The 258252-nt window shown below is 46.4% G+C and overlaps 5 protein-coding genes and 1 pseudogene across 30 annotated transcripts; 4 read left to right on the top strand and 2 right to left on the bottom strand.

The window, feature by feature from the left end:
• Nucleotides 1-21863: 21863 nt before the first annotated feature.
• Nucleotides 21864-45619, top strand: GPR173 (G protein-coupled receptor 173). Of its 3 annotated transcripts, none has more exons than XM_081223319.1 (3): nucleotides 21865-22792; nucleotides 22935-23039; nucleotides 40634-43501. In XM_081223319.1, the coding sequence occupies exon 3, from the start codon at nucleotides 40731-40733 to the stop codon at nucleotides 41850-41852; it is 1122 nt and encodes a 373-aa protein (XP_081079445.1). In that variant the 5' UTR covers nucleotides 21865-22792; nucleotides 22935-23039; nucleotides 40634-40730; the 3' UTR covers nucleotides 41853-43501. The 3 variants fall into 3 exon arrangements, 2 of the variants coding, with proteins under 2 accessions (XP_081079445.1, XP_081079446.1); XM_081223320.1 differs by lacking the exon at nucleotides 22935-23039 and having other exon boundaries at nucleotides 21866-22216; nucleotides 22636-22792; XR_014014316.1 differs by lacking the exons at nucleotides 22935-23039; nucleotides 40634-43501 and adding an exon at nucleotides 45541-45619 and having other exon boundaries at nucleotides 21864-22792.
• Nucleotides 45620-45874: 255 nt separating this feature from the next.
• TSPYL2 (TSPY like 2) lies at nucleotides 45875-53073 on the top strand. The gene is made up of 7 exons (XM_081221495.1): nucleotides 45875-46809; nucleotides 48080-48157; nucleotides 48285-48396; nucleotides 48483-48628; nucleotides 48757-48854; nucleotides 49183-50021; nucleotides 52337-53073. Exons 1-7 carry the CDS (start codon nucleotides 46009-46011, stop codon nucleotides 52504-52506), a joined length of 2244 nt encoding a protein of 747 aa, XP_081077621.1. The 5' UTR covers nucleotides 45875-46008; the 3' UTR covers nucleotides 52507-53073.
• Nucleotides 53074-57798: 4725 nt separating this feature from the next.
• Nucleotides 57799-118367, top strand: KANTR (KANTR integral membrane protein). Of its 5 annotated transcripts, XR_014014153.1 has the most exons (5): nucleotides 57799-58015; nucleotides 58133-58207; nucleotides 111580-111725; nucleotides 115922-117379; nucleotides 118275-118367. XR_014014153.1 is itself a non-coding variant. In XM_081221352.1 (3 exons), exon 3 carries the CDS (start codon nucleotides 72336-72338, stop codon nucleotides 72564-72566), a length of 231 nt encoding a protein of 76 aa, XP_081077478.1. In that variant the 5' UTR covers nucleotides 57799-58015; nucleotides 58133-58207; nucleotides 71516-72335; the 3' UTR covers nucleotides 72567-72714. The 5 variants fall into 5 exon arrangements, 1 of the variants encoding a protein (XP_081077478.1); XR_014014152.1 differs by lacking the exon at nucleotides 58133-58207; XR_014014154.1 differs by lacking the exons at nucleotides 115922-117379; nucleotides 118275-118367 and adding an exon at nucleotides 112234-112575.
• On the bottom strand, nucleotides 118354-151015 carry KDM5C (lysine demethylase 5C). Of its 12 annotated transcripts, none has more exons than XM_081221346.1 (26): nucleotides 150390-151015; nucleotides 145956-146033; nucleotides 143581-143703; nucleotides 143117-143287; nucleotides 142603-142734; nucleotides 141730-141853; nucleotides 141439-141620; nucleotides 140238-140396; nucleotides 138345-138464; nucleotides 138060-138218; nucleotides 137255-137436; nucleotides 136995-137157; nucleotides 129843-129962; nucleotides 129537-129731; nucleotides 125113-125294; nucleotides 124899-125023; nucleotides 124624-124771; nucleotides 123896-124001; nucleotides 122816-123174; nucleotides 122065-122203; nucleotides 121406-121585; nucleotides 121111-121248; nucleotides 120328-120927; nucleotides 119970-120048; nucleotides 119641-119840; nucleotides 118354-119532 (listed from the first exon to the last, which is right to left on the bottom strand). In XM_081221346.1, the coding sequence occupies exons 1-26, from the start codon at nucleotides 150537-150539 to the stop codon at nucleotides 119173-119175; spliced, it is 4674 nt and encodes a 1557-aa protein (XP_081077472.1). In that variant the 5' UTR covers nucleotides 150540-151015; the 3' UTR covers nucleotides 118354-119172. The 12 variants fall into 12 exon arrangements, with proteins under 12 accessions (XP_081077472.1, XP_081077471.1, XP_081077470.1 ...); XM_081221345.1 differs by having other exon boundaries at nucleotides 119970-120052; nucleotides 120329-120927; XM_081221344.1 differs by having other exon boundaries at nucleotides 142603-142737; nucleotides 150390-151014.
• A 7304-nt stretch (nucleotides 151016-158319) lies between these two features.
• IQSEC2 (IQ motif and Sec7 domain ArfGEF 2) lies at nucleotides 158320-234681 on the bottom strand. 8 transcript variants are annotated; one of them, XM_081222454.1, is made up of 16 exons: nucleotides 233805-234679; nucleotides 210385-210414; nucleotides 197880-197975; nucleotides 177849-178110; nucleotides 176145-176546; nucleotides 172810-173705; nucleotides 171287-171448; nucleotides 170709-170831; nucleotides 169560-169726; nucleotides 167123-167262; nucleotides 166241-166366; nucleotides 164257-164356; nucleotides 163539-163700; nucleotides 161758-161931; nucleotides 161221-161270; nucleotides 158320-160629 (listed from the first exon to the last, which is right to left on the bottom strand). In XM_081222454.1, the coding sequence occupies exons 1-16, from the start codon at nucleotides 234509-234511 to the stop codon at nucleotides 159664-159666; spliced, it is 4563 nt and encodes a 1520-aa protein (XP_081078580.1). In that variant the 5' UTR covers nucleotides 234512-234679; the 3' UTR covers nucleotides 158320-159663. The 8 variants fall into 8 exon arrangements, with proteins under 8 accessions (XP_081078580.1, XP_081078581.1, XP_081078582.1 ...); XM_081222455.1 differs by lacking the exon at nucleotides 197880-197975; XM_081222456.1 differs by lacking the exons at nucleotides 197880-197975; nucleotides 210385-210414; nucleotides 233805-234679 and adding an exon at nucleotides 199783-199877.
• Nucleotides 234682-236062: 1381 nt separating this feature from the next.
• LOC308609421 (small ribosomal subunit protein uS2-like) lies at nucleotides 236063-236829 on the top strand (annotated as a pseudogene). Its single transcript has one exon. The product of its transcript is annotated as a small ribosomal subunit protein uS2-like (transcript).
• Nucleotides 236830-258252: the final 21423 nt, after the last annotated feature.

The raw sequence follows: 258252 nt of genomic DNA, 5'->3' as shown, positions 1-258252 counted from the left end.
CCCTGAGTAGATAGAAAAAAAGGCTGCAGGCTGAGAACCGGTGTCCAATCGCCCTCGAATTTGCCGGGAAGGTGGATCGGTTTCAATGGGGATTGACCCAGCGGCGCCCTGAGTGCCTCCGCTGGGACCCATGGTTGATGCCCAACGCGGTGTAAGGGGACCCTCAGTGTTGTCACAGAGCTCAATGGATTATTCCAGAACGGACGCCCCCTCCCCAATGGTTCCTTCCCGACTCGAAGGTCTTCCCTCTGCCCCTCAGTGGTACGTTCCACGACAGAACCTTTTCATCTCGCGCGCCACTTGGTGGTGGGATCGGGGAACAGCGGATGTAGATGCCCATGGACCATTGCTGGCCGGTTCCCAAAGGGAGGGAGGGAAAAGTTAGGATGAAGCCCTCGCAATTCTGTGGAGTCTTGGATTTGGGAAAAAGTCTTCCTACGTGGAAAGTTACCTCCCTGCAGTGACATCACTATAACAGGGAGCATTACAAGAAGTTTTCTCTGTGCTGGGCCTTGTGATTGTTTGTGCCTCCCTGGGTAATACAGAATAGGCCTAGTGGGGCAAGCCAACCACTGTCTCCCAACGGGCAGGAGGGATAAAGCTCCAGATTGGGATCAGAAGGCCTGGTGAGGGGCAGGCCTCTGTCCTTGACTGTAATCGGTGGAAAGGACAACCGTGCCTTCGGTTCCGTTAGGAAAGGGGACATCTCCCAGGGGTCCCAAGGACACTGACTACATGAGATAAAGACCATGGGCTGTGTCACCGTTCTGTTACCCCGTACATGTACCCTAGCGGAATCCTCGCCCTTTCTAGCTGTGCCTGTCGGGACAGTCAGTTCTGTAGTAGTGCAACTCAGAAAAATGTACATTCTGAAAACGCCAGCGCGCGAACGAGCACGCTCTCGTTCTGAACTCCAACTCAGCTACCGCCTTGCGCGGGGAGGGGGAGGGAATAGCGGGATTTCCGGCTCCGCTTTGCGCACCGGAAGAGCTTATTCCGGCAATCTCGCGGCGACCAATCACCGCCCAGAACGCTTTCTGGCCCCGCAATCCCGGAGCCAATCTCTCGCCCCGTTGCCATCCCCACCTGAATGTGACCAGGTAGAAACGAAGGGGTGAACCGGACACCCCCAGGAAGTGATACCCCGGGGCGGTGGAGGGGTGCTGTTTCTCACTTCAGTCCTGTGGTTATTCTGGTGGGCTAATGTGAATGTGAAACTTTAGCATGCATCGCAGTCACCTGGAAGGCTTGTTAAAACACTGATTGCTGTCCCCCATCCCCGAGTTTCTGATTCAGTGGGTCCTTGGTGGGGCCCAAGAATTTGCATTTCTAACCAGGCTCAGCGTCCCTCCTACACAACTAAGTGGTGGACTCTAGGATTCCTACCTCCCTCCACCACGTTATCTGTGAACTGTTCCTTCCCTTCTCTCCCTCCCTCCTTAACCCCCAACACATCCAAACGAACAGTCTCATCGCCAGACCCTGAAGATCTTGAAGGGAGCAAAGGTCTAAGCATCCTGTTCACTGCAGCAGAGCGTCTGCCCCAAGAATGATGTGAGGAGCCGGTAAACAAGCTTTACTTCTCCTGCACCACTGATGGACAGCATCGTGGCAGCATGTATCAAAGTGAAAAATCCTTACAATGCTAGGTCGGTGAGGGCAGAGACTTTTTTTTTGCCTAGTTCGGCCAGTCTCCCCAGTGCCCAGCACATAGTAGGCGCTCAGTGGATGATTGGTGAATGACAGTTTTGACCCAGCAGCTCCACTTTAAAAATGTATAATCAACACACACATTCACAGAATTGTGTGTAGAAGGAAGGTAGTAGCAAACAATTGTGTAAAACCTCTTTATGTCCATTAAGAGTCGATGATGGTTGGATTGTAAACAAACGGTGAGGGGTTCATGTTATACCATGGAGCACACACTGGCCATGGAACAGCATGAGGGGACCAGTGTGTACTGATCAGAGGGATCTTCTTTAGGACATGCTGTTAATATTAGGTGGGAGGGGAAGCAAATGGGAGCTGCTCATAGTGGGGCCTGCTGTGTGTGTGTGTGTGTGTGTGGTTTAAATACAGATATTTTTTTTTCTTTTTTTTTTTTGCGCTACGTGGGCCTCTCACTGTTGTGGCCTCTCCAGATGCGGAGCACAGGCTCCGGACGCGCAGGCTCAGCGGCCATGGCTCACGGGCCCAGCCGCTCTGCGGCATGTGGGATCCTCCCAGACCGGGGCACGAACCCGCGTCCCCTGCATCGGCAGGCGGACTCCCAACCAGTGCGCCACCAGGGAAGCCCGGAGAGAAATATTTTTGAAAGGAACAAGGAAGCACCTCTAACTAGCCCCACTGGTAGGCCCAGGAAGCAGAGAATGTGGAGGAATGTGATGACCTGTGTAGTCCATATACTGATGTACTAATTGAATCTTTCACAGCAGCCACTTATTCACGTATTATTTGAATAACTCTGTCTAAAGCAAAGTGGTGAAAACAATACCTGTACCACAGAGCATTTGTGTGTGAGGGCATCTGGAGGGTCTCCAGCAGCAGGGTTCTCAAACTTACATGCCCCAGGGCCAGGCAGTTATTGTGCATTGGGGAATGCAGCTCATGTGAGGGTAGGGAAGGCCAGCACATGGGTATGGTAAATGTTCCCTGCCAATCTGCTTCCGGTGTGGGTACGATAGAGAAGATGGGGCTGGTGCCGACCCCAGACCCTCCCAACAACCTCCTCAGCATCATAAATAGTGGTAATTGTCAGGATAGCAACAGTTGTTACCTCTTTACACTGATGTAAACTCCTTGGGAGCACCCCTCAACCTTTTCATCACAGGACACACACACATGTCAGATGAGTAAGATAACCGATCCTCTGTAAACAGCATTCAAGGACTAATTAAGACTGACTTAGGAATTGGTTCTGCCCATGATGAATGAACAGGTTTGGATTTATCCTCCCACTTTATGTAACTAAAACTTTGGAAGTGACGGTCTTCAGATGCACTACAACAGGCATGCAGGATGCTGATACCTGAGAGAAGGGGAAAAATGAGGTGAGCACTACAATTTCCCCCAGCTTCCTTCCTGGAGAGGCTTTCCAGGCTTCAGTTCAGGGAAGGGGAACCCAGAGAGAGGCCAGCATTCTACCAGAGCTGAGGAAACAGAGTTCAGCATTCATGGAGGCCAGGGCAGCTAGAATTCCTAGAGCACAGGATGAGAGAAAAGGGAGCTGCATGGATGGGGGAGGACTGCAAAGAGAGAGAAAGAGAGATAGAGCTTGGAGATCTGCAGAGGGTTCCCTTGGGAGTCTCCTGCTGAATTCTGGCTGGGGAAAGAACCACCAAAAAGGAGTGGGTGGATGACTTCAGAGCTCTCAGAGGGGTGGAAATAGTTTATCTTCTCACCTGCCAGAGGTGAAAAAACCTGAAAATATTCAGGGTATTGGGTGGATTTCTCAGCTAGGTATTACGCTGGTAGTCAGGAAAATTCACCCTAGACTAAAGCCTGTTCTGGTCCCCTCTTAATAATGCTTGAAAGCAAGCCTGAAAAGGATAAAGCTGTTTCTGAGTAACTCATCTGTGTCCCAGTACGAAGCTCAAAATCACTTAAAGGAATTATTACTACTATTATTATAAAATTCGTAACCTAAGAAGATATAATTCACAATGTCTGGCATCAGTAAAAAGTTATTAGGCATGCACAGAGGCAGAATATGCAATCAGTAATGAAGAGAAAAATTAATCAATAAAAAACAGACTCAGAAATAACACAGGTGATAAAGTTACCTGAGAAGGACATTAAAACAGCTATTATAAAAGTATTCTACATGCTGAAGAAAATAGAGGAAAAATTAACTATGCTAATAGAAGACATGACATTATTTTTTATTTTTTCAACATCTTTATTGGAGTATAATTGCTTTACAATGGTGTGTTAGTTTCTGCTTTATAACAAAGTGAATCAGCTATACATATACATATGTTCCCATATCTCCTCCCTCTTTCGTCTCCTTCCCTCCCACCCTCCCTATCTCACCCCTTTAGGTGGTCACAAACCACTGAGTGGTCTCCCTGTGCTATGTGGCTGCTTCCCACTAGCTATCTATTTTACGTTTGGTAGTGTATATATGTCTATGCCACTCTCTCCCTTTGTCACAGCTTACCCTTCCCCCTCCCCATATCCTCAGGTCCATTCTCTAGTAGGTCTGTGTCTTTATTCCCGTCTTACCCCTAGGTTCTTCATGACCTTTTTCTTTTCCTTAGATTCCATATATATGTGTTAGCATACGGTATTTGTTTTTCTCTTTCTGGCTTACTTCACTCTGTATGACAGACTCTAGGTCCATCCACCTCACTACAAATAACTCAATTTCATTTCTTTTTATGGCTGAGTAATATTCCATTATATATAGGTGCCACATCTTCTTTATCCATTCATCTGTTGATGGACACTTAGGTTGCTTCCATGTCCTGGCTATTGTAAATAGAGCTGCAATGAACATTTTGGTACATGACTCTTGTGACATTATTTTTAAAAGACTCAAATTGAACTTCCAGAGATGAATAACACATGGTCTTAGACCAAAAAAAAAAAATACACTGGATGAAATTAACGGCAGATTAGACATTTCAGAAGAAAAGACTAGTGAACTTGAAACATAATGAGATTTTAAAGACATCCAAAATGGGGACTTCCCTGGCAGTCCAGCGGTTAAGACTCCGAGCTTCCAATGCAGGGGGCAGGGGTTCAGTCCCTGGTCGGGGAACTAAGATCCTGCATGCTGCATGGTGCAGCCAAGAAATTTTAAAAAGAAAAACAAAAACAAAAAAGCCCCCAAAACAACAACAACAAAATTCCAAAATGAAGCACAAAAGAAAGTTTCCTTAAAGAGGAATGGAGGAACAGTGAAATATATGACAACTTTAAATAGCCTATATATTAGAAGTTGCTGAAGGAAGGTGAACACAAAAAATATTTACAAAAATAATAGCTGAAAATTTTCCAAATTTCATGCAAACTGTATACCCGCATCCAAGAAGCTCAATGAATCCCAAGCACAGGAAACATAAAACTACACCAAGGCACACTATAATCAAAATGTTTAAAAGGTATAAAAAAGAGAAAATCTTAAGAGCATCCAGAGGAAAAAAAGACTCATTATGTAAGGTGGAACAAAGATAGAATATAACAGCACATTTCTCTTCAGAAACAATGGGAACCAAAAAACAGTGGAGGGGGCTTTCCTGGTGGCACAGTGGTTGAGAGTCCGCCTGCCGATTCAGGGGACACGGGTTCGTGCCCCGGTCCGGGACGATCCCACATGCCGCGGAGCGGCTGGGCCCGTGAGCCATGGCCGCTGAGCCTGCGCGTCCGGAGCCTGTGCTCCGCAACGGGAGAGGCCACAACAGTGAGAGGCCTGCGTACCACAAAAAAACAAAACAAAACAAAAAACAGTGGAGGAACATCATTAATGTAATGAAAGAAAAGAATTGTCAAACTGAATTTGAAACCCAAGATAAAATAATGTTCTCTAATGAAGACAAAATAATGACTTTTTTAGAGATACAAATGTTCAAAGAATTCATCAGCAAACCTGTACACACAAAAAAGTTTTAAAAAGTCCTTCAGCTAGAATGAAGATAATATCAGATGGAAAATAAGACTCACAAAAAGAATGAAAAAGCACCAGAAATGATAAATATGTGTGTAAATATAAATCACCCATTTTCTCATTTTTAAAACAACTTTAAAAATTGACAGTTTGGACTTACCTGGTGGCGCAGTGGTTAAGAATCTGCCTGCCAATGCTGGGGACACAGGTTCGAGCTCTGTTCCGGGAAGATCCCACATGCCGCGGAGTAACTAAGCCCGTGCACCACAACTACTGAGCCTGCGCTCTAGAACCCGTGAGCCACAACTACAGAAGCCTGTGCACCTAGAGCCTGTGTTCCGCAACAAGAGAAGACACCCCAATGAGAAGCCCGCACACCGCAACGATGACTAGCCCCTGCTCACCGCAACTACAGAAAGCCCGCACACAGCAACAAAGACCCAATGCAGCCAAAAATAAAAAATAAATTAATTTTTTAAAAATTGACGGTTTAAGGCAAAAACACCCCATATATTTTGTCATTTATAACATAAGGAAAAGTAAAATGTATGCCAACAATAGCAAAAATGCTGCAAGAAGTGAAATGGAATTATACAGTTGTAAAATTCTTACACTGTATTCAAAGTGGTATAATACTACTTAAGAGTATATTGTGATACATTGTGGCTGTATACAATAAACTATAAACCCTGAATAAACTACTAAAAAGTAAAAGTACAGCAAATAAGCCAACAAATCATAAAATAGAATCATAAAAATGCTACATTACTCCAAAACAAGGCAGAAAAAGAGGATACTGGGAACAAAGAACAGATGGGACAAATAGAAAACAAATAATGATATGGAATATGTAAGCCCAAACATAACAATCATAAAATTAAATAGAAAGAGTCTAACTGCTTCCATTAAAAGACAACAATTGTAGGCTTGGGTAAACGTGCAAGACAACTATATACTGGCTAAAAGAAACCAAATTTGAATATAAAAACACAAATAAGTTAAATGTAAGAGGATGGACAGCTCAGGGGATTCTACCTCCAGAATGGCAATATAAGGTGCTCTCTGGATCTGTTCACCAGTGAAACAACTAGTGAAAATTATTTTTTAAACACCAAAGTGTTTAAAGTCTTCAGATATTGTACTAAGGGTATACAACAAATAAACATTTATTCAAGAAATTCTATTAAATCTCAGAAAATTGAAAGTTTGTGGCACTTGAACCATGACCCATTCTATCCCCCAACTCCCAGCTCAACTAGATGGAAGCTCCACTGTGGGAAGATGTGCCAAAAAAGATGAGGCTCCTTCTCCAGTGAGCTCCCAATTGAGGGATATGGTATCTCACTGAAAGGGGCAGGACACCAACATTTCTCATCCCCTCCCACTCCAAATTGCAGACGCTATATTCCTAGTGAATGTGTCTGAGAGGCTGAAGGCTCCGTTCCTCCATCCAGCCCCCATTCGTAGAGTGGAAACTTTACCCTAGGCACAGCAGGCCAAAAATACTAGAGCGTCTATAGACCTTGCCCCAGCTTACTCATAAGAAGAAGTTTCAGTTAGGAAAAGCAGAAGTTACCATCCTCACCCAGTGCCTGGAGGAGTGGCTCAGAGATTTTGCCCAGGGAGATAGGCAGTCCTTAAGAAGAGGGAGCTCCAAAGTTAACCCCAAAGGAACTGACTTTATTTCAAGTAGAATGTGGAGAAGTTCAAACTTAAGGACCCTCAAAAACAATGGAGATTTTGCTGTAAGCAATTAAGAGGAGGCTGGTAGCTCAATGAGAGTGACAAGCTAAACTGACTGGAGGCTCTAGCCAGGGCAATTAGGCAAGAAAAAGAAATAAAATCCATCCAGATTGGAAAAGAGGTAAAACTATTTCTATTTGCAGATGATGTGATCTAGTATATAGAAAGTCCTAAGGAATCCACTGAAAACTATTAGAGTTTAGAAATGACTTCAGAAAGTTTGCAGGATAAAAGATCAATACACAAAAATAATTTGTATTTCTATACACTAGCAATGAACAACCTAAAATGAAATTAAAGAAACAATTCAATTTACAATAGCTTCAAAAACAATAAAATACTTATAGGTCAATTTAACAAAAGAAGTGCAAAACTGTGCACTGAAAACTACAAAATATCACTGAAAAATATAAGAAGACCTAAATAAACAGAAAGACTTAATAGATCAAAAGAATTAATGCTTGTTAAGAAGGCAATACTCACCAAATCAATCTATTTCAATGTAATTCCTTTCAAAACTCTAACTGCATTTTTTGCAGAAATTGACAAACTGGTCTGAAAATTCATATGAAGTTGCAAGGGATCCAGAATAGCCAAAACAATTTGTAAAAGAAGAACAAAGTTGAAGGAGTCACACTTCCTGATATCAGAACTTACTGAAAAGCTACAGTAATCAAGACAGCATGGTTCTGGCATAAGGACTGACATATAGATCAATGGAATAGAATTGAAAGTCCAGAAATAAACATTCACATTTCTGGCCAATTGATTTTTGGCAGGAGTGCCAAGAGGATTCAATGGCAAAGAATATTCTTTTCAACAAATGGTGCTGGAACAACTGGATATCCACATGCAAAAGAATGAAGCTGTATACCTATCTTGCACTATATACAAAAATTAACTCCAAATGGATCAAAGATCTAAGTTAAGAGCTAAAACTATAAAAATCTTATAAGAAAATATGGACATAAAACTACATGATTGTAAAATAGGTTCTTTAGATATGACAACAAAAGCACAAGTAACAAAAGAAAAACACAGATAAATTAGACTTCATCAAAATGAAAACCTTTTTTTTGTGTGTGTGTGGTACGCAGGCCTCTCACTGTTGTGGCCTCTCCTGTTGTGGAGCACAGGCTCCGGATGCGCAGGCTCACGGGCCCAGCCGCTCCACGGCATATGGGATCTTCCCAGACCGGGGCACGAACCCGTGTCCCCTGCATCGGCAAGCGGACTCTCAACCACTGCGCCACCAGGGAAGCCCTGTCTTGCTACATATTTAATGACAGGTATGAAATCAGAAGTAAAATGTAACAATTAAGATACATTGTAATTTCTTCTTCTGGGTTTTTCCATCCTCTTTTTGATATTTTAAAAAGGGGTGATCATTTGTCTCTTTAAAGTTACATCTAAAATTATGTTAATTTCATGGCTTATCAGTAATTTTTAGTTTTCTACATATAATTAGCAAAAACATAGCTATACAAAATATTAAGAATGTCTTTAAACAATTGTTTTAACACAAAATACCATTGTGCTATATTTAAAAGACTGTGCAAATAGTTTTTTTTTTACATCTTTATTGGAGTATAATTGCTTGACAATGGTGTGTTAGTTTCTACTTTATAACAAAGTGAATCAGCTATGCATATACATATATCCCCATATCTCCTCCCTCTTGCGTCTCCCCCCATCCTCCCTATCCCACCCCTCTAGGTGGTCACAGGGCACCCAGCTGATGATCTCCCTGCTGTGCAGCTGCTTCCCACTAGCTATCTAGTTTACATTTGGTAGTGTATATTTGTCCGTTCCACTCTCTCACTTGGTCCCAGCTTACCCTTCCCCCTCCCCGTGACCTCAAGTCCATTCTCTACGTCTGCATCTTTATTCCTGTCCTGCCCCTAGGTTCTTCAGAGCCATTTGCAAATATTTTTTTAAAGAGTACTTAGGAAAAAATTAGGGAAAGGGAACTTTTTTTTCTTTCTTATCTCTAAAATGAGGGGAGTTGAAATGGTCTTATTTCTTTTTTTGTTTTTTGTCTTTTTTAAAAAATTGGAATATAGTTGATTTACAATGTTGTGCTAGTTTCAGGTGTACAGAAAAGTGAATCAGTTATACATATACATATATCCACTTTTTTTTTTTAGAGTCTTTCCCCCTATAGGTCATTACAGAGTACTGAGTAGAGTTCCCTGTGCTACACAGTATCCTTATTAGTTGTCTATCTTATATATAGTATAGTAGTTTGTATATAAGGATTTCCTGACTATGGAGGGGAGGCAGGTTGGGGAGGGCACACTGAGTTAGAGTACCCTTAAGCACAGTGAAAGAAATTTAGTGCATATGAAGACGGTTTTTCATCTAAGAAATAGTTGACATGGGTCTCATTTTACCTCTTCCTTTCTAGATTTGCATCAGAATGGAGTGAAAAGAACATTTGATTCTAGATTTTGTTTGCTTTCTTACTAAGAGTGAGTGTGAGTTCCTAGATAGAAGGCAGAGATGGGATCTTATGCATTTTTATATTCACAGCCCTATGCAGGTACTCAATAAAGTCTATTCACTGAATGCCCTTGGGCTGGTTACTTTCCCTAAGCGATTGTTTCCTCTATTTGTAATAACAATAATAATAATAGTAAAAACTGGCTACCATTTATTGAGTACTCTGTACAAAGTACTTTACATGTTACTTTGTTCTAGCCTCACAACAACCCTGTGAAATATTATCTCCATTTTAAAGGTGAAGATTCTGAAGTTCACAGAAGTGACTTCCTTAAGATCATAACAAACCACCTTACAAATTTATTGGAAAGATAAAATTAAAATTATGTAATGTAAAAAAAAAGCATTGATAACATGGACTTTATCAAAACCAGAAATATTTTCTTCAAAAAGAGACTACTGTGAAAATAAAAAGGCAAGCCACAAACTGGAAGGAAAATTTTTGCAAAATATGTATCTAATAAAGGACTTGTATCCAGAATATGCAAAGAACTCTGTAAACTCAATAATAAGAAATCAAACAACCCAATTTTTTAAATGGACAAAAGATCTGAGCAGACACTTCACTAAAGAAAATATACAGATGACAAATAAGCACATAAAAACATGTTCAATAACATTGGTCATTTGAGAAATGCAAATTAAAACCATGATTAGGTACTACTGCACACATATTAAAATGGCTAAAATTTAAAAGACTGACCATATCAACTTTTGGCAAGGATGTGAAGGAACTGGAGCTCTCACACACTGCTGGTGGGAATGAAATGGTACAGCTACTTTGGAAAACAGTTTAGCAGTTTCTTACAAAGTTAAACATACACGTACTATACGATCTAGACTTCCCACTCCTATGTATTTACCCAAGAGAAATGAAAGCATATGTCCATACAAAAATGTGTGCCTAAATGTTCATAGCAGCTTTATTTATAATAGACAAAAAACTGGAATCAAACCAAATATCCATCAATGAGTGAGTGGATCAAGAAATTCTGGTATATAAATACAATGGAATACTACTCAGCACTAAAAGAAATGATCTATTGACACACACAACCACAAGGACGAATCTCAAACTAATTATGCTGAGTGAAAGAAGCTGGACAAAAAAAGAAAACATATTGTATGATTCTATTTATATGAAATCTAGGAAGTGCAAACAAATAGATTAGTAGACTTCAGGATGTGGGGTGTGAAAGAGAGAGAGGAGTGAAGAAAAACTCTAAGAATGAGGCCTGAGCAACCAGAAGGATGGAACATGATAAGAGAAAGACTGCAGGAGGAGCTGGTTTTAGGGGTAAGGTCAGGAGTTCAGTTTTGGTTGTGTTGAGCTTGAGAATGCCTATTAGACATTCAAGTGGGGATATTGAGTAGAAAGCTGGATATGAGAGACTGGAGATCAGAAGAGAGAACTGGGCTGGAGAAAATTTGGAAGCCCGACTCCAGGGCTTTCAGGCATAACCACCAATATGAATGTTGCTATGGCTTCCTCACAGGTCTCCCTGCCTCCTGCTCTTAACCCTCCAATCCATCTTCCCTGCCCACTGCTGGTTGAATCCTTCTAAACTGCAAAATAGGCCATATAATACCCCTGATTAAAAAATAAAGGAGGAAATTTAGGAGGAGGAGAAAAAATTTTTCAGTAGCATCCCAATCCCCTAAGGGATAAAGTCTCATGTTCTTAATCTAGCACCCTAGGATTTTTGTGACATGTTCTTTGCCTTACCAATCTACCCTACAACCTCATTTCTCCCCTCCACCTCTAAATGCAGTGCCCTCTGACCCAGCTTTCCCAAAATGGTACCAGTTCCTAGATCTCCCCTGCCTAGAATCTCTCTCTCCCTCTCTCTCTCTCTCCCTCCCTCCCTCCCTCCCCCCTATCTCTCCCTATATCCTCTTAAGGACATTATATCTTCTCGTCCTTCAAAACTTTCCTCAACATCTCAAAGTCCATCTATCCATAACCCCACATGTATAACTCTCATGGAGAGCTTATGCTGCAACTCTCTGCCTCATCTGTCTGTCTCACCTGCAGGGCTATGATCTTCAGGTTATTTTTTCCCCTCTTTTACAAGCTATGTGTATACAACTCAAGTTTCCAACAGTGCCAGTGAAACAGAGTTTTGAAATTGTGACATATTCATACAATAGGATGCCATTCGGCCATAAAAAATGAACTACCTGTTCAGTCAACAGCGTGGAGAAATTGCACAAGCATAATTAAATAAAAGAAGCATATACTCTGTTAGTTTTCCATTTATATAAAGTGCAAAACCAAACCACACCCTTAGAAATCAAAATAGTGGCTACCCTGAGGTAGAAAGTGATTAGGAGGGGGCACAGGTGGGCCTTCTGGGGTACTGGTCATGATCTGTTTCTTGAATCTGGTATGTTTGGTTTGTGAAAACTCATCAAGTTGTCCATAAGTTTTGTGCACTTTGGCATATGTGTTATACTTGAATAAAAGCAAAACTAAACTAAGGTGATTAACCATAAAGAAAAGCAAGGAAGTAAATAGCATAAAATTCAGGGTGAGAGAGGGGGAGCTATGATTAGCAAAAGTCACCCAGAAGACTTCTAGGGTGTTAGCAATGTTCTGTTTCTTAACCTGTATGGTGTTTATACAGGTGTTTGAATTATAATTATTCTTAAAAAGTGGATATATGTTTTCTGAACTTTTCTGTATGTATATTATATTTTACCATTAAAATGTTTTTATAAGTACATACATTTTCAGGATATATTTCGTAAAGCAAATAGTGCAAAAGAAAACCAAAGTGCAATAGAGTATCAATAGTATGCTATCTTTTATGTAAGAATGAAGTAGAAATGAAAAAAATGTATTGTTCATTTGTGCAAAAAGAAATACACTAAGTGTAAATCAGAAACTAGTGGGATTTATTACCTACAGGGGATGAGCAGGAATAGGGTGAAAAGGATGGGAGGATGGGAATGGGGTACAGGGGATAGGGGAGTGACACTTCTCTGGGTATAATACTTTGTATGGCTTTGACTTTTAAAATCATGTTACCCTTCTGCACTGTTGATGGGACTGTAAACTGGTGCAGCCACTATGGAGAACAGTATGGAAGTTCCTTAAAAAACTAAAAATAGAGCTACCATATGATCCAACAATCCCACACCTGGGCATATATCCGGAAGAGATGAAAACTCTAATTTGAAAATGCACCCCAGTGTTCATAGCAGCACTATTCACAATAGCTAAGACATGGAAGCAACCTAAATGTCCATCGACAGATGAATGGATAAAGAAGATGTGATATATATACAGCAGAATATTACTCAGCCATAAAAAAGAAGGAAATAATGCCATTTACAGCAACATGGATGGACCTAGAGATTAACATACTAAGTGAAGTAAGTCAGAAAGAGAAAAACAAATATCATGTGATATCACTTATATGTGGAATCTATAAAATGCTACAAATGAACTTATTTACAAAACAGAAATAGAGTCACAGACATAGAAAACAAATATATGGTTACCAAATGGGGAATGGGGGAGGGGTTGATTGGGAGTTTGGGATTAACAGATACACACTACTGTATATAAAATAGATAAACAACAAGGACCTACTGTATAGCACAGGGAACTATATTCAGTATCTTGTAATAACCTATAATAAAAAAGAATCTGAAAAATAATAGGTGTATGTATATATGTATAACTGAATCACTTTGCTGTATACCTGAAACTAACACAACAGTGTAAATTGACTATACTTCAATTTTTTAAAATCATATTAATGTTCTACGTAGTCAATCAATCAAAAAGGATGGGGGAGAAACAAAATGAAATACAAATGGAAACAAATGAGTCTATTTCAAATGAATAACAACTACACTGAAGCGGAAAAACAAAATAAAAACTGTAAACAAATATTAAACCCTAGTTAGTAGCTTTATTTTTCACAGTAGTGGTTTAGCAGTTCTGAAACAACTATATGCATATCCTAGGATTGAACAAATAAGTAAATATATTGTGGATAATGAGAACCAGATTTCTCACTCTCAGAGAAGGGAGTTAGAAATATGGAAAGGGGGGAAAGCTAGAATGAATCTTGTGGTTTGAGATTAGAGTTGGAGTACCAGTATGAATTCATGATTTTAAGGTGATACAGAGATTTCATAGATAGATAGATAGATATAGATAGATGGTTAATAGATGATAGATGATAGATAGATAGATAGATAGATAATGTGTATGTGCTTAGGAATATATACATACACACCAGCTCTGTCCACTGAGATGGACTATAATTCAATGACTCCTAATTGCAGCAATGAGCACACTTCGTGCCCCTATTTTGGTATCTCTACCAAAAGGAACTAAGGCTGGATTCTTGGAGAAATGGTTGATTCCAGAGCTGGGGCAGGAAAAGTACAAGATGAGCCTGGAACACCTTGATGTTCCAGAAAGTAAGGGAATGCTCAAAGGACAATGGACATATCAAAAGGACAAAAAAGCAAGCTTGAAAGGACTCCCCTTGTCAAATTCTGGGGCAATTTGGGCAACAAAATAAGTAATGAATGTAGCAGTTTATAACTCATTGGACAAAATAAGAATCCACAAATCCATATGACAAAACTAAATGAAAGAATAAATGAAGGAAGGAACGAAGGAAAAGAGAGAGAACTCTTCCTTATTGTAGAATGTGAACTAATAAATGTAGAAGGAATAATAGGATTAGAAAATCACCATTTGGCAACCACCGTAGGAATAATTGTTTCAGCCAAGTGCAGTGGGATGGGGAGAGAGTGAGGGCAAACCATGGCTTGTTATTCCATACACTTCTGTGTAGTTTGAGCATATCACAGTGTGCATGTTGCATCACTTGTGTAATTAAAAATATGTTTATTCTTTTGACATGCTGAGGGACAAGTGTTTGTCACTGTCAGTGCTTGCTGCAAGATAGTGGGAGATAAATAAGTCACACTGAGGTGGTACCCAGGAGCACTGGCTCCTGAGAGACAGAGATAAGAGCAGCAGCTCTAATTAACTGTAATACTGAAAAAATACACTAGAACATGGTGATAAGTGGGATCACTCTTGCCTAAGTACCTCAGCACAGTGCTGGGAACATAATAAACACTCAATAGAAACTTGCATAAGGTGTAGAACAGTATATCCAGTCTCTACCTTTGCATAAGAAAGGGGGAATGCAAAGTATAAGTATGATATATAAGTATATATAGATATACATATATAAGCATATAGGTAGATACTTATAGTTTCAAAGAGCAACACTGGAAGGATAAACCAAAAACTCACTTTTAAAAAGTGACCTATGAGGGAGAGAGCATAACAGGATGTAAGGACAGGATGGAAGTTATATAGTTTAGCCTATATACTGAAAACATTAAAATGTTTTACATATTCAAAAATTCGATTAAAAAATTTAAAAACAATCCCTAAAAATTGAAAACAAACGGGACTGAAAAAACCTAACTATATCACATTCATGAGATAGCTTCCAAAGATAAAATATTATTTCCAGCAACTTTAGAGCACCGTGTTTTGAATGCATGCCCTTAATGGAATATATTCCAAGGACAAATAGAGCTGCTAAGAAATCTTAGACTTCTTTCAGGAGTCTAATTGCTGGTAGAAATATTGGTTTTGTTACTTTACTGCAAAGAAGCCATTATAATAAATACTGTTAGGAACCAAGATTTTCCATATAAAAGTGCCACTTTTGAAGTATAAAATTTTAAAATTGCATAAACAACTTGGAATATTCATTTTGAATTGGAAATATCAATATGATCCAATGACTTTTTTGTTTCTCTCAAAGGAAAAATTGTCTTGCTCTGTCCATTGAAAATACCAAGAAGCAGTGACACCCACTATCAATGCACACACCTAGCACCCTTATCTTGTCCAAATACATCCCAACTAAAAAGAACCAGGACTCCTTGGAGAAATGACTGATTTTAGATCTGGAGCAGTAAATGTCTACTATGAGCCTGGAACATCTTTTCATACTAGAAACCATGAAAACTATCAAAGTTTTACTAGTCTCATGTCAAAAAGGTACAGGAGCAAACTTGAAGGGGTTCCCACTGGCCAAATGAGGGACAATTTGAACATCAAATAGAATAATAATTGCAATGGATCGAAACACTAAATATACTTTTAAAAAACAAAAACCATGTGTTTGGGAATTCCCTGGTGGTCCAGTGGGTAAGACTATGCGCTCCCAATGCAGGGGGCCCGGGTTCGATCCCTGGTTGGGGAACTAGATCGCACATGTATGCCACAACTAAGAGTTCGCATGCCGCAACTAAGAAGTCCACATGCCACAACTAAAGATCCCGCAACAAAGATCCCACGTGCCGCAACTAAGACCAGGAGCAGCCAAAATAAAATAACAACAGCAACAACAAACCCATGAGTTCATGATGACACTAAAAATAAGAAGAAGCACAAAAGAAGTTTAAACAAAAACCTCATTTGAACCATTAGAACAATAGGGCATCAATTCCTTGCTCTAAAATTGGCATTTATAGTGACAGAATTACATCTATATCTTGTTTTTCCTGTGTTAACTGTATTCTGGGTAACCCAATAGCCTGAGTTGATGAAGGAAAGTTTTTACTTATATAAAAACGCCAGTTAATAAATGTAGAAAAGTGATAGAATTTTAGTAAAATGACCACTCTGCAAGTCCTAATAAAATAACTGATCCAGGCAACTATCATCAATAGACGAAATCATTAAATGAAAGGCTGATGGGGAAATTTTCCATGGGGGTATCAGGCTATTACCACCTTAACCCACTGATGAATCTTAACATCATTAAAAGCAGGACCACCAGATATCATATGACTCCTGGTATGATGAAATAGGAATCTCACAGCACCGCCTTTGAAGTGTTCTTAGTAATAATAATAATAATAACCCGGATGCAATAGAGTTCTCAGAGCTAACTTCTATCTCCAGGAAAAATGGGGAGTAGAGAACATGTTAAATGACACTACAAGGGAGCAAACAGACAAACTCAGAAGATGAGTCCTTCTACAGCACAACTGCAATAAGTCAAGGGCATGACACAAAAAGCATGAAGAGAGCACCTGCTCTAGATTAAGGGACCATCAAGAGACATATCAAATAATGCAGTGTGTTCTGATTAGAACAAACCCACTGTAAAAAGTCATTTGATTATGAAAACAATTGGGTAATTATGGACTTGCTTATTTATTATTAGACATTACCAAGGAATTAAGTGTAATAATGGAATAGTGGTTTTATTAAATTAAGTCCTTTTTTAGAAATGCATACTGAAGTATATATGGGTATGATTCAGTGTCTGAGATTTGCTTTTAAGTACTTCAATGAAAGAAAAAATGGAATAGATTAAACAAATATGGCAGAATCTTATTCATTATCCAATCGTGGTTGTGTGTGTCTGTATTTATGATACTACTCCCTGTTTGTATGTTTGAAATGTTCATAATAAAAAAGTTAAAGCTTGTCGAGAGAATGAAAGGGGGCCCCAACCAAGAAAAATTCCAGAATAAGTTGGAAAGAAGCATTTTTATTCAAGCCTGGGGTAAAAGCCTTGTTTATATTCAGTAACTAGGACAGTTAAACATGGGTGAGAAATGTACCAAACCACTCCCAACTGTTTAGACACCAAGTAGAACATTCCTTATGATAAGTATGTGTTTTTTGTTTTTTAAAACAAAAGACTCATTAATGCTAGGGTCTTCTGGATACTGTTAATATTCTATTTCTTGAGCTGAGCAGTGGTTAGTTACATGGGTGTTCACTTTATAACTATTTGTTAGTCTGTATGTATACATCTCACGCACATTTCTATCTGTATATTACATTTCACACTTTAAAATGCTAAATTTTTCAAATCATAATTGAATGGTAAAACATGGCACTCTTTCTCCCAATCCAATGCAGCCTGGACTTGTTAAGCAGACCACAGGAACCCACTAAGGTGCTTTTGCCCACCTGGTGGTGGAGTACTGTAATTTCAGAGAAAGAAACGGGAGGAAATAAGGAACTTTTAAAATCCTCTAAAATGTGCTTATCTCCTCACCTGCTCAGAGGATGTAAACAGAATGGTACAGGCAGAAGGGAACCAGGGTTCTCCCATTCCTGGAATGTTGGAGTTGATTAAAAATGGGGGACTGTGGCTAGAAGTGTATTACGCAGCTTCCCCCGTCTTCTCCCCCTACAGCTCTGCCTGTTGGATGCTATGTGCTTATCTCATAGAGACATGCCTTTTTTGGAGAACTGTTTCTTTCCCCTGCTAAGGGAGGAAGGTTACTTCAGGGTGGAGGGTAGGGTGGGGGGCTTGAGTCCAGCTGGCGTCTCCCACCCTCTTTTGCAAGCCCTTCTTTCCTCATCGCGGTTCCCTGCCATCTCCAACGACCTCAACAGAACAATTCTTTCTCCCGAAGGCCTTAGAAGGACATGAGTTGGAGGCGAACTAAGGGCAAATCAATATAGCAGGAGCCCAGGTCAATATCTCTGTGTTCAAGAGAAAGTCTGAGAGCCTTAGCCTGGCATTCAGGGCCTGGCCCACATCGGAGGAGTATCCTTCACCCAGGCCACAACACATTGCTTCTGCCATGCTTCAAATGCATCTTGCCTTCTGGGACCTTCAAGCCTTTGTACAGGCTGTTTCACTTACCTAGGCACCCTTTTTTATTTAATCAAGATGCTCATGGTATTAATTTTATGTCTTGACTTTATTATGAACACTTTACAAACATTACCTCATTTATCTTCACAACCCTATGGTGTAAGCACTATTACTACCTCATTTAACAGATAAGGAACTTGTGGTGCAAGGAAGGTAAGAGACACAGATTCAAACCCCAGCAGCCTGGAGCCAAAGTCAGTGCTCTTAGCCACCATACTGTGTTGCCTCTTAAACTTCTTCCAACTCACTTCCACTCCTTCCACACTTATCCTGGGTATCACCACCCCTCCCCACACTGGCCTTGACATCTTCCAGCTCCCACAGCTCCCAAATCCCACTTTTGCCTCCCATTATGATGAAACATTCCGACTGCTTGTTTTACTTTTTCATTTTTAAAAACTTTTAAAAATTGAAGCATAACACATATAAAGAAAGGTACAATAGGCATAAATGTACAGCTCTCAATGAATTGTTACTAAGTAACCACCCATGTAATCAGCACGGAAATCAAGAAACAGAACATTCCCAGCACCTGAGAAAGTCTTCTTGGGCCTCCTACTCAGGGCCCAAAGGCAATCAAGATTCTGACTTCTATCACCATAGATTAGTTTCACCTGTTTTAGACCTTTATATAAATGGAACCAAAAGAGTATGTGCTCTTTTGTGTCTGGTTTATTCTCCTCAGCATAATGTTTGCAGAATCAATCCATATTGTTGTATGCGGTTGTGAGGCATTTCTTCTCATCGATGTGTAGTATTGAATCCTGTGAATATACTACAATTTATTTATGATTCTTCTGTTAATGACATTTAGGTTGTTTCCAGTTTGAACCAGTACAAATAGTTGTAGCTATTTATTACAAAAAGCTATTACAAATAGCTTTTATGAAATGAACGTTACTGTATATGCCTTTTTGTAAACATATATTAGCATTTGTGTTGGGCATATACCTAGGAGTAGGATCACTGGGTTATGGGGTGTGTATATGGTCACCCTTAGTAAATATTGCTAACCAGGTTCCAAAGTGATTATATCAGTTATATCTCATCAGGATCGTATGAGAATTTCAGTCGCTCCACATTCTCACATTCAGTATTATCTTTTTCTTTTTAGTCATTCTAGTGAGTGTGGTTTTATTTCATATTTTCTTGACTACTAAATGACATTGTATGTTTATATCTTCCTTTCTAATCTTTATGTCTTTTATTTATTTTCTTGCTTTAGTGCACTGGCCAGAACCTCCAGTACAATTTGAATAGAAGTGGTTATAGTGGGCATCTTTGCCTCATTCCCTATGTTAGAGGGAAAGAATTCAACATTTCCACATTAGGTATGATATTTGCTATAGATTTTTTGTAGATAATGTACATTAAATTAAGGAACTTCTCTTATATTCTTAGCAAACTTAAGTTTGCTAAGTTTTTTGTCATGATGCTTTTTTTTTCGTCTATTGAAATGATCATATGATTTTTCTTCAATTCCCCAGAGAATTCTGTGTAAAATTAGAAAAGTGGTGGGGTTTCTTTCCTTATTTTGTAAAATTCACCATTGGCAGTTTCTGGATCTGGAGGTTTCTTTGTGGAAAGTTTTTTAAATTATAAATTCAATGATTTAATAGTTATAGGATTATTCAGATAAAATTTTTTTGTGCAAGTTTTAGTAAATTGTATTTTTCTAGGAATGTCCCCATCTTATCCAAATTTTCAAATTTATTGGTATAAAGTTCTTCATAATACTGCCTTATTATATTTTTTAATGTATATCTGACCCATATTGTAGGGCCCCCTTTTGTTCCTGATACTAGTTATGTGCCCTCTATTTTTTTTTTTCTGGATCAGTCTCAGGGATTTATCATTTTTCTAGTTTTTTTTTTCAAAGAACCAACTTTTAGCTTTGTCAATCCTCTGTTGTGGTTCTGTTTTCTATTTCACTGATTTCTCTCTTATCTCTGTTATTTCTCTCCTTCTACTTTCTTTAATTTGCTTTGTCTAACTTCTTGAGATGGATTTTCAGCCTTTTTAAAGAATAATATATGTTTAAGGCTATAATTTCTCTCTAAGCATAGCCTTAGCAGCATCCAACAGAATTTCAGATACAGTATTTTTATTATCACTCAGTTCAAAATATTTTCTAATTTCCATTGTGAATTTATATTTGACTCATGGGTTTTCCTCCCTCTCCAAAGCATGATGCCCAAACATAACAATAACCACCTGAGGGCCTTGTCAAAATACAGGTTTTGGAGCTTCATCTCAAACCTCCTAAATTAGTATTTCTGGGAGGTAGGCCTGGGTTTCACAAACTCTATGGGGGTTCAGATGCAGGTGGATTGCAGGACCACAGCTTGGTAATGGAGCAACGGTTTCCTAAGGGCAGAGAGCAAGTCTGATTCACCTACATTGTCAGTGCCCACCACTGGACCTAGCATACAGCCATGCTTAATAAATGAGTGAACTAATGAATGAGGGAAGAAAGAAAATAGAAGAAAATTGCTTATATCAAGAGAACTGGAATTCTTAAATGCTATAAATTAGGGGAACCACTATGGCATCATTTGGTCCCAATTTAATCTATTCAGGACAGAAGTATTTCTTCCTTGCCTTCGAACCTCTGCCTACAAGGCTTCCTCCTCCCCTGGCCCATTCTGCTGTCCTGGAACGTGGCCATAACTATGGGTGCGTATCTGTCTACTGGCCCAGAGAAAGTAGGGGTGGCACGGGAGATGACGTCCTGAGAAGAGCTGCTCAGGGATGGGCAGAGCTCCCTACCACGCCCCCGCCCCCACCCCCACCCCCTCCCACCTACAGGCCTTGCTGGGAAAATGCCCATAGAACCCATTCTAAATAAGGTTGTCTATCCTACCGCTCAGAGCTTTAAGGATCCCTCCCAAGCGAAAGCTTTTGAGAAACTTCCACAGGACCTTTCTGCTCTGACCCCAACCGCAGATCCCCCCACCCCTGCCTCCTCTGCACTTGTAGCCCATGCACTTCTCCCCACCTCCACGCATGCCTCTCTCCAGCATCTCAGAAAGGCCGGAGTCTGAATTCCCCAGGCAGCTATTGTCCTGGCAGCACAGCCGCCACGCCAGCATCCCCACCCAGCCGGCCAGCCAGCCAGCTGGGTCCTCCCCGGCCTCACCAGCCCCCCTTCCCCGCCCCGCCCCGCCCCGCCCCGCTCCGCCCCAGGGAGGACCAGGCTGGCGGCTGGGAGTCTCCCTGCCTGCTTAGCCTCCCTCCTTCCCTCCCTCTCCCTCCCTGCCTCCCTCCCTCCTCCGCCCGCCCCTGAGGCAGGGACCGTGCAAATCGAGGAGAGGGGGGACGGACAGCCCAGATGGGGTCCGGCTTAGTGCCCTGGGCTCCCCGCCGATGCCTTATCCAGGCTGGGTGTCCCCAGCATCTTGGGACCTAAATTTGTGTAACCTGGGGCGCTTCCCAGGCCTGGAGGGTCCCTCCGGCAGGCCCACGGTGCCTCCGTTTTGCATCAGGACCCCCCCTCGGATGCTCTGAGCCACCCTCCTCAACCCGGATCTAAAACCCGGGACACAGCTATCAGGCCAGCCTCTCTCTCCACCCCACCCCCTCTTTCTGGCGTCCATCCCCTCCCCAACTCCACCTCTGCTGCTGCCTCTGGCTGTGGACCTGCACCTCTTCCCCATCCCCGACAGGCCTGGGGAGCGAGGTGAGCCTGGATGAGAGCTCCCACAACCTGGGGCTCTCCCAGGCCATGGTCCGAGTGCTCCCAGGGAGGAGCCCCAGACCCTGAGCATCTGCTGGAGGCTTGGCAGAGGCCCCGCGGGGACCGTGTCTTCTGAGGACAAAAGGCGGCGGCCAGCGGGCAGACAGGGAGGGGGAAGGGGGGACCGGCAGCCAGGTGGGCAGACGGGTAGCAGGGGCCAGTGCTGGCCCCCCTCCCAGCTTGGCGGTGGCGTGAAGATGGGGGTGGGAGTGTGTAGTTGGGGAAGCACCTGCCTGGACCCCCACCTGCCAGCTAGCTGGGCACCCCAAGGCTGTGTGCTGCCCACCTGGTGTTCCCCAACACCCCCTGCCCTGCCCAGTGCACTCCTCCAGTGCCTGCTTCCCCTGATGTCTGCGATTTAGACCAGCCCGGCTGTATCCACGGCAACAGAAGCAGGAATGTCACTGGCTGCCAGCTCACGGAGGGTCCCACAATGTGGCCTGGGCTGTGATTTATCCTGAGTGAGACAGCTTGAGCCCCCTCCCTCGATTCCAAGACAGCCCTGCTGAGAGAGCCTAGGTAAGTAGTCAGCATCCCTCCACCGAGGATGGGGGGCTGGGACTTCTGTCTCCCCACACATATTCCAGAGTCTCCATCACTGCCATGCTCTCTCTCTCTCTCTGATTCTGTTAGTCTCTCTCTCTTTCTGCTCCATCACCAGGGCTACTTGGGCACTCAAGCCTGGAGAGTCCTCTAGCCATCCCCATCTTCCTCAATCCCAAATGTCCCGTGAGGAAGGGAACCACCACCTGTTTCCCCGTACAAGGTCTGTTTTTATCATTATGGTCGCATTTGAGCACGAGGCTGTGTTAATATTTCCTTGTGTGCTGTCTGTGGAAGGCATGCCTGGAGCCCGGCTGTGCTCCCCTCACGATGCCTGCACCCTGGGCAGGCTCAGCCTCCTGCAGCTGCCTCCTCTCCCTCTCCCTCCTCCTCCACTCTCCGCCAGCTTCCTTGGCCAGCATGCAGGGTGTGTGTGTGTCTGCCTGAGTGTGTGAGCTGGCAGGTGAGTAGACGTGACAGAGAAGCTGCTCCCAGCCCAGACCACCCCCCACTCCTTGTTTCCTTGTTTCCTTCCTTCCTTCCCCTGTCTCTCCCCACAAGGAGCACAGACTTTTGCTCACTCACCAGGGAAGATGCTGCTGTGATTTCCAGCTAGGGAGAGGAAGCCACTGTAGGGTGAAAAGGAAGGTGAGGTGGGGGTGGGGAGCACTTCCAGGCCCTAGTCTGCTTGATGCCTTGGTGGAGGCAAGGACCATGCCACACAACACCCTGCAGGCGCCAGACACAACATCGTTGTCCCCACAGTGTGGGCCCCAGCCTTCATCCAAGGCTCTCAGTCTGTTTCGGACTCCCATGTTGTGTCTGGGATTCCCCAGATATTATGGCCTTGTGGTCCCTCTGTCTGAAGAAGCAGGAAAGCCTGGTATAGGGAGAACCTGGTATAGGTATATGGATTCTCCAGGGACACCTCCCTCAACTACTGTCTCTGCAACTTTAGTGAAAGTGTGCTACTTATTGAACCTTGGTTTTCTCATCTGTCAAAGAGGCTGGTAACCCTTCCTTCATGGCTGTGTGTAGTGACTAAATGAGTTGGTGCGTGTAAGTAAAGGATGTGTATAGAAGTGGCCCTGAAGCAATGTCAGCAAAGCTCATGGTCAATATTGTTGCTGATTGTTCATGATTAATATTGTCGTTAATTGTTTGGGGGAAGGACTGGCCCCTCTTCTCCAGGGTCTTGGCTGAGATCTGGGGAGGGCAGCAGGTAGGTAAATGGGGGAGGGGAGGGGAGGGGGAGGCAGGAGCAACTCTGTGTTGTTACTCCTCATTTGTAAGGAGGAATAAGTGGTGGTTGTGGGCAGAGCCTCCTGCCCCCACCCTCCTCCAGGCTCCTTTCCTGCACTTTCCCCTGTCTGTGCACACACACACACACACAGAGGCTCTAGCCCCCGTGAGCTAGCAGAGGCCTGGCTTGCAGCCTGCAGCATTGCTGACTCTGGTGATGTATGCATCTCCCTGTTGAGGGGAGACTTGGCAAGAGTTTGGCCTGTGGTCAGTGGTTGGCAGGGCGTGGGGACAGGGCTGAAGCTTCTGAGATCACAGGGCTTCGGGTGTGGCCCATGCAGCAGCCAGAGCTGTGGGGGACGGGTCCCAGGGAGTTACTAACATAGAGCCTGGGCTGGAGGGACAGTTGGGTCTGCTGGCTGGTTTCTGGGTGTGGAGATGTGGTGGAACACTGAGTGAGGGGTCAGTGGCTGGAGGAGAGTCCTCAAGGCCAGGGGAGCGTTAGGAAGAGGGGAAACACTGAGGCCCAGACGACCTCCTCTGTGGGGGCAGGGAGGGGTGGGATATATAGAGTAGGCTTATAGAGTAGACTTTTCTGAAGAAGCATTAGGTGCAGAAGGGAGAGAACCCCGCCTGTGGTCTAGAGGCATCTAGGCCTGAGCGTGGGTGTATATGTGCAACTGAAAACATATGGCTGTGTGTGTCTGTCTGTTCATGGGCACTATGAATGTGTATGAGTCTGTGTGTGTTAGCAGGTCACATGATGGTGTGAAAGTGTGTGGGTGTCTGGGTAGGATGGTGTGTGTACAAGGGAGTGGGTATGACTTTGCATGTCTGTCTGGGTGAGCAAATGGGCATGTTGGATCCTGAGCCTGAGTGAGGGTGTGTTTCTCTGAGCCAATAGGCCTGTTGAATGTCTGGCTAAATATATGTATGAGGTATACATTTGTCTTTGAGTGTACATGTCTGATTGTATGTGTATGAGTGTGAGGGTTTCAGAACGCCTGGGTGTACATGTCCTATTAGGTGATTGCCCAGATATATCTGATTGTGTATATTTGTGTATGCCCCTGTGTGCATATGAATACAAGTGCATCTAAATGGTGTGTTTGTAAGTGTAAGGGCATGTGTATGTGTGTGTGTCCATGCATGTATGGGAGAGTAAGTGTGGGTACACATGCTTCTGCGTGGGTGTGCCTGTCATGTATATGTATGAGTAGGCCTGTGTGTGAATGTCTTTGTGGATTCTCCAGCATTCTGAATTATGTCTACGTCTGTGTGTGCATGTTTGAATACATATCGTCTGTAGACAGACCCATGGGTCTACATCTGATTAGGGAAATGTTAGTGTAGATGGTCACACTAGTATAAGGAGAACTAATTGTGTGGGTAGGGGAGAGTGTGTGAATGCACATGTTTTGTGCATGAAAGTATGCCTTGTGGGTTTGCCTATGTGTGCACATTTGATTGTATATATGGGTATGGCTGGGGGGCTGTACACCTTTAAATATATGCACAAAAGGCTGTGTGCATAGGTAAATGGCCGCATTCATGTATATGTCTAGTTGTGTTTCTGGGTACACTGTTGTACCTCTGAGCGTACATCTCTGAGCGTGGTGTGAGTGCATCTCTTAGCGTGAGTGTGCACTCACACTCAGTGTGGTGTGTGCATGAGTAACTACAACTCATAATACTTGGATGCACCTGTCTCATTATGTATTTTGTTTGAATTTCTGAGTGAGTGTGAATGTGTGTGTGGAAATGCCTGTGAGTGACTGAGTGAATGTGTGTGTATATGCTAGTACGTGTGAACATCTAGCTGTGTGTGCACTTGAGTGAACATGTCTGTATATTTGCCTGTGTATTCACACACATCTAAGTGTATGTGTGTGTAAATATGCCTGGGTGTGTGTCTGTCTGAATGTACAGGTGGTGTCTGAACTGCACCAGTTTGTATAGTTCTAATTATTTGCATATGTGTATTTGTGTTTATCTACCATTGTTTGTTCTGGAGCATATGTTGTAGAACAGTGTAAGTGAGTGTACATACACACCACTCTTGGCCTATAGTGCATTTGAGTGTGTGTGTGTGTGTGTGAGGCTGTCTTTACATGTGTGTGTCTGTAATGAGTGTTAGCAATTCTTCTTGTGCAGATGTACAAGTGTGTGAGAATATGTGACTATTCTTCCATGTGTGCATGAGTCTTCTTTTGTTTGCATATTTTCTTATATGGGTGTATGAACATGTGTCAACATAAATGGTGTGCGTAATTGTGTGAGTGTGTTTTGTAAGTACATTTGTGTCTCCATGTCTGATTCTGTGCATGCAGAAATGAATGATGTACAAACCTAAGTTCATGTGAATACGCTTATAGGCGTACATGCCCAGTTGTGTGTATAAGTCTATGTGTGTTAGAATGTCCATGTATGAGTACACCATCTAATTGACAAGTATGTGCACATCTGGGTGTTCGTGTGTGTGAGTACATCCTGGTGTGAGTATGTGTAAATATGCTTATGTGGTCATGTCTGGGGCTGTATGTATACATTTGGGAGCTCACCTCTGTGTGTCATGTTTGTTCATTGTCTCACTGGGTGTGATACAGAGTCTGCCTGTCTGTGGACATATGTAAATATGCCTGTGTGTACACCTGTGTTTGTGAGTGAAAGTATGTGCTTCGTGGGCATTATGTCATGTGAGTGTATGCTATGCATATATGGCTGTGTTTGAGAATAAATGGATGTGCATATGTGGGACCAAGTGCAGTGTGAGTATGCACTGCTGTGGGTGTGCCTATTGTAGGGATGAGTGTAGGTATTTGTGCATGTGCCTGTCTCATGGTGTGTATGTGAGAGAGGGAGAAAGATTTGGCCTTGGGCTTGTGCAGATAGGCCTTATCATTGAGAGGGTGATAAGGGAGGGTACTTATGAGTCTGCGTGATGCTGTGTGTACCCCAGCGTGTATTTATGTGCCTGTCTGAAAGTCAGGTACCCTGCTAGACTATGTCTGGCTCTAATAGTGTAGACATCCGAGAAGATGGAAGCCAAAACACTTGAGCAATCCATGACCCCCTTCTGGGGTTTCTCTGGCCTTGACCATGTGCTGGGCTTCTGTGAGGGTCTCAGTAGAATTCCTGTCATCATTCACACTCAAGAAGTAAGAACCAAAAATGACTGATATCCTACTAGGGAAGGGGGCCTGTGACCTCTTTAGAAAAGGATTTCTTGAAACACAAAAACCTCATTTCCCATCCTCCCCCCACCATCAAAGGCCCAGGACAAAATGGCATTGTATGGTATCAAGGGTTGGCAAATGGTTTTCACATACAGCACCCAAGTTGTGCTATCCAGGGAGAAATCTAGATCTAAATGTGTATGTATAAGTGAAAAGTGAAGGTATATCCAGGTAGAGTGGGGTGTGTGTGTGGAGTGGGTGCTATATTTGATGAGAAAGAGAGAGAGAGAGAGAGAAGGGTTCTGGGTTGTGTGTATGTAAGAGAGAGCCTGGGCATTTCTGGGTAGGGTTTGAGTGTGAGACATTTGGGTGTATTTGAGAGGGATGAGTGTGGATGTGGGTGTGTGTGAATGGTGCATTTGTGAGACACTAGGAGACCATTGGCCTATTTCGGTGGAGGATGGTATAAGTAACACTTTGGGTGTGGCTGTGTAGGAATATGTGTGAGGGTATATATATTTGAGGGGTATGTAGGTATGCGTGTATCTGGATGGCACAAGAGAGAGTGGGGGGTTATCTAGATGATGTATGTTTTACAGTGTGGACCTATCTATGTTACGTGTGTAAGAGGGAGTGTGGGTATTTCTGGGTAGAGTGAGTGTATGAAGGAGTATGGTGTATTGGGGTGGGGGCACTCAAGTGTGGGTATATCTGGATGGTGTGTAGGTGGGTGAGAGCACAAGTGTATCTAGGCAATGTAAGTGTGTGATGGAGTTTATCTAGATGGTGTGTGTGTCTGTGTGTGTGTGTGTAAAAGAGAGAATTTGGGCACATCTGGGTGAGGGTGGGGTGTATGTGAGTGTGTATATAATTGGGAGTATCTGTAGATGCTGTGGGGGGTATATGTGAGTGAGGTGTGTGTGGTGTGTGAGAGACCATGGATATACCTGCATGGTGTGCATGGAGTGTGGGTATTCTGGATGAGAGTGATTAAGAGAGAGGGGGGAGCTGGATTGTGTGTAGGTATAAGAGAGTGCCTAGGTGTTTCTGAGTGTAGTGGGAGTGTGAGAGCATGAATGTATCCAGTGGGAGAAGTGTGTAGGTGTATCTGGATGAGGTAGAAGTGTTTGGGTTTGATTGGGTCAGGGAGTGAATGTGAGTGTTTTGGTGTGTGGCTGGGTGTATCTGGATGATGTGTGATAGAGTGTGGTACATCTGGGCTGTTTGTGAGACAGTGTGTGGGTGTATTTTGGGTGGAGTGTGTTTGAATGTGAGTGCATCTGGATGGTGGGTGGGTGAGAGCACAGGTGTATTTAGGTGGTGGAGTATGTATGAAGGTATATCTGGATGGTGTGTTGTTAGAGCTTTGGTTGGATATCTGGGTATATATGTACTTGGGTATGTGTGTGAGTGTGTGTATAACTGGATGAGGTGTGAGAAAGAGAGTTTGGGGGACATTACTGGGTGGGAAGTGTGAGTTTGGAATGTGGGGGCATCTGGGTGGTGTGGAGAGGATGAGAACATTGGATGTATTTGGGCAGTGGAGTGTCTGGGGAAGTGCACCTGGATGGTATGTATGACAGTTGGATTATCTGGATGGGATGTGTGTGTGTGAATTTGCAAGTGTATCTAGATGGTAGTGGAGTGTATCTAGATGATGCATATGGGTGTGAATGTATCTCAGTGGTCCACATGGGATGAATCTGGATGTTGTGTGTATGTATGAGAGTGTGGATGTATCTGGCTGGGGCTGTTTGAGTGGGCTCTGTTTGTGTGTGTATGTGTGAGAGAGGCAGAGACAGAGAGACAAAGAAAGAACATGAGAAGTGTGGGCATATATGGATAGGATTTGTTTGTGAGTGGGCGTCTCTGGATTATGTGTATGTGGGTATCTGTGCATGTGGATGTATTTGAATTGGGTGAGTGTGAGTATCTGGGTGGGGTGTAAGTGTAGTGTGTTTGAATGGTGTGTGTGTCATTGTAGGCGTATCTTGATACCACTTGTGAAAAAGACTGTAGGTTTGCCTGGGTTGGGTATGAGGGCTCTGGGTTGGGAGTGTGTGTGAGTTTGGGTGTATCTGAATGTTGTATGTGAGAGTGTGGGTGTACTGAGTTGGAAGTTTGCTTAAAGTGTGGCTGTATCTGGGTGGAGTGCCTGTGAGCGTAGGTGTATTTGAGGTATGTGTGTAGTGTAGGTATATTTGAGGTATGTGTGTATGAGGATGGGTGTGTCTAGATGGGGTGTGTGTGAGAGAGTGTGTATCAGTATTGGGTGTGTGTGTGAGAGTGGGTGCATCTGAATAGTGTGTGCAAAAGAGAATGTGTACCCACCTGGGCTATGGCGTGTGGGAGTGGGTATATCTAAGTAGGATGTGTGCGGTTCTCTCTGGATGGTGTATGGGAAGGAGATAGGGTATATCTGGGTGATGTGTGTGCATGTGAATATATGTGGGTAGTGTGTGTGAGAGCGTTTGGGTATATCTGGTTGGGGAGAGTATCCGAGAATGTGGGTGCATCTGTATGTGAGTGTGGATTTATTTAGATGGTGTGTAGGTGGTATATGTGGGTGTTTTGTGTGTTTAGTAGTGTGGGTGTGTTTTGATGGAGTGCATGATTGTGGGCGTGTGTATGAATGTGTATCTCTTTCCTGGGGCAAGATATACCTCTGCTGGAGTGTCTGTAAATGTGAGCATGTCCATATTTGTGTATGTGTATGTGTGTAAGTGTACCTGAGCCTTTCAGTACATGGCTTGTGTGTGCATGTGCTTGTGCTAAAGTAATGTGTATCTGTATATGTGTATGAGGTGAGTGTGTTTCTACATGTGAATAAGTTGGATCTGTAAGGTCTTGAGCCAGGCTCTGGGTTTACATCCTAATTCTGCCTTTATTAGCTGTGTGGCTTTGGACAAGTCACCTAACCTCAACTAAGCCCTAGTTTCTTATTTGTAAAGTAGGGGTAATAATACTACCTATCTCATAGAGTGAGAATTGGATGAGTTAATATTCAAAAAGTGCTTTGGACTGTGCCTGGTACATAATGAGTCCTCTGTGCCACGTAAGGTGTTATCCAGTGCTATAATTGTCACATGCGCCTATGTGTAGGTGACAGTATGTGTCTATCTGCAAGTGTGAATGGGGCAGTTTCTATGTGTGTATTTGCCACATTATCAGTATCCACATGTATGTGTGAGAGAATGAGCAGATCGTGGGTGTATGTGAGGGTGTGTTTATACATAAAAGTGGGTTTGTACTTATATGTGTCCCAGTGTGTATATAAAACCATGGGTGTATGAGGATGGAAGTGTGGGTCTAGGAGGCTGATGGAAGAGGTTTGGCCCTGTGTGTATGCTTCCCAGCATACACACATCTGAGTGTATGAGTGCATATACCTGTATCTGTGGTAGTGCGCAGTGCGTTTTTATCTGAATATGTAAACGGGTTTATAGTGGTCAGGATGTAAATGTGTGCATGTTGTGAGTGTCTGTAAATGTAAGAAGGTTGGTATTCAGGTTTATATGTGATGATGTAGGTGGATGTGTGTGTGTGTGTAGAAGATTTATGCCTATATGGCCATGTACTAGGATGTGTGTATCTGTGTCATGTGAATGTATGTGTAGGTGTGAATGAGTGTGTCTGTCTGTGTTTATAAGCAGCAGTGGCTTTGTGGGTGTGTATGTGTGAGCCTGCATTGCTTCACCTGCCTGCCTGCCTCTGTGTGTAGCAGTGAGCCTGAGCCATGTGTTTGTATGGGCGAGCAAGTCTGTACTGTGTGTATATGTATGTGTGCCAGGGCAGGGTTCGTATAAGATGGTAGGTTTTAATCTCTTAGTGTAAGAACCTGGGGTGGGGAAGGGCCTGGATCTGTAGGATGTGAGCAGCAGTTGCCCTGCGACTGAATGTCAAGTTCTTACATCTGTGCATACATGACTGTGTCTGAAAGCATATAGGTCCATACGATTTGGTCTGTAGGTGTATGTGTGTGCACATGCCCATGTGAATGGCAAATGTATCAGTGCCTAGGCCTGTATTTCTATAGAAGTGTGGTTATATATGTGTGTGTGTGTGTGTTATAGAAATCTTTGCATGATTTGCTGGTAAGTGGGCACCTACACACATGCCTCTTTCTGTGTAGAAGAGGAGGTGTGTGTGTGAGCATCTGACTGCACCTATCAGCGGGGGTAAGTGTGAATGTGTGTGTAAATTTGAATCTCCATGTACACCTATGCCTGTGTGCTGTGTATCTGTTCATGTGTGCAAGTGTCCACGCAATACGACTAGCTGTGAATGTGTCAGGCACACAGAGAAGGTGAAATATTTGTATGGCACGCTGTAGTAAACTTAAGAGGATGTAGGGGTCCTGGGGTTTGGTGAAAAGAAATTCCTTACATTTTCTTTATATTATGAAAATTGTGGTAAGAAAAATTAAAATGCCAAGTTTTAGGAGAGTTATTTAATATTGAATTTGTATGCAACTTTCAAATGAAATCTGTTCCAGATTTTTTCATAGTACACTTGAGCTCACTTCTGTAAACATAACTTTTTTTTTTTTTTTTTTTTTTGTTACGTGGGCCTCTCACTGTTGTGGCCTCTCCCCTTGCGGAGCACAGGCTCCGGACGCACAGGCTCAGCGGCCATGGCTCACGGGCCTAGCCGCTCCGCGGCATGTGGGATCTTCCCAGACCGGGGCACGAACCCGTGTCCCCTGCATCGGCAGGCGGACTCTCAACCACTGCGCCACCAGGGAAGCCCTAAACATAACTTTTTAATTCACTCATGCAAATCTGTAGTGGTCAACATTCGTGCCCACTTCTTCTGCATCTTTGGTCATGACTGTCTTGATTTATTTTATGGTCATTTTCATCATGATTTGGTAAATCACTTGGTGCTGAGCATAGATCCCTTATGCCAAGTTGTTGTGTTTCTTGGTAAAAACCCAAACAAAACAAATGAAGCAAATAGCCATTGGTACTTTTGACACGGATATAAACTTCCATTGTGGCCTGCCTCTTCTTGATCTTGGAAGGCATGTTGTTGAAGGTAAGACCCATTCCATGGAGGTTGTTTAGGCATAGTTTGCCCTAATGTCCTCTTAATTAGCTTGAATGTATGAAATGTAGCAGCATGGTTGTGCAGTTCAGCAAAACTCACCTCGAAAGCATGAGCTTTGGGGTCATCAGGTACCATTTTGGTTTCCCTGAAGCATCAGGTGCAGTTTCTTGTGTTGAATATGGCTGGTGCTTTCACATCATACCAACCTTTCTTAACAAATGGAACAACTGCTTGTTCGTGCCTCCCTTTTTCACCTCCCTTTTATAACTCACTTGTTCTTGCTATGCCCAGGCAGAGACCAGGTTTTATGCTCAGAATAGCTACATAATCTCTTCTGTCTCTTGGTAGTCACCATCAACAGGAAACCGTTTGCCTAAGTGGCAGCAAATGGTCAAAGGGTATTTTTTAATTTAATTAAAACTTTTCTCATCAATAATCTATAATTCTTAGTCTTTGAATTTTGTACTTCAAAGGTGAGATCCTTCCTTAAATCTAACACCTCTTTCTTTTCTTTCAGTCAAATGTCATGTTGAAATTTCTTGTAACAAGTGCTCATGAATTTTGGGTCCAACAGAAAATTTTCATTTTGAGTATTTAAAAATAATGATGAAGTTTTCCCCTAAGTAGACCTTGTTCTATTCATCCTAGTAAGTCTTCTTTAGTATTTAACTTATAATGCTAACTAAACATCACCCAAGGAACCATACTTGACCTGATTTCTTCTAAGTTGAAGTTTGGCTTCAAATCCATAAATCTTGTCGGTACACTTTCATGTATCTTTGAGTGTAGAAAATTTTTGATGTAATTTTATTCATGTGCTCAAAGAGCCATGTGTTGAAGCCAGTAAGCATCAAATCTGCAAAGTGAGAATCATTCACAGAGAAATGCTGAAATTTTTCTTTTAGCTCATAAATCCATTATAAAATCTTTACACACTTAGGCTTAAAACAATAAGAAGGGTGTACTGATTCCAGTGCTTCACAGAAAGCTGACAAGTGGGTGGGTAGTGCCTTGGATCTAATTAAATTCACCTGGCATCATTTGCTGTGGAAGTTAGACCTTCCGGCAAACTTTTATAGGATAAGGCTCCTCCGTGGATGACTCAGCATTTTCAGAACAAATTCCAGCTGTAAACTTCCTGCCATCACAACAGCAGCATTAGTCCACAGATTTATGCAGAGTTTCCACAATATTTCAAAATATTTATGTATCACTTTAAATATTTCAACCTTAGTTTATTTTGGTGCTTCTGGCATTTCTCTTCAGGCTCTCTGACTAGTACTATAAACCAAGCACAGTTAATCAACATCCTGAGAAACATCAATATAAAATGAAAACCCCTTTGATTCAGCAATCTTCTGGGTTAGTGTTATCTCGATGTCCTTTGACCTGTCACCAGTGTATCTCCTAACAGAAATAATTAAAAGTGGCCCCTGTCCTATTTCTTCTACCTTGTTGGTCTCAAATATAGTGTGGACAATTTCCCGGCAGACTGCTAACATATGAGATTCTACTGGGCGGGCATCTTAGCTTTACTTGTTAATTGTATAACCCTGTTACTAGCTGGTTGAACTCCATCTAAGAATGTTCTAACTCATCTCAAAAAAGAGCCCAGTTTCTTAATTTCCTCTTCCAGGTGCTTCAAAAAGTCCAAATCGTTCTCTGTGTGATAGAGTGTTTTGTGGTCAGTTGACCAACATAGCCTACTGCGAAGATTTCTGTTGATAACTTTTTCACACAAATTGGACATTTAGGCTGAGGAAAAGAGGGCTAACTGGGCAGCGGAACTCAAATTTGAGACAATCCTCATTAAATTGCTTAAATTAGGAACATCCTGGATTATTTTGGAGGGGAGATTACTGTGTTTGTCTTATGAGTCTCTTGATTTTCCAGCTTTAATCAAAAAGTCCAATTTGATGGGGAAAGAAATATCTTAAAAATTAAATCTACGTGAATATAAAGTATTGAAGGGGTCAGCAGACTGACCCTTTGTGTGACCCTTTGTGACTTCTGAAAACTGATTTTTTCCAAAAATCAAGTTTTGGGTCTTCTGCATTTTTAAGCAGCACTCTGAGATAAACCCAGAAAGGCCTAGAGTTCCCTTTGATGAATCAATTCAGTTCAGCTATAGTCAGGCTGCACTCATTTACTGACAAATGTTTTACCTAAGAACAAAAGATAATAATTAATTATGAAATTAATTATGAAATCCCACTAAGAATCAGATTTGCCAAATTTTAAATATTAAAAGCCAGTAGCAAGTAAATCAATAAATAAACAAAGAAATAATAAAAATGTTGTAATGTTTTAAAAAGAGTTCTTATCGTTTTTTTTTAATTAAAAATTATTTATTTGATTTATTTATTTTTGGCTGCGTTGGGTCTTTGTTGCTGCACGTGAGCTTTCTCTAGTTGTGGTGAGCGGGGGCTACTCTTCGTTGCGGTGCGCGGGGGCTACTCTTTGTTGTGGTGCGTGGGCTTACTGTCGTGGCTTCTCTTGTTACGGAGCATGGGCTCTAGGCACGCGGGCTTTAGTTGTTGTGGTGCGCGGGCTCCGTAGTTGTGGCTCGCGGGCTCTAGAGTGCAGGCTCAGTAGTTGTGGTGCACGGGCTTAGCTGCTCTGCGGCATGTGGGATCTTCCCGGACCAGAGATCGAATCCGTGTCCCCTGCATTGGCAGGTGGATTCTTAACCACTGCGCCACCAGGGAAGCCCAAGAGTTCTTATCTGTTAGAAATACTTACTGAAATTCTTATGGATGAAATGGCATAATAGATATGCTTCAGAATACTCTGGAAGTGGGGGAAGTGGGTGAGGTTATAGGTGAAACAAGACCCTATGAGTAGTGAGTCTGGGTGATGGATTCCCTGAGGTTCATTACAGGATTCTTTCTACATTTTTGTTTGAAATGTTCTAGAAGAAAACTTTTTTTTAGTAAAGAAGCAACAATCAAGGAGATTGTGGAAAAATAAGAATGAGATCAAATTAAAAGAAAAACAAACATTGTACATGTATGGGCAAAGCCAAAAAACCTCACTGATGATGAACAACCAGTGGCAACCAAAGTAATAATCTGACTATCTGGGATGTTTCGACAGGAAGCAGTTCAGACATTTACAACCTCCCTTCTCACATGGTCCCCTCAAGCCCCCTCTTGCTCCAGCCCCAGACAGCTCTGCTAATGTTTCCACCTGTGCGTTCTGGAGTTGGCTGCTCTGTGCACTTGCACGGGTTTGTCTCTGGGTGTATACCTGTTGCAGTCTGTATGTGTCAAGTAGGTATCTGGTTTGTGAGCAAGTTTGTGTGTGTATAGACATCTGTGTGTGAGAGTGTATCTGTATACACTATATCTGGCTTTTTTCTTTGTGTTTGCTTGTGCTTGCATATTGTTAAGGGGTGTGTGTGTGTGTGTGTGTGTGTGTGTGTGTCTGTGTCTGTGTTGGAGCTGGTCTACTTCTCTGCATGAGTGAGCGTGTACATAAATGGGCATCTGTGTATACCTGTGCTCGGGTGTACACGTCTGTATTGTTGAGTGTGCCTAATCTATGTGAGAGGTTTTGGATCAGTTGGTCTCTGTATGTTAGAATGTGTTAGAGTATGTACATGTGTGTACATACAGTTTTTTACTTGTCTGTTTTTTCTGTGGGTATCTGAGGGGCAGTCTGTATATACATATGTGTGGCAGGGTTCAAGTGCATGTGAGCATGCTGGCGTATGTAAGTGACTGAGTGTTAACGTGTGTAACCATGTTTGTATATGTGATGATATAGGTATGCCACTGTTTTCTTGCGCCTGTGTTGCAAAAGTTTAAATACGTGAGAGGATTTGAATGATCAGGTACACTGAGACAAAGGGTATATATGAGTCTACGGGTGAGTGACAGTGAGTAGGTTTGTGTGTGTGTATCTGTTACAATTTGAAAGTTTGTGTGTATGTTGGAGTTATAATTGTGGGTTTGTGGGCCACTGCACGTGTATGTGTGTCTGAGTGTGTCTGTGCGTATGAGCAATTCTCAGCCCTCTCATACCCAACACCCTCTTTTATGTAACATATTTTGTAACACCCCTTTACTATCTGGACATGAAGTTCTTAGATAATACAATCTCTCTGCATATATAATTTCAAAAGAAAATTCATATAGTATTTTATACAATAGCCACATTATATTAACTCTAATATAAATAAATAAGAAATAAAAGTGACTTATAAGAAAATAATTTGCATTTCAATATGGAAATGCTTGGGCATGACACTCCCCGGGAGATTCAGTGAATTAGAAGCTTGTAACATCTTATAATGAGTAAACGTGGATTTAGGAGAAGGGGAAAAATCAGAAGCTGCCCCTTGTACGAAGTGCAGGCCAATGACAGGCAAAGGCCTAGGGGTGAGAGTCTCCGAAATACTGAACAACTCAAGGAAAGTGCTCCACAAAACAAAGTACAGTCTCTAGACTTACATGGCAGCCACATTCCTGGATAATTCAGGGTATATTAAATCAAAGGAACAACTGTGTTTAACTGTGAAATAGAGTTAGATTCTAGGTTCAGTTCATTCCAAGTCCAAAATCCTATGGGATGGGGGACATATGTTGGCTGTGTGGGACTGCCCCACAGGTCACTGGATGGCCAGCATCCTCGCCCAGGACCCTAAATGTTAGAAGGACACACCCAGCACTGTGGCAACCAAAAATGCTCCTATAAATTTCCAAAATGTCCCCTAGGGGGCAGTAATGTCTTTGTTGAGGACAAAGCACTGGTGTTTAAGCAGGGTACACTGTGCCTGTGTGAATGAGGTGGCATACACGATATACCGTGTGTGTGTGTTTGTGTGTGTGTATGAGTGCCATGTGTGCATACCAGTGCCCCTGTGAATGAGCTGGTTGCTGTCCATGGGTCTCTATAGGAGTAGCCTATGTGTTTGTGAGTGTGTGTGTAGGTGTCTGTGTATCTCTAAGGGCATCTGAGCATGAGCAGGTGTGTACATGTTATGTGTATGCACATGCATCCTTAGTCTTGGATGGTCCCAGGCTGTGGCTGCCAGTCTATGCTTAGAAGAACACTCTCCTCACTTTTTATATAATCACCCCAGCTTTCCAGGCAACACCAGAGTTTTGTTTGTTTGCTTCTATTGTTTTATGGTTTTTTGTTTTGTTTGTTTTGTTTTAGTGTTTGTTTTTGTTTCCACTGGGACTCGGCTACACATTATCCACCTTCTCGGTCTTAGTGTGTCTCTCTGTGTCTCCCTCTCTCTGTCTCCATCTTTATTTCTGCCTCTCTCTGTCTCTGTCTTTGCCTCTGTCTCCGTCCCCTCTTTATCTGTCTCTCACTCCCCATCCCTGTCTATTTCTCTATATCTTTCTCTCTTTATTTCCTGACATTATCCCTCTCCTTCTATCTGTCTCCCTCCCTCCTTCCCTCTCTCCCTCTGTCTCTATTTTTTCTCTCTGTCTCTCTATTTTTCCCCTTTCTGTCTCTATTTCTCTCCCTTGTCTGTCTCTTGTACTTTCTCTGTTTCTGTGTGTGTGTGTGTGTGTGTGTGTCTCTCTCTTTTTTCTCACTTTATCTCTTCTTCCTCTTTCTGTCTCTATTTCTATCTCCTCTTCTCTGTGTAAGGCTCTCTCCTTTCTCTGTGTATTTCTCCCACCCCTTCCCTCCCTCCCTCCTATGTCTCCATCTGTCTCTCTCTCTCTCTCTCTGCTCCTCTCTCCTTCTTTGTCACTCGTGTGTCTCTCTGACTCTGTCTTACATTCAGTCTCTGTCTCTATCACTTCCTCCCTGCCTCTCCTCAAGGCTAAGGAGTATGTGTGTATGTGTGTGTATGTGTGTGTGTGCATATTTACACACACCCAGCTATCGGCTGGTCCACAGTTGTGTGGGAGCTATGAGGCCTTGAGGGGCCAAAGGGGCCCACCAACTCCGCTTCTCTCAAGCCCCTGCCCTAGCACCTTCTCTTGGCCCACTGGCACCAGCTCTGAGACTTTGGGGTGCCATCAAAGTCTGGCCCCAGATGGCTGTGGCAGGCCAGGTTGGATTGAGCTGGGAAACAGTGCAGAGGGGAGCTGTTTTCCTGGGAGGGACGAGGTAGAAAGACATCCACTCAAGCCCCACCTCCCCCAACTTCAAGCCCATCCCAGTCCCAGCAGGAGTTCTGAGCTTCTCCAGCTTCTGCCTTGCTGCCTCTCCTCAGGGAACTGCCCTGCTACCTTGTCACACCCCACACCCAGCCCACACACACACTAGGAGCTCTCCTGCTTCCCCCCCAAGTTTCGCCTGTGCTGTCCCATTCACTCACTGCCCAGACAGCTCTCTCAGCAAATCCCACCTGGACGCCTCCAGGCAGCCCTCCCTGAGCCACCAGCCCCTCTAGTCCCTCAGCCAATTGATTTGACAGCTTTTGACTGAGGGCCTACCATGGGCTGTGCACTGCTCTTCTGGAGGAGAGTGTGTGAGTCGATAATCCCTACCCTTGTGGAGCTTTCCTTCTAATAGGGAGAGGCAGGCAATAAACCAACATTTTAAAGTAAATATTTTATAATAACTATAAATGGAGTATAACCTTTAAAGTTGTGAATCACTGTGTTGTCCATCTGTAACTTATATAATACCGTACACGACCTATATATCAATATTAATTAATTAATTAATTAAAACAACTATTTAAAAAGTAAATTATATAGTACATTAGAAGAGAGAAATTCTAGGAAGAGAAGCAAAGCAGGTCAAGAGGCACAGGGGTGCTGTTATTCCTCACCCGGATTACTGCAAGAGCCTCCTAAGTAGTCTCCCTACTTCCACCTTTGCCTCCCATGATCTGTGCTCCTCACCGCAGCAAGCAGGATCCCATTCAATCCTGAGTCATGTCACATCTCGCCTCTGTTCAAAACCGTCCCACAGCCCCCATCTCACTCAGAGTAAAAGTCACAGTCCTCACCATGGCCTATGTGATCTGGCCTCACCACCTGTCTGACCTCACCTCTTACCACTTTCCCCTCCCTCACTGTGTTCCACCCTCTTCCTTGCTCTTCCTCAAATGCACCACACGCAGTCTCACCTCAGGGCCTTTGCTCTGGCTGTTCCCTCTGCCTGGACTTCTCTTCCCGCAGATGTCCACATGGCTCACTCTCTCACCTCCTTCATGTCTTTGCTCAGATGACACCTCCTCCGCGAAGCCTTCCCTGTCCACCTCATCTAAAACTGCACTTCGCCCACCCTTAGCACTTCCTATCCCCCTTCCCTCCTTTATTTTTATTTTTAGGAACCTATCATCATTTGACCTAGTATACTTCACCTATGTATCTTCTTTATTATCTAGAATATCAGCTTCACAAGGGCAGGGATCTTTGTCGGTTTATTTCACAGCTGTATCACCAGTGCCTGGCATGCAGTAGATGCTCAATAAATAGTTTTTCAACAAATGAATACACACAAGCATACCTACGTCTTTATATTCACATATACTCTCCACCTCACTTAAAGTAAAAACCCAAGTCCTTGTCATGGCCCACAGCCCTGCACGATCTGGCCCCAGACCCCTCTGTGAATTCACCTTCCACTGTCTCTCTTGCCACCCTGTTCCAACCACACTGGTCTTCCCATTGTTCCACGAGCATGCTAAGCACATGCTTGGTTATGAATAAAGAAACCTATTTAATGAGTGGCTACCAGCATTAACCAAAACATCTGTGAAACAGAATAGAAACTAGGTACATTATACATAGGATCTGTACTGTTTTGTGAAACTTTTGGTTCAGCTCTATGTACACATGCTTGTAGGTGTACCAGGCTGTGATGTAAAATGTATTTCTTACTATGGGTGGCAGTTTAAAAAGTTTGAAGAACACAAACTTTGGGCTTTGCAAAGGGAGAGAAGAGCCGCACCAACATCCCCATCCCACAGACCCACCAATGGAGGAAGCGGGTAACCGACGACATCCAGAGAGACGAAGCACCTCCTCACCCAGCAAGGAGGGAGGAGGAGCAGCAGTGGGCCAGGGCCTGACACCAGCCAGGGAATAAGTGGGGAGGCCACCTAGACATACTAACACTGCCCTTTCTGTTTCTTCCTCACCTTTCCTTTCCACCTGTTTCTCACTGTCTCTTTTTCCTGTGTTTCTCTCCCTCCCTGCCTACGCCCTCCTTCTTTCCCCCACTTCCTGTCTCTCTGGTTCTGTCTCTCTCCCTGTCTCTTCTCACTCTTTCTCATCCCCTCCATTTCTGTCTCAATTTATGTCCATTTTCTATCTCTGTTCTGTTTTTTCTCACTCTGTCTCTGTGCCCCTGTGTGTGTGTTTTCTCTCTCTCTCTTTCCTGCCCTCATATCTCTGTCTCTCTGTGTCTGTGTCCTCATTTGCAGGTGCAGCCCAGCAGGAAAACTGATGGAGTCCCCCGGGGCCCATCGAGTACCGGACTGGCTGACCCCATAGGGTTGGGAGCAGCCCCTGCCCCTCAGTATGGCCAACACCACTGGAGAGCCCGAGGAGGTGAGCGGCGCACTGTCTCCACCATCAGCATCGGCTTACGTGAAGCTGGTGCTGCTGGGACTGATCATGTGCGTGAGCCTGGCAGGCAATGCCATCTTGTCCCTGCTGGTGCTCAAGGAGCGTGCCCTGCACAAGGCTCCTTACTACTTTCTGCTGGACTTGTGCCTGGCTGATGGCATACGCTCTGCCGTCTGCTTCCCCTTTGTGCTGGCTTCTGTGCGCCACGGCTCCTCATGGACCTTCAGTGCGCTCAGCTGCAAGATTGTGGCCTTTATGGCTGTGCTCTTTTGCTTCCATGCGGCCTTCATGCTGTTCTGCATCAGCGTCACACGCTACATGGCCATCGCCCACCACCGCTTCTACGCCAAGCGCATGACACTCTGGACATGCGCAGCTGTCATCTGCATGGCCTGGACCCTGTCTGTGGCCATGGCCTTCCCACCTGTCTTCGACGTGGGCACCTACAAGTTCATCCGTGAGGAGGACCAGTGCATCTTTGAGCATCGCTACTTCAAGGCCAATGACACGCTGGGCTTCATGCTTATGTTGGCTGTGCTCATGGCAGCCACACATGCTGTCTATGGCAAGCTGCTCCTCTTCGAGTATCGTCACCGCAAGATGAAACCCGTGCAGATGGTGCCAGCCATAAGCCAGAACTGGACATTCCATGGCCCTGGGGCCACCGGCCAGGCTGCTGCCAACTGGATCGCTGGCTTTGGCCGTGGGCCCATGCCACCAACCCTGCTGGGTATCCGGCAGAATGGGCATGCAGCCAGCCGGCGGCTGCTGGGCATGGACGAGGTCAAGGGTGAAAAGCAGCTGGGCCGTATGTTCTACGTGATCACACTGCTCTTCCTGCTACTCTGGTCACCCTACATTGTGGCCTGCTACTGGCGAGTGTTTGTGAAAGCCTGTGCCGTGCCCCACCGTTACCTGGCCACCGCTGTTTGGATGAGCTTCGCCCAGGCTGCCGTCAACCCGATCGTCTGCTTCCTGCTCAACAAGGACCTCAAGAAGTGCCTGAGGACTCACGCCCCCTGCTGGGGCACAGGAGGTGCCCCGGCTCCTAGAGAACCCTACTGTGTCATGTGAAGCAGGCTGGTAGGCAGACAGGCAGGGAGAAAGTCAGGGCCACCATGATGGGGCCAACAGAAGGGGAGAGGTGGGGCTCCATAATAGGAGCCTTTCTTTCTGAGCTCTGGCCCCAGCCCCTCGAACCACCTGGAATCTAGGCACCTTTGCCAGCACCTCCCCAGGGATGGGGACTGGGTGAGGGACTGGGAAAGAGGCATTTCTAGTTCTGTGGGGCCCGTCTCCGCCACCTCCTTCTCCACTTCTACAATCTCTCTCTCTCTCTCTCTCTCTCACACACACACACACACACACATACACACAGAAGTGACAATTCAGAAAAAAAAAACTGAAAATGCAGGTTTTTCTACTCACAGCTGAGGAGACAGGCTTTCTTGCTTTAATGTCTCTCCTCTGACATTGTCCAGAAGGGGGAAATTTGTCCTGTAAAATAGACTTCCAGAGTCCTTATTGTCCCCTCTGCTCCCATGTACCCTCTCCTTCCAAGACCTTTAGCAAGGCCTGGATGTTTAGGGAGAAATTGATCTGCTGACAAGAGGGACCGAAGGGGGTGCTGGGTTCCCAGGGAGCAAGGAATGTTTAATTGCTATGATGTGTGCAATGTTGTTTTAGGCTAACCCTGGTCCCAAGCCCGGTCTTTTCTCCGTCCCCACCATGTCCAGACCTCCCAAGTGTTTCTTGAGCATCTGTTTGAGAAGCCAGGAGGGGAGGGAGAAGGGCTTCTGGGATGGGCCCAGGTTAGGTGAAGAGCAGGATGTGAGTACACGCCTTGAGCTGAAGAGACCCCAGCTTGGCTGCATTCTCTCAAGCTGCCTCCTGGATCCCCGTGCCCCAACTCTTCTTCTTGAGGATGGAAATCTACCCACCGGGGTTGATTTGGGTGCCATACAGGCAGGAGCAGCCCCCCACCCCATGGAAGTGTAGGGAGAAAGTCAAACTCTCCAGAATGGCTGGATCCCAAAGGCTGGGGTCAGAGTGGAATTCAACCCCAGAATTGTCTCCTGAGTTCATGATACTCTCCTGAAGATGAAAATTCTTTGAGGGCCTTGGTAAGTCATAGTGGTATAAACTCCAAGGCACTGTGGACTTGAGTCCATTCCTCTCTGACCTCTTTTTGTCCCCCTCAAGCCTCAGGAGCCTCAAGCCCCTCTGTGGTAACCCTTGGCCTTCTGGGCCCTCAGCCTCCAACTTCCTTGCGCTGAACAGCCCTTCCCCTCTTCCTCCCTCCACCATTACTTCCACCCCAAGTGGAGCAGACTGCAGCCAGAATCCCCAGGTGGGAGATCCCAAGCCTCCTTCCCAGGGCAGAGTCCACTCTGGGCTCCCATCGAGTCTTATGGACTGGTGAGCCAAACTGGCATTCTTTGCCTGGTCTTGCCCAAGTTCTCTGTCCCCCTCTCATCTCCTGGGAGAGAGGGAGATCTGTATTTATCCACCCCCTTTCCCTTCCCTACAGAAGCCCTTGTACTACACTCCCTCCCTACTCCAAGACAGCTCCAGAACTGGGCAAGCCTTGACCCAAGAGGGATGGAGAAGGCACTCTAGGCAGGAGAGACATTAATGAGCCTGGCTATGGAGTGGCCCTGGAAAGGCAGGCCAGAGTGGCTGAGAGGCTGGGGGTGGGGGGTACCTGTTCTCTCAGTGATAGTGATGGGGGTGCCTTTCAGGGGGTGGGGTGGGGGCACCACAGGGGTGGGGGTAGATAGGGTACATTCAGGAGGATTTGCCTCCATTTCCTTTTTCTAACTGCGTGGATTCACCATTGGATTTTGTAAATGGAAAACTGAAATGAACAATGCTATATTGGATGTTTTCTCTTTCTGTGTGTGTGTGTGTGTGTGTGTGTGTGTGTGTATGTGTGTGTCCTGTCTGTGTGACTACATGTGGGGAGGTATGGTCAAGTGAGACAGTGTGTCTGTGTGACTTTGTTGGGGGCACTCCTGCCTGGGGCACACATGTGAGCAAATGCCTGTATGTGGAGACATATACCGTGTACGTGTGCACACATGTACACATACGCACCTAATTGAGAGGGGACAAAATAGAGTATGTGCCTGCAGCAAGAAGTAGAGTGGTCAGAGAGATGGAACTTGAAAACGGTATGTACGTATGTAGCAAGAGGGTAGACTCCCATCTCATAAGATCTTCCTCCCTTGGCCCAGGCTCTGAACACAGGGGACAGGATACTTGAGTACCCCATCTCTTTGCAAAGCCTGGAGCCCCCAGGTACCACTCCCAACTCCCGTATCAGTCTCCTCTCAAAAAGCCAGATAAGGTGTTCCTGAAAGTGGACCACCATGGAGTATGGAGACTGGGAATTGGGGATCAAACTTGGGGGGAACTATTGGGGTTAGGTAATGTCCGCCCCCCACACACACACAAAATAATGGCTTCTGGAGGGACTGCTCAGTCTGGGATAGGAGCCCTTTGGAAGGGTCCACTGTATACAGCTCGGATTTTGGTAAGCTTTGATTAAATTCAGAGGGAGGGATGTCACAGGGGGGGAAAAAAAAAGCCTGGGAGTCTCCCCAGCCAGCCTGTTCCCTGGGCACTCAATTACTTTACTCTCTCAGATGCACAGAATTGAGTTGACCATACTCCTCAGTTCTTGGCACACTATATCATCATTGGTTCATATGAGGCCCTTATATTTTTTATTGTTTTGTTTTGTCCCCTTCATCACCCATCCCTGATCCCATGTCCCCTTCCACATAGGCACCCACTCTCGTGTATTTAACGTACGTCCTTCCAATCCACCGTTCATGTGTTTATTTACATATATGTGTATCTGTGGAAAATGTATGGTATTGTTACGTGTTTTAATTTACATAAACAGTATTGTACTATAAATCTTGTTCTGTTTCTTTCTTCACTCAACATTCTGTTTTTGAGAGATCCAGCCATGTTGCCGTTATGTAGACCTAATTCATTCTAGTGGTCCATCTTATACATGTATCACATTTTTCTTATTCATTCCCCTGGGTGATGGGTCTCTAGGTTGCCTCCAATCCTCTGCTACCACAACAAGCCTGCAATGGGCAGTTTCCTACATGTCTTTTTAGGGACTCCTTATTTAGAGGAGAGGAAACAAGCTCAGAGGGAGGCACTGATTTGGTTAGGGTTTAAGTGAGGAGCAGATCCTTGACACGAATCCCACACCTAAGCCAGAACCCCACCACCGTGCCTCACGAGAGACCATCCAGCTGGCTCCCCAAAATCTAAAATAGAATTAAAAACAGCATACACTGAGGAAATGGAAAGGAAAGGATGGGAAGGAGAAGTATGGAGTCGATGAACACATAGAAAGTCCTAGAAAGATCTAGCAGATGAACTGAATCACTATCATTTTCATGACGCAGAGGAAGTTACGTTTTTTGGTGCGATTATTATTGCTAGAGCTATTTTGCAGAAATGGGGAACGCCACGTCAAAACCTGGCCCCAAACCAAAGACCCTCGATTTCTAAACCCCAGGCTCCTTGAGTGCCCCCTGAGCCGCGAGGAGCCGCCTCCGAGTTCGCCGCCGCAGGGGCGAAAGCAAGGGCTGGGGCAGGGGCAGATTTAAGAAGTGCGTAGTTGCTGACGGGGAGGGGAGAGGAGGGGGAGAACGACAGCGAGGCTCTCGAGTCTATCTGAGCACATCCTGCTCACTGATTGCGCTTGTTTTTTGTTTTGCGTTTGGGTCTTCAGAACCACTGGTACTTCTCCCATTGGATAAGACATCGGCAGGCGGAGGTAAAGGGTCTTCTTCCCTTCAGCTCTCCCCGAGGCCAATCGTCCGGCACCGTCTATAAGGTCGCTAAGGGAGGTGGCCCGGTGATTGGTGGGCCCGAGGGTAGCCAATGGGAAAGTGATGAGGTGCGGTGTTGGCAAGCGGATTGCGTGCGAGCGGGCAGGGGCGGGGGGGCCGCGAGAGCCGCCGCGGCGGTTGGCAGCCAATGGAGAGGCGGGATGGCCCTGGCGTCAGCTAGGGGGCGGGGTCTGGCGCTTGGCGCGGAGGGAGTAGGGCAGGCGCTGTGGGAGGGAGCGCCAGAGCGAGGCTGAGAGCAGAGCTCGTCTCGTGAGGCGCGGCTCTGCCTCAGGTGTGACAGACATCGGCGGCCTGGCTGAGAGCGAAGGGGCGAGCGCGAGCCCCTGAGCTGTGCGAACGCGGTCACCATGGACGGCCCGGATGAGGGGCCTCCGGCCAAGGCCCGCCGCCTCAGTAGCTCCGAGACCCCTCAGAGCGAGCTGCTGCCGCCGCCGCCGCCGCCGCCACCTCTCTTGCGCCTGCCCCTGCCTCCACCTCAGCAGCGCCCGAGGCTCCGGGAAGAAACCGAGGCGGCACAGGTGCTGGCTGACATGAGGGGGGTGGGACTGGGCCCCGCTCTGCCCCCGCCGCCGCCCTATGTCATTCTGGAGGAGGGGGGGATCCGCGCGTACTTCACCCTGGGGGCTGGGGGTCCCGGCTGGGAGCCCGCGATCGAGTCAGGGTACGGGGAGGCGCCCCCTCCCACAGAGGGCCTGGAAACGCTTTCTCCCTCGGAGGTTTCTGGGGAAAGCCTGGAGATTGACTTCCAGGTGACGGAGCCCAGCAGCTTTGCAGGAGAGAAGGCCCTAGAAACCTGTAGCGCAGGGGGGCGGGGGTACCAGAGGTTAGCCGGTCCAAGGGGGAGGGAAGAGACCGTCATCATCGTGGAAGACGACGACGAGGATGAAAAGGAAAGTGTGAGGAAGAGGAGGAGGAGGAGGAAGAGGAAGCCCAGGAAGGTGAAGAGGGAAAGCCGAGAGAAGAATGCCGAGAAGATAGAGTGCATCCTGCAGGCGCTGGAAAACATTCAGCTGGACCTGGAGGCGGTGAATATCAAGGCGGGCAAGGCCTTCCTCCGTCTCAAGCGCAAGTTCATCCAGATGCGAAGACCCTTCCTGGAGCGCAGAGATCTCATCATCCAGCATATCCCAGGCTTCTGGGTCAAAGCAGTATCCTTGTCATCTATATTCATGGGCCAGGAGCCCATGACCAGAAATGGGGGGCGGTGGGGGGGGGAGGGACAGGCTGGGTGAAAGGGTGTGGGGGCGGGCCCCTATTGGAAGAATGACGAGGTCTGGTGGAGGAGGGATGGAAGGAGTGTGGCAAAACATCAGAGAAGCTGGACTGGAGATGGTGAAGGGGGGAGGGGGGCACACAGCATAAAAATCGGACCACAGATGGGAAAGGGAGAGAGGAGGAGCATAGCATAAAAGAAAATGGATCACAGACGGTGAAAGGGGGAGGATAGTAGAGGGGCACACAGCAGAAAAATTGGACCAGAGGTGGTGAAAGGAGGAGGGGAGGGTCACACAGACGATAAACTGACTCAGAGACAGTGAAGAGGGAGGAGAAGGGCACACAGCAGAGAAATGGCCCAGAAAGGGTGCCCAAGTCACACATGGCTGTGCAAGCCTAGGTCTCTGGTTAGGTACTAGGCAGAGCCCAATCCTGGCTGGAGAGGAGGGGGCTAGAAAGGGGCTGGAGCCCTGAAGGATCAGGAGAAGGAGTACCTAGGAATGGAGAGAAAGGAGTTAAATGAAGGAAAGGGAAAAATAACAAGAATTCACTGTTGGTGATAAGCTTATCTCCAGGGGACCATGCAACATGTTAGGAACACATGGATTTAACATCCTAATAGAATTATATGGACACAGACCCTTGGCACTCTCATACAAAGTATCACATGATCACAGGCCCTCAGTACCCAGGCACAGTATTATGTGGCCACAGGTCCTCAGTACACAGACCATAGCATCACCTGGACACAAACCCTCAGACTCAGATACACAACATGTGGACACAGACCCATAACACCCAAATATATATAACATCATGTGATGACAGGCCCTCAGCAACCAGATATAGCACCATTTGCACATGGGCCTTCAGCCCCCCGACACACAATGTCTTGTGAACACAAGCCCTCAGCACCCAGAGACACAACATCACTTGGACATAGACTCCCAGCACCCAAACACACGGCAAATATGAACCATGGCAAAGCCACTTAATACAGAGGTTTGACATTTTATAAACATAGGCTCTTACCACCCAGACAGTATCATGGGAATAAAAGTATGGGTCATGTCCCATTGACCACAGAAGGAATTCTCCTGCTCCAGCCTCTCTTTTGTTCTGCCCTGCCTAGCCCTGACTGGCCTTCCTTCCCTCCTTCTCATTGAACAGTCACTCCTTGACCTAAACTGCTCCCTCCATCAGTTCCTCAACCACCCCAAAATTTCAATCTTGATCAACCAACGCGATGAAGACATTTTCCGCTACTTGACCAATCTGCAGGTCAGGCCAAAGAGATATCTTTTCTACCAGGACCGGGCAAGGAATCTGGTCCTTGGAGGTGAGGGGAGGTTGGGTGGGAGGGGTCACGGTGTGGTGGGAATTCCACCATTACCCCCATTCTGAGCAGGTACAGGATCTCAGACATATTTCCATGGGCTACAAAATGAAGCTGTACTTCCAGACAAATCCCTACTTCACAAATACGGTGATCGTCAAGGAGTTCCAGCGCAGCCGCTCGGGTAAGAGGCAGTCCCAGAGCAAATTCATGCCCCCCGCCCCATCTGTCCTTGTCCAGCGCTCTCTCTATAGCCTCCTTTCCCCGCAGGCCGGCTGGTGTCTCACTCCACCCCAATTCGTTGGCACCGGGGCCAGGAACCTCAGGCCCACAGGCACAGGAACCAGGATGCCAGCCACAGCTTCTTCAGCTGGTTCTCAAACCATAGCCTCCCAGAGGCTGACAGGATTGCTGAGGTGGGGCCCCTCCTGGCATTGCCAGGGAAGGCCTTGCTAGCTTGCCCCTGAGTGCGTGGGGTATTGGGAGTAGGCTCTGTGACTTGTACTCATAGCTCTGTTCTCCCTTCCCCCATCTCTTTCAACAGATTATCAAGAATGACCTGTGGGTTAACCCCGTGCGTTACTACATGATGGGAGAAGGGGGCTACAGGGCAAGCAGAAAGAAGCAAGAAAAGGAAGAAAGGTGATGGTGGGGGTTGGTGGCTGAGAGGTGGTTTGTTAGGGGTGGGGCAAAGACTAGGCTAGTGTCACACAGTATTTGTAGAGCCAAAAGGGACCTTTGAGATAATCCAGTCCACTATGTTTTACAAGTGGGGAGTGATGCCCGGAAATGGGGTGTGATCGGCCTGAGGTTATGTAGTCAGGGGCAGAAATGGGACTCTCCCCACCTAGCCTCGTCCCTGGGAACCCCTGTAGCCTACTGCCTCCCCAGTTACTTACCGCCTTTCAGTGTCTGCTCTGGGTACACCACCTCCCACCAGCCCTATACTCAACCCCAGGCTTCCCCACAGTAAAAACAGGGATGAATATGAGGTGGTGATCATGGAAGACTCCGATGACTATCACATCATGGAAGACATTACTGGAGAGACCTCAGACAGTGATGGTATCACCGACAGTGAGACCATTCATGACATCAAGATCTCTGACTTCATGGAGACCACTGACTGCTTCGAGACCACTGACAACGAGATAACTGACATCAGCGAGAGCCTCTGTGACAGCGAGTGCCCTGACCACAATGAGAGCATTGGCAGTGAGACCACTGACAACGAGAGCCCCGATGACAACGAAACCACTGATAACAATGAGAGTGCTGATGACAACGAGACCACTGACAACAATGAGAGTACCGATGACAACAATGAGAATCCTGATGACAACAATGAGAACCCCAATGACAACAGTGAGAACCCTGAAGACAACAACACTGATGACAATGAAGAGAACCCTGATGACAACGAAGAGAACACTGATGATAATGATGAGAACGCTGATGGTGACGAGAACCCCAATGGTGATGACGAGAACCCCAAAGGTGGCGACCACAGCAGCAACGGCAGCAACCAGGACAGCAGCGACAGTGACAATGGAGACAATGACGGCAGTGATATTGAAGATAATGATGGCAACGAAGGTGACAATGAAGGTAGTGATGATGATGGCAATGAAGGTGACAATGAGGGCAGCGATGATGACGACAGAGACATTGAAGACTATGAGAATGACCTTGAAGACTCTGACAAGGATCACCATAACAGCGCCAACCAGGATGACTATGAGGACGAGGTAGAGAACATCTCCGTAGAAGAATCATCAGTGGAGGAAGAAGAGGAGGGCAGTGAGGAAGGTGAGCTAGACCCTCACCTCTTGTCTTACCTCCTTTCTCTTCTCTCAGAGAAAATCTGCCCATGGTCAGAGTATCAAGGCATGAGCACAATCTGCTCTTGTAGAGAAAAGATAAAAGCATTCTGAGTGAGTTTTTAAACAGAGCAAAGTCAGGGAACGTTTAGCTCACAAATGTAACAACACCAAAACAAATTTCAATTCTTGGTGATGGGTAGATAGGTTGTAACAGAGCACAGGACAAATGAAGCAGAGAGAAGAGATAGGAGGCAGTGGGTGATATACTAAGTAAGACAGGTTCTCACACAGAGAGAGGGGAAAAAATGGCAAACGTTGCAATACAGCGCACTCTGTACCCAGCCCTGGCCTTCTGGGAACTCCCATGCTTGTTTGGGGGGCTGGGGGTGAAGTGAACAGTGTGCTCAGTGAGTCCAGAGGAGGGAGGAGCTAATTCTATCTCCAGAATCAAGAAGGAGAGAACTAGAGAAAAGAAGTGACATTTGAATTGGAGGCTGCCTTCACATTAAGGAGCATTATGGGGCATTCTTGGTGGAAGGGATCACATGAAAAAGAACCTGGAAGGGTGAAAATGCATGGTATGTTGGGCAGGGTTTCCCAAATTGTCATCTGAGGACCCTTCACTGGTTCCAAAAGCTGCTCACAAAAAGGTTCAGTGGTCAAATATGTTGGGGAAATACTGCATACAATAATATCCTTATGTAGAGTCACATGTACATTGGCACCTTAAAGGCTCTGATAAGTCCTGCTCTAAGAAACCTATTTAAACATTGTGGAATTCAGCATTTCCCAAACATCTTGATCACAAAGGCCATTGTTCACTGCCCACGAAAGAATACATTTTGGGAAATGCTGAAGAAGGGTTGGATATGGGGGGTTGAGAGAGAAGGCGGTATTTAAGGTGACTGCTAGGTTTGGTTCTGGCCTGGATGACTGGCCAAAGGAAGCACCATTTCCTGGGATGGGGAAGGGCGTGGTGGTGGGATTGATGGGATGCAGGGAGGAACATGGAGTTGGAAGGGCTTGTTGGACATAAGGTATTGGGTGGCTTAGAGGCAGGTGGTTGGTGATATGCCTGGGAAGTCAGAAATTGTAAAGAAAGGAGATAAGCCAGAGCAGAATCCTACCTCTGGATTCTGGGGCCAGTTGACATTAATTGGGTCCAATTAACATTAATGAAGTATTTACTATGTGCCAGGCACTATTCTAAATTGTTTTCTTGCTTTGACTAATTTAATCCTCACAGCAACTCTTACGAGGTAGGTACTACTAATCCTCCTTTTATAGATGGGGAAACTGAGGCTCTGAGAGGGTAGAGTTAGGAGGAGCACTAGGTCGTGGAACATTCTAAGAAGGAGGGGATTGTCACCGGTGTCCAGTGCTCCTGAAAGGTCAAGTAAAATGAGGACTTGGATGTGTCCATTGGATTGGGGGCTGAATAGATCATCTGTGACCTTGGCAAGAGTAGTTTCAATGGATTGGTGGGGGTAGAGCCAGACCACAGTAGGAATGAGGAGGGAATGAACAGGGGTTAAGGCAGTAGAGTCAAACCTTGGCTAGGAAGGGGATGGCAGAAGGCAGACAGGGGATGTGTTTGAGCCTGGCTGTAGGCAGGCAGATGGAGGAGAGGCAGCCCCCTGGGGTAGGTGGAAGGTGCAGGAAGACCAACCACTCTTGGGGGTTTTGGCCATGGGATCCCTGGCAAACTTCCATTGAGGGCACTGAGGAAGGAGGAATTGATGGAGCGAGTAGACACAATCTAGACATATTTCTAGGTAGGGAAACGGAGGGAATTGCTGGCCCCATCCCCTCCTACTCGGTGGCATCTCTTCTTTCAGAGAAGGGGAGGCAGAATTATCTGTACAACCCTAGGGTGGGAGCCGGGGTGGGGAATTGGGCTGCAGAAGACAGACTGAGGCCTATTTGGATCAGACTGGGGAGAGAGAGGGAGGGAGCTGCCTCTGGATGAACAGAAGTTTTATTCAGCTGAGGTCAGAGCTCAGGAAGAGACACACATTGCATACAGGGGGTGAAAAAGCTACTTTCAGAGATGTGTCAATTTTGATAGGACAGAGGCATCCCACTCTGCCTACCTGCTTCCCTCCCACTCGCCCTTACTTTCTGGACTTGAGTTCACACAGGCTTGGTTGCTTGTTCCAAGCGGAGGCTTTTGGTGAATGGTCCCGCCCCTCAAAAGCCCTGACTATGGGCTCTGTTCCCTGTTAAGAGTGACGTAATCTACCTGTCCACCTAACCATCCTCCTCCGTTTTCCCCTCCTTACTTCCCTCTCCCCTGTACAGGCAGTGAGCAAGAAGGTGAGGACAGTGATGATGAGGAAGGAAGCGAGGAGGAGGAAGGAATTGAAGAAGACTCAGAAGGAGGGGAAGACTCAGAAGACTCCGACATGGAGGAGGTGCTTCAGGTCCCAAACCCTTGGGCCAACCCGGGGAAGAGGGGCAAAACGGGATAAATGTCTTACCCTTGCGAGGGCTGCCTCTGTATTTCCCTGTTTGCCTATTTCCCTGTTTACTTTATTTCCCTATTTCCCCTGCCCCATTTGCCCTCCCTATCAGCTAGGGCCGAGCGGCCCCATATTGCACTTCTGGGGGATGACTGACTTCGTACACGGGTTTAAAGTTTATTTTTATGGTTTAGTAATTGCAGAGTTCTTATTTTGGGGGGGAGGGAAAGGGGGATTCCCCCTTCCTTTTGGCCCTCTTCTCCCGCAGGCTTCTGTGTGCTGCTACACGTATTTATTGTGATGCCTTGGTCAGGGCCCCTCTATCCCCCTCCTCGTGCTGTGTGGAGTGGACACCCTTGATCCCAAAGCGGGGAGGGCCGCTGTGGCCTTGGGGGTCTCTGCCGCCACCCTGTTCTCCCGTCTCTCTCTTTCCCTCCATCCCTCGCCCCTCCCCGCTGTGCCCGCTAGCCCGCCTCGGTGTCTATGCAAGGCCGCTTCGCCATTGCGGTATTCTGGTCCCCCTCCCCCAGAAGTCCCGCCTCGTTCCCTGTGAACCCTGGTAATCCTAATAAAATTCTGAGCAAATTCAGAGTGCTGCTTCGAGTCTTTTGTCCCACCCGGTGCGCGGTCCCCAGCAGCCAGTCTCCCTTCCCCCAGGCCCGCAAGTAGCCGCCTCGTCTACGCAGTGGCCTGCAAGATGGTAGTTGCTGGGGGTGGGGGTGGCTGGCTGGGGGCGAGCTCCGCGGGACCGCAGAAATGTTGCGTCAGGCCAATGCGGACCATCCTGGCCAATGGCAGGGCGAGGCCGAGGAAGCCCCTCCCTCTCCAGGCGGCCGCCGCAGACCCAGGCAGGTAGCGAACAGCATCCCACGCCTTCCTCTCCGCGCACGCGCACAGGAACGCCCTGGGCCCTAGAACATCCATTTATTCAGTGATTCATCTTTTTATTTATCGTGCGTCAAACCTTTCCTCGGGCCTAGTATGAGCTAAGTGTGGGGGAGCCAGAGGAATCCATTTTTCTTGTTCGCATGTAGTTAAATAAAAATGATATCGGTCGGGACTTCACAATCCAGTAATGCCGGAGTGCTCTCTCGTCTTAGGAAGCGGGTGCAGGATCCCTGGAGCTGGACCTGGGAGAGAAGGCAAGAAAAGGCAGCCCAGGCTGGGGAGCTTGCATAGAGATAAAAGAAAAGCAAAGGAAAATTACTATGTAGCTGTGTGACCGGGGGTGGGGGGGGTGGTCGGGAGTTGAGCATCTGAAAGGCCCAGTGGCTTTAAATTTTGGGTACAGTAACTTTATTTCCACGGACACCAGAAAAACCTCCCAGATTCATTCTGGATCATAACGGTAATTTACACAGACATCCGGGTATGTCTTCTGTAATATACCTCCCGAACTTTCCATCCAACGCCCTTACTTTGCTGGAAGTCTTCAGGCTCGGTCAGATTTGCGTTTTACAGAATGCCCTCTGCTGGCTGCCCGGAGCCTGGATTGGAGGGAGGGAGAGCAGTGAGGAAGCTGACGCTACACCTAAGGTGAGAGTGGCGTGATGGGGGCAATATGGAAGGTTTTTAAAATAATTTTTTTCTTTTAGAAGTTTTAGATTTACAGACTTATCGCAAAGGTAATACAGAGAGTGTCCATATACCCTACAGCCAGTTTCCCCTATTGTTAACATCTTACATTAGTATGATACATGTGTCACAACTGATGAAGAAATATCAATAGATTATTATTAACTAAATTCCATATTCTGTTCAGATTTCCTTAGTTTTTACCAAATTTCCTTTTTCTGTTCCAGGATGCCATCCAGGACACAACATTACATTTAATCATCATGTTGCCATAGACTTCTCTTGGCTGTGACAGTTTCTCACACTTTTCTTGTTTTTTTTTTTTTTTTTTTTTTTTTTTTTTGCGGTACGCGGGCCTCTCACTGTTGTGGCCTCTCCCCTTGCAGAGCACAGGCTCCGGACGTGCAGGCTCAGCAGCCATGGCTCACGGGCCCAGCCGCTCTGCGGCATGTGGGATCTTCCCAGACCGGGGCACGAACCCGTGTCCCCTGCATCGGCAGGCGGACTCTCAACCACTGCGCCACCAGGGAAGCCCTACTTTTCTTGTTTTTGATGACCTGGAGTCATCAACATTTGAGGACTACTAGTCAGATATTTTGCAGAATGTCCCTCAACTGGGATTTGTCTGATGTTTTCCTCATGATTAGACTGGGGTTATGGGTTTGGGAAAGGAAGACCACAGAAATAAAGTACCATTCTCTTCGTATCCTATCAAGGGTACATGCTATCGATATGCCTTATCACTGTTGATATTAACTTGATCACCTGGCTTAGGTAGTATATGTCAGGTTTCTCCACTGTAAAATTACTCCATTCCCCCACCTTCCATACTGTACTCTTTGGAAGGAAGCCACTAAGTGTAGCCCGTGCTTAGGGAGTGGGGAGTTATCTTCCAACTCCTCGAGGGGGAAGTATCTACATAAATTAATTGGAATTCTCCTGTATGAGAAATGTGTGTATTCTGTGATTTTAAGATGATGGAATCAACAGGCTTTAGATATAGGAAGAGAGGGATTGAGAGAAGTCAGGGATGACTGCCAGGTTGCTGTGGGACCTCCTCTGTGAAATGGTTGGAATACCAGATCTTGGACATACTCCAGATTCTGATGAATGTTTTGGGGAGAGCATGGAAGCTTGGATGCCTCTGGTTCTGACCTGGGACCACGCTGTCAGAAGTGGATAGAGGAGACTCTGGCTCAGAAAGGAGAACATCTTGCCCCAGGGCCAGAGCTGAGAGTGCAGGATGCTGAGTCAAGGCATCTTGTGCAGAGGGAAGAGACACCTATGTGCAGTATCTGGAGCCAGTCCCAATGAGCATGTGATGAAGTGGAGGGGCAGGGGAAGCAGGAGGGGCAAAGGACCTGGAGTGGGCCAGGAAGAGGTCAGCTTGGCAAGAGGATCCCAGTCAGTTCAAGAGACAGACGGCCTGGGTATCCTTGCCTCAATATACTCTGGCTCACAACGTGACTTCCTCACCCTCTATAGAGGGTCTCAGTTTTCCCATCTGCAAATAGGCTAATCATGCTGGGGGATCAGCCCAGGAGAAGCAACCAGCCTAAGATCCCAAGATGGAGTCTAGCCTTGAAGCAGACCTCTGAAGCCTGGCCTTCATCATGCTCTTACCTGATTCCTCTTTGTTTCTCTAATCAAATCCCTAGCCCCTCATCCTGGCATTTGAGGCCCCTCTTCACCCACCCTGTTAGAGAGGGCCTCTGACTTCAGGGACACTGTTAGGACCCAAGTATGGGATTCTAATATAGCTGGCCAGGATGCTCATGTCCTGGACTGAGGCATGGGAGGAGATGTTCTTTGCCTAGGGTGACATCTTTTCCCTGTGCCCTCACTCCTCAGTGTGTGGTGTGGCTTCAGGTCCTGCCTAGTCTGGTCCTCCAAAAGGGAAGACTCTCCTAGAAGGTCTTTAAGGTCACATCCAACTCCAAAATACAGTCTTTGCTGAAGACCAGTGAAGACAGGCCCTTTTGCTGGGACCCCAAACAGAAACCAGGAGGAGAATGAGGAGTCATAGGCCCAATGTGCCCCGGGGCCTTTCCCATGCTGAAGCTACTTGTCTTTGTATCCTTCACAACTCACCCAACTCCCCCGGAGCAGAGGGCCCTGCTCCTGAGGGTAAGGTTCCAAGGACTTCCTGGGGCCAGACCTTAAAAGTACCACCCACTTCTGTGAATAAAAGCAGATTGGCAGGGACAAAACTAGATTCAGGAAACTAGATCCCTCTTTCTTTGGTGATCAAAAAGGCCATCAGTGGCTCCCTCAGTTGGGGGTGTGGAGGATCCTGTTTTTCATTAGGAAGCACCCTATTTTTCATTCAGTAAACATTACTGAGCACCTGCTGTGTGCCTGATAGAAACTCGGTGATAGGACTACAACAAGGAAACATGAATAGACCAAGTCTTTGTCCCCCTGGAGCCCAGAGTTGAAGACGAGTGTTCTTAACATTTTTTGTGTGCCATGGACCTGTTTGGTGATCTGGTGAAGCCTATGCATCTTTTCTCAGAAAACAATATCTTTTGAATGCATAAAATAAAATACCTAGAGCCACAAAATATTGACTATATTGAAAAATAGTTACTAAAATATGGAAAAGCAAATATGTTATATGATCCTTGTGAGATCTAATGGAGAGTCTAATGACAATCATGATTTTGAGATAGAGATGAGATTACATGATATTTCAAGAAATGTATACCATCTATAATATGATATAAAAATCTCTGTGATTTCTATTAGTGACAGTCACAGGTACTATCACTATTATACTATGGTGAGTTACATTCTTTACTGAAACGATGCTAAATTTCAATTAGAGGAGAGTGAAAACAAAGATGTAACTTTTTTCCCATCCAAATTCATGGACCCCTCTAAACCCTGTCCCTGGACTGGATTGGAGGGAGATCTGTGAACCCAAATTAAGAAACCCTGGTAATAGGAAGGGCCTTCCTGTATCTTCTTTCTTCTTAAACCCCTTTCGTTTGGAGGACAGAAGCCTGGGTTTTCTGCTGGGTCTTATTGCTGTGTGACCTCAAGCCAAACAGTTTGCCTCTCTGGGCCATAGTTCCCTAAGTCTGACACAACGGCAAAGGCAAGAATTGGGAGGGGAGACCTTAATTATTTATGCTCCAGGCAATTAATTTATGTTCTCTCATTGAATCCTCCATTGAATGAATGGCATTTTCAGGAAAGATTTTTTTTAATTATCTTCCCATTTCAAAGATGGTTAAACTGAGGCTCCAAGCGAGGCTGTCACTCGACCAATGTCTTAATCAGTAAGTAGCAGGGGCTGGTGGGTGACTGGACAGACCCCTATAACCACCTCATCCTCCAGGGATAAAACTAGGAACTACCTTCACTTTGAGCGAGAGAAACCTGGCTCAGAAATCCCTGCAGGTGGGGGTAAGCTATGGAAAACTGGGGGCAGAGTCGTGTCTCTTAGCGGAGCGGTGGCTTACGCAAGGTGGCTTACGGAGAATAAGACGCCAAAATGCCGCGCGCCTCCGATTGTCCTGTGACTCGCGCCAGGCCTCACTTTGGGGTTCGCGCCTGCGTGCTCCCAACTAACCGCCCGAAGACCTGTCGAATGGACTGGCAAAAAGCGATGAAGAACCTCCTCCTGGCCAATCTTATTAAAGGGCGGGCTTGGCTTATAAGCCAATCAAAGACCCCCAAAGGGGCGGGTTTTCCTCGGCCTGGATCCTGGCTTGGGGGGTAAAAATAAAGTGTGTCCATCTCCAGCCAATCCCAGGGAAGACAGGAGAGCACTCCTCTAATGGGAGTCTGGAGCCGTCGGTAGCGGTGGAGGCCTGCGACCCCGCTAGTGCTCCAGCAAGCGGGAGGCACGCGTCCAGTGCATTCGCGAGAGTCAGCTGCCGGTCCCTGGAATCTACTCGCGCGAGGCAGCGGCCGCACCGACGGCCCGAGGTTCCCGGTAAGACGCTGTAGCGACGGGGGGGTGGTGGAGGACGCGGTGGGAAAGACGCCGGGCCGGAGCGCGTGAGGGGTGGGACCTGAGCGAGCTTTTAACCGGGCGGCCTCTCAACCCTAGGTCAGCGGGTTGCGGAGTATCGTGCGGGTAGCAAGGGGAGGGCGAGTGCACCTGCGGCCCCCAGACGGCAACCAGGTGAGTACCCTGCGGAGCCCACCGCCCATGCCCACCCTCCGCGCTCCCCCCATTCCTGTCTCTTGGGAAACGGTGTACTGTGCAGGTCTGCAGCTCACGTGATCGTCTGCTTGCGTGTCTGTAAGTCTTCGTCTGTCTCTCCCTCTCTGCCCACCCCACTCCCCCTTCCTCTGTCTCTATCTCCATCTTTCTGTCTGTTTGTCTCTATTTTTCTGTCTGGCTCCCTCTCTGAGACATAGTAGACCGCCCAGACCTATAAGGCTGAATTCTGACCCAACCAGTTAAAACTAGCTGTAAGACCTTGAGCCTCACCCAGCTGGGCCTCAGTTTCCCCATCTGTTAAATGAGAGTCTAATAATCTCCTCCTGAGACAATACAGTGCATCACTTTGCCCAGCGCCTGGCCCCTTGAAAAGTTTCAATAAATAATGACAGTTATGATTGAAAAGAATATAGTCTCTCTTGGCTTTTGGCTTTATTTTCTCCCTGTCTGTCTCTGACCCTCCCCCCACCCCAATTGGTTCTTCTTTCTGAATGCTTCTGTCTTTCTCTGTTATTGCTTTTCCTCTTTCTGCCTCTTTCCCATCCCTAAACAGGTTAGAGGTGCATTGTTTATAGCAATGAGCTTGGCCTGAGAGTTCCTATGAGCTTAGTCTGGGGTTCTTGTCTGTTCTGGGGGTAAAAAAATGGAGCTGGCCTTAGGCTGCTTCTGGCCTCATTGAGGAGACAACCCTCTTTGTTCCCCACCCTACTGTGTTAAACAGGTGAGAACCCCCCCCAGGGTGGGGAGCAGCTTAGATGAAAAAGTGGATCAGGCCCTTATCCTGTATCATGTTAGTCTCCACAAGAAGATCAGAGACCAGGGGTCTCCTAATTACATTCCCATACAGCCCTGGAATTGACCAGGCCTCTGGAACTCACCTTCAGTCATCAGCAAAATCCCCTTCATTCTCTCCCTGGTTTCTGAATAGTCCTGTTGTTTTCTTGCCATGCCTTAGTGGTTCTCATACCTTTTGAACACAGCACTCCATTTTTATGATGTATGTTTTGAAACATCTCTTTCACTGTTCTGAATTGAAGTGCATAGATAATAGAATCTGTCTACACACATAATTCCCCCCCAAACCAATATAATGTCTGATTCAATATAAGGGAGAAGTAAAGGAAAAATAATTTGTAATAAAACAATATGTATTTCAATATGTAAAGGCTGGGATATAATTCCACTAGAAGACATAATGAAATGGTCTTGCACATACGATGCTTGTACCTGGGAGTGTGACAGCTACTCTGTGACTCAGAAACCGTGGATAGGGTGATGCGATTTTCCTAGATGATGAACAATTCTTCATAAGGTTCTAAACAAAACAAAGTGCAATCTTCCCTCAATTTATATGGTTGTTGAATTACTGTAAAAGTCATTATATATTAAAATCCATGATCTGGCTCCCATAACCTCTCTGACCTTATCTCCTACCACTCTCACCATTTTCTCCCTCTCTTTCACCCATCCTGACCTCCTCTAGGCTACTTGAACATATGAGGCACACATCCACCTCAGGGGCTTGTACTAGGCCATCCCTTGTACCTAGAATGCTTCCCCCCCACCAATATCCACAGAGCTCATGCCCTCACCTCCTTCAGGCCTCTACTCAGATGTCACTGTCTCAATGAGGCCTACCCTGACCATCCTGTTTAAAATTGCAACTCTCCCCAGCACACACCCTGATCTGTTTTTTCGATAGTGCTCCTCACCCTCTTACATAATATATCTTACATCTTTATTATGTTTGTTGTTTATTGTTTGACTCTCCCACTAGACTGTAAACTCCAGAAGGGCAGAGATCGTTGTCTTTTTTGTGCCTTGATGTATCCCTATTACCTAAAACAGTGCTTGGACACAGTAGGCTCTCTCAATAAATGTTTGTTGAATGAATGAATGAACACGTTTTTCACCTACATGATTGTCTGGTGGAACATTCTAAAGTCCTATGGGATGCAGTATGATTCTTTGCTGTGTGGAGCTGTCTTGTGCACTGCAGAATGCTGAGCATCCCTGGTTAATGCCCACTAAATGTCACTATAATCTCCAATTATTGTGACAGTCAAAAATGTCTCTGAAACACCCCTTGACTGTCTATTCAATCCCCCACTGAGAACCACTGCTTGAATAGAAATCTGGCTTTCCCCTGAGCACTCGGCTCCCCCAGCAGCCTCCTCATACCCCTCCTGCCAGGAGGCCAGGACATGGGGGTAGGTGTCCTCACTCTATATGTCCTTCCCAGACATTTTCTCTCCCTCCTCCTTAAACACTCTGGTTTTTCAGAATTAAAATTTTTAATTTTTAATAATTTCAGACTTTTAAAAAATTATAAAAATAGTACAAAGAATTCCCGTATATCCTTCACTTACATTCCCCAAATGTTAAGAAATTATACAACTACAGTTCAATGATCAAAATTAGGAAATTAGCATTGGTACAATACTCTTAATGAAAGTACGGAACCTATTTGAATTTCATCAGTTTTTCCACTAATATAATTTTTCTATTCTAGGATCTAATTCAGAATCCCACACTGTGTTTAGTAGTCATATCTCCTTAGGCACTTTTAATCTGGTACAGTTCTTTAGTCTTTCTTTGTCTTTCATGACTTTGATACTTTTGAAGAGTCCTGGCCAGCTATTTTATAGAACTTGGGTTTGTCTGATGTGCCCTCGTGATTACAGTTAAGTTATGTAATTTTGGCAAGAATACCACAGAAGAGATGTGTCTTCAGCGCTTTATATCAGGAGGCACATGATGTCAGTTTATCCCAATACTGGTTTTGTTCACACTGACTATTTGTTTAAGTTAGTGTCTCCAGGTTTCTCCATTGTAGTTACTCTTTTTCCTTTGTAATTAATAAGTAATTTGTAGAGAGATACATTAAGATTATATAAATATCAACCACTTTGTTTTAAATCTCAACTCATCGGACTATACCATCACGTACCTGTGTGTTATAGTCAGGTACAGACATACACACATACCTGCCCCGGTCACGCCTCATTCCTAGAAGGATTTGCTCCTAGCTCACTGTCACTCTGTAACACTACTCCAGTCCTACTTCTTGGTGATTTTAATATCCTCGTAGATGACCCTTCCAGTGGTCTTGTCTCTCAGTTCTGTCTGCTCTTCTACAGTGCTCTTGCCTTTCAGCCCCACCTCAGCCACGCACCCCGATAGTCTTACCCTTCTTAGCAGTACCTGTGACTGCATCTCCTCCATAATCTCAGTTTCAAGCATCCTTCTCTCCAACCAGTACTTATCCTTCTAGCTCACTCCCTCTAGCACCCCAATTCCAACAATCCTTCAATGCCACTGGAACTGAACGTTTTCACTACCCTTTACTTCCTCCATGTTCCCGTGTCCTTCCTTTAATCAGCTTAGATTCCGTGGCCCATCATAATCATTCCCTTGCATACATCCTCACTTCCCTTGCCCTCTGGCACTTTAGCATACTTACTAGGCAAAACCCCAGCCCTGCTTAAATCCACCTCTGCCAGCTCCACTGTACTTCCTTAGGCCATTCACTGTCCTACCCTTCTAGATAACTATTTCATACCTTCTCTCTTCTCAGATCTCCAGCACCTCCTCTCCCATCCTAGGCTCAGGCTGCATACTTGACTGAAAATTTTAAACCATCAAAAGAAAACCTCTACTGATTCCCACTACCACATCCAACCATGAAGCAGCATCTGTACTCATATACTCTGCCTTCTTTTCTGTTATGATGGAAAAACTGGCCCTGCTGTCATCAAAATCCTGTCCTTCCACTTTGGCACTAGATCCCATCCTCTTACCTACTTGAGTACCTTGCTTCAGCAAATATCCCCCTCTCTCTCCTACCTCAATTTCCCCCTCTCTACAAGTTCATTCCCATTAGCACACAGACATCCTGTTATTGCTTCCATCTTTTTGTTACAGCTTTATTGAGATATATTTCACACACCATAAAATTCACCCTTTAAGAGGGTACTATTCAGTGGTCTTTAGTATATTCACAGTGTTGTGCAGCCATCACCACAATCAATTTTAGAACATTTTTATTCCCCCCTAAAAGAAGCTTCATACTCATTAGCAGTTACTCCCCACGACTCCCCTCCCCCCAACCGTAGGCAGCCACTAACGCACTTTCTGTCTCTATTGATTTGTCTAGTCTAGACATCTCATATAAATTGGATCATACAATATATTGGCCTTTATGAGTGGCTTCTTCCACTTAGCATACTGGTTTTGAGGTCCATCCATGTTGTTGCATGTGACATTTGCTTTTATTGCCAAATAATATTCCATTGTGTGAATATACTACATTTTGTTTATTCATTAGTCAGTTGATAGATATTTCAGTTGTTTTCACGTTTGGCTATTTTAAATAATGTTGCTCAGGACATTTGTGTACAAGTTTTTGTGTGAATGTATGTTTTCTTTTCTCTTGGGTAGATACCTAGGAGTGGGATTGCTTGGTCATATGGCAACTCTATGTTTAACTTTTTGAGGAACTACCAAACTGTTTGCAAAAGTGGCTGCACCATTTTACATTCACACCAGCAATGTTTGAGGGTTTCAATTTCTCCATATCCTCACCAACACTTCTTATTGTCTGTCTTTTTTAATATAGCCATCCTAATGGGTATGAAGTGGTGTCTCATTGTGGATTTTATTTGCATTTCCCTAATAATTAATGATGTTGAACATCTTTTCATGTGTTTATTGGCTATTTGTATATCTTTTTTGGAGAAATGTCTATTAAAATCCTTAGCCCTTTTAAAATTAGATTATTTGTCTTTTTATTGTTAGACTGTAAGAATTCTTTATATATTTTAGATACAAGTCTCTTAGCAGATATATGAATTGCACATCTTTCCTTCCATTCTGTGGGTTATTTTTTCACTTTTTTTTAAGTTGTTTTTTTTTTTGATGTGAACCATTTCTAAAGTCTTTATTGAATTTGTTACAATATTGCTTCTGTTTCATTTATTTATTTATTTGTTTGGTTTATTGGCCACGAGGCATGTGGGATCTTAGCTCCCCGACCAGGGATCTAACCCACATCCTCTGCATTGGAAGACGAAGTTTTAACCACTGGACCACAAGGGAAGTCCCTGTTTTTTCACTTTCCTCGTGGTGTCCTTTGATGCACAAATGTTTTTAATTTTGATGAAGTTCAATTTATCTGCTTTTTTCTTTTATCATTTGAGCTTTTTGTGTCGTATCCAAGAAACCACTCCATAAACCAAGGTCACAAAGATTTATTCTTTTTTCTTCCAGGAATTGCATGGTTTTAGCTCTTAAATTTAGGCCAGTGATCCATTTTGAGTTAATTTTTGTACATGCTGTGAGGTGGGGAGTCCAAATTTCATTCCTCCACTTGTGGATATCTAGTTGTCCCAGCACCTTTTGTTGAGAAGAGTATTCTTTCCCTCATTGAATTGTCTTGACAACCTTGTGAAAAATCAGTTGACCATAAATCATAAATGTAACAGTTAATTTTTGGACTCTCAATTCTATTCCACTAATCGATATGTTTGTCACTATGCCAGACCACACTGTCTTGATTAAATTAACTGTGTAGTAAATTTTGAAATCAGGAAATGGGATTCCTCCAACTTTGTAATTCTTTTTCAAGATTTTTTGGACTGTTCTAAGTCCTTTTCATTTCCATATGAGTTTTAGGATCATCTTGTCAATTTCTGCAGAAAATCAGCTGAAATTTTTATAGGGATTGTGTGGAATCTATATATCAATTTGGGAAGTATTGCCATTTAACAATATTAAGTCATCTGATCCATGATCATGGGAAATCTTTCTATTTAGATCTTCTTTCTTTCAGAAGTGTTTTGTAGTTTTCAGCGTACAAGTCTTGCACTTATTCTGTTAAATTTATTCCTAGGTATTTTATTCTTTTTGCTACTATTATAAATGGAGTTCTTTTCTTACTTTCACTTGCTGATTGTTAAGTGCTAGTGTGTAGAAATACAGTTGATTTCTGTTTATTGATTTCTGTCCTGTCACATTTCTGAACTTGTTTATTAGTTCAAATAGTTTTTAGTGGATTCCTTAGGATTTTCTATGTATAAAATCATGTCATCTACAAATAGAGATAGTTTTACTTTTATTTTCCAATTTGGATGCCTTGTATTTATTTTTCTTGACCAGTTACCCTGGCTAGACCTACGGTATTGACTAGAAGTAACGAGCGCAGACATCGTTGTCTTGTTCCTGATCGTAGGGGGAAAGTATTGAGTCTTTCTCCATTAAGCATGTTGTTAGCTGTGGGTTTTACATAGATACCCTTTATCAAATTGAGGAAGTTCCCTTCTACTCCTAGTTCTCTGAGTGTTTTTGCTATGAATGGGTGTTGGATTTTGTCAAATGCTTTGTCTGCATCTACTGAGGTGATCATGTGGAGTTTATGTTTGTTCTATTAATATGGTATATTACATTGATGAATTTTCAGGTAGTAAACTAACTTTGCATGCCTGAAATATATCCTAATTGGTCATGTTATATAATACTTTTTATATGTTGCTGGACTTGGTTTAATAGTATTTTGTTGAGGATTTTTACATCTATATTCATAAGGGATATTGGTCTGTAGTTTTCTTGTGATGTTTTTGATTTTGGTATCAGGATAATACAGGTTGTATAAAATGAATTGGGAAGTGTTTCCTCCTGTATTTTTTGGAAGAGTTTGTGAAGGATTGATACTTGCTTTGTGTATGTCTTTTCTGTTTCTTTGTTCTTCGATTCCTCTCTTATGTATCAAGTAGATATTTTCTAGTATAATTTTTTAATTTCCTTGTTAACTATACATTTTTGAGTTAAGTTCTTAGTGGTTGTCCTGGGGATTACAACTAACATCTTAACTTGAGAAAATCTACTTTGGGTTAATTCTAACTTAATTTCAATGGTATATAAAAACTTTGCTCTAATATAGCTCTGTTCCCTCTCCCTTCCTTCATAGTATTATTATCATACAAATTACCTCTTTATACATTATAAGCCTGCCAATGCAGTTTTGTTATTATTGCTTTATGTAGTTATCTTTTAAAACACATAGGAGAGTAAAAGTGTTACAAACAAAAGTACTTTCTTTTATAATACCTGTGTAGTTATCTTCAAGTTACCATTTAGCGTCCTTTAATTTCAGCCTGAAATTAGTATTTCTTGTAGGATAGGTCTACTAACAACAAATTCTTTCAGTTTTTGTTTATCTTAACTTTTCTTTTATGTTTGAAGGACAGTTTAGCTGGATAAAGAAGTCTCCATCTCTTTCTTTCAACATTTTGAAGATATCATTACACTGTCTTCTGGCCCCTATGGTTTCTGATGATAAATCAGCTGTTAATCTTATTGAGGATCCCTTATATTCAATAAGTCATCTTTCTCTTGCTACATTCAAGATTGTCTTGTCTTTGACTTTCATCAGTTTATTCTACTTGAGCTTCTTGAATGTATAGATTAATATCTTTCATCAAATTTGTGATGTTTTGTCCCCTTTCTCATCCTCTTGTCCTTCCAGGATTCCCATTATGTGTATGTTGGTACACTTGATGGTGTCCCACAGGTGTGTGAGGCTGTTTCTTTTTTTTTTCATTCTTTCTTCTTTCTGCTTTTAAGAAATGGATAATCTCTATTTGACCTATCATCAAATTTACCTTTTCTCTCTTCTGCCAGCTAAAATATGTTGGTGAGCCCCTCTAAGTGAAATTTTTATTTCAGTTATTATAACTTTCAACTCCAGATTTTCTATTTGATTTTTTAAATGATTTCTATCTCTTTACTGATATTCTCTATTTGGTGAGACATTGTTCTCACACTTTCCTTCAATTCTTTAGATATTGTTTCCTTTAGTTCTTCAAAAATATTTATAATAGCTAGTATAAAGTCTTTGTCTACTAAGTCCCAAACATTGGCCCCTTCAGGGACATGTTCTTTTGGCTGCTGTTTCCCCTGTATATGTAGCATACTTTACTGTTTCTTTGTATGTCTCATAATTTCTTGTTAAAAATTGGACATTTTAGGGCTTCCCTGGTGGCGCAGTGGTTGAGAGTCCGCCTGCCGATGCAGGGGACATGGGTTCGTGCCCCCGTCCGGGAAGATCCCACATGCCACGGAGCAGCTAGGCCCGTGAGCCATGGCCGCTGAGACTGCGCATCCGGAGCCTGTGCTCCACAACAGGAGAGGCCACAACAGTGAGAGGCCCGCATACCGCAAAAAAAATAAAAAAAAAATTGGACATTTTAGATATTCTACTCTAACAACTCTAGTATCAGACTCTTCCACCCTCAAGGTTTGTTGTTCTGGTGTGTGTGTGTGTGTGTGTGTGTGTGTGTGTGTGTGTGTGTGTGTGTGTGTGTGTGTGTGTGTGTATGTTGTGTGGTTGTTGTTATTGTTCTTGTTGTCATTTATTTGTTTGGCAACTTTTCTTGACTAATTCTGTGGATTCTATATTCCCTGCATTATGTGGCCTCTGAGTTCTGTGCTAACTTTTTTTTTTTTTTAAAGATCTTGTTTTTATTTTTAAGCCTGGATTCCTAGGGGTCACACCTGGTAAGTATAATTTGGTGATTATCTGACCAGTGATTAGTCAGATGTCCTTAAATACCTTGTCTGTATGTCTTCTGCCCTCTGCCAAGGGGATCTGTGTGAGAAGGCATGCCTTCAAACGTCAGCCAGATTATAGGCCAGCCTGAGTTCTCACTTTCTCCTTGCACAGGGCCTCACAGTCAGCCAAAAGTAATGACTTGGGCCCTCTCCTTTTCCAGCTCTTCCTTGTGCACAGCCCTTTAGAGTCCCAGGAATATGTCAGAACTTTTCAGAGTTCTCTTTAGTTGTCTCATTCTCCAGGATTTCCTTTTAAATTCCTGACCAAGGCATCTCTCTGTTTTCTGGAATTTATTTAGCTTTTGGCTACTGAACCCCTAAGCTGGAGAGGGAGGGAGGATGGGAATAGCCACAAGTTAAAATGTCACACACAAAAAAAGGCACAGAACCTGCTGTCTTGCCAAGATTCAGTCATTTCTCCTGGATCAATGATTTTCACTTCATTCTATGCCTTTGTTAATTGCCAGAGTTTTGAACTGATTGATTTTAGTTTGTTTGCCCTTATTTTCATTGTCTTAGAGGGATAGCTGGCTCACCAAAGTCCTCACTCTGCCATTCCATTGATCTCCTGCTGCTCCCATCTTTAAAAAATGTAAAACTCTCTTTATCCCACATCCCCTTGCAAATATGACTTTATTTCTCTATTCCTCTGACAACAAAACTCTTCAAAAGAGTTATCATTCTTCACTTCTTCCTACTCTTCTCCCATTCCCTGTTTGTTCATATAAAATATCTTACACATATAATAAAAGAATACATACATTATATACATAAGTTATAGAGATAATAAAAATGAAAACCCAGGAACTCCAACCCCGCCCAAGAAGAGCATTAATGATAGCATCTATCCCTGTGTCATTTTCAGTCCCATTTCCCACCCCTCCTGCCAGAATTACCACTCTCCTAAGTCTTGTGTTTAACATTCCCTTGCTCTTTTTGATTTTTTTTCATATTTGTGGAGATGCTTAACCAGTACATTGTGGTTTTGGCTTGGTTGTGAGCTCTGTAAAAAATAGTATCATACTGTATGTGGTCTTCTGTGACTTACTTTTTTCATTCGTTATCGTGTTTCCAAGATTCACCTGTTTTGCATGTAGCTGTGGCTTGTTCATTCTCAAAGCCATATGATATTTCATTGGGTGACCTTAAATTATTCATCCATCTACCTGTTGAGGGACATTTGGGTCATTTCTAGCTTTTTGCTCTTATAAAAAGTGCTATTATGAACATTCTTGTACATGTCTCCTTGTACACACAGACACCCATTTTTCTAAGGTATATACCTATGTATGGAATTGCTGGTTAATAAGACATGTAAACATTCAGCTTGACGGGATTATGCCAAAATGTATTTTAATCTCTTGGTACCAATTTACACACCTTTCAGCAATTTGTAAGAGGTCCCACTGATTCACATACACCTTATTAATACTTGATATTGTGCCACTTTTAATTTTTTGTCATTATAGTGAGTCTTTGTGGACTTAATTAGCATTTTTCAAATTACTAATATAATTGAGCATCTTTTCATGTTTATTGGCCACACATGTTTCTTCTTCTGTGCAATGACTGTTAATATCTTTTGCCCATTTTAAAAATTGATATTTTTATAATTTTTATTGATTTACAGAAGTTATTTAATTATTTGGATACTCATCACTTGTCAGTTATATGTGAATATCTTCTCTCAGTTTGTGGCCTTTTTTTTTTTCTTTATGGTGTCTTTGCATGAGCAGAAATTCCTAATTTTAAATGAGTTGAACAATTCAGTTTTTCCTCTGTAGCCAGCACTTTTTGTGTGTTGTCTTCCCTAACCTATGGTCATGAAGATATTCTTTATTTTCTTCTAATAAAAGTTTCAAGGTTTAACTTTTAAGTCCTTAATCTAATTGGAATTGATTTTTGTGTAGTGTAAATTATGAGATAGGAGCCCAGTTGTGTTATTTTCCCCACAGATAGCCTAATGATCTGAAGTGCCACTTCTATCATACATCAAAGTTTCACATCTGTGTAGGTCTGTTTCTGGGATCTCTGCTACTGGCCAACTTTTTGCCCCTGAATCAGTACCACACTACCTTTAATTACTTTAGCTTCGTAAAGAATCTTGATATTTGATAGAGCAAAATCTTCCCATCCTATTTTTCTTCAGGAGTATCATATACTCTTGGCCCTTTGTTATTTCAAACACATTTCAGAATAAGCTTGTCGTGTTCTACAAAAATATTGGAATTGGAATAAATCTGTAGATCAGTTTGAAGAGAATTGATATGTTTATGATGTTGAGTCTCCCTAGCTATAACCATGATGTATCCTTTCATTTTAAATAAATTATTGAATGTCTTTTGGTAGAACTTTATAATTTTCTGTATAAGGTCTTGCATATCTTGTGTTAGATTTTTTTCCTTGGTATTTATGGCTTTTACTGCTATTATGAATGAGATCTTGTTATTTAATGTGTTTTATTTCTTTTGCAGGTATATAGAAATGAAGTTGATTTTTTATATTGTTATTATAGCCATTCACCTTGCTAAACTTTCATTACCTTTAAGCAAACTTTTAATTTTAGAATAATTTTAGTCATAGAAAAGTAAATAGAGACAGTGTGGAGAGTTCCTGTATACTCTTCACTGTGATATTTTTGTCAAAACTAAGAAAACAACATTAGTATATTACTATTAACTAAACTTCAGACTTTATATAGATGTATCAATTTTCCCACTAATGTCCTTTTTCTGTTCTAGGAGCCAATTCCAAATACCACATTGCATTTAAGTTGTCATGTCTCTTTAGTGTCTTCTGGTCTATGACATTTTTTTAGTCTCCTTGTTTTTTATAAGCTTAACAGTTTTGAGATGTACTATAGAATGTCCCTCAATTTGGATTTGTCTGAAGTTTTCCTGATAATTAGACTGGGGTTGTTCTTGGAAAGAATGCCACGGAGTTGAAGTGCCCTTTTCATCACATCATATCAGGGATATGTGAAATCCCTATGACATCCCTGGTGATGTTGACCTTCACCACTTAGTTAAGGTAGTGTTTGCCAGGTTTCTCCACTGTAAAGTTGGTATTTTTTTTCCCTTTTCATTTTCTGTTCTTTGAAAGAATCTAGCCCACCCTCAAGAAGGGAAGGAATTAAGCTTCACCTCTGGAAGGGGACGTAATTACATATATTATTTGGAACTCTTCTGTAGAAAAGATTTGTTTCTTCTCCTTTATTTACTTACTTATTTATTCAGTTACTTGTTTATATCAGTATGAACTCATGCCATATTTGTTTAATAATCTGAGATATAAATCCAATACTGTTATTTGTCTTGTGGCTCAAATTGTTCCAGCTTTGGCCACCGGGGGCTCTTTTAGGTTGGCTTCTGTGTCCCGTTGACATGGCCCCATCCTTTTGTTTTTACGTACTTCCTTACTTGTCAGCACTACAAGATACTCCCTACTCATCTTTTATCTTCCTGCCCCAGTCCCAACCCCAGAACTGACCATTTCTCAAGGAACCCTGCTTCCTTTTAAGTTGTCTATATATTCTTTTGTGTTTTCTATGTTGACAACCATATCAGCTATTAATAATGACAGTTTTGTTTTTTCCTTTCCAATCTTTATGCTTTTAATTTATTTTTCTTGTCTTACTGAGATGGCCAGGACCTCCAGTACAGTGATGAATATAAAAGATGCAGTGGGCATCCTTGTCTTGTTGGATATTTTAGAGGAAACACCACTAACTTTTCTCTAGTAAGAACGATACTTGCTGTAGATTTCTACAGGTTTTATCAGATTAAGCAAGTTCCATCCTGTTCCTCCATGCTAAGAAGTTTTTGTTACTGCTTTTAAATCATGAAAGGGTGTTGAATTTTTTATCAGATACATTTTCTGTTTCTTAGGATGATTATGGTTTTTTCCCTCCAATAATCTGATGATGTGGTAAATGACATTTATAGATTTTCATTATGTTAGACTACCTTTGCATTTCTGGTATAAACATAACTTGGTCATGATCTTTTCCTTTTTCTACAATACTAGATTCAGTTTGCTAATATTTTGTTTAGGATTTCTGTATCCGTGTCCATAAATTGGTCTTTAATTTTCCTTTCTCATGCTATCCTTATTTGCTTTTGGCATCAAGTTCTGCTGGTATCATAGAATGAGTCAGTGTTTCCTCATTTACAATATTCTGGAAGATGCTATATGGCTTTGGAATGATCTGTTTGGTAGAAGTCTCCTATAAAACCACCTTGGTCTTTTCTTTTTAATATTAAGTGAATATTAAACTTCTAAATAAAATATTTTCAAAATTTTGAATGAGAAACTTGAAATCTGCTTCCATAACATGTTTATTTTATATCAGGTTTTATGCTTAAAATGGCTACAGACAAATCCTGATCAAGACTTTTTAATGATGTATTCTTCAAATTCTTAACAGTCACCATCAATACAAATCTTTCTTTGTACAATTAGGTGATAAAGTATTTAAAACAAACTTTTAAATTGTTCAAAAATGTTTAAAAAGTGAAATTATATCTAACAGCTTTTCTTTTTGTTTCACTGACAAATATATTGTTAAAAATATTTTGTGATAATATGATTAGATTTCAAATCCAGTTGAACTCTTTCATATTAACTATTTCAAAATAATGATAAAGCTCTTATTTGCAGAACATGCATCATTGTTAGAACCATCACCCTGCAGCTAGCTTGGACACCATTAAAAGGGCTCATCAGCTGCAAATGGATAGAAGTATCTGATATTCGCGAAGACAGAGTTTCAGGGCTTCTACCTGGAGCTACACTCTCCAAAAGCCCCTGCTTGGCCTCCCTGCACCCAACCCCACCCCATCCAGTCACAACTTGGGTCGTGTGGTGTTTCTTGGCAACTGGAACACAGACTCCTCCAGCAGCTCTGCAGGCCCCTTGTCCTCAGTGAGCAGAAGACTACAGAAGCTGGCTACTGAAGAGGCTGTCCAAGTCTTAGAGCTCCTCTTCGGCCCTGCTTAGCACATTTACCACAGAGCAGTAACTGAGTGCTGGATGTTACTCATTCGTGCTCACCACCTGCAGGGACTGCAGAGGGATTTGTCAGACCCCATTTCACTAAGGGCCACCCTCTAAGGATCTCCACAGGAGGCTGCCCATAGAGAGAAGTGGCCTGCCTAGGGTCTCCACTGCCTTAAGGCCTACGTGGACACTTCCAGGCCTAAGGGGATTAATATTTCTTCACCTACCTGTCATCCACATATCAACTGGAAAATTCTCCCTCCTGTTGTTTTTTGTTCTTTTGTTTGTTTTTTGGTAGGAAGAGTTTTAACTACTGCTTCAATTCCTTTAATAGAGGACTAGTCAGCATTTCTTTTTCTTCTTGAGTCAGTTTTGGTAAGTTATAGTTTTCTAGGAATTGGTCCATTTTGTCTGCCTTCTCAAGTTTATTGGCATAAAGTTTCCTTATTTTTTTATTCTCTGCTGTATACAATCTGTAGTTATGTCTCCTTTTTCATTGCTGATATTGGTTATTTGTGCCTTCTCACTTTTTTTCTTGATCAATCTCACCAGAGGTTTGTCTATTTTACTAGTCTTTTCAAAGAACCAACTTTTGGCTTTGTTGCTCCTCTCTATTTTGTCTTTGTTTTCTATTTCTTTAATTTCTGCTCTCATCTTTTTTGATCTCCTTCCTTCCACATTTTTTGGATTTATTTTGTTGTTATTTTTCTAATTTCTTAAGTTGGACACCAACCTTATTAATTTTCAGTCTTTCTTGTTTTTCTGCTTTGCACATTTAAGGACGTAACTTTCCCTCTAACTACTGCTTTTCTACAAGTTCAGACATGTCATATTTCGTTACTGTTCAGTTCCAAGTATTTCAGCATTTCCATCATGGTTACTTCTTTGACCTGCAAGTTATATAGAAGTGTGTTTCTAAATGTTTAGAGGTTTTAAAGTTTATCTTTATGTTATTGAACTCTATCTTTAATTGCATTATGGTCAGTGGATGTGATCTGTGTGATAAAAATTCTGAAATTTATTGAGACTTGTTTTATGGCTTAATAGGTGATCAATATTTTTTAATGTTTCCTATGTGATTTATAAGAATGTATGTTCCCTAACTGTTGAATACAGAGTTCCACATAAGTCTGTTATCAAATTTGTTAATCGTATTGTTCACATTTTCTATATCTAAACTGATTTTTTGGTTGTAATATACCAATAATTATAAGGTATGTTAATATGCAGTTATGATGGTGGATTTGTCTATTTCTCCTTGTAGTTCTTTTTTTTTCTTTTACTTATTTTGAGGGTATTTTATTAGGAATATTCAAAATGAGAATTGTTATATATTCCTGGTAAACATGTAATGACCCTCTCTATTCTTGATAATGCATTTTTTCCTTGAAGTCTATTTTATCTTACATTAATATAGCAACACAAACTTTTCTTCTTCTTAGGATTTGTGTGGTATATAATTTTCCATCCTTTTACTTTTCAACGTCTTCATGCCTTTATGCTTTAATCATATCTCTTGGAAATGTCATATAGCTGGATCTTTAAAAACATGTAGTATAATAATCTCTGTCTTTTAATGGTCAAGTTTAGTCTGTCTACACTTATTGTGATATATTTGGACTTGTTTCTACCATCATACTTTTTTTTTTTTTTTTTTTTTTGCTATACGCGGGCCTCTCACTGTTGTGGCCTCTCCCATTGCGGAGCACAGGCTCCGGATGCGCAGGCTCGGCGGCCATGGCTCACGGGCCCAGCTGCTCCACGGAATGTGGGATCTTCCCAGACTGGGGCACGAACCCGTGTCCCTTGCATCGGCAAGCGGACTCTCAACCACTGTGCCACCAGGGAAGCCCCCATCATACTTTTTTATTTCTATTTCCTACCACCACCTTTTCGATGCTTCATTTTTCTCTTTTTTTTTTTTGGCCTGCTTTTTAGTTTTGAAATTTGTTTGTTTGCTTTCTTAATCATTTTTTTCCTCCCTACTGTTTGGAATTTACCTATTCTTTTTCCTTTCTTTCTGTGATTATCCTTGAAATTTTACCATGCATATTTAACTTACAAGGTTTAAAGTTAAACAGTATTTTAACCTCCCTCTTGAAGAATGCAGGAACCTTAGAAACCTTCAACTCTAGTCATTCCTATCTTGACCACATGTTCTTTTTTTGAGTGTGTTAGTTTGTTCCTTTTTCCCCTGACCTCACTAATATATCATCATTAGTATTACTTTATTGTAGATGGTATGTGTTTGGATTTACATGCATACATTCTTGCATCTCAGAACATCATTCTGGGATCATTTTCCTTTGTTATGATTACGATGTTTAGATACTCTTTTAGTACATATCTGTTGGTGTTAAATTCTCCTAGTCTTTGTTATATGTAAATGTATTTATTCTCATTCTTAAAAGGTAGATTGTTATAGGTAATATTAGAAGTCCACTATCAGTCTAATTGCTGTTTTTTGTAGGTGTTTTTGTTTTCTTATATTCTGACTACTTGTCTCTCTCTCTTTTTTTTGGAGGGGAGGGGTATCTTCAGGGGGTTCTGCAGTTTCATTCTATCAATGTTTAGGTATGTATTTCTTTTTTATTATTCTACTTTGGAAATGTGCTTCATGCCTCCGGATTCATGTTTTTCATAATTTCTGGAAAATTCTCAGCCATTATCTCTTCAAATATTGCCTTTCTTCCATTCTTTCTGTATTTTCTTTCTCAGAATTCAGTTGGTCATATTTTGGACCTCCTCATTCTATCTTCCATATCTTGTAACATTTCATTGATATTTTCTATCTTCTTGTCTTCCTGCACTTCATTCTAGGCAATTTCTTCAGATATATCTTTCAGCTTATTGATTCTCTCTTCAGCTCTGTCTGATCTGCTGTTTAATCTGTCCACCGAGTTTTTTATTTCAAGAATTGTATTTTTCATTTGTACAAACTTCATACATTTCACTTTCTAATCTTCCTAGTCATCCCTAATAGTCTCTTGTTGCTTGCTCATCTTTGTGGTTGCATTTATTATTTCTTTAAACATGTTATACAATTTTTGTTCAGCCAGTAATCACGGTTTGTCTAAGTATGGCATTGTAAATATTGTTCACATCCAAACAACATAGTACAGTCTGATTACATATCCTCTGTTGTATACCTTTTTGTTTTCCTGGTAATTGTCTGGTTTTTTTTCTTTTGCCTGGTGTTCTAATACCATTACTAGTTCTTCTCTGAAATTCTTTTTTTTTTAACTTTTTAATTTATTTGGCTATGCCACATGGCATGTGGGATCTTAGTTCCCCAACCAGGGATCGAACGTGTGCCTCCTGCATTGGAAGTGTGGAGTCTTAACCACAGGGAAGTCTCTGAAATTCTTTTTAAAATCCACATCAGATCATGTCCCTCCTTTGCTCAAAATTCTCCCATGGCTCCCGGCTCTCTCAGAATAAAAGCCAAAGCCCTCACTGTGGCCCAAAAGTCTTTACACAATCTTCTCCCCATCATCTCTCTGACCTTGCCTCCTATCACTTTCCCCATCACTCAGTGTTCTCCAGCCACACTGGCCTCCTTGCTGTTCCTTAAACATGTCATGTATCCCCCCTCTTCAGAGCCTTTGTACTTGCTAGTCTCACTGTCTAGAATGCTCTTCTTCCCAGATAATCTGATGACTTGCCCACCCACTTCCAGTAGGCTCAAATGTCACCTTCCTAGAGAAGCATTCCCTGACAAACATATCTAAGATAGCCCCATTCACCAGCACTTTCTATCCCCTTATCTTACTTTATGTGTTGTGTTTTCCTACAAAGCACTGATCACCACCTGATATACTATATTTATTTATTTTGATTAGTGTTTATCTCTCCACAATAGACTGTAAGCTCCACAAAGCAAGGACTCTTGTTTTGTTCATTGTTGTATCTCTAGTGCCAAGAACAGTGCATAGTAATATTTAGTAGACACTCAATAAATATTTGTGGAATAAACTGAATGAATTAATGAATGAATGAATGTGGAGGATAGAGGGAGAAATGCATTGAGAACTAGGCTAGGCATGAATGCCTTTCATGGCATGCAAGGAGCTTGGGTGTCATTGTTCAGAAGGGTGAGGGCTGTAAAGAAGCAGTGAGGGTAGCTCCTGGGTTCTTTTGAGAAGCAAGTTCAGAGTTGGTAGGGTGGTAACAAAGCCCCATGTATGACTCGCTCTGTATCCTGGGCTCCTAAAGGTAGACCTGCCTCTTTTTCAAACAGCCCTCAAACTGCTGTGTTGTCATGCCTGCCTGTTACTTAGTGAAAACCAAAGCCCCAGCTCTCATTAGGCCTTTTGGTCCCAGCTAGGATCCTCTTTTCTTCTGCCTGTGAGAAACTGTTTCTTGTCCCCCAGGCCAAGCAGATCACCCCCATTAGACTTTTTCTGTGGTATTTGGGTTGGGGGGGAATTGTACAGGAGCTGGTATAAAGCCTGGTACATAGTAAGTGCTGTCATAATGGTGGACACTTCACGGAAGTAAGTTTCAGCTCAGAAGAACTTTTTTCCATTGTAAAGGCTACAACAGATTGTGAGGTTTTAGTCCTGACTTTCTCCCTAACCCCTTGGGGAGCCAGCATGGCTCCAGTGTTTCTGTTTGTCCATGACTGTTTGGATACTAATTCTGTTTAATGTGTGGCCTACTCCCCTGGTTTTTGTGTAACCCACTAATTTCATCACAATGCCATCAATACACACAGGTCCCTGTGGCACACCCCTAGAGACACCCCCGCCCCCGGGCCAACATCAGTTCATTACTCATTATCACGCTGGGTTTAACCAGCCAGCTAGTTATAAGTTCACTTGAGCAAAGTTGACTGAACACCTACTATGTATCAGGCCTCCGGTTCCGCACTGAGGACACAGAGATGAACAAAGTGTGTTCTCAGACACAGAACCATCATTTCAGGGCAGTGTGGTCAATGCAGTAATAGTGATGGGTACGAGAGATTGTGAGAGCCCCTATGGAACACACGACCCAGCTCAGGGGACCGAGGAAGGTTTCTTGGAAGAGATGGTATATGAACTGACTCTAAAAAGATGAGTAGGAATCTTCTAGGTGACTAACAAGGGAGAGGAGGGCAGTCCAGGCAAAGGGTACAGCATGGGCAAAGGCCCAAAGATGGGAAGCAGCATGGTGTACACCAACCTAACTGCATTCACTGTTCACCTTTCTTTCTACGAGATCATTCTAGGAGACTCTGGCACATACCAAAATTCTGACATGAGGAGTTTGTGACCTCCCTTGACATGCTAATCTGTTAACTCTTCAGAAAGGTAATAAAAAGTTGGTTGGACACAGCTGTCCACAAACTTGTTCATACCAGCTTCCAGTGTTCCTGGCTTCCTTATCTAGATGATGGTGTTTATGTTACCTGCTTCCTTTGTACCTCCCCTGGGGTTGGGGTCATTCCCGCTGTCCTGGAGGTTATGGAGTCTCAACTCCTTGTGTGGAGATCTCATTGTGGAGAGGAGTTTTTCTGACTCCTGATACCAGCTGTGACATAAAGACTATTCATCTTTCAGGGAATGGGTAGGGCCTGTCTGTCTTGTCCTCAGACATTAGGGTTCACCTCCTCTGGGATTCATTCATACCTGTAATAATCTAGGACAAGTTGGTTGTGGAGTCTGGTAAGCCCAGTTTCAAGGTATGGAGCCCTCATGTCTTGGTTGTGCGACCTTAGCCATGTCACCTGTCCTCTCTAAGTGTCAGTTTCCTCATCAGTAAAATGAGTTGAATACCCACCTTGGACAGTTGTTGTGGGTGTTAGAGCATATGTGAGTTACCTGGCACCTGGCTCCCATTTATTGAACACCTACTACTATCAATATTAAAGGGACAGTGGCCTGCCTAGTGGTTAAGAACATGAGCTGAAGATCCAGACCAACCTGATTTTGGATTATAGTTCAACTACTTACTAGCATTGGGACCTTGGTCAAGTTTCCTAACCTTTTTTAGCCTTAGAACATTTGTAAAATGAAGTTACTGTACCTACCTCAGTTATCATGTGTGTTCTTGTAGCAGGGTATATATGTGAGGTGGGAGCCTTCACAGGCCCCAGACCCCTCCGCCGCCTGCCCTCTCAAGAGACCCCCCCATCCCCAGGGGACCTACCTTTAGCTTCCCCCTCTCTCTAAGGCTAACAAAGAGGACTGAGCTGGCCCCTCAGTGTCATAGGGCTACCTTGTTATGGGAGCTTTCTAATGTTAATTGGCCCTCGCATTTCTGGAGTAAACCCAACATTTTCATCTTATGTTAAATCTTTTTTTTTTTTTTTTTTTTTTGCGGTATGCGGGCCTTTTACTCTTGTGGCCTCTCCCGTTGCGGAGCACAGGCTCCGGATGCGCAGGCTCAGTGGCCATGGCTCACGGGCCCAGCTGCTCTGCGGCATGTGGGATCTTCCCGGACCGGGGCACGAACCCACGTCCTCTGCATCGGCAGGCGGACTCTCAACCACTGCGCCACCAGGGAAGCCCTGTTAAATCTTTTTTTATTCATTTGGTTTGCTAATAAATTGTTTAGGAGTTTTGCACCTTTGGTCATCTACCATGTTTGTCTGGTCAAGGTTATTAGTGGGCTCATCCAGTAAATAAATTAGTTGGTCCAGTTCATCTAAGTTTTCAAATTAATCGTATCCTCTTATTTTGTAATTTCTGCTATATCTTTTTTATTGTTCATATTATTTATTTGTGCCCTTTCTCTTTTTTTCTTGATTAGTCCCGCCAGAGATTTTTTTAGCGGTTAGTTTAGAAAACTTACCATACATATTCAACTTAAAGTCTAAAGTTAAACATTATCATAATCCCCCACCCAAACAATACAAGGATTTTATAATTTTCTAAGGAAGATATTAACATATACACTAGATGGACATTAACAATATTATTATTTTGTGCAGTGTTTAAATGCTTGTTTACTATTTTGTTTGTTCACCTTCCTTCTTAAACCTCAGACCTCCTTTTTGGGGATAATTTTCTTTCTTGAAATACATACTTTAGAAGATCCTTTAGGGCAGATCTCTTAACAAGAAACTGTCTGAATCTGTATTTATCTGTAAATGCCTTTATTTCACTTTATTCTTCTTCAAAGATAGGTTTGCTAGGTACTCAGTTCTGAATTACCTTTTTTTCCCTCTTAACACTTATAAAATATTATGGCACTGTCTTCTGGTTTCCACTGTTACCGTTGAAAAGTCTGCTGTCAGTCTAATTGGTTTTTTTTCAGGTGTTCTTTTTCTCTGGCTGCTTTGAAGATCATTCTTTGATTGTTGCTTGATTCTAAGGGCTTTTTATTATTGTTGTTCTCTGAATGTCCCTTTGTATAGCTTCCTGATCTTGCTTCATGAATACAATATTTTTTCTTGTCACTCTGATGATATTAAATAATAGTGTCTTTCAAAAAAGTGTTCTTTTCCTTGCATAGTTTTTGTTTCCAAATACGTGTATTTGGGTGTCAGTGGCAGTGAGAAACACTCACTGGCTACCAGATTTGGCCAAAGGCATCACAGATACCAAAGACATAACCTATTCTGAAGCCCTAGAGAGAGTTTGTATGATATTGAGGGGGGCTCCATTAGTGTGCAAGCGTGAGTCAGTGCCACAGTTGTCACTTGATAGCATGGTAGTGCAGTGTACTCTAGAGCCAGACTGCCTGGGTTCAAATCCTAGATCTGCCATTTCATACCTGGGCAAGTCATTTCACCTCTATATTCTTTAGTTTCATCTTCTGTAAAAATGGGGATAATAATAGTACTTACTTCACAGAGTTACTGAGGGTATTAAATGAGTAAATATATCTAACGTGTTTAGAATAGTGTCTGGCAGATAGTAAGCACTATATATGCACTTGCTATTATTACCATTATTACTTTTGTGCTGAGGGAATTGAAGGGAGAAGAAGAGCTTCTATGGTGCAATGAGGAAAGCACAGAGTATATCTTGCCCTGTGTGTTCTCCTAATATCTTAGGAATAAAAGCCATTAACGAAAAACACAAAGTCGGGAATTTAGAGGAGTTATTTGGGTACTTTAGGCTGTGGGATATCAAGTTCATTAGGTAGTCAGAATGAGTTAGGATTCTTCAGTGGGAAAATGGGAAGCAGGGTTTAAGGGTAGGCCCCTCTTGAGAGGTGACCCACATTGGCTACTTCCTCATTGGAGCAGAACAATACCAAATGGGGGAGCAGTGACAGTGAGGGGTAATCTAGGGTAAGGGATTTCCTAAGCATTTAATAATGCTTTTCTCTTTGGAACTAACCTGTCAGGTACTGAGAGGCTTTAAAGGGTGTGATGGCTCTTCAGGCTGGGGACATGACTCTGTTAAGGGGCAAGTCTGCTCCCAGGAGTTGATTCACACTCTCAGAGGTAGGACTGACCACATCAGAAATGCTTTCAGTCTTTGTTCTAAATTCTCCTGGGCCTTCTCTGAGTTTGGGAAAATTCCCAGCCTCAGTAACTATCTCAGACACAATCTGGAGGATATGAACAGGAGGAGTGAGTCATACTGAAATTAAGTGCTTGGTGGGGAGGCATATTTGAGGAAAGTGTCAAAAGTGAAAGTTCAAGAGATGCAAAAATTTTAAACAAGATTTTATCAAATCAAATCCAACAATGTATTTAAAAAGATATCACAACCAAGTGGAGTTTATCTCAGGAATGCAGCATTGGCGTAACATTAGAAAATAAGTCAATGCAGTTCACCATGTTAACAATCCCCCTCCAAACCCCATATGATTATTGCAATAAATGCAGAAAAACATTTGACAAAATCCAATATCCATTCCTGATTTAAAAAGAAAACCTCTTGGTAAACTAGGAATGTAAGGGAACCTCTCGACCTGATATAGGGCATTTACAAAAAACCCACAGCTAACACTATATTTAGTGGTGAAAGACTGAAAGTTTCACCACCCCCCCAACATCAGAGACAACACAGGGATGTCTGCTTTCACCACTTACGTTCAGCATTGTACTGGAGGTTCTTGCCGGTGCAGTCAGACAAGAAAAGAAAAGGCAAGACATCAAGAAAAGAAAAGAAAAGAAAAGGCAAGCCATCCAGATGGGAAAGGAGGAAGTAAAACTATATTTTTTACAGTTATAAAAAACTATATTTTTATAGTTATATAAAACTATATTTTTATAGAAGATGACATGACTGTGTAGAAAATCCAACTGAATCTACCAAACAACAGCAAACTACTAGAACTAATAAGTAATTCCCCAAGTTGCAAGATACAAGATCAATATACACAAAACAATTGTATATGCCAACTGTATATAGCAATGAACAATTGGACATAGAAATTTTTTAAATTCCAGCTATAATAACATCTAAAAATATGAATTAGGAATATATCTGACAGAAAGACCTGTACACCTGTATTGCCGAAAGAAGAACAAAATAAATGGAAAGATACACCTTGTTCATGAGTTAGAAAACTCAGTGTTGTTAAGATGTCAATTCTCCCCAAACCACCCTATACATTCCTCATAATCCCTTTAAAAGTCTCAGCAGGCTTCTTTGCAGAACTTGACAAGGTAATCTTAAAATACATATGGAGGGACTTCCCTGGCAGTCCAGTGGTTAAGACTCTGCACTTCCAGTGGAGGGGGCACAGGTTCAGTCCCTGGTTGGGGAACTAAGATCCCACATGCCACGTGGGGTGGCCAAAAATTTTTTTTAATTAAAAAATTTTTTAAATTCATATGGAAATACAAAGGCACTACAGAATGTGATACAGAGTACAGAAGCCTTGGTTAGGGTCCAGCCTTCCCACAGGATCAGTGCTGTCAGTAGAGCCCACACTGGAAAAACGGTAGAGGGGCCTCCACAAACAGGCCTACAAAGGATATGAACAAGCGATTTCCTGAAGTAGAAAACTGAAGAAACTAACGGGCATAAGAAAAGATGCTCGGGCTTCCCTGGTGGCGCAGTGGTTAAGAATCCACCTGCCAACGCAGGGGACGTGGATTTGAGCCCTGGTCCGGCAAGATGCCACATGCCGCGGAGCAACTAAGCCCATGCACCACAACTATTGAACCTGCATTCTAGAGCCCTCGAGCCACAACTACTGAAGCCCGTGCGCCTAGAGCCGGTGCTCTGCAACAAGAGAAGCCACCGCAGTGAGAAGCCCATGTGCCGCAACGAAGAGAGCCCCCACTTGCTGCAACTAGAGAAAGCCTGCGTGCAGCAACGAAGACCCAACACAGCCAAACATAAATAAATAAAATAAATAAATTTATTTTAAAAAAGGAAAAGATGCTCAAATGCATTAGTTATCAGAAAAGTACAAAATAAAGTTACAATGAGATTTCACTTTAGATCTCATAGATGGGCAAAATTTTAGAAAACTCAATCATGCCAAGTCCTATAATGGGAATGTGAGGCATAAGGAGCCTCACGCACTTCTAGTGGTAGAAGGGACTTGGGCAGCCATCCCAGAGATGAATGTGGCAGTACGTAGTCCAATTCAATATCCCCATGTGCCCTCTAAAGAAATTCTCACACAGATCCATAACAGGTCATACAGGAGAATGTTTGTTCTGGTGGGGTTTGCAACAGAGGGGAGTTGGGGGCATTCTGGGTGTCCATCACCAGGGGATGCACAGGGAAATAGTGAGGGATGCACTCCATAGTTGGCCTTTCAGCAGTTAGATCAGTGAGTTAGATGTACACAGAGCATCACTGGTGATCTTCAACACATAGCACTGGGCGAAAAGTAATAAGCCATAAAACGAAACACTATTCACATAAGTTACAAATACATGCACATATACACCAAATGTACATCTTAAAAGAACTTGAACAAAAGGGTATAAGTTAAACACATTCAAAGAGATGCCTATGGGCTTCCCTGGTGGCGCAGTGGTTGAGAGTCCGCCTGCCGCTGCAGGAGACACGGGTTCGTGTCCCGGTCTGGGAAGATCCCACATGCCGCGGAGCGGCTGGGCCCGTGAGCCGTGGCCGCTGAGCCTGCGCATCCAGAGCCTGTGCTCCGCAACAGGAGAGGCCACAACATTGAGAGGCCCACGTACCGCAAAAAAAAAAAAAAAAAAAGGGGGGATGCCTATGAGGTAGGATTTGGGGTGGAACGGGAGTGTGGATAATAGGGAGTAAACAAAACAAGCAAGGGAGAAAGAAAAAAATAAACAGCATGTATTCCTTTGTCTTAGGTCACCTACTCTCTATGGCATTCATCCTTTAGCATCTGCTCTTCACTAAGGAGGAAATAGCCGCATCTGTCCTCTGTCAACCTGAGGTCAGAATGCCCAGGTGAGCCTGGCTCAGAGTATCTGGACTTTGCTAATTTGACCACATGCTGCCAAAGCTCCTGCACCCCCTCCCTCCAAGTACTGCACAGCCTGGATCGGGCATGGACATACATTCCACCCAACAGAAGTTATCTGCTGTCTTCTACTCTTGCGGGGGGAGCGGGTCATGGGGAGATGAGAAGTAGAGAAGTCAGAAGGGCCCACTCCCCGTCAAACCATATTGTTACCAGACAACGAATTTTTCTGGTCTGCACAACAGCCCTCTGGTGCCCTGACTGTGGTGAGCCATGTGTGTTTCCCTGGACTCACATGTGACCTCACCCCGATGACCTCCCTAGACTCGGCTCTCATAAACTCTTGGGGAAGCTGGAGCCGGACTATGACCGAGAGACTGTTCAGCTTATCCCCTCCTGGGCATTTTCACCTAACAGTAACTTCAGTAACCAGCTAGGTGTGTGTTTGCCACTCTGGTTTTCAAAACAAATAATATATATTATTTAGGTAAACTATAATGAAAAGCAAAGGAATGAGTAACACAGAAGCCAGGATAATGGTTTCCTCTGGGGCAGGGGAAGGAGGTATGTGAAGGGATACACAGGCGGCTTCTAAAATACTGTAAGGTTCTAGTTCTGAACCTGGTTGGTGGGTATATGGATGTTTTATTATTCTTCCTTAAACTGTACAAGTAAGTTTTAGAAACTTTTCTATATGTTGAATGCGGTTCAAATTTTCGAAGAAACAGAGTTTTCAAACCCAATAATATTTACACCTGACAGAACACATAGAATCAAAGAGAATCACAGTGAACACATTAGAATATCTACCTATGGAGGCAGAGGGTTGGAAATGGGAGTGGAGAATGAAGAGAACATGGAATGCATGGATAAATAAATAAAAAGACATCCATTCTAGTGGTCAAAGATAGTGTGGAGTACAGTTTCCTCTACCTTCTGCACCTGAATATTGAATATGAATATTGAATGAATTGAATATTGAATAAAGCAGCTGGGCCTTATAAATCTGTCCAAAACCAATAGGTGCAAAGTCAAATCACATGAAGATTATTATAATAAAGGGTTGCTACAGAAAATTTCCCAAGGTGGAGGATTTTGAGGGCCCCACTGAGTGGTCGTCTCTCCAAAGTTTTATCTGTAGACTCCTACCCAGCGTTCCTGGAGGATTCCAATACAGCCCTTGGCACACCAGCCCATTTCACAATAAAACTCAAAAACCAGCAGAGAAAACAGGAGACTAAAGTCATGTCCCTAGAAGAGCAGAAGAAGCAAAAGAAATTTCCTCTAGTTTTAAAAACAAGAAACAAAAAGCTGGCAGTTGGGAAAATGAGTGCTTGAGTAAACCTCAGCCATCCTCAGCCTGGAAAAGAATCATGGGGGTTACAATGAGTCTACTCACATCACTCCTAGCCACACTGTCTTGTTTTGTCCCCCAATCCTAGCATCCCCGTCTCCATTGACTGGCAAGTGGGCATTTCCCCCTCAATACTAAGGCCACCTGCTCTACCTAGTCTCCCCATGCTCAGTTTGCCTCGTTAGGTCTGTTGTTTGCTGGGATTGAAATTGAGATAAAGCCAATTATCCCTAGTCTTAGGAAATGGCTCCCTATTACTGTGTTATATACAATATACCTTCCTGCCTAACCCCTGTGTGTCTACTAACATATCAGGTAGAAATACTACTTACAAATGAAGCATAGTAATGTGCTGTAGGCCAGTTGGAGTATAATGCCCTCTGTAACAACCTGATCTGACCCACAGTAGCCAACTTTCTGCGTTGGGCTCTTACAGATGTCCCAGTCAACTTGTGGACGGCTGACCTTAACAAAGGGGAGCAGCTGATTAGGACATTCCCATTAAAATCAAAATTACATGGCATATGCTACCACCTTCCTGTCCCAAAGAGCCTGTCATCAACGTCCTTCAAACATGGCGTCTTTTCAAAAAAATTATAGTGGACTTACAGTGTTTTAATTTCTGCTGTACAGCAAAGTAATTCAGTTATGTGTGTGTGTATGTGTATATGTGTGTGTGTGTGTATATATATTCTTTTAATATTCTTTTCCATTATGGTTTATCACAGGATATTGAATATACTTCCCTGTGCTATACAGTAGGACCTTGTTTTTATCCACTCAGACATGGCATCTTAATACCAACTCAGAGTCTATGCAATAGCCCTGTCCTCCTGGTAAGAAAGGCAATTTACTCCTAAGAGCCAACAGGTCTGCCACCACGTTCAGGACCCCACACCACATTAATGAATATGTCACCCCTTTCATTTCAGAGTTCTGAACCCACCATCATCTTCTCCATGAATCCAGCTCAGACTCCTCTGAGATTGATCTGAGCATCTCTTTGTTTCTCTGTTTCAGGACACTCCAATTCCCCAAAACTCTGTCTTCACCCATCATTGACAACAAATAACTTGAACTGTCCCTTCCCAGGCTGTACCATCCGTAGGGAAGCTAGACTGTCCTGTTGGTCCTCGATATGCCTCAGTGTCACCTGAGAGCAGTAAGTCTCAACTCATCAGACCCAATGTACCTTTTACTCTCCTGAAATGGAATTCACTACTAATGGAACCCACCTACACAGTTCTCAAAAATCAAGATAATGCACTAATTTCAACGTAAAAGGAATATATCAAATGATTTTTCTGCATCAATTGAACTAATCTTATGACTTTTTTCCTTTAGACCATTTATATAGTGACTTTTGATATTGATCCATAACATCCTTATATTCCTGGGGTAAACTCTACCTGGTTATAATCTATACTTTTGAATATACTGTTAATGTCTGTTGGCTAACATTTTATTGGGGATTTTCATTTCATAAATGAAACAGCCCTAGAATTTTCTTTTCTTGGGTTCTCCTTATCTGGTTTTGCAATCTAGGTTGCACTAAGCTCAAAAAATTAAATGGATAGGTTTCACTCTTTTGTTATTATGCATAAGATTGGAAACTTGAAAGTTTGCTACAGCTCACCTATAAAATCAACTAGGGTTTCGAAGGAGGAGAGTCCCTTGACTACCATTTCAGTTTCCTTAATACTCACTGGACTATTCAAGACCTTTCTTTTGTGCCTGTTTTAGCATGTTATATTTTTCTAGGAATGTATCCTTTTCACCCAGATTTCCAAATTCATTGGCATATCATTCATAATTCATCTTTTAAAAGAACTTAATTCTGCATTTTGCTTTTGTAATTTTCTCCCCCTTCCCCCTCTTTTTCTTGATCACTCTTGTCAGAGGTCTGTCTCCCTTATGAGTCTTTTCAAAGACCCGTTTTGGTTTGGTCAATTTTCACTATTGTCTGTTGTTCTCTATGTCATTTATTTCTGCCTTATCATTATCATTTCTTTCTTATTTCTTTGAATTTAGTAATAGAAACAGTGTGGCATTGGCACAAAAATAGAAAAGTAGACCAATAGAACAGCATAGATACAGACCTGCGGATATAAAGGAACCTAGTGTATAACAGATCAATGGAGAAAGGACAGTTGCTTAGTTGATGGTGTTGAAAAAACTGACTCTTGACTTAGAGAAAAATAAAACCAGACCCCTACCTCACACCATGTAAAAAAATGGACTCTAGATAGAGGACCTAAATGTGAAAGATAAAACTCTAATGTTAATAAGAGAAATTGTAGGAGGATACCTTTGTAACCTAGGGGCTTGGAATGACTTATTAGATAAAACTGCAAGACTATAATGCATATGGTAAAGAGTTGATTGATTCGATTACATCAAAATTAAGGATTTGTGCTTGATGAAAGACACTATGGACAAAGGTAAGAGATAGCCTACAAATTGGGAGAAGATATTTGCAATGTCTAAATCAACAAGGGATTTAATATCTAGAATATCCAAAGGCTTCCTGTGGATCAACAAAAAAGAGAACACCACCACCAGTTGGGCAAAGCATAGAACAGACAGTTTGCAGAAGAAGAAACTTGAAAAACCAACAGCATATATGATGAGGTATTCAAGATCATCGGAAATCTGAGAAGTTAAAGTAACTGTGAGATATAACTTTACATTTATGAGACTGACAAACTTAGAAAGCAGGAAAATGCCAAGTGCTGATGAGGCTGTAAGGACCTATAAACCCACCTGTGTGGCTGGTGGGAGTGTGGACTTGGGCAGCCATTCTGAAGGCTGTCTGGCATTACCTTGCCAAATGAAATATGCATATACTGTATGACCCAACAGTTCTGCCCCTGAGTATAATAAATCTTAGGGAAATACACACATATATAAGGGGACATATGTGAGGGTGTTCATCACAGCGTTAGGCCCAAAAAGAAAAGGCAAAAAACTAAACGTATGTCTCTTCAAATGAGAAGCTTCCAAGGGCAAAAATACAAGCCTTCACTCTGTAAAGTGGATTTTCCCAGCACATGTGTCCAGGAACCCTACAGTGCTGCAAATCAGTTCCACGGGTGGGAGTCATTGATAGCTGTAACTTTAAAAATAATGACAAATGTTTTAAAAATATCTCTAACATTTACAACTGGTTTTTTAAACCGGTTTTAAAATATTTTGAAACTATATTTGAACAGTACAGTACTTGCATGGTTTTCTCTGTGAACTTCTAGATCCCATGATTATTATGCTGCCAGGAAAGACTCCATGCGTAGCTTCTGCCATCAGAGAGCAGCTCTGTGCAGGCTGCACTATGCAACACTCCTCTGACCTTCTCTGGGAATCATTCCACTTAATATGATTTTTACTTTGCTCCTGCTCATCAAGATAATTTGTTTTGTGTGCATACGTGTAATATTTAAATTTTTATTAGATTCAATCTGGGGTTCTAATTTTTTTACATTTTTTTCTAGTAATACAGTAGTTATGGAAGTTATATCTTATCAGAATCACCAGCATCTATTAGTAGGTGCTGCTATAAGGAACATGATTAATTTTGTTTATTTTCTCTGTTGTTATCTCCCATTCTCTCTTTCCCCTCTCTCCCTACCTTCTTTCCTTCCTTTCTTCCTTCCTCCATCCCTTCTCTTATTCTTTATTTCTCTCTCTCTACTTTCTCTCTGTCACTCTCTCTCCCCAATTTCTCTTTTTCCCCACCTCTTTGTATTACTGGATTTTGATGTTAGCAATGAACCAAATGCTGATTTTTGATGGAATTTCATTCTGGGTTATCATTTACTTTTAGAAAAAAATATGAAAACATAATAATGGGATTATTTATTTAAGTCAGAATGGGCTGTTATAGGCCCTTATCACTTCAAAAACACTGTTATTCAAAATATGTTCATATGTGAGTATAAGTAATATTTATTTTGAATATTTAAAATTTTTAGAATTTTCATTATGAAGTTAACCAAAAATTAATACTTCATTTACCACATGTGGATTTTTTAAATGTCAGTGAAGTTCATTTTAAGTACTCTTCATGCATCCTAATATTAAATATCATTTTTGAGAACCTAACATATAAATAGATTTAATTTATAAAAATATTTGTTTCCAAATCTGTATTAGGGTTCTCCAGAGAAACAAAACCAATAGAATGTGGGGGGGTGGGGGGTGGGGAGAGAGAGGGAGACAGAGAGAGAGAGAGAGAGAGAGAGAGGTATTTATTATAAGGAATTGGGTCACACAATTATGGAGGCTGACAAGCCCCAATATCCGTAGGGTGAGTGGGCAAGCAGGAGCCCTAGGAGAATTGATGGTGTAGTTCCCATCCAAAGGCCCAGGAAGAGCCAATGTTTCATTTCGAATCCAAAGGCAAGAAAAATCTTGATGTCCCAGTTCAAAGGCAGTCAGGCAGAAAGAATTCTCCCTTAATCTGGGGAAAGTCTGGCTTTTTGTTCTATTCAGACCTTCAACAGATTGGATGAGGCCCACACACATTGGGGAGGGCAATCTGCTTTACTCAGTCTACCAATTCAAATGTTAATCTCATCCCAGAGCACCCTCACAGGAACACCCAGGATAATGTTTGGCCAAATAGCTGGCAGTGTGTGGCCCAGTCAAGCTGATACATAGAATTAACCATCACAGGTTCACCCCCTGTCAACTTGACACTCATAGGCATCTCCTTAAATCACACTTAATCTCCAAATGAAGATAATAAAAAAGGTTATCCTTCCACCTAACATGATACAACTATCCTGCATACAACCAAAAATGCACTAACCCCTTCCCCAGAAGAGGAGGTAAAGTCCTTGTGTGATGTTTACTCTTCTCTTTGACATCCCATAACTTAAATACTGTGATGTAAAGTTAACAATACTTAAATATTATGATATAAAGTGAATACATCTTATTTTACATGATAAGGGGATAAGAAAGGGAAGAAAACAAAGAGATATATATATGTATATATATCAAAATAAAGAGACACTAGTCATGAAAGTTATGATCCTCATTTCTGTAAATGACCATATTGTCATGGCTGGTATTTATAACCACCTTCTTCCACTACCCATTCCGTATTTCCTTTGCCTTTAGCAAGCACCTCAGCTGGCCATGGTTCTTTACCCAATGGAGTGACGCAGTCCTTCACTCCTGAAGGATCTGGACCATTACTAATCCTGCCTGGATTGGGTTGTTGTAGTTTTTCATTTAGTTTAATCACAGGATATATAATACTAAGAGATACCTAGGGCATCTCCTGTGTTGCAGACATGCTCTTTCTTACCTGTGTTATGGAGTAGCAGCCCAGTTTTCCCTTGGTAGTCGAGATGAGTCACCCCAACCAGCAGAGTAACTCCCTTCTTTGCCTATTGATTCAGAGGCATGAGGAGCCCAAAGTGGTGGGGCAGCTGATCTTAACTCCCAGTTCAATGGAATCACTGTTGTGTGTCCTTGTGGAAGCATTCCTCCCTTTGGGACTAAGCCCTCTAGGCCAACAGAGCATAAGGTCATGGGAACAGGAAGCAAACATTTTGCTAGTGAGTCACCAGGGATAATTTGAGTGGTGCCACTCCTGTTTCTACCCGTGATTCCTGGACCCATGAATCCTGACTATGGGAGAAACACCACCGCATATTGCTCTAGCCCTGCAAGGCATTGCCACCTAACTGACCCTGTAACTGACTCTTCTAAAGGCCATTCAACTATTCATCGAGCCAGCGGCTTTGGGATGGTAAGGAACATGGTAACACCAGTGAATTCCATAAGCATGGGCCCATTGCTGCACTTTTGGTGAGTTCCTTTATCAGAATCAGTCCTATGTGGAACACCATCATGGTACATAAAGAAAGCATTCTGTAAGTCCATGGGTAGTGGTTTTAGGAGAAGCATTAAGTGTAAGGAAGGCAAACCCTTATCCAGAGTAAGTGCCTATTCCAGTAAGGACAAAATGCTTCCCCTTCCATGATGGGAGTGGTCCAATGCAACCGACCTGCCACCAGGCTGATCACCCCGGGGAATGGTGCTGTAGAGGGGACTCAGTGTTGGTCTCTGCTGCTGGCAGATGGGTTATTCGGTGGTGGCCGTAGCCAGGTCAGCTTTAATGAATGGAAGTTCATGTTGCGGAGCCTGTGCACAACCCCCATTGCTGCCACCTTGGCCACTTTGTTCATGAGCCCATTGGGCGATGAGACAGGGGTAGCTGGGGAAAGAGGCTGACTGGTGTCCACAGAGTGGGTCATCCTATCCACTTGATTATTAAAATCCTCCTCTGTTAAGGTCACGCTTTAGGGAGCATTCACATGGGATACAAATATCTTCATGGTTTTTGCCCATCTAGAGAGGTCTATCCACATACCTCTTACCAAAATTTCCTTGTCACCAATTTTCCAGTCATGTTCCTTCTAAGCGCCTGACCATGCAGCCAAACCATTGGCCACAGCCCATGAATCAATATGTAGTCACATGTGTGGCCATTTCTTCTTCCAAGCAAAGGGAAAAATCAGGAGTACTGCCCAAGGTTCTGCCCACTGGGAGGAATCTCCTTCACCACTGTCCTTCACGGACGTCCCAGAGAGGGGCTGTAGTGCTGTAACTGTCCTCTTTAGGGTGGTGTCTGCATGTTGTGCAGAGCCATCTATAAACCAGGCCCTAGACTTTTCTTCCTCTGTCGACTGATCTTAGGGAACTCCCCATGAGGCCATAGGTGCAGTCTGGGGGAGAGAAGGCAGTGTAGGAGGAGTAGGGGCCGTGGACATTTGGGCCACTTCTTCATGTAACTTATCTGTGCCTTCAGGACCTGCCCGGGCCCGATCACGTATTGTATATACTAATTCCATTTGATGACGGAGTGTTGCTCTGCACGCCCAACTTTATGACTGGTGGGTCACATATGCCTAGTTCATGATGGGAAGCTCAGGTCACATGGTAACTTGGTGGCCCATAGTCAAGTGTTCATTCTCTGCTAAGGCCCAGTAGCAGGCCAAGAGCTGTTTCTCAAAAAGAAAGTAGTTATCTGTGGATGATGGTAGGATCTTGCTCCAAAATCCTAAAGGCCTGGGCTGCGCTTCACTTATAGGAGCCTGCCAAAGGCTCCAAACAGTATCCCTATCTGTCACTGACACTTCAAGCACAATTGGACCTGCTGGATGACATGGCCCAAGTGACAGAGCAGCTTGCACAGAAGCCTAGCTATGTTGCAGAGCCTTCTCTTGTTCTGGGCCCCACTCAACACTAGAAGATTTTGGGGTCACTTGGTAAATGGGCCAGAGTAACACACCGAAGTGAATATGTTGCCTCCCAAATCCAAAGCGGCCCACTAGGCACTGTGCCTCATTTTTAGTTGTAGGACGTCCGGCTACAACAATTTACTCTTCACCTTAGAAGGGTTATCTCAACAACGCCCCACACCACTGGACCCCTAGAAATTTCACTGACGTAGAAGGCTGCTAAATTTTGTCAGATTTATATCCTACCTTCTGATGTGTAAACGCCTTACCAATAAGTCTAGAGTAGTTGCTACTTCTTGCTCACTAGATCCAGTCAGCGTAATGTCATCAGTGTGATGGACCAGTGTGATATCACGTGGAAAGGAAAGGTGATAAAGCTACATGCGAACTAAATTATGACATAGGGCTGGAGAGTTGTTATACAGCTGTAGGACAGTGAAGGTGTATTTCTGGCTTTGCTGGCTGAAAGCAAAGTGCCTCTGGTGGGCCTTATGGACAGGGATGGAGAAGAAGCATTTGCTAGGTGAATAACTGCATACCAGGTACCAAGGGATGTGTTAATTTGCTCAGTGAAACCACATCTGGTACAGCAGCTGCAGTCGGAGTCACCACCTGGTTAAGCTTGCAATAATCCACTGTCATTCTCCAAGATCCACCTGTCTTCCACACAGGCTAAATAGGAGAGTTGAATGGGGATATGATGGGAATCACCACCCCTGCATCTTTCAAGTCCTTGAAGGTGACACTAATCTCTGCAATCCCTCAGGAATGCAGTACTGCATTTAGTTTACTGTTTTCCTAGGTAGAGGCAGTTCTAGTGGCTTCCATTTGCAATTTCCCACCATAGTAGCCCTCACTCCACAGGTCAGGGAAGCGATGTAAGGATTCTGCCAGCTGCTGAGTAGATCTACTCCAAGTATGCATTCTGTGACTGGGGAAAGAGCCATAAGATGGGTTTGGGAACCCACGAGGCCCACTGTGAGACAGAGGTGAGCTAAAACTCCATTGATCCCCTGACCTCCATAAGCTCCTACTCTGACTGGTGGACCAGAGTGGTCTCCTGGAAACTGTCAGTTCAGAGCCAGTGTCCAGTAGTCCCCCCAAAATCTGATTATTTCCTTTTAACTCAATGCACGGTTACCCTGGTAAAAGGCTGTAGGTCCCTTTGGGGAAGGCCAAGAGAAAGATTAACAGTATGAACTTTTGGCAGTGTTCCTCAAGGAGACCTGGGCTCACCATTCCAACTTTCAGGATCCTGTTCGTTCCCCATCCACGCTCTCTCACTTTAACAGGGGACACCCTGTAAGGCCAGGAATTCAACTTGTGTTGAAATTCAGCCAGTTGCAGGATGAGATTCTGGGTTTGATTTTCAGCAATCTCAGCCCTGCAACTACAGGAGATAAGGGTCTACAGGGCACACCTAGAAGCTTTCAGGTCATTTATGTGGCTCTTGTGCTGGGAATTCAAATCCTTGAGCTGGTCTTTACTTTCCCCACTTTGTAGAGCAACATTAGGAGCAACCAGCCAAGCTCATTATAGTCATTAATTTAAGCAACATGTTCAAAAATAAATACACAGTCACCCAGATCCTTGCTTCTTATGAGTGGTTGATTAGGAGTATCCACTGGTAATATTTTGTGTATCTCTATGAGCAGTTCATGCCATGGAATATCCGTGCTCTCTTTACTACTGGGATAGTCATTAGTGTCTCTAAAATCTAATCAGATTAGAAAGCCAATTCCAGAAACCCCAGAACCAATTCAGAAACTCATCCTTAAAATTCTGTTCCTCTAGGGGCTTCCCTGGTGGCGCAGTGGTTGAGAGTCCGCCTGCCGATGCAGGGGACACGGGTTCGTGCCCCGGTCCGGGAGGATCCCACATGCCGCGGAGCGGCTGGGCCCGTGAGCCATGGCCGCTGAGCCTGCGCGTCTGGAGCCTGTGCTCCGCAACGGGAGAGGCCACAACAGTGAGAGGCCCGTGTACCGCAAAAAAAAAAAAAAAAAAAAAAAAAAAAATTCTGTTCCTCTAGAACCACTTTCAGTATCAAAATCAGTATTAGGGCTCTCCAGAGAAGCAGAAGTAATAGAATGTAGATAGATAGATAAAGAGATTTATTATAAGGAATTGGCTCATACAATTATGGAGGCTAACGAGCCCCAAGATCTGCAGGGTGAGTTGGCAAGTGGGAGGAGACCCAAGAGAATCGATGGTGTAGTTACAGCCCAAAGGCCAACCCACCCATGAAGAGCCATTGTTTCATTTGAGTCTGAAGGCAGGAAAAAGCTACTGTCCCAGTTCAAAGGCAGTCAGGCAGGAGGAATTCTTCTTTACCTGTTGGGAGGGTCAGCCTTTTTGTTCTCTTCAGGCCTTCAACGGATTGGATGAGGCCCACTCACATCAGAGAGAGCAATCTGCTTTAGTCAGTGTACTGATTTAAATGTTAATCTCATCCAAAAACACCCTCACAGACACACCCAGAATAATGTTTGACCAAATATCTGGGCACCCTATGGCCCAGGAAGGTTGATGCATAAAATTAACCATCACAAGGGAATTCCCTGGTGGTCCAGTGGTTAGGACTCGGCACTTTCACTGCTGAGGGCCTGGGTTCAATCCCCGGTCGAGGAACTAAGATCCTGCAAGCCGCGCAGTGTGGCCAAAATAAATAAATAAACAAATAATTTAAAAAATTAACCATCACAGTATCATAATGGACAACTTTTGGCGTAAAGCTGCAACGTCATCGTATTTCCAGGACCAACTCCATGTCCATAAATGGTGTTTATGTCATGAGAACCATCTCAAATTTGGATTTGGGTGCCCCACAAGCCTCACTCCTCAGCCTAAATGTCTGATTTGCATGCAAAATGATTGAGAGAAGCAACAATGCCAAACAGATGATTCTAGGTTAAAATATTCCAGCAAATATTTCATGAATTACTTTTTATTTTGGAACAATCACAAAGAGAAGTTGCAAGAACAGTACAGAGAATTTTTTTCCTGAACCATCCGAGAGCAAGTTGCAGACCTAGTGCCCCATCACTTCTGAATATTTTAGTGTGCTTTTCTGCAAACAAGGACATTTTCCTACATAACCACAATTCACCCATCAATGTCATGAAATTAATGTTGATCCATCACTACCAGCTAATCCTCAGATCCCATTCAAATTTCACCAGTTATCCTAATAATATCCTATAATTTATAGCAAAAGGAATCAATCCAGGATCATGCATTTCATTTTTATGAATATTTTGAAGCAAGTCTGTGTAGTGAGGCCACAGTGGTAGGAAGATGTAAGGGCTTTGCATCTAGAGTTTGTCCTGAAAAACCTGAGATTCAAATGCTACATTGTTTTATTTATTGTTTTATACAGAGGAGTCTTCATCTGTAAGAGCTTGCCTTTTGATCTGGTTTCCATGGGAAATTGTACTATCAGTATGATGAATCTAATAAAATACAAGGTACTAACCTCCCACGTGTTTTCAGCTTTGTATAAGACAAGGCCTCAGAACATCCCTCTCTGCTGTTTCGTAAGTGTGTGAGCTGATCCAAAGGAAGAATTTTCAAAAGTTTGTGAGCAAAAATAAAAATTGAAAGTTTTTTTCCATGAACGATTCTTCCCTGACAGATTTGTGGAGAGATTAGCTGATTTTTTGGGTCCCTGAATATAGTTTATAGAAGTTTGGAAGGACCATGTGAAAAGAGATTAATGTGAACTGACAGAGTTTGGGGGGGTTCAAAGCAAAAATTTAACTTTGGAAAAGTGAGGTTAAAAGTCATTCCCTGGTAGTGTTGCTGTTATACTTTGAATCATAAAGACAAACATTTTAATGGAGTAGAGTAACATTTGTGAATAACTTCAGGGAAAGAATCATCATTTATAGACTATTAAAATGTTCAACTGGATTTAAATGATTTCAAGAATGAAATAGAAATTCTGGCTAATGGCAGGAAAACCCCATAAATTCTCCTTTTCCATTTACCACCACCTACTTGAGAAAAAAAAGCATTTCTCATTAATAACCACAATCAAGATTTTGAAGAAATCATGAGTAAAAAGTCCTGCTCAGGAATTGTGTGTAGCCATTTCTGGCATAAAACCTTATGTAAAGTGCATATTCAAAAAATATGCTCGAGTATGTCATTAAAAATGTGAAAAGTTTATTTCGATATTATACAATGAAAGACTATCTCCTCTAATACTGTATATTTTATTTTTGTCATAGCTATATAAAATAAATACAGGGACCTCCCCGGCAGTCCGGTGGTAAAGACTCCTAGCTTCCACTGCAGGAGGCACTGGTTCCATCCCTGGTCTGGGAACTAAGATCCCACATGCCACGCAGTGTGGCCAAAAAAACACAAAAAAACAAAGTAGTACATGTTTTCACCAAACCCTTGGTGAAGGGGTTTCCCCTTTCCCATCCTTTTCTCCACACTCCCATACCTCCTCCAAAATGGAGCCAGAGCCACAGCCAGGGTGATGTTTCTTCTGAGCTGTAGGTAGTCTTGCTCCAGCTCTGGGAGCCCCAGGACCAGGACTGAGAACATCTAATAATAGTGGCAGCTAACATTTATTGAGGACTTAATTTATGCCAGACACTAAATACATAATCTTATTTAATTCTCAGAGTAACCCTCTGTGGTAGGTATTATTATTCTACTATTCTCCTTCATTATAAAGATGTGGAACTAAGACTATAAGAGATTAAGTCATTTGCCAAGACTCACACGGCCAGTAATTGATGGAGTCAGGATTTGCACCCAGGTAGTTCAGCAGCCCTGGGTACGTGGCTTCTCCCCTCTGAGTACCCCTCAATGTACCTGCTCCTTCTGGGCCCCTTTCTGCTCCCCTTGGGCCTCAGCTTTTCATCTGCAGTGGTTGGCTGTGTAGAGGGGTCGATGTCAGGGCTGTCCCAGGTCAAGCTACAGGCTGAACAGGTGACCACACAGCAGGACAGGCCCAGCCGGGGCTGCTGAGGTCTACAGTTAGGGGAAGCGGGGAGTAATGAATGTACCAGCCCCTGGTCTAGCCTGACGCTAAGCCCCAGTCTAGGGAAAAGGCCTGGACTTTCACCTACACTCCTGTCTGGAGCTGATCACAGGGCAATACAGCAGATGCCGTCATCCAGGGGACAGGGATATGCTAGAAGGGAGATCTTTAGAAGAGAATGAGGCCTGAATACCAGGTAAAGGGCAGGAAAGGGCTCAATCCCTGCAGCACATCCTGGCAGTAGTTGAGGGGATGAAATGGCCAGAGAGGAGGCTGACCCTCAGGGCATCTCCAGAGCTTGAGTCCCTCTATAGCCAGCAGCAACTCCCAACCCCTCTGGACTATGTCCTTTTGCTCAGACCAAGGCAGACTCTTGGTACCACCTTCCAAGCCCCATCTAGTTCTGTCTCCCACATTTTGCCACTATCATGGCTTCAGATCACCCATTAGCTCTCCCAAGTGTCTCTACCCATCCTGCAAGGTCCACATCCAATCGCACGCCCTGCAGAAAAACTTCTAGGTCCAAGATAAGTTTCCTTTCCTGATGAATTAATTGATTTATTGATTTCCTTTTCTTTTCCTATTTGCCATTCTCAGGGAATCAAGCTAATTTTTAAATGTTATATAGCCTTTTGTTTATATGTGTCCTGGCAAAATATATTGGTGGGGTTTTTTTTTAGCTTTATTTATTTATTTTTCTTAAAGCATTTATTTATTTATTTATTTATTATTTATTATTTTTTCATTTCTGATCTTATTAAGTCTTCTCTCTTTTTTCCTTAGTCAACCTAGCTAAAGGTTTATCAATTTTATTAACCTTTCAAATAACCAGCTTTTGGTTTCATTGATTTTCTCTATTGTTCTATTCTCTATATCATTTATCTCCACTCTAACTTGTATTTTGTCTTCCCTCTGCTAACTTCGGGTTTATTTTTTTATTTTTATTTTTTTAACATCTTTATTAAAGTATAATTGCTTTACAATGTTGTGTTAGTTTCTGCTGTATAGCAGAGGGAATCAGCTATACATATACATACATGCCCGTACCTCTTCCCTCTTGCGTCTCCCTCCCACTCTCCCTATCCCACCCCTCTAGGTGGTCACAAAGCACCGAGCTGATCTCCCTGAGCTATGCGGCTGCTTCCCACTAGCTATCTATTTTACATTTGGTAGTGTATATATGCCCATGCCACTCTCTCACTTTGTCCCATCTTACCCTTCCCCCTCCCCATATCCTCAAGTCCATTCTCTAGTAGGTCTGCATCTTTATTCCCGTCTTGCCCCTAGGTTCTTCTGATCATTTTTTTTTTAAGATTCCATATATATGTGTTAGCATACAGTATTTGTTTTTCTCTTTCTGACTTACTTCACTCTGTATGACAGTCTCTAAGTCCATCCACCTCACTAAAAACAACTCAGTTTCGTTCCTTTTTATGGCTGAGTAAGATTCCATTGTATATATGTGTCACATCTTCTTTATCCATTCATCTGTTGATGGACACTTAGGTTGCTTCCGTGTCCTGGCTATAGAGCTGCAAGGAACATTTTGGTACATGACTCTTTTTGAATTATGGTTTTCTACGGGTATATGCCCAGTAGTGGGATTGCTGGGTCGTATGGTAGTTCTATTTTCAGTTTTTTAAGGAACCTCCATACTGTTCTCCATAGTGGCTGTATCAATTTACATTCACACCAACAGTGCAAGAGGGTTCCTTTTTCTCCACACCCTCTCCAGCATTTACTGTTTGTAGATTTTTTTGATGATGGCCATTCTGACTGGTGTGAGATGATATCTCATTGTAGTTTTGATTTGCACTTCTCTAATGATTAATGATGTTGAGCATTCTTTCATGTGTTTGTTGGTGATCTGTATATCTTCTTCGGAGAAATGTCTGTTTAGGTCTTCTGCCCATTTTTGGATTGGGTTGTTTGTTTTTTTGATATTGAGCTACATGAGTTGCTTGTACGTTTTGGAGATTAATCCTTTGTCAGTTGCTTCATTTGCAAATATTTTCTCCCATTCTGAGGGTTGTCTTTTCGTCTTGTTTATGGTTTCCTTTGCTGTACAAAAGCTTTTAAGTTTCATAGGTCCTACTTGTTTATTTTTGTTTTTATTTCCATTTCTCTAGGAGGTGGGTCAAAAAGGATCTTACTGTGATTTATGTCATAGAGTGTTCTCGCTATGTTTTCCTCTAAGAGTTTAATAGTGTCTGGCCTTACATTTAGGTTCTTAATCCATTTTGAGTTTATTTTTTGTGTATGGTGTTAGAGAGTGTTCTAATTTCATTCTCTTACAAGTAGCTTTCCAGTTTTCCCAGCACCACTTATTGAAGAGGCTGGCTTTTCTCCAGTGTATATTCTTGCCTCCTTTATCAAAGATAAGGTGACCATATGTGCGTGGGTTTATCTCTGGGCTTTCTATCCTGTTCCATTAATCTATATTTCTGTTTTTGTGCCAGTACCATACTGTCTTGATAACTGTGGCTTTGTAGTATAGTCTGAAGTCAGGGAGCCTGATTCCTCTAGCTCTGTTTTTCTTTCTCAAGATTGCTTTGGCTATTCTGGGTCTTTTGTGTTTCCATACAAATTGTGAAATTTTTTGTTCTAGTTCTGTGAAAAATGCTTGAGGTAGTTTGATAGGGATTGCATTGAATCTGTAGATTGCTTTGGGTAGTAGAGTCATTTTCACAATGTTGATTCTTCCAATCCAAGAACATGGTATATCTCTCCAACTATTTGTATCATCTCTAATTTCTTTCATCAGTGTCTTATAATTTTCTGCATACAGGTCTTTTGTCTCCTTAGGTAGATTTATTCCTAGATATTTTATTCTTTTCATTGCAATGGTAAATGGGAGTGTTTCCTTAATTTCACTTTCAGGTTTTTCATCATTAGTGTATAGGAATGCAAGATATTTCTGTGCATTAATTTTGTATCCTGCTACTTTACCAGATTCATTGATTAGCTCTAGTAGTTTTCTGGTAGCATCTTTAGGATTCTCCGTATATAGTATCATGTCATCTGCAAACAGTGACAGCTTTACTTCTTCTTTTCCAATTTGTATTCCTTCTATTTCTTTTTCTTCTGTGATTGCTGTGGCTAAAACTTCCAAAACTATGTTGAATAATAGTGGTGAGAGTGGGCAACCTTGTCTTTTTCCTGATCTTAGTGGACATGGTTTCAATTTTTCACCATTGAGGACGATGTTGGCTGTGGGTTTGTCATACGTGGGCTTTATTATGTTGAGGAAAGTTCCCTCTATGGTTACTTTCTGGAGGGTTTTTACCATAAATGGGTGTTGAATTTTGTCGAAAGCTTTCTCTGCATCTATTGAGATGATCATGTGGTTTTTCTCCTTCAATCTGCTTATATGGTGTATCAAGTTGATTGATTTGCATATATTGAAGAATCCTTGAATTCCTGGGATAAACCCCACTTGATCACGGCGTATGATCCTTTTAATGTGCTGTTGGATTCTGTTTGCTAGTATTTTGTTGAGGATTTTTGCATCTATGTTCATCAGTGATATTGGCCTGTAATTTTCTTTCTTTGTGACATCTTTGTCTGGTTTTGGTATCAGAGTGATGGTGGCCTCGTAGAATGAGTTTGGGAGTGTTCCTCCCTCTGCTATATGTTGGAAGAGTTTGAGAAGGATAGGTGTTAGCTCCTCTCTAAATGTTTGCTAGAATTCTCCTGTGAAGCCATCTGGTCCTGGGCTTTTGTTTGTTGGAAGATTTTTAATCACAGTTTCAATTTCAGTGCTTGTGATTGGTCTGTTCATATTTTCTTTCTTTTTTTTCTTTTTTTTTTTTGTGGTACACGGGCCTCTCACTGTTGTGGCCTCTGCCGTTGCGGAGCACAGGCTCTAGACGCGCAGGCTCAGCAGCCATGGCTCACGGGCCCAGCCGCTCCGTGGCATGTGGGATCTTCCCGGACTGGGGCACGAACCCGTGTCCCCTGCGGACTCTCAACCACTGCGCCACCAGGGAAGCCCTAGTCTTTAATTTAAAGTCTATTTTGTCTGATATGAGAATTGCTACTCCAGCTTTCTTTTGATTTCCATTTGCATGGAATATCTTTTCCCATCCCCTCTCTTTCTGTCTGTACGTGTCCCTAGGTCTGAAGTGGGTCTCTTGTAGACAGCATATATATGGGTCTTGTTTTTGTATCCATTCAGCCAGTCTATGTCTTTTGGTTGGAGCATTTAATCCATTTACATTTAAGGTAATTATCGATATGTATGTTCCTATTACCATTTTCTTAATTGTTTTATGTTTTTTTATTGTAGGTCTTTTCCTTCTCTTGTGTTTCCTGCCTAGAGAAGTTCCTTTAAAATATATTGTTGTGTCTGCATGTATTTGTAATGTATCTAAGGGTGTTTATTTATTTATTTTATTGTTTTGGCTGCATCGGGTCTTAGTTGTGGCACGCGGGATCTTCACTGAGGCGTGTGGGCTCTTTCGTTGTGGCACATGGGCTCTTTGTTGCGGTTCTCAGGCTCCTCTTGAGTTGTGGCGCGTGGACTCCAGAGCTTGTGGGCTCTGTAGTTTGCCACACGCAGGCTCTCTCATTGAGGCGCATGAGCTCAGTAGTTGTTGCACGCGGGCTTAGTTGCCCCGCAGCATGTGGGATCTTAGTCCCTGACCAGGGATCGAACCTGCGTCCCCCGCATTGGAAGGCGGATTCTTTACCAGTGGACCGCCAGGGAAGTCCCTCTAAGGGTTTTACGTTGTATATTTCATTCTGTTTCCTACTTGTTTGCACAGCAGTATATGCTTTTAATTTTTTAAACGTTTTTGTTTTGTAATAATTTCAGACTTAGAGGAAGTTACAAAAATAATAGAGGGGCTTCCCTGGTGGCGCAGTGGTTGAGAGTCTGCCTGCTGATGCAGGGGACACGGGTTCGTGCCCCGGTCCGGGAGCATCCCACATGCCATGGAGCGGCTGGACCCGTGAACCATGGCTGCTGGGCCTGCGCATCTGGAGCCTGTGCTCTGCAACGGGAGAGGCCACAACAGTGAGAGGCCCGCGTACCGCAAAAAAAAAAAAAAAAAAGAAAGAAAAAAACTGATAGAAAGAATTCTCACATACTCTTCACCCAGCTTCCCCAAATGTTACCATTTTACAGAATCACAGTACAGTTATCAAAACCAGGAGATTAACATTGTATAATACTATTAATTAATCTATTCACATTTCACCTTGAACTTTATTCAGATTTTATCAGTTTTTCTCCTAATGTCTTTTTTCTGTCCTAGGATCCCTTGATATATTTAGTTATCATGTCTCCCTAGTCTCTTTTATTTATTTATTTTTATTTATTTTTTTTCCCTAGTATCTTTTAAACTACAATATTTCCTCTGTCTTTCCTTGTCTTTCATAACCTTGACACTTTTGAAGAGTACTGGTCAGTTATTTTGTAGAATGTCCCTCAGTTGGGTTTTTCTGATGTTCTTTCATGATTAGAGTTAGGCTATGTATTTTTGGTCAGAAGACCACAGAAGTGATGCACCCTTCCCAGTCCATCATAACAGGGGGTATAAGATGTTCATATGTCATATTATTGGTGATATTAACCTTCATCACTTGGTTAAGGTGGTGTCTTCCACTGTAAGGTTGCTATTTTCACCTTTGTAATTAGTAACTAACTTGTGATGAGACACTGAAAGTATCTACACAAGTATCCTGTTTTTCACCAAGCTTTCACCCACTAATTTTAGCATCCACTGATGATTCATGCCTGATACAGTTGTTACTGTGGTGTTTGCCAAATAGTGATTTTCTATTTCAATCATTCCTTCTACATTAAAAAAAATTTTTTATTTACTTGTTTATTTCTGGCTGCATTGGGTCTTCGTTGCTGCACGCGGGCTTTCTCTAGTTGCTGTGAGCAGGGGCTATCTGCATTGCGGTGCATGGGCTTCTCATTGTGGTGTCCGCTCTTGTTGCAGAGCACAGTCTCTAGGCATGCGGGCTTCAGTAGTTGTGGCACGTGGCCTCAGTAGTTGTGGCACGTGGGCTCAGTAGTTGTGGCACGCGGGCTCAGTAGTTTGGCTTGTGGGCTCTAGAGTGCAGGCTCAGTAGTTGTGGCTCACGGGCTTAGTTGCTCCATGGCATGTGGGATCTTCCTGGATCAGGGATCGAACCCATGTTCCCGGCATTGGCAGGTGGATTCTTAACCACTGGACCACCAGGGAAGTTCCATGTTCTTTTCATTTTTTTTTTTTTTTTTTTTTTTTCTTTTTGTGGTATGCGGGCCTCTCACTGTTGTGGCCTCTCCCGTTGCGGAGCACAGGCTCCGGACGCGCAGGCCCAGCGGCCACGGCTCACGGGCCCAGCCGCTCCGCGGCATATGGGATCCTCCCAGACCGGGGCACGAACCCGTATCCCCTGCATCGGCAGGCGGACTCTCAACCACTGCGCCACCAGGGAGGCCCTCTTTTCATTTTTGATCCCTTCTTAATTCTCTGGCCCCAGCCCTGGCATCATCCATGTCTCCAATATGTTTAGATAGATTATAAACAGATAAATAGATAGATGCTTTATATATCAGCAATATGTATATATATATATATATATATATATATATATATATATTCACCTGTTCAAAGTGTACAATTCAGTGTCTTTTAGCATATTCACAGAGTGGTTAGACCATCATCACAATCACAAGTTTAAAATATTTTCATCACCCCAACAAGGAAAACCTATACCTGTTAGCAATCACTTCCCATTTCCCTTCAACCTCCGTCTACCACCTCCCTACGCAACCGCTAATCTACTTTCTGTTTCTATAGACTTCCTAGTCTGGACATTTTATATAAATGGAATCATACAATATGTATCTTTTCTTTCTGGCTTCTCTCATTTAGCATAATGTTTTCAAGGTTCATGCATGTTTTAGCATGGGTCCGTACATCACCTATTTTTATTGCCAAACAATATTCCATTGTATGGATATACCACATTTTATTTATCCATTCATCTGTTATAGGCATTTGGGTTTGTTCCACTTTTGGTCTGTAATAAGTAGTGGCAGCAATATACTGTGAGATATATTCAGCAACCTCAACTGCCTTACAGCACTATGGTGTGAAAACTCCTTATTTTTCCTGTCTACTCACCAAGGATGGACACCCAGATTGCTTCTGATTCTTTGCCATCACAAATTTTGATGTGATCAGCACCCTCCAATATGTTTCCTTTGCACCTTTGCAAGAATTTCTTTGAGATATATGTCAAGGTGTGGAATTGTTGGGTCATAGGGTACATTCTTTTTTTTTTTTTTTAGATCAAGGAAAGAATACATTTCTAAAATTCAACTCCTATTTTATATTTTAGGATTTTTGATCTAATTGTCACATAACATTATGTTAGTTTTAGGTGTACCACATAACGGTTTTATATATGTATATCTACTGATGACTTTTTTTTAAACGTTTTTATTGGAGTATAATAGCTTTACAATGGTATGTTAGTTTCTGCTTTATAACAAAGTGAATCAGTTATACATATGCATATATCCCCATATCGCCTCCCTCTTGTGTCTCCCTCCCACCCTCCCTGTCCCACCCCTGTAGCTGGTCACAAAGCACTGAGCTGATCTCCCTGTGCTATGCATAGCCTTACACACACACACACACACACACAAACACTTGGCCGTATTCAGCTTTAACATTTTTTTCACCAGTCTAATAGGTATAACAATATATCTAATTTGTTGTTGTTTTTTGGTTGTGCGGCATGCAGCATCTTATTAGTTCCCTGATCAGGGATCGAACCTGTGCCCCCTGCAGTGGAGCACGGAGTCTTAACCACTGGACCACCAGGGAAGTCTCTCTAGTTTTCTTTTAATTTCTATTTGTCTGATGACTACTTAGTTTGAGCATTTGTTCATGTGCCTGTTAGCTTTATGGCTTGCTTTCCTTTTCATATCCTTTGTAGACCTTTTTGCATCTGAAGGCCTCTCCAAAGTTTTACCTTCCGTGGGGGCTACACTGCTGGTCCCAAACCTGCGGGAAGCCTGGATGTCAGCCAGGGATTCTACACACTATACTGTGGGGGACTCACAGATGCCTCTCTGTCTCTGATTTCTTGACCTGTTTGAACAAACTTCCCTAACTCTGGTCCTCAGCACCCCCTTCTTTTCCAAGCCTCCCTTTGGATCAAGGCCATGGTAGAGTCGTATTCATGCCTCCCTACTGACCCTTAGAATGCAACTCCTGTGCCCTCCACACCCCTCCACTCAGCCCTGTATGTGTCCACAAGCTGTCTTTCCCTCCCCAAAGCTAACCTTTTATCAGAAAACTCCAGAGACAGCCCACTGTCCAAAATCCCCTGAAAGGTTGCTGTGTGGGGTCCTCTCAGGGGAAGGAGGCACTGTAGAAGCTACCAGCAGAACAAGGCATCCAGGAGGTTTCACTCTTGTCAAGGCCTTGGGCTACCTATCTGGAGCACAGCATGAGGATTAAACATGGGGCACCCTCTCCTCAAAGAGGCAAGGGTGTATGGGAAAGATGGAAGAACTTCAGAAGAGCTTGGGGCCTGAGTGCCAGGAAACCACAGGAAGGAGGCAGTGGAGCAGCCAGGACAGGGAGAGAGATACCTACGACCTGCAGTGGTTTTTGAGAAATGATGGCCATGGCCCTGGGGCACCTCCACGGCCAGGCCCCTCCCTCACCAGCCTTAGCACCTAAACCCTTCCAGATTACGCCCTTCTGTTCAAAAGTAGACTCTTGGCACCTCCCCGCCATCTTTTTCTCACACACAGGCTCCTGCCTTTATCGTGGCTGCCTTCCTCTACTCCTGTCCTTATTTGAACCACTTCCCTCCCTCTGCTGCCCACCCCAGCATCCCACAAAATCCAGATCTAATCACAGGTTTTCTAGGGTGCCTTTTCTGGGTCCAAGTCTCCTTCTTTGTCTCCACTTACCTTCCTCCTCAGGAAAAAAGGAGGGACCTTCTGGCAGGTGCCCAAGGGAAGGGGGCTGGAACTGGAGCATGAAGTGGAAGGGAGTCTCTTCACCCTAAAGGGCTGGGTGTCCTCCAACACTGCCTTGAAGCTGCCATCTTTCTGGAGGTCACCATGGTCTGCAGAGCTCACAAGTCAAGGCTCTCAGTGACCATGGCCCTATAAAGTATAAAGCCCTGCAGTTTCCCACTTCATCTCCCTCCCACCCTACTTCCAGTGCTTCGGCCATTCCCTGCAGGACAAGCTGGGCCCTGCTGTCTGGTCTCCAGTCCTTAGCTACTGCCGAACCCTCAGGTTGATTCTCCTCTCTCTCCTTATAATTGGGCACCCTCTGGCTCATCACTCCAGAGAGCTCATCACCACCTTCTCTGTGGGATCTTCCTTTACCCCTTCCCTCAGGCACAGAAAAGTGGAAATATTAAGCTATGAAGAATATATAGAGTTGAAATAGAGAACACAATAGAGGAGGAAAATAGTAGGTTGAATACAGATGAAGAATGAATAAGAATTGGAAGATCAGATTGAAGAATTCTCCCAGAAAGCAGAAGAATAAAAATATAGAAAATATTAAGTTAAGAAAACAAAGAGAAATGGAAAATAGAAGGCCAGCAACTTGATAGTAGTCTCAGAAAAAGAGTAAGAATAAACAAACGAGAGGAGAAAATATTTGAAGGATGGAGGTAAATATGCCAGGATTAAACTTTACTGGATATAAAATCAAATTACAAACATCAATTGTATTTCTGCATATAAACAGATGGAGTTAGAACATAAAATGTTTTAATTAACATTTAAATGGCATTTAAAGATCAATTATTTAGAAATCTTAGAAATATATCTAACAGAGGACGTGTAAGTCCATTATGGAGAAGACTATATAACTTTTTAAAGAGATTAAAGAAGATGTAAATAAATGGAGTGATATACCATATTCACAGGCTGGTGGACTCAATATTACAAAGATGTCAGTTCTCCTCAAATTGATCTACAGATTCAATATAAATCCAATTAAAGCCTAACTTCCTTGATGGTCCGGTGGTAAAGAATCCGCCTTCCAGTGCAGGGGACGCAGGTTCGATCCCTGGTCAGGGAACTAAGATCCCACATGCCGCGGGGCCACTAAGCCCGTGCGCCACAACTATTGAGCTCGTGTGCCTCAATGAGAGAGCCCACATGCAGCAAACTGCAGAGCCCATGCGTTCTGGAGCCCTCGTGCCACAACTAGAGAGAGAAAACCTACACGCCACAACTAGAGAGAAGCCGCATGCCAAAACGAAAATCCCGTGTGCCGCAACTAAGACCCAACGCAGCCAAAAAAATAAGGAAAATAAACAAATTAAAAAAAAAAAAAGCCTAACGGGTACTCATTGTTTTGTGCAACTTGACTCCAAAATTTATATAGAAATGAAAAAGGCCAAAAATAGCCATGACTCCTGAAGAAGAACAATATGAGAGGTTTTGCTCTATCAGATGATCAGATTTTTAAAATAAAGTCATAAAAATTAGGACCGTAGTATTGGCACAAGGATAGAAAACTAGTCCAGTGGAACAAACAGCTCAGAAGAAGACCCATGCATAGTTGCATAGTTGATTTAACAAAAATGTGGCACTGGAGAGCGGTGGTACCAGGGCAGTTTTTTCAATAAATGATGTTGGGACAATTGGGTGTCCAAATAGGAAGACAAGCAAACAAACACACCTAAATCGGATGTTTACCTCACCTCATATATCTAAAAAATCAAATAATTCACAGACAGATTATAAACCTAAATGTGAAAAGCAAAGAAGATAACACAGGAGAATATATTTTTGACTTTGGGATAGTAAAAGATTTTTTAAACAAGACACCAAAATTACTAATGATAAAAGGAAGGGATTGATAAAATGGACTACATTAAAAATAATAACGTATTTTCACCTAGAAACACTATAAACGGTGCAAAGGTAAACTACAGAATGGGAAAAGATATATTTGCATCCCGTAAAACAGTCAAAAATTTCATATCCAGATTATAAAATGAAATCCTACAATTCAACAAAAGATCGGTAATCAATAGAAAAATATTTGACGGGGAATTCCCTGGTGGTCCAGAGGTTAGGACTCCGTGCTTTCACTGCAGAGGGCCTGGATTCAATCCCTGGTCAGGGAACTAAGATCCCACAAGCTGCCAGAAAAAAATTTTAATTAAAAAAAAGAAAAAGAGGGCTTCCCTGGTGGTGCAGTGGTTGAGAGTCTGCCTACCATTGCGAGGGACACGGGTTCGAGCCCTGGTCTGGGAGGATCCCGCATGCCGCGGAGGAACTAGCCCCGTGAGCCACAATTACTGAGCCTGCGCGTCTGGAGCCTGTGCTCCGCAACAAGAGAGGCCGCGATAGTGAGAGGCCCGCGCACCGCGATGAGGAGTGGACCCCACTTGCCGCAACTAGAGAAAGCCCTCGCACAGAAACGAAGACCCAACACAGCCATAAATAAATAAATAAAAATTTAAAAAAAAAAAGAAAAAGAAAGAAAAATATTCGAAAGAGTTGAAGGAGCACATCACAAGAGAATATCCAAATGGCCAGTAGGTATATGAAAAGGTGCTCAATTTCGTTAGTTATCAGGGAAATGCCAATTTAAACTACATGAGGTACTATGCTCCTCAGATTGCCAAAAGTTAAAAATCGACAGTACCAAGGACTGGTAAGGATGTGGAACAACAGGGCCTCTTATACTCTGCAGAACCTAAAGTTGCTCTAAACAATAAAGTCTATATTACAAAAACAAGAAATATCTGTATTTCTTCTAGTCACCGGACTGATGTAGCCTGAAATCAGACATAAAGCCAAATCCTGTAGGTTGCTGAATTACAGTGCCAGTTGAATTCACAAGATCTCCAGGTCTCTTATGTGAAATAAAAGTCTGCTGGTTGCTGGAAGATTGGGACCTTGGGAATTGGAATTGGAACATCAAGGTTGATTTGGATCGACCTGAGTTCCCTAAACACCAGCCCCCACTGAGTCTCCCTTGGTGGCAGAGGCAGCCCTTCCTCCCCAGTCTAATGGGGCTGGACCTGCCTGCATGACTTGGGGACCCTCTAAGGATTTTGCTAATCTTTCTCAGGATCCATTCATATCACCCCTTGGTGCCTCCATACCCATTACTGGATTCAGATTCCTGCATGTCCCAGGGAAAATAGAGTCAGACCTGTGAGGAGAAAGCCTAATTTATGTTGACAGAAACCTCAGTGATATATGTGGGAACTGATTCTATGCATGATAGATCAGAGAGAAATAAATGTAATTATAGATTGGGCCAAACGTTTTTTATTGTGGTAATATATATATAACAAAATTTGCCATTTTAACCCTTTTCAAGTGTACAATTAGGTGGCATTAATTATATTCACAATGTTGTGCGACCATCACCATTATCCGATTCCAAAACTTTTTTTTATCACCCCAAGCAGGCACCCATTAAGCAGTAACTCCTGCCCCTAGCTCCTGGTAACATTTAACCTACTTTCTGTCTGTATAAATTTGCCTATTCTAGATATTTCATACAAGTGGAACCTTAAAATATTTGTCCTTTTTTGTTTGGATTATTTCCCCTAGAATAATATTTTCAGGGTTCATCCATGTGATAGCAAGTCTGAACTTCATTCCTTTTTATGGCTGAACAGTATTTCAGTATTTGTATGTACTACATTTTGTTTATCTGTTCATCTGTTGATGAACACTTGGGTCATTTCCACCTTTTGGCTATTGTGAATTACAGTGAATGAATATTGGTGTACAGATATCTTTTTGAGTCCCTGTTTTCGATTCTCTTGAGTATATACCTAGGAGTGGAATTGCTGGGTCATATGGTAATTGTCTTTAGCTTTTTGAGGAACTGCCAGGCTGCTTTTACACAATGGCTGCATCATTTTACATTCCCACCAGCAATGTACAAAGGTTCCAATTTCTCCACGTCCTCTCCGATGTTATTTTCTGATGATGATGATGATTATGGCCATCCTAGTGGCTGTGAAATATTATCTCATTGTGTTTTGATTTCCCTATCCATAATAACTAATGATGTTGGGCAACTTTTCATGTGCTTGTCGGTTATTTATATATCTCCTTTGGAGAAATGTCTATTCAAGTCCTTTGCCCATTTTTAAATTGGGTTGTTAGTCTTTTTGTTGTTGAGTTGTAGGAATTCTTTATATATTATGGATATTAAACCCTTATCAGATAAGATTTGCAAATATTTTCTTCCATTCTATAGATTGCCTTTTCATTTTCTTGATATTATCCTCTTGATATTGTCCTTTGATGCACAAAAGTTTTTATTTTTATGAAGTCCAATTTATCTATTTGTCCTCTTGCTGCTTGTGCTTTTGGTATCACATTTAAGAACCTGTTGCCAAGTCCAAGGTCATGAAAATTTACCCCTATGTTTTCTTCTAAGAGTTTTATGGTTTTAGCTCCTGTATTTAGGTTGTCGATCCATTTTGAATTAATAGTATATGGTATGAAGTAGGCGTCCAACTTCATTCTTTTGCATGTAAAAATCCCGTTGCACCAGCGCCATCTGTTGAAGAGACTGTCCTTATCCCATTGAATGGACTTGGCACCTTAATCAAAAACCACTTGGCCATTTGACTTTTTTTTTTTCAAGATTGTTTTGACTATTGAGGGCCCCTTGAAATTCCATATGAATTTGAGGATTGGCATTTCCACATTTCTGCAAAAATGCTGTTGGAATTTTGATAGAGATTTTGCTGAATCTGTAGGTTGCTTTGGGTTGTATTGACATCTTAATAAAAAATCTTCCAATCCATGAACACAGGACGTCTTTCCATTTATTTAGGTCTCCTTTAATTTCTTTCAGCCATAGTTTATAGTTTTCAATACACAAGTCTTTTGCCTCCTTGGTTCAATTTATTCCTAGATATTTCTTTTAGATGCTATTGTAAATGGAATTGCTCTCAATTTCATTTTAAAACCCAGCTGATTTTTATGAGTTGGTCTTGTCCCTTGCAGCTTTGCTGAATTTATTAGCTCTAAGCCTTTTCTGCATCTGAAATGCCTTTTCTGCATCAATTGAGATGATCACATAGGTTTTTTTCCCTTTGTTCTATTAATGTGATGTGTAACCTTGATTGATTTTCTGATGTTGAACCACTCTTGCATTCCTGGAATAAATCCCACTGGATCATGGTGTATAATCTGTTTAATATGCTGTTGGATTCTGTTTGCTAGTATTTTGTTGAGGATTTTTGCATCTGTATTCATACGGGATATTGGTCTATAATTTTCTTGTGATGTCTTAATCTGGTTTTGGTAGGGCCAAACTTTTCAGTATGGGTTCACTTATCAGCATTCCTGAATGTACTGTGTTAGCTGAAGCAGCTAGGAGTATTTCTAAGATTTGTCCTATTGATTGATTGAAACCTGGGCTCAACAGTAGCCTATGTTAATTGAAGATGCCAGATGTACAACGTAGAGGGAGGAATCCAAATGCTAGTGGCACTGGTGGTATAGTGGTGAGCATAGCTGCCTTCCAAACGTTTAGAGTGGTAAGAGTGTTGGAATCAGTTCATCGTGTGTAACCCATTTAACTCACCCTCTAACTATGTGGACACTCCTTTCACAAAGGCTTTGAGAAATGCATTATGAGGTGTGGCAGAGACTAGCTAGGTGGTCACTAAGCCTGTTTCCTCTTCCTGTTTGGGGCAAATTCAGATTACATTTTCCAGCACCCCTTGTGGTTGAATATGACCACTGTCTGAGTTCTAGCTAATGGAATGTGAGCAGAAGTGATGTACACTACAACTAAGCCTAGCTCATTAAAACCTCCCACGTGGTCTTTTCTTCTTCTAGTTGGCTGGGATGGAGATGACAATAGTACAATGGCGACCACGTTTTGAAGATGGCAGACCATCTACACAGAAGGTGCCTAGGACCCTGAATCACCACTTAGAAGAGGGCAGCCCAGCTATTAACAACTGTTTTGGAAGATTGCAGGAGTAAGAAGTAAATTTTATTGTCTTAAATTTCACAGATTTTTTTTCTGTCCCAGAAAGCTAACTTTACCTTAACTAATACATAAATGTTGCCTCCTTAAAAAACATTGCAGTGGGTTTTTTTTTTTTTCCTGTAATTTGGGGTCATGGTGAGAGATGGGGATGATAGGATCACCTTCAGAGACAAGTTGCGTCTGATTCCCATAATGCATAGCAGAGCCATAGCAGTAATCAGAATGGTGATTTGACCTGTGGGGATCTATAGTGGTGGCTAATTAAACGTGGTTACTCTAGGGCCAAATAGATGGACAGCCTAATAAGGTCCTACTTGATTTATGTAACCAAAAAAATCTAGTCTAGCAAATTGAGGCTCGATCTAGTCCCCGAAATGTAGAGTCCCAGCCTCTCCCCCAGTTCACGGACTGGAGCCCCTTGAATGAAGGGGAGGGTCTACTTACTACACCTTTCACAAGGGTGTATGGTGAACTCTCCCTCCTTGCTTTTCCCACAGGAACCTGCAGCCAATGTAACTGTGCCTTGGGGACAGGGAAATACCCAGACCTTTTGAAATAGACTGGATACTGGTTCTGAGTTAATCCCCTGTGACCTAGACATCACCATGGTCCACCAGTCAGAGAGGGATAAAGCATGCGTGAAGAGTCAGCCTGAGTCCTTCTCATATTGGGCTCACGGGATCGCAAATCCCATCCTGTGGTTTGCTGGTTCCTGGACACATTATGGGAATACACATGGTATAGATGGCATAAAGGGTAGGAGAGCTACGTATGAAGAACAAAGTAGTGAGTGGAAAGATCAGACTGAGGATCTCTTCTAGAAATCAACAGATAAGAATAAAGAGATATAAAATATTTTTTAAAAAACTAAAGAAATGGGGGGGGGGTAATATTAGAAGCGGCCACATTGTGATAATAGGAATCCCAGACGCAGAGAAAGATAAAAATGGAAAAACGGATCTATTTTGTGAATGAATGCCTGGACACAGGACACCATGTGACCTGTGCAAGCTGAGCTGCCATGGCAACATGTGTTAATGGTCCCATCAAGCCATGTGGTTGTCTATGTGCAGCAGCACTCTGCCACCAAATAGAGTAAGCTGCCTGAGCAGGTGGCTCATACTCCCACTGGCTGCACTGCCGTCCCTTTCTCACACCTGAGTCTCATGGGGCGTTCCCTGTGACCAGGTGACTCAGAGGCACAATATCCAAGCTTGGTTCACAGATGGCTTTGCATAATATGCTGGCACCAGCTGGACATGTCTAGCTGCAGTGTGATAGCCCCACTTAGGGTTGATCCTGGGGACAATGGGAAGGGAAATTCTCACTGCCTGATTGCATAGATGGTTAGAGGTGTAGATACCACTGATTCGTGAGTAGTTAGTAATGATTTGGCTAGGTGGTCAAGGACTTGGAAAGAATAGGATTGAAATATTGTTCAAGGAGGAGGTCTTGGGAAGAGGCATATGGATGTCCCTTTTGGAATGGGCACAGAGTGTGAAGATAGTCACGTCGCACATAAATGAGCACCAGAGAGCATCCACTATGGAGAAAGATCTCAATGAGTTGGACAAGATGTCCTGTCCTATGGATGTCAGCCAACCTCAGTTCCTTACCCAATGGACTCCTGAACAAAATGGCCATGGCAGCATGCGTGGAGTTTAGGCACGGGCTCTATAATATAGACTTTCACCAAGGCCAGTCTGGCTATAACAACTGCTGAGTGCCCAACCTGCCGACAGCAGAGGCACACCAAGCCCCACTATTGGAACCATTTGTCAGTGGCAACTGATTACAGAGGCAGTACAAAATGAAAGCATTGGACCCCCAACATTTTACTGGCAGGAAGCAGACTGGGGAAACTACTCAGCCGCAAATATGTGATACCTTTCATGAAAAAGGAAGAAAGGCACAGAGGGTGGGACCAGGAGCCCAGAAAGCAGAGCCAAGAGCCATGGAGAATTATTCCCAGGCCTTGAAACCTAATCCAGGAACTTCCACGTGCCCAGCGGGATTTCACAATTGCTATAGACCAGTGACTCCTTTATGTCGCCCGTTTCGCGTTTTTTAAATGGAAGGGGACGTCCCTGGTGGTGCAGTGGTTAAGAATCTGCCTGCCAGTGCAGGGGACATAGGTTCGATCCCTGGTCTGGGAAGATCCCACGTGCCACAGAGCAACTAAGCCCGTGCACCACAACTACTGAGCGTATGCACTGCAACTACTGAGCCCATGTGCCGCAGCTACTGAAGCCTGCACGCTCTAGGGACCGCGCGCCGCAACTACTGAGACTGTGCTGCAACTACTGAAGCCTGAGCGCCTAGAGCCCGTGCTCTGCAACAAGAGAAGCCACTGCAATGCGAAGCCCGCACACCGCAACGAAGAGTAGCCCCCGCTCTCCACAACTAGAGAAAGCCTGTGCACAGCAAAAACCCAACACAGCCAAAAATAAATAAAATTAAGGAAAAAAAAAAGAAATGGAATGTCCGTAGCAGTATCCAGTGTCTGTTGCACCATCGTATGTTGGGTGTGTCGGGGACAGATAACTTGTCTCTTGAGTTTCACAGATCTACTGGTGGAAAACAAATAGAACTTAAGGACCCATACTTAAGGAATACACTGAAGGAATCTCATTCACACCTGGACCTGATTTAGATGAGATTCTGGACTTTGAGGCAATGCTGTAATGGAGTGAGACTTTTTCAGACCTTGGAAAGGGGTGAATGTATTTTGCATGTGGAAGGGACGTGAATCATTGGGGGCCAGAGGACAAACTATAGTAGTCTCCAATATGGCCCCCAATGATCCCCACCTCCTGGTATTCACATCCTTGTGTAATCCCCTCCCGAGTGTGGTCTGGATCTGGTGACTTACTTACTTCTGGTGAGTGGAATATTGCAAAAGTGGTGGGATGTCACTTCTGAGACTAGGTTATAAAGACTGTGACTTCCATCTTGCATGTGCACAATTTTCTCCCCACGTCCCCCCCCCCACACACACACCCCCGTTTCGTCTCACTTGATCAACTCTGTTGAAACAAGTAGCCATGTTGTGAGTTGGCCTGTGGAAAAGTCCACATGGCAAGGAAACTGAGGATGGCCTCCAGCCAACAGTTGGCAAGAAACTGAGGCCCTCAGTCCAACAACCCACAAGGAACTAAGCTGAGCTTGGAAGCAGATCCTTCCCCAGTCGAGCCTTGGGACAAATGCAGCCCCAGCTGACACCTTGATTGCAGCCTGTGAGAGAGCCTGAAACAGAAGCCCAGCTAAGATGTACCCAGATTCCTGACCTACAGGAACTGTGAGATAAATGTCATTGTTTTAAGCCATTGTTTTGAAGTAATTTGTTATGCAGTAATACATGACTAATACAGGCAGGCATGGAGGTTATATACAAGTTCAGCATATGGACTTCTACCTACCAAGGCCAATCTGGCTATAGCACTGCTGAGGTCCCATCTGCCAATAGCAGAGAGCAGCATTGAACCCCTGCTATGAATTATGTCCTGGGGGCAGACTGATCACTTTGGACCCCTTCTGTCATGCAGCACAGGCTGTAGGTTCACAGAGATTTAACGGGAGTCCCAGCTCTGCCAGGCTGATATTGCCTGAGCTAGACGTGTTCTTCGTAGAGTCTGTTTCCTGTGTTACCTGACAAGGACTTTGTGAAATATCTCACGTGGAGCTTGGCACCCAGAAAGGAGTTCACAAGAGGCTTTTCCCCTCCTTTTCCTGGAATGTGTGTGCCCCAGGGGCAGGGAATCCATCTGTCTGTCCCCAAATCCCTTTTCTTCCATCATTACAATTTCAGGGCTTCTGGGAAGCATGGTCAGTGTCTACCCCTTCAGGGCCCTAGTGACCATGGACCTCAGACCCCAGGCCCCACTCCCCTGGGGTAGCTTACCAATGAGCTTTATGCACTGCAAAGGGAACAGAGTGAGACTCCAACTGCTGTTTCTGTCTCCCTCCTTCTGAGCCCAGACTGCAGGCCCCTGACTGGAAGTGGAGGCAGAGGACTCAGGCCTGGGCCTTGCCTTCCCTCTAGGAACTCCCAGTACGGGAACCTGGGGGTGGGAGAGTGTTTCAGGCACCCACCTAAGGCACGGTGGGGGCACTAGGGAGGGGGAAGGGTTTGGGGCAAATCCTTAGAGGAAATGATGTGTCTTCTCATCCCTGTGTCACCTGCAGACTCAGGAGCCATTCTGAGGGATATGGCAGCCTCTGGGAGAATGCAGCAGCAAGGCAGTGTCTCTACAGTAGGAAATGAGGTGAAGATACTGTGCTCCCCCAATCCTCTCTCTCCCCATCTCCCACTCATCTGGGCCCTCCCAAGGCAGTCACTCCTCCCTTTCTAGGTGAGTATCTGGGGAAGGGGGACAGATCTGCACCCAGAGCAGGCTCTCTGGAAGATGTCACATTTCATCTGGGTCTTACAGGATGGTGGCCAGCACCACTCCTGCAGAGCTCCTGGGATGCACATCACTGTGAGAGATGGGGCAGGACGGTGCAAAGATGGGAAATGCTGTCTGGAAACCAGTGAGCCCCTTACTCTGGAGGACCTTAGCCTGGGCCTAGTTCTTGAGCCTGGGAGCTGCTGTAGGTCGTAGGCACCCTCTTCCTCTCCTGTGAGGCCACGTCTTCTGGGGACTGCCTCGGGGTGGGAGTGGTAATGCAGCGCCAAGACTGAACCCCTTCCTGTCCCTGTCCCAGCTCTCATATCCCAGTCTCCTCTGAGGTGGTCTCCAACCTTCTTTTCATGCTCAATTCCATACAGGTGGACAAACAAAAGACAAGCCTTTCCCCGTGGACAGGGGTATCCACTGGCCCCTGCCTCCCCTTACTTGCACAGCCCAGTGGCTCCTGGCCGGACGACTGAAGGAGGCAGGGCTGAGCCAGAAATTAAATCAGAGCCCATCAAATGCCCCAGCAATCAAAGCTGCTAGAAGTGGGTGAGCTTTCTCACTCACCACTAGGCTCCCATTAACTGGAAACCTTGAGAAGGGGAAGAAGAGCAGCAAAATGAACCCACTGAGCATTCAGATGAGAAAGGGGAGTGGCAGTGTACTGGGGCATCAGGGCCTGGCTATCAGCCTTTAAGGCCTCTGTGCAGCACCTTGAGAGAAAGGAAAGCCCTTGCAGAGCCCGGCATGACGGGAAGCTGGTGGGCTGGCTTAGCAGGGCATCAGTGCTTTTGCTTCCTCCTCTGTATCCTATCATGAGCAGACTCTGAACACACAACATTAAGGACTACAGAGTGGTTCTTAGCCTTTGGAGGGACAAGGATCCCTTTATGAATCTGATGCAATGTCTTCTTGCCAGTAAAACAGATGCATGCAAACCCCCATAGAAACACATAAATTCTGGTTATGGTCTCTGATTTTAGAAACCCTAGCCACCCTCATTTTAAAGACGTTGGGTCCCAGGAGGGGGAAGAAAATTCTGTATTTAAAAGTGAACTCGCCTTGAAACCATTATGCTAAGTGAAAGAGCACAGTCACAAAGGATCACATATTGTATGACTCCATTTATATAAAATGTCCAAAACAGGCAAATCTATATAGATTAGGTGGTAGCCTAGGAGTGGGGGACCAGGGGAGAAGGGTGATGCTTAAGGAGTGTGGAGTTTCCTTTTGGAATGACGAAAATGTTCTAAAACGTTTTGCAGTGATGATTACACAACTAGAATATACTCAAAGCCACTGAATTGTATACTTTTAGGGAGTGAACTGTGTAGTATGTAAATTGTATTACAATAAAGCTGCTTTTAGAAAGTGAACTCGGGGGCTGTAAGTTGCCATACACCTAGCTTTAGTCCTCATTCACAGAGGCAGGAAGAACCCCTTTACGGTAGAGAAAAACCAGGGAAGGGTCCCTGGAAGACCCAGCATACGGGTCGACAGGAAAGCATTCCAGAATGAGATTACGTGGGGGGTGGGGGAGTGGTGGTAGTGGTGTTAGGGGCACCGACCCCCTGTGCAGTCGAAGATCTGCATATAACTTTAAAGCCGGTCCTCCATATCATCCTCGGATTTGACCCACCAGGGTAGTACAGTAGTATATATTTACTGGAAGGAATCTGCGTTTAAGTGGACCTGCACAGTTCAAACCCGTTGTTTAAGGGTCAGCTGTGTGTGTGAGCGCGCGCGCGCGCGCGTGTGTGTATCTTAAGGGCAGTGAAGCATCATGGATAGTTTTAAGCAGGATGGAAACATCCCTCTGAATCACTGAATTGTACATTTAAAACAGGTAAATTTTACGGTGTATAAATTATACCTCAATCAAGCCGAGAAGCAAAACAAAACACCCCCTCTGGAGGCTTGAAGAGAATAGACTGGAAGGCATAAAGTTGGAGGCGGCTGCGGCAGGAGTTTAGTGAGAGGTGCCAGGGCCTATCTGTTGGGAGATGGGGAAAACTGGCTCAGGGGTAGAGTGGGAGGAGACATGGGATGTCTTGCCCATGGTTAAGGAAAACCTGGTAGAAGGCAGTTTCAGAACCCAGAGCTCCTTGGCTTCAGCCCTCATGCTCCCACCAGCACTGCAGCTCCTCCACTGACAGGTAATGGAGACACTGTTCTCCCCCACCAAAGAGAAATGCACTTCAGAAACATGTTTCCAAAAAATGTTGCTAAGGGTTTTATTTCTAACAAGAGGAAAATAATAAAATAAAATTAAAATAGGCTTCAGTTGGAACCAAGTTTCTTGTTTTGCTTTTTTTTTCCTTTTGAACAAACTAATTACACACCAACAATCTTCTTTTATTACAACATGAACCCAGGAGGAGGAAAGGAGACAGGGCAGGACATGGAGGGAAGATCAAGGTGGTAGTGAGGACAAGCACCAAAAGCTTTCTTCAGATCACAGGGAGCCCTGCTCAGCTCCCCAACCGAATTCACTTAAAATAAAAAACTGTGAGCACAGCTATGTGAAGTTTCCTCCTCCTGGGTGGAACAGTCAGGGGAAGGGAGGAGAAGGAGGCAAAGGGAGGAGGGAGGCAGGAGAAGGGGGGAAGGAGGAGAAAGAGTGAGGGGGGAGGTGAGGTTAGTGTAGCATGGCCTGGCGAGGGCCACAACTGGGGAGACAAGGGAGAGGAGATTCCCCCAGTTTGCATATGCACTGGCCGTGTCTCTGGAATGGTGCCGGCCCAGCCCCAGCCACCTCCCTGCCCACCTGCCCATCTGTCTATCTGCCTCAGGTGTCTGGGAATGCTGGTTAGAGGCTACCAGGGAGGGGGACTCCAGGGGCCGGCCCCCAGGAGCTGAGGTCTGAACAATACCTTGGAGTCAGAATATAAAAGTCAAGGGACTCGGGGATGGGCTGGGGTGGGGGGGGTGGCCATCCCCCCTACTCGCCCACCTCCCAAGAAGCAGGCCTGATGGTCAGAAAGAGGATCCTTGAGGCCAAGGGGTCTCTGTTGGGGTCTGTGCTAGGCTCAGCCACTGTCACAATTGTTGCTGAGGCGACTGCTGCGGGCAGGGCACGTGCAGCCGGGGAGTCAAAGTGGAGAAAGGGGCCGAGGAGCCTGAACTGGCCCCTAGTGCCGGCTCCAAGCCATTCTGGTTCTCCTGGGTGCCGGGGCTGTCAGTGGTGGGCAGGGGTGGGCCCTCACCCCCTGTCTCCTCCTCCAGCTCCTCCTCCTCCTGGGCCTCCTCGGCCTCTGGCCCTGAGCTCCGTACCCTCTTTGGCTCTAGCTCCTCTCGGGCTGGGTCATCGCCCTCCCCACCCCGATCCACCTTCCGCCGCCGCCGCCTCTCCAGCGCCCGGCCCCGTGCTCGGCTCCCATGGCGCTCTGCCTTCTCCAGCTGTGAACACCAATGGGCAAAGAGAGGTGTGGGACAGTGGTCAGGCCTGGGCTCCCTGCCTGCTTGGCCTGACCTCCCATCCCTGCCCATGATCCCTCCTCTCCTCACCTCCAGAAGTGTGCGGATCCGCTCCAGGTTTGGAGGCTGCCCAGCCTGCAGCAGCTGCCAGATGCTGTGGTTCTCATCCAGGGTCACCTCAAGCAGATCCCCCTCCAACATGAGCTCCTCCAGGGGGGCCCGGGTTGCCTCAGGCAGCTCCAACACAGGGCCAGTCAACTGTGGCAACAGCGAGGACAGCAGCTCCAGGTCTGAGGGGTTGCAGGGACAAGCTGGGTTAGAGGCTGCTCCCGGTCGTACCCCCCACCACGACAGAGCCGAGGACCACGTGGGTCACTCTGGTGAGATCCAATAAACAGCCTACCCACACCTAAACCTACCTCTCTTACCTGAGCCCTCCCCCGGGGCTACCTTCTCAGGACTGGTCATGCTGTCTCCATTCTCCAGCAACCCCTGCACCTGCCGAAGAGAGCAAGGACAGGTAGCGGTAACTGAAGAACCAGACCCGATTGCTTCCCCACAACCTCAGACTTGGGACCCTCCACCTCCGGGAGGAGGGCAGACACAGGCTGCCGGCATGGAGCATTGCAGGGATCTGGAGAGGAGGCAGAATGGGGCAGGGAGGCCAGGCCAAAGGAGACCAAAAATCAGAGAGCAGGGACAGGGCTGGAGCCTAAGTAAGGGTGAGGGCTAGGAGACAGGAATTTGAGGGCGAAAGAGCTGGGCTGTGCAGCTCACCTTAGGCATATCCTTGCCACTGCCTTCTCTGAGAGGGTCAGAGGCAGGGGCTGAAGGGTAGGTAGGGGGCTCCTCGGGCCTGGGTTCAGCCTGCAGCCGCTGGCGAAGCTCGGCCAGCCGTCCCAACACAGCAGTCACATCCTCAGAGGCCAGAGCCTGCCTGGCACGGCCTTGCCAGCTGATGGCCCTCTCTGTGAGGCACTGCAGGGCCTCACCCTCAGGCAGCCGCACAGGCAGTCTCTGCAGCGCTACCAGCAGTGCCAGGATGGTCTCCAGGCGTGGGCGCCGTGAGCGCATGCACAGCGGACACAAGAATTTGGTGTCCCACTCCCACCAGGCCAGCAGTGGGGATGAGGTGGGACTGGGCCTTGGGGAACTGAGGAGGCGGGGTACCGACACACATCGCCCATGGAACCAGTCCTGACACAGGTCACACTGCAGAGCTCCCACCCCGGCTGGCACCTGCCCACACACACAGATGGAGGTTGCAGAGGAAGCTGTGGTCGATGATGCCAGTGGACTGGGCTTGGCGGAGTTGGTGCGACGCAGCTGCAGAATTCCCTCCTTCTCCTTCTGTTCCCCCTCCTTGAAGGCCACGATCTGCCGTGCCCAGGACAGGGGAGGAGAGGTCAGCACCCCAACCCTCCTTCTCTGGCACCATGAATACCCCACTCCCAAACCAAGAGAACTGGGGCCCAGGGAGCAAGTGGTCTGCTCATGGCCACCTGGCTCAGACACTATTGTCACCAGGCTCTTCTCCCCATCTGGGCCCAAGCTCCTTACCACAGAGCCTGGGTCCCTGAGGTCCTGCGCAGACAGCCCCAGCAACTCTGTGTCAGATTTGTACAACCCCAGCTCCTTCTCCATCCACCGGCTGCGCTTGGTGCTGTCTGAGCCGGCATCTGCACACGGGCAGAGCACCTGAGGCAAGGAGACAAAGGAGCAATGTCCAGGCTTCCCCTCACTCCCACCCGCTCCCTCCCCTGCCCAGCACCCCCAAAGCCCCACTCATATGAGCTGTCTCACAACAGCTGGGCCAGAGGCAGGAGAGGCTGTGGGTCAGGGTCCTAGGCCTCACCTCCAGCAGAGTGTAGCAAGAATTCTTCTTGAGAAAGGTCTTGGAGGCCTTCTCCCTCCAGGAGTGCGCCGTCAGTACCTGCAGCTCTAGCTGTCTCAGCTCCTCCAACCCCACAGGTAGGTCCCGGCCAACAGCCACCAGGCCCTCCAAGTCATCCAGGCAGGGGTAGTGATCACCATTCTGGGACAGGGGCAAGAGAAAGCTCATTTCAACTTGCCAACATCTATGATGCTACTCTGTGCCTGGCCCTGAGCTGGGAAGACAGACTGGAATCACAGTCTTGAGGCAGAAAAAACAGGGATCATCCTAAGGAAGGCACACCCACCTGGCTCTCTCTTACAACTCCTATATCCATTGGCTCAGCCTCTGGATATCCAGTCAGTCCCCAGGACCACCAGACTAGTTATTTTGTTGTGGTTTGCCTCTTCTATCCTCCCTGCCCCCCACCATTCTCATCCTAACCAGCATCCTATCTTCCCTCAGGCCAGCCTTGCAACCTTTCTTCACAATGCTCACCAAGCACGTTTTGCCTCCTCACGATGTGCTGTGACCCCTTCCTCTCTCTAGCCAACCCAACTCAACCCAGCACAACGCAATGTATGCCATCTCTCCCAGCTGGACTGAAGGCGGTGGGGGGCGGGGGGCAACAGGGTCCTCACTTGGATCTCGTCCACATCAGCAATCCAGGCCCGGGCCTTAGCAAGAGCCTCCTTGAGAGCCTGGATGTTGGGCAGGTGAACAGGGATGTTTTCTGCCTCATGAATTATGGCCTCAAGCGTGGCTGGTGGATGCTTCTGCCTAAAGGTAGGGAAAAGAGAGGCCTCAGTGTGGGGTGGTCTGCCTGACCAGAAGCCCAGCCTGACTTCCAGATACAGCGGTATGAGCCCCTGGGGCTGCTTGCTGCTTGGGCCTATTTGCTTGTATTTTGCCTACGCACGGCTGTCAGTCCCTGCTTGCTCCAGACTGCACGCACCCAACTTCTGCCATACCTTCATGCCTCTGCGCGTCCACCAGTCTGTCAGCCTGCTGGCAGTGCCTACACACACAACCTGCAGTATTAACCTGGTGCTGCAGTTTGTCAGATTGTCCCCTGCATGGTGTCTTTCTACTGACACCTGTCCATCTGCCTTTTGGTACTTGTGCCTGTGAGTGTGTGCACACGTCAGCCTGTGGAGCTAGTCCTCTATATAGCTCTGTATCTGTCCATCTCTGCTTCTCCGTAAGACTATCTCTGCCTCTACGTGTACTATGGAGTTTAAAAAAAAAAGATAGGAAACAAAAAAGGCGAGGATAGTCAATACACCAACACAGGAGTCTGGTGCCCAAGGCCACCCATGGGAATCATCTTCAGCTTCTCTGCTGAACTTTGAAGGTTGCGGTAGAACAGGGAGGGGAAGAAGCTAGACCCACCTGGCCTCCAGGCAGAGATGGGCCTTCTCCTCCCAGCGTTCAGCAATGGTCAGTAGCTCCTGCAGTTCAGCTCGGGCCTTGTCCACAGCAGGGCTAGGGGCTACACTGGCACCCGCGACCAACAGTCCCCGCATGACAGCCAGGGTGCCCCTTCGGGCTGAGGGGGCCAGTGTGCGTTTCATCTCATCCAGCCATCGCGCCTGTTCCACCTGCCGCTGGAGCTGCTGGGCCTCAGGTACCTCCACCCCCAGCTGCCGCCCTCTCTCCAGCAGGGACTGCAGGAGCCCCGGACTGGAGGGCAATGAGGCCAGGGCCTCACGGGCTTCAACCTGGTAGGCTTCCACCTGTTCCAGAATACCCTACCAGAACACAGATAAAGAACAAACTCCTCAGCAGGGCTCACACAGAAATCCCACCACCACATACCCCTGCCCTACCTACCTTCTTACCCTCCAGTAATTGCGAGGAGAGCCTAGCACGGGCTGGGCTCTCTTCCTTTGCCAGGCCCTAAGCAGTGGTTCCCAACACTCACTGCCCGATAGAATACCCTGTGGCATCTGTTAAAATGCAGATATCTGGGTCCACTCCTTGAGATTCTTAATAGGGGTTGGTCAGGAGCCTGTGCTTTATTTAAGTCCCCAGAGGACTTTGATGTATAGTATCAAGAGACCCTCTGTCCTAAAAATGCTCTGCTATGCTTGGCCTTCTCACAATCTCTACACTCATACTGGTGTCCACTGCCCTCTCCATCCCACTCCTCTACCTTCCTGAACTTGACTCAGCTTTCCAGGCCCACAAACATCCTTGTGACTTCCTTTCTCCTCTTCCACCTCCACCAGGAAACCTTCCCTTGACTATGCATCCTGTACCTGTACCCTTGTCACCTGCCCCTCAAATCCCATTTCTAAGAGGCAATTTGCTAAGAACCCGTTGCCTCCTACCTCCCGTTATTCTCACACGTGCATCCTGTCTTGCCCAAATACTTGCAACTTTTGAAAGAAGCCAAGAATGGCCTGCTGCTCAGGTCCCCCAATCCCCTCCCCGATCCCTCAGCAGCACTTCAAGCCCACCCTTCCTCACCTTGACATCCCCAATCTGGTGCATGGCACAAGGCAGGTTGTTCATCTGGTCCAGAAAGGCCCGGAGCTCAGCCAGGGTCATCTGTAGACCGGCCACCCTGTAGGGGCTATGGAGTTTCACATGTAGGGTTTCAAGTCCAAACCCAGTCCCCTCCCTCCATCTCTGTGCTAAGGGCCAACACCTTTCCTCATCCCTGCCCACTTGACCTCTCATACTTCACAGTTCCCCACAAATGCCCAGGTTAGGGGGAGGGTTTTAAGATACATGCAAGTTCATATGATGGGGGGAAAGAATTAGAAGAGAGGAATATAGTATATATTTGGTGGGGGAAGCTGAGAAATTGATGGTAACAGAAGCTGGATAATTTTAATCCATCTTCTACTGTGAACTCTATGATCAGTTTATGCTTCTGTGTCCTTTTCTTGTCCCTAAACCTCCCACAACACCTCCCTGCCCACAAAATCCCTCGGCCTGTCTGAAATCAGTACCTTCAGGTACTGATAAAAAGAAACATTCCTAGCTTTCTTAGCACTGAGGCGCTCCCCTCCATTCTAGTTGCCTGGCCTCCCTGCCCTCCCCAACGCCTCCAACTGCAGTGCTTGTCAGCTTCCTGCTGATGTCATCTGCCTAATGGTACTCAGAGTCCACCCCTCCCCCCGCCACAGTCCTTCTCCTAGGTGCTGGCTCCTCAGCAGGCTACCTGTGCCCAACACCTCATGCTGCCATACCCAGCTTCCTGGCCGCTGACCAGCCCCAGAGCCCGGGACACGCAAGCCTCTGCCTCGCTCAGGCAGTTCTTTAGTCGCTGCAGCAGCTCACTGTTAGGAAATCTCCGCTCACGGGCCTCAGACTCTAGTGCCCTCAGCTCTTCAAGGCCTGGAGAGAGAATGAGAGCAGCAAGGAGTAGGCAGTATTGAGTAAGGGCAGAGGAAGGGGGTGGGGGAGTACAGAGAAAAGGGAATAGAACTTGCCTGTGGAGTCCCTCCGTCCCCCCATCACTCACTGCGCTTCCGCCCATCCTCCACCTCCAGGGCCACTCGCACTTTGTTGGCCCAGGTGTCAAAGGACTCAGCCCGGACCTTCAGCTTATGGAGCATGGCAGGGAGCTCATCCAAGGTGTACCGATATCTGGAGGAAGAGGGCAGGGAAGAGCACATCTGGCCCAGTTCTGCATCCCCCTCCTCAGCCCACTTCCTCCAGGTAGGCCCCCTGCTCACCGCAGGTACTGCCGGCTACTGGAGCACTTGCAGAGGTCATTGATGTGGGAAAGGCAGACAAGGCCGTCTGGGCAGTCATAGCAGGCTAGGGCTGATAGAAAGCATGTCGTCTTGCACTTGATGCACTGGCGCTCATCATCCGGGAGCAGCTCAAAAGCCTCTCGCTCAGCTTCCGTGATGCCCTGGGGGTGATCATTATATAGAACAAGAAGAGGGCTGCAGAAACCCCTAACTCAGCCACCACTGAGCCCCACAGTAGAATCACTGAGCCCCACATTAGACTCAAATCTGTGCTAAGAGCTGTGGGGGAGACAAAACTCCACAGAGCACACTGCCTTTGTGAAGTCCAAACTCTCAAAGCTGGGGGAATCACATGAAGCAGGGTAAGATCAGTGTGGGCTGAGAGGGAGAAAAATCAGGTAAGATTCAGATCAGCAGAAAGGACCTTTGGGGTGAGAGAAGGTGAGGAAAGTGGTGGACCAAGGCACCAGAGAGATGACAATATGTGGAAGTGGCCAAGAGAAGTGCCATGTACTGGGGAATAATGCTAGCTCCCCGGCACTCAGCGCCCACTGTGTTTCAGGCACTGTGCTTGGCTGCTTTATCAGCACACTGCACACACATCTATAACTTAGAGAAATAAACTCTACGTGCTTGTGTTCAGTGTTTAAAGATACAATTTTTCCCCCCCAAAAAACATGGCCTCCAAACCTAAGCCAATGACTTTATCTGTTGATTAGATGAAGAAAAAGCAATCCCTTCCAAAAATGGAGGAAAAGCCAGCTATCTTGGAGTAATTGAAAGACAATATAATGCTATACATTATGGGCAATTTTAGGGATTTTAGAGGGAAATTTTGATTCTAACGTTTTTGTCTTCTATACCAACCTAACTTCTGCATAAGTCCATTGTACATTACAAATCCCGCTCTGCCACAAATGCGCTCTGCACATTACAAATCCTGCTCATAAGATGAGTCCACTGCACATTACAAACCTAGCTGCGTTGATATTGAGTAAATTATTTAAACATCTCTGGGTTTCAGTTTCCCTACTTTGTAAAATGGAGACAATAGTACTATCCTCATTGGGTTGTTATGAGGATTAACAAAGGTAAAGTGACTAAGGACTTAGAAAAGTATCTTAGCACTTAGAATAGTGGAACTACAAAAGGCCCTGAATAGCCAAAGTAATCTTGAGAAAGAAAAACAAAGATGGAGGTATGAAGTTTCCTGATTTCAAACTATATTACAAAGCTGCAGTAATCAAAACAGTATGGTAATGGCATAAAAACAGACCAATGGAACAGAATTAAGCCCCAAAATAAACTCTCGTATATATAGTTAACTAATATTTGACAAGGAAGCCAAGAATACTCAATGGGGAAAGGATAGTCTCTTTGATAACTGGTCCTGGGAAAACTGGATAATCATATGCAGAAGAATGAAATTGGACCTTTATCTTATATCACTCACAAAAATTAACTTGAAATGGATTAAAGACTTAAAAATAAGACCTGAAACCATAAAACTCCTAGAAGAAAATATAGGGAAAATGCTCCTGGACATTGGTCTTAGCAATGATTTCTTGTACATGATACCTAAAAAGCACAAGCAACAAAAGCAAAAATAAATAAGTGGGACTACATCAAACTAAAAAGCATTTGCACAGCAAAAGAAACTATCAACAAAATGAAAAGGCAACCCATGGAATGGGAGAGAATATCCTCAAACCGTCTATCTGCTAAAGGGTTAATATCCAAAATATATAAAGGAATCATACAACTCAACAGCAAAAAACCAAACAACCCGAATAAAAATTGGGCAAAGGACCTGAATAGACGTTTTTCCAAAGAAGACATACAAATGGCCAACAGGTACATGAAAAGATGCGCAACATCACTAATCATCAGGGAATGCAAATCAAAACCATAATTATCACCTCACACCTGTCAGAATGGCTTATTATCAAAAAGACAAGAGATACCAAGTGTTGGAGAGAATGTGGAGACAAAGGAACCTTTGTGCACTGAGATGGGAATGCGAACTGGTGCAGTCACTTTGGAAAACAGTATGAAGGGTTCCTGAAAAAATTAAAAATAGAACTACCATATGATCCGGAAATCCCTCTTCTGGGTATATATCCAAAGGAAATGAAACCAGGATCTCAAGGAGATATCTGCACTCCCATGTTGACTGCAGCATTATTCACAATAGCCAAAATATGGAAATAACTTAGGAGTCCATTAGTGGATGAATGGATAAATATGTGGGGGGGGGTGTGTATACATACATACACATATAAAATGGAATACTATTCAGCCATAAGACATAAATCCTGCCATTTGTGACAACATGGATAGACCTTGAGGACATTATACTAAGTCAAACAAATCAGACAAAAAAGACAAGTATTACAGGATATCACTTATATATGGAATCTAAAAAAGCCAAACTCATAGAAACAGAGTAGTGGGAGTTCCCTGGTGGCCTAGTGGTTAGGATTCCGGGCTTTCACTGCCGAGGCCTGGGTTCAATCCCTGGTCAGGGAACTGAGATCCTGCAAACCGGCTTGCAATGCAGCCAGAGAGAGAAAAAAAAGAAAGAAACAGTAGCATGGTGGTGGCCAAGGGCTAGGGAGGTAGGGAAAATATGGAGACGCTGCTCAAAGGATACAAACTTCCAGTTAGAAGATAAGTAAGTTTGGGGGATCCAATGTACAACATGATGACTATAGGAGGGGAAAAAAAGAATAGGCGCTCAAAAAATATTTACTGATATTGGCTCTAATCTTCAGATAAGGATACCTATTTCACAGGCCTGTCTCATTTTGCTAAGGAGGAAACTAAGTCTCAGAGAGAGTAACTTGCCCAAAGTGAGAATCTAACTGCAGCCTACTTTGATTCTGAAGCCAGAGAATGCTGCTGAAAGGATGAAGCCCCTAGATATTCTTGGATCATGGACTCCTTTGAGAACTGGATGCAAGCTATGAGCCCTCTCCCCAGAAAAAGACTCAAACACACACACAGAATCTTTGACAGAAGTTACGGGGTCCAAAACCCTTCTCCTTAGGTAAGGGCCAAGTGTAGAGAATTCTGAGTGTTAGGATGGAAACATCTTTTCCCACCTTGCTTTGACTCCTTCTGTAGTGTAGCACAGCCCCAGAGGGATCATTCAATAACAGCACTGAACAGAGAGAGCAAATGATGCCCAGAAAAGCCCAGGGGCTCACCAACTAACACCACAGACTGACAGGCCCCAGACTTCCAACACTTACCACAGCTGCAATTCTCCTTACAACCCATGCTCATAGGAAAGTTATAAATGAGCTTGAAAATAAGAAAGTATTACCCTAAATTTTCTTATTTTAAGAAAAGGGATCCAGCAAGGGATTCCTCAGGACCAGCATTCCTTTGGAATCCTATGGAGGACTCTCACTAAGTCAACTCCCTAACTGGGCAGGTTTGGAGCTTAAGAAGGCAGCTGGGGCTTCCCTGGTGGCACAGTGGTTGAGAGTCCACCTGCCGATGCAGGGGACGGGTTCGTGCCCCGGTCCGGGAGGATCCCACATGCCGCAGAGCAGCTAGACCCGTGAGCCATGGCCACTGAGCCTGCGCGTCTGGAGCCTGTGCTCCGCAACGGGAGAGGCCACAACAGTGAGAGGCCCGCGTACGCATAAAAAAAAAAGAAGGCAGCTGAACTACATGAAGAGCAGTCCCACTCATCTACAAACAAAACTGACATGTTATGAGAAATCTATTAAAGACCGCCTTCTACTCAGTAATGTTAACCTAGTTTGAGCTACTAAACTATATGAGTGTAATAAAATGGCATTTCTTAAGAAATGTTCCATATTTCTATCATTTTCTTCATGTACTAATATTACCAATAATAGCATCTGCTACACTGCAAGTGCAGCAACAGATGCTTTGACATAAATCACCTTACTCAAGCTTTACAACCACCCTGCAAGTTAGGTATTTATCCCCATTTTAGAGTGGGAAAGTGAGACTTTGAGAGGTTAACTAACTTGAAAAGGTTATCCAGCTTACCAGCAAGTGGGGGTTTCATATGTCAGTTGGTCTTGGGTTATTTAAATAATGATGCAATAACATCATTAGCAATAACAGCACCTGCTATGGGTCACTTACTTAAACATCTTAAATCCACTCAACTATCCCAAAAGATAAGCACTATTATCATCCCCATTTTTTTTCAGATGGGGATACTGATGCTCAGTGAAGTAAATTAACTTACTAACAGTTATCAGTAAATGGCAGAGAATGGAATTGTAGTTTCCAATCCAGATGTGTCCAGTTCTTTTCACTACTCCCTAAGAGGAGAGGCTACATCTTCTACTTCTTCCTCCCCCCCCACCTCTGCCAGACTAGGGTACCCAATCCAGGGCACTCTCCCCACCACCCACCTTCTCTAGCAGGGCCTTTCGTAGACGCCGCTCCTCCTGCACCATGATGAACATCTCCTTATGCACAGCTGCTGCCAGGTTCAGGTCCAGCTTCTCTGGACAGGCAGCCATCTTGCAGATGAGTTCCTCATGGGAGAAGACACAGTATCTTCGGAGCCGGCGGTAGTGCTCAATGCACTGGCGCCCAGCTGGCAGCTGTGGACAGGTTCAAGGTTGAGTATGGCCAAGTCTGGAGGCGATGGTGCCTCAGCCTCCCCACAACCGTCCTGCTTTTCTCCCTGCCATCCCATCACACTCCAGACTCACCCAGTCAGCAGTGCAAAAGTTGACAGCCTCAGCAAAGTTGTAGCCTTGGTTAAAGCCACTGTGGTAAGCACGAGGGAAGGTAATGACAAATTCTCCTGCACACTGGTTTGTGCGGACAACCTGAGGAAGAAAAGCCAAAGTCATTGAGACAGAGATCTAAGTGCAGGGTCCTTAAGGAGAGGAAGGAAAGTCTCAGGGAACACAGTCTGGCAACAGATTCCCAGACCCTCGACTCCGAAAGAAAGGACCACTGGTCTCTGCTCTCAAGGTTTTGATTTGTGATGACAGGAAAATATGAGTCAAAAGCGGGAAATGTACATATACCAAAATATTTCAACTTCCCTAATAATTTTTTTTTTTTTTTGCGGTATGTGGGCCTCTCACTGCTGTGGCCTCTCCCGTTGCGGAGCACAGGCTCCGGACGCGCAGGCCCAGCGGCCATGGCTCACAGGCCCAGCCGCTCCGCGGCATATGGGATCCTCCCAGACCGGGGCACGAACCCGTATCCCCTGCATCGGCAGGCGGACTCCCAACCATTGCGCCACCAGGGAGGCCCCCTAATAATTTTTTAAAAATTCAAAATATCACTTTTCATTAAGCTGGACATGTTTTTTCATTAATTTTTGTTACCAGTCATGTAAGCAGTTTCAAGAGCCAAGTGGTTCTATAAGATTTGTTATAAAATCAGCAGACCCGGGGCTTCCCTGGTGGCGCAGTGGTTGAGAGTTCGCCTGCTGATGCAGGGGACACGGGTTCGTGCCCCGGTCCGGGAAGATCCCACATGCCGCGGAGCGGCTAGGCCCGTGAGCCATGGCCGCTGAGGCTGCGCGTCCGGAGCCTGTGCTCCGCAATGGGAGAGGCCACAACAGTGAGAGGCCCACGTATAGGAAAAAAAAAAAAAAAAAAAAAAAATCAGCAAACCCTGCCATTCTCTATTCCCCAGAGCCATTCATTTTCACCTCTTCTGATTGTTTTGGCATTCACCTTAACCGTCCTAAATAACATGCCTCTGGACTATATTAAAAATAGCCTCCTATGTCTCAATTTGCTTAGTTTTCTGTGCATGTATTAGTAATTTAATCCCAACCTTTTGCACAAGTGTCCAACTCTCCTCTCTCCTATCACTTTTCACCTCTCTGTAGCAGTCTCTCATGGAGCCTTATGATCTGTTTCAATTGGGACCAGCTGCCCTCCCTGGATTGTCACTCTCCCATGATAGATCTCCTGTTTCCTAGATCCCATGTCTTCCTCTTTCTTGGTTTGTTCCTTTGCTGTGCTTAAGCACATCATCCAACAGCTTCCTGAGAAACCGTGGGAAGAACTTTTTTAAAAAATGCCTCTATTCTACTCTCAACCTTGATAATCTGCACATAAAATTCTAAGTTGAAAATCGTTTTGGAAAAAAAAAAGAAAGAAAATAATTTTGAAGGCACAGCTCTAATCTTCTAGATTCCAGTGTTGCTTTTGAAAAATCTAAAGCTGTTCTGACTCCTAATGTTTTGAATGAAACCTGTTTTCTCTCTCAGAAAGCTTGTAGGAGTTTTCTGGTCCCATTGTTTGATATGAAAATTCACCAGATATACCTTGGTGTGGATCTATTTGCATTCATGTACTGGGTAGGCCCTCTGATTCTGGAAACTGTCATTCAGTTCAGGGAAATTTTCTTGAACAATTTCTTAACAATTTGATCCTTTCAGTTTTCATTTATTCTCTTTTCAGAGAGAATTATTTGAATATTGAACCCCCAGAACAAATTCTCTTTCTCTGCCTTTTTCCATCTTTATCTTTCTATTATTTCCTTAACTGTTTATCTTCTAAGCTTTTATTTTTTTGTCTTCCATTTTTGCTATCTTAATTTTAATTTTCGTTCTCAGCATGTTCTTTTAAAATAGCATCCTGTTCTTATTTTATGTTTGCAATATATGCTCATTTCTGAAGGTATTAATAAGGTTTCTTTCCCTTTTCTTTTTGAAGTTTACTTCTCCCTGCCTAGCCTCCGTTTGTCCAAGCTGCTTTTGTACCATTTGGTTCTACTTTGTTTATTCTAGAATTTTCTCAGTTGTCTGTTAATCTGTGGCTATCTAGTTATATTCAAGAGTAAGAAATGAAAAGGCTGAATGAAAGTTCTGAGTACAGAGGTGAAGTTTGTCAACTGTGAGCCACTGTAGAGTGAAGCCACTTAGTTTGGGAAACTCTAGGTCTTTCCTTTGGGGCCAGTCAGATTCCCCAGAGAAAACTCTCCTATTTTTTTGCCTGAAGGAAAAAGGTCTGGCTGCTATTGTTCTAAGAGCCAAGTGGAGGAAGATGGCTGGGAACCTCAGCATTCAGTAGGTATACAATGAATACTACTAGTTTCACTACACTTCTACTCTCAACTGTACCTAGAAGACCTCAATCCAGAGATCTATTTCAACCTCTTTGAAAGTAAATCTCACAGTCTTTTGCTAGAGTGAGGGAGGGTCACATTTCCAGCTGCCCAGTGTGGGTGGGGATCCCATAACTGCTGCTGCTTTTTTTTTTTTTAATTAATTAATTTATTTATTTACTTTGGGTCTTCGTTGCTGCACGTGGGCTTTCTCTAGTCGCGGCAAGCGGGGGCTACTCTTTGTTGCGGTGCTTGGACTTCTTATTGCAGTGGCTTCTCGTTGCAGAGCACAGGCTCTAGGCGCGTGGGCTTCAGTAGTTGTGGCATGCGGGCTCAGTAGTAGTGGCACACGGGCTTAGTTGCTCCGCAGCATGTGGGATCTTCCCGGACCAGGGCTCGAACCCATGTCCCCTGCACTGGCAGGTGGATTCTTAACCACTGTGCCACCAGGGAAGTCCCTCCCATAGCTTCTTATATAAATATGAACCAATCTTTATTTTTACCCCATTTGTCTTTACTCCCGGAATGTCTGCTGCAACCAATTACTGAACCTTTGGGGGGTACTGAGGTATAAATCAGATTGGTTCTCAGATGTTCCAGAACTGGCTTAAGATTCAGTTTTCTTATTTGTTTCCTAGTTTCAAGAATTTTGTTTATCATTGTCTCTTTTCTTGTTTTCCCCACCTCTGTGATTTTTTTTTTTTTACCTTAAAAAAAAAAAATCACTTTGTGTCATTTTGTGAAATTTCAGTAAGGAATGGAAGTAGCCATGTGTATGTTTAATTAGCTGTCTTTACCAAGAAGTCTTGCAAAGTTTTTTAAAATGAACATTCCATGCTGATGAAGACACAGTGAAATAAGTACAGTGCTGGTAATGGGGACCAATAACTTCTCTCTGGAAAGCAAAATCGCTGACACATAACCAAGAACCTAAAATGTTTATAGCCTTCAACCCAACAATTCATCTGCTAGGGTTCTAGACTAATGAGGAGAGAATTAGCATCCTAACAATACTGAATCTCCACATTTATTCAGGCCATGTATCAGTTCCCACCTCCAGTACATTTTCTTCTCAAATCTATCCCTACTTAGAGGCAACATCAGTATTTACCGCTTGTACTACTGCACTGGCCCCCATTACCAAACACTAGAACTGTCTTCCCCAACCAAAATGCAAACCTGATTATGTAATGTCCATGTTGAGAACCCCTCACTTGAATCCCCATATCTACATGATAAAGCCACGGCCCCAACAGGCAAACTTACTCTTCCTTCAAGTGTCACCACTTCTACAAATGCTTTCCTGACCTCCCCCCCGCACCCACTTCCTAATGACCCAGTCTGTTGTTCTTTTGTAGCACCTCTAGTATTTTATTCCAGTTGTTTACTCACCTTTGTCCTCTACTCAACTGCACATGACTAAAGGCAGGGATTAGTTTATTTGCTTTCAGGGTGCTGACCAGAGGCCTTGCACACAGAGGGAGTTCTAGCAGTATTTGCTGAATGATCTAGTCCCAGCCTTAATTTTACAGATGTGAAAACTGTGTCCCACAGAAGCCTCAAGTAGCAGAGCCAGAAATAGAACCTAATGCCCCCTCATTTTGGCAATGTCACTTTACTATTTCCTATGCAGTTTTTTTTAGAAAGCTCTCCTCACATTCTGCAGCTATTAAAAAATGACCCAAAAGTCCATCAACTGGTGAATGGACAAACAAAATACAGTATATCCATACAATATAATATTGTTCCACCACAAAAAGGAATGAAGTTCTGAAGCAAGCTATAACATAGATGAACCTCAAAAATATTATGCTAAGTGAAAAGCCAGACACAAAAGACCACATATTATTCCATTTATATGAACTGTCTAGAAAAAGCAAATTTTTAGAGTTAGCAGATCAGTGGTTGCCTGGGACTAGGGATTGGAATGGAGAGTGACTACAAAAGGGCACAAGGGATCCTTTTGGGGTGATGGAAATGTTCTAAAACTGGATTGTGGTGATGGTAGCACAACTCTGTAGATTCACTGAATGGTGCCTTTAAAATGCGTGATTTTTATGGTATGTAAATTATACTGCAATAAAGCCGTTTTTCAAAAAAGATGGTTATAAATAGTTCATGGTGAGGAAGTAAAAAATCATTCTAGACCAGCACTGTCCAATAGTAATATAATGCCAGCCACATATGTACTTTTTAAATTCTCTAGTAGCCACATTAAAAAAGTAAAACGGAACAGGTGAAATTAACTTCAATGTATTTTATTTAATATATCCACAATATTATCATTTTAATGTGTAATTGGTATACAAAAGTATTAGTGAGATATTTCACATTCTCTGTTTCATACAATGTCTTGAAATCCAACATATGTTTTATACTTTCAGTACATTTCAGTTGGGACTAGCCATGTTTCAAGTGCTCAATAGCCACATGTGGCTAGTGGCTAACAAATTGGACAATGCCATTCTAGATGATCAAACTTAACAAGAGATTATAAAATCCATACACTGATTACTGTCATGTCAAAACTTACATAAAAAACAGATGGAAACGTAACAAAATGTGGAGGAAGTAGAGATGACCTCTCTACTGCCGTTTTTTGGAAAGGGGAGATGTTTCTTTTATAATGAAAATACTTATATTATATATCTCTATCTATAAAAAGAAATGGCCCTCTCTCACCAAAGGGGAAGATGGGTGAGGTGGGGGGGGGCGCGGCCAAAGATAGCTCTGAGGGACCTCCAGCTGGCTAAACTGCAGCCTGTCAACATGCGAATATGAAAATCAGATGTCCTGGATTGAGGCGATACTGCCAAGTCCAAAGAGCCTGGAGACGCTGGGAACTACCTATAGGAAGGGCCTGGCAGACAGAGGGTGGGGTGGTGAAGCAGCAGCTGGCCAGAGAAGCTGGGGAGCTATGAGCAGGAGAAATGCTGTGGAGGTGGAAGCAAAAAAGTCTGTGATAAAAGTTTTTTTTAAAAAGAGATTAGGGCCTCCCTGGTGGTGCAGTGGTTGAGAGTCCGCCTGCCGATGCAGGGGATGCGGGTTCGTGCCCCGGTCCGGGAGGATCCCATATGCCGCGGAGCGGCTGGGCCCGTGAGCCATGGCTGCTGAGCCTGCGCGTCCGGAGCCTGTGCTCCGCAACGGGAGAGGCCACAGCGGTGAGAGGCCCGCGTACCACACAAAAAAAAAAAAAAAAAAAAAAAGAGATTAGAATTGAGTGTGTGTGTGTGTGTGTGTGTGTGTGTGAGAGAGACAGAGAGAGAGAGAGAGAGAGAGAGAATCTTAGCTGTCTGAATCCTTAAGGAGAATCTTCTTCTACTCTTATAATTCTCCTTGACACTGTGGGAAAGAACTGATGCTGTGGGTCAGGAAGAAAGGAGTCTGAGGAAAGGTCAGACCCAATGTCTACTTGTGAAGAGCATAACTTGAAGGGTCCTTGGTCATTTCTACATCTTGAGCCCAGTAATTCTTTTTTTTTTTTTTTTCCAGTAATTCTTAAATGGGGTGATGCAGAGAGGGAAAAGGAATGCATTTCCTCTAATTCCCTAGATATCTCAAACCTTGGTTAAGTATCACTAAAATGCATAATAAAAAGTATTACTCATAGGTTATATAGTATAGCAAAACAAGCTGAAGGCAAGAAGAAATTCAGGTGAGAACCATTGACCTACTGTACAGATGACCAGGGATTTCAAGGAGATATTAATTCAACATATACTGACTGCCTACCATGTCCCACGCACTAGACTAAGCGGCAAGGTTGCCAAGGATGGTTTTGGGGGGACGGGGTTGAAGGGAGTGGGGAGGAGCAGCAGCACAGAATGAATAAGACTGAAAGCAGAGGTGGAAGATGTGCTCATTCCTGTTTCTACAGGACTGTTGATCAGGTTATTTTAAGATCCACACCAGAAAACTGGCCGATACTAATCAACGTTAGAAATTCCCAGGAATATAAACGCCCTTATAGGTAAGCCAGGATGTATACCCAGGGTGGGAGAGAAGTCCACAGAGAAGGAGAATAGGACAAGTCAGGACTCTGGGTTCAGCTTTTTTTTTTTTTTTTTAATGCTGAAAGATATTGGCACTTTTTTTTTTTTTAGGTTACTTCCCCCCACCCCGTCCCAGCTTTATTGAGATATAGTTGACATATAACATGTTGGTGTACAACATGTGGATTTGGTACTTATATATTGCAAACTAATTACCACCATAGAACTCTGACCTGTTAAATAAGTAAACAGACCTACCCACTGCTCCAAGGGTCACAATGTGGAAAGGATAGCAGGGACTGCTAGTTGTCCCCCTATATTCATTCTCACCCTCTTTCTTAATAACATGACCTCCAATTTGTAGCTGGTACATGACCATCCTTAATAAAAATCAGATTTTCCAGTTTTCCTCACAGCTAGATGTGGCCATGTGACTAAGCTGTGACTAACCGGAGGTGAATGGAAATGATGTGTGCCCTTAAGAGTAAGGAGACTTGTCTTGCCCAGTCCTTCCTCTATTTCCCCTTCCCACTGGTGGAAGCCATCCCTAAGGTGTTGCCCTCAAACATCAGGCCCAGAGGGCTCACCATCACATTGTATCTCTAACCACTATTATTTCTGTCAAACCTATAGCCTGATTAAGATAGAATAGGAATGAGAAAGGGGCAGGGGTAGATTCCAGACAACGACCACCACCACCACCACCACCACCACCACCACCACCACCACCACCACCACCACAAAGGACACCACTAACTCATTCCTACACCTTGCTCCTATTTCCTGGACACTCACCGGCACACCATGGGACATGAGGGTGTTGGGATTCATGAGGGTGACAAGTTGGTGCAGAAGGTCAGGCTGGCTATCAAAGAGCTCAGGTGTCAGCTTCTTCATCACCTCTTCCAAATGTTCTGCTGCAAGTGAGGGTACCCCATACCAGGTCTTCGGCTCACCCCTGGCCAAGCAGAAAGGAGACATGTAGAGTGGACACACCTATGGTACTGAAGGAGCCCACCCTGACTGCTTCCCTGGCTCTCCAGGAACCCACTCACCAGTGGAGGTAGTTAATGGAGTAACTCCAGTGATCCTCAATATGCCAGCAAAAGGCTGAGAAGACCATGCCCACGTAGAGCCAGGGCACCTTCATGCCGGAGATATCTGCATTGATGTGGCACAGTACGGACTGCTCCAACACCGGCATCACATTCAGGTTCCAACCACTAGTAGCATACTCCTGTCAGGTCAGGTATTTGTGGAAAAGGGATGAGAGTTTTGCTAAGGAGTGGAGATCTTTGGCCCAGGGAACCTTAATTTTGAGGTCACAGACCTTTTTGAAACATCTAAGAAATAATATAGGTGTTCTTCCCCCTGCCTCCGTCAAATGCATACACACAAAATTTCAATTCACTTCACTTTACTTCAATTTTAGGGAGGTTTATAGATGTGCCCACCCACCAAAATATCTGCAAGTTAAAAGCCCCTGCTCTGGACCAAAATGCCCCCTTCCCTTGATACAGGCCTAGGGCCTCATTATTTCCTGCACTTACAATCCCAGTCCCTGAACACTTCTTATGAATGAGCCAGGCACCCTGTCAGGTACTTCATATACCTTCTCATTTAATTCTTATAAAATTTGTAAAATTCTACAGACAAAAAACCAGCCAATCTCACGACTGGAGATGCCATGCCAGATATTAGGCTGTGTTCTTTACACATATCATCCCATCTACATCTCACAACAACCATATAAGGTGGGCATAATAGTCCCCATCCTATAGAGATACTGAGTCTTTCAGATACTAAACGACTTGCTTAAGTCACACAGCTGACATAACCATGAATCAATCACCTACTCACCTCCTCCTCAGGGGTTAGGTGCCGCTTACTGTCACTGACGGGGAAACCGCTACCAAATTCTTTGGAATGGATGTCAGCCCCATACTCAACAGTCACATCTTCCTCAATGCTATTCACCAGCCGCCAGAATTCCTTCTCCACGAGTTCTGTGGGCACCATCTAAGGAACAGGGGTAGCAGATGACCGTGGCCCATCGTATCCTGGCCCCACTGACCCAGGAGAGCTATTGACCGTCAGGCACCTATGACCCTAGCCCTGACACTACCCCAGCCCTCCATCACCTACGTGTACGGGCATGTTGAAGTAATCGGCTTTAAAGGAGTCAGCCATCTCGCCAAAGCTCTGCAGAGTGTATTCCCGGGTAGCCTGCTCAAAGCCAAAGGCTTCGGGGGGGCGCTTACACTCCTGAAACCCAAAGGAGAACACGTCACCAAGGCAGAGGCAAAGAGGTGGAGAATCCTCAAAAGCGGAGCTGGAATATGGGGTAGGAGTCAGGAGGAGAACAGCCCTAGGTCTGTACTGAAGGCCCCTGAGGCAGGTCTCACGTCATAGCTCTACCTTTTCCTCCTAGCACTTGAGCACAGTTAGTCTCTTCATTCCCCACATGCACTTCTACCATGCTCTTGCTCTTCTCTTCGTTTAGGACTTTACTATCTAAACCATGGGCTCTGACTTAAATATGCTACCCCATGCTCTTCTGCCACTATTTTTTCTCTCAAGATAAAATGTGACTTTATACAGGATGCTTAGAGAAGTTTTATGCCCAGACTGGAACTACAGACCTGGGAAAATGACACTGAATATTCTAGTAGCTTGGAGGATGGGAAACGAAGGCACCAACTCCTAGTGTCAAACCCCACACTATTCCTGTTCTTTACACTGTCTCAGAAGACAGGACGTTGTGTCTAACTCATTTTGTATCTATGTTCGTGGTTTTAGATGAGATGTATGTACCCCAGTCAGACACACCTTCTGCTCATGTCTGAAAACTAAATGTCAATCTGGTCCACTGGCCCACAACCACTCAGAGAAGAGAGCCAAGTACACCTGACAGTCTGTTGTCTATGATACTTTTGGTATCCAAACTCCTCCCTAAAGGAATCCCCACCACTACCAAGAACATTATGCACTGCCCTGGTCTCCTTCCTCATTTGTGTGTGTCTAGTGTGTGTGCACGTGCACACCTGGTCTCTATGACCACAGGTGACAGGGCAAGAAACTGTCAGCATCTACTCTCCAGAAACCCAGGGAGAGATGTAGACTAGCACCCAGAATTTGGATCACGGTAGGAGGCTCATGAAATGGAACTGGAAGACCTCCCAGACCTCTTAGTCCTCACTGCTGCTTCAGCTGCTCTCCTCACTGCCTCTCTTGCACTAGGTACACTATCCCCATGTATCCTTACTCCTGCACTCCTCCATCCCCCTGTCTAGAAAGCCTGCCCACCTCTTGTAGTTAAAATCTACAACACTGCAAACCAATCTAATTATCACAACAGAAGGAAAATACCTAAATAAATATTATACCCACATGATGGACCCCCTACAAGGAAAAAAAAAATCATACCCATGAATAAATTTAATAATATAGAAAAGTGATTATAAAGTAACAAATGAAAATATACAGTAAGATCCCAAACTTGTTAAAGATAGTTATATATATGCAACAACGAAAAGATGAGAAGAAAATATACCAGACTATTAACAATGGTTGTCTCTAGGTGGTGAGATGATAGGTAATTTGTCTATTTTCCAAGCTTTCTAAAAGAAACAAAGAATAAAAAACTTGGAAATCAAAAGAACATTTTTTTTTCATATTCCTGTCCTCCAAATCTCACTGCTGACACCTTCCCTGATTACTACCCTTAGTCACTTTCCTGTCCTCTGAACTTCTACATCTGAATTTCTAATACACAATTTAACATTTGATTATATGTCATCACATATGATCTGTCTCATCATGACTCTCACCTCCCGGGGTGGTCTGAGAGCTCCCAGAGAACACAGGCTGAGTGTCCTCCTTTTCTTTCTCCCAAAGTTCTGCCCAACCTAGCCCCACCCCAGGGACCCAAAACATAAGACTGTGGCTGAGCTAGGAGGCTGCTTTCAGTAAGACCAGATGAAGGAAGGCAAGGATAGCCTATGAGGCAGACACAGACTGGGGCTGGGAAGTCCTTACCGCCATGACACACTTTGGGCACCGCCAGACACCCTTGGGAATCTCAGGCAAAGGAGGCAGCAAGCAGAAGATGTGGTAGTTGTCATCACAGCCATCACACAGCAGGAGCTTGTCGTCCTCATCCCCTCGGGAACACATTCGGCATACATACGACTCAATCTGCCAGGGGAGGGAGGCAACAGTTCATCAACCTAAGCCCTGTCCAGCCTGCCTTTCAAACATCAGACTCCTCCAGACAGCACCCTAGTCCACAAAGATCTCCATTAGAAACCCACCTTGCTTGCTGGCTGGATCATTCACGGCCCTGTACAGGTTAGTCATGCTAGGCCTGAAATTTAACTGCGTGCACGTACCACCTCCTCAAACAAACTGTAGAGCTGTGACAGCAGAGTCTTTATCATTCAGTCCTGAATCCCCCATTTTTAGTCATTCAATAAATACTTACTGAACACTTATGTGTTCAACACTATGCTGGACTCTTCAGTACAGCAATAAATAAGACATGGCATCTGCTTTCTAAAGGCATACAGTACTCCAGAGGCACAAGGTCATAAAAATTCAAAGGCAGTGTGGAAACTGCCAATAGCAGCCCATAAAAGGGTACTATGGAAACCTAAAGAAGGAAGCACTCGAATCAGCTGGAGATAAGGAGGAACCGCCTTGAGAAGAACTTCACTGAAACGGTGACACTTGAAACTGACTGAGACCTGAAAGCAAACTGGAATTTGGCAATGGGGCAGAGCACAGGGGAGAACTCTTCCAGGCAGAAGAAACCGCATGTACAAAGGATGGGGAAAGAAAGCATGGCACATCTCGGGGAAAAAAACAAACATACCTACAAGTAGTTCAGTGTGGCTATAGCAGAAGGAGTAAGGTAGGCAGTGATGGGGAATGAGGCTAGAGGTCTGCAGGGACTGGATCATGCATGGTAATGAGCTTAGCCTTTATCCTGAAGCAATGGATAGGGAGTCTCCTCCTCTGCACCCTTCCAGCACTTCATGTTGACAGCATTTGATCACCCTTTCTTGTTCTTTGTTCCATGTGAGTTGGCCTTGTTTCCCCAATTAAGTGAGCTACGTGAGGGCAGGGCCCACCAGGCCCACTTTTCTGCTTAATGCCACCTGGTCCAGTGCCATGCTGGGGAAATGCTCGTTGAAGGGATGAGAAGCAGAGCATTAGGAAGCCAGGGCTAGGTCCTTACAAACTGGGCATTGCTGTGGTTCCTCCGCAGCCTCATGGTCATCTTGGTGCAGGGCTCTGGGCTGTGACTCAGCTCCTCCTTGCTCTCCAGGAAGGTCTTGGGTGAGGGTGACTCCACCTTCACGTCCCCGCCTGACTCCTCCTTCACCACTATGGTGGGGGGGCACTCGGGCCCTTCCTTATCTGAGAGAGAGAAGAATGGCTCTGAAGCACAAGTCTGAACAGTCGCGGCCCAGGCTCCTCTCCCCCGGTGAGGCCATTCTTCACACTGCCCCAGCCTGCCAGGCCTCACCTTTTTTCCGCAGAGTCTTATCCTTGGCCATGAGGCCCAGGCCCATCATCTTGGGGCCTGCCCCATAGATCTGAAGCTTCTTCAGCTCAGGATTCTTTTCAATGTCTTCCTCTGTGGGTTCCGGCTGGGAGGAAAGAAGGAAATGAATCAAGACTATCTTGGGCAGACTGCCCCATCCTAAAAGAACAACAGCTTGGACTCTTATCACGTGAGTTCATGCCAGGGTGGAGGCATAGGTGGGCCCAGGCAAGAATTCAGATTGCTTTTTGGAGACTGAGGGTAAGTGAACTCCCTCCTCATTCCTCTCTTGGAATGGAATTAAGAAGGGATCTCAGTTTTTCCAACTGTAAAATGAGAATATTAACTCCTATCTCACAGTTACAAGGGGTTTGAGGAAAACATATATAAAGAAATCTAAGTATTTGAATCTACCAATAAATGGCAGTGACTAATATGATCTGGTAAATTACATGCTTCGGTGAGCCCAGGGACAGTGTGTATCTTGTTCTCTGTTGTATCCCCAATGCCCAGAAGAATGCCGGCACATAAGCTTCTTCCTGAAGCTAAGATACAGTTATAAGGAGAAAAAGAAGAGTTCTTCCCCTATGAGCAGAGTGAGTCAGGAAAGGAACAAGGCAGGCAAGAACACCAGACAAAGGAAAGACAGTATACAAACAGATCAAAACCCAGCTCAGAAGCTCAGCTGAGAGTAGAGGAAGAGCAAGAGTGAAGCCAGAAAGAGGCACACTACTGCTCAGAACTCAGAGAACCAAGAGAAGGGACAGTGGAACAGGAAGAGAACCTTGGTCAGAGGGCAGGGAGAGGACTCTCTTCACCACCAAAGCTCCAAGTTAGAAGAAGGGAAGTACTCACATCAGGCTGTAGTCTCTTGGCTCGCCGGCCATAGCTGTTGAACTTGGAGGGCTGCACAGACTGTCGAAGGGGGATACTGTGGGGTTTGTATTCCTTGTCCTTCTCCTCATTATCAAATGGACGTGTGTTGCACTGCTGGGGACAGGTGAGGGGTAAGGGTCAGGGCATGGGGCCCCAGCTCCCAACAGCAAGGACTTCCCTTTACCCTCACCCAATGGCAACCAAAGCCGTAGTTTCATGCACCACGCCCCCCGCCACCCACCCAATAGGCCCTGCTCAACTGGCCACTGACACCAGCACACACTTTGGGAATTCTTCTCACGCCTCTGCTTATGCCATCCCTCCTTCCAACCACCTCCCCGCAACCATCTCCCCAACTAAACCAAACTCCATCTCTTCCCAGACCTCTCCAGGTCTCCAGTCCACTCCACTGAACCAGTTCCATTAAGAGCAAGTGTGGAAATCTGCATCTGGCAGGGGAAAGCCTATTCCCACCCTGGCTCGGCATCCTTACCACCAGGTTGGCTCCAGACTGGTACATCTCATAGGGGTAAACGATGCGTTCATAGTGGGAGCGTAGCAGGGAGCCAATGTTTTTGCCTGGTGGGTAGTTGAGGCGCTGGGCCACCCGAGCCCATCGACGGTCCTTGCAGATGGCTTCATAGCCACCTTCCTCCACCACGATCTGTAAGGACAAGCAGGAAGGGACGTGGATGTGCTGTGTGTATGTACAGAAAGGACAACGAGGACAACTCCAGCCCCTCACTTCACTGGAGGCTACCCCCTCCTACCTCCACCACTCAGACTCAAATTGCAGCCAAGAGATGCCAAGAAGTTCTGATGACAGCTTGTGTGCTACCAGGCTGTGCCCCTTCCACTGTAGCCTAGAGATCCAATATCCAAACCAAGGTGGCCCCCAGAGTACCAAGGATATTAAGGTGTGGGGTGGGGAGGGGTTTGAGAAAAACCTGTTCTTACTTTGCTGAGGCTGTAGAGGTCCAAGATCCGCCGTTCTACATTGGGAATCTTTAAGGAGGAGCCCTGGATTTCCCAGAATTTGGCAATCTGATCCAAGTAGTTCAGTTTCACTCTCGTCTGGGCCTGGAGAAAAAATGGCTCAGAGAGGCTGGCCTCCCCCTCTACCTGACCCCTATCTTCTGGCCTAATCTTAGGGGAGGAGAAGGGATGCAGAGCAGCCCACTACCCAGGGCCTCTCCCAGTGAACTGGATCCCCAACTCTAGGTAGCACCTCGCCCACCTCTCTTATCTTTGCCACCTTCCAGGCAACAGGAGAAGCCCAAGGTCCCAAAACAGAGCAGGTAGAGTCATAACAGCCAAAGCTTTACATATACTCTTTCTCAATCTCCCTGACAGGGCTGTAGAAGTATTGTCATCTCTTTTACAGAGAGTCCCTGCTTCCTCAAGTCACACAGCAGGTACCAAGAGATTTGAGTGTCAAATAACGTAAGTTTTTGCTTTTCCTCTGCTAATAATCTGCTGTATAGTCTTGAGTAAATCAGTTCTATTCTCTGGACCCATTTTCTGATTATGAGGGAAATAAAAAACTGCCCAGTCCACTCACCCCAGAAGGGTAGACTTATGAGAGGAACAGTGAATGCCCTCTGGAACTCTGGAATTAAATCTAAGCTCTAGGCATGTTTCAGAGGATGAAGGCTCCAAAAGAAAACATTCACCTCTTCACATGCACCATGAAATTTGTTCCATGGTGGCTGAAGGGTGAGAGTGCATGCTAAAGATAGAATGGCCTAAAGGACTGAGATGGTGTACCAAAGCAGCGCTGGCACCTGGCCTACCCAGGAACCAATGTGGGCCAAAGATTCTAGGAACAGGGCATGTACCATGCTTTCCCGAAATCTCAGTGACCCAAGAAGGGCTCCCCAAGGCCCCAAGTCTATAAGCACCTCACCCTAATCAGAGGGCCTAGTTCTAGGGAGAACTGGGTAAGTCATCACCATTCATTACTTTGCTCTGATCCCATTAGGGGGAAACAGGGACAGTTCTTTCACAGATGAGGAAAAGTAAGTTCTATTTGTGGAAAGGAACATGCTATGGCTCCTTTGCTATGAGAATCCCTAAGGGGCCAGGAACCCTACTCCCTCCACCTCAACCCCTTAGCTTTCCAACCTTGGCCCATCCCTGCCCCTCCCCCTCATTAGCCAGCACTATCTCTCTAGAAAACCTGCCCCTGTCCCATGGTAGGCTACACCTTGTCCTAGCTATACCCCAGCAGACCTGGTCAGATCCATTTCTCTAAGGACCTTGTACCCCATACAAGAGATGATTTTTGCCCTGACCAGAACAGCACCTAGACCGACTCTACAACAGTGATTCTCAATGAGGGGCAATTTTGCCCTCCAAGGGACATTTAAGTAATGCCTAGAGACATTTTTGGTTGCCATAACCGGGAGAGGGTACTATGTGGGTAGAGGCCAGGGATGCTGACAGACATCCTACAATGCACAGGACAGCCCTACACGACAAAAAGTTACCTGGCCCAAAATGTCAATAGTGCCAAGGTTGAGGAACTGTGGTCTAGAAGACAAGTACGCTTTTAGGTAACGGGTATTCGGTTGGGCCTAATAGTCACTCCCACACCCCCAGACATCTAGCAAGGCTTGAGGATACATAATAATGAGGGAGAGGAGTGTTAGCATACCTCTACCCTACACCTTCCATGGTAAACTCCAGAACTTTACCTGGAACTGGCTCGAGGGCATCTACTCTCATTGCCCTGGGGCATTCTCAAGTCCTTAGTGGAGAACCTCATCTTACCCATGCAAAGGGCCTAGATTTCCTGTATGGAACATAAAGGAGAGGGAAAAGCCTACCTGCCTGACCCTCTGTCCAAGTTTGTAACCATTCCAGCTTCCTCACAGACCAGTTCTTGTGTTGTTCCTGCCTATCCACCTCACCTCCCACCTTACCAAGCACCATGGAAGAAAGGTAGGAAGCACAGGGCTGTAGATGAATTGGATAGATGAGGACACATTCAGCTGGCCAAGCAAGAAAGGGTCTCAACCAGACCCATATTTCTCTTTTGTTGATCCAAGCAGGGTAGGTTAGTTGACAGGGGAGCTTCAGAAGTAGCAAACCTTTGTGGAAAAGGGCCACCCCCAGCCTTGGGGCTATGAGATTTGGGATGCTACATGCTCCTTCTCTTGGTTATATTCAGAGCTCTAAAGCTTCCTCCATGCCCTCCAGGCAGTTTCACAGAAGAGAGAATAAAGGCCTAGCTAGGTAAAGTACCTTAGACAGAGAAGGTAGGAGGGAAGTGGGATCAGAGCTCAGGTATCCATTCTCCCAACCCCACCACCAGTTGCTAGTCATCCTACCTCTAGTTCATTCAGCCTCTGGATTCGGGGAGTAAACCTGAAGTTGTCCACTTCTACAGCAAAGGGTGGCTGCCAGTCCTGAGTGGGTACAGAGGAGAAAAGGGAGTTGGGTTATTCCAGCATAGTGCAAGACCAGAGGTGCACCAAAAGGAGCTCAGCACCCCATTCATGCCTTCCCAGACCTCTAGCCACGTCAGACCTCTTAACCTGGCAAACACCCAACCCATACACACACAACTCACTACAGGGCTTCAGAAGCCCCTCAAGTCCACACCCAACACTCCATGCACATACCCTGGGAAATGTCTTCAGAGTCCCTGCAACAGTACAGTGCTAGGATTTTAAGAAATAGAGAGATGGGGCCCAAAACAGCTGACTTCAAACTCTCCCTATGCCCATATTAACTCCTCAACCCCTAGGCATAGGACACACAGTCTGGAAGTACTGGAAAGCACACAGGATCTGGAGTCAGAAAACCTGGGTTCATGTTTTAGCTCCACTACTTACTAGCTAAGGGATTTTACCTTTCTGAACCTGTTTTCTCAACTGTAAGGTGGGAATATGAACTCCTGCCCTGGCTTCCTCATAAGACTGATATGAAAATTAAACTGGTTTTCAAATAAAAATGTTATTCAAAGGAGTCATCATTAAGACTTGACATCTAAGGCTGACCTCACTACCCAATACATATGCAGGGTAGCTCATCTCCAATTTGGGCAGGATTTAAAGGTTTGGGCCTTTAGTGTCTGTTCTCTGAGTTTAAAAGGCCTGAGATAGACACTGCAGGGAAGAGCAAGGAACAAGGAGCAAGAATCTGCAATACTCACCTGGTCAGAAAGGCTTCCTGTGGGTCCTCTCTCAAACACCTGCCCAGTACAGGAAGAGGCAGGGGAGGAAGGGGGAAGGGCTGTCCTAAGTGCTGGGATGCACCACTGACTGTGGCAGCAAAGATTGGGAGGATTTGGGGAGAAGGAGGGAAGTCAGGGAAAGATAATGAAAGTGGGGGAGACTCTGTCCTGCCAAGTCAGAGCTTGTTGTGTCCTGCCCAAAGGGCAGCTGTGAAGAGCCTCCTCCTCAATGCCCGCCTGCCCCCCCCCGCCCCCCATGCAGTCCTTTCCTCCTCAGAACCCTGGCTCCTGCTTGGGTGGTAAAAAGAACCTCGAGTAACCTAGACCAGTGCCCTCATTTAATGAATGGAGAAAGTGAGGCCCAGAGAAGAAATATGATTTCTCCAGAATCACATGCTGAGTTAGTGGTAGAGCCAAGACTAGAACCCCTGTCTTCTGACCTCCAGTCCAAGGCTCTTTGCACTACACCAGGCTACGACTGTTCACACACATGTGCATACATATGGAAGCGGGGGAGGAGGACAGTAAAAGAGAAGAAAAAGCTGTTGGCCTCTTCTGTACACACACTTTGAGAAAAGGGGCCAGGGACTTTCCTGATGGCGCAGTGGTTAAGAATCCACCTGTCAATGCAGGGGAATGGGTTCGAGCCCTGGTCCGGGAAAATCCCACATGCCGCGGCACAACTAAGCCCGTGCACCACAACTACTGAGCCTGTGCTCTACAGCCCACGAGCCACAACTACTGAGCCCGTGTGCCACAACTACTGAAGCCCGCGTGCCCTAGAGCCCGTGCTCCGCGTGCCCTAGAGCCCGTGCTCCGCAACAAGAGAAGCCACCGCAATGAGAAGTCCACGCACTGCAATGAAGAGTAGCCCCTGCTGCCACAACTAGAGAAAGCCCGCGAGTAGCAACGAAGACCCAATGCAGCCAAAAATAAAACAATTAATTTTTTTTAAAAAAGAAAAAAACAGAAAGGGGCCAGAGGACTCATACTTGCATGCACACATATTCCGCCCCCCCCCACCCCGCAAAGCAGGTAGGAAACACATGGGACTCAGTGAAGCAGGGGCAAAAACAAACAAACAAACAAACCCAACGACAAAAGAACCTCAAACTAAAACGATATGGCTCAAGCCCAGACAAGCTCCCCATGCCCTCTTGCCTCCCATCAGTAGGGCACTCCCCTCAGCACAGGTAACTCAGGCAGAAAGGTGCTCAAACCCCAAACTCCAGGCACCTTTCTTTCCTGCTGAATCAAGTCCTAGATAAGAATAAGTGCAACATCAAGCAACCTGACAGGAAATGGCAGAACTGAAATCCTAGAACAGGAGCTGTGCATGCAACAGATAGCTGGGAAAGGTTCAGCAAATCTCCCTGCCTGGCTTTCCCTGGGACCTACAAGCTCCCTCATCCTGCCTTCAGTCCCATACTCCCATGTGCCAAATACTCACTACGTCATGATGGTGATAAAAAGGTTGGCTACCTGATGCAGGAAGCAAGGCCCTTCCAAGCTCCCCTGCGTCTCCTCCAGTATACCAACACTCTCCTCTCACCCATCTTCCCCAAGAGTAGCAGTCACCTGCCTAGCAATTCAGAATCCAAATGGCCCTTCAGGCAAACCTTCAATTTCCAAGCACCCACCCATAAAAAGGTTCTCACTCTGGGCCCAAGCACCACTTGGGTGAGTGCTTTAAATTCCAGCCAGAAGTCCCGGCTGCCTAAAGGAGGCCTAGGAGCAGCCCTACCGGAGGGGAAAACAGAACAAAAACCAGAGAGAGCCAGGTCTCCTGGATTAGAGGGAAGTACAGTGTTGGGGTAGAGAAGAGAAGCATAACAAAGGACGGCCCCCTGCAGGACACGGACACGGACACACACACACACACACACACACACACACACACACACCAGGGACATGTCACCTATCCCACCCCTGGTCCCCCAAAGAAGGGTAACAATACCTGCACAAGGCCAGGCTGCCCCAAGAAGTCCAAGATAGAAAAATGGGATAGAAAATTCAAGCCTCAACTACCCCTTATGTCAGATATGCCTCTTTCCCACAGGCCTGCCGGGCCACCTCAGGGAGTGCCTCCTAGATGCTGTCCAGGACACCAGCCTCTCCTTTCTGCTGGCCTTCCCGGCCTCTCACTACCCACTGCCACTTCCTCACCATGGACAAGGAAACCTCAGAGATCTGTGGCCAAGCTCCAACAAGGAAGCAATTAGCTTACCCAACACCTCCCAGAGGATCCATCTGAAACCAGCCTAGATGTATGGCTGAACACCAGAAAGCACCAAGTTGAATAAGGAGGCCTATGGTGCCCTCCTCAGGTGGCAGCAGGGTTTCCCATTTGGTTTCAGCCAGGAGACACCTACTCAAAAATACCCTGTTCCAGACAAACTCAATTCCTGCCCTTGGAATCCCAAGTGGTGACTGAACAACGCATATCATCATTTCCCCTCCATGCTAGCAAGGTGGCAGCCTATCCTAGCCCTTGGGGGACTTCTCCTGGCCCGAAGCCAGGCCTAGGAGCAAAGATATGCCCTTTGTCACTGACATCTGGGAATCGAGGGTTCCAAAGGAGGCAGACTTCCATCCGTCCATTCTGTTTCTGGGAGTCCAAGAATATCCTATCCTCTGGGACCTCCTACATCCTGGGACAGGTCAGAGTAGAAATCTTCTGGGAAGGACTCATATATATACCCCACCCCAAACTGACTGGTCCAAGACTCTCCACAGAAGTCAAGCCTGGGCGGTGATGTGCAGGAAAGGCCCAGATATTGCCTTCCACTAGGAAAAGAAGGGAACAATTCCCTGAACCCATCTCAGGGGAGCCAGATAGAGCCTGTGAGACTGATTTCCTGACTGGTTTACCAGCCCAGAATATTATCATAAATGGACTGGCCTGGCAGGGTGTGAATAAATATGAGTCAACCCACATAGGAGCAAACCAATGACCACATCAAACACTTTTCCAGTCACAATAATTACCACTTATCTAGTGCCTACTACACACAGACGCTACCTAGTTTAATCCAATTCTCGAAATAACCATTCATGGGACCCATTTCACAGGCTCAGAGAGATTACGTTACTTGTCCAAGGTCACACAGCTGGTAAGCTGCAGAGTGGAGTTTTGAACTAAGGTCTATCTCCCTTCAGAGCTGTGATCTTTCCATTACACCACACTGCCTGCCTGAAGAGACGTGATGCCAGTAAATTGGAGAAAAGCCTTATTTGGAGCAGCCTTGACCTAGGTGGCTTGGGGTAAACAAGAAATGTGCGGGGTGCCTCTCTGGGAACTCTCCCCGGGGCCACTAGGCATCCCTGTCTTGAACCTTATTAGCAGTAGTTCTGAAGGGCGGGGTGGGAGTTGGGGGGTGGGGGTGGGTCTCCGACTTAGGGCCCTCACACCACGAAAGGACCCCTGGCCCCAGCACCCTTTCTCCGACCCGCTCGCATCCACAACGGTCCCAGCCACCCCATCTCCCCACACCTCGAGCTGCCCTCCGCTCCAGACTTCTCCGCCCGCTACCCTAGTTCATCATCCCCGGCCTGGTGGCCGGCGACCACCAGCCCAGGGCCTTACCGCAGGTGGGCGGATCTTGCAAATGCCCGACTTCTCGGCGATGGGCCTGATTTTCGCAATGTAGCCGAGAGGGTCTCGGAACTCTGCCCAGCTAGGCTCGAACACCGGGCACTCCGGCGGCGGTAGGAAGTCGTCAGACCCCGGCTCCATGGTGGGCCCTAGGACTGGAGGGCTCGGACGGCCCTTAAGGACTCATGGCGGACGCCGCTGTACGAAGCCGAGACACTGCTCGGGGACTAGGCCCTAAGCGGGGCGGCCGCCGCCCGCCGAGGGCCCAGGGGGCGTGTAGCTGCCGCGCTCTGAGAGGCTCAGGCTGACGTTACTGCTACCACCTCTTCGTCCTGCTCCGTTCCTTCCGAACTCTGCCGCTGCCTCGCAACTACCGCAGCCTTCAACACCACAGTTACCTCCCAACCACCGCGGCCTTCATCGCCGCCGCCGCCATCTTGGTTTGTCAGCGTCTCCCCCCTCCCTTCACCACAACAAACCAGATCCCTCCGCAGGGTGTCCCTCCGAGCCTCGTATAACGTGCGTGAGGCCAAGCCCTAGGGACCCTTCATCCCGTGGAGACTGAGCTGAATCGGCAGGCGTGGGTTCCCCATCAGGAAGCAGGAACTCAAAAGTGCTTCCCAGACCGAGAGCAAATAGTCCACCTCAGCGGCGGAGGAACAAAGTTGTAATTAACAACCGGATCCTCTTTCCGGTGGACCGGCCGTGCACGTTTAAAGGCCAGTGCTGCGCATGCGCGTTATGGAGACAGACCGGAAGAGGAGTTGGCGTTGGTGGGTGGTGGGTCCGAACTGGCACCCCCTCGATGACCTCAGCCCTGGTGCGAGCCCCGCCCCAAGACGCTCTCTTTCTCCCGGGTCTTTCCGGCGTGAGCCACAGAAGGCGGCTTCGGGTGCCTGATTGCAAGGGACCCTTCTGCAGGCCCGCAGATTAGGAGAGGCGTACACAGCTCCCAGCTCTAGGCGCTGATACCTCTGGGGCTTTGAACGAAGGAAGTCGGGATGCTGCTCCCTCCCCGGGGATTGCGGATTTTTTGAATCCTGGGTCCCGAGGAGAGGAAGAAAATATTTATTTTGTCCACGTTTGCGTGTAGAGGCCTCTCAGAGGTGGGGCTTCCATTCTTAACCCCAAAGAGTCATTGTCAGTCAGCATTTTAGTGAACACTTGCAACTGTTATGTGTGCACTTTTATCGTGTCCACATTTGTGGCATGTACACCTACAAACTAAGCCTGAGTGTATCCTACCAGTGCCCACTGTTTGAAGCACCTACTGTTTGCCCATTTGTGAGCCTACAGTGTACTTATCAAATATTTGTGTACATGGATTGTATTTATTGTGTGTAGCCTCTGTCTTGCATTTGAGTACCTACTATGTGTACATCTGCTCCTATTGTGTGCATGTTTGTGAGCAGTTTCTGAATAGGTTTATTGCATCTACTTTGAGTATCAAACCAGTACTTTGCCCGTATGTCAGACATCTACTGCATTTGAGGAGCTCTAAGTTATTCATCAGTTGTGGGCCTACCACATGTAGTTCGAACACCTACTGTGCACATATTAGTTACACACATGCTGATAAAGTGCTTATTTTATGTTCCCCCATCAGACTGAATTCCTTAAGGGCATGGACCTTGTGACCTTATACATCCTTAGCACTTGGCATGGTAAACAGTAAATTAATGTTGAGTAAACAAAAGAAAAATGAATATTTTTGAGCAGCCTTAGTATATATCGACTAAAAATAATATATACTCTTTGCAAACATTTCCTGGATATATTAAGCATTTGCTGTAAGCATGAATATGTTTGAAGGTGATGGAGAGTGTCATTCCTTCATTCAGTTAACTGTTTCTAATCACATACTATGTCCCAGTTAGGTATATCATTCTGCCTACTTCCGGACTGAGCTAAGGGCATCCGCTCTGAGGGAGTGGGGAACACTGGTAGGAGCTCACACCCTGGAGTCAGAGAGGCCTGATTTCTAGTCCTACCAGCTCTTCCGTTTTCTAATTATGTGCCCTTGGGTAAGTCCCAGCTTATGAAACTGAATGATGTTGTACGGAGATGATAATCCCTACCTTGCAGGATTGTTGTACAGTACCCGGCATATAGAAGGCCCTCAGTATCTGTTAACTGTTATTTTTACTTCTGAGAGTCAACAAACAATGTGTCAAAACTCATTAAGAATCTCCTTTGTGTCAGGCATTGTGCCTAGTGATTTCAGATTTCTTTTTTTATCACCTGAACCCTTAGATTGCCTTGAATGTTTGGAACCTTTATCCCTACTTGTCTTGTGAGGAAACTTGTCCCAAGTAATACATATAGTAAGTGACAACTCCTTTCTAGTTTTCTAGGTGTCAGGGGAAACCTCAACCCTTCTCCACCTGAAACACAGGTGAATGACCCAACTGAACAACTGTCTGGACAGGAAAAAGAAAGCTAGGTGAGGTGATGCTAATAACAGTTAAAAAAAAAAAAAATCACTAGTCTCTCACATGTGTAAGCATTTAACAGCCCACATAGCTCTTTCATACCAATTATTTCCCTTAATCTTTGCAACAGTCTTGGGAAAGATGTAGGTCAATTTACCCATTCTGTAGATGAGGAACCAAGTTCCAGACAGATTAAACAACTTGCCCACTGTTACACGGGAAGTTGCTGCCTCGGGGTCAAATGCTCTTCCTGTCATTTGCTCCTACCAGTGATAGAACTAGGCAGGAGAAGGGTGAGGAGAACAAAGAAAAGAATATGCCAAATCCTAGGTTGAAGGAAGTTTGGCCTTTCCATCTTGAGGCAGCTCAGTGAAGGGCAAAGAGCATGAATTAGGAGTCAGGAGGCCAGGTTTGGGGTCTCAGCTCAGCCTAGCACTCCCAAAGCCTTCTCTGAGGTCCTTAGCTGGGACACCACCCGCACCATCCTGGAAGGGCAAATGGAAATTGCATAGAGTCTTTGAAGCCAGTCAGCTCCAATTCATTCATTCATAAACATTTATCAAATTCCTACTATGCACCAAGCACTCTTCTGGGCCCTGGGAATATAATGGTGACCAAGACAGACATGGTCCCTGCTTTCTTGCAGCTGACATTCACCTACTGAGGTCTACCAAGTACCTCACCTCCATGAACCTTGATTTTCTCATTTATCCAATGAGACTATGTAAACCCTTCCTCACAGGGTAGTTATGAAGATTAGAGATCATGATAACTACCATTCATCAAAGGCCAGGTGCTATGAAATAGGTATTGTTATCCCTGTTTTACAGATGAGGAGACTGAATTTCAGAGAAGTATAAACTTAACCAAGTCACATGGCTAGTAAGTGGCAGAGTACCCAAGTCTGTCTGACTGCTGTACAATTCTGCCTGTAAAAATCTCAGATGGTGCCCCCTCCCCCCTCCAAACCACAGGTGCTCAGGAAATGGAATCCTTTCTCAATCCTTGGATCTTGCTGGAGACCTGCCTGAGTCTGGGCACTGCAGGGTTAAAAACTGGGAAGCAGCAGGGAGCTCACCCTGGACTGGGGGTTCGGTTGGCCTCACCCACCCACCTGGAAGAGAGGGTCTGGCATGGAACTGGAACGGAGCAGTGATTGGAACGCTCAGCTGTGCTTTCGACCACACTCACTCCATCCACGTTTTCTGGATGAACTGTATAGTGACTTTGTGCCTCATTTTCTTGATTTGTAAAATAGGGTCCCTTCCAATTCTGAAGTAGGTATGAGCTGTGAGTTCTAACTCCTAAATAGCTGTGAAATTTACCCCCTCCTCCCCATGCCTTTTTCTAATCTTCTCCTCCCCATGAGAGCCATTTACTATCTCTAGCCTAGATTATTAAAAGAGCCTCCTCAAGATATCAAGGTCTCTATGTGAATTTATGGAGATATATATATATATATATATATATATATATATATATATACATATATATATATATAGAGAGAGAGAGAGAGAGGGAGAAGGAGAACTATAGATGCATATTATGTGCTTAATACATATGCATAACAATAAAATGATATATTCAAAATAATGATAATTCCAAATGAATTATGATAGTAGTGGATTATAACTCATTGAGTAAAATAAAAATCCGTGACTCCACACTGATAGAAATAAATAAAATGAGGGAAAAGGGAAAGCTCTTCCTTCAAAGAATGATGGAGTTAGAAAATCATCAATAGATGCTCAAACCTTTTCCAAATAAAAAGGCAAAGCCTGAAAACGTAGCTGTAACACTTAATGCCCAAATCTTGGTTCCTAGATGCCATCGTCAACCAGGCATTTCCAGGTCTCCTTGGAAAAAATGGTTGACTCCAGGGCTGGGGCAGGGAAAGTACAAGATGAGCCTGGAGCATCTTGTGGTGCCAGAAAACAAGGAAGCGCTCAAGGAAAGATGGAGACCTGCCAAAAGGACACAGGAGCCAGCTTGGAAGCCTCTTGCTGGCCAAATCTGGGACATTTTGAACATCAAAATAAAGAATGACATTAATGTGTTATAACTCACTGAAAATGATAGACAAGCATGGTCCATGAGAATATAAATACATAAACATAGGAGAAGGGAAAGCTCTCCTTTACACTGGAGAGCCAACTAATCCATGTCAAAAAAACGATGGCATTGGACAGTCACCATTTGGCAACCTCAAGAGCCATCAGCAAATGCTAAAACTGGTGAGTGAAAGTTTGAGGAGTAACAAGACAGTTACATAATGCCAATGCATCTCCCCTCAAGATACTCATTAATTACAGAGGGAAAAATAATAGCTTTACAACAGAGCCACTATGTAGCCCAATGTGTCACCTGGTCTTTCTTTAGCTTCTACGGAGACCCCGGAGGCCTGAGGCCTGGGTGAGAAAACCTGTTGGCAACAGAGGAATGAGGATATGGGGACTGCTCACCTCTGCTTTGGGATGTGCCATGCCCACCACCTGGGCTGCCCTCTCGCATTCCTTTCTCATTATTCCGCTAACATTACATACTCGCACACCTCCAGGCTTTTGCACATGCTGCTCCCTCTGACAAATGCCCTCCTTTACTGGGCTAATTCCTACTCACCCTTCAAGACTCAGCTAAAGGAGCGGTTCCAGAAACGCTTACCTGACCCCTGCCCCAAGTTGGGTTTTCCCCTTTCTTTGTGCTCCCACACATGCTGTGCTTCCTTCTGGGCCTGCACTTATTACTACTGTACTGACATCATCCCCCCAGGCTGTCTACTTCTGAAAGTCTTGTCCTGCATTGCCCAGTATGGTAGCCAGTACCCACATGTGGCTACTTAAATTTAAATTTTAAAATTCAGTTCCTCAGTTCAGTTGCAACCAGCCACATTTCAAGTGCTCAATAGCCACATGTGGCTAGGGGTTACCATATTGGACAGCACAGGTACAGGACATTTCCATCATCACAGAAAGACTTATAACAGGACAGCACTGGTCTAGATAAAGATAAGAACTCCGTGAGATTCTAGGACCTTTGTCCTGTGTTGTGTGTCATCCCTCCTCATCCACATTGCCAAAGAGACTGGCAGGGCTTCCCTGGTGGCGCAGTGGTTGAGAGTCTGCCTGCTAATGCAGGGGACACAGGTTCGAGCCCTGCTCTGGGAGGATCCCACATGCCGCGGAGCGACTAGGCCCGTGAGCCACAACTACTGAGCCTGCGCGTCTGGAGCCTGTGCTCCGCAGTAGGAGAGGCCGCGATAGTGAGAGGCCCGCGCACCACGATGAAGAGTGGCCCCCGCTTGCCCCAACTAGAGAAAGCCCTCGCACAGAAACGAAGACCCAACACAGCAAAAATAAATAAATAAATAAATAAATAAATAAATAAATAAATAAATAAATAATAAACTCCTACCCCCAACATCTTCTTAAAAAAAAAAAAAAAAGAGATTGGCAGTAGAACGTTTGAGGACAGCCAGTGAACTCCTTGTCTTCAGGTCCTCAGGGAAATGGGGAGGTGAGGAGCCCAACACCCCGCCACAGTCTGGATGGTGAGCCTCCAGGGAGAGGGGGAGGGTCGAGCAGGGATGGCCCAGTGCTGGGACTGCAGAGAGGAAGGGAGGAGGAGGAGAAGGTAGGAGAGAGCTGAGAGGAGCATGAGGGGGTTCCAGAGGGGCCTGAAAGCTTGCATCAATCAGTAAATCAACCAATGCCAAGCTACTTTAAGATTTAGCTTAGAAAGAACTGTTCATTCATTCAAGTCAGCAAACATTTTAGTGTCATCTGTGCTGTGCCAAGCACTGTGCTGGGCAATACTCTGGACAGAGGTGATTCAGACCAGTGTCATGCCTGTGCCAGCTATGGCCTAGTGGGGAAGATAGATAATGATGTGAGGGACCCCAGAGAACGTGATCAAGGGCACTTTGAGAGAAAACCTTCATCAAGGATGTTAGGGGAGTACATCTGGCAGCGGGGAAGGCACAGGTAAAATACTGAGTTTGGAAATTACACACAGATCTTTTCAGGGAGTGGTGAGTGGATGGCCAATGTGTAGGCAAGAAATGAGAGGATTACGGAGATCGGCCGGGGCCACGTGGTGGAGGACTTCCAACGTCAAGGCAAAGGAGTTTGTACTTGTTTCTGTAGGTGGCCGAGAACAGCTGACTGTGTGTCTGGCAGGAGGTAGGCATTTCTCATGCATCTGTTAACAACTGCCCTGCAAGACTATTATCCCTATGCTACAGGTGAAAGACCAGGCTCTGAGGGACAAGGTGACTTGCCAAAGGCAACAGTCAAGTCTGACTGAGTACTAAAAGCTGAGCTTTGGGAAGACAAAACGAGCATCAGGCTGAAGGTGGGAGAAGTGGGAACAGCCAAAGGCAGTCCAGCTTGGTCCACCAGGGAAGAAACAAAAAAACTGCTGACTGGACTTGGTTCTGGACCAAATGCTTAGATGGCCCCAACTGCTGCTTTTGCTTAAATGTGCGTATGAGGAAGAAAACAAAGACACTGATCCCAGCTGCTTAAGGGTGGGGCCATCCAAACTGCTCCCTCTTAGAGGCCATTCCACACTCTAACAAGGCCCTCCAAATATTTACTGACTGCTGCTTCTGGGGACCCTGCTGACCCTAACCAAGAGCCAGTGTCCCCCATTCCTCCTAGGCTCTGCCGAGACCCAGGACATGATTAGTGGTGCTGGAAACATGTCCATTTTATAGGGAGGCAGTTTTGGGCACTGGAAAAGGGCCTGGACTAGAAGTCAGGAACACCCCATCCTGACTTGCTGTGTGACCTTGGGAAAGACCCTTCCATTCTCTGGGCCCGACCCCTCCTCTGTAAACTAAATGGAGCTCAACTATTTGTTATCTAACATCCCAAGTACATACACAGAGCTCTTAAAACGGATGTATCTAGACCCCACTTCCTGGCCCAGGTCACCATCCCCCCCCCCCCACACACACCCTTAAGGACACAAATGTGGCCCAGCTGTGGGGAAGGAGAGAGGGCTCCAGGGCAAAGCCTGGCCAGTCACAGGAAGGGTGAGAATAGATGCCACAAGAGCAGAGGAAGTATCCAACCTGTGAAAGGAAGAGAAGGGAACTAACTTGCTGAGCACCTACTCCATGTTGGCTGCTGGACATTCGTTACCTCATCCCTTCATCACAATCCCACGTGGCAATGGCTTATCACCCCAAGTTTTCAACTGAGGAAACAGAGACTCGGTTTCCCGAGGGCACTAGGAAGGGAAAACCCCAGGATCTGAACTGGATCAACTCCAAAGCCCAGACCCTTGCCGCTCTGATCTGTCATGCAGATCGTTAATGAAACGAGACAGGAAAACCTCCCTCACCCCCACCTCCCACCCAACCAAAGCATCTCACCCACCCAGTTGCCTGAGCTTCTACCATCAGCGCCTCACCTCCCTGGGCTAAGGCCTCTCTCCCGGGGCTCCACTGTGGGGGAGGGGGCACAAGTAGGAGGCAGAGGCGGGAGGTGAGCACAAGGTCTTTTATGAGGCATCAAATATACATTCTTATATACAAGGAGGAAAAAAGACAATGCCTAAACCCCAGCTCCTCTCCATACAGCCCCTCCCACTGCTGCTCTTCCCCACCCCCAAGCCCTGGGGTCCCTGGCCCTCCATACAGCCAGGGTCTAGCTGTCTGTCTGTACTGCAGCCCATGGTGGAGAGGGGAGAGGGAGGCAGGAGCTGAGAAAGGAGCTGGATATGCGGGGCAAGGAGAGGAGCTGGGGCTTGTAAAAAATATATTTATAATAAATAAACAGGGCTGTAAAAGGGCTGGAGAGGCAGCGGAGAGTTTGGCGGACAGAAGGACTCAGGCATCCTGGCTCCCAGCCCCCACTTTGATGGCTCCAATCTCTGCCTCAGGAAGGACATCTCAGGCTCACGGTGGCCCTCTGGGAGCCCCTCTCCCCAGGGCTGATGCTGGGCGCCCTGCCCCAGCAAGGTGTGTGTGGGCAATATCTATAAAGTGCATTGTCTTCAGCTGTAGGTGGGGTAGGTGTGAGGGAATGGGGGGCATGCAATATGGGTGAGGGAGGGCAGCGCCCTTCTCATCCCAGACCTGAGCCCCCGCGCCCCAAACCTGTCTGGACTTTGATCAGGATATGAACGTTGCAAGGAGAGGCAAGGTCCTGAAGCTGAAGAGGTCTGGGCTGGGGCCCACTGGAGAGAGGGCAGAGATTGGCTCCAAAGAGGAAGCACTGCCCCACCTGGGGACCAGCATAAGTGGGGGCCCACCCACCGCGTGCACTGACACTCCATGTCCTCCAGCAGGTGGAGAGACACATGGAGGTGCGTGGCCAGGCCCTGAGGTCAGAGAGAGGGCCGAGCCAGCTGAGGTTTGGCCACAACTCTACAGAGCTCCCTCCTGGCCCTACGTGGCCAGAGGTGCCCTGGGGAAGCCTTCACCCTCATTGTTCCCAACACCTGCCCTTCCCTACCAGCCAGAGCTGACAGGGAGCTCACACTGGCCCGGAGGTCTGAGGCCACCCAACTAGACCTCCAGGGAAAGGGAGGGGGGAGGGTGAAGAGAGGAAAGAGGACGAGGTTCTCTGAAAGGTCCTCACCACTCCCCAGAGCTTGAGAGCCTTGCGTATAGGCTTCAAGTGGCAAGGAGTCTCGAATCTGGAAGGAAATCCCATAGAGACTGTTGGGGGTTAGAGGAGGGGTCCCAAGGCAGGGAGGCAGTGGGGGGGAGGACATGTCTATGTGTATATATGTTTTGGAAAAACTGAGGAAGCAGAGAGGGTGTGAGGCCCCCCTCCTGCAGATTCCCCAGACCTCCCTAGTCCCCAGCTCACACTCTCCGTTCATCAGACCACGGTGCTGATCCGGCTTGGCTTGGCCTTGGGGTTTGCAGTGGGTGGGTTGGCCGTGCCAGGGGGCCCAGAGGCGTGCAGTGGGCCGTGGGGGGAGGTGGGCGGCAGGGGCGAGTGTGGGGTGTGGGGTGAGGGTGGGGGCAGGGGCGGGTAGGAGGGGTGGGGTGGGATGGGTGAGTGCGGTGACAATGGTGACTGGGGGTGGTGGGGGTGGGAGTAGGAACCCCCTGGTGGCCGGGATCCAGGGCCCCCAGCAGCCCCCGCTGCTGGCATCATCTGTGGGTGGTGGCTGAAGATGAAGTGCTTGGGGCCCTGTTTGTGGGCTGGAGGGTGCTGGGGGGCAGGACTGTACAGGGGCAAGGGGGAGGTGGGCTGGTGCAGGGGGTGGCGGCCATGTGGAGCAAACTGAGGGTGTCCTCCGGCCCCCCGTCTGGGAGCTCTGCCTGGCCGGCCCAAGGTATAGTGCTGGGGGCCTGGGACTGGGCCATGGGCATGGAAGTGGCGATGCGGCCCCACGGGAGGAGCTGAGGCAGGAGGCGGTGGGATGGAGCCCAGCTGCGGCAGGGGCGGGGGCTGCTGAGGAGGTGGGGGGAGAGGGGGCTGCTGGGGTGGGAGGTAGGGGGGCGGGGCCGGTCCCGGTCCTTGGCAATACTGGGCATGCAGGGCCTGGAGCTTGGACTGCCCATCAGGCAGCACCCCCAGGCCGCCGTGGCTGTGACCGTGGTGGTGGTGGTGGTGGTGGTGGTGGGTGGAAGAAGCAGATGAAGAGGAGGCAGAGGCCTGGCCTGTTGGCGGTGGTGGCATCTGGAAGGGCCCCTTGCCCCGCTTGCTTCCAAATAGGGAGCCCAGGAAGGATGAGGAGTTGGAGACGGGCCTCTGGCTCTTGTACTCCTCTGGCGGCGGGGGTGGGGGCGGAGGTGGCATCCTCTGGTGAGGGCGTGGACTGCTAATAACAGACCCCTGGAAGGGGGGAGGGGTGGAAGTCAGGCCGGTCTAGATGTCCTAAACCCCCAACCCTGAACTCCACCCGGTCCCTGAGGGCTGGAGCTGGGGAGACAGGACCACCCCACGGCATAATGAAAACCAAGTCACAGGCCTGGACTTGTACATGGAGCGGCCCCAGCTTGCAGAGCTTTGCTGTCACATTCACTATCTCATCTGAGCCTCAGCTGGGAGAGGAAGAGTTAGCAGTACCTCCTCCTCATCCCCATTTTGCAGACAGGGAGCATGTTAGGCCCAGAGAGACGGAGTGACTTGCTCAGGGTCAAAGAGCAGGACTTGGAGGTAAGAGCTTCTCTGGGCCCAACTCCAAGGGCACCACTACTTGGAGTCGGCCCTGGGGTTGAGAGGGGGCTTGGGAGAGTGGAAGACAGACGGAGAGACAGGCAGAGTGAGGACAGACAGAGTTGAGGACAGATTGAGAGAGTGGTTGGCTGGGAGAGGTAGCCGCAGGGTTCCCGGCAGGGAAGAGGTCCCCTCCTCTTCTGGGGCTCCACGGGCGGCGGGGCAGGGCTCATGCAGAGGACAAGTGGGGCAGGAGCTGGCACTTACTTCGATGGTGCTGTCCAGCGATCCCACGCTGTTACGCCGCCCCCGCTTCCCTGCACCCACAAGCAAGGAGCCCAGCGTCAGAGCAGCAACCCCCCCTCCCCACCCTGCTGGGCTCCAGAGCTGGGCACCAGGTCTGGGCCCCTCCCGGGGACAGACACCCCTATTCCCTTTCCCCCGCTGAAGAGGGGGAGGTGGGGAGGAGGAGAGGTGGAGGAGGAGGAGCGAGAGGAGGAAAAGATGGAGGAGGAGGAGAGGTGGTGCTGGACAGACAGAAGAGGAAAGAGAGGAGAGGTGGAGCGGTGAGAGAGCGGGGCTAAGACTGTGGCCCCGTTCACGCTCCCTGGCCCAAACCCTGGGCTCCGCCTGTTCTGACCCGGCTCCCAGGCCCCCTGCGGCGTGGCACCCAGGGCTCTGGATGAAGGCAGGGTGCGTGCACGTGTGGCGGGTGCAAGGAAGGCTGGCGGTCAGTGATAGGAGGCGAAGAGGACACCCGGTCCCACGGCTCCCCAGCCTGGGCAGGGGCCCCGGGAGACTTGCCTGCATCAGAGAGGTCTCGCAGGGAACTGCTGAGCGCTCCCCGTTTGAGCCCATCGCCTGCCCCATACGTGTCCTCCAGGCTGCTTCGGGCCAGCGTGCCGTTCACCGAGTCCTTGGCCCCTCCGGGCTGTGAGGCGTTAGGCCGCATCATACCTTTCTGCTTCTCCAGCTCCGCTGGGTGGCAGGTGGGGGGACAGGGAGCGAAGGTCAGGGACAGGAGTGAGAGGCCACCTGACTGACCCCAGCCCTCCGTGGGCCTTCCCCCTCCTCACCTGCTCTGTCCTCAGGCCTCCTGCTTCACCCCCTGGACAGCCAAACCTCAGCTACATCTCCTAAGCACTGTGGCGCCCAGCCCGTCTTGTGCCATCTCCTCCGGCTCAGTCTCTCCTCGTCCCGCTCGGTGTCTGCTGCTCCGGCTCCTCTCCCCTTCCCTGCCTGCTCTCCCAGACCACCCCTACCTTTCAAAACTGAGCTTTACATTGGCTGCTTTGTCCCCAGGAGGGGCAGGAAGGCCCTTCGAGCCTATGGCGAAGGGCACTCACTCCAGAGCCCTCTCCATTCTCAGATACCTTGCTCCCGAGCAGAGGGCTCCTGGAAGGACAGGAGCAGGAAACCAAAGGGAATCAAATCATCTATCATGTGCCAGCAGTATGCTGGGTGCTATGCGTACTCGATCTCTCTCAATCCTTACACCAGTTCAGAGGTAAGTATTAGTAGCCAGTTTTCAGAGGAAGAAACTGAGAATCCGAGAAGTCACAGAGCTTGCCCAGGGTCATACAGCTGGAAGTGGGGGAGCCGACATTCTGGAAGCAGGTCTGCCTGAGTACAGAGCCCATACTCTCAGCCTTACACTCCTGCCTCCTTGCGGAGGTCACGGAGACTTCTGTCTATCACCCTCCCCTCAGCCTGGCATGCTCACCCTCTCTCTGAATGTCCCCAGGGTCTCAAGGATCTGGTGAGCTGAATGAGTGACCCCGCCTTGCTGAGGAGCACAGCAGACCCTGGAACTGTGAGGGCCTCACCGAGGAGCTGTCCGCTGCCTCTGTCTCTGTCTCTGTCTTTCTCTGCCTGCCTCTTTCTCCTTAACACCATGTTACTTAACTGTGACTGCTTAGCCTGGAGAAGAGAAAACTTAGAGGGCATTGGGAGGAATGAGATGTAATCACTATTTTCCATCATATATGATCAAAATGACTTGATATGGCCCCTGGAGGCGGGGAGGATGGGTCACCAGGACTCAGCTCGAGAACTAGAATGTGGGGAGAGGAAAGGAGAGGCTGGGAAGGGGGCTAACATTTGTCGGACACCTAGAATGTTCAACACTCATGTCCTACGAACATGTAGGACACACATTCCACCTTACGTCATTGAATCTCCACAACCCTGCGAAGGAGATTTCACCACCCCAATTCCATGTATGAAGAAATTGGGGCTCAGAGAGTCAGGCACCTTGCCCCAGTTTACCCAGATAATAAGTAGCATACCTGGCATCTGAACCTAGAGTCCTACCTCCAATACCCTGATTCTTTTCCCTGCTGCCTTTCAATAGAAGGAAGAGTTGGCTCATAATTAGGGCTTGGAGTAATAATCTGAGGCTGAGAGGTTAATGAGCCCCTTGTCACTGAAGCTATTCAAGCAGAGGATGAAGCGTTCCTGGAATGAGGGTAGGAAGGTTGGACAAGCTAACCCTCAACTCTGAGCTTCTCAGAGGACAGGATTCTTAGTGTTTGCCAAGGCACTGTATCAGGAGACGGGAAAGGAGACGTGGCTGGGCTACTCACACTCCACGCGGTATTTCTCCATCTCCTGCACCTCAGCGATGGATTCTCGCAGGTCGGATGTGAAGCGCAGCCGGTCCTGGAGGCTGGGGGCGTTGAAGATGATGAGGACTTTGCGCTCCCCGCCGGGTACTGCAGACAGCAACTTGATCCCAAACTGGTAATCTGTGGGGAGGGGGGAGGTCAGGCACCTCTGTCAGGACTGAAGCAAGGTGGCCCATATGTGAAACAATTTTTTCTAACGTCCAACTCTGACCCAGCCTCTTCTCTGCGTGAGCAGCAGCAGCAGCAGATCCCCTTTGCTCCAAAGCCCCCAAACTCCTGGTAGTCATGGCCCTGGGTTGTAAAGGCAGACTGAACTCTGGCTGCTCTCTAGAACCCCTTTTCTCATGCCTCTACCTCTACTCACATTGCTTCTGCTGCCCAGAAGGCCACCCATCAAAGCTCCTCTGGCTTAGTCCTTCAATGCATACCATGATCGCCATCTCTCTGGCCCAGCAAAAAACATACATGCTGCAGTTCTCTGCCAGACCATGAGCTCCCCAGGGCACAAGTCATACTACACCCTGGCCTGTCTTACATCCTGGGACCACGTAGGTGCTTTGGAGACCTTAGCCCAGTTGTAAAGGAGTCCAGAAACTGGAGGTTGGTGTGGAGAAAGGATGAGCATGAGGGCCATGGCAGAGACTCTTGGGATGCTGGGATCCAAGAAGGGACTCACATGAATTCTGGAAGAGCTGCATGTGCATTTCCACGAGGGGAAAGGACTGACGGAAGCTGTATGTCACCAAGATCTTCTTCTTCTGGAAAATTTTGGTGACCTTCGGCAGGGGTGGGGAAAAAAAGACAAGAGGCAGGGTTTGGGGTGGGGAATTTCCACATGGCACCTATTGCTTGCAGCTGCCCTCCCCTCTACCCCACCGCCACTAACAGACATATAGACACAAACACACAGACCCACAAGCTGGGGAGAACTGAAGCTTGTGGAGCAGAACAGGAAAGACGGGAGAAAAATGCAAGTTCCTGATGTAATGATGATGCACAACAGGCACTTTCGATTTTTACAGGAACTAACTGAATGCTGCTCCCTCCAGGAAGCCTGTTCTAACACCTCACATAGATTTCCCGCCATTTTCTGAGCTTCCAGAGTGCTGGTTCGGTGCCTTTCACCGCTAGGCTTTAGGAGAGTGCTCTGAATGTGTGATTGCTGGACTGGGAGCGCCAAGAGGAGTCTGGTTTTCATGTATCTTGCCCTCCTGGACCAGACCCGGGGCACATTAGCAATCTTCAATAAAGCAACGTATAGAGTTAACGAGTCTTCTTCTCAGCAACCCAAGGTCTTTATCAAGTACTTGGGCACCTGGACTGAGCTAACATAGGTTGTAAACACCTCAGACCACCTGCAAAGGGCGTTTAAAAGCACATGATTTGATTTCAGGATGGTTACAGTGCACAGTTATGCGAAGCATCTTTTTGGCCCTTCAGACTGTGAGCTCCCCGAGAATGAGGACCGAGTCTCCCTCATCTCTAGGAACCCAGTGCCTAGCATGGGGCTGGGCATCCACAGTGCCTAGCATGGGGCTGGGCACCCACAGTTGTCAGCACATGATGGATGGTGAAACATTTACTCAGTACCTGCGTGGGCCAGGCCCTCCTCTGGGTTAGGCTAGTCCGCATCTAAACTCTTATTTCATCCCCATGACAACCCTGAGATAGGGATTAGCTCTACTTCACAGAGGAGGAAATAAAGGCTCAGAGAGGGCACTGGAGGAGCTTCATCTAAAGCAGCAGTTCTCAACTCGAGGTGACCTTGCCTTCCAGAGGACATTTATCAATGTCTGGAGACACTGTTAGTTGAGGAGTACTACTGCTATCTAGTAGGTAGAGACCAGGGATGCCGTTAAACATGCTACAGTGCACAGGACAGCTCTCACAGCAGAGTATCCCACACCTGCCCCAAATGTCAATAGTGCCGAGGTTGGGAGACCTGCTCTAAAGGAGAGAAGACCAAGGGAGGGCAGGTCACTGTCCTCAAGCCCCTGAGGAGCTGTCTCAGAGCAGAGGGAGAACACTTGTTCTCTGTGATCCCAAGGGTTGAGTGAAGATTATTGTCTCCCACTGGGAGACAGATTCTAGCAGTCACAGCTGTCTGAACGGGAAACCAGCTGCCTTGGAGGAAGGCAGCCTTCTGTGCCTGCACTCATGCAAACAGAAGGCCATGCAGGAAGCTGGCTCCTGCGTGGGGTAAGAGGTTGGACAGGAGACCCTGAACTTCCCTTCCCACCCGCCGAGTCCTCAGAGTCCTAGTTCTAAAAGACACACGTCTACACTGGTGATGAGCCTGGTTTTAAGAAGCACTTCAAGCAGCCCGACCGCCGGAAGGTTTCAGACTGACCCCAGGGTCACAGGTTCACTTCCTCCAGCCAACCCACTGGGCTATTGAGGTGGGCAGGGACTTTTTCTACCACTTCCCAGATTGTAAGCCTGTCATCTGCCCTGGTCCTCACATTTTCTGCTCCCGTGTGGCTGTCACTACCTCCAAATGGACCCTCCAAATGGTGAAGTAAAGGCGGGGCAGAGGCACTCAGGTCACATGGCAGAGCTCCTTACCTGCCACGCCTCCACCCACCAATGTTAATACGGTTCACACCAGACCCGGGGTCCAAGCTCACCACCTTCCCTCCTTCTCCCCTCAGTGCTCATACCACAAGGAGATCGTTGAAGAGGAAGACCTCTCGCTGATGCAACCCTAGCCTCTGTGGGCGGTTTGGATCTGGCACCTCATAGAGCTGGCAGCAGCAAACCAGTCGACGGTGAGGAAGAGACAGGACCTAGACAGGCATGAAGAAACGGGTGTCCGCAAGGCCAGCCCACCAGCTTCAGGCATCTTAACATTAACTGCAAGAGGAAGTTCACCTCTGGTACATATCACCGTCACTCTGACACACGAGTCTAAGCAACTAAGCCTCGGCTTATCTTTGTCCCTGCAGCTCCCTGTGTCTGGAATGCCTTTCTTGCCCAGCTCCCTATGGCCACGTTCCACCCCTCCTCCAAACCCCAGTTCCAGGGTTCTCTTTTCCAAGAAGCCATTCCTGATCTCCCTGGGCTGAAAATGATCTCTCCCTCCCGTGTACTCCCCAAAATTAACCTAACTCTAAGGTGAAGGTATCGTGTCTTTGTCTGACACCTCCCCACCCGGTCTGGGAGTGCTTCCAAGGACAGAGATCACATCTTATTCATATCTGTGTCCCCGGTGCCAATCGAAATGCTGGGCTCAGTGGAAAGGCATCTGTAAATGTTTGTTCTTGGCTTTGGTCATCAGCTAATTATTATCTTGGCTGCTCACTCGGGATGGACAGGCAAAACCAGAGGTGTGAAGGATGCTAATGTTTATACAGCACCCATGATGTGCCTTGCCATATGCCAGATGCATTCCCACAGAGCATCTCACTCAACCTGCCCCACCACCCCTGAGGAATGCATCACCACCCACTCCATTCAGCAGTTGAGGGGAGCCTGGGGCTCAGAAAGGGGCATGGACTCACCTCCCAAACCCTGTCCCTTCTGTAGTCTCCCAAGGCGCTTACCGGTTTCTTGCCCACAATCATGCGCTCCACGGCCTGCACCTGGGACACGTGGTCGTCGTTGGTCCGCAGCTCACGCCCCTGGATGCGCTGGTAAATACCCACCAGGAGGTCTCGGGGGATGTCTTCACCGTTGTCAACCCCTGGGTGGAGGGAATACACAGGAATATATAGTATACACGTGGGGAGTGGGTGGCAGGGATTCTCCACAACACCCCACACCCAAGCGTGGGCCATAACAATGGCCAGGACTGGAGGGAGTGGGCACCCTCGGTCCCTTGGTCAGGGTCGGGCCAAGAAAGGCGACCTTCAAGACTGTCAGTTGCTTTCTTCCCCAGGGTGGGGATTTGATCTAAACAACTCAGAGTACACTGTGACTAAAACAATCAGACACTATTTTTGGCTTTTCTAACTAGCAAAAATAATGTTAAAGGATAATATCCAGTGTTAGTAAGAGTTCAGGGAGGCAGGCAGATATACTAACGTTAACTATTTTGGAAGGTAACTTGGCACGCCTAAGTATTCAGTGATTCCTCTTCTAGGAACCTACTCTAAGGAATTACTCAGAAATATGTGCAAAGATATATGTATAAGTACAACTTACGGGAAAAATTTGAAACAACCTAAGTTCTAACAGCAGAAGAATACTTAAGTAAAGTTGAGTATACCTGTTTCATAAAATAACCTACAGCTATTAAAAATTTGATGTTTATCAAAAAAGCATGAGAAAATTCCTGTAGCAAGTTAAGTGAAAAGAGCAAGATAATAAATTGCATGTACAGCCTGATCTTAACTGTATAAAAAGTTACATACGCACAGGAAAAAAAGACTAGAATACACCAAAATATCAACCATGGTTGCCTCTAGGGGGCAGAATTTTGGATGGTTAAAATTTTTAATAACTTTCTATATTTCTAAAATTTCCAGAATGAGCAGGTATTTATTTCATTTGTTTGCTTATTTAATTAATAATTGGAGGGGGAAATATATACACATATACATACATATATAAAATATGTACATGTATATATGTATACACACATACATATACACACACATACATACACACACACACACACACACACACACAAAGAGAAAGAGAGAAAGAGAGATAGAGAGAGAGACAGAGGGGGGGAAGGGAGAATGGATGAAATGAATGAAGGAGCGAACGAACGACTAATGGCAGGATTCTGGGAGACAGCTCCGGATGGCCTCTGATCTGTCTAATTCCCTCCTCTCAAGTCTACCATCCTTCTGATTGTCTGCTGAGCGAAACCCACTCACTCTCCTCTCTAAACCTTCTGCTAAAGAACATGTTTTCTCCTTTAGAAATGTCACACCTCCTCCTTGGACACCAGGTGCTAAAGGAACAGCCTTCATCACATCGCCTTTTTACCTCAGCTGCCAGAGAGCTTAGAGCCCAATCGTGCAAACCGCGACAGTCAGCAAATTTGTCTTGTCTGTTTGTCTTTCCTCAATTATACTTCCCTCTTTCATTTCTGTTTAAATAATCCTAACATCTGTGCAATTTTTAGTAGGCTGCTCTTTGGTGAGAGGCAGGGCTTGACATCGATACAATAAACTGAGAAAAAAGGCCAAGGTGACACCTTTCATCTGGCACTCAAGGCTGCTGGATACTCGTTCCAACTGACCTTACCAACTGGATTGTCCACCCGCTCTTGATTGTTCTCCAAACAACTTTACGTTTTCCTACCTCTGTGCCTTTGTTATTCTTACTGCTAGGTAAGCCTCCTCTATCACTGTTCCATCACATTATCTGTGCCTTCAAGAACCACCTGAAAATGAAAATACTGCTTCCTCCAGGAAGTATATTGGAGGTAGGCTCTCTCTCCCCTGAGCTCTGACTGTACTTTTGGCCTGTCTGACATCACAGTTCACTTCCTGTCTTGTGCTGGGTATCTCTCCCACAAACGGGGAGCCCTCTTAGGGCAGGGACTGTGGCAGATGCCCCTCCCCGGTCCTTAGTGCCCACCACAGGGACTGGGACACATGAGGCACCCAGTGTCAACTGCCTGGCTGGTTGGTGGAGTGAATACATGAATGCATAAGTGGAGGAAAGGGTACCTAAAATAAACGAGTCTTTATGGGCATAAATAAACAAGGGAGGGAAAGAGGGAGTGATGAGTAAACAGACGTGTGAGTGAATCAGTGTAAGTTCCGTAAGAGCCAGGGGCTCGCACCTCCTGTTCAGGACCTCCTAATCAGTCAGTATTCAGTGTGGGAATGAGTGGATGGACAAATGACTATTTGAATGAATTAACAAGTAAATGCGGTGGGCACATCCAGCCTTGGCAGAAATTCAAGTTAATTTCCAGGGAGCAGATGTGATCTCCCTCTTCCTTCCCCACCCCTGCCACCCAGCCCACTTTCCCTTCCCAGGTGAAAGACAGGGAAAGCTGATGGGGAGGTCTGGGGTCACCTCTCAGGTTCTTGATGAAGTCATCTAGTTTCATCTTGCGTTCAGCCTTGACGCTGGGACTGTACATGTCGGTATTGAGGAGGATGATGGCAAAAGCAAGGATGAAAATGGTGTCTGGATTCCGGAACTGGCGCACGAGAGCTGGGTTACACACACAGTACCGCTGGCTGCAGGACAGGAGGGGTCAGGGCCAGGGTCAGGCACCAGTAATCTCCACCTACCCACTATCCTCCCATCTGGCACCACCAACTCCTTCCTCCAAGACATACTCCCAAACGCTTTGGGTCTCTCGTCTTTCTTCAGAGTTTCCTCAAGACTAGCACGTAAAAATGACAACCGCTACCTTTCATGGAGCTTTGCCAGGGGATTTATGTACATTATCTCATGTAATCCTATCACAGTCCTGCAAGGTAGCAGCCCCATTTTACAGATGAAGTGACTGAGGTCCAAAGTGGTAAGGTAACTTGTCCAAGGCAACAGAGCTGATAAATGGTGAAACCAGGATGAAAATGCAGATCTTTCTGACTACAAAGCAAATCCTTCTCCCATGTTGGGAAACAAGCTCTCAGTAACTCTTCTGTTTCTCCTCTAAATACCTCAAAGTGGTGGAGCCAGGATTTATACCCAGGCCTGATGCCTGATCCCCGAAGCATTCACAGAGGAAGATAATAGTTAAGGGCATGGGTCATGGAGTCAGACACACGAGTTCAAATCCTGGTTCCACTGCTTATTCACCACATGACTCTGGGCTAGTTACTTACCTTCTCTAAACTTCCTATTTCTCATCTGCAAAATGGGAATAATAAGAGAAGCACCTACCTCACCAGGTTGTTGTGAGTATTCACTGAAATAATCATGTAAAGTGTCCAGCTCAGTACCCAATATCTGGCGAGCACAGTATCAGCTCAATGAATATGAGCTGGTGTTGCTGACGCTGTTGTCACTTGTTGGATGCCCATGTCCCAGATGCTGAGCTGGATACTTTAGGCACATTACCTCTGATCCTCACAACTGCCTTGCAAGGTAGGATTTATAACTTCCATTTTCTGGTTAAGAAAGTATAAGGCTCAGAGAGGTGACTTGTAGACACATCCTACACTGCCCCCCAAAGTAGGGGAGGGCAGCTTCAGGAGTGGGAAGTGGGCACACCTGAAGGCTTCGATGAGTCGTTCCACTTTCTGGGCCTCACCCTGAACCCGGATATGGGATTGGAACTTCCGGAGTGCGTCATCCAAATCCATGGAGGAGAAATCCATCTCATCCACCACACAGCTGAGGAGCAGAGAAGGGTGTGTGGCACTCTCAATTTCCCTGCAGAAAACCTCTGACCCACCCTCACCTGCTCCAATGAACCAACACCCCCACTGATAGACTTCCAAAATCTGGGCCTGTGGCCTAAGCAAGTACTTATGAGGACAGGACGTCTGAAATGGAATCCATCCCCAAAAGTCCAGGCCAGACACATGGTTACTAACGGTCTGTTCCGTCAACCCACTCATATCAGGGATGGGAAAACTGAGGCTCAAAGCAGGCCAAAGGACAAGCATGCCTCGCCTGGGGCCACCCAGAAGACTTTAGGACTAGTTCCAAGAGAGATCAGATCTCTTTGCGGCAGAGAGGTATGGGAGCAGGAAGGTCTATTCATCCTGTTTTGCAAAGTTTATCTCCCTCCTGCCCTCCTTTTCCAGGAACCCCTGGCCCAGTCTGCCCCAGCCTGGGGTCCTCACTCCAACACGTCTCTGTTGAACTGCTTCTGCCGGTTCCCTAGGAATTCCCCTATCATCTGCCGGCTCAGGCCTTTCCGTTCCAGGATGAAGTGAGCCACTCCCACCGGCGTGTCTGACAGGAAGCCCCGCTCGATCAGATACTGGATACCCTTCTCTGGCTTCCTGCAGAAAGAGGGGAGGTAGATGAGATGACTGTCCTCCTGGAACTCTGCCCTCGTCCCATTTCTTGAACTAATTTTGGGCCCAACCGTGTCCTCAGAGAACTAAGGAAGTCGAATATATAACTTGGTCCACTCCCTTCATGGTACAGGTGAGAAAACTGAGGACCAAGGAGAAGAAGACAGTTTCCCATTTCACAGTGCTTCAAAATTCCAAGGTATCCTCAACCCAACTTCCTCCTGCGCTGGAGCCACACTACAAGTGAAAGAAAATTAAGATCTAATGAGAGCCTGCTGTGTGCCAGGACCTTCGATATTCCTCACAGGCACCGAGGAGTCCTGGGAGAAAGCCTGAGTTCCAGGCTAAGTCCTTCTCCCTGAGTCACAGGCCCTCGGAGTAGGAGAGAAGTGAAAAGATTACTTTGTCCGCATCTCACATCCCACTCAGACAGGTATCACCCAGGCTCTCGTGAGTGTTTCTATAGACAAGCTGCTCCCTATTTTCCACTAGGCCATATCTGGGTCTGAGCTATCCCATATTCAGAACCCCAGAGCCTTAGGGTCCTACGAGGCTAGAATTTGGAAGACTTTGGTGCCAGAGGAGTCTCAGATCCATCACTTACTACGCATGACTTGGGACAATTCCCTTTACTTCTCCAAGCCTCGGTTCCTTCTCTATAAAATAGGGACACGACTACCAACCTTCCTGAGTTATCCTGAGAACTAAATATAGATGGCCGTGTCTCATAGGCTATGAAGATGTAAGGCATTTGTTTTCTAATTATTTTCTAATCAAACGTCACACTCCCATTCCACTGCTAAGCACCTGGCACAAGACCAGGTACCTAGAAAGAGCTCGGTCCTGGTCACTGACTAGTCCAACACAGCACCCTGCCCCCAACACCTCAAATATCCACACCCTGCTAGTTAATAGATAGAAACACTGAAGCCCAAGGAAGGGACACGCCTTGCCCAGGGCTACCCAGTGAGTCTGGCCCAAGTCTCCAGTTTCTGAGAACAGGGTTCTTTATACACCACGTCGCCTCCCTACCAGAAAGGGAAGGTGGGCAACCCAAAGTTCAGAATCCATCCTATAGACAGAGAACTAGGGCCCAGAGAGGGAAGCATCTCACCCAAGATGACACAGCCAGTCAGAAGCAGAACTAAGACCAGAACTGCCTCTCATGGGGGTGGGGGCAGCTCTCTACCGTTGTCACCCTATTGCCAATTCTTTGCCCTGAACAGCTGAAGAGAAACACCATCCACAAAATGAGAGGATGGTGGCAGCAGGATCACTGCCTCCAGGCGTCAAAGTGTCCGCAGCAGGGTAGGAAGGGGCGAGGGAGCGGGAACGGGAGCACGTACTTATTGAAGAGGTTGAGGCCGATTCGGTAGTGCCGCCTCTGCACCACGTCATTGTTGAAGGCTGGCGAGTCCCAGCTGTGCCTGGTCTCCCGCTGGTAAGTCTGCTTGCACAGGCCGGTGGCTGGAGGCTCCCTCAGGCTGTCCCGCGAAGAGGAGCCAGAGCTGCAGTTGATGGTCTCGTTGGAATTGCTGGAGCTCTCAAGGCTCTCGTTATCTCCACCATCAGAGTTCTCGCCTGCTGCCTCGCACTTCCCCAACCTCCGACCCCCCGCCACACCACTGGGCCCAGTGCCACTGTTGGGGGCTGGTGGCAGGGGCCCTGGCGGGGCTGGGGCTGGGCCCTCTGGGGCTGGGTAGTGGCGGTGTGGGATCGGGGCCCTGCCTGGTGGCCCCTTGTGCTTCAGGGTCCCATGGGGGCTGCAGCCATCAGCCTCATACACGAGCTGACGGTGGACAGAGCCGCGATCTGAGCGGTCACTCAGGTCCACGGAGCTGTCACTAGGAGGCTCAATAGTAAGCAGGGGAAGGTGGGCAGCTCGCAGCCGGAAATCCCGGCATTCCAAGCACCCAGGACCCCTGCGAGTGCCTTCCTCACGGCTACCATCTTCCCGGGTCCCTGGTGGCACTGGTGGAGGAACTGGTGGGAGAGGGGCGGGTGCCCAGAACTCAGGCCGGCCCTGGGGTGGGGGCTCTGTGCTGGGCAGTCGCTCAGGGGATGGTGGGGGAACTGGGTCATCCAAGTAGAGGGGAAGGTCACTGAAGGATGTGGCCGAGCTGTCCTCTTGCTGTTCCTTCGACTCTCGCTTCTCCAGCTGGGCTGACCCTGGCTCCTCAGACATGGGCCCCGATGGGTGGCAGTTCAAGGCCTCGTCAATGGATTCAGCCAGAGACTTTACCTGTATGGGAGAAACGGGGAGGAGGGAAAGGGAGGAAAGATGAAGGATGGTGGGATGGTGGGAGGGTGGGAATGAGGGAGGGAGGGAAAGAAAAAGGGGGGAATCTTCCTGGTGGGGCAGCCAAAAAAAGGGCTTCCCCTCCCTGACCTCCACAGATTCTCTGCAGCATATAAAATAACCCCCAGGGAGCCACTGTGAGCTCACAGGAGCTAATGCCCACAAGTTCCCTTCTCAGATATCCCAATACCTCCTTCATGTCCATGTAGACCCAAGCCAAATGCCACCTCCTCCCTGATGCAAGCCACATTCCTGCCTCTGCCTTCCCTTAGGGTAAACCAAAATCCCAGCTGCCTCTGGGCTCCCAGAGCCCTCTGTCTGGTTCTTTCTTAGGAAATCCATATATTTAGCCTCGAGAATCTGGACCATGGCTGGTAACTCTGCCTCGCTATGGTTTTCAGCCTCCAAACTGGCCCCCAATGATCCCTGCCTCCTGGTATTCACACCCTCGTGTACCATAGTGTCCCAGGGTTGGTCTATGGGACTGACAGCATCCGGCAGAAGTGATGGGATGTCACTTCTGAGATTAGGTTATGAAAGACTGCAGCTTCCATCCTGAGCACTCTCGCTCACTTGTGCTCCCTCTCTTAGACCCCTCACTCTGCGGCAAGCCACACCGTGAGCAGTCCTATAGAGAGGCCCACGTGGTAAGGCCCTGAATCCTCCTGCCAACAGCCAAGAAAGTGAGCTTGGAAGCAGACCCATCAGCCCCAGTCAAGTCTTCAGAGACTACAGTCCTGCCCTACAGCTTGATCACAGCTTCATGAGAGACCCTGAACCAGAACCACCAGTCAAGCCACTCTGAGATTCCTGGCCCTCAAAAACTATTTGTTGTTTAAGCTGTCTTTACATTCAGTTTTAAGCTACTAAATTTTGGGCTCATTTGTTATGCAGCAATAGATAATGAATACACTTCCCCATCAGACTTGAATAGCACTGAGAGTTGGGCCCAGGCCAGACTGTGAGCCCAATGCTCCATTACCCCCTTGGGGGATGGGTCCAGGCCAGGTTTCTCTCTTTTTAGCTCAGCTCGACACACATTGCTTGACACAGAAGAGATGTTCAATTAAATGTGTTGTATGAATGAATTAATGACTGATTTAGATCTTCCCTCTAATACTTCTTTCCTTCCCTCTACCCGCCCCTGCCCCCCTCCCCCGGCCCCCAACACACCTCCAGGGAAGCATGCCCAGGTTTATGGCAGGGCCAGATCACAGAGGTTAGAGCAGAACGATTTCTTCTCTGATAAGCTTTCTTTCATTCATTCATTCATTCAACAATTTCTGCCAAATACCTCTTTGGCTTTAGGAAGGAAACTAACATGTACTTAGCAGCTACCATGTACTACGTGCTTTCAGATATACTACCTAGCTGAACTGAACCTTCCAAACAGCTCTAAAAAGAAGGTCTTATCTCCATTTTATTGATCATGTTTCAGTGGGGTTAAACAGTTTGCCCAAGGTCACATAGCTCGGAAATAGCAAAACTGGGATTTGCAGCTGATCAGTTATGCTGACACACCACAAGCCTAGAGTGAACTCCTACCACTATCACTGCCGGTTACATACCCACCCTTTCCTGCTTTTGCTGATGCAATGCCTATGCAAGCAACACCCTCCCGACTATCTCTAACTTGCTAACTCTTAACTGTCTGCTAAGGCCCAGGTCCAGTGCTGTTTCCTCAAAGAAGCCTGCCTGGTTCTCCCAGAAGAAAGTTTCCTCTCCCTCCTCTGGGTTCCCATGGTACTATATGTGATCCCTTCTCATGGCTCTGAGCACATTCTTTCAGGAGACAGTCCTGTGCACATGTGTCTGCTATTTCCTACTGGCTTGGGGAGATCCTTGAGGAAAAGAACCCTGGCCGGTTCATCTGTCTCCCACATGGCGCCCAGCACAGAGCCTGGTCCATGGGACCATGGTATAAGGGAAACCTTTGGAACCAGTCAGAGCTGAGTTCCAATCCAGTTTGGAAGTCACTTCACCTCTCAGGGCCACAGAGCCTCAGTGTCCTCCCGTGTAAAACCAGGATAACAACACCGGTCTGGAAGGTCATTATGAGGCATATACAGCACCTGGTAAAGAGTAGGAGCTCATCACCTGTTAGGCCTTTATCTGATAGTGGCTCACGTTCCAAAGAGGGAGAACTTTAATTTTCTTACGTGTTCTAGACACCCAGATTTTTAACTTGCTTGTTTAAACGATATAATTTTTCTCTTGCCAATCCTTTCTCATTATTCTCACAGTCCCTACGTAGATGGTAGCTATTCGTTGTTATCAAAAGCTTGTTGGGCAACTTCTTTCGGTTTGAAGTATAGGTAAAAAGTCGTAGGAGTAGCCAGAGCACAGGGATGGGGAGGAAAGGCCCTTTTCAGGGATGCTGACCTGTTTGGAGAAGGAGTCCTCAAGCTCTGTGATGTCATTAGAAAACTCTCCAGATGTGGTGACGGAGCTTCCCCCACCATCGATGCCCCCTCCACAGGAGCCTCCATATGGGAGCCCCCGTTCAAGCCGGTGGCTCCGGGCACCAGCCATGGCACCCTCGTCCAGCGAGGCAGGCTTGCCCTCGAAGTACGCGGGGTTCTGTGCCTTCTCATATTCCTCAAAGGAGAACTGCATCCGCATGTTGGAAAGGATGATGCGGCGGGACATGCGGCTCTCTGAAGCTGAGCTGCGGAGCCGCTCAAAGTTCTTGTTCATGCGGTACTGGCGGAAGGCCGTCTGGATGGTCCTGGCAGCCCTGCGGCTCAGGAAGGAGCCCCCATACTTCCTCTCCAGCATTTCCACCTGGCAGGGGAGGGTGGAGGGGAACAAGGTCAGAAACTCACTACAGCCTCCTCATCTCCCTGGGCCTCAACCACACCACCGCCCGAGTCACAGCTAACTGCTTACAGCTGCCTGGATGCGCCAGGCTGGGCTCTCAGTGTCGTGTTCTCACTTTAATCTCAGATAGCACATGTCACACGGGACTGAACTGTGGTTTTTTTTTTTTTTTTTTTTTTTTTTGCGGTACGCGGGCCTCTCACTGCTGCGGCCTCTCCTGCTGCGGAGCACAGGCTCCGGACGCGCAGGCCCAGGGGCCATGGCTCACGGGCCCAGCTGCTCCGCGGCATGTGGGATCCCCCCGGACCGGGGCACGAACCCGTGTCCCCTGCATCGGCAGGCAGACTCTCAACCACTGCGCCACCAGGGAAGCCCCTCTTTTTTTATTTACAAGAAGTAGATGTTCAGTATTTTAAAATAAGAAAAGAAAAAAAAACACAGAGAAGCCAAAAAAGGAAAGAAAGGAAGACATAAATTGAAAGCAAGAAGGAGAAAGAGAGAGGAAGAGAGGGAGGGAAGAAAGGAAGGAAAAAAGGAAAGGAGGAAGGAAGGAAGGAAAATTGAAAGAGAGAGGAAGAAAGGGGGCGGACAGGGGGAGAGGGAGGGAGCGAGGAAGGAAGGAAGGGAGGAAGGAAGGGAGGGAGGAAGGGAGGAAGGGAGGGAGGGAGGGAGAGAAGAAGGAAGGGAGGAAGGAAGGGAGGAAGGAAGGGAGGGAGGGAGGGAGGAAGGAAGGGAGGAAGGAAGGGAGGAAGGAAGGGAGGGAGGAAGTTTGGTTCACCTAAATCCCAACACCTGGGCATAACCACAATTACATTTTGGGATATGTCCTTCCAGTTTTTTTCTTTTGTACACAGTATTTTGTGTCCCCCTTTTAGCTAAACAATACCTTGTGTGATACATGTGATATTTTGTAACACACTGTTCTGAACTTGTCAACTTATGTGTGTGCTTCTCCCCTTACACTGAGATTTCTGAGGACTACGTCCAGGTGTTTCATCTTTACATCTCCAGTGCCCAGCATGGAGCTCACTCAATGTTTTCTGAATACAAGAAATACAAGACTCAGTGGATGGATGGTGAATGGGTCAGTGAGGCCCTAGTAGGGTGAAGGGTTCTGGAGCCAGTCTTCCCCTGTTCTAGTCTCACTATCCCTCTCTGGACACCACCTTCGAGTGCCACATTCCAATCCCTCCCTTGGTCCTCTCACACCCCCACCCCCACCCCCACTCCCACTCCCACTCCCGGCCAGAGCCATCTCGTCGGCACCTTCTTGTCCTGCAGGTCCGTGGAGAGTTCATAGCTGTCGGACAGGGCCTTGGAGCGCTTTATCTCCTCTTCTTCCTGCTTCCTCAGGGCAACACTGGCTGGCTGGAGGCGAGCCCGCTGAGCCCAGGGAAGGCCCACCCCAGCAGGGGGGCCCCCCATGTGGCTGCTGGTGGGGGGCAGCTGGCTCAGCCGGTAGGGGGGTTGGCTCCCGGGACTATCAACCGCTGTGCTCAGGTCACTGCCTGGGGCATCACCCTCCACACTGTGGGGATGAGATAAGATGAGCCAGGATGTGGGAACAGGAGACAGGCCTGCTGGGCCAGACTGAGAGTGGGTGGACCAGATCCCTTCCCACAACCCCATCCTCCCCAGCGTCCTCACAGATACAAGGACCCCGATACTTAAAGGCCAGAGGGGAGTCCTACCCCCCAAGTTGTCTCCTCACCGCCCTCACAGTCCTGTCCTCGCCCCTTCAGCCCTGTCCCCTCACAGCTCCATCCTCCTAGACTCCTTTCCCTCCAGCCAGGTCTTCTCACAGTCTTGGCCCCAGTCCTACTCTACTCTCACAGCCTGGTCCCCTCGTGGCCATGTCCCCTCACAGACTTATCCTCAGACCAGTTTCCTCCCACTCCTGTCCCCTCAAGTTCCTTTTTCTAATCATCTCAGCCCCTAACAGCTCCATCCCCAAACCCTTCTTCCCCCGAGGGACCAATTCCCTTGTATCTCCACACCCACAGACCTCTTCCCCTCACAGCTTTGTCCCCAAGAGGAGATGAGACAAGACGAGACATGCATCCCTCCCAGCCCTATCCCCAGCACCATCCCAGACCAGCCCTGTCCCCAAGCCTGAGGCCCACTCCCACATCCTGCACATCGAGGCTCTCCCCTGCTCGCCCAGCCCTGCCCCCTACAGCCCTGCCTCTGCCCTCAGAGGCCTGGACTCCGGGCTTGGCCAGTTCCCAGGGTTCCCTGGCCGCCAGGACACGGGCTCAGTGACAGTGGGAGGCACCTCCCATCCAGCATCCTCACAGGTAAAGAGCTGCCCTGCGGGGCAACTTCCTTGTTCTCCTCATGGCCTCCTCTGTTCAGCTGGGGGAGGGGGACAAGGGTCTCAAGGCTGAAGAATGGTAGGAGCTGGGCACTGGGTCTTGCCCGCCCTGGTTACCCGGAGCTGTTGTTCTGCCACACCTGCTCCCACGGTGCCATGGCAACCAGGCTGCCAGGGAACTCAGGTGGCGACAGAGCCCAGGCGCCCTGAGCCCGGCAGGCACGGTGAGCAGCCGCAGAGACAGGAACACTGGAGGGGGGTGGGAGGGGGCGACAGGCGGGGGGGAGGCGTGGAGGGGGTTGTGGGGAGAATGGATGTGGCTGAGGCCGGCAGGCACGGGGGTGAGGGGGCTCTTGGCTGGCGAAAGGGTTAAGGGGCCATTCCCCAGCCCCCTACTTGCGGAGTCCCAGGGCGCAGAACCAGAACGGGGCCAAGCTGTGGTGGGTGGAGGGGGGTTCCCTACCGTTTCAGGAGCTTGAGCTACAACGGGCCTGCCAACCTGGCAGAGAAGAGCATTTTGGTCTGGGGGCTGGGTGCGGTGGGTTACAGCGTTGGCGCTGGCTCTGTCCTGGTGGGGGCTCCCGCCCACCGCTCACCCTCTACCCTCCCAAGTGTTAATCTGCTACACTGTCAGGAGCAGGGCGGAAACAGACTGAGGGGCTGCCCTGCCCAGATGCTCTCTCCTTCTGGTCCTCTGGGGCCTGTGAAGTCCCCCTTCAGGGGTCAGACCCAGCCCAGCGCCCCCCAGGCATCTAAGATGCTCCTCTTCGCCCCTTCAGGACTGCAGGATCCTGCCCACCAACCTCTCAAACCTCTCCCCTCCCAGCACATGGCTCCCAGCTTTGATCAACTGTCTCCTTTGTTCACGAACCATCCATGGTTCCCACTGCCCACAAGAGACAGCCCAAGTTCATTATTGTGGCATTTGAGGCTTCTCCAAGATACAGTAGCTAATGTTTAGTAAGGCACTGTTCTTACCACTTCACATTTAATAACTTGTTTACTCTTCGAAACAACCCTACGAGGTAGGTATTGTTATTCGTCTTCATTTTACACATAAAGAAACTGAGGCCCAGAGAGGCTAGTAACGTATCTGTGGTCACACAGCTATTAATGATAGAGCCAGGATTCAAATCCAGGCAGTCTGACGCCAGAGCTCACAGTCTTAAACATTAAGCCATACAGCAGGGTTGGCTGCCAGCCCCCCACCCCGTGAACCCTTCCCTCCAGCCAGCCCAAATCCTGTTTCTCCCCAATACTCCTCTCCTTTCCACTTCCCAAACTGCTCATACAGTACCTTCTACCTGGAATGCCATACCTATCACCTTCTGCCATCTTCAATCTGAGAACCCCCCCCACACACCCTACTGCCATCAAGATTCAGGTCATATGACACCACTAAGAAGCCCTCCTGAAGCCCACCTCTAGCCAGAAATGATTGCTGATCCTGTTCAGGGCTCCCACACACAGCACATGTCTGTCCTTCTTTTTATGGAGCAGGTTAGCTTTGGCAAAGCGTGACAGCTATTTGTGTTCCTGACTCCCAGAATCCCAGCACAGGAAGAGAATTTGGTAATCTCTCCGCTAGCACAGAGCACAAGGCCTGGAACAGAGTAGGTGCTCAGTGAAAGCTTCTGGAGGGAGGAAGTCAGTGAATGAGCTCTGGCGGCTGCGCCTGAACTTTGACCTCAGCCTCCAGTCTCCTCTTCCCAATCCGTTCTCCATCCTGTGGCCAGAGAGAGCTTTCCAAAGTAGATAGCTGACCGTTTTGCTCCCCCACTAAAACCCTTCCATGGCTTCTCATAACTCATTCAACAAACAACAAACATGTAGAGAGCCCTCTCTACATGCCAGGCACAGTGCTAGGTGCTGGAAATACAATCGTGAACAAGACGTGTAAGATTTGTTCCCTCATGGAAGTGACACTCTAGTGGGAGAAGACGACTATAAATATATACTATCATTTTAGGTAGAGAGAAGTGCTAGGAAGGAAAATACAGCAGGGTGATTAAAGGTGCTGTTTTAGATGCGGTGGTCAGGGAAGGGCTTTTTGAATAAATGGCATATAATCAGAGCCCTGATGGAAGTGAGGGAGTGAGCTGTGTGGTTATCTGACACAAGAGCAGTCCAGACAGAGGGTAGAGCCAGTGCAAAAGGCCCTGAGATAGAACTGTGCTTGGCATGTTTGAGGAACAGCCAGGAGGCCAGTGAAGCTGGAGCAGAGTAAACGAGGGGAGAGTGATAGAAGATAAGATCAGAAAGGTAATTGGGGCCAAATTGTGAAGGGCACTGAGCCCACGAGAAAGACTTTGGCTTTTGCTCTCATTGAGATGAGCAGAGGAGGGGCGTGATCTACTTAGGTTTTACAGGAATCATCATCCATAGGATAACCTCCAGCTTCCTTACCATAGTTGTGGATGGTTCTCCTGACTGGACCTCTGCCGCATATACCCTCTGCCCCTTTACCCCAACCTGGCTACCTCCTGCTCACCCTTCAACGTTTAGCTCGGGTGTTCCCTTCCATGCCTGCCTGAGCCCTTCACACAGGATTGCTTACAGGCCCCTCCTCTGTGCTGCCATAGGGCCCTAGAGTCACCTCTATCCCTAGGGCAAGGGCATTAGTTGGCTCATTGAAGCCTTACAGTTTACTGAGGCAGGCACCATTAGCCCCATTTTATAGATGAGGACACTGAGGCAAGAGGTGATGTAAACTTGCTCAAGGTCACACAACTATTAAGTGAGAGTGTCAGGATGCAAACCCAGGGCCTAGGCTGTCTTCTCATGCCATCTTGTTGCCTATCTCCACTTCTAGCCCCATGCTGCCCCTGGCTCTCTACCCTTTGGCAGTTCTCTTCTCCCTTCTGTTTTGGTTGCAAAGGTAATAGTGGCAGGGAGGTCAGGCTGTCAACACAGCCCCCCCAGAAAGGACAGAGCTTGAGGGCATCATACATACTGCTAAAGAAATGGGACCTGGGGACGTGGGATCCCTTAACTCAGAGCTCCCAAACACTCAGCGCACTTACAGCGCACCTTCCCTGCAACAGGCGCTTTCTGCACATTATTTTAACTGCGTGGCAAATGCTGATCACATGGAAAAATCTCTCTTCTCTTTCTTACATCTCACATAGACTCATATTCATTCTCTCTCTCTCTCTGTCTCTGTCTCTGTCTCTCTCTCTCACACACACACACACACACACACACACAGAACATGTTGTGCAATAAGAAGCTGGGCAGACCTAGGTTCAGGTCCTGACAGCCATTTATCCGCTGTGTGAGCCTGGGTGTGTCCCTTTACCTCTATGCACCTCAGCTTCTCATCCTCGTGGAGCTCAAAATGCAATTCCCTCTTTGGATTCCTGCATTTCAGAAAGGTCCTGGGAGATCTACCTCTCCGGGGCTCCTCCCAGCTGGGAGCAGGAGCAAAGAAAACACACACGTGCGCACACGTGCACCCATGTGTGCTGTCTGCTGGGCTATTCTGTGAGGGAAACTGGGGAGCATCCTCTGCAGCGGGGGGAATAAATCACGTTACACAACTAACCACAGTATAAAGCTGAAAGTTCTCAGGGCTGAGGAACGGAGGAAGTGCTAGGAGAGCTCAGGAGAGATTCCTCCTGCTGAGGTGGGGGCAGGGGTGCTGAGCGGAATAAAAATAAACTCGCACTTACAGCGCACCTTCCCTGTGTCAGGCATTTTCTGCACATTATTTTAACTGCATGGCAAGTGTGAAGAAGAATTAGGATTCCGATTTTGCAGGTGAGGAGAAGGCTCTGAGGGGGAAAGTGACGCCAAAGGCCTCAGGACTAGCAAGTGGCAGAACAGGGATTCAAAGCCCAGAGCCTGTGCTAGTTCCCCTGCTGCCTCGAAGGCTTCATGGGGCAGTGGGGGTGGGGTGGGGGAGCTATTGAATAGGGCCTTGCCTAGGAGGAGTTGGTAGAGAGAAGGAGTGAGGGACCTTGTGAGCCAAGGCATTACGATAGGAAGAAGCGGGGCAGAACGGGCAGTAGGGATTTGGGGTGGCCTGCCCATGGCCGGGGCACTGACCCACTCCGGCTGCTGCTATTAATGGGAGGTCTCTCTCTCTCTCCTTCCCTTTATTGGCACCGACCGGAGCCAGGCAGCCAGCAGGGGATGGGATCAGGATGCAGTTGCCATGGAAATGAATGGGGGCTGTTGCTATGGATACCATAAGATGAGGGCAAGAGGAAGCTAGGGATGCTGAGGACTATCCCCATGACAACTTGGGCTGAAAGCGGGGCGGGGTGGGGGGGACCGGAAGTGAGAGATAAGAAAACAAGACAAGGAGGTCAGCACACCTAGATGAGGCCAGGGGCATTGGGCTCTGGAGGAAGACTGGGCAAGGAGACCAGACCCAGCGGGGGGTGGGGGCAGAGGGGCAGAGGGGCTCCAGTCACCTCCCTCTCCCCCGACAGCTTTTCAACAAGCTGTTTCTGCTGCCCAATCCCAGCGCCACAGAGACTCCAAACCTGAGGCCAGCCCGGCTTGGCACAGGGACTGGCAGGGGAAGAGGAAGCCATCGGAGGGGCTGATTGGGTACCCAGCGGGCAAACATAGGCTTGGGAGCACACAGATCAGGGTTTGAATCCTGGCTCTGCTTCCTTTGCAGCCCTAAATATAATAGTTGTCATTTACTGAGGACCTACTTTTAGCTAGGCTCAGCAACTCCGCAAGGTCTGGGTTGCTTCCCTTGAAGGGGATAACACAGATGAAGAAACTGAGGTACAGAGAGATGAAGTAATTTGCCCAAAGTCTCAATGCTCAGCAGTGGTGGTGCCAGGAGTCGAATCATCGCTCATGCCTGTACCCACCAGCCCAGCACTGAGCAGCCCCTCTGAGGCCGAGTCCTTGCATTCTCCAGCTCCCTGTGCCTTCCCACAGTGGCACACAGAGGGCCAGAAGCTGAGTAAATATTTGTGGCGTGTGTGAGTGAGGAAGCGATCCAGCAGGAAGCAGGAAAGACTGAGGTTAGATGGAAGAAGTGCCTGACTTTGACAGCAATGACTCACTGGTTTGGCTGGCCAAAAGTAGACGATCCACAGAACTGGGATGGACTTTTCGAACCATCTAATTCCACAGATTCAAATTAAGGCTCAAAAAGTCTCAGTGACTTGCTTGCTCAGGGTCACACAGGACGAGAACCCCAATCCTCTATCTTCCAGGCCAGCGTAACTTTTTAGCTGAATCCGTCCAGTCCCCCCCCCGCCCCCCCCCGGCACCTTTAAGCTCCTAGATGTTGGTAGCAGCAGGCTCCTTGCACTTTGTAGGCAAGGCAAGCTGATCCACAGCACCATGCCTGTGCCCAGGCTCTTACTTTCTTCTCCCCAGGATGTCCTCCCTCTCTCCTCTACCTGCAGCCTTTGTCGGTCTGGCTGAGCTTTTCTGAATCTTGTGGCACCCTGAGCCAGCCAGCCCTCCTGGGAAGTTGGTTCTGGCTCACTCCCACCCCCCACAGAACCTGACAGGGTCAGTTATCCCCCCTCTATGTTTTGTGCACACTCATGTCACAGGCCGTCCTTATCACCGGCTAACTTGAGATTCTCTCTTCAAGTGTCCATTCCCTACACTACTCCCGTTTCCCATGGACAGTGGCCTGGTATAATTCACCTCTGTGGACCCTCCCTATGCCCAGGCCAGGGCCCAGCAGCCACCTTGGCCCCCTAAGACCACAGGTGGCAGTCATGTGTGTCTGTGTGACCATCCTGTCTGACAACTGTCACCCTAAAAGCCACAGCACCACATGCTCAAAAGCCACTGACACACATTCTTGTGATTATCTCCACCGGGGCACATGCAGAGAGACTGCCAGGCACAGAAAGTTGCCACCTCACACACTCAGAATCCCTCACGCCCAGCCTCACACAATCACATTCCCTCAGATACACAACAGTGCCTCTCACTCTTCTCTCACCTGCCAGCCTCACGCACACCTGTGCACAGGCACACACGTTCCCCTCACAACAGATAGAAACCTTCCCCTTTCCCATAGCACAGGCCCTCAGCCAATTCAGTTGCCTACACAGGAGTCTACACCCCCATGGCTCCCGCAATGGCTATCTGACCTTTAGTTGAGCCCCTGTGCCCCCTAACTTCCTTCTATCTCCAATCAAATGAAGGGTAGAATGGTCTCCCCCTCCACAGCCACAGGTCACCTAGACTCACACGCCCAGCTTGAACAGAGCAATGTATGTATCATTCCCCAACACAACCCCTGGGGCTCTCCACCAGGTTTTGGTCCATGCTATCTCTGACTCCTTAATGCCTCACCTCTCAAACCATCTATTCAAACGCTTCCCAGCCGTCTACTCTTGCCCCTCTTCCTCCAGCAATCCTTGGACACCACCACTCCCAGCCCATCTTGACATCTCCCTACTCTTTGGGCCAGGAACATATTTTGCTCATTACTGAAGCCATATCTGCTCAATCACTTCTGCCTTTCACACCCTGCCTACTTGCCCAAAGGAATTCTCATCTCCCCTGAGAGACGGAGAACTTATGGAGAACATAGCCACTGTCTTACTTTCGGTCCCTCCCCGTATTTAGCTTGAAACCTTGTACACAGTAGGTGTTTGAGCAATGCCTTCTGGAAGAGTAAATAAAGGAGAGAGGAAGAGAGAGGGAGGGAAGAAGGGAGGGGAGAAATAAATGAGAATTTGAATGAGTGAGTGAGTAGCTGAGTTGAGTGCCTAAGTGAGTCAAGCAACGAGTGAAGAGTGAGGCGAGCCTCTGGAAAACTACCAGGGCATGTGATGGGGATGCTGAAGGGAGGGGGGAAACAAAGGAGAGGAGGGACTCTCACCTGGGCCTTAATCAAAACAAGAGCCGCCAATCAGTGCACACTTGGCAACTGTGCACTAGACCCTATGCTGAGCTCTCTGTGCTTTTTCTTGCTAATCTTCATGACAACGCAGAGAGGTAGATCTATTCTCACTGTACTCGGGAAGAAAATGAAGCTCAAGGAGAAGAAAATACTTGTTCAAGGTTATACAGAGAGTAAGTGGCAGAACCATAAGGTAAACTCAGATTTGTCTAATGCCAAAAAAAAAAAAAAAAGGCTCAGAAAGGGAAAGCAGGGGTATGAGCCCACCTGGGAGTCTCCTGGCTTTGCTCCTAACACAGACTCACCATGGAAGGTGTGGGTTCTACAGCGCATAGAGGACACCTTCTGCTTTCCTGCCAACAGCCTCTGGGGATTCTTAGAACTAGCTTTTGGCAGGTGCAGGAAATATAGGGTTATTGCATCTGGGGGGCAGTGGCTTTCCCTCAGACTCAGAGATCCCTAAAGCTGTAGAATCAGAACCTTGAAAGTACAGAATCAAGGACTATTAACATCACAGAATGTTAAAATCACACCATCAGAATTTTTTCTAAATGGCAGAATCATGAAATCTTAAAACCACAGTATTGTCGAATCCCCAAATCACAGCATCATAGAAAGAGAAACCACAGAATTGGATGGAATGTGTCACTGAATTATCCTCTCTTAAAGTCATGTAATCATAGTTTCTTAAAATTGTACCATCTCAGATTCACAGAATGTCAGAGCTGGAGGAGCCCTTGGAGATCCTCTGGTCCAACCTCCCTCCTCCTTTTACACACGGGGAAACTGGGTAGCAGGGAGGCCAAGCAACGTGTCCAAGTTGGCCAGCTCGCACCACCTCAGGCGGAAGAAGGCGCTAGGCTTGCCCATGGTGAGAGCGCCACACCGTTCATTCATTTATTGAGTGCCTTCCGGGTGTTGACAATAAAATCAAACCCTACTCTCTCTCCCAGCCCGTTCCCAGCCCTGGATAGGAAAGAAGGTAAGACCCTGGTGGGGATGGGGAGAGGGAAGTGGGGTGGGGTGGAACATACATCAGACAGAGAGAAGAGATCAGCTTTTATTGATGGAAATTCTTTTGTACACAGCGACACGCACTCTGAAAGGCCTTTTCCTCCTGATCGTATTTACAGAGCGCTATGGGAGTGGCAGGGGGCACGGGACAAGGCCTCCAAGCAGTAGAAGAGATGGCAGCAATGGCCACAGCGAGGGAATGAGCAGGCTGGGTCCCGACCCCGTCTGGTCCTCTAAGCCCTAGGCACCCTGCATCTCTGTTTGTGCTCACAGAGAACAGAGGTAGGTCCTTGGGATGTCATTTGGAGACCTCTCCAGGAGTGGCAGGCTCCAGGGTGCCTGGGAAGTGGGGTGCGGGTACGGGAGGGTCCAGGTTTCAAGCTCCAAGCTCCAAGCTCTGCTGCTCCCACATTTTAGTCAGACCTAGGGCTCCAGCCTTTATAATTTGGGGGCTGGAGTCCAGGGGAGACAGCAGGGAGGGTGGGAATTCCAAGAAGGGGGTGGGTGAGGACGGGGCACGATGCCTGCCCATCTGGTTCCTGAAGCAGGGACGGGGTCCCATGGGGGATCGAGGGGGCAGGGCGCAGGGGGCTGGTTAAGGCTTTTGCTTCTGCATAGAAAATGACCCTTGTCCTCTCAGTTACCGAGAGGAGGGACTACTGCACTCGGAGGCCGGACAGCAGAACTGATGAGCGTCTTCCTCTTCCTCTTCCTCAGTCTCCTCCTCCTCCTCCTCTTCCCTGGGGCCAGGAAGGGCAGGGTAGAGGCCACAGGCGGCGGGTGACAGAGAGAGGCAGAGGCATTAGTTTGCAGAGCAGGGGAGACACAAGAAGGGCTGGAACCAGGGAGGTGGGGCTAGGATGGGGGTTGGAATGGGGAGGCCAGTGTGACCAATGGGGCCATATCCATCTCAGTCTCCAAGGAGCCTGTTGCTGGTCCCCCTCCTGGAATGGCCCTCCCCCACACTCAGGCTGGGCTCAGGCTTAAGGTTACACCCAGAGTATGTAAACTCCCTTTCTGACCTGACAGGTGCCCAACCTTAATTTTAACATAAATAGTAGCAACCAGCTTTCTGCTGGCATTTTGCATGCGTCATCTCATTTAACCCCTGCAACAACTGTGCAACATTTTAAAGATGAGGGAATTGAAGCTCAGAGAGGTTAGATATCTGCCCAAGGTCACACAGCTGGGTGAGCGGTAGTCAGGATTTAAACCTGGAAGTTCTTGGAGCTCCAAGTCTCAGACTCTTCCCAGCAGGTCCTTTGGGTGAACTTGGTACTATTTCTAGAAATCCACTGTGCCCTTGAAGGACAAAGATTTGTATTTCCTGAAGGCTTCAGGGTCGGGAATGTAGGAGATGCTTAGAAATGGAGCGTGGAAAGTCCACAGCTTTGGAAGCAAACAGACCTGGGTTCCACGGCCAGCTCTACAAGTGCTTCTAGGCTGCGGCTCCAGGCATGTTAGTTAATGCCCCTCTTGGAGCTTCAGTTTCCTCATCTGTAAAACTGAGGCTTATGATGCCAACCCCACAGGGTTGTTGAAAGGACTGGAATACATGTCAAGTGCCTGGCAAACAAGAGTGATGGGAACATGGTGGTGGTTATTGTTAACTGTTCATGAACTGAACCTAATTACCAAGGTGGCCGTTTGCACCCACACAGAAGCGCCACAGCGGCGGGGAGGAAACATTGCAGGAACAAGCACCTGTTCCTCGGGTCCTGCGGAGCAGTACCAGGGGCCAGTCTGCATGTGGCAGTCACTGGAGCTGGACTACATTTTCATGGGGTGGATGGACAGGCAGGAGGGCTGGGGCGGGACCAGGTGTCTTGGGAGTGAAAAGGCTGATCTTCTAGGGGTTTCCAAAGAAACAGTCTCAGCCCACTCCCAGACCCCCTTGGCTCAGGAGATATAGGAAATATGGAATCCAGGATACTGGAGGATTGGGAAGACATGGGAAGGAAAGAGAAGGCAAGGGAAGGCACTGCTGTCCATCTGACAGACAAGCGCGTGCAGGGGTGCGCACGCGCGGACACACACACACACACACACACACACACACACACACACACACACCCTCCTCATACTCAGAGCTCCCTCTGACACATTGTTCCACAGAGTCACTGAGTCAGCAAAACCACATGAACCAGTGCTCAAGTCCTGGGCAAGTAGCTCCTCCTTTCAGAGTCTCCCATTCCTCATCTATAAAAGGAGAAGGAAACTCCACACCTCTCAAGGCTGTCATGAGGAACAAATGATCTTCCAGTCCCCCTGCTCACTCCCCTCCTATCCAGGCCAGGCCCCTGCTACCCCCTTCACCCTGACACTGCAGCCACCTCCTGATTTCTTCTCCCTACTCTCTTGGACCACATTAGCCTTCCTAAAGCCCACCTTTGAGTGTGAATCTCTTCTGCTCAGACACCCACCTTGGCTCCCCTTAGCTTCCTGGATAAAGTTCCGATTCCTCTACTTGGCATTCAAGGCTCCCCCACCATATGGCCTCACCTGGCCTTTCCTGTCAGGTGGAAGAAGCCCAGGCTTTAGAGTCAGACAGACCTGGGTTTAAATAACAGCCCCACCACCTACTAGCTGGATGACCTTGCGTCCATTTCTTCACCTCTCTAGGACTTATTTTCCTTATCTGCAAAATGAGGAAATACCTATTCTGCAGGATGTGGTGGGGATTAAATGAATCCAAGTATGTAAGGCACCTGCCACAGGGTAGGTTTGGTGCCTCATACATGGTAACTATTACTGTTACTGTCAGCATCAGTGGCATCAATGTTATACCGCCCAGCCTTCATCAAACTAGCTTGTTCGTTATTACATCAGCACGTCCAGCCTTTTCACGCCTCTATGCCTTTGCTGACTCTGTTTCTTCCTTCTGCACAGAGCTTTGCCTGTTGAAATCCTGTCTGAATTTCACAACCCAGCTCAAATGCTGCTTCCTGCAGGAAGTCCTCCCTGACTTCCAACCAGAAGTATTCTTTGCTTCCTCCTAGCTCCAACATCCGTGCTCTTTGTCAGGGATCTCCATGTGTTGCTTTGAACTTTTCTGAAGCATTTCTCTCACTAATCCCCTCAACGCCCTTGTATTCCCCCAACCACCACTATCTCTGCTTTCCTTCCCTGTGAGAAAAAGAGGGCCCCTATACTATTTAAGGCCAGTCCCTACACCCAGGCTCTGGAGCCCACCCCTGCTACCACCTCCATAACAGTCATCCCCTCTCCCTCCAGTATTTCAACCTCTCCCTCTCTGTTGCCTCCTTCCTACCAACATTTATAGAAGCTCAAGTCTCTCCCATCTGGGAATAAAAACCCTCGATCTGCCCCCACATCTCCCTCTAGCAATCAGTGTCCCTCTCTCCTCTTCACAGCTAAGCTTCTTGAGAAATCCGTCTACACTGGCCATCTCCACTTCAGTACCTCCCACGGGCTCTTCAACCCACTGCAATCTGCCTCGTGCGCCCACCAAGCCACAGAAACTCTTCCTAGTAAGGTCGCCCAGGACCTCCCACTGGTTAAAGCCAATAGACTCTCTCCCACCCTCATCTTACTTCCCCCAGCTGTAACATTTGCCACTCTTAACAAGCCCCCCCGTGCGCAGACGGCTCTTTCCTTCCTCTGCTTCCGTGAGCCCACTCCCTGCTGGTTTCCCTCCTACTTCTCGGACCACCCCCAGCTCCTCTTCCCCTCTCCATTCCTTACGTGTTAGTACCTCTTCCCCAGTTCTGCTCTGGTCCTCTTCTCTTTCATTCCACACTCTCTGTCAGTGATCTCATTCCATTCCATAACTTCAGGCATGGCTGAGAACCCCACATCTCTCTCTCTAGCATGGATCTCTCTCCTGGGTCCCAGACCCATCAAGCCTAATGCTTGCTGGAAGCTCCACCAAGATGGCCCTTAGGGCCTTCAGAGTTCCCAGGGACCTCTAATACAGCATCTTACCGCTGCAAACCTGTCCTCCTGCATTTCCCACCTTCGTGAAAGGCACCACCATCCAGCGGCCCAAGCCCAAAACACACCTGGAAGTCACCCTAGGTTCTTCCTGTTCCCTTACCAAGTCAGCCACCGAATCCTGCTGATTCTACCCCCTAAATAGCTCTAAAAGACTACACATGATCTGCTCCCCTTGCCCCTCGCTCACTCTTTCTCCAATCGTACTGGTCTCCCTGCCGTCCCTCAGACATAACAAGCACACTCTTGCCTCAGGGCCTTTGCACTCGCTGGAACATCATCCCCCAGATAGGTGTGGCACCAGACACATTCTATATATTTAGTTGCTTATTTAGTTAGTATCTGTCTCACCCACCGTAAGAGCCAACAGGACAGGCATCTGTTTTGCTCAGTGCTATATCCCTAATGCCCAGCACAGTGTCTAGCACTCGATAAATATTTGTTGAATGAATGAATCCATTGCCAGGCCTGAACACGGGCAACTCACCATGACCACCCTCAGTCATCTCCACCCCCCACTTCCACCCCCATTATCTATTCAGTCTCTCTGACTCCAGTTCTCTCTTCTACCCCCATCACCTCTCAAATCCACCTCCCCTGCTCCATCCCCACAGCCACTACCTCAGCTTACCTCTCTTGGATTACTGCAAAAGCCTCCTCCCTAGTCTCCCTTCCTTCTAAAATGCTAATTTGATCATGTTACTTTCCCTCCTCAAGAACTGCTCATGGCTCTCCAGCTGCCTACCACGAGAAAGGACCCTGGGCTCCCCAGACAGCTGTTTGGGGTGTGTCTGACCTCCGCATCAGTGTTCAGCCTTACCATTTCTCACCTCCAGGCCTCTGTGTTCACTCTCAGAGCATCCTCTCCCATCTCTACCACTCAAAATCTTCACAGACCTTGGATGACCGGCTCAGACACGACTTTCTTCAGGAAAATACCTGACTCACAAACCAGAAGTAATTCCTCCCCAAAATACATAGAGAAATAAGTGTCTCCAGTGTCACTCAGAATCTCCGAGAACAAGGAGTAGGATGGAAGTTAGTAATTATATCTGAGACCACGGACTTTGGGTGCTGGGCGAGCATTAATAGAGGTTCCCTTCTCCTCCTGCACTACTACCCTGGACTCATGTCCCTCTGGCCCTCTGCTAACACTGGCTCATCCTGGCCTCCTCCCTTTCTCTCACCTACTGTTGGGTCTATCTCTCAAAGAATTTAGATTCCATAATTTGAAATTAAAACGGTTCTCTGCGAATGGTGCCCACGGGAGTAGTGCAACGTAGTAGCCCCGCTCCAAGCCACTTCTTCTATGCCAATATCCCAGTGTAGGCAGGCCTTCCAGCTGGCCTCCATGCATACGATCCATTTTTCATACCGACTGCTAATGTGATATGTCTAAAACACAAATTTTACCAAATTTCTCTCCTATTTAGAATCCATTCACATGATACTTCATCACCAGCAACGTTGGTTCTTAACCTGTTTTGGAGGAACCCAAAACCCTTTAGACATTTAATGAAAGCCACAAACCACCTCCCCAACAGAAAATGCACACAACTAGACACACACAACATTTTGCATTCAATTTCAGGAGGTTCATGGGCCACCTGAAGCCATTTGGGACCCATGCAACCCAGGTTCATAACAAACCTCTAGCTCTTCCCAACAACATCCAGGTTCTTTTGCATATGCTGTTCCTTCTGCCTGGAACATTCTGCCACACTTCACCCTTCTGCCCCTGACTGCCTCTGACTCATCTTCTAAGACTCAGCTCTTAGGCTGAGTTGACCTGCACCAGCCCTAGGTGGGGCCAGATCTCTTCCACTGGACTTCCACAGCAGCCCCCCCCCCCCTGTGCTCTCCTCTGTCATAGCCCTCCTCAGTCTCCCCGGCTGACTGGGAATTTGTGGAAGGCAAGAACCATTACCCAGCATAGGCTCTGCCATAGCAGAACTCCCTAAGTGTCTACTGAAACGAACACTAATAACAGCTACCCTGTTTTGAGTACTCATTATGTGCCAGGCACTCAACAACGTGAATACTATTTATGGTCTCTTCTACTCCTCAATAAATAAACCCCATGATGTTGGTGTTCTTTTTAACAGGTAAGGAACTAGGCTCAGAGATGTGAAGTGAGTTGTTTAAGGTCACCCAGTTAGTGAGTGACAGAGGTGGGATTGAATTGAGACATGTTGACACCAATGCAAGTATTGGTCCACCATGCTTCCCTGCCCTGCACTGTGAGATTAGGAGATGGTATCAGTAGCAGAATAGGACCAAGAACCAGGGCCAGAATGCCCTCTGGGCTCCATTTCCCAGGGCCGCCTACTCTTATTTTCCCTCCTGTGTCACCTTCATGTCAACACCAGGGACCTGGCTCGCTCTCTCTCGCGCTCTCTCTCTCTCTCTCTCGCTCTCTCTTTTTCTTTTGGCCATGCTGTGAGGCTTGCGGGATCTTAGTTCCCTGACCAGGGACTGAACCCGGGCCCCAGCAGTGAAAGCACCGAGTCCTAAACACTGGACTGCCAGCAAATTCCCTGGCTCTCTCTTCTTATGGTGCGATCCCCTCCATCCCATGTACTACTCTCAGCCTCCTCATCCCAAAGCCCCACTATGGTCAGGTGCATCCTTCGCTCCAGAACCATCCCTAGACACGTACAGCTTTTAGATCCAATCCAATCCAAGGCTACATATTAGCTATGAGGAAAACAAGACATGGGTAGTCCCTGCCCTTCAAGAGTTGACAGTCATCCAGGAGTTTTACATGTAACTTCTCCAATCCTAAAATCAGCCCTGAGAGGTAAATAGGCATTGTCCTCATTGCACAGATGAGGAAATAGAAGCTCAGAGGCTTGCCGAAAGTCAAGCTTGTAAGTAGCCGAATTTGGACTTGAATAAAGATACCGACCCAACTATTTTCCCCCATTAGGTCATCCTGCTTGGAAGAGCCAAAAAGTAGGCAACCATTTCCGGCAGGATTGGGGGATAAAGGAAAGCTATTACTCTTTCAAGACTTAGTACACATGTCCCCTCCTGTAGGGGACAGGTGGGGTTAGGTGCCCCTCCTCTGGCAGCCCTCTGGGCCTACTTCTGTTCTATCCCAAACCACACTATGCAGTCATTGTCTATGTGTCTCTCTCTCCCTTCTAGACTTGAGCTCCCTGACTGTAGGACCAGATACAGCTCATTCCCATATACCACCAAGGTTCAACACAAGGCCTAACTGAGAGCAGGCAGAACAAATGCTTGCTGAATGAATCAGGTGGTATTTGAGCAAGTTATTAAAAGGAAAAACAACAGGTGGATACAGGAAAAAGGTATAGAGGAGGAAGGAAACAAGTTAGTAAAGGCAAGGAAATGGGACCAAGAAAAAAGGCCAGTAATTTTAAAATTGTGACAGGGTATGTATAACATTTTTTTCATTGTTACTATGGGGGTTTTCTTTTCCTTACAAAAATGGGATCATACTATAAGCCCTGTTCTGCAATTTGCTTTTTTCATATACCAGTAAGTCTTAGAGGTCTTTCCAGGTGAGTATCTAGAGATATATCTTCTTCTTTTGATCTGCTACAGAGTATGGATGGATCATGAAGGAAAAGCTGTTTCCTACTGATGGACATGTAGGTTGTTTTAATTGCTTGCTATTATAAACAATGCTGCAATGAACATCTTTGCATATGTCTGAAAGTAGTTTTGAAGGATTCCTAAAAGTTGAATTGCTGGGCAAAGGAATGAACATTTTGTTTAAAATGTAGATAAAAGGTATTTCCGTGGCTTTAACATTTTTACAAACTGGCTAAAAATAAAGATTATTCCTACTCATATAATCCTGTCTTTATTTAAGAAGCATATATCATGCAACCTTTTCATTAAGAGTTGGTTGAGAATGCTACCCTACAAAAGGGCGTGTGATAAGAGTTGCACAGTATGGCTTATGTTTGCAGCTGGGGTTGGGGTATTTTAGAAAAGGCCTCTGGCTGGCCAAATTAGGGTCTACCTAGTAGTAAAGCTCTAGAGAAACCTAACTCTAAGACATAGTTCTCAGCTTGGAAGTATATGCACATTTAAGTTTCTGGGGGCAGCTAACAAACTGGTCCCATTATAAAATGAAACCAATTCGTACTCTTATCAAGGAATATGAGAGATTCTGTTTCCTCACAACCCTTTCAATCTTTTAAATTTTGGTACTTTAAAATTAGTACTTCGCTGTTGTTTTAGTTACATTTCTTTAGCTATTTGTAAGGTTGAACATCCTTTCTCATTCATTAGCTGTCTACTTCTTCTCTGAATTGTCAAATCACGTTATTTCTCCACTTTAAATGGGTGGGGCACCTTTTTCTTATTGATTTCCAGGAGACGATATAGACAGAGATATTAACCTTTGCCTGATGTCTACGTAGCAAATGCTTTCTTCTAGCCTGTTGTTTCTGTTTTAACTTTGTGTATAGTATCTTTCTCCACACAGAAGTTCTTAACTTTAACGTAGTTGAAATTATTGCTCTTTACTTTATGGCTCCTGAGTTCTTAAACCCTGATCAAAAAGGCTTCTCCACCCTGTTATAAAAATATTCTGGATTTTCCTCTGGTACTTTTATAGCTTTATTTTTTGCATTTGTTTGTGTACAAGGTAGGGATTTGGCTTAAATTTTTTCCAAATGGTAGCTAATAGTCCCATCCTATTTACTGACTTCCCACTGATTTGAAATGCATTCTTTGTCACAAATTAAACTCCCAAATGAATATATGGGTTTGTTTCTAAATTCTCTATTTTGTTCCATTTATGTATTCCTCTATTTCTGTGATGATATAATATTTGTAATTTCTGTAGATTCATGGTAAGTTTTTATATCTAACAGGGCCAAGTCCCCCCTCATTGTTCTTCTTTTTCAAAATTTTCTTAGTAATTCATGGGCATTTACTCTTCCAAATGAACTTTAAAATCCAATTGCACAATTCCCAAAGAAAATACCACTGAAATTTTAATGAGAAATACATTGAATCTTTTGATCAAATTGGGGGGAAAATGTCATTTTAAACCATATTGAATTCTTCCCATCCAAGAATAGGATATGACTCTTGATTTATTCAAGTCTTATAGTCTTTGATGAAATTTTAGTTTTCTACAGAGAAGTATTTTAAATTTCTTATAAATTCGTAGGAATTTTATCTTTTTTTTTTTGCTACTGTGAATGGGAATCTTTTTCTATTATGTCTTCTAATTAGTTATTGATGGTATTCAGAGAAGCTGATGGTTTGGATGTATATTTATCTTGTACCTACCCATCTCACTGAATTTTCTTATTAGTTCTAATAATTTTTCTTTTTATTCTCATTGATTATCTAAGTAGACAACCATATCATCTTCAAATAATGCTAATTCTGACTCTTTATTTCTGATATTTACACCACTTATTTCTTTTTTTAATCCCAATGATTAAAACTTCCAGAAAAACACTGGTTAGTGACAGTGATAGTAGTCATCCTTATTTTGTTCCCAAACTGAATGGAAATTTATCTAGCACTTCACTGTTACATTTGATGATTGTTTTCGGTTTCTGATAAAAATTCTTTCCAAGTTAAGGAGGTTTTCATTCATCCCTAGCTTACTGTACTAGTTATCTATTGCTGTTTAACAAATTACCCCGATGCAGCAAGAGATAACTAAGGCACTAAGGGTTTTTAAATCAAGAATGGATGTGTGATTTTGTCAGATTATTTTTTCAGCATTTATGGAGATAGAGTAAAAAGACTGTATAACTATTAGTATAATCAATTACAATAACAGCTTTCCTAATGTTGAACAATCCCTGAACTCCTGGGACAAACCTTCACTTGTCACGATACAGTCTTCTTTTAATACACTGATGGATTCAGTTGGAGAATCTGTAATTTAAAACATGTGTTGCTCTATTAATATGTGAGGTTAGGCTATAGTTTTCCTTGTTTTTGTCTAAACCTGTCCAGTGATACCAGCCTTCTAGAATGAACTAGGAAGCTGTCCATCTTTTCCTATTAGCTGATCTCTCAAGACTGGATAGAACTTCCATGATACCTGAACTTCCATAATACCAGCTGGGCCTGGTACCATTTCTGAGGAGAAAACTTTGACCATCTTTTAAACTTCTTCTATACTGTTCCATTCTACTCAGGTTTTCTGCCACTCCTTAAGTGATTTTGGTAATTTATATTTTCCTAGAAAACCACCCATCTCATCTAGATTTTCACATTTATTGGTATAAAATTACACAAAGCATTTTCTTATGACTTTTTCACATCCTCTGAATCTGTGGTTAAATCTCCTTCGTCATACCTTATTTTATTTATGTTTTCTTGCCTTTTTCTCAATCATAACTGCCAGAGGAGGGTCTGTCTAGTTTGTTGGTCTTTTCAAAAAACAACTTCTTAGCTTATCAAACCTTTTGTTTTCTATTTCATTAACTTCTGGTTTTATATGTAATAATTACTGGATCCTGCTTTCTTTTGGTTGTTCCTTTTCTAGAATTTTCTAGACTCTTGATCAGAATAATTCGTTCATTTAAACTGTCTTGTTCTCTAATAAAAGCATTTAAGACTACAAACTTTCTTCTGGGAAACCCCATGGTCATATCCCATAGGTTTTGATCTATGATATTCTCAATTGACATTTATTCTAAATAGTCCATAAATTCCATTCTTATTTCCTCTTTAACACAAGTATTTTAAAACTTTCAAATGGACCTAGCCTTTTTGCCATTGCTATTAATATTTTATTTCATTGCATTATAATCAGAAAGTATAAAATGTGTTTTCAAATTAACTTGGAAGTAATCTCCTTCCCCAAAAGTATAAGCAGATTGTTCTCTCTGTCTAAACGCCCTTCCCCATCCTATCCAACTGACAAACTCTTACTCATCCTACAAAACAGCTCAAATGTTACATATTCTAGGACCAACCACTCCCACTTCGGGGGGAAGGTATCTAGAGAAGGATTTTTAAGGAAGGACAAGCTACAAACAGGCTGTGAACGTCCTCTTTGGTCTCCTGGCCTGGTCCCCCAGTCACTCTCCTCACACGCTCAGACACCCATTCCACAGTCACTCCAGAGGCTAGAGGGAGATGGGGGAGGGGCTGGCAATGATATTGATATTTGTCTGGAGGGGTGAGGGATTGGGGGAGGGGTGGGTCTAGCTCTTACCTGCTCTCTGCCAGCCTGCCTGAGGGGGTAAGCTTCATGGAGTCAAGGACCTGAGTAGGACAGCAATACTGGTGTAGAGTATGAGACGCTGTGGACCTGAGAGACAGCAAGAGACAGAGAGAGAAAGAGAGACAGAGAGAGAGACAGGGAGGGAGGGGAGAGGTAGGGTGGGGAATGGGGACAAGGAGGTGAAAGTGAGTGGGGTAGGGGAAAGGGGAAGACTGGGAGGAATGGGTGGTGGAGGATAGGGAATGGAAGAGGAGGGGTGGGGGGGAGGGAGAGGGGGAAGGTAGGAAGGTAGGAAGGAAGGAAGGAAGGAAGGAAGGAAGGAAGGAAGGAAGGAAGGAAGAAAAAAAGAAAAAACCACAAAGTCAAGAAAGAGAGGACGGCACTCGAACCACAAACAGAACACAACGACAACAGGGGGCAGCAGAGACGAAAGAGCTGGGCTGGGCCTCCTGTGTTCCAGGTGACTCCGTGGGGACCTCGGCCTCAGAGACACTGGGACACCACAGTAGGGAAGGGGGAAGGGAGCCCTCCTCACACCAGACGCCACACGGGTAGGGAAGAGGGGAGAGGGAAGGGTGGATGAAAGAGAAAGGGAAAAGGTGTATGAGGGGGGGGTCCCCCTTAGAGAAGACCCCTCACAAGAAAGGAGGGAGGGATGGGGAGAAAAGAGGCTCTGGGTCCAAAGAGGGGGAGGAACCCAGGCCAGGGCGGGGGTGGGGGTGGGGGTGGGGGTGGTGCAGGAGACACTGGAGGAGGAGAGGGAAAGAGACAGAGAGAAACCGAAAGAGACAAGACAGAAAAGGAGAAAGACAGAGAAGGAGGAAGACAGTGAAAGGGCGAGACAAAAGACACAGAGAGAAGACGGGGAGAGGCAGAGAGTGCCAGAGCAAAGGACAGGAGAGGCGAGGGCGGAGGAGAGCTGACAAGGTCTCAGTGGTCTTGGTGACAGGATGGGACTCGGGCTGAGTGGGCGAGTGGGGCCCAGCGAGCCAGAGGACAGGGTGGTTCTTTGCTTCCAAGGCCCGTGCTGCGCCCCCAGCCTGGGGCAGGGCCCAAGCTCCGCCCCCCCAGCGCTGTGCTCCCACCCTTAGCGTGGGGTCCAAAGGCCCCTCTGCCTCCTGCTTCCCACGATTAAAGTCCAGAGAAGGGGAAGGGGGAGGAGAGACAGCAGGGTAGTGAGGCCGAGGGCCCTGTCCCTGCCCTACCCAGCACAGGGCAGATGCTGAGAGTGAGTGCCAGGTCAGCCAGCCCCTGCCCCCAACGAGCCCCTGAAGGCAGGCTGTGGTCAGGGCCTGGCCCTTCGAGAGCCGAAGTAAAGGCCTGGAGATGCGGCTGCAGGCCAGGCCAGCTGCCCACTATGTCGCTTGCTGCGAATTGGAGAAGATGCCTAAATCTTAGAACCTTAACAGAGAATCCTGGAATCTGATACTCTTCTTATCAGAGCCTCTGGAATAATTGTCATCAGCAGAACGACTGTTTCTCAAGTGCCATCTAAGTGCCAGTCACTGGCCCAAGTCCTTGACTCATTAAACCTGAGACTCAGAGACCCTTAGGCTGCTGGAATGTTGGTATCAGAGAGTCTCAGCTGTTGTGGACAGCCCTGCAGTGCCAGGCTAGGTGCCAGGGCAGCCACCAATCACACCCCTCACATGCCACCGACTGCGCTGCTCAGGGCTCCAGGGTCCTTACAGAGCTGGGCACCCAGATGTCCCTGGGCTCAACCAATTGAGCTGGCTCCCTCCCCCAAGCCAAAGGCCTCCAAGAGTCCAAGAGGGGAGCCAGGAACCAGGAAGCCAGGAGGCTGCTGAATCAGCAGCCCAGGGACCAGGTCCAGGCCTGGGCAGGAAGGGAGGGGGTCGGGCTGCAGGGTTGGGGGTGGGGGCCAGGTTCCTACCTGCTACTCCTCCCGGGGGGCTCCATGGGTCTGGACCTGTCCCGAGGGCAGGCCCCCTGGCCAGGGCGGTGCCTCCACCGCGTCGCCACCCCCTCCTCCCCAGCCCTTCCCTAGAAGGAGGAACCCAGGAGGCGGGGCCAGGCCTGCTGGGCTATAGGCCAGACTGCAACTGGAAACTTTGCTCCTTCCCCTGCTCCCCCAGGAGGGCTGGGAACTCCTAGTACGAGGAAGCAGCTTTGAGAGCTTGAAGTGGCTCCTCTGGGCCAAACCTCAGGCTGGGCTCACTATATGCACCTCTGTTGGAATCTCCCCAAGTACCCTGTCAAGTACATGTCACTAGCCCTATTCTCCCGAAGAGAAAATTGAGATGTAGAAACATTAAGTAACTCGGCACAGGTAATAGAGCTAGTAAGTAGCAGAACCCCAAGATCAGGACTCCGTCCCCTTGGCCATATTGCTGCCCTGTGAATACAGAAACCCTTCCATAGAAGCCTTTCACAAACATTCTCATCTTCCACAGAGTTAAAGAGACTCTGTGTGGTGGTTATGCTGGGATGCTCCAGTTCAAGTAAAATTCAAATCACCCATCTGGGGAAATCAAGATGAGGGCCCAGCCGATATTCTTGACCACTGCAATAAGCTCTCACTTTCTTCTGCGTTGTTTTCTGAACTGGCTAAGAGAAATGCTCCCTGAAGAGAAAAGCAAAAATCAGAAGACACGCCATTCACAATCTAGAGGCTGTTCTTCCAAGGAAATTGCCCCCACCTGATTTTACAGAGGGGGAAATTGAGGCCTGGAGAGGGGAAGAGTCTTTCTAAAGTTCATACAGCCAGTCAAACTAGAATCCCCACCGACCTACCACAGTAATCTCTCTCTCCTCCTTATGTGGGGGGCTGGAGAAAAGAGACAATTTGGAGGATTTGAAGGGTGTGGGATTCCTGAAGAGTACCCCAGATCCAGCTCAGAGGGCTCCTGTCCTTTCACAGCCCCAGAGCCCAGGCCCCTGGCTGTTCTGAGCAGAAGGCAGCCCTGGGAGGGGCCAGGGGGCCAGTGATCTAGAAGGAATAGGAGCTGACAGGCAACAGGCCAGCCTTCCTGCCTTCCTGCCTTCCTGCCTCCCTGCCGGGGCAGCTGGTTCCTCTCAAGAAAGCCAAAGCTGCTGAGAGAGATAGGCCCTACGGACCACCGCAAAGTTGGCATCTATGGGCCCTTCATGGCCTCTTCTCCCTCGGCCCACCCCCTAAAGGCCCGTGGTCTTCAAGGCTCTGGTCTCAGCCCCTGCTTTTCTTTCTCTCTCCCTCAGCAACTCTCTTGGCTCTTGTGGCAGCCGCACCTTGTGCCCATTTGCAGTTATTGTCCTAAGGGTGGCACCTGTGGCCCAAACCTTCATCTTGGCCTGGCAGAAGTTGAGAGACAGAAATTCTAGTCCTGGCCCTAAGGCTGATGCTGTGTGACCTTGGGCAAGCCCCTTCCCCTCTCTGGTGAGGCAAAGAGCTTACATTTTGGTGCCTGGCAGAGCTGGGTACAAGTCCCAGCTCTACAACTTTTCAGCTGGGTAACCCCTCTGAGGCACGGTTTGTTCATCTGTAAAAGGTGAGTGGCAACTCCTATCTCACAGGTTCTTGTGAGGTTTCAGTGAGACAAACATGCACATGCTGAAAAGTCTCAGTCTGAGCCTGAGAGAGTATGATCCTTCTCCCAGGGAGGTAGGGGAGACTCTTGGGAAACCTGTTTGTTTCGGGCAGGGGAAGATTTCTAGGAAGACACCTCTTCATCTGGGCCACTCTTGGAATTCAGGCATATCTGAGCCTGTTGGGGCGATCCATGTGATAACCCTCTAGGGGCTGAAGGGAAGAAGGAGCTAAGGGTGAGGAGCCTGACCCAGCCGCAGGGCACTGGCAGGGCCTTCGTTCACTTACGCTACAGATCCTGTGAGCCAGGCACTGAGCTGGGGGACAGATACAGCAGTGACTAAGGGCAGTCAGTGTCCTGATCTCATGGGGCTCATATCCAAGTGAGAGCAGACAGACATTATTCAACCACTAATGGAATTAAGCTGGGCAAAAAGTGGAGGTAGTGGGGGAGAGTGTTCCAGGCAGAGGAAACAACTTGGGCAAAGGACCTGAGGTGGTATTTCCAGGAACTACAAGGAGGCCAACGTGGCTGAGTGGAAAAAGCAAAGGGGAGATGAGCGAGACTGGAGATGTAGGCGGGGGCCCAATCATGCAGAGCCTGGAGGTCCTGATAAGGTTTCAGTATTTATGCTAAGAGGAATTTGGAAGGCTGTGGTTCATGGATAGGCCTGGGGCGGGGAGCGTCTCTGAAGCCCCTAAAGTTGTATGAAAAATATGAGTGAGTATGAGTGCATTTCCGGGGAGAACACTGCTTTCATTAGATCCTCAGATGGGTTTGTGATCCCAAAAGGGCAGGGAAACTCCTTATATGATTCCATTCACCAAGTGCTGACTATGAGCTAGTGTCAGGCATCCCAGGACCTTCTGTGAGCTGCCCCTCCCCCCCACTTCCAGGTGGTCTCAGCCTCCCCCCATCTTCAACCTGTGCTCCACCCAAACAGAAGTGCCTACAGTTCTCTGCCACACTCTGCTGTCCGCCCTCACCTTTGCCTCTGCTCAAAAGACCCTTCCCCGCCACCCTGCCCCCAGTGCCACCTCCCCACCTCGTTACCTCCCCCTTGCTCCTCACAAGTCTGCTCAGAGGTGGTGCCCTCTGGGACCCTGACTCTGGGATCCCTCCCCTGTGTTCTTCCCACCCTGTGTTTCTCCAGCGCTGTCTATTCACATGCTGTTGCCCCTTCTGGTCCAGGAGCTCGGTGGGGACAGGGACCATGTCTTATTCATTCCAGTGTCCCCAGCATCCGGCACAGGGCACCTAGTCAAACAGGTCAGCAGGTATTGAGAGACAGACAATCCACACTGAGGTGGAGGCTGCAAGATGGGCTGCTGGACACTAGAGGGCACTGTGGCCACTGGAATCCTGGCCTGCCGCTGGCACTAGCCAGGCTGACCCAGGCTGGCCCCTGGGACCAGGCAGGCGGGGAAGCGTGGAAACTCTGCTCCTGGGTCCTGCAGCTCCTTGGCTCTGGGTCTAACTGACCGGGGTCCCAGTCCCAGCTTCCCAATTTACCTTCTGCCCCCTTTCCAGATTATCTCTCATGACAGCCCCATCCCACTGCAGATACAATTACAGTTCTTCACGAATGCAAGTACCAAACACTGCTCCACAGCCCTGGCACACTTTTTTGCTCTGTCTGCAACACTCTCCACTTCACCTCACCCCATCCCCACCCCCACCCCTCACCAGGCTAACTTCTACTCATCCACCAAGTCGAGGTTTAGATGTCAGCTTGGAGAAGCCTCCCTGACCCTCAGGCTGGGTTGGGTACACTTCTGAGGTTCTCCCACAGCACCCTACACTTCGCCTGTAATTGTCTGTTTCCTTATCTGTTTTCCTACCAGACGGTGAGCTTCCTCAGAGCAGGATTCTATTATTCATCATTGTATCAACCGCATTTAGTTTAGCACAGTGCCTGGCACGTTGTAGGTACTCAAGAAATTGTCCCATGGCTAAGTGGATGGATGGATGGACAGACGGATGGATGACCTCGGGCAAGTCACTCTGCCTCTCAAGGTTTCAGTTTCCCCCTCTGTAAAGTGGGTCCAATCACCCTTACTTGGCAGAGCTGCCAGGAGGATTAAAGATAAGGTGTATGGAATGCTCCTTAACAGTACCTGATACATCGTACACATTTTCTGAATCAAAGCATGTATTAAGTTGAAGGAGGCTTTGCCCTGAGCCTGAGATGATCTCTCCCACTCAGGCTTACCACCTATATGTGGAAGATGGACTTAACAATAGTAAGAAGACTATCATTTTTATTAAAAAATAACAACAGCACCTGCTATGTGCCAGGCCAGAAGTAGGAGCTCCCTAAGGAGGTGGGCAGTCTCCAGTCTCAGCCAGAGGATGCAAGGCCCGGGCCGAGGTCAGAGCCATGGGCATTGCCCCTGCATCTGGAGAGCAGTCATTACGTGCACAGCTGGTTCCAAACTCTTTACTCATAGGTAAAAACCTGTCTAAGGGGTCATTAATCCCCTCTGTAATTAATGTAAAAATTGCAGGGTTTGTATTAATGGAAAAGTAAGCTCAAGCGTCAAGTTGATAATATTGATAATGTGTGCTTGTAATTCTATACTGCAGATAACTATAAATTCAGTCACTGCACTAATAAAATGTGAAAATTCCTGAAACAACCAGGAACTTGGTAGCAGCTGTACCATGAGTAGCATTATGCCAGTTGTTCTGAGGCTATGAAAATCACCGCACGCTGGTGGCGATGGTAATATTCACTGTGCACTTAAAGGCTGTTTGGGCACAAAATAAGGGGAAATTTTTAGATAAAACAGGGCATTCTGATGCAAGAGCATGGAACTTGAAAGCATAGTGAGCAAAGGTCGACTTGCATTAGAGTAGGAACCAAAACCCTGATGGACGAGCAAGCTTATAATCGTGGGCCTCTGAGCAGACTACTCCCCAGGCTCTGACATCGCTTGTGAACACATAAAAGCTGTGGGCACTGCAGAAGAAACACCAAGTCCCGAGTATTTGACCTCTACCCTCACCCACTTCTAGGAGAATCCACTCCCACCTACAGCCCCTTGCCGCCTCGTTTACCACAGGATGGACAGAAACGGTGCTGTCCCATGGGGGCGGGCCCTGAAGCTGGAAGGTCACATAGCTTCTAGGTTGGCGGCCACATCAGGCCACCTGAGAGCAGAGGAAGCCAGTCCAGAGAGAGGAGTCAGGGACAAAGAGATGACAGGGACCAGGCAAGTCATGAAAGATGGAGAGAGGCATGAGCCAGGGAGATGCAGAGATGCAGAGAGAGAGAGAGAGAGAGAGAGAGAGAAAGAGAGAGAGAGCAATCTTCCTCCTTGACTTCTTGGTCCCACTTCCAGTTGGCGTGAGGCCTGGCTGTACGTCATTTACTGCTCTTAGATTCTGTGAGATGTAGCCTCACAATAGTCTCCCCCCCCACCCATCCCTTATTCTTGAGCGCATTTGAGTGGGTTTCAGCTCCCTGCAACAAAGTGTACCCAGTCTAAGACGAGGGAAAATTGGGGATGTAAGTGCAGGGCTTGCATAAGCAAAAACGTATAAAGAACACTTAGGTAGGGAGGGGTGAATGCAGTTATAAAGCGTTTGTGTTTGTTCACCCAAATGCTCCCTCATTTCCTGACAGTTGCGACCACAGATACATGCTACAGTCGCACACTCACATACGCTGACATTCAGTGGACACCGAGACAAATGCAGCAACAACCAGATCTGCTTCTATGCAGACACCCTGCCGTGCATGGACACCCACCAGCACGCAGCGCTGCCCCTGCGTTCCTCACACCCGCACAGATGCGGAGCCACACCAAGAACACAGTGGCGCTGCCCGGGAGGCTCGGGCCAGGAACCGAGGCTCGACTGGGCTCTGAGCAGCCTCCCTCCCCAGCTGCCAAGTGACTCATCCCCAGGGCTGCTAATTAAAGCCAGGACAGAGGGGACAGAGAGGAGGGGAGGGAAAGAGAGAGAAGGCAAGTTTATTTTGGTGCCAACCAGGCATGCAGCCAGCTTAGGGGTCACCCACTTCCTGGGGCTGGGCCAGGTGGGGGCAGGGGAACACTAACAGGAAGGGGAAGGAGGACCCCCCCTTACCCCTTCTTGCCCCTCATGAGCTTCCTGGAAAAAGGTACCTCCTTTGGGAAAATTACCCATCTCCCCCCACCCCCACCTCCCTCCTCCTCCATCCCACAGTCAGATTCAAGTTCTACCCCCTCTAGCCTCTTGTCCTTACAACTGGCTTCTCCTTGTCAACACACTCCCATTTGGGCTTGCCAGAGTTGGCTCATCTGTGTCTGTAGCCTGCTTCCATCTCCCCCGTGGATCACCCAACACAGGCCTGGTACATAGGGAATGCTCTGTTCGTGCTTCTGGAATATAACTGGGTTAACCCCGGTATAGCATGGTGACCGCAACTCTGATGGTCTGCATTCCGATCTGAGTTCTATGGCGGGGGGGAGGGGGTAAATTATTTGAACTCTGAAAGCTTCAGTTTCCTCACCTGTAAAGTGACTAGAATATATACTCTATAGGATTATTGTGAAGATGAAGTGAGAAAACACAGGTAAAGTCCCCAGCATGGTGGCCCGCATATATGGGCTTTAGCTATCACACAGTAAGTGCTGCTGCCGCTGATAAACTATGCCCTGCCTCAGGCCTGGGGTAGCAGCAATTATACAGAGCTGAGTTCCAAGCCTGGCTCCACCACATAGGACCCGGGGGAGCTCAGACAAGCCACATAAGCTCTCAGAGCACTGGCTCATATGTAAATTGGGGATTCACAATATGACACCATAAATTTACTGTAATGATTTGAGCCTGTCAAGGGGATCCCAGCTCTCAGAAGCAGCTCCATGCATTGCAGCAGCGATTACTAAGGATAGCAGGAGGAGCGCAGACCTGTGGGGCCAAAGAAGCCCAGGAGCGAGGAAGCGGTCAGGGTGGACTCGGGCAGCCAGGGAAGGCACCCTAGAGTGCGCAGGGCTGGAGTTGGACCCACCAGAGCCAGAGAGCATTCAGCAGGCGGTAAGTGACAAGGTTCCAGGGAAAGGAAGTGGTGGGAACAGAGAGCTGGGCAGGGCAGGCAACCAGGCTGCGCTGAACAGGAGGCAGCACAGGAGGGAAGATTTGGAAGCAGCTGGGGCAGCTCTGGGGACTGGCGGTGTCTTGGACATGTGGATGGGGGAGCCACGGAAGGTCTGTTAGGTCTCAGCTACCCCAGATTGCCAGGAGGTCAAAACAAGAAAGAATCTTAGAGATTACCTAATCCAAACTCCCGTTGGACAGATGGGGGCACTGAGGCCCAGAGTGGGAGGCCTCCTCTGGGAACAGAGCCAGCGTTGGCTCCTCCTCCCACTTCTCCTCCCGACAGCAGCGGCTCCTGTTGCCATGGGGACGTCCCTGGCTCTGCGGGTGTCAGCAGCTCCCCCACCTCCTCCCTCCTTCCCTAGCAACAGGCCACCTCCTCTGGCTCTCATCCTTGCGTGCCTGTCAACCCCAGCCTGGTCCCCAGGGCCCCCGAGTTCCAGCCAGACCCTCACTGCAGCGGCAGCACCTCTAGGCCTGGGCTCCCTCCTCTTCTGGTGGCGGAGGTATCAGCCCCTCCTGCCCCTCTGTTTTCAAGTTCTGCACCTCTCCACATCTCTCAAGCTTGACTACCCCATAAGTGACAATGCATTGGGTTAGGGGATGGCGGAGGGCACTACAATATGTTGAGCCACCATTTTATGCTGAGCATTGCTTTAAGTTCTCTCATCAGCCCAAAGAAGTCAGAATTACTGACCTCATTTTACAGATGGGAAAGTAAGGATCAGAGAAGCCAAGTGACTTTGCAAACAACACACAGCTAGGAAGCAGGCTCGGCTGAGAGCTAGTTTGCAACCTTGAGCCATCGCCAGTCCCTTTCTGGACCTGGATTTAAGGCGCCTGTAGGTCTGACAACTTCTCATGGATCTACAGGAAGTCCAGGCACCTTCCTCTGCCCACAGCCCTTTAGCAACACCAGCTGTTCAGCTCTAATTAGACTCCACACTTCCTCTGGCACCCCATACCTGGAAGCCCTCGTGCCTGGGCCCTCCCACGGGGGGTTTTCAATCCACCGACCCTGCTCATTCCTTCCCATTCCACTTCCACAACAGCCGAAGTCTAGCTCCTTTGCTTCGTGTTTCTTCTACCCTCCTAAACTTTCCCCTCCACACACACAATGTTTATTAGATGACAACCCTGGGGCTCCAGGGGGGAGATAGATCTGTTCAAAGTCACATAACTAGAAAGCGACCTGGCCATAAATGGAACCCTCTGCCCAGATCCAGTTGCTGCCCTTTCTGTGCTGCAGAGCCCTGCCTCTCTCCTCCAGCCTCCCCTGGCTCCCACTGGTGACAGAAGGTATCTGTGACCCAGTCCCGACCAGACCAGTTCTGAACCTTAACACTTGCTCCTTTCCTGCCCAGATCTGTTTTAGCCCGACTGACTGCCCCCACCCAGCCCCCCTCACCTCCGATGCCTGCTGGTTTCATTTTCAGGGATGCTCTCCTTACACAAAGTCTGCGTGTCAGTCCTCCAGGACCCAGCTCAGACACCACCTTCTCCAGGAAGCTCTCCCTGACCCCTAACTGAAGTGAGCTCAAGAATTTACATGCGGGTCCTGAGAGCATCCTCAGATGGCCCCACCCAGCTCTGGTTCCAAGTTAAAGGATCTTCCCACCATATTTGCAAGATTTTGCCCCACAAGTGCTATTTTAGGCCCCTTCCACAGTCCAAGTTTGACCCTTGCTTCCACAGTTGCTGAGTCTTCGAGGTCCCTGTAGCCTCCTTGACTGTAGGTCCAGGGTGGATGTCGGGAAGTACATCTCAGTAAAACAAATACCAGCTTTGGAAGCAGACAGCCCACGGTATGAGTCAGAGTGATGCCACCCTGCCCCATTGCTCTTATTTCCTTGGGCAAGGCACTGACCCTCTGTGGAACCTCATTTTCCTCATGTGTAAATCAGGGATCCCAATCCATGCCTAATAGGGCTGTTGTGAGCGTTAAAAATAAGATCACATTCAGAGTTCTTAGTATGTGAGGAGCAAATGGTAACTGTTATGATTACTAATATTAGGATGAGGATGAGGATGATTATTATTATCTGCAAGGCTGTCAAGAGCTCCTGCAGGGATGGCCTGGGCAGGGCTCTGGGCTTGGTGCCAGGCAGACCTGGGTTTGAATCCTGGCTCAGCCATAAATAAGTTGCATGGCTGTGGGCAAAACCCATAACCAGCCTGAGCCTCAGTTTCCTCAACTGTAAGTAATGATGATAAGGGCAGCCCAGGTTCCACCTACAGTGTCACTGGGAGGATCAAACAAAAGCAAGTCCCTGACAACTTCTGTAAGTTGTAAAGGCCCAACGTACATCATCATATGATTTATGATTATGATAACTACTAAACACCCTGAGCTATAGGTCCTAGGAACTCCCCTGCCGGGAAGAGCTAGAGAGGCCTTCAGTCGCGTTCCTTGACGAGTCGCGGGCATATCAACAGGGATGCCTGGGGGCCTGTGCTCGGAGTCAGCCCAAGCTGTCTTTCTCCAAACCCACAGTGGGGCACTGGGATCAGTGTCCTTTGCTAGACCAGTGCCTTCCTAAATGCTAGGACAGGCTGTGCCCGGGCCATACTCCTTGGCTGCATGCCAGGACTAATTGCATCTCGTCATATACCCCTTGCCTGGACACTAGGCCTGACTGTATCTATCACACTTCCCCTGCTTTCCTGCTGGCCGAAGTGTGCTCCCATGCCACAGCCCCTACCTTGGCCCAGGGCACCAGTGTGCTCATCCCATCCCCCCTGCCTGGGATGCTAGGACACAGCGTGTCTCATTACGCACCTCCGTCTGGATGCTGGGATCCTCTGCCCCGCCTCCCATATCCACTGCCTGGATGCCAGGACCTGGGCTGCTGCATATGGTTGGACAAGCAGTGCCTTGCACAAGGGTTCACAGCCAAGAGGGCATGAGTCGCGGCTGAAATTCAACCTGTGCTCTACTCACTGAGCCGGGAACCCTGGTGAGGGGCTGCAGGAGCCCTGTGGAAAGGGAACATTCCTCCAACTGATCCACGCAGTGGGTTCTACTCTTCACATAGGCGCTATATATGTTAGTTGCAGCCCTGGCTGGAACTGAGTGAGCCCATCTCATGCCTCTGCTGCCTGGACCCATCTCATTTCAAAGGCCCACTGCATCACCCCTGGCCTGGATGCTCTCTGACTGGGTCCTACGCTGAGCCCCCCATCATTCCCACATAGTCCCTATCCTTGACACTTGTGTTTTCACGAAGCTTCTGATGGGTTAAGGCCTGGGAAATGCACTAATAGTCCTTGTCCCTACCCCAGTTTTGCCCCCAAATGGCAGATTGATCACACCCTGAAAACTTACTGATTGATGCTTGTAAACCTTTTTCACCAAGCATGCAAAAAAAAAAAAAAAAAAAAAAAGGGCGCTTGTTACACTTAAATATAGGGTATATTTAAGTGTAACATTACCTTAAATATAAGGTATATTTCTAATGACTGGAATGTGTCACATCAAAAGTCCATCCAAACCACACTATCCAGGGCTAGTGCAGGTCAGGGTGGAGCACAAACGCCAGACCAGGGAAGCCCCGTTTCTATCGTGTCCCCTTCTCCCGGGAGGGGAGGGGGAGAAGGTCCCGGGTCCAGAGCTGACCTCTCTGCAGGTCAGCTTTCCCATCTAGGTAGCTGCCATGAGCCCCTCCAGTGTTCAGCCGAGCCCCCAAATCAGCTAGGGTCAGAAAGACTAAGGAAGAGTTTTCAACCCCCTCCCTACGCCTGCCCCCTCCCCACCCCTAATACCAGTGGGACAAAACCCCTGGAGTTGGCCCCCGCCCCTCCCATGGATCCCCAAGTGACAAGCCAGAGGCCCCCACCCCAGTCCCTGCCCCAACTCCCAAGCACTACTAAAGAAAGGAGGTACTGACCTGACTGTTCTGGAATTCTCACCATCAGATCTGAAAGAGAAACAGAGAAAAAAACGGACAGTCAGCATATGCCCTCTACTCTCCTCCCTCTGCCCTATGCAGCGGCCCTGACACCTAGCACGCATCATGAAAATGAAGGGTAGGGCATTTCGTGCAGAGAGAATGGCCAGTGCATAGGCCATGAGGTGGCGGAGGGCCTGGCCAGTTGTTGGGACACGGAGGAGGACAGCGTGGCCGGGGTGGAACGAGTGAGGGCAAGAGTGGTTGGAGGTGAGGGCAAGGAGGTGCCAGGAACCAACCATGTTCTAGCCTAGTGGGTCATGGTGAGGAGCCTTCCTCGGAGTGGCTGAGAGGCAGCCTGCAGCTGTGGCCAGGGGGTCAGAGCCCGAGGTTTAAACACAGAGAGACCAAGCCTCAGATACCGGCTCTGCCACCTACCAGCCCTGTGACCTGGGCACATCACCTCCCTGCTTGGCATCTGAGCCTCAGTCTCCTCACTTGTAACACGAGGCCAATCCTTGCAGGGCCGTTGGGATGATTAAGCCCTTTGCAGCCCAGCAGACAAATGCGAGGTATTATTAACAACATAGAAAAGGCTTTGCCAATTGCCTGGTCCAACCTGCTTATTTTGTGGATGACAAGAATGAGGCTGAGAGGGGTGAGTGAGTCGGCTGCTGGGCTCCTTTCTACTGCATTGGTCTGCCTTCTTCGTTGGGAGGCCCCCTCAGAGGCAAAGGAAGGGCAAGAGAAGAGGGTGGCACTGGGGACAGCTTTGAGGGGACCGAGAGAATGAGTGAAACCGGACCCACACCCCCTCCGCTGTTCCTCCCTAAAAGAGAGAGAGAGAGAGAGAGAGAGAGAGAGAGAGAGAGAGAGAGAGAGAGAGAGAGAGAGAGAGAGAGAGAGAGAGAGAGAGAGAGTGTGTGTGTGTGTGTGTGTGTGTGTGTGTGTGTGTGTGTGTGTGTGTGTGTGTGTGTGTGTGTGTGTGTGTGTGTGTGTGTGTGTGTGTGTGTGTGTGTGTGTGTGTGTGTGTGTGTGTGTGTGTGTGTGTGTCGGAGGAGACAGAGATGAACACATTACAGGCTCTGTCCTCAGGTGAGAGAACCAAGAAGCGACCTTAGTGAGGGGACCTGAGTGGGGGGAGAGTCGTCTATGCTGAGTGCAAAGTGAGAGGGACACGCGGGGAGGCGAGAGTGAGTATTTGTTGGAAGAGTGAATGGAGCGCCCACCGGCCAGGTGGGGCAGGCAAGCATCTGGGTGCAGGAGCGCAGGCAGCCGGTGAGGCCAGTGCTTCCAGTTCTGCTACTTACTAGCCATATACTCCTAGGGAAGGCACTCCCCGATGTCCAGCCTCAGCTTTCTCACTTGTAAACTGACATGACAGGGGAGGGGAGGGGGGCAGGAGGGTGGGGTGGCCGTCAGGTTCAGCCTGGCACAGTGGACAGCAGTGGGTCCAATCCTTAGCCTTTGCAGCCCCCTAAAGGAAGAGGACCAGGGCCACAGAGCACCTTTTCACGTTTATTAAAACTTTCCATCTCACTCGGCAGCAACAAGATTTCTTCTCCGGCCTGGCTCAATTATTCGCAGGTACCAGATCAGATGGGCCTAATTCAATGACTCCCCAACTGTCAACAGAATGGAGGTTAAGCCCCTCAGCCTTTCTCCCTAACACGAACCCTCTGCTCCAGGCAGGCTGGTCTCCTCGCCACCCCACCCCAAAACCCCCAGCACACACGTATTCAATCTACTATATACCAGGCCCCGACTCAGGAATATAAACCCTCCAGTTGCTCACAGACTGGCCCCTTGCCTCAATCTATTATACTTCAGAGCATAAGCCACATATATAGTCGTCTCCACTGGCATGTGAACAATCACCGGGCACCTACTATGTACCAGGCAGGGTGGCAGGCTCTTTTGGTACATGACCTCCTTTGATCCTGCAAAGTGGGAATTACTCATGCAATTTTAAGATGATGAAACGGAGACTCAGAGAAGTTGAAATGATTTGCCCCACGGCACACAAGCAGGGGAGCTTGGCCTGGACCCCACAACTCGTGCTCTTACCACCACGCTCCACTGCACCAGCAGCTCAGTGCTGGGCACTTACGCATCGTTAAGGTGAGTTCCCTTATCCTCACCCCCCAAAGTCAGGACAGGCACTTCCTGACAGGCTCTTTCTTAGGGGAGATTACCAGATATGTACCTCTGGTCCAAAAGCACTTCTGTATGATGTTACAGTCCTCAAGATGGCAGCTACGGGGAGCAAAAGAGCTCCACGGCATGAGGCAGAGTGAATTAGCCAGCTCTCCTCACTGTGGACTGATTCTTACTAGTTCGAGGGTATACGGCATCTTGTGACCCTCAATGCGGGGGTGCATGCCACCTCAGGGGTTTACAGGCTCTTACGCATTTAGTGTACAAATTGTTAGTTACATCTAGAGAACCATCATCATTAACACTGCGCTATCCTACACCTCTTCAGGACTAATGCCCAGCCCGATGGTCAATCCACCCCTTACTCCATGAAGCTGGACCGCCATTCTTTTGCGAGGTAGCACAGACGTAGAAAGAATGCTCGGCTCTATTATGGCTCATTCCCTAACTGGCAGCATAGAATTGGAGAAATCACTGCTCTCTGGACCTTGGTTCGTCATCTATAAAACAAGGACGCTGTGTTAGTTGAGTTCCAATCTTCAGGCCCTGAGATGCTTCGTTTCTTCAGAATCCCAAAGTTTCTCTCTTTTATCAATTGGGTTCAGCTACCTATGGGTAGAAACAAAGACCCAGGGTACCAGACCTCCCTTTATCAATCCATGTCAGGAAAGGAGATGGATTTCAATCCTGCTACTCCTATGGCTTTCTCCCAATGGAAGGCCACTTCAGACCCCAGGGTTCTCAAAAGGCTTGTCTATGCCAATTCCCATCCTCAAGAGTAATGCTCAATAAACAGTAACTGATTGAAGCCTATGAGTATAGTGACCGTATTTTCTGAACCAAAAACTCAGGCATGTAATGAGACCAAGGATTCTGACGTTGCTGCTTCCAGGTACAAGGGGCAATCTGGCAGATGGGAGAATAAATGGTAAAATATCGACAGCTCTTGAAACTTTGGGGGACTTATGGGGACAACAGGGAAGAATAACTCAAAAGAATATAGGCCCTTGAGTTGCCATACTGGGGTTTCTGCTCTCACCTCCTGACTGGATTCCCTGCCTCTCATTTTGACCCTCCAAGCTATCTATAAACAGTACCTGGGAACACAATAAGGTGCCTCTCTCCCAAGAACCTGGAATTAGATAAATAAGGTTGTCCTCTGAGACCTAAACTAATAAACAAAAAACGCATCAGAAACGAGATATGCAAAGTTACCTGAGAAAGAGAGACTGTTTCTCAAGCCAGCATTTGAGCAGCATGTCTACAAAATCAGGTGTCCAACAGAAAGGAGATTGGACACGAACAGAAGTACATTTTTGAAAGGACACTTGAAGAGCTACTGTGTACAGGGCTCCTCCTAGAAGTGTCCTGAGGAGAAAGAGGTGGGTACCCTGGCCCAGGGATCATACAAGTCTCTCTAAAAGCTGAGAATCAGCCCCGGGGCAGCCAGGCAACTGATCTCCCAAACATCAACTTGTCTAACTGCAAGTCTCTTCAATGGGCAACCACCTTCTCTCACTGGCTGCTAAAGGAACATCTCTCAAGCACAAATCAGTTGATGTGGTTCTGCTGCTTCAAACATTCAATAATTTTCTCACCGATAATTTTCCCACAGACGATTTTCCCACAGACTTCCGTGCCAGTCAAGCCCAAACTCTCCAAAGCTCTAAATCTTACTCCGCCCTCCCATCTACTTTCTTAGAACATCTGGTATTTGTTCCCTGGAACACTCTTGCTCCTCTTTATGTTTTTAAAAATTATTTTAAATTTTATTAAAGTGATATGTAAACTAGTTTAAAAAGTCAAATTCTGAAAGGATCTTAAAAATAAAAGTTTCCTTTTTAACTCTCTTAGTTACCTTTTTCTGAGTTGACTTTCATATTTCTAAAGTGTACGCTTATATTGCTAATCCATTTTTGGCATTTTTGTGTGTGTGTGCCCTTTAAACATTTTTTTTAACCGAAGTAATACATGCATATAGATTTTCAAGTCACATAGTACTGCAAGGAGTAAAACAAAACAAAACACACGAATTCCCCACTCTACCCCTCCTCACCCCCAACTCCCAGTCTCAGAGACAAACCGTTTTCAAGTCTTTTAACTACTTTTTCGGGTATTTACCTCCTCATTTCTAAGGAACACATGCGTGCTTCTATTTGTTGATTTATTTTTTTTTCAGTTTTGTATATCATGTACTGAATTCCCACCGTGCAGGGAGAGGGTAGGGCTCCCTAATACACACAACCGCCTCTAGCCCCCAGTTCTTATGCGGGTGCACTGTCCTTCCTTCCCGTTCTACCACTGTAGTTATAGCACAAAGTTTTGGTTAAATCCATGTTGGTGGCTTACATTATTATGACTGCATTGATACTAATAATGAGTAAATCACATCATTTGCTATAATTACATTTTCCTTCCCATACAACTTTTTCTTTTCCCTGGTGTTGATGACTATTCTTTTTTTTTTTTTTTTTGCTTGCTTAGTTTTCTTCATGTATATGATCAATTCTCCCCAAACTGTGTGAGTAGTGCATTTCTCTTCTCAATGTGTTCTGACACATCAGGTAATCCATCAGACTTTTTTTTTCCTCTGAGACATCATTCTCGCTGCAATCCAGACTGGTTGCTCTCCAGGCCTGCACAAGGTTGCCCGTAGATCTGCTCCCTTCTCCATCACTCTGGGATTCCCTTCACCTCTCTTCCGTGTTAATTTCCTGTTTCCTGGATTCCTTGGCCTTTTTTCTGAGTTTATGCCTGCATTTTGCTGGAGCACATTCTCCAGTGCTTCCTGAGAAAGGAGGCCTAGGACATAAAATCTTTAGCTCTCCTTTGTCTGAAGATGTCTCTATTGCACCCTCACCCTTGATTGATAATTCAACTGAGTATAGGCTTCTAGGTTGGAAATTATGGCCTGTCAGAATTTTGAGAACACTGCTCCATTGCCTCCTAGCTTCCAGTGCTGCTGTTGAGCAGTCCAATGCCATTCTTTTTCCTGATCCTTTGTACATGACATGTTTTTCTTCTGGAAGCTTTTAGGATCCTCTCTTTATCCCTGGTATTCTGAAATTGCGCTGTGGCATACCTTGGTGGGTTTTTTTTTTTTAATCATTTATGTTGCTGGTTACTCGGTGGGATATTCATTCCTTTAGCTCTGGGACTTGTTCTTGTATCATGTCTTTGATCCTTTCCTTTCTGCCGTTTCCTCCATTCTCTATTTCTGGAACTCCTATTGTTGGATGTTGCAGTTCCTCAACTGATCCTCCCGTGTTCTCATCTTTTCTCTTCCGTTGTCCATCTCTTTGCCTTGTTATTCTGCTTCCTAGGATATTTCCTCAACTTTTATTTTCTAATCCTTCTCCTGAAATCTTTATGTTGGCTCTCACTATCCTAAATTTCCCAGGTTTCTTCCCCTCCCTTCATTACCTCTGTTCCTTCCAAGTTTTTTGGTTTGTTTGTTTGTTTGTTTGTTTGCTTTTTGGGTCATTCTTGCAGGTTGATGGGCTTCCTCAAATAGCCTTGTACTATCTGATCATCTCTGGCTACCTAAGGCTTGTTTTTTTTTTAATGCCAGTTACATTGAGGTTTAATTTACATAAAATGAAATATACCTACCTTAAGGGTCCTTGGCTGGTGAGCCCTGGCGATCAGTTCCCATGACGGGAAGCTCTGCGTGTAGATGGAGCTGCCCAGGTGATGGGCTTCACTACAGAGTTTGTGGGCTGAGAGCCTGTTCTTTTGTTGGAGGACTCCCACATGTCATCTTTTGGAGGCCTCTGTCTGGGGCCTTTCAGTTTCCCCAGAGAAGAATCTTTTTCTGTCTCATGTGCTCCTGACTTTGGTGTTCTGGAAGTAGGCAAGTGGAAGGAGGCTGGGGGTCCACTGCTTTAGGGTACAGATCCCTTTGCTTGCGGCCCTGTTTCACCCCCATCCTCCACTGTGCCCGGTGTCCCCAAGCCTGGAGGCTCCTAACTTCAATTTCTCCAAAGAATCACCCTCCATCTATAGAGATGGAGCTGGGGAGGGGTGTCCCGACTGAAAGGGGTCGGGGAGGGGCCAAGAGGGTCTGTTCACAGACTTTCAATATTCTCCTTGCTTTCGGTTCCATGCCTCATCCTGCCTTCTGTGCTTCACGGTACCTCTGATGCCTGAGCATTTCTGGGGCTTGCTGGGTGGAATAGTTTACTTCTAGTCAGCATCCCAGACCTTGAGTTTCTACCTTTTTTATTCCTTTATGCATATTTCAGTGGGATTTGGGGAAGCAGCAGAGAAAAATAAGCTTACTCAATTAGTTGCGTTTAACAGGAAGTTCCCCTTCGTATTCCAGCCAACTCTTATTCCATCCTCCGTGACTCATTTAGGCAAGACCTCCTCCAGGAAGCTTATCTTAATGTCCCTAAGTTGGATGAGGAGCCCCTCCTCTGTTCTCCCACAGGATGCTTTTCTTGCCTCCATCACAGCTCTGATCAAACTGTTTTGAAAGTGTCCATTTCCATGCCTGATTCTCCCCGCAGACTGAGGCCTCCTGGCAGTCTGGGGCCATGTCTTAGTCATGCCTGTGCCCCCAGTTCCCAGGGTCTGGTCCACAGGGGTACAGAGTAAATATGTGATGATGGGCTTCCCTGGTGGCGCAGTGGTTGAGAGTCCGCCTGCCGATGCAGGGGACACGGGCTCGTGCCCCGGTCCGGGAAGATCCCACATGCCGCGGAGCGGCTGGGCCCATGAGCCATGGCCACTGAGCCTGCGCGTCCGGAGCCTGTGCTCCGCAACGGGAGAGGCCGCAACAGTGAGAGGCCTGCGTACCGCAAAAAGAAAAAAAAAATGTGATGATGGATTGAATGAATAAATGAATGACTATACGTATGAATCAGACCCAGCCAGAGGGACCATCTAGAAAGGGAAATAAGCTGAATACAATTGTTCTTATACAAGGCCAGTTCCCTAAAAGCTCTAAGTTCCCTAAAAGCTGTATGTGCAAAGACGCCTACTGCAGCATGATTTAAAAACCTGTGAAGGACTTCCCTGGTGGCACAGTGGTTAAGAATCCACCTGCCAATGCAGGGGACACAGGTTTGAGCCCTGGTCCGGGAAGATTCCACACGCTGTGGAGCAACTAAGCCCGCGCGCCACAACTACTGAGCCTGCGCTCTACAGCCCGCGAGCCACAACTACTGAGCCCGCGTGCCACAACTACTGAAGCCCGTGCACCTACAGCCCATGCTCAGCAACAGGAGAAGCCGCCACAGTGAGAAGCCTGTGCACCGCAACGAACAGCGGCCCCGCTCGCTGCAACTAGAGAAAGCCCGCACGCAGCAGCAAAGACCCAGCGCAGCCATAAATAAATAAACAAACAAATAATAAAAACCAGTGAAAAAAAATAGGCCCAGCATGTTGAGAGGATGGTTAAGTACATTATGGTATATGAGTTGCCATTAAAAATGATGCTTCTGAAGAATATGCAATTACATGGGGAAATGTTCAAACGAACAAAGCAAGAAAAAATTGTATGTGCTGTATTATCTCAGTCAGATGAAAAGAATGCAGAGAACAGGGAAATACATCAAATGTTCAGAGTAGCTGCCTCTGTGTGTTGTAATTATGGGTAATGTTTTTCTCCTCTACTTTTCTACGTTTTTATAAATTTTCGAATGGAAGAATGCGTTAAGTGTATACTTTTTAAAAATTTCCTAAGAAATGAAGTATCCTGAGATACTTATGAACAAAAGATTGTGAAGGGGACCCAAGGGTCTGTGTACACTTCTAGCAGCATTTGCTGGGAAGGCTCCGTTCTTCACTGGCCAGAGACCCGGAAGGCCCAGGCCCATGGAACACCAGCCCCACTGCAGCCCCCACCCCCACTGCAAAGCAGGACCTAGTTCAGGAAGCCAAAGGAGGAGGATCACGGAGCCCAGCTTTTTACAAATTGCAATATCATAGGCTGTACTGGGAAACAGAAGGTCCTACACTGGACCTCACACTTCAGAGGCCTCTCTCTGTGAGGTAAAGGGTCTGTGGGGCCAAGAGAATATGCCCATCAGGATCTCTGGCCCTCTCCCTTCTAGACTGCACTCAGGTACCTGGAACCCAGAATTCCCTGTCCATATTTCTTGAGCTTACTTGCAGGAATTGTGTGGTCTTATTATCCAGGTCCATCTGCTAGGCCCAGTGGGTGGTCAATGGGAAGGGAAAATAGACAGGGTTTGGATGTGGGCTGGGGTATCCATACACATCCCAAGGCTCCATATGAACTACAGGTGGGAAGAGAAGGGGGAAGGGCCAATGGCCTCAACTGGTACCTTGCATGGGCTGCACAAACATAGAGGCAGGCAGGTCCATAGGTCCCTAGGCCTCAAGGTTGGTAGAAGGGCCTACCTTGAGTATTAGACAGATCTAGGTTCAAATCCATTTATTTGCTGTGCAACCATGGATGAGTCCATTCCCCTCTCTGAACCTCAGCTTCCCCAACTATAAAATAGGTATAATAATTCCAATCTCAGAGAGTTGTTGTGAGGCTTGCTGGGGGCACAATGGCTTAGAGGTTATGAGCACAGGCTTTGGGTCAGACAGGCCGAGGTTTGAATCCCAGCTCTGCCCCTCCTAACTATGTGATTTACATCTCTAAGGCACAGTTTGCTCACCAATATGATAAAGAAAATAATAGCACTAACCTGATAAAGTTGTTGGAAGGATTATGGTTGTAATGAGTATGTAATAACATTAGAAAATGCTTAAATGAGAAAAGGCTGCTCTTATTAATGGGCGTGCAAATATTGGCTATGGTAGGGTTGACCAGCCTTCTGCACTCCCATCCTCCTGCCCAGCTTTATTTTTCTCCATAGCACTTACCACTATTTGACATATTTTTGTATCTTCTTGTTTATTTGTTTCTTTTCTTTCCCCACCCCCTACATTCACACACTAGAATGTCAGCTCAGCAGGAGAGAGGTCTGTTTTGTTCACTGTTACCAAGTGCCTGGATCAGTGAGAGACTGAAGACGTTCCTCAACAGTCGAGTAGATATCTGCCACATAGACAGGGGTAAAAGGTATTCTTGGCCGAGAGAACAGCCAGAATATAGGCATGGACCCATAAAGAAGTCCACTTTGCCGAGGGTATCCTAGATACTTCAGTACAACTTGAATGCAGGTCAGGAAGGGGACAGAGTGGCTAGAAAGATGAGTGGGGAAAGCGGGAGGGGGGAGGGCGGGGGGGCAGGGGGATGAACTGGGAGATTGGGATTGACTAATATGTATAATATGTATAAAATACATAACTAATAAGAACCTGCCGTATAGCACAGGGAACTCCACTTCGCTGTACAGTAGAAATTAACACAACACTGTAAAACAACTATACCCCAATAATAAATAAATAAATAAACAAATAAATAAAAACTAAATTTAATTGAAAGGTGAGTGGGGCTGTGGCCTGACCCAAAGGAGCATGTGAGAGCTCCCCTAGACCACAGGTGGTGTCAAAACCAACTTGTGACAGCCAGGAAGTGGAAAAGCACTAGGGGAGAGGCAAAGATGCCCGCCAAGTTCAACTGCCACCTAAATCATGATGACGTGAAAGGCCAAAGTTAAAACCTTTTGAAAGATAATTCAGGCGGAGGGAAGACTCCTTTCTAAGGGGCCATCTGAGCCAAGAATCAGACCTAGAAATGACAAATAGGCAAGTACAGAAGTCATATGGATGAGGTAATAGTGACATGCAAGAAAATCTTATAAGGTTAATTAAAGAGAAGAAAAACTAGATGAACCACAGGACAAATCAGAAACCTTGTTGGATAATGTAACCATTTTCAGCATTTTTCACATGACATTGAACGGATCCACATGATCCACAGGCCAAGATCGTGGTGGGGAAACAAAATGAAAGCCCATGGTGGTTTTAGTTGCTAGTTATCTTTCTGTTGATGATGACTCTTCCTCTAGTCCTTTGTTACCACTACTCGTTGAAAAGCCCTGGGATGACAATGATGATGATGATGATGATAAAGATTGCTGCATCAAAGGAAATATCTGTCTATCACTTTTCAAATTTCTTTTTCAGAAAATAAAGAGGCAAGTATCACTTCACATTTTTATTTTAAAGAAAAGAAAGACAGGCAGAGACTGCAACAAAAACAGCATTGCACACCAGGCAAGAGTGTGAACCTCACTGTATAATTGCCAGGAAGCCCCTGGGGGTCTCGAACCAAGCAGTGACAAGGTCAAATGCTGCCTTCCTAACCTCCCGCCCCTTTCAATCACTAAAGCGGGCTTTATTTGGTCCTTAGCATTTCTGCCTTCTAAGAATTCAAAAAGAATAAAGTGATTATTAAGCACCTACAATGGTCCAGGACTTGTGTTATCTTCATAACAGCTGTGCAAGGTCATTATTACTCTTCTCATCGTATAGATGTGAGAACTGGGGCTCAGAGTAGCAACGTGATTTACCTAGAGTCACACGGCTAATAAGTAGCGGAGCCGAGACTCAAGTCTAGGTTTGTATGATTCCAAAGCCAATGCTTTTCACGGCTACAGCTGTGGCTCCTTCTGTCATGCCAGAGCTAGGCAGCACTTCATCTCCCACAGCTTGGCCTCTCTCCCTCACCTGGCTCCAATCTCCCCTCCACACCATGAGCATTCAGGGGGTGCTTCTGGAAGAGACAGTCATTCAAGGATGGAAGGCGGGGCACCAAAAAGGGAAGGTGGGGTTAGGCACAGGTACTGCAGCCCAAAGCAGCTCAGCATTATCACAAAAAGAGAGAGAGAGAGAGAGAAGGGAAATGGAACTGGCTCTCCAGCCCTCCCTTCTTGCTTCCCTCCGCTGGCGGCAGAAGGGTGGAGGTTCAGCCATGATGGCAGAGAGAGTGGGCGGAAGGGGAAGCTGCAAGAGCAGCCTGCTACTGCAGAAGCCTCAGCTCAGCCTCGAAGCCCCCTCCTGTGTGCTTGGGGCCCATCTCTGGTCCACCTGCTCCCACTGCCTAAGCAAAGGAGGCCAGGCTGTTCTCCAAGCACCCACCCAATCCTGCCAAAGCACAGCTGACAGCAGACCCAGACCCTCTCAAGTCACAGTGAGGGCACCCTGAGAGGTGGAGGGACTAGCCCGGGGGTTCAGAGGAAGGCAGTGGCAGGGTGGGGGTCAGAACCCAGGTCTCCAGTCCCTCAGCTGAGGGCTCTCTTGATTGCGTGGTCTAGATGGCAGAGGTTGAGGAAAAGGGGTGCTCAGGAGGCTGCCACAGGAAGGCTCATGACGGGGCTGGAGCCAGAGGCAACACATGCCAAAATGAGGCCATACAGGGTTGGGTATTTTGGGGGTTGACTAATAATTTCCATTCTCAATCTGGATTGAGAAAGCAAAACAACCATTTTTTAAAAGTAGCTTTAGCCTTAGTTTGGACCTCAAGAGCATAAACCTTTACCTCTCTCTTCTGTCAAGACCCTGCTGAAAAGAATGTGAAGGAATAAAATAAGGTAAGAACTCATAACAGTGAAGAGGATGGGAGAGGGTGATATCAATGGGTGAGAGATTTCAACAAATTTCTGGGAGCAAAAAACAAAGAGAAGAATGTTCACAGTTGAAGGAGAGCCAGCAATGCCACTCAGGGGGTTGCAGCTGGAGAGGGAGCCAGTCAGGCCAGCAGAGGCCCAGAAAGAGTCCAGACTTGAAGATGGTAGGTACAGGGGAGGGTAGGAGCAATCAGGGGCTGAAAACGGGGGGATAAACTGAAGGTAAGTACATGAAATCCTTCCCTGTGCCCCCACTGACAACTCCCAGATCCAAAACACAAGCTGCCTGGCTTGCATCCCTAGGCAAAATATCAAAGGAGTTAAACTATCTGGGATTACTCAGGGCACCTAGTGGCATGTTGGTGCTCCCAGAATAAAGTGCTTTTCATTCTGGCACTTGGGGGGCACCCACTACAACTGGCAGCTCCCCGGCGGCTCACCTAAAATAAAGCCAGCGAGTGGCCAAGTCAGCTGGATATACAGACATCTCACTTTGTATCAACTCATTCACAAACTATAAAATAGAAAATATGAGAGAAAAGGTGAGCAGCCTAAAGGATCAATCCAGGAGGTTCAACATCCAACTAACAGACATTCCAGAAAGAGAAAACAGAGAAAATGAAGGGCAGGAAACTGCCAAAGAAATTATGTAAGAAAAGACAAGGTGCATCAAGTTGAAAGGGCTCACTGAGTACCAGATAGGGTGAATGAAAAACAGACCTTGAGCTGAGTGTTGGTTTTATAGGTATGTTTGGCTTGTAGAAACTTGACCATGTGATATGAGCACTTTTCTGTATACATATTTCAGTGTGAAGTTTTTTTTTAAAAAATCCCCCTCCTAAAAAATCTTCAAATAAAATGTCCCCAGAAGATGTGCTATGATTATCCTGTGGTTTCAAGGAACACTACACAACAGTAAGTTTAAGTAAGTACATAAATAAATAAATAAATAGATAGATAGATTGATAAGGTGGAAAGTCTAAATAGATCGATAAGGTGGAAAGTCCTGATCCAAATATGAAACAAAGTAAAAAGCGGCATGACCTTGAGCAATTCATAGAGCATAAGAAACGAAAATTCATTTGATCTTGATGCTAGGAAAATTTTCCTGGGAGTACAGAGGTTGGGACAGTGGACCTGTGGGAAGTGAGGTGTAATTATAGTACACTGTTTGGCCCTGCAATGAATAATATGACATAGTCATAATCACATAAACACCGTGTATTGGTGGCCAACTTTTAAAGTCAATCTGTCCAGAAAAGCACTGAAGACCTAATTATTGTTACATAACAGAATGCAAATGTAGTCAACCTTGCTGGATGCAAAAGTACAGAACACAGAAAGTGGGAGGTGGAGAGGTGGAGGAGAGATGGAGGGAAGGATGGGGCACTAATAACTATATCTTCCAAACTGAGTGGTCAAGAGATACTGTGGAAAATTGACGGAATAAGAAATTACAGTCTAAGAAGTATCTAGCAAAGTTACAAAGGTAACTAATAGAGAAACCAAAATAGTAATACAATTATTAAAGTTTGGAAGGGGGAAAAAAGAGTCAAGTGTTGTAAATAAGCTAAATTCTCACTTGTCATAGTAGAAAGAAGTCAATAGATGATGTTTAAAGTTGATAAATGAAGAAATAACCAACAAAGGATGTTTATGTGGAGATATGAAGTCACCACCAGAAAGCCTCAGTGGTAAAAGTGGTCACCTCTGGGGGCTGGGAAGTGGGGGGCAGGGAGACATTGGCTTATTACTATGCATGTCCTTGTGTACTATTTGCCCTTTTAAAATTATGTACATGGGGACTTCCCTGGTGGTCCGGTGGGTAAGACTCTGTGCGCTCCCAATGCAGGGGGCCCAGGTTTGATCCCTGGTCGGGGAACTAGATCCCACATGCGTGCCACAACTAAGAGTTCGCATGCCGCAACTAAGAAGTCCACACGCCGCAACTAAGATCCCGAGTGGTGCAACTAAGACCTGGCGCAGCCTATATAAATAAGTATTTTTTAAAAAAATAAATAAATTATGTATATGTACTGCTTTGGTTTAATTTTTCAAAACAAGTCCCTCCTCTTTCTTTGGACCTCAGTCTCCCACACGGTCCATATAAAATGGGGAGGTTGATGACTCTAGGTGATGCGAAGTCTTGTTCTCCAAAACCCATGCTTCTTTCTAGAGCAGAAGCAGGACAGGCCAGTGAAGGACCGACTCTTTCCTAACTAACCCCTCGACTCCTCACAGTATCATAATCATCCGTTACAGATGCCTTCTCAGGTGCCCCAGCCTGCACCACCCTCTGGTCGTCTTCAAAGCCCACCACCACCAGTCCAGCCTCACCAGTCTTCCATTCATTCAACTATTTACACCCATTAGTTATTGATACCTGCCTGAGTCACAAAGGATTTGAGATGGCTTACTCTAATAACACGGATAAGGAAAGAATAAAAATTGAACTAGAAAATAAGAGCTCAGAAAAAGAGATCAACAAAGATGCTAGAGCTGTACTTCAAATTAACTGGTAGCTGAGGCAGAAAGCAAGATACAATGAGCCATGACAGCCTCACATTAGGAAGGAGGAAATATACCAGTTCTCAGGGGAAGCAAACCTTTGCCGAGCACTGAATTCTTCAAGTCGTTGTCCGTTGTCCATTGTCCATGGGAGATTTCATGAAGGAGAAGGAAACGACTGTTTTTGATTTGTTTTGTTTTTGTTTTGTTAAACTTCAAGTTGCCCTATTGTAATGATGTGCTATCCAGATCTGGATGACTTATCTCCTATAAAAACTGAAGAATCCTAGGTCATATCATGATTATGAAATGAGGTATAAGAGCATATGTTTTGGCACAATCATGAATTATGTCATTGCTTTTCTTCCCCCGGAAATGACTATCCATTGAGCACCTACAAATATCAGGGAATGCCATTCCAATGATCTTGGTCAATCCTGAGAGATGGGCATTGTCATCCCATTCTACAGATGAGGAAACTAAAGCTCAGAGAAGGTAAAATGACCTAGCTGAGGTCATCCAGTTGGTTGGGGCAGAGCCGAGATTCAAACTTAGGTCTGTCGGTGTCCAAAGCTCATTCTTTAGGTATCATACTGGGGGCCTCAAAACAAAGCCACCCAGGTTAGAGACACCCTGCCTAAGGCAATGGGGACACAGTGATGACACAGGCCCGCCCTCTTCCACGAAAACAGAAAAAGGGGGATGACAGGCCTTGCTGTCAAGCCAGAAACTGCCTCTGAGCTGCCTCAGTTACATTAAATGAGGACCTGCAAGGCAGAAAGCAGCAGAAAGAAAGCTGGGCCTGGGTGGAGAAAAGGAAACCACAGACCCCAGCTGTGAATCTAACCGATCTGATTTCTGAGGGGCTGAACCAGAGCAGAGGGTCTGTCTGCCACTGAAGCAAGAGATCCTTTACTTAGGTGATGCCTACTCTTTACCGCTTCCTCCCCAGCAAATCAGCCAGCCTCCTGGAGGCCTGGTTTTCTCATCTGTAGGACAAAGGTAATGATCCCTACAACCTTCACAGGATTTCAAGGCATAAAATAGCACATTTAAGGAATGATGCTTTGAAGACTGGCATTAACACTAGAGTGACTTTTCTAATCAGAGCTCTTCTGCTCACACGTGAGTGGCCTCCTGCAAGTCCTTTCTCTAGGCTTCAGTCTTCTCATCTGTAAAATGAACAGCCCGATTTTTAAGGGTCCCTCGGGCTGGAAGGTTCTTCACGTTTATGCTGATATTATTAAAACCCTACTGGTCATGAGTGGCTGCACTCCCTTCTGTCACAGCACTTATCAGTGTGTTGTCACTGTCTTTCTCCCCCAGTAGGTTCTCTCTGCTCCCACCACCCAAGTTCAGGCCTTATCACCTCTCATCTAGACTGTCGCACAGTCTCATCACTGAATGCCCTCCAGTCTATCTTCCAAATTGCCCTGTAATAGGATCTCTCCAATACACTGCTCTCAACAGTCACCCCATACTCTACAATACACACCTCTTCCCTCAGCTTGGAACTCTATGTTGGTTCCCAATTTGCAACAGAATAAAGCTCCTTATCCCGCGACTCAAGTGTCCTCATGATCTGCACCAGCCAAGTCGTCAGACTCTTCTCTGGATCCTCCCTGCCTCCCTGTTTGTGCTCTAGTTTGTACTGACGTGGTAGAAGTGTGCCCCTCCCCACCTCCACATACCCTGCTGGTCTCATACCTCTGTACATTTGCCTGTGCTGTCCCCTCCGCCTTAACCTCCCTTTGGTTCCCAATTCCCACCGACCCACATGCCGTCCTTCTTCGCCTAGCCAGCCCCTACTCATCCTCCAAGCCTCAGATCAGGCATCACGTCAGTCTGGGTAGATGTCCCTCCTTTGGGCACCCGTGGCCTCCCGTGCTCCCCTCTGGCATAGCACACAAGACGCCACGTTACATTTGTCTTCTCCACCCAACTGTGAGCTCCCTGAAGCCAAGAAGCGTATACTATTAATCATGGAACTCCCTGCCTGCAATAGCACAAGCTGTGGCACATCCCAGGTGCACAGTACTCACTGGATGGCCCTCTCTCTCTCAGAAATGTGATGAGCTCCCACATGACCTCCCGCTCCTGCCCTTCCATGGCACGGAATTTTGCAAAATTATTATTATTAATAATAAAAATGCCTATCACCAAGTAAACACACACTCTCTGCTGAACACTTCTCTGTCATCTCACTGAATTCTCACAACAATCATGACAAGATGGGTCATTTATGAATTATCTGGCATATCAGATGTACAGTTGCGAGGCATGCCTCCCAGTTTTGTAAGGAAATTCGGGGGAAGGAAGAAAGTAGGTACTTTTTTATCACAGATATAATGACAATAATTCGAAAGTGGTTCTATAGAGGAAAATATTGCTTCTATTCAGGTGAATGAAGTATATTGCATCTGGAATCCAGTAGGAAATCAAAAGGCCCAGCCAGATATGCAATCTTATTATCCCTTAAAAAAAAAGGTATATATATATCTATATCTATATCTATGTAACACATAGCTACAAAGAAATGCATTTGATATTAGTGAAATGGTACATATCAGGTGCTAATTGTGATAAATTTCCCTCTAAAATGTTGGAGGAATCATCGTGATCTGTCGTGTAGCCCTGGCCTGTCATGTTTGTTTTAAAAAGGATGTGATGCGACAATCTTGGCTGGGTTGCCTTGTCTGCTACATTCCACCTCTAGAGGGCAGGGCAGCCTCACATATTGTTTTCCATCCTTATCCCTCGGTTTTTTCATCCTGATCAGGACCTTGCTGGGTGTGCTAGGCAGCCAGGAAACTTTCTGATATATTTTTGTGGGGCTGGGGGGAGGTGGGCAACAGGAATCGCACCCATCAGAAGATACAGTTTTATCCCCACTGACTACTTGAGAAAACGGAGGTTCTGAAAGTTAAGTGATTTGCCTAGAGTCACAGAAATTCCTCCTTCCCACGGCACCCCATTTTTCTCCAAATGCGAAGGTCCCAGAGAGCTTCAGCTCCTAAGTGCTTAAGAACAGGCGTCCCAGGACTTCCCCAGCGGTCCAGTGGTTAAGACTCTACACTCCCAATGCAGGGGGGCGTGGGTTCAATCCCTGGTCGGGGAACTAACATCCCGCATGCCACACTGTGCAGCCAAAACAAAAAACAGGCATCCTTGCGTGAGTGCTTTTCAACATGGACGCCTGGAGAGAGACCTGACACCACAAGGAAGTGAAGGTAACTAGCAAATGATCTTGCCCTAAATGACTTACCACAACAGAGGAATAAGTCATTTACGCATCATTCTTCCCCATGACAAGTGTTGATTCTTCTGCCAGGGAACATAGCAGAGAATGAGCTAGAGGGGCTGTGTCTTATTCTGACTCCAAGACACCGTGCCTAGCCCAGGGTCAGAGCCCAATAAAGATTTGATGGGTAAATAAGTAATTTCTCACCGGATGAGGCAGAGGGCACACAGGTCCTATGCAGGCCTCTTTGCTCCTTTCAGGACAGAAGGTCCCGCATTAAGGGAGAAGAACATGGTATGACGTGGCCATGGCATGGGAGGGACAGGTAATGATGAGCAGATTGGCCTAAATGTCTCTGAAGTCTCATCTGACTCTGCTACCCTGACATCCTATGAACTGGGAGACTGGTGACTGGGAGGAGCACAGAGGGCAGAGGCCAAACAGCTCCAGGGAGCATGAGGAAGAAGCCACAGAGAAGCCAAGAGAACCCTGAAGTTGAGTCATCTCTCTCTACAGGAGTCCTGAAAGGAAGAACACCTTAGGCACCCCTGGCCATTAGTGCACCGGGACTTAATCTGACAGTCATTTGTCTACTCAACATTTACTGAGCAGCTACTACGTGCTGTGCTATGTTTTTCCAAGCTTCTAGCTCCTTCAGTTACGCCCACAGCACCTAGCAGAGGGACTGACACAACGTGCACACGATGTATGTGTATGAAATCTTCATCTGACGGAGCCCTCAAGCTAGAAGAGATGACACAAGATGTAAACAAATAAAGGTATAAAAGGGGGCAAAGTGCTCAGTTCAAGGGTCAGGGATAGACCTGTGCACAAACACGGGAGAGGCAGCAACAGTGGAATGCAGCCTGGGCACTGGATGGAACAGCCCGGGAGAAGCGAACAACATGAGCAAAGACCCAGAGGCTCTCAGGAGGCTGAGTGGGCTGACAATGGGGCACACAGGCCAGTCTGGCTGGAACTCGGTCTGTGTGAGGGGGACCGTAAAAAGACGAGAGGAGAAAGGTGAGATCCTAAAGGGCCCATGCATGGCAGGCAAAGCAGTCTGAACCTTCTCCTGCAGGCAGAGACAGCGGGAAACCGCTGGAGCCCCACAGAAAGCTTGGTCTGGCTGTACCTCATTAGGGGCCGGAGGGAACAAGAGCAGGAGGGCATCGATTAGGAGACTGTGGTCAAAATCCAAGAGGCTATCAGGAGAGGGAGCTTGACTCAAGCAGTGGTCCCAGGAGCTCTGCTGGGGGAAGCCCAGAGCCACACCCAGAGCATCTTTACCGTCTTCACACCCGCCTGCAGGAGGCATTGGTGGACCAAAGGCTCAGGAGCCAGGTAGTTCTGGGCCTCATGCAGTTGTGTAACCTTGGGCAGGTCATCGCACCTCTCTGACCTCTCGTTTCCCTGTCTGAAAAAAGAGGATAATACCAATATCCACCTGGCATGGACTCTGTGCAAATGAGATAAGAAGCAGCATGGAATGGTGGGTGAGAACGTTGTGGATGGACTCTGGAGCCTGGCCACCTGGGCTCCTTCTAACTCCTTCTCAGTTCTGCTACTTATTCACTGAGTGACCTTGGGGAAGCTACCCAACCTTTCTGGGCCTCGGTTTCCTCATCTGTGAAATGGACTTAATAACAGTATCTACATCAAAGGATTCATATGGCGATTGAATGAATTAATACACAGAAGGCACTTAGAACAAATAGTGCTTGGCACACAGTAAATGCAGGTTAAAAAAAGACGTTAGCTATTGTTACATAAAGCCACATAGGGTGGTGCCTGGCACATAGAAGGCTGAGGCTCACTCAGCACATGTGCGGCCCCTTCTCCATGCCCCAGGCCTCCCCTGTGCTCCCAGCAAATTCAGAGGCCACAGGAGGCAGAGGTGAGACAGATGAAAGAGTAGCAGAGGGCAAGCCTGGGTCCGGTCTTCCTCCCACCTCCCCCTCCATCCGACACCCACTCTCTTCAAAGCCCCCTGCCCAGGTCTTTGACCAGTGGCCTGGCCTCCACTCCTCACTGCCCCTCCTACTCATTTTGTCCTAAGCACCGGCACTACAGTGGGTCAGGCTTGGTCCCCTGTGTCTTTGGTCAGGGAAGGGGGTGGGAGGGCTCTCAAGCGCAGAGAGTCTGGTGTTTGCTCAGCCTGGGGGCCCCTCCTGCTCTGTGCACACAGCCAAGAAATGTTTGTGGGTGACAACAGCCCCATTCTCGCCCCAGATCTAGACTGAGAAGCAAGATTCCTCTAATTCTCATTCAATTCGACATTATCATTGCCTCCCACATGAGTATAATGCTCCCAACACAGTGGGGGGAGGGAGAGAAATGGTATTCCATCCTGGGAAGAAGGAAAGACCCCCACCCTCCGCCCAGGAAAAGTGCCCAATACCCCAAGGGAGACAGACTTCCCCAGGGCCCCTCCCTGGGCTCCCTCCCTCCCTCCCAGTGCCCTCAGCCCCTGTGGGGAGCGCACTGACACTCCAGCGCACACACAAGACAACCCGGCAACTGTGCCTAGAGCCTAGACCACGCACTGCCCTGGCTGCTGAGAACACCAGGCCGGTCCTGCTGGTTGCTGTCCCCCAACGCAAGCCAGCCTGCTGGGGGGTGGTGCGTGCAGAGGATGAAGAGTTACCACCAAACCAGTTTCAGCCCACCACCGCCTACGGCAGAGCCGGAGCTGGGCCCAGGCAAAAATCGTGGGAAATGCAGCTCTCTTCAGCGTGGAGGACTCAGCAGTGGCCCCCAGCACGCCTGTAAATCATTCCAGGCGCCAGAACTGCAAGGGGGGGCCAGGCCAAGATCAACAACGGAAACAGAGCTCTTCTCTAACCATGGGGAGTGGGGGTGACAATTCCAGGGAAAAAGACCTGAGCATTGCAGAGACCAGCAGCTGCTAAACAAACAAACAAGCAAGCAAAGACCTCATGTACAGAGGCCCAGTGGCCAGAAGGAGGTCGGGCCTCATCGTGCGCTATGCTGCACTAGAAAGGCCACACCCAGAGCACAGCAGAAGGCAGACTGGCATCCGGGAACCTGTCCAGAAGAGACAGTGCGGGTGGATGTGGGAATCCTGGGGGGATGACATAGGTGGGGGTGGACATGACAGCTGCTATCAACTGCGGTAGAGGGCAAGTTCACAGGCTCGGGAGTCTGTCTCACAGATAGTGTGACCTCTGGTGTGTTACTTCACTTCTCTGAGCCCTCGGTTTCTTCAGCGGTAAAACGTGGGTTGTGGTGACAGACGGACAGGGTCGCTGGGCAGAGGGGCCCTTCAACAAGCAGCAGCTGGGCCCAGGCCCCTCTGTCCCCTGTTCCTCCACCAGGGGGAGCCTGGGGACCAGGAGCGCCCAGCATGTACCAGCTCTACCTAGCCTCCCCCAATGCTGCAGCCTCTGCTGCTCAACACCCACCCTGCCTGCCCTGGCTTCCAGCGGCAGCCTCTCACCCACTCCCTACAAACCCAGAACAGGCCTGGCAGGGGAGTAGCTTGCAGCAGCTGTGGCAACAACAGTGGCTAGTGCATCAATACGCCCTCCTGACGCCTGGTCGAGAGAGAGGGAGGGAGAGTGGAGAGAAGGGAGACAAGGCCTTCTGCCCTCCCCCATCGACTCCCCCTCTCATCACTCATCCCAGAGCCATCTCCCCCTGCTCAAATCCTCCAGATACCCCAGGCTCTCCTGGCCTCTCCCAGTTGGTGACCTGGCCAGGTCCTGAGGCCAAGAGACTCCTTCAGGCTGGAAAGCCCCAGTGGAAAAATAACAGGCCTCGGAGACAGGTGGACTTGGGTTCTAGCCCCAGATCTATTAGGAACTGGCAGTGTAATCTTGAGCACGTTCCCTTCATTTTTTTGGAGCCTCAGTTTCCCCATCTCTAACATGGAGTTGCTAGTGCTCACTGCACAGGCCCTGCTGTGAGGACCAAAAGAGGTACTAACGGGTGTGCAATCAAAGTACCGTCTAAATCCCCGTATTAATCCAGTAGGAAATGTGAAGCAAGGGAATCCAACAAACAGCCTGGAGGGTGCACAAAAAGAGGGAAAGACCGAGAGGCAGGCCTGTCCAGATGGCAGAAGCACAGAGCTCAAGAGCAAACAGGCTTCCAGCCAGCCAAGAGATTCAGACCCACATCTGCAGGATGGAGAATCTGAGAAGAACGGAACCCTAGAATTGGGGGAGACCCAGGTCATTTCATAGGGCTTTCCACCAGTTCAGGAATTATGCTTTCTCCAGCCCTCCCCGACCCCCTTGAGGCAGTCCACTGCATCACCAGACAGCCAGGTGGGAAAGTTCTTCCTGATTTATCCCCAAATTCCCCATTGCTCCTGGTTCTGCTCCCTGGAGCCACACATAATGAGGCTGCTTCCTCTGTCACAGGTTTGACCACTCTGGAAAAGTCTTCCGCAGCCAGGCTAAAGGACCACAATGCCCATACAGTCTCCCTCTGTCCCCACCCCATCATGGCCCTCTCCTGAAAAGGCCTTGCTTGGTCAGTCGACCTGGCCCCTCCCTCCAGTGTGGGGCCCCAAGCTGCACACAGTCAGTCCTCCTGGAATGGGCTCCCAGCAGCCCTGGCTGGGCAGAAGAGCCCATCTCCCTCTGGGGCAGCCCACACCAAACCTCAGCTGAGGGTGCACTGCAGTGAAGCCCAGCCGAGCCCTTGAGCTGCAGCTGCTGCTCCTGGGGCCCAGCCATCTCAACCCAGCACCCCAGCCCGCTGCCTCACCACGGGGGAGTTGCAGAGAGCTGTCTCCCGGCAGATTTCCTGAGGCGGAAGGCTTCCCAACCCCCAGCCCAGCCTCCAAGAGACACTCCACTGGTTGTGGCACATGGTAGGACCAGCTGAGCAGTGAGAGGAGGGGGAAAGCTGTCCATTCGCTAGAGGACTTCAGACTTGCTCTGTAGTGGTGGCTGGATTAGTCACAGAACCATCAAATCTAAGCTGGAGGGGCCCTTAAAGAGCATCCAAGGCAGACCTTGCCTTTTAAAAAGATATGGGGGAACTGATGGCCTGAGAGAGGAAGGGACTCAGTCAAGGTCACAAAGCCAATCTGCAGCAGAGCTGGAAGGGGAACCTGGGTTTCCTAACTCCCAGGTCAGTATTCTTTCCAATCCAGCAGGAGAGAAATCGGGGAGCCTTTAGGGCAGCCCTGTGAGCCTGCACGCCCTTGACTCTTGGCCTGACATTTATCCCGACCAGCTCACCGTGGTATCTGCATGGAAGAAGTGGGCCCAGCCCATGCCCCACCAACCCAATAGATGTTGCCAGGGTGTCCCAAATAGGCAGACACACAGACCCCAGCACAGAAACTGGCACTGATCCAACAAGAGGGAAGATCTGTAGACTTCCCTTGCTGGTACGCTCTTTAATTGGGTGGTTTTTCCTTGAGGGTGGAGAGGGGGTGGTCTTTGAGGAACTAGCCAAGGGCCGGGCCTCCATCTTTGCTCCCCCGACCAGGATGTGCTGCAGTTCCCCTCAGAGGGATATCAGCCTCCAGCAGCCATTCTGGTCCCCACCTGCCTCTCTGCGAAAGGATGGAGCTGAGGCCGCCAGAGGAGATCAGATCAGGCCTGTGCTCAGGACCCGCAGAGGAGACCCGAGGTGGGGTGGGGTGGGGGGGCTTTCTTTCCCTTGGGGCTCTGATCTGACACCGTCGGAGACAATAAAAATCCCAACCGGCACATCCAAATAAAATAAATAAATGAAAAGCCATCCTCTGGCAAGGATATAGCGAGGGGGTGAAGAAGTGGAGGGGGTGATGACTGCTCCAGGCCCTCACTGGCCACGGTTTTGAGAAGGAAGAGACGCCTGCACTCATCGGGCCAACCCACTCTGGGGTAGCTAGAGAAGGGGTGTCGGCTGCGCGAGGGGGACCCGGCTTCGCCCGGCAGGTTGGGACTGGAGAGAAGGACATGGAATCAGGCACTGGCTTCTTACTTTACCAGCCGTACAAGTTGGAGAGGGAACTAGCGGGGAAGAGCCAGGAAAGACAAACACGCGTTCCTTACTTTCTCTGGAGGGTTGTGGCCGGGCTGGTGCTGGTACTGGTACTGTGGCCGCCGCCGGCCCCGGGGCTGGAGCTCCTGGATGCGCCACGGCTCAGCTGGCCCCGCTCTCGCGGTGGACGGGGCCCCACGCCCACCGCCGCCGAATAGCCGGATTCCTTCTCGCGGCCCGGGTGCGCTGGCCCGGCCTCCCGCCCGCTACGCTCGCGACCCAGGGCTGGGTTCTCGTGGTGCAGGTGGCACTGGGCCACGTCGCGCTCGCGGGCAGAGTAACCAGCAGTGTCCTGGAGTGGGTAGGAGGCGTCCCGCTCCTTGTCCCGATACACAGCCTCCCGGTTCTGATAGGCGCCGTCCCGGTTCGGGTAGCCCACGTCCCGGGCCGCCTGGTGGAACTGGCTCTCCCGCAGCTCGCGGTGGTGGAACTGGGTCTCGCGCAGGTTCTGGTACTGGCTCTCGCGGCTCGGGCTATCCCGCGCGCCGTGGGGGTCCCGGTGCAGCTCCCCGCGGTGCAGCTGGCTCTCCTCTCTCAGGTCGCGGTTCTCCTGGGTGAGCTGGTCCAGCTGGCCCTCCAGCTCTTCGATGCGCCGCCGCTGGGTCTCCAGCAGCTGCTGCTGGCTCTCTATGATGTTGTTCAGCTCCAGCAGGTACTCCACCGCCCGGTTGGGGCTCTCGGATCCCGGGCCGCCCGGGGGACCCGACCCCGCCTCCATCCTGGCGGCCCAGGGGCAGGGGAAGGGGCAGGAGAGCCCGGTCCCCGCTCGCTCACGGCGCCACCCTCCCCCGGGCCCAGCCGGGGGAGGGGGCCGGCGGGACGCGAGGGCGCGCACCGGGCTCGAGGGCCCGGGGGCCCGGGGGGGCCCGGGAGACAGCGCTGGGGCAGGCGGCACGGGGAGCAGGAGCTGAGGCTGCCGCTGCCGCTGCCGCCGCCGCCGCCACCGCCACGGCTCTCGAGGACGCGGCCCACGGCGCTCCGCCCGCTGCGGAGTCACTGCGCAGCGCGGCCGCGCGGGACCGCCCCGGCCGCCGGCCCGCCCCCCGCCCCTGCCCCCACCCCGCGCGCCCGGCCCGCCCCCGAGCGTCCCACCTGCCAACGCCGTCCGCACCCGAAGCCGGACCCGCCCCAAGGCACCCGGGCCAGCCCCATCACATTCCACCGGTCCCAGAGTCTTCACTTAATGCAGCCTAAAGAAGCCCTCCATCCCAGTCCGTTCCAATGTCCCTTGGGTCCACCAGGCCCAAGATCCTCGTCTAAGACCTCCCAGAAAACTCCATCCCAGGCAGCTCCCAGGTCTAGGCATCCCACAGACTCCCCATCCCCTGGGTCTGCCAATCCCAAGTGTCAGATTCCCCATCCCATCCAACCCCTGGACCTCCTACCTCAGGTGACCTCTCTTTAGCCCACGGCGTGGGCAGTCCCAGGATCTCCCACCCCAACAAGCCCTGGGACACCCCATCACAGCCAGTTTTAGGATCAAAGCCCCATTCATTCATTCAACCCCCATTTTCTGCTCTCCTTTGGAAATGCTCACCTCCGTTTACTCCATCACCTCCATCCAGTGAAACTGTACCCATCTTTCAAGACTTACATGCCACCTTACTGAAGCCAGCCCTGATCTCCCCAGCCAGAATCGCTCGCTTCCTCCACACGTCTTTTGCGGCACTTGTGGGACAAGTGGAACTCTGCTTTATAGCGCATTCGTTTTTGTTCTTGTGTCATGTCCTCTGCCAGACCAAGCTCCTTAAAGCCAGAAACATGTCCTCATTCATCTTTGTGAGCAGGTTGGGGTAGAAGAGAAAGCTTGAGTTTTACAGTCAGACAGAACTAGATTTAAATTTCATCTTCTCTCTGAGCTTCCATTTCCCTATCAATAACACCTACCTCACAGGAGTGGTCTTGGGAAACAGCATGCAAAAACATTTGTCACAGAAAAGACAACATAGAAAATGGAAGAAAATATTTGCAAATGATATATCTGAATATGTAAAGAACTCTTAAGCTCAACATCAAAAAAACAACCCATTTTTTAATGGCCAAAGGGCTTGAATAGATATTTCTCCAAAGATATACAAATGACCATTAACCACACGAAAAGATGCTCAACATCATTAGCCATCAGGGGAATGCAGATCAAAACCACAATGAGCTTTCCATCGTAACTTAAAGGGAAACTTTCACAATGTCCAGAGCCCTTGATATCCTGAGATGAAGGAGGTCCGGATGTCCTTAAATTCCTTGCAGCAGGAACCCACTTAGGTGGCACCAACCTTGACTTCAAATGGAGCAGTATGTCTACAAAAGGCAAAGTGATGGTATCTACATCATAAATCTAAAGAGAAGCTTCTGCTGGTGACTCGTGCCACTGAAAACCCAGCTGATGTCAGTGTCATATCTTCCAGGAATACTGGCCAGCTAGCTGTGCTGAAGCTCGCTGCTGCCACCAGGGCCACTCCTATTGCTGGCCACTTCGCTCCTGGAATCTTCGTTAACAAGATCCAGGCAGCCTTCCGTGAGCCACAACTTCCAGTGGTCACTGATCCCACCGCTGACCACCAGCCTCTCACAGAGGCGTCTTATGTTAACCTGCCCACCATTGCTCTGTGTGACACAGATTCTCCTCTGTGCCACGTGGACACTGCTACCCCATGCAACAACAAAGGAGCCCACTCAGTGGGTCTGATGTGGATGCTGGCCTGGGAAGTACCATGCATATGTGACACCATCTCCCATGAGCATCCACTGGAGGTCATGCCTGATCTCTGCTTCGACAGAGACCCTAAAGAGATCGAAAAGGACAAACAGGCCACTGCTGGAAAGGTGTGACCGCGGAAGAATTTCAGAGTGAATGGGCCGCTCCAGCTCCTGAGTTTACTGCTACTCAACCTGAGGTCACAGGCTGGTCTGATAGTATGTTGGTGCCCTCTGTGACTATCCAGCAGTTCTCTGCTGAAGATTGGAGCACTCAGCCCACCACTGAAGACTGCTCCCAATGCTCAGGCCACTGAATGGGTAGGAACGACCACTGGGTAGTTTGAAGCTGTTCTTCCATAGGCTCTTAAACAGAAAATGGAGATAAAGTTGTTGAAAAATAAACATCAGTCTCTTAAAACACACACATACAGATGCCACTTCACACCCACTATGATAGCTAGAACAAAAAGGACAGACAAGGAGAAGTAGGACAGACAAGGTGAACCTGTGGGGCGATTGCTGGTGGGAATGTAAAATGGTTCAGTTGCTTTGGAAAACAGTTTGGAAGTTTCTCAAAATGTTAAACATAGGGTTACCATATGACCCAGGAATCCACTCCTAGGAATATACCCAAGGGAAATGAAAAATGTTTACACGAAAACTTGTACATGAATGTTCATAGCAGCATTATTCATAATAGCCAAAAAGTGGAAACAATTAAATGTTCATCTGTTGATGAATGGGTAAACAAAATGTGGCATATCTACACAGTGGAATATTGTTCAGCCATAAAAAGGAATGAAGTTCCAAAACATATAAACAGCCCATCCAACTCAATGTCAAAAAAGCAAAAAAAAATTTTTAATGGGCAGAAGACCTGAATAGACATTTTCCCAAAGAAGATGTACAGATGTCCAACAGGCACATGAAAAGATGCTCAACGTCCCTAATCATCAGAGAAATGCAAATCAAAACCCCAGTGAGATGTCACCTCACACCTGTCAGAATGGCTATCATCAAAAAGACCACAAATAACAAGTGTTGATGAGGGTGTGAAGAAAAGGGAACCCTAGTACAATGTTGGTGGGAATGTAAATTGGTGCAGCCAGTGTGGAAAACAGTATGGAGATTCCTCAAAAAACTAAAAATAGAACTGCCATATGATCCAGCAATTCAACTCCTGGGTATATATCCAAAGAAAAGGAAAGCATTACTTCGAAAAGATATATGCACCCCATTGTTCATAGCAGTATTACTTACAATAGCTAAGATATGGAAGCAACCTAAGCGTCCTTCAACAGATGAATGGATAAAGAAGATGTGGTATATGTACAAGATGGAATACTACTCAGCCATAAAAAAGAGTGAAATCTTGCCATTTGCAGCAATATGGAGGGACTTGGAGGGTATCATGCTTAGTGAAATAAGTCAGACAGTGAAAGACAAATACTGATGATATCATTTATATGTGGAATCTAAAAAATAAAACAAAGTAATGAATACAACAAAACAGAAACAGACTTACAGTTATAGAGAACAAATTAGTGGTTACCAGTGAAGAGAGGGAAGCGGGGAGGGGCAAAGGAGGGGTAGAGGATTAAGAGGTACAAACTACTATCTATAAAATAAATAAGCTACAGGATACATTGTACAGCACAGGGAATATAGCCAATTTTTATAGTAACTATAAATGGAATATAACCTTTAAAAATTGTGAATCACTGTACTGTACACCTGAAACATACAATACTGTAAATCAACTATACCTCAATTCTTAAGAAAGGGGTGAAGTACTGATACATGCTAAAACATGGATGAACCTTGAAAACATTATGCTAAATTATGCTAAAGGAGACACAAAAGTCCACATATTGCATGATTCCATTTATATAAAATTCCGGAATAGGCAAATCCCTAGAGACAAAAAGTAGCGTACTGGTTGTCAGGGGCGAGGGCATGGGCTGGGGAAAGAAGAGTGACTGCTATGGGGTCTTGGGGAGGGAGAATGAAAATTTTCTAAAATTAGATGCTGGTGATGGTTGCACAACCCTGTTAATTAAAAACCACTGAACTGTACATTTTAAAATGGAGAATTTCATGGTATGTGAATTGTATCTCGATAAGGCTGCTTTTTAAAAACACTTTGCACAGAGTCTAGCATGTAACAGCAACTACAGTAATAATAACACATCTAGGGTGCTTACCATGTGTCAGGCACTGTGCTAAGTACTTTACATGCACAAACTCACTTTGCATGACAATCCTATGAGGTAGATAATGTTATTACCTCCACCTTACGGATGAGGAAAGTGAAACCCAGAGGTTGAATGACTTGCCCAGGGTCACACAGAGGCATAGCCAGGATGCTCAGATGTTTCCTCCTCATTTCTCTGTATCTTTCCTTATACTCTGTACAAAATAGGTGCTCCATAAGTGTTAAATTAATATATCCATCAAATACTTCTATTCATCCAGCAAACATTTACAGAGCATTTATTATGTTCTAGGCAAACCTGCATTCCCATCCCTGTCCCTGCTTCTCTCATTCAGATTCTCTGCGAGGTAGGAGGCAGATGGGTATAAAGTTTCAGTCACAAAATATTTATTGAGTGTTTACTATGTGTCAAGCAGTATTCTAGACACTGAAGATATACCAACGAACAAAATAGACAACAGTTCCTAACCTCATAGAGCTGACATTCTACTGGGGGAGAGAGACAATAAAGAAATAGAATAGGTAGAACATGTTGGATGGAGTACTGGGTTGAATAGTATCCCCCCAGACTTGATGTCCACCCTGTGAATGTGATCTTTTTTGGAAATTAGGGTCTTTGCAGATGTACTCAAGTTAAGTTGAAGTCATATGCTATTGGCATGGGTCCCAATCTAATGACTGGTGTCCTTAAAAGAAGAGGGAAATTTGGACATAGACACACACACACACACACACACACACACACACACACACACGGAGAGAGAGAGAGGGAGAATACAATGTGAAATGGAGGCAGAGTTTGGAGTCTCCAAGCTAGGGAACACAAAGGATTGCTGGCAACCACCAGAAGCTAGGAAAAGGCAAGGAAGGATTCTTCCCTCTAGCCTTCACAGAGAGCATGGCCCAATTTCGGACTTCTAGCCCCCAGAACTGTGAGAGAATAAGTGTCTGCTGTTTCAAGCCACCCGGTTTGTGGCACTTTGTTACGGCAGCCCTAGGAAATGAACCCAGATGGTGCTAGATGCTCTGGAGAAAAACAAAGCAGCAAAGGATGATGGAGAGCTCTGGGTGAATCAGACATGGCCTGTGCCCTAAGGGGGCTCCCAGTCTAGTCAGACTACAATCCTAAGTCACAAACAGGACTAACAAAATGGAATGTGCAAAGAACAAGAGTGGAGGCACCAGGACTAGGGTGCTGAGAGGTCTTTATGGATATGAAGGTATTTGAGCTGAGCTGAGGATTTCAACAAGTGGAAGTGGTAGAGCTGAGAAACACCTGTTGAAGGGAGCCACATGCCATGGCAGGAAAGAAACAGAGTCGGGAAAACTGTGTGTTTAGGGAACCACACGTAGTTTGAAGAGAGAAGGAGAAGTGCACGCGTGCGTGCGTGCAGTTGTAAGAGATAGAAGGAGATGGGAGGATATGGCTTGATTCCGCTTGGAGAAGGCTCCAAAGCCAAACTAGAGCATCTGGACCTTCTGTTATAGGCAATGAAAAGTCATGGAAGTGTTTTGAGCAGGAGAGGAACATGCTAGGAGGGGAGGGGTTCCTGGACGTGGACATTAAGTGCACTGAGTATTACACACTACAAAGTGGGTTTTTATTGGTTCATTGTTGTCGTTCACCAGAGACTGTGGCACTACCTTCTTTTCCTGCCTGCCGCCTCCCAGAGTCGTTTCCCAGAAGCCTCGGTCCCTGGTGTGATTGCTGCAATTCCCCTTACCCCAGGGCCAGCTTTGCCAAGGAATGCAGAGCTAAAGCAGGAAAGAACCCTGAAAACCACATCTCACTGCTGCCAGTATCCAGTCAACAAGAACTCATCATGATGATGAGAGCCATGAAATATTTTCCTCAGATTTGAAGGCGGCATCTGTTCAAATTGGTTTTTCCTATTGGATTCTCACAGCTCTACCACAAGCAGATCTTCTCCTATGCTGTTAGCTGCCAGACGCAAGATGGGAAAATAAAATTTTTTTTTAAATCATCAGTCTTTTCCCTCAAAGAGTTTACAGTCCAGAATATCCAAACTGAAGCTTAGAGTGCTTAGAGATGAACTCATTTTTCAGATGAGAACACTGAGGACCAGAGAGAAATGATTTGCACATAATTGCTGTGTGACCACTAGGCTATAACTCCTTACTTGGGCTATTTCCTGAGGTCTGGTATTCCAGAGAGTCTTAAGATCGAAGACTGTAAAGAGAAGAACTGTAAGAAAGTGACCATCTGTACGGCACATAGAAGGAAAATGGAACGGAAAAGGAAGGCTTATCCCTGTGGGGATCCCTAAAGAGATAGCGGTGCTTAAAACTGAGACAGCATTTTGCTAATTAATTAATTATCCTTCCAGCCCCTTTCCCCCTAGTGGGGGAAGGGGCAAGATGTATGTAAAGTACCTGTCAGCCTTTGAACAGTCTCACAGAAAGCAATACTAATAGGCCAGTCTGGGTTTCGTTTAAGGAAAAATTTTCTCTCTGAAGATGATTTGTAAGCTCGAGTCTGTCAGAACATAAAACCACATAACCCAATGCATTTCCAATTTTGTCCTAGCTGCCATAAAGCTTGGAGCCAAATTCAGAGTCCAATTATAATCCAGTTCATTTTAGGTACCTGGCAACATCTATTTGTGCTTCCTTTACATGGTCTCTGGTCTGTTTTCTTCCACATTTTTATCCCTAATTGTCTTTCTTTCATGTTGTAACTGATGAGTTGCCTAATATCCTCTTTAAAGTAGGTGGGATATAAATCTTACATAAACTAAACTCTATTACAGATGCTAAGGGGATTTGAACCAGTGAAGAACATTTGAAGGAACAGGTGATATTAGGCCTAGAGGAGAGCACGCTTATGAAGACATGATTCCTGGCTCCGAATATCCAATAGGCTGTCAGTAGGAGCAATGTAGTGGAATTATTCTGCTTAGTTCCAAAGGGCATAGCCAGAAGCAATGGGTGAAAATTACAGGGAGACACCCAGAGGGAAGAAACACCTCATAGGCGAAGCCTAGTGAAGAGGGTGAGTTCACCATCAAAGGAGGTCTTCAAATAGTGGCCAGACGGCTCACTTGGAGGGTCTATTGCCTAGGGAATGTAAACACTGGATGGAGGGGTTAGATAATAAGATGATGTTAAAGGCCCTTTGCAGCCCTGATATATGAACACAGTTCTAGATGTAGACAAGAAGACTGGGGGGAGGGGGCAGGTGGGGAGAGGAGAGAGGAAAGAAAGAAACAAAGGTTCATGGAATTCTGAAACATTCTCCCCAAAAGCAGTGAACCCTACCTGCTCCTGAGACGCTTGTTTATGCCCCCCATTGGTCCATAAACAGAACTCAAGTCTGCATTTCCCCAGTCCTATTCTATGTGACGCCTATAAGGCAGGAGAAATGGAAGCATCGCTCCACTGTTCCCACTGCCATCTAACCAGCTGGTATTCAAGGAAGAGCGGGTCAAGACTGTTAGAGCTAGAAGGGGCCTTAGGGATTTTGTAACCCCAATCTTTCATTTTAGAACCAAAGAGAAAGAGGGCCAGAGAGTGGAAGGAGCCTGTCTACCTGTCAGCCACTTCATCCGACCCTGTGCTGCTGAAGGGCAGAGACCGCTTTGTTTACCTTTCAATCCCCCAGCCCAGCCTGGCCCCAGGTCCTTGCACATGATGTGTGCACAGTAAGCAGTTGGAAAATCGAATTACCCAGAAGGGCTGGAACCAGAAGTTAGGTCTTTTGGCCTCCAACCTATGATGATTTCCATGACCAAATTTCATCCAATTCAATTCCCCGGGCATTTAATTGGCATCTCTGTATGCCAGGCCTAGAGCTATAGCAAAAGATGAACAAGAGGCAGGTTGTGCCCTCAAGAAGCAAACGGCTCCTCCTGGAAGCTGGGCTCTTCCCCTCTCAGGCCCTGCACACCTGCTGTTCTTTTGGCATAGAAAGCTCTTTTCTGCTGCCTTTGCCTACTTACCGCTTATTCATTCTTCAGATCTCAGTTCAAATGTCAGTTCATCAGCAGCACCTTCTCTCACTCCCAGATGAGGCAGATCCCTCTGATATACGCTTTTGGTGAGTCCTCCTTCCTTGAACTTAGCAAGTGTGTAATTACACATTGATTTGTGTGGTTCTTTGTTTGCTTCCCTCCTACCTCCCTCACTAGACTATTAGCTCTACAAGGGCAGATATTCCGTCTGTTTTGCCCCCCACTGTACCACGAGTCTGGCAAAAAACCTGGGGCATGGTAGGTAAGCAGTAAGCAATCCATGTTTGTTGAATGCATGAATCAACAATCTAATGGGGTATATAGATAGATAAATGACAACTACAATTTTATGTGATGACAGCTATAAGGTAATACAGTAATCAATTATTTATTTATTTATTTTTAAAATATTTATTATTTGGCTGCACCGGGTCTTAGTTGCAGCATGCGGATTTTTAGTTGCAGCATGCGGGATCTAGTTCCTTGACCAGAGATCAAACCTGGGCCCCCTGCATTGGGAGCACAGAGTCTTAACCACTGGACCACCAGGGAAGTCCCACAAATCAATTCTTTAGGAAGGAGAGAGCCAGCTCCTGTATCAATGGAGCTGGCCTTGTGGAATGTATATACTGCCAGGAAGTCAAAGCATGCAAGCATAGCACAGGGAGATCAGCTCGGTGCTTTGTGAAGACCTAGAGGGGTGGGATAGGGAGGGTGGGAGGGAGGCTCAAGAGGGAGGGGATATGGTGATGTATGTATACGTATAGCTGATTCACTTTGTTGTACAGCAGAAACTAACACAATGTAAAGCAATTATACTCCAATAAAGATATATATTTTTTTAAAAGTATGCAAGCAGCAAAGCCTTGTGAATGTTCCTGTTGTGTTCAGACAAGCCAACACTATGTGCCAGCATCTCCTATGTCCCCAGTCCCCTGAGAAGCAGGGTAGTTCTGCCATAGTGAGACAGACTAGGCAAATGACTGCTGGTTGGGGTTTGGGTACAATTGGCAAAGTCAGACCACGTGGGGCTGGCAAGGCCAAAAGGAAGCTCCTGGAATTCAAGGTCCACAGATCTTTCTGTTCCTCAGTGTTCTCTACAAGAGAAAGACTGAGAGGATTGGTTGGTTCTGGAATGAGGGGACACTTCCGTACCTTTTTTTTGGGGTGGGGGGCGGTGGTTAGACCTACTCTCAGGCATAAGAGAGTGTTGCCCTCTAGTGGTAATAATAATGGTAATGATAACAATAATGATAGTGATGATAACAAGTAGGGGATGTGGGCCTTGCTAGGGTGACCAACTATACCAGTTAGCCCAGGATCGTTTCAGCGCCGAAGTTCTGCTTCCCAGGGAACCTCTGAGTCCCAGGCAAAATGGTACAGTTGGTCATCTAATCCCTTGATGGTGTTCAACACACTCTGGATACACATGATCTCATTAGATGGCTCATAACCGCCCCCACCAACCGCCGCCCAAGGCCAGGAATCAGGATTCAGGCTCACACAAATCTGTAGAGCTTTAGAGATTCTGCTTATTTTCCAGATGAGGAAAGACAGCCCAAGAGAAAGGAAGTAACTTCCTTTTTCAACATCACATTACAAAATGGCAGAACCGGGATCAGCATCTAGGTGTCCAGACCCACCACTCCGTGCTCTTGGCCTCTGCCTGGCATGCCCTCACCTACTTTATCAGTTTGTCTCTGTCCCACATCCTCCAGGAAGACTTCTGTAAATTACTCACCCCTTAATTCTTTCAGAAAGCTTCCCCCTCTGAAAGCCTGAAACACTCATTTGGCACTTAGCATGTGCTATAAGTACTGTTTTTTTTGAATCCTTTAAATGTATAACTAGAAAAAAGGAAAGCTTCTCAGCTCCCCACCCCCAACCCCCGGCCATACTGGAGAGGAGAGCAGCCTCTGGGTAGAAGAGTCTCACGGGTGCCCATAGTTTGTCCAGGGCCCTGAGGAAAGGGCATTTGGCATTGCAGAGCAAGGAAAGAAGCAGAGAAAACCTTTTGCAGTCACCAGGTGGGATGGATTTGAGAGCCAAGAGTTGAACAGAGGTGAGAAGGCATCCCTGCAGCCTCAAGAGGAAAGAAGTGAGAGCCTTCCTCGCCCTAGAGATACTATCAGGGGATGGGCCCTAGTTTTCTTGTTACCAGAATTGCAGTGTCCTTCTCTGTTCCCCTGGTCCCTGACAAGGACCCCCCAAATCGGCTCTTGCCTCTCCCCTCCACTGAGACAAATTTGCAAACTCCCACATCTCTGTGGAAACGGCAGAGAGCAGGAGAGAAGAAAAAAGGAGAAAAATCCACCCACATGCCAACAAACTGGAAAAAAAATAACCCAGGCCTTGTCTCACTCAGCTGTTGGCTTGCTGCTCCCTCCCACTGTGGCGGCTGCTCCTGCCTCCTGGACAGGGACCTGGCTCTGTGCAGTCTCCCTTCCCACCCTGAGCTGGCTTTTGTCAATCCCCCTCCCTCCGCCCCAGCTATGGGGAGAGAGGGTCTTGGAGCCCAGCGTAGAAGAGCTGGAAGGAAGGACTGACAGAGCCACCAAATGCTTGTGGCCAACTACAAACTCAGTTCCCATCACTGTTCTCCCAAACCATGCAGGGGACCCTCTTCTCATCCCAGGGAAAGAAGTCAAGGAGCTCTCCCTCACCAGGCAACTTTTTCCACAGATGCTGTCCCCTGCCCCCCGCCAACCCGTTCCTTCTTCTGCCTCTCTCTACCATTTCATTTCTACACTCTGTCTGCAGTCTAACCAACTCCCTCTACTCCAATCTTTTCATGTCCCACCCTTTCTTCACCTTCTGCCTCAGTTCTGGGAACCATATATTTTTAAAAAATGGAATGTGCCGATAGGAAAGGAGAGCTCTGGAAATCATCACTATTAGGGACTATTGTGGCAAACAAAGATGCTTAGCCTGCAGGAGAGATGATATGGGCTCAAAGAATTCTGGAAAGATGGAACCACAAGGAGCTTTTTGGATAACCTTGTCCGACCCTTCATTTTCTAGGTGAGGTCACTGAGGCCCAGAGATGGAAGAAGACCTGAACTGTCATGAAGAAGAAGGGACAACTTTGGTCTGTGGGCCTCCAGGAAACCGAAGGAGAACCAGTGGGTGAAAGATATGAGCACGTAGGTTTAAATGACAGTTTTGTTTCTTCCTTCCAAATCCCTATTCCTGTTATTTCATTTCCTTCCCTTACTGTGCAGGATCTCCAATTCAATGCTGAACAAAAGGGGTGACAATGGGCGTCCCTGTCTTGTTACTTATCTTAAAGGGCAAAGTTTCAATGTTTAACCATTATATATGTTTGCGGTAGGATTTTGGAGGACACTTTTTTTCGGTTTAAGGAAGTTCCCTCTTACACCTAATATGCTTAGAACTTTTTTTGTCACTAACAGGTGTTAAATTTTATCAAAGCCTTCTCAGCATCTTTCATAATGATCATATGGGTTTTTTTTCTCTTCTAATCTGTTTATATGGTCAAGAATGCAGTGCTTAGCTCAAGAGAAAGATGAAATTTCTAACACAGAAAACCATCCAAAGAGCCATCAGCTGCCTTATGGATCAAAGTAGTCAGCTCCAAGCCACTGGAAATGTTCACACAGAAGTGCAGCCATTCAATAAATATTTAGGTGCCAGACTCTGTTCTAGATGCTGACAGTTTGGTGATGAAGAGGGTCCCTGCTCTCCTGGTGGTTACATTTTAGAGAAAGGATGACAGATACAAACAACCAGCAAATACAGGAACAGGATCATTTTAGAAAGTAAAAGTGCTTTGAAAACAAATGAAAATAATGTGCAAAGGTAGTGTGACTGGGTAGGGCTGCGGAACAAGATTAAACTGGGCAGATGTGGGATATATTTTTACCTGAACAGCACTATCAAGCAACTTGATCACATTGTCACTTACAGACTACAAGATTAAATAGAGTAGTCAGGGGAGGTCTCTCCGAGGAGGTGACAGTTGAAGTGAGATTGAATGACAAGAAGGCAATCATTTCAGGATGATCCAGAGGCATGACATCCCAGACAGGGTGAAACACAAGGGCAAAAGCCCTAGAGTGGGAATGAGCTTGGTGAATTCAAGGGATTTCAGGAAGAAGTCCGACTAAAGAGAGCAAGAGGGGAGACTGGTACTAAATGAGGCAGGAGAGAAATTCTGGAGCAAGCCTGTGTAGGACCATGTCAGCCATGGGAAGGTGTTTATTCCAAGTACCATGACAAGCCATTAGACGGTTTTGGGCTGGGATTGACATGTCTATGATCATTCTGTCTGATGTGTGGAGAATGGATTATAGTGGGGGCAAAACTGGAAACAGGTAGACCAGTTAGGAGGCTAACGATGAGACCAGTTAGGAGGTCTAAGCAAGAGACCACGATAGCTTGGGCTAGGATAGTGATGATGGAGAAAGATAAGTGGAAAGATTTTGGATCTGTTTTTAACAGCACTATCAATCAACTGGATCTCACGGGCACTTATAGACTACTCTTTCCAACAACAGCAGAATATACATTCTTCTCAAGCTTGCAATGAATGCTGACCAAGATAGTCCATATTCTGGGCCATAAAACACATCTTAACAAATTTAAAAGAATAGAAATCATACAAAGTATGCTCTCAGACCACAATGGAATTAAACTAGAAATCAGTAACAGGAAAATTTCCAGGAAATCCCCAAATGTTTAGAAATTAAGCAATATATTTCCAAATAACATATAAGTCAAAGAAGAAGTCTCAAGAGAAATTTTTAAATATTTTGAGTTAAATGAAAATGAAAAATACAATTTATGAAAATTTGGGGGATTGTGGAAAATCCCAAACAATCTACCAAAAAAAAAAAAACCCTTCTGGAGCTAATGAGGGTGTATATAGATAGCAAGGGTACAGAATACAAGGTCAATACCCAAACATTAATTTCTTTCCTATACGTCAGTAGTAAAAATTAGAATTTGAAATTTTAAGAAAACGGTACTACTTACAATAGCTGCAAAACAATGAAATAGGTATAAATATAATAAAATATGTATAGTATCTGAATGTGGAAAACTACAAAACACTAATAAAAGGAATCAAAGAAGATCTAAATAAATGGAGAGATATTCCATGTTCATGGATAAGAAGTCTCAATATTTTTAAAATATCAGTTCTTCCCAACTTGATCTATAGATTCAACATAATTTTGGTCAAAACCCTGCTAAACTATTTCATAGATATAGACAAAGTGATTCTAAAGTTCATATGGAAAAGCAAAAGACCTAGTGCAACCAAAACAATACTGAAGAAGAACAAAGTTGGAGGATTGACACTACCCAATTTCAAGATAGCTACAGTGCCAGAAGCTACAGTACACAAGACAGTGGAATGGAGTAAATTTTAAGGTAGAGCTAAAAAACTTGTTGATGGAGGTATGGGGTGAAGAAAAGAAAGGAATCAAGAAGGACAAGATGGGAGGAAGATTGGGTTAGATATCTTTAAAAATGTCTTCCAAACTTTGTTTTAATAAAAAGCTGTAAGGTCTATGATTCCTTGACCTGACCCACGTATTTCTCCTAACCCACTACAGTTATACTTGGGGCTGGGGTCTCCCTAGTTATTGACCCCATACCTCCAAGCTCAGCTCCCCCCCCCCACTCCCCTTTCCTCTTCTGTGGAGGGTATGCTGGGGACTATGCAAGTAAGAGCCAATGAGCAAAGTGAATGCTGCAACTAGTCTTTTTATTTATTTATTTATTTTTGGCTGCATTGGGCCTTGTTGCTACGTGTGGGCTTTCTCTAGTTGCGGTGAGGGGGGGCTACTCTTTGTTGCGGTGGTGGGCTTTTCATTGCGGTGGCTTCTTTTGTTGCAGAGCACGGGTTTTAGGCACGCAGGCTTCAGTAGTTGTGGCTCACGGTCTCTAGAGCGCAGGCTCAGTAGTTGTGGCGCACAGGCTTAGTTGCTCCGTGGCATGTGGGATCTTCCCGGACCAGGGCTCAAACCCATGTCTCCTGCATTGGCAGGCGGATTCTTAACCACTGCGCCACCAGGGAAGTCCTGCATCTAGGCTTGATTCTAAGAGGCTTCAAGCTCTGTGGTCAAAGTCCGATTACCCTATAATTAATGTGTTAACGAAGCATGAGGGAGAAGGTGGGGAAGAGAAAGAGGAAGAAAAGGAGAATGAGGAAAAGAGAAAAGGAGAAGTTGGAGAAGAGTTTGGAGGGAAAGGAAAAGAGAAAGAATAAATGGTCCGTTGGCAGAAAGGGGAGAGAGGAGCAGGCCATTATGGCACACAGGAGGCCCCTGAGGCAGAATGCACCCAGCCCTGCTAGCCTCAGTCCATGTCCTCTGCAATAGCCCCTTCTTATTTGTGGCCCTAAGAGAGCAGAGAGACTGTTACATGGAGAAGTAGGTCTTTGTAGTGTCTGCATGTGGTCAGAGTGGGCGGGGTGGGGTGGGGGATGAAAATAAATGGAAGGATTTAGAGCAATGGTGTTTAACTTTTTTGTTGAGTCGCAGGCCTGTGTAAGAATATAATGAAAGCTATGGCTTGTACACTCTCCCTAGAAAAATGCTAATACACACAGTCATACCAAAATTTGCTTGCAATTCAGCATGTTCGTGGATCCTTTGAAACCTTCCAGGGTCCATGAACCCTTGATAGAATTCTGAACAATAGAATATTTAGGAGGTAAAAATCAGCATGATTAGTGAATGGATTTCATGTGGTAGTTAACAGAGTGAGTCAGAGAGGAAGTCTGGATTTATGACTGAGGTGGCTGGCTGGATGATGGAGCAATTCACTGACACAGAGTAGAGAGAAGAACCAGGAGAGTGTGGTGTCACAGAAACCAAGGGCAAATCATCTTCCAAAATGGAAGGAATGGTTAACATGCCAAATAGTACACAAAACAAAGTCTGAAAACCAACCACTAATTTAGCAACAAGATCACTGGGAGTCTTGTAGAGAACATGGAATGGTGGGGGTGGATGGAAAATTACAACAGGCTAAGAAGGAAGGAGTGGAAGGCAAAATGCAATGGGTTAAAAGGTGATCAGAGGAAAAAAAGATAAAAATGAAAACAGTGAACAGGAAGTATGGACAGGAGTGCAAATAATGTTCTCAAGCTGTTCACCCATGACAATGATAGAGATACACTGCAGAAGCTAGAGAATGATGAGGTGCGCTGAGGCAGTGTTGTTGTTATCATTTTGTGTGTGTGTGGTGAGAACACTTAAGTTCTACTCTCTTAGCCAATTTCAATTATAAAATACAGTGTTATCAACTCTAGTCATCATGTTATACATTAGATACTCAGACCTTCATCATATCGCTGAAAGTTTCTACCCTTTTACCAACCTCTCCCCATTCACCCCCCACCCCCCAGCCTTTGGCAACCACTTTTCTACTGTCTGTTTCTATGAGTTTAACTTTTTTTTTTTTAAGATTCCACACGTAAGTGATACCAAGCAATATTTGTCTTTCTCTGTATGGCTTATTTCACTTAACATAATGCCCTCAAGTTCCATCCATGTTGTCGCAAATGCCAGGATTTCCTTCTTTCTCATGGCTGAATAATATTCCAGTGTGTGTGTGTGTGTGTGTGTGTGTGTGTGTGTGTGTGTGTATGTATCACATTTTTTTTCATTCACTGATGGACACTTAGGTTGTCTCCATATCCTGGCTATTATGAATAATGCTGCAGTGAAATGGGAGTGCGGATATCTCTTTGAGATCCTGTTCTCATTTCCTTTGGATATATACCCAGATGTGGAATTGCTGAATCATAGAGTAGTTCTAGTTTTAATTTTTTGAGGAAGCTACACACTGTTTTCCATAGTGGCTGCCCAATTTACAGTCCCACCAACAGTGGAGAAGGGTTCCCTTTTCTCCATATCTTCGCTGACATTTGTTATCACTTGTCTTTTTGATGAGAGCCATTCTAACAGGTGTGAAGTTATATCTCACTGTGGTTTTGATGTGCTTTTCCTGATGATTAGTGATGTTGAGCACCTTTCATGTACCAGTGGACCATTTGTATGTCTTCTTTGGGAAAATGTCTATTCAGTTCCTCTGCTCATTTTGCTTGGGTTTTTTGCTACTGAGTTGCATGAGTTCTTTATGTATTTTAAATATTAACCCTTATCAGATATATGATTTGCAAATATTTTCTCCCATTCTGTAGGTTGCCTTTTCACTCTGTTGATGGTTTCCTTTGATGTGCAGAAGTTTTTAGTTCCACTTGCTTATTTTTGCTTTTGTTGCCTTTGCTTTTGGTATCAAATCCAAAAAAATCATTGCCAAGACCAACATCAAGGAGCTTACCCCCTATGTTTTCTGCTAGGAGTTTTATGGTTTCAGGTCTAATATTCAGGTTGTTAATCCATTTTTAGTTGATTCTTGTGTATGTTGTAAGACAGGGGTCCAATTTCATTCTTTTGCATGTGTCTATCCTGTTTTGTCAGCACCATATACTGAAGAGACTACCCTTTCCCCATTGTGTAGTCTTGGCTCCTTTGTCACAAATTACTTGACCAATATATGCATGGGTTAATTTCTGTGTTCTCTGTTCTCTTCCATTGATCAATGTTTCTGTTTTCATGCCAATAACATACTGTTTTTCTTCCAGTTTAATTGAGATATAATTGACATACAGCACTGTATAAGTTAAAGGTGTATAACATAATGACTGAGCTTTTAGGATCTAATAGCATGCTGTTTTGATTACTATAGCTTTGTAATATAGTTTGCAATTAGAAAGTGTGATGCTTCCAGCTTTGTCCTTCTTTCTCAAGATTGCTTTCGCTAGTTGGGGTCTTTTGTGGTTCCAACAAACTTTAGGATGGTTTGTTTTGTTTCTGTGAAAAAAAGATTTATTGGAATTTTGATGAGGATTGCATTGAATCTGTACATTGCTTTGGGTAGTATGACCTTTTTAATAATATTAATTCTTCCAATCTATGAGCATGGAGGATCTTTCCATTTTTTATGTGTCTTCTATTTCTTTCATCAATGTCTTATAGTTTTCAAGGTACAGGTCTTTCATTTCCTTGGTTAAATTTATTCCTAGGTATTTTATTCTTTTTGATGCAATTGCAAATGGAATTGTTTTCTTAATTTCTCTTTCTGATACTTCGTTGTTGGTGTATAGAAATGCAGCCGACTTTTGTATATTGATTTTGTATCCTGAGACTTTACTGAATTTGTTGATTAGATCTAACAGTTTGTTTGTTTGTTTGTTTGTTTTTGTGGAGTCTTTAGGGTTTTCTATACATGATATCTTCTCATCTGCAAATAGAGGCAGTTTTACTTCTTCCTTTCCAATATAGATGCCTTTTATTTCTTTTTCCTGCCTAATTTCTCTGGCTACAACTTCTAGTACTATGTTGAATAAAAGTGGTGAAAGTGGGCATCCTTGTCTTGTTCCTGATCCTAGAGGAAAAGCTTTCAGCTTTTCACCATTGGGTATAATGTTATCTGTGAGCTTGCCATATATGACCTTGATTATGTTGAGTACATTCTCACTACACCCAGTTTGTTGAAAGTTTTTATTTATGAATGATGTTGAATTTTGTCAAATGCTTTTTCTGCATCTATTAGGATGATCACATGATTTATATCCTTCATTTTGTTAATGTGGTATATCACATTCATTGGTTTCTACATGTTTAACCATCCTTGCATTCCTGGAATAAATCCCACTCAATCATGTTGTATTATCCTTTTAATGTGGTGTTGAATTCAGGATATTGACCTATAATTTTCTTTTCTTCTAGTGCCTTTATCTGGTTTTGGTATCAGGGTAATGCTGGCCTCATAAAACGAGATTGGAAGTGTTTCCTCCTATTTTTTGGAAGAGTTTGAGAAGGATTGGCATTTATTCTTCTTTAAATGTTTGGTAGAATTCACCAGTGAAGCCATCTGGCCTGGGGCTTTTCTTTGTTGGAAGGTTTTTGATCACTGATTCAACCCCCTTATTGGTAATTTTTTCTATTTCTTCATGATTCAGTCTTGGTAAGTTGTATGTTTCTAGGAATTTATCCATTTCTTCTAGGTTGCCCAACTTGTTGGAATGTAATTGTTCATAGTAGTCTATTATGATCCTATGCGTGTCTGTGGTATTAGTAGTAATAACTCCTCTTTCATTTCTAATTTTATTTATTTGGGTCTTCTCTCTCTTTTTCTTGGTAAGTCTAGCTAAAGTTTTGTCTATTTTGTTTATCTTTTAAAAAACGGCTCTTAGTTTCATTGATCTTTTCTATTTTCTTTTTTTGTTTCTATTTCATTTATTTCCACTCTGATCTTTATTTCCTTCCTTCTACTAACTTCGGACTTAGTTTGTTCTTCTTTTTCTAGTTCCTTGAGGTGTAAAGTTAGACTTTTTAATTTAAGGTCTTCTTAATGTAATGTAATTTAAGATCTTCTTTCTTAATGTAAATGTTTATAATTATGAACTTCCTTCTTAGAACGGCTGCATCCCTTAAGTTATAGTATGCTGTATTTCCATTTTATTTGTCTCAATTTGTCTTATTTCTCTTTTAATTCTTTCTTTGAGTCATCGGTTGTTCAGTAGCATGTTGTTTAATCTCCGTATATTTGTGAATTTTCCAGTTTTCTTCTTGTAATTGATTTCTAGTTTCATACTCTTGTGGTTGGAAAAGCTGCTTGATATGATTTCAGTCATCTTAAGTTTATTAAGACTTTTCTGTGGCCTAACATATGACCTATCCTGGAAAATGTTCTATGTGCACTTGAGAAGAATGTGTATTCCAATTCTGTTGGATAGAATGTTCCTGTGTTGTTGTTCTTCTTCTTAAAAAAAACAGCTTTATTGGGGTATAGTTACATAGCATAAAATTCACCTGCTTTAATTATACAATTCAATTAATTTTAGCATATTTACAGAATTGTACTACTATCACCACAGTCCACTTTTCGAACATTTCTATCTCCCCAGAAAGATCCCTTGTGCTCATTTATAGTCACTCCCCATCCCCACCCCCAGACCCAGGCAACCACTAATCTACTTTCTGTCTCTATAGATTTGCAACTTTTGGAAATTTCATATAAATTGACTCATAATATGTGCGGTTTGGGGTGTGTCTGGCTTCTTTCATTAAGCAAAATGTTTTTAAAATTCATACCTGGAGTAGCATGTATCAATACTCTATTGCTTTTTATTGCCAAATGGTATGGATATATCACATTTTATTCATGCATTCACCAGCTGGTAAACATTTGGGTTGTTTACACATTGTGGTTATTATAAATAATGCTATGAACATCCAAGTACAGTTTTTAATGCAGATATATGTTTTCATTTATCTTAGGTAGATACCTAGGAGTAGAGTTTCTGGGTCACATGGTAAATTTATGTTTAACTTTTTAAGAAATGGAGGCAAGTATATTTTAAATAGAGGTAAAGGACTTCCCTGGTGGTGCAGTTGTTGGGAATCTGCCTGCCAATGCAGGGGACAGATGTTAGAGGCCTGGTCCAGGAAGATTCCACATGCAGCGGAGCAACTGGGCCCATGCACCACAACTACTGAGCCTGCACTCTAGAGCCCACGAGTCACAACTACTGAAGTCTGCGCACCTAGAGCCTCTGCTCTGCAACAGGAGAGGCCACCACAATGAGAGACCCATGCACCGCAACGAAGAGTAACCCACGCTCACCACAATTAGAGAAAGCCCACGTACAGCAACAAAGACCCAACATAGCCAAATAAATAAATAAATTTATTTTAAAAACAATAATAATAAAATAAATGAATAAAGGTAAAATGCACCAAACAGAAAAGTAACCATTTTAAAGTGTACAGTTCAGTGAAAATACATAGATAGTGTTGTGCAACTATCACTTTTATCTAGTTACACAATATTTTCATCACCCCCAAATGGAAACCGTGTACCCATTAGCCAGTTACTCCCCATTCCCTCTTTGTGCCCAGCCCCTGGAAACAAACAACCCACTGTCTATAAGAATTTACCTTTTCTGGACATTTCATGTAAGTGGAATCATACAATATGTGGTCTATTGTGTTTAGCTTCTTTCACTTAGCACAATTTTTCAAGGTTCATCCACATTGTAGCATGTATCAGTACTTCATTCCTTGTTATGGCTAAATAGTATTCCATCATATGGGTATATCACCGTTTTGTTTATCCATTCACCAGTTGATGAACATCTGGGTTGTTTCCACCTTTCAGCTATTGTGAATAGTACTGTTATGAACATTCATGTACAAATATTTGTTTGAATACCTTTTTTCAATTTTTCTGGGTATATACCTAAGAGTGGAAATGCTGGGTCATGTGGAAATTCTATGTTTATCTTTTAGAAAAAGTGCCAAACTGATTTCCACCGTGGCTACACCATTTTACATTACCATCAGCAATGTACAAAAGTTCCAATTTCTCTAAATCCTTGCCAGCACTTATTTTCCTTTATTTTATTAGAGCCATCCTAGTGGGTGTGAAGTGGTATCTCATTGTGGTTTTGATTTGCATTTCACTGATGATTGATATTGTGAATTTTTCCCATGAGCTTCATGGTCATTTGTATATCTTCTTTGGAGAAATTTCTACTCAAGTCCTTTGCCCATTTTTCAATTGTGTTGTTTATCTTTTTGTTGTTGAGTTGTAGAAATTCTTTATATATTCTAGATACAAGTCCCTTATCAGATGTATGATTTGAAAATATTTTCTCCTATTCTGTAGGTTATCTTTTCACTTTTTTTAAAAGATTTTTAAAAATATTTATTTTATTTATTTTTGGCTGCACTGGGTCTTCTTTGCTGTGCACGGGCTTTCTCTAGTTGTGGTGAGAGGGGGCTACTCTTCATTGGGGTGCGTGGGCTTCTCATAGCGGTGACTTCTCTTGTTGCGGGGCAGGGGCTCTAGGCGCACGGGCTTCAGTAGTTGTGGCACGTGAGCTCAGTAGCTGTGGCTCGCGGGCTCTAGAATGCAGGCTCAGTAGTTGTGGCGCACGGGATCCTGCAGCATGTGGGATCCTCCTGGACCAGGGTTCGAACCCGTGTCCCCTGCATTGGCAGGCAGATTCTTTTTTTTTTTTTTTTTGCGGTACGCGGGCCTCTCACTGTTGTGGCCCCTCCCGTTGAGGAGCACAGGCTCCGGACGCGCAGGCTCAGCAGCCATGGCTCACGGGCCCAGCTGCTCTGCAGCATGTGGGATCTTCCCAGACCGGGGCACGAACCCGTGTCCCCTGCATCGGCAGGCGGACTCTCAACCACTGCGCCACCAGGGAAGCCCCAAGAGTTTTTTTTATAAAGTCCAATTTTTCTTTTTTGTTGTTGTTGCTTGTGCTTTTGAAGTCATATATAAGAATCCATGGCCAAATCCAAGGTCACAAAGATATACACATGTTTTCATCTAAAAGTTTTATTGTCTTTGTGCTTACATTTAGGTATTTGATTTGATTTGAGTTAATTTTTGTATCTGGTGTAAGGTAAAGGGTTCAACTTCATTTATTTTGCACGTGGCTAACCAGTTACCCAGAACCACTGTGGTGAGGCTGTTCTTTCCCCCATTGAATGGTGTTGGCATCCATGTTGAAAATCAATTGACTATAGATGTTTGGGTTTATTTTGGACTCCAAGTTCTATTCAATTGATCTATATGTCTATCCTTATGCCAGCACCACACTGTTTTGATTACTGTATCTTTGTAGTAAGTTTTGAAACTGGGAAGTGTGAGTCCTCCAACTTTGCTTTCCTCTTTCAAGACTGTTTTGGTTATGTGAGGTCCCTTGTAATTCCATATGAATATCAGGTTCAACTTTTCCTTTTCTGAAAAGAAATGTCAATGGGATTCTGATAGGAATTGCATTCAATCTGTAGATGGCTCTGGGTAGTATTGCCATCTTAACAACGTTAAATCTTTCAATCCATGAACATGGGATATCTTTCCATTTATTTAAGTCTTCTTTAATTTCCTTCTGTAATGTTTTGTAGTTTTCAGCATGCAAGTCTTGCATCTCCTTGGTTAAGTTTATTCCTCTGTCTTTTACTCTTTTTGATGCTATTATAAATAGGTCAATAGATTTTTTATGATACAAGAGACAGGAACATGTTTAAAGGCTGAGTCAGTAGAGGGGGAGATACTGAAGATACAGGAGGGAGAGGGGAAACTGATATATCAAGGTTTTCCTGAGTGGGGAATGGGGCACAGAGCACCAATGGAAGGATTAGTCAGCAAGAGAAAGGGCACCTCTTCCACTGTGACAGGGGGGAAAGAGCAAGGATAGGTCAGTTGGGGATGCTCATGAGTTTGCAGGTAGTTTGTGGCAAGAAGTTGAGAACATTGCTGTTTGGGGGTTTCTATTTTAAGTGCAGTAGGAGGTGAAGTGAGGGAGGAAGAGAGCGGAACATGTAGGAAGGCTGAGGAAATGAGGATTTAGCAAATCTGCCGTGGAGGCTTGGAGAGCAGATCAGGGAAACAAGATTTCCAGGGCCCAGTAGAAGTTGGGGACCATGACTTTTAAGTGGCTCCCATCTGAGCAATTGTATGAGCCTAGGATTGACAGAGAGAAGGAGGAAATTTTTATTGATCTGGGGGTGAGGATGTGCTGGAAAAACAACAAGGCATGTAATTGAGGGCATTATTGGCTAGAGAATGGCAGTTTGGGTAGATTTCCACTTTTCAGGGGAGAGAGGTAAGTTTCAGTTAAGTCAGGAGGTGAAAGTTGGTCAGTGAAGGATCTGAAGACTGGAGTGAACATTTGTATTTTGGCTGCTCAGCATTCAAACACTCTTCCTATTTGGGAGGAAACCCAAGATAAGTTTGGAGGCAGGGCCCTACCATGCACTACTGAAACCAGGGAAGGCGGCACATATTTCTTCTCCCCATCCCCTGGTGGCTAGTGAATGGGCACATGACCTCAGCATGGCAAATTACATGATCCTGCCTGGAACTTTCAGTGTTGAAGGAGCCATATAAAGGTATGCTGGGTCAATTAATGATATTTTCAACCAGCTGCTGGAGAGTTAAAAATCTGATAGTATAGCAATAGTATCAAGGGATAGCAAGGTCCAGCTGTAGTGAAAAGTGTTAGTTGGCAACAGGGGCAAGAGTGTCATCCTATCAAACCATTCCTGCAGCGAAATCTTTGCTGTGTCATGTCATGCCACTCTTGGTTCCTGACCCTGCCTGGTTCTCCAGGCCTCTCATGGAACCTGTGGATTACTTGATTCCCTTTCCCGTTAGTCATGATAGGGTAGCTTATGCTTTGATAATAAATAAACCCCAAATCTCAATGACTAAATACATATGAGTTTATTTCTTGCTCATGCAAAATCTATTGCAAGTCTAGTGGCTTTTCAAAACAGCTCCTTTCCAAGCGGTAACTCAGGGATACAGGCTGACATCTTGTGGCTGCCTCGTCTAGCACCTGAGGCCCCCCTGGTTGCCATAGCAGAAGAAGAGGGAGCAGGAGGACTGAGCACCAGTTCTTAATTGCACAGCCCATTGGCCAGAACTAGTCACATGGCCCCACCCAACTCTAAAAGGACTGGAATTATGGGGGAGCTTGTGGATATTCAGCAAACAGTAAATGACTCTACCACA

Source organism: Mesoplodon bidens (assembly GCF_964165515.1).
Source record: "Mesoplodon bidens genome assembly, chromosome: X".
NCBI classification, from domain to species: Eukaryota; Metazoa; Chordata; class Mammalia; order Artiodactyla; family Ziphiidae; genus Mesoplodon; species Mesoplodon bidens.
This window is presented reverse-complemented; position numbering and strand designations above follow the sequence as displayed.

Bases quoted from the DNA above. Each gene is read 5' to 3' on its own strand.
- GPR173 (XM_081223319.1), top strand. From the start codon at position 40,731: ATGGCCAACACCACTGGAGAGCCCGAGGAGGTGAGCGGCGCACTGTCT.
- TSPYL2 (XM_081221495.1), top strand. From the start codon at position 46,009: ATGGACGGCCCGGATGAGGGGCCTCCGGCCAAGGCCCGCCGCCTCAGT. The intron at 48,397-48,482 runs GTAAGAGGCAGT...CTTTCCCCGCAG, and splicing joins GTTCCAGCGCAGCCGCTCGG to GCCGGCTGGTGTCTCACTCC. The intron at 50,022-52,336 runs GTGAGCTAGACC...TCCCCTGTACAG, and splicing joins AGAGGAGGGCAGTGAGGAAG to GCAGTGAGCAAGAAGGTGAG.
- KANTR (XM_081221352.1), top strand. From the start codon at position 72,336: ATGTCTCCTTTTTCATTGCTGATATTGGTTATTTGTGCCTTCTCACTT.
- KDM5C (XM_081221340.1), bottom strand. From the start codon at position 150,539: ATGGAGCCGGGGTCTGACGACTTCCTACCGCCGCCGGAGTGCCCGGTG. The intron at 129,963-136,994 runs GTGAGTGTCCAG...TTTCTTCCTCAG, and splicing joins TCATGTCCCATGGTGTGCCG to GTTGTCCGCACAAACCAGTG. The intron at 124,002-124,623 runs GTATGGCAGCAT...GAAACTCCATAG, and splicing joins GTCAGCGGCCAGGAAGCTGG to CCCCTACAGGGTGGCCGGTC.
- IQSEC2 (XM_081222454.1), bottom strand. From the start codon at position 234,511: ATGGAGGCGGGGTCGGGTCCCCCGGGCGGCCCGGGATCCGAGAGCCCC. The intron at 169,727-170,708 runs GTGTGCCCACTT...CCTGTCCTGCAG, and splicing joins CGACTCATCGAAGCCTTCAG to CCAGCGGTACTGTGTGTGTA. The intron at 161,932-163,538 runs GTGAGTAGCCCA...CCTGCCACCCAG, and splicing joins GGAGAAATACCGCGTGGAGT to CGGAGCTGGAGAAGCAGAAA.